At 40.4% G+C, this 272,927-nt stretch overlaps 1 protein-coding gene across 1 annotated transcript; it reads left to right on the top strand.

Moving 5' to 3' along the window:
• Positions 1-54,345: 54,345 nt before the first annotated feature.
• ITGA8 (integrin subunit alpha 8) lies at positions 54,346-250,914 on the top strand. Its single transcript, XM_050803292.1, is given in 31 exon segments — positions 54,346-54,717; positions 55,383-55,516; positions 86,779-86,879; positions 90,995-91,118; positions 97,092-97,153; positions 98,248-98,293; positions 103,091-103,216; positions 104,205-104,228; positions 104,231-104,248; positions 109,296-109,339; positions 111,168-111,224; positions 114,787-114,839; positions 123,124-123,329; positions 127,366-127,557; positions 151,550-151,595; positions 154,363-154,470; positions 159,575-159,630; positions 160,034-160,188; positions 161,444-161,581; positions 162,074-162,141; positions 163,499-163,646; positions 170,353-170,445; positions 176,255-176,334; positions 181,882-181,962; positions 193,022-193,127; positions 196,241-196,399; positions 210,282-210,410; positions 220,063-220,176; positions 234,846-234,947; positions 245,474-245,596; positions 247,633-250,914. Coding segments are annotated over 31 exon segments (3,189 nt in total). The 5' UTR covers positions 54,346-54,508; the 3' UTR covers positions 247,720-250,914.
• Positions 250,915-272,927: the final 22,013 nt, after the last annotated feature.

The following is a 272,927-nucleotide window of genomic DNA, read 5'->3' as shown; positions in this document are numbered from 1 at the left end:
GGTGCTGTCTCTCTTCCTAACAGCGAGCCAAACCTTGAGACTCTGGTTTGGCTACAGAGGGGTTTGAGATCACAGTGGAGCAGGGTGACGCGGGGCCCATGACCGACTTCCATGGAGGACAGGAGGTGAGCGTGAGCCCGACTGGTACCCAGATGTCTCGGGAGGACACCGAGGAAAGGAGGTGAGGATTGGCAGGAAAGGAAGAGGGTGAAGGCCAAATGCAAACACCTAGTTAAATATTTTTAAGAAGAAACAGTATCATAACCAGGACAGGCAACATCAAAGGTAGTTAGGAGCCAAAACCAGACAGCCCCAAAGAGGTAGAATTGGAGATGGGGGAATTTCCAAGCAGCAGGGAGGAGGGGGCTATCTAGAAAGGGAGACTGAGGGTACCAGGTAGAGCTCATGCTGCATCCCCGCCACACAGATGAGACAGTAAAATCCAGAAGTGAAGGCCCCAGTAAGTAGCAACACTGGACCTACTTGTCCTTGAGCCCACTGCAAGGCAAGACCAATGAGTAGAGAGTCCATGGTCTTCATAGGCAAAGCACAGAAGAGATTATACTTTTCCTTCTGCAGTCAGTTCCCTGCCACCTGGACGTGCAATATTCTAACTGCGACAGGGTGAAGTGGCTTACACCTGGAATCCCAGCACTTTCGGAGGCCAAGGTGGGCAGATGGCTTGAGGTCAGGAGTTCGAGACCAACCTGGGCAACGTGGCAAAACCCCATCTCTACTAAAATTATAAAAATTAGCTAGGCATGGTGGTGCATGCCTGTAATCCCAGCCACTCAGGAGACTGAGGCAGGAGGATCGCTTGAACCTGGGAGGTGGAGATTGCAGTGAGCCAAGATCGTGCCATTGTACTCCAGCCTGGGTGACAGAGCGAGGCTCTCTTAAAAAAAAAAAAAAAAAAAAAAAAAATCCTACTTGGTTTTTTGGATTCAGCTCTGCTTCTTGGTTCATGAGCCAGGGTCCTACCTCCCTTTCTTTGTGTAAGAAAATGAGACAGGAAAAAGGAGGAGCAGAGAGGGCCTTTCTGGGGTTGTCACCTTTGCACAAGTATAATATTCATGGTGAGAGACCATGCCCTCCTTCCGCATCCTGGGTCTCGGAGCCAGTGGGCTGCCTCCCTTCCCTGAAACTAAGTGAGCGATGCATCAAAAGAAACACTTTTTGAGACAGTGGGTGTTTGCAAGAATAAGGGACCTTCTTAGACAGCAGAGAAGGGGGCATGCCCTGCTGAACAGGAAGGAAGAGAACTGGAGAAGGTATGGCATGGCAGTAGGGCAGCCTGCATTTCTACTTTCTAGGGCCCTGGGGAAGGGAGCCATGCTTGATTGATCTCCAGGTGGTCCAGCTGGGACAGCAGTCAATCAGGAGTCTAGTACTTCATCAATCGAAAACCTGTGCAGAAGGGAGGCCCCTCAGCGCACAAAGAACCTGCCCAAGTACCCACCTGAGAGAGCAGCATTTGGGAACCCACTGAACAAAGAACACCAATGGTGGCTCAGTGTTAGCCAGAAAAGAAGAGGCCACCCTCCAACAGAGGAGTACAAGACTTTCTGCTCCTAGAGAGAAGGGTACATCACTTTCCCTTTCCTCCCTCCTCGCCCTGGCACCTTGTAATATCAACCATGAATGTGGGAGGTAGTTTCCTGGACCCACCCCCAGCACTTCCCTCACCCTCAATCCAAGCAGCCAAATTCCCCATTCAGGCCTGTACTAACCCAGGCAGGATGGGATATGGGGGAAGCTGAGTTTGAAACTGAGGCTTTAGATTAAATTGATTTTAGTAACTTTGAGTGGAAAGTTAGGAAGTTAGGAAACCTTAGCATCATCTTTAATCTCTCTCTCCATCCCATAAACCACCAAAAGAGGCTCAGTTCTACCTTCAAAGGATATCCACAATCCATCTGCTTCTCACTATCACACTGCTTCCATTCTGATACAGCCACCTTAGCTATCAACTGAATGACTACACAAAGCCTCCCCCATTTACATTCCAGCTTCCCACCTTGCCCTGCTACGTCTATTTATAACACAGCAGACAGAATGATCCTATTAAACGCAAGTCAGATTGTGTCACTCCCCTGTTCAAAACCCTCCTGTGCTTGTCTGACACATGATCTTCACCTACCCTCATTTCTTCTCTGATTCTATTTCCAGTAACTACCCCACAAAGACATTCATATGTTCCAGCTACAACTGGCCTCTCTGCCGTTCTTCAAATCACCATGCATGCTGTCTCAGGGCCTTTGCACTTGCTTTCCCTCTTCATAAGACTTTTCAGGTTTTTTTGTTTTTGTTTTTGTTTTTTGAGACAGAATGTTGTTCTGTCACCCAGGCTGGAATGCAGTGTTGAGATCTCGGTTCACTGCAAACTCTGTCTCCTGGGTTCAAGCAATTCTCGTGGCTCAGCCTCCCATGTAGCTGGGATTACAGGCATCCGCTGCCACACCTGGCTATTGAAACTCTTCATTCGGATATTCCAAGATTCCTCCCTTTACCTCCTTTATATTGCTTAAATGTCTCCTTCCAAAGAAGTCCACCCTGGCCATGCGATTTAAAATTGAACTTCTCTCCAGGTCTCCTTCTCCTTCTTCTCCTTCTTCTTTCTTCTTCTTCTTTGTCTTCCTCCCCTCTTCCTCCTCCTCCTCCTCTTCTTCTTCTTCCTCTTCTTCTTCTTCTCCTCTACTTAACCCTTATCTATATCTGGCATGTTCTGCTAACTGTGGTAGAATATACATTTATACTTTCAACTGTTTGTTTCCCAGTCCAGTCAGGAGTGTTCATATGACCTGTTTTGGCCAATTAAATGCCAGAGGAAGTGATGCATGCTACCCCTAAGCAGAAGCTGCAAAGCCATCCTATGGCTTTATCACCTCTCTTCTCCCTCTGCCATCAGACCAGCACATCCCAAGGAGGGCGTTCTCCCTGACCTTGAAGGTGCTACGATGAGAGCTGCAGCCCACAAAGGCACATAATGTAAACTCATTGCTGTATTTAGGTTGCACCATCCATGTGCATGTGGCCCATCCTCATGGTGGGGAAGGCTCAATAAGAGACTAAATTACCAGTTGTTTGATGGGAAAAGAATCAGAAAAAAGGAAGCTCTGCATTGTCAAAAGGAAATTTACAGCAAGCTATTAATGCTGGGTGTTTTCACCATTCTCTAAGTCATAGAATATTTCCCGCCAGGTGCAGTGGCTCATGTCTATAATCCCAGCACTTTGGGAGGCCAAGGCAGGTGGCACACTTGAGGTCAGGAGTTTGAGACCAGCCTGGACAACATAGCAAAACCCTGTCTCCACTAAAATATAGATATATAGACAGACAGACAGACAGACAGACAGACAGTTAGATAGATAGATAGATAGATAGATAGATAGATAGATAGATAGATAGATAGATAGATGAGCCAGGCAAGATGGCGGGTGCCTGTAATCCCAGCTACTTGGGAGGGTGAGGCAGGAAAATCGCTTGAACCTGGGAGGCAGGGTGTGCAGTGAGTGGAGATCACACCACTGCACTCCAACCTGGGTGTCAGAGGGAGACTTCATCTCAAAAAACAAACAACAACAACAACAACAACAAAAAACACAAAGAATATTTCCAGTATATAACTAATTCCAAGCTAACTCATCCACTCTTTATTATCTATATTTTCCACTAGGATATAGACTCAGTGAAAGCAAGGATGTTTGCTTGTTTTGTTCAGTACTGTATAAACTGTGTTTAACACACAGTGGGAATTCAATAAGCATGTGTTGAATGAATTACTCCTGCAAAGAACTGGTCAAAAGATGGGTAAAGGAAATTTGATCAAGTGTGGTTTAAGTCAGTGATCAAGAAAAAAAAAAAAAATACAACTTAATATTTTTACCACCAGAGCTGTAATCACACAATCAACAATATATCTGTGTGCTGGGGGCAGAGCAAATGCTGCGTTCAGGTTTGCTATTATGCCTGTTATCATTATCGGTTATACCATAATTGAAATTATGATATAAACATCAATGATATTTTGAGAATGGAGAAGCCTTTGTCAAGGCTGGGTCCCTGTGATGGTGGAAAGTTCCAGATAGCCTTGTTTGCACAGCTGACAGCTGGCCCTGGCTGCTGACTGGGAGTTCAGCTGGGGTTGCATCCAGGGTTCTCAGTTCTTCTTCAGATGGACTTCCCCACAGCACAGAAGCTGGATTCTAGAAGGGGGCAATCCAAGAGGACAAGTCCCAGAGTGTAAGAGCCAAGCACACCTTCACTTGTATGTTTGCTGATATTCCATTGGCCAAGGTTAGACACATGGCCAAGCTCAGAGTCAGTGAGGGAGGTGACCACGCCAGGACATGAGCTCTAGGGAGAACGGGTCACTGGGGGCCGCCAAAGTCACACACAGGCCATCTCGGGCAGCGTCTGCACCAAAGACAGATTCAATATCCAAAAATCTCAAACTTATCTCTTTACCCAATTGTGAACTAATTCAGGAGGTCCTTTCACACAGACAACTTTGCAAAAGCCAGATTTGTAAATGATAATATAAATTTCTTGAGTTCTCTTAGAAAATATGCCAAAATCTGGGCTGGGCATGTTGACTCACTCCTGTAGTCCTGGCACTTCGGGGGGCCGAGGCGGGCAGATCACTTGAGGCCAGGAGTTTGAGATCAGCCTGGCTAACATGGTAAAACATCATCTCCACTAAAAATACAAAAATTAGAGGGGCGGAGCAAGATGGCAGAATAGGAGCAGCTCCAGTCTCCAACTCCCAGCGCGAGCGACACAGAAGACCGGTGATTTCTGCATTTTCAACTGAGGTACTGGGTTCATCTCACTGGGGAGTGCCGGATGATAGGTGCTGGTCAGCTGCTGCAGCCTGACCAGCGAGAGCTGAAGCAGGGCGAGGCATTGCCTCACCTGGGAAGCGCAAGGGGGAAGGGAATCCCTTTTCCTAGCCAGGGGAACTGAGACACACAACACCTGGAAAATCGGGTAACTCCCACCCCAATACTGCGCTTTAAGCAAACAGGCACACCAGGAGATCATATCCCACACCTGGCTGGGAGGGTCCCACACCCACGGAGCCTCCCTCATTGCTAGCACAGCAGTCTGTGATCTACCGGCAAGGCAGCAGCGAGGCTGGGGGAGGGGCGCCCACCATTGCTGAGGCTTAAGTAGGTAAACAAAGCTGCTGGGAAGCTCGAACTGGGTGGAGCTCACAGCAGCTCAAGGAAACCTGCCTGTCTCTGTAGACTCCACCTCTGGGGACAGGGCACAGTAAACTAAACAAACGCAGCAGACACCTCTGCAGACGCAAACAACTCTGTCTGACAGCTTTGAAGAGAGCAGTGGATCTCCCAACACGGAGGTTGAGATCTGAGAAGGGACAGACTCCCTGCTCAAGTGGGTCCCTGACCCCTGAGTAGCCTAACTGGGAGACATCCCCCACTAGGGGCAGTCTGACACCCCACACCTCACAGGGAGGAGTACACCCCTGAGAGGAAGCTTCCAAAGCAAGAATCAGACAGGTACACTCGCTGTTCAGAAATATTCTATCTTCTGCAGCCTCTGCTGCTGATACCCAGGCAAACAGGGTCTGGAGTGGACCTCAAGCAATCTCCAACAGACCTACAGCTGAGGGTCCTGACTGTTAGAAGGAAAACTATCAAACAGGAAGGACACCTACACCAAAACCCCATCAGTCCATCACCATCATCAAAGACCAGAGGCAGATAAAACCACAAAGATGGGGAAAAAGCAGGGCAGAAAAGCTGGAAATTCAAAAAATAAGAGCGCATCTCCCCCGGTAAAGGAGCGCAGCTCATCGCCAGCAACGGATCAAAGCTGGACGGAGAATGACTTTGACGAGATGAGAGAAGAAGGCTTCAGTCCATCAAATTTCTCAGAGCTAAAGGAGGAATTACGTACCCAGCGCAAAGAAACTAAAAATCTTGAAAAAAAGTGGAAGAATTGATGGCTAGAGTAATTAATGCAGAGAAGGTCCTAAACGAAATGAAAGAGATGAAAACCATGACACGAGAAATACGTGACAAATGCACAAGCTTCAGTAACCGACTCGATCAACTGGAAGAAAGAGTATCTGTGATTGAGGATCAAATGAATGAAATGAAGCGAGAAGAGAAACCAAAAGAAAAAAGAAGAAAAAGAAATGAACAAAGCCTGCAAGAAGTATGGGATTATATAAAAAGACCAAATCTACATCTGATTGGGGTGCCTGAAAGTGAGGGGGAAAATGGAACCAAGTTGGAAAACACTCTTCAGGATATCATCCAGGAGAACTTCCCCAACCTAGTAGGGCAGGCCAACATTCAAATCCAGGAAATACAGAGAACGCCACAAAGATACTCCTCGAGAAGAGCAACTCCAAGACACATAATTGCCAGATTCACCAAAGTTGAAATGAAGGAAAAAATCTTAAGGGCAGCCAGAGAGAAAGGTCGGGTTACCCACAAAGGGAAGCCCATCAGACTAACAGCAGATCTCTCAGCAGAAACTCTACAAGCCAGAAGAGAGTGGGGGCCAATATTCAACATTCTTAAAGAATTTTAAACCCAGAATTTCATATCCAGCCAAACTAAGTTTCATAAGTGAAGGAGAAATAAAATCCTTTACAGATAAGCAAATGCTTAGAGATTTTGTCACCACTAGGCCTGCCTTACAAGAAACCCTGAAGGAAGCATTAAACATGGAAAGGAACAACCGGTACCAGCCATTGCAAAAACATGCCAAAATGTAAAGACCATCGAGGCTAGGAAGAAACTGCATCAACTAACGAGCAAAATAACCAGTTAATATCATAATGGCAGGATCAAGTTCACACATAACAATCTTAACCTTAAATGTAAATGGACTAAATGCTCCAATTAAAAGACACAGACTGGCAAACTGGATAAAGAGTCAAGACCCATCAGTCTGCTGTATTCAGGAGACCCATCTCACATGCAGAGACATACATAGGCTCAAAATAAAGGGATGGAGGAAGATTTACCAAGCAAATGGAGAACAAAAAAAAACAGGGGTTGCAATACTAGTCTCTGATAAAACAGACTTTAAACCATCAAAGATCAAAAGAGACAAAGAAGGCCATTACATAATGGTAAAGGGATCAATTCAACAGGAAGAGCTAACTATCCTAAATATATATGCACCCAATACAGGAGCACCCAGATTCATCAAGCAAGTCCTTAGAGACTTACAAAGAGACTTAGACTCCCATACAATAAAAATGGGAGACTTCAACACTCCACTGTCAACATTAGACAGATCAACGAGACAGAAAGTTAACAAGGATATCCAGGAATTGAACTCATCTCTGCAGCAAGCAGACCTAATAGATATCTATAGAACTCTCCACCCCAAATCAACAGAATATACATTCTTCTCAGCACCACATCGTACTTACTCCAAAATCGACCACGTAATTGGAAGTAAAGCACTCCTCAGCAAATGTACAAGAACAGAAATTATAAGAAACTGTCTCTCAGACCACAGTGCAATCAAACTAGAACTCAGGACTAAGAAACTCAATCAAAACCGCTCAACTACATGGAAACTGAACAACCTGCTCCTGAATGACTACTGGGTACATAACGACATGAAGGCAGAAATAAAGATGTTCTTTGAAACCAATGAGAACAAAGATACAACATACCAGAATCTCTGGGACACATTTAAAGCAGTGTGTAGAGGGAAATTTATAGCACTAAATGCCCACAAGAGAAAGCAGGAAAGATCTAAAATTGACACTCTAACATCGCAATTAAAAGAACTAGAGAAGCAAGAGCAAACACATTCGAAAGCTAGCAGAAGGCTAGAAATAACTAAGATCAGAGCAGAACTGAAGGAGATAGAGACACAAAAAACCCTCCAAAAAATCAATGAATCCAGGAGTTGGTTTTTTGAAAAGATCAACAAAATTGACAGACCACTAGCCAGACTAATAAAGAAGAAAAGAGAGAAGAATCAAATCGACGCAATAAAAAATGATAAAGGGGATATCACCACCGACCCCACAGAAATACAAACTACCATCAGAGAATACTATAAACACCTCTACGCAAATAAACTGGAAAATCTAGAAGAAATGGATAATTTCCTGGACACTTACACTCTTCCAAGACTAAACCAGGAAGAAGTTGAATCCCTGAATAGACCAATAGCAGGCTCTGAAATTGAGGCAATAATTAATAGCCTACCAACCAAAAAAAGTCCAGGACCAGATGGATTCACAGCTGAATTCTACCAGAGGTACAAGGAGGAGTTGGTACCATTCCTTCTGAAACTATTCCAATCAATAGAAAAAGAGGGAATCCTCCCTAACTCATTTTAGGAGGCCAACATCATCCTGATACCAAAGCCTGGCAGAGACACAACAAAAAAAAGAGAATTTTAGACCAATATCCCTGATGAACATCGATGCAAAAATCCTCAATAAAATACTGGCAAACCGGATTCAGCAACACATCAAAAAGCTTATCCACCATGATCAAGTGGGCTTCATCCCTGGGATGCAAGGCTGGTTCAACATTCGCAAATCAATAAACATAATCCAGCATATAAACAGAACCAAAGACAAGAACCACATGATTATCTCAATAGATGCAGAAAAGGCTTTTGACAAAATTCAACAGCCCTTCATGCTAAAAACGCTCAATAAATTCGGTATTGATGGAACGTACCTCAAAATAATAAGAGCTATTTATGACAAACCCACAGCCAATATCATACTGAATGGGCAAAAACTGGAAAAATTCCCTTTGAAAACTGGCACAAGACAGGGATGCCCTCTCTCACCACTCCTATTCAACATAGTGTTGGAAGTTCTGGCTAGGGCAATCAGGCAAGAGAAAGAAATCAAGGGTATTCAGTTAGGGAAAGAAGAAGTCAAATTGTCCCTCTTTGCAGATGACATGATTGTATATTTAGAAAACCCCATTGTTCCAGCCCAAAATCTCCTTAAGCTGATAAGCAACTTCAGCAAAGTCACAGGATACAAAATTAATGTGCAAAAATCACAAGCATTCTTATACACCAGTAACAGACAAACAGAGAGCCAAATCAGGAATGAACTTCCATTCACAATTGCTTCAAAGAGAATCAAATACCTAGGAATCCAACTTACAAGGGATGTAAAGGACCTCTTCAAGGAGAACTACAAACCACTGCTCAGTGAAATAAAAGAGGACACAAACAAATGGAAGAACATACCATGCTCATGGATAGGAAGAATCAATATCGTGAAAATGGCCATACTGCCCAAGGTTATTTATAGATTCAATGCCATCCCCATCAAGCTACCAATGAGTTTCTTCACAGAATTAGAAAAAACTGCTTTAAAGTTCATATGGAACCAAAAAAGAGCCCGCATCTCCAAGACAATCCTAAGTCAAAAGAACAAAGCTGGAGGCATCACGCTACCTGACTTCAAACTATACTACAAGGCTACAGTAACCAAAACAGCATGGTACTGGTACCAAAACAGAGATATAGACCAATGGAACAGAACAGAGTCCTCAGAAATAATACCACACATCTACAGCCATTTGATCTTTGACAAACCTGAGAGAAACAAGAAATGGGGAAAGGATTCCCTATTTAATAAATGGTGCTGGGAAAATTGGCTAGCCATAAGTAGAAAGCTGAAACTGGATCCTTTCCTTACTCCTTATACGAAAATTAATTCAAGATGGATTAGAGACTTAAATGTTAGACCTAATACCATAAAAATCCTAGAGGAAAACCTAGGTAGTACCATTCAGGACATAGGCATGGGCAAAGACTTCATGTCTAAAACACCAAAAGCAACAGCAGCAAAAGCCAAAATTGACAAATGGGATCTCATTAAAGAGCTTCTGCACAGCAAAAGAAACTACCATCAGAGTGAACAGGCAACCTACAGAATGGGAGAAAATTTTTGCAATCTACTCATCTGACAAAGGACTAATATCCAGAACCTACAAAGAACTCAAACAAATTTACAAGAAAGAAACAAACAACCCCATCAAAAAGTGGGCAAAGGATATGAACAGACATTTCTCAAAAGAAGACATTCATACAGCCAACAGACACATGAAAAAATGCTCATCATCACTGGCCATCAGAGAAATGCAAATCAAAACCACAATGAGATACCATCTCACACCAGTTAGAATGGCGATCATTAAAAAGTCAGGAAACAACAGGTGCTGGAGTGGATGTGGAGAAATAGGAACGCTTTTACACTGTTGGTGGGATTGTAAACTAGTTCAACCATTATGGAAAACAGTATGGCGATTCCTCAAGGATCTAGAACTAGATGTACCATATGACCCAGCCATCCCATTACTGGGTATATACCCAAAGGATTATAAATTATGCTGCTATAAAGACACATGCACACGTATGTTTATTGCAGCACTATTCACAATAGCAAAGACTTGGAATCAACCCAAATGTCCATCAGTGACAGATTGGATTAAGAAAATGTGGCACATATACACCATGGAATACTATGCAGCCATAAATAAGGATGAGTTTGAGTCCTTTGTAGGGACTTGGATGCAGCTGGAATCCATCATTCTTAGCAAACTATCACAAGAACAGAAAACCAAACACCGCATGTTCTCACTCATAGGTGGGAACTGAACAATGAGATCACTCGGACTCAGGAAGGGGAACATCACACACCGGGGCCTATCATGGGGAGGGGGAAGGGGGGAGGGATTGCATTGGGAGTTATACCTGATGTAAATGACGAGTTGATGGGTGCAGCACAGCAACATGGCACAAGTATACATATGTAACAAACCTGCACGTTATGCACATGTACCCTACAACTTAAAGTATAATAATAATAAATAAATTTTTTAAAAAAAGAAATATTTTGAAAATAAAATTGACAGTGTCCAGGGGATGGAAGGAAATAAAAAAAAATAAAAAATAAAAAATAAAAAAAAGATATCCCAACTCAGCTTCCTGAGCAGTTGGGACTACAGGTATGTACCACTGTGCTAGGACTTTAGAGTCTCTCTTAAGAGTATGAAAAGACAAATTCCAGGCAGGGATAAAATATTTGCAAACTACATATTTGCCAAAAAGTAAGGTCTAGACTAAACTTTCAAAATAAATAGGAAACCCAAAAGTCTTTGAAAATGTGAAAGAAAATGAACAGATATTTCACTAATGAGGATTTAGAAATGGCAAATGGGTACATGTAAGGAAAACCAAAATCATTAGCTACCAAGAAGATGCAAATTAAACCACAAATTTTACCCATCATAATGGCTAAAATTAAAAGTAGTAATAATACCAAATGCTGGTGAGGATGAAGAGAAACTGAATAGCTCATACACTGCCAGTGAGAATGGTATAGACATTCTGGGAAACACTTTAGCCATTTACCAAACTTCAATTTTCAAGATAGTTTCAAAGTACATTAAATATCAATCTAGAGGTAGACTAATAACATCTTGGTCAAAAATAACTGCATTTGCAAATGTGCATTTGATGAATTAGAATAGAGTATCAACATAGAGGAAGAAAATAATTGTAATAAAATGAAGTTGTTGCTTGAGCTTCTTGCATATTGTTTTCAGAATATCAAGGAAATGTAGGAAATGTGGAAAAGAATGCTATTCTTCCCTATACCAAAATAAAAGTCGATATTCTGCTTTTAATAATGCAATGTAATTTACTTTATGGAATTAAGAGTCAAAGGAAAAGAAGACATTGAACAATTAGTAATTGTGGGACATAAAAGAAGCAATGAATTATTGTAATGAAGTACATTATTTGGGGTGTAATTCACTATATAGTCCTATTAATATAACTCTAGTAAGTAAAAAGTAGGAATGAATTAATGAGCAAGGAAACAACTGATGAATGACAGCAGAAGAGCACTTCCAACCAAAAGACAACAGTGAAGATAAATTTACATTACCAAATCATCTTTTAGTTACTCAAGTTATTTTTTAAAGTAATTTTAAACGTTAATGAAAATATTTCTCCTATGCAATTTAATAAATGTTCAATAAAATAATTTAAAAAAAAATTAGCCAGGTGTGATGGTGTGCACCTGTAGTCCCAGCTACTCAGGAGGCTGAGGTAGGAGAATCGCTTGAACCTGGGAGGCGGAAGTTGCAGTGAGCCAAGATTGTGACACAGTCTGGGTGATAGAGCAACACTCTGAAGAAAAGAAAGGGAAAGGAAAGGGAAAAGAAAGGGAAAGGGAAGGAAAAGAAAAGAAATGAGAAGAAGGAAGGACAGGAGAAGAGAAGGACAGGAAGAGAGAAGAGAAGAGAAAGAGAGAAAGAAAAGAGGAAGAAGGGAGGCAGGGAGGGAGGGAAAGAAAAGAAAAGAAAAGAAAGAAAAAGTAAATATGCCAAGATCAAAACTCAGTACCATCTATGCGCACGTGACAGATCTTCACAGTGGGTGAGGGGCAGTAAGAGACCAAATTACAGGTTGTTTGGAGAGCAAATACATAGCAAAAAGGAAACTGTGGTCAAAGGACACTTACAGCAAGTCAGTGATGCAGGGTGTTTTCACCTTTCCCTAAGTTAAAGAACACTTCCATCTCACTCACTGAAACTCGCAATTAGAGTCGATATAAGGAGCCTCCAGTACAACAGACAATGAAACCAGGTTTCACCTGCAAAATTTCTTCTGTAAAGATTTAATATGACCTCATGCAATCATTATGCCAGAATTAAATAGCACCAGGTAACCAGGGACATATCTTCTACTAGTTCTAGTTTAAATTGGTGGTTTCTGGAAGAAATTCAAGGATACTGGTTTCAACCACAATATGTACATAACGCCTCACAGTTGATTAGTGACCCTAATAGCTAATCACATTCAAATCCTGATGCTGCTTCTTCACATCAGCTGCAGCGAGTGATATTTTTGCACGTGCTTCCAATCCCTAAAAGGACTGGACCCTATTCGGGCATAAAATTGAAAACAAGGCAGGGCACAGTGACTCATGCCTGTAATTCCAGCACTTTGGGAGGCTGAGGCGGGCAGATCACCTGAGGCCGGGAGTTCAAGACCTGCCTGACCAATATGGAGAAATCCCATCTCTACTGAAAATACAAAATTAGCTGGGCGTGGTGGCACATGCCTGTAATCCAGCTACTCGGGAGGCTGAGGCAGGAAAATTGCTTGAAACTGGGAGGTGGAGGTTGTAGTGAGCCGAGATAGTGCCATTGCACTCCAGCCTGGGCAACAAGAGCCAAACTCCGTCTCAAAAACAAACAAACAAACAAACAAACAATAAAACTTGAAAACAAGTGTTTAGAAACATCAGTCTGGCATCACTTATCAGATTGTTAGGAAAAGAAAGACCAACGATGGAAAAATAAACTAATGGTGAGGCCCCTGACTAGGGAAGGGAAAAAGAAAGATGAACAAGCACAGGAAAGAAAGATCAACAGGATGGGGTTTGAGGGTTTCATTGGATATGGGGTACAAAGAGGAGGAGGACATAAAGATGATTTCGACTTTTTTATTTCAGGGGTTGAAAATGGAATTAGAGGAAAAAATAATCTGGAATCAGAAGGAGTAGCAGGATAAGTTATTTGAGGGCCACATTCAGTTTTAAATATAGTTATTCATTCAACAGATGTTTTTTTAGCTAACATTAACTGCCAGACACAATTCTAAGCTCTAGGCTCCAGTGGCAAATGAGACAAGGTTTGTGCCTTCAGGCAGCTCATGTTCCACTGGAGAGAGGCATACTGCAACCATCTAAGCAAACAAAATAATTTCTGATAACATATAAATGCTATCAAGAAAATAAAAGTTGGAAATAAGACAGACAGTGAATGGGATTGATGGGGAGGTGGTAACTGCATGACCTAGGGAAGTCAGGGAAAGCCCGAGACGGGGATGATATGAATGGACTCACTAAGGAACCATCTCGAGGGGAGGCATTCCAGGTAGAAAGAACAGCAAGTAGAAAGGCTCTAAGCTGCGAACTAGGTTTGCATGTTTGAAAGTGGGAAATAGTTTATATTTTCAGAGAAATGGTGCTTCCTGACACTGAGTGCTTCCTCCTTCATAGTGTTTCTTATGCTGCTTCCTCCTTCATAGCGTTTCTTATGCTTGTGAGTATCCTGCTTCCCTCAACAGACTCTCAAATGAAAATGCTGAGGGAACCAATGGCCTGAGGAGGTCTGGAGTCTGTCCAAAGACATCTCAGAGTTCAGGAGGACAGAATTCCCCAGAAGGCACCAGGAGGATGCCACACAAGACGTAACACTTCAGCAGGTCCCTGTGCAGGGTACAAAGTGACCAGGAAGGAGAGGGCGTCTCTGCTTCCCAGAAATTCATGAACTTCTCTTTTCATTCAGGCGACATTGTGGGAAGGATGAGCGGGAGGAAAGACCCTGACAGGGAATTTGAAGTTTATTAATTGAATCAATTTACCTGGAAGGAGCTATTTTAAAGAGCAAAAGACCATTATCTTTACTTGTCAAATCTAAGTGTCTTTCTGGCATCTATGCGAATGGAGGCTCAAAAGTTATGCATGTTCAAGCAAAAACAATAAGGAAAACTATAATTTGTTCCCATCTTTACATTATAGTCTATTAAATTTGACCCTGTTTGATTAATAGGGAAAATTATCAACTCAAAAAAAAAAAAGAAGAAAAGAAAGTTGGAAATGAAGGAGACAAGGTAGAAGACTAGTTGGAGGATGGCAGGCAGAGGTCTGTTGACATCAGAGTTTTAGGCTACGGAGAGAAGTTTGGATTTCATACTCATAGCTACGGGGCACCACTGGAGAACATGAAACACGAAAGTGTTAGGATTTGATTTAAAAGATCACTCTGCTCTGTGGGGAGTGTAATATAAAGCACCAAAAGTGGACCCAAGAGGTAAGTTAGAATGCTACTGCAGGACTTCAGCAAGAGCTGTTGGCCTGGATTACGTGCTGGCAGCAGAGGAGCTGAGCACTGTCCAATTGGTAGATAAACTTTGTGATAGAAGAGCCAATAGGACTTGCTGATGGACTTAAGGTGGGAGGTGAGGAAAAGAACGTAATCTTACAAGACTGGTACCTGAAGAGCCTAGAGAGAGAGAGACAGACAGACAGAAAATGAGAGGCACTGAGAGAGAGGGAGAGAAAAACACATGCAGGTTTTGAGACAGCAAGAGAAAGAATAGCAAGATTTTCAAGATGGGAGGCTTCTCTGGGTACCTAGAAATACAGGGATAGAAGTTAGATGAAAGGTTAGAATTGCAGATGTAAATTGGAAACTTATCAGCCTAAATGTGATGGCTCAAATGTTCATACACACTAATAGGCTAAGCGTAGAACAGGAAGAGCAATTCATGGAAAGGTGGGTATTCTTATTTAGAAATTAGCAGGATTAAGGAGAGCCATAGGGCCATTCACAGAGACCAATGACCTGAGCAGGGAGAGGCCGAGGTGGACTGAAGCTGTGTAAATACAGGCACTGGGTCTCAGATGACTTCATCCACTAGCAAAGCCCATTGCAGGGGGCTGCAATTGGTTTGTTTAATCTGGGACTTTGAAATAACTGAGGATGTTTCAAAGGCCTTACTGATCCAGAAGGACAAGGGCTTGGAAAGTGTCATTTTTAAAAGGAAGGCTTGGCAAACTGAAAGTCTTGAAATTGAAATCAATTAACAACAAGACACCAATATACCCTAGTAGAATGGACAAAGTCCAAAACATTGACATCAAATGCTGACAAGACTGTGGAGCAAACAGGAACTCTCATGCATTGCTGGTGGGTGTGCAAAACGGTACAACCCCTTTGGAAGACAGTTTGGTAGTTTTTTGCAAAACTAAACATACTCTTATGATACACTCCAACAATCGTGCTTCTTAGTATTTACCCGAATGAAAGGAAAACTCAGGTCTACACAAAAACTCGCACGAGGATGTTTGTTTATGCTTAATTTATAATTGGCAAAACTTGTAAGCAAGCAAAACGTCTTTCAGTGAGTGAATGGATACATGAACTCTGGTACATACAATTATTCCCTGTAAAAACAAATTAAGTATCAAGCCATGAAAAGATGTGGAGGAAATTTACATTCTTGAAAAGGCAAAACTATGTATACATGAAAAAGATCAGTGGTTGCTAGGAGAAAGGTTTGGGGGGAAGGATGACTAGGTACACAGAGGATTTTTAGGGCAGTAAAATTATTCTGTATGATGCTACAGTGGTATAATACATTTGTCCAAATCCATAGAATGCACAGCACAGAGTGAACCCTAATGTCAACTGTGGACTTTGGGGGACAATGATGTATCACGGCAGGTTCATCAGTTGTAGTACATGTGCCACTGGCGGATGTCCATTAGTAGGGGAGGTTATATGTGGGTGGGGACAGAGGATATATGGGAACTCTCTGTGCTTTCTACTCAATTTTGCTATGAACCTAAAACTGCTGTAAAAATCAAATTTCATTAATGTTTTTAAAAGTGAGATGAGCAGAGAAGTAGGGTCTAAGACAAAAGGAAAGAGACCCAGAACCACAACTAGAGCCATCAGTCAGATAAGGATGGTTGCTGCAATTTGTTAGCTCAACTCCACTCTTCCTGTTGCCTAGCCACAAACCATGGCACCATCTTCATTCCTCTTCTCTCTCATATCCCTCATCCAGTCCATCAGCAAATACCTTTGGCTGTGTCTTCAAAGTGAATGAAGATGCTAATCACTTCTCCCCATCTCCACCATCCAGCCTCCTCCTCTTCCTCGTTTATTACAGTAGCTTCATGATGAGACCCCTGCACCCCACACTCCTTTGACTACCTAGGGTCTATGCTCAATAATGGAGCCCAGGGATCCTATTAAAACTTAGGCCAAGGTCATGTCCCCACTCAAAATCTCCCAAAGTCTTCCCTTCTCACTCAGCGAAAAACCAACAACATCCTTTCATGGCCAAAAAGCATCCACAACTGTGTAGTCTTATCTCAGATCATTCCTATCAGCCTCTCCTCCCCTCCCAGCTCTTCCTGTACTCCACTCACATCCCCAACTTGTTCCTCCAGGAATTCGCCAGGCATGGCCTTTGTGCTTCTTGGTCTTTCTGTCTGAAATGTTCCTCCTCAGGGCACCTATGTGAGTCACACCCTCGTTTTCTCCAGCTCTTTACACAATGCCTTCTTCTCTACTTTCATTAAAATCGCAACAGCATGCCCCCCTTCCCCCATCCCCCCACTGCCACCCACAACTACTGGCCAGGCATTTGCTATCCCCTTTACCTTGTATTATTTTTCTCCATGGCACTTTTTACTACTTGGCATTTTCTGCCTTGAATGGTTCATTATTTTATTGTGTGTCTCTCCTCCCTAGAATGTAAGTCTCAGGAGGGCAGAGGCTATGATCTACCCACTGCTGTGTCCTCAGGACCTAGTGTCTGGCACATCCCAGGCACTTGAACATTCCTTGTTGAATGAATTACTGACTGTGCAAATAGAAGAAATTTCCAAATGTTTGAAGGTGAATGTGAAAAAGAAATGGAAAAGTGAGCAACGGAGGCTGCTGGAATGTCTCCTAGCACAGTTTTACCATTTTTAGAACAAATGGCACATTCCACTATTTTATTAAGGAAGTTCCTGCCTCTTTTATTATTGTGCACTGATGGCCCAAACTGATACATGTTTTATATCTTTCATTGATATGTGACTTTTAAACCTTATTTGCTTAATGCAGTCTTTATGAACTAAATTAAGTTTTTTTAGGATGCATGGAGTTGATTATAAGCTCCAGCAAAGCCTGAATCATAGCTGTTTGTCTTTTAGGCTATTTTCAGATGCCTTTGCTTATAGACTACATCACTACATCTAAGTGAAAAAGCAAAACAAAAACAAAAAACTCTACCCACTCTTAAAGACTTGAACAGAAAACAACTGTCATGTTTATCAAAACCCGATAAACTTTAAAAACTACTATTATTAGTTCAATAGCCAAAGCAAACTGCAAACAAGCCAGGCATGTTTTTGATAAGACATCAATTTGCTATCACTAAGAAATTATAGCAAAATGAGAAATCACTTGTCTCTTTGCTCAGTGCCTTAAAAAAAAAAAAACATGAAATGGCTTCAATTACATTTACTGAACAAAGAGAAAGACAACAGCGTTAGGCTCTTATGAGCACCACTAAACAAGAAAAGCCATCTATCACTACAACTAGGCACTGTCACTGATATTTTCCTTTCTATCTTTTAATAATTGTTGATACCATAGTTAAGGATGAAAAGGAAAACTAAAGATGAAAAAAGAAAACTGGGAATACTCCACTGAGCCACTCAAAAATAGGACCAGAATCTCAGATTTTGCAATACCCTTAAAACTGCAACAATTTGTTTTCTGCAGTTTTGGTATCACTGTCCTCATTATCCCTTCAAACCTTCTTGTGTAGCCAGAAAATAGAAGGAATCCAAGGGGAAAAAAACAGAAGAGCTCCAAACCTTCGACATGAAAGAACACTGTTCCATCCCCGTGTGGTGCTATGTAGCAGTGAAACAGACAGAAGGCTAAAACTTGTCTGTTACAGCAATTAAGAGCTTTACAAGGCTATATCTTGTTGCAGGTCTCCATGGCCTGTCTCTATGGGAACTGCAAATCATCAACACACAACTTTGAAACATAGACTGTTACCCCCACGGACCATCCCCAGACACATACGGTAGGGTTGAGCTGGAGGAAATCTTTCATGGCTAAATTGTTACCTACAGGTTCATCTTTACTCTCATATTTCCTAGGGTTAAGGTTAATTTTTTAAAAAACGGAGCCTTACTCTGTTGCCCAGGCTGGAGTGCAGTGGCACGATATTGGCTCACTGCAACCTCCACCTGCCGAGTTCAAGTGATTCTCCCTGCCTCAGCCTCCCAAGTAGCTGGGATTATAGGCGTCTGCCACCACACCCAGCTAATTTTTGTATTTTTACTAGAGACAGGGTTTTGCCATGTTGGCCAGGCTGGTCTTGAACTCCTGACCTCAGGTGATCTGCCTGCCTTGGCCTCCCAAAGTACTGGGATTACAGGCGTGAGCCACTGCACCTGGTCAAGTAATACTTCTTATCGTCAAGCTATAATAATTAGCATAATGGGATACAGCTTCTGAAATACACTGATGGAGCAGAATAGAAGGTATAGAAATGTGTTCATCTATGTGGACATGTGTGTACACATGTCTGTGTCTGCGTGTGTAAAATATGTGAACTTTAAAGAAAAGGGAAAAGGATGGATTATTTGTCAACCTGTATCCATATGAGAAAAAAAATAGTTAAATCCTTACCTTGTATCTTACACTAAAGTATATCCCAAATGCATGTGATACCCTAAGAATTCTGATAAAAAGTTACAAGTGACTTTTTATATGGCCTCAGGAGGGAAAAAGACTTTCTAAAGCGTCACATAAAATAGGAAAATGATATCACGCCTGTAATCCCAGCACTTTGGGAGGCCGAGGCAGGTGGATCATGAGATCAGGAGATCGAGACCATCCTGGCCAACATGGTGAAACCCCGTCTCTACTAAAAATACAAAAAACAAATTAGCTGGGCATGGTGGTACGCGCCTGTAGTTCCAGCTACTCAGGAGGCTGAGGCAAGAGAATCACCTGAACCCAGGAGTTGGAGACTGCAGTGAGCCAAGATTGCGCCACTGCACTCCAGCCTGGGCAACAGAGTGAGACTCTGTCTCAAAAAAAAAAAAAAAAAAAGGGAAAATGAGAGCACTAATACATAAATGATATAATGTCTGTATATGGAAAACCCCAATTAACATTTTTTTTAATGACAAACTAGGAAAAAACATGCATGTACGTGTCTAACAGTTTACATCACTACTCTACTCCAACAGGAAAATAGACCTAACATTTTAACAGGACATTAATTTAAAAACACCATTCTGGCTGGGTGCAGCGGCTCATGCCTATAATCCCAAACACTTTGGGAGGCTGAGGCAGGTGGATCACCTGAAGTCAGGAGTTCAAGACCAGCCTGGCCAACACAGGGTGAAAATCCATCTCTACCAAAAACACAAAAATCAGCCAGGGGTGGTGGTGGGCGCCTGTAATCCCAGCTACTTGGGAGGCTGAGGCAGGAGAATCTCTTGCACCCGGGAGGCAGAGGTTGCAGTGAGCCGAGATCAGGACACTGCACTCCAGCCTGGGCGACAGAGCGAGCCTCTCTCATTTAAAATACAAATAAAAACACCATTCTAAGCCTTGGCTTCCCTCCTTTTTTATTTTTCCTTAAGAGACAAGGTCTTGCTCTGTCACCCAGGCTGGAGTGCAGTGGTGCAATCACGGCTCACTGCAACCTCAAACTGCTGGGCTCAAACGATCCTCCTGCCTCAGCCTTTTGAGTAAGTGGGACTACAGGTGTGTACCACCACACCCAGATCATTCTTTGTAGAGACTGGTTCTCAAACACCGAAGCTGGTCTTCAACTCCTGGCCTCAAACAATTGACGACTTGGCCTCCCAAAGTCCTCGGATTACAGGCATGAGTGCAGCTGGTTTCCCTCTTGAAAACTGAGAATACTAATAATGCATAGAAAAAGCTTAATGTTCTTTGGCCCTGCCCTTGAGTCCTCAATAAAATAATTTCACATATTATGGTGTGGGTAAATCTGTGTGTGCACAGGAGTCTGTCCATACGATCCAGTTCTCCCAGTTTACTCAACACTGTCCAGTTTTAGATCTGAAAGCCCAGTAACCCAGGACACTCCCCAGTGCCAGGCAGGCTGCCACAGCTGGTCACTCTACAACACACATACACAGCCAAGGACCTGGCAAGATGTGCATCAAGGCTTTAATAATATTTAATTCTGGGAAAGAAGAGTTATTGATTTTTTATTTTTTTATTTTTATTTGTTTGAGACGGAGTCTCACTCTGTCACCCAGGCTGGAGTACAGTGGCACAATCTCAGCTCACTACAACCTCCGCCTCCCCAATTCTCCTACCTCAGCCTTCCCAGTGGCTGGGATTATAGGCGCCCGCCACCATACCCGGCTAATTTTTTGTATTTTTAGTAGAGACGGGGTTTCACCATGTTTTTATCTCCTGGCCTCGTGATCCGTCCACCTCAGCCTCCCAAAGTGCTGGGATTACAGGCGTGAGCCACAGCGCCTGGCCAATTTCTTTTATTTTTTATGCTTAGTTGTATATTCTAATTTTTCCACAAATATTTGTGATTTTATAATAAAAATACATTTCTCTCAATTGGACCTTAAAAAATGGAATATGGTCAGGCATATTCCAAATACCCAGTCTTGGGTATTTCTTTATAGCAGTGTGAGAACGGACTAATACACCCACATTCCCTTCCCCTGAAAACAACAGTTCTAGGCCGGGCGTGGTGGCTAACGCCTGTAATCCCAGCACTTTGGGAGGCCGAGGCGGGAGTATCACCTGAGGTTAAGAGTTCGAGACCAGCCTGACCAATATGGAGAAATCTGTCTCTACTAAAAATACAAAATTAGCCAGGCACAGTGGCACATGCCTGTAATCCCAGCTACTGGGGAGACTGAGGCAGAACAATCGCTTGAACCTAGGAAGGCAGAGGTCACAGTGAGCCGAGATCGCACCATTGCACTCCAGCCTGGGAAACAAGAGCAAAACTTTGTCTCGGGAAAAAAAAAAAAAAAGAAATATGGTTTTGCAACTATTAACATGTGTAGAAAACTTTCCCAAATATTGACTATTATATATTATATACTATATTATGTATTATATATATTATATATTGCATATTATTCATTACTATATATAATATATAATATGGATTATATATAATATATAATATGGATTATATATAATATATATAATAGCTAATTATAATGCTAATATGATATATATAGCATTATAATTAGCTATTATATTAGCAATGCCGCCAATACGATAAAATCTTCTGCCCTCCAAGACATGACAGGGTCTTAATTTGCCAGTGCTCCAGAAGTTCTACCTGGGCGTATGTTTTGCACTTTCATGCCTTGACAATTGTCATTGGAAATACAATATAAGTATTTAATGAATAGCGACTCACACCATTGTATTAGCATATGTTTTTGGTGCTGTCAGTAAAAATGGGAGATTCTCCATGAATCTGTTCCGTTCAGTAGAATTACATGTGTGATGTCACAACTTCAAGGACTTATTGACATGTTTCAAATTTGTCCATTGGCTGCCAAGATTATGTGATTACGGTAGCAAGGTGGCAGCATAATGACAGATGCGATTTATACTTAAATTGAGATTTTTAAACTTTTTATGTATTTCACTTTCTTAAAATATGAACCATTCTTGATTTAAATATACATGCTGAACTGGGAGGGGTTGGGGAAGAAGGGGAATTGCTGAAGAACTTTAGTGAGAAACAAAGGATGTTTGGTTATTCTTTCAGGACACAGCTCATGAGAGCTGCCAGCTGTGTACAGGACAGATGTGGTGGGGGGGACAAACTGAAGGGCAGACAGCCTTGTCCTGTGACTAGGAAAACCTTCTCAGTTCACACAAAGATTCACAGTACCACTGAGATCGTCTCTCAGTTCCTTATTTTGTGCCAGCAAGCTGTTAATGGCTTGACTGAAGTCTTTCCAGTGATTGTATTTTTGAATGCTTCCACATGAACCCCAGAATGTCTCAGTTGTGAAAAGAAATAACTTATTGGCTGGGCGCAGTGGCTCATGCCTATAATCCCAGCAAGCAGGTAGGCTGAAGCAGGCGGATCACCTGAGGTCAGGAGTTCAAGACCAGCCTGACCAACATGGCGAAACCCCGTCTCTTCTAAAAGTACAAAATTAGCCAGGCGTGGTGGCGCCCACCAGTAATCCCAGCAACTCCGGAGGCTGAGGCAGGAGAATCGACTGAACCCGGGAAGTGGAGCTTGCAGTAAGCTGAGATCACGCCACTGTACTCCAGGCTGGACAATAAGAGCGAAACTCAATCTCAAAAAAAAAAAAAAAAAAAAAAAAAAAAGAAAAGAAGAAACTTATTATGTAACACCAAAAGAAAAAAATATAAGACAGGCTCTCATAACCTAGCTCTTAGAACTAAGCTATACACACAAGCAGCTGCTATCCAGAACTTCATGAGAACAGATGTAGCTCAGCCCTATTCAGAACCCAGGACCTCTGATTTCAATGGCTCACCTATGTTACAAGAGACAACTCAGCCATAATTCCAGATGCATTCAAAATCCCATTGTTTTTTTTCTTTTGAGATAGGGTCTCACTCTGTCACCCAGGCTGGAGTACAGTGGCACAATCACAGCCCACTGCAGTATGGGGCTAAGGTGATCCTCCTGCCTCAGCCTCCTGAGTAGCTGGGGCCACAGGCAGACACCACCACGCTCTGCTAATTTTTGTATTTTTTGTAGAGATGGAATTTTGCCATGTTGCTCAGGCTGCTCTCAAACTCCTGGGCTCAAGTACTTCACCTACCTCGTCCTCCCAAAGTACTGGGATTAGTGACATGAGCCACCACACCCAGCCCGAAATCCCATCTTCTGAATCTAGCACAGTGTTCATTTACCTGTTATGGCCTTGGTCTCCTCTAGAGAACTGTCTTTGCTTCTCACTGTTGGCCTCATTATGCAGGCCACATCAAATATCCGTGATCACGTTACTGCTACATAAACTCCTCCTCTCTGTCTTTGCTGGAGACAAAGAGTTTCTTTTCAGCAACTGCAGCTAATCAAAAACAAATTGAGCTTTGGGCTTTATTGCTTTCCAAAACAAAACAAAACAAGGCGGGGTGGGGGCACAGTGGCTCACGCCTGTAATCCCAGCACTTTGAGAGGCCAAGGCAGGCAGATCACTTGAGGTCAGTTTGAGACCAGCCCATCCAACATGGTGAAACCTTGTCTCTACTAAAAATATAAAAGTTAGCAGGGCATGGTGGTGCATGCCTATAATCCCAGCTACTTGGGAGGCTGTAGCAGGTGAATTGCTTGAACCCAGAAGGCAGAGATTGCAGTGAGCAGGGATGGCACCTCTGCACTCCAGCCTGGGTAACAGAATGAGACTCTGTCTCTAAGAAAAGAAAGAAAGAAAAACAAAACAAAACAACGAACCCCCAAGCCACACACCAGAAAAGCCTCCTCTTCTATTGCCAAAAATGCATCTCCTAAGTTGTCCCTTTTTCTCACTTGCTAACCCAGCCTTCAGTCCCCTCCAAATGCAAATGAAAAAGAATGCCACCAGGTAGGATATTTTTTAAGAATTCGTGTAAAACTTATTTTCCACCCACTGTTATCATTTTTATAGAGCTGCCTGATATGGAAAAATCACTTAAAGAAAATATAGTCTTCTGATAATAGCACTACAGAAGAAAGTAAGTCACACAAGTCCTTGAAGATACATACAGGCTGGCAGCAAGCAGAGTTCTCCATGAACTGCTGGTAGAAAGTATGGCGGAAAATAAGCAGTCACATGGATCGATCAGTCCATAAAACCTGTACCCACAGGAGCAACGCACGAGTCCATGAGCATAGCAGTTGACCTCTTGTCAAAAAGACTCACAAACTCAGCTCATTAACTCAGAGCCAGCTTCCAACTTCTCAGAGTTTCTGAGTGTTGGCAGTGGTGTCAAGGTTCTTTTGAGGGTCACCCAGGCGTGGTGGCTCATGCCTGAAAGCCTAGCACTATGGGAGGTCAAATCAGGAGGATCGCTTGAGCCCATAAGTTTGAGACCAGCCTGGGCCAGATAGCAGGACCACATCTCTACTAAAAAAAAAAAAAAAAATAGTGGCACATGGTGTCACACCCTTGTAGTCACCGCCACTCGGAGGCTAAGGTGGGAGGATTGCTTGAGCCCAGGAGGTTGAGGCTGTAGTAAGCCATGATCACAACACTGCACTCAAGCCTGGGTGACAGAGTGAGACCTTATCTCAAAAAAATAAAGGATCCTTTTGAGGTTCCAGGTACTTAACCTTTCCTCTCATTCCTTTCATTCCCAGGTATTTCCTTTGTTACATTATGCCGCCATAAGACCCAGCTGCCCCAGTGAATTCCTCATCAACCTTCCTGCCCTCTACCCCCTCCTACGTCCTCTTACACCTGCTACCCTGTCTTCACAAACTATTACTGGCTCTGCAGTGATTACATTATATTTATTGTTTTGATCACATCGAATTGATTATGGGTTGTAAAGACATTTCTTATGTACTCTTTATCCTCCTCATCAAACAACCTTAGCCTCTAATTACGAACAGCACCAGCAACTCTCCTTCTCTTCATCCTCCTGTTAACCACACCTCCTACAGGCCTGCCACATAGCCCACAGTGAGTGGATGGTGAGAATACTTCAAACTGTTTCATTCCCGGCCACAGGGAGTATCACAGAAGCATAGAGGAAGATCCATTTTCAACTCAGACTGCAAGCAAGCAGCAGTTGCACCCACCAGAGCTGTGTAAAACAACTGCACACAGTATGTTCACTGGGCAAAGAGATCCTTCTTGCCCACAGAGAATAAAGCTTGCAAAGAGAATCCAAGCAGAAGTTCATCTAGGTAGAGAAAGACAGAGAAATGCAACTTTATTTGAAGAGAATATAGCCAGCATTTTGCATAACACATTGGGAAAAAAATTTTTTTCTTGAAAATCAACAGGTAAAGATTCATGACTTACAGGCTGTGCTAAAAACAATTACATCAGAAAAGACCAGTTCCTTTCTGTGCTTAGTCATGTGGACTTTGAAGGGGGAAAATAAAAGATGTCACAGCACAGCTGGTGCAGAACAAAGCTCAGGCCTGGAGAAAGAAGATTCCACGCAAGAGTCTGAGCCCACTCCAGTGAATGCCCTCACAGGTTGATGAATGAGGAAGAACTGAACATGGTTACAGCCATCCAGCAGATACCCCTTATTGCTTTGAGGGGGAGATCTGGAAAAATCTATAGGAAATTGCATATGGTTCTCATTTGGGATATGAACTCAAGCATTCTCAAGACATCCGTCCATTGCATTTGTCAGATGCTCTCCCTGATATCCTTTTGCTGTCCCCACTCAAGTTTCATCTTGAATCATAGCTCCCATAATTCCCACATGTGATGGGAGGGACCTGGTGGGAGATAATGGAACCACAGGGGCAGTTCTCCCCATATTGTTCTCATGGTAGTGAATAAGTCTCATAATACCTGATGGTTTTATAAGGGGAAACCCCTTTCACTTGGTTCTCATTCTCTCTCTTGCTTTCTACCATGTAAGATGTGTGTTTCGCCTTCTGCCATGATTGTGAGACCTCCTAGCCACGTGGAACTGTGAGTCCATTAAACCTGTTTTTCTCTATAAATTACCCAGTCTCAGGTATGTCTTTATCAGCAGCATGAAAACAGACTAATACACTCCCCCTCCTGTGAGGGCTGAGCAGTCCCGCCCTGTCATTGACTCCCTCTAGAAGCCTCTGATTACCCAACCAGCACATCTTACCTAAAATCACAGAAACCCCTGAACCCATCACATTTACCTCTACCTTTGTGTAGAGAGGGCACTAGTGATGTTTGCATATTTCATAGCATCTATATGTATTGATATTTACTTGATCCCCTATTTGAAGTAAAAGGTTACGGCAGATACTATGAAGAAACGAAGTTTAGGGAGTGCATTGTTGCCATCAGAGATCTAACAATCTGGTCAGATGAAAGAAGATGAAAAGTCATAAATTAAAATGATGCAGCAATAAAGAAAGAGCTCAGGACTGGTAGTCACAGCTTGGGGAATTGAGGGGAAGACTCCCACTGGGATTAAGTGTTCTTCTGCAGCTCCTTCCAAACATTCAGGAAGGGGTATTAATTTTTCTTACTGAGTCCTTGGGGCTAGCCCCTTCACCTACTCAAAAAATTGGAGTTTGCATACGAGGCCTGAGCCATGATGTTCTACGCCAGGAAGCTGGAAAGGATGTTAGGGGAAAAAGTCGCTTGACCACTGGAGACCCAGGAAGCAGCATCTTTAGATCAGAACCCTGTAGGATGGCTGATCAGAAATGCAATCCCAGGCTAGGATTGGGGACAGAGAGAGAGAATACAGGTGCGAGGGAGGCCACCAGCTGGAAGCCAAGGAAACCAGGGTGTGGGCACAGAGTCTGGGAACGTTTTCCAAGTCAGAGAAAATGGCTGCAGTGAGTAGCTTTTATTAAAGGTAATTGCACCCTTGGGTTTTAGTAGGATGAATTACACAAGGGGCTCACTGAATTGAGACACCACCTCCCACCAACCAGAGAGGGATTTAGCTTCCCCCAGGTTCATGCAGGGCAGGCCCTAATGTGCCCCAGAACATTTCTGAAGTGGAAGAAGGGTTTCTTCACCTAGCTCTTTGGCCCAGTGGTTGATTTTAATGTCACTGTGTTCCCAGAACCTCTTCTAACACATACATAAGGGTTCAAGGTAGAGAAGGGAGTCCTGAGTCTTGGATGAGCATGAGTAGAATGCTTGGGGTGTAAGGACCTTGAAGATAGCATCTGTTGTTTCCTTGGAGAGTCAGAAGTTGTGGTCTCCCAGCAGCTGGCTAGGGCAAAATGTGCATTGCATCTGGAATCAAGCCAAGACTCACAAATCTCCCCCGAGTCCCCAGCACTAGTTATTGAATTCCTTATATGTATATGACGACAGCTTAATACTGACCAGCTGTTGGGGTAACAGTGGTGCCAGGGGTGGCGGAGGACCAGTAGAAGTGGAAGAGTGATGGATTCCAAAGGGAGTGTTCTGGCCAGCGAACTGTGGTGAGTCATCACAACTGAATTCTGTTGGGAATACATTGAGCATTTGTCTATTTTTTAGTAAGAGGTGCTATTCTGGAGTTACCATTTGAGTATGAATTGATCCATTCCATATGGCTAATGGTGTGTATACAACAGGCAGCGAACATGTGGAACTAGACTTGGAAATTCTAGAACAGTCGGCTGTTTGTTCTGACAACAAATCATTGGAGTTACGACTACAGACAATTGACCTCGTCCTAAGTCTAAAGAATCAGAATATTCGGGTGTCAAATTATGGCACATGTACATTTTTAAAACTCAAGCGATTTTGAGGCACAGCCAAGGATGTAAGTAAGCCTCCACTGTAGAACAATGCTTTCCCAAATTGGGAAGCAAAATGAGGGCTGATTTCTGATATTATGTGGTCCATGAAGCTGAAGCCAGGTCATCTGTGGAAGTGTTTTAGACTTAGGAAATCTGTGGAAGCAGAAGACCAGCTTCACAGACTCGGTGGCAGTTGTGACACAGAGATTAGTGGGAGATAAATGTACATTTGCCGTAGGACTAATGGGCAATGACTTCCACTTCTGTTTGAGATTATTTCACTTTAGGAGGTACAAGGGGAGAGAAGGACAAATTTTAGTCTGTGCTCAGGTTCTTTCCCAAAGAATATTATTTGGATTATTAATATTTCTGTTGGAAGAGAATTGAGTCACAGTGAATATGTTTAAGCTTAGATATTGATAATATTTTAAAATATATAATCGATCATAGATAACCTTGTTCTGGTCACCTTGACCTAGCCAGATACACCCTGTATTCCTAAGTATTTAATTCACTAAGTTAAATGAGGTGGGATTAATAGCATTTGGATCACTACTCTTCTGACTGGATTTTAATAAGCAGGCCACTGGCTCATAAAGACTTTCTAACTGAACAAGAAGAGCTACCAGTGAAAGTGAGGTTCTGCTCTGATCACAGTGGGAGTGGAGGGACAGAAGGAGGTGAAGCAGTTGCCATGAGAAAGTAGAGTCCTTTGAGAATGGTACCCACTGCAGGGAACATGTTGAAGAGATTCAACTTCTTTAGCAGATTTCCTCATAGGGAAAGCAAGGAAAAACTGATATTCCAGCAGCAATCAAGCCAAGCACAAGGGGATTGTTAACATCATGTGCCAGCCACCTACACCCCACCCATGAAAATATCCTCCTAGGGAGCTTGGGTGGAAGACTGGATCATATATAGTCCATTATTGTCTCCACTTCCTTCTTTTGCTACAATTTCCAGTAAGGAGATCACATTTCATTTCAAAGTTCCCAGTGCTAAGTGCTCAATGTGATCAAGAGGAAGATGATCCAAGGGTCCAAATTCCTCTAGTCAGTCAAGCCACAGACACATCCACTAGATGGCAGCATGCTGAAATGTCATGACAGATGCAAGGTCACCAAAAGTCTCTTTGGATCACATTCAATGTTTTAAATAGACCCAGTGGTCAGTGGGTGCAGTGCCATGACGCAGGCCAAGTACCTGGGCTGGGGCCTCCTTGGTTGATACCTAGGGCCACTTTCTCTCCCTGTTACGGTTTAGATGTTTATGCCCTCCAAATCACACGCTGAAATATTATTCCCCGTGTTGGAGGTGGGGCCTGCTGGGAGGTGATTGGATCATGGGGCCAAATCCCTCATGAATGGTTTGGCACCATCCCCTCTTGGTGGTAAGTGAGTTCTTGCCCAATTCACCTGAGATCTGCTTGTTTAGAAGAGTCTTAGGCTTTCTCCTTCTCTTTCTCTTGCTCCCATTCTCACCATGTGATGTGCCTGCTCGCTGTCACCTTCCGCCATGATAGGAAGCTTCCTGAGGCCCTTACCAGAGGCAGATGCCAACACCATGCTTCCTGTACACCCTGCAGAACCATGACCCAAATAAACCTACTTTGTCAATTACCCAGCCTCAGGTATTTCTTTATAGCAATGTAAAAATTGCCTAACACACTCTCCATCCTCTCCTCTGCACTCTCCACTTCCCATGACTGCCTTCTTATTTCAAGGCAGGGTCACTACACCTAAGCAATCTATCTGCTATCCAGAGCTACAACATCACAAAGTTTTGGGACCAAAGGACTCCCTGTGAGGATATCTCGGTGGCCCAGACATCTGTTGACCAAACAATCAGTCTTGGCACTGAGTGGATGCCCTCATCAGCCCAGAATACCATTAAAGGCACAGGGACTCAGCAACAGGGCTCCAGAGGGATGGCTAAAAGAACTGAGTGCAGACAGACCCCCAATCTATAGGACTACCAATCTGGCCAGAATGGTATTCATTCCTTGTGTTGGTAAAAACAAGAAAGACCAACAGTGTCATTTATAGAAAGCCTTTGTCATCTCCAGAGTATGTTAGTCTAGGGGCTTGAATGAGAATAGAGGAACATGTGTGAGGTCTCAAAGCATTGGAGCAAAGTGTAGATTGTATAGGGTGAAGGGAAGTACGGAATCTCACATGGTTAAAACCTCATTCTGATGGCATGTTTACCTTTAAGTGCTTTGAAGCCTGTATCCCATGCTTTTGAAGGAGAAAACTTGCTTCATTTGTTTTCACAGAAATCGAATGAAGATATTTCTGGAAAAAGCCTTAGCAATATGATGAATCACATCCACTTTTATGAGTTTCACAGGAGTACACACGAGTGGGAGACAGCCCCTCTGGTTGGAGAATTTGGCAAAAAAATATATTGTTGTGACTCAATGCAGTGTGGTTAAGGTTACAGCCGTCTCTCTATTGAAAAGTGATCCCACACAGTCAGTGAAATCAGCAGCAACCGCAGACAGGTCATTGTTCGGCAACTGAGGGAGCCACTTGAAGGGGCCTCACCATACCCCCAAGGGCTTTGAAATCAGGAGTTCAAGTTTGGTTCTGCTGAGCAAAACAAACCAGCTATTTATAGGACTTATCTGACTTGAAGGAAATTAGACCAGGCCTAAGAGAAATGAGGCAGGTAGTGATGGATTAGATCCCTCATATGCTGTCTCCACAGTACATCCCAAATTCTTCAGGGCACAGGTTCTGTCCTGGGCTCTTCTGTGTCCTCAGTGCCTGGAACCTAACAACCTGTGCTCAGTAAACATTTGTTCACTGACTGATGGATTACAGTCCAAAGCAATCTTCCTCAAAGTATTGATGCATATCCCATTACTGGGTATATACCCAAAGGAACCGAAATCATTCTATTATAAAGACACATGCATGCATATGTTCATTGCAGTGCTATTTATAATAGCAAAGACATGGAATCCACTTAAATACTCATCAATGATAGACAGGATAAAGAAAATGAGGTACATAGACACCATGGAATACCATGTAGCCATAAAAAGGAACGAGATCGTGTCTTTTGCAGGGCTGTTATCCTTAGCTAACTAAAGCAGGAACAGAGGAACAGAGAAACAAATACAACGAGTTCTCACTTATAAGTGGGAACTAAATGATGAGAACACGTGGACACAGAAGGGAACACACGTGGGGCCTTTTGGAGGGTGGGAGGAAGAGGATAAAAAAAAAAACTAACGCGTACTAGGCTTAATGCCTGGGTGGTGAAATAATCTGTACAACAAACCCCCATGACACAAGGTTACCTATGTAACCAACCTGCGCCTGTACCCCTGAACTAAATATAAAAGTTAAAACTCTAAAAAATAAAGTGAAAAATGAAATAAAAGTATTAATGCATCCTCAAGTGGTTGGCAAGGAATGAGGCTTTTTTGGAGATGGTGGGGGAAATTGGACTATTCTCAGGATGACTGACTTTTAAAAATGAATTTATTTTTACAATGGTCACCATCTGTGTAGTTTTGCTTTTCTTCTGTAACACGAGACTGAGAAACGGCTTATTTAGCACCCACACAAAGGTCAGGGACATCACGGGATAAAATGGCAGAATGGGTGGCACCCAAACTATTCATTTTCAACAGCCCGTTTCCTTCCTTGGTAAGTGACAGAAGGTCCTGGGAGATCTTGCCAGACTGTTTAACCTGCCTGGATTTCAACTCCTGGAGGGTAGAGACTGTGCATCTCATCCCCAGCACCCAGCATATTGCCTGCCACAAACCAGTGTGTTGAGGGAATGCTTGTTGAATGCTCATGTTCTTGATCTTCCTTGTCAAGCAAAGACATTGGAGCGTGGGGGAATTTAAGGAGGCCTTTGACAAGAGAAAGCTGGTTAAGTGAGCAAAGATTACAACAGAATATCAGAAAAAAAATTAGAGGAGAATTTAGAGGAGTAGCAGAGGATATTGACAAAGGGAAAAACACCTGAAGAGAATCACTAAGATATTGATTATGTGGAGGCAGGAAGAAGACAGAAAGCAAGCAAGAGAACCAAACCCAGAACAAGTACTTATCCTACCTGGCTGTGGAATAGATTATGGAGGATATTAAAAAAATGGAGACCAAGACAGTAGGTCTTTAGGGAAATTGAAAGAACAGGGAAGGTAGAGCTCCCAGTCCCAAAGAGCTCACACACCATACTTTTTCATTAACAACAACCTGGACATAGTGTCATAGAAAGAAATAATCATTTAATAATCAGGGCCGGGCATGGTGGCTCATGCCTGTAATCCCAGCACTTTGGGAGGCCAAGGCAGGTGGATCACTTGAGGTCAGGAGTTCAAGACCAGCCTGGCCAACATGGCAAAACTCCGTCTCTACTAAAAATCAAAAAATTAGCTGGAAGTGGTGGTGCGCACCTGTAATCCCAGCTACTCAGGAGGGTGAGGCAGGAGAATGACTTGAACCTGGGAGGCAGAGGTTGTGGTGAGCTGAGATGACACCACTGTACTCCAGCCTGGGTGAGAGAGTAAGACTCCATCTCATAATAATAATAATCAGGAATTACTATCTGATAACTTATATGTTCACATACCTTTAAATACCTGTAATATAATTGTGTATTTATAACCATTCCCCTTAATAAACTGCAAGATCATGCAATTAAAACCTCACAAGCATCATATTTAAATTTTGCTTTTGTCATCTTAAAACAAATTGAGACTTTAGTGCTTTCAAATGAATATGTCCCAAAGTCATCATTATGGATGCTGCTGAAAAATCTCTAGCTCTTCTGAAAAACCATCCATCACTCTCTAACTATAACTGCACCCATAATTAATTACTACTCTGTCTTTGTACAACAGTCAATCTTGGTTTTTCCAGGGTTATTAACATTTTGAAGAGCTGATCAAAAGGTAGGTACTCTCTCAAGAAAAAAATGTTTATATAATTGATTTCATTCTAAATGTGTTTTGCTGACATACACAAATTATATACAGAAGAAGTGTACTTATGATTTTCAGTAAAAAATTAAGGTGTACTTCCTAAAATAGAAATCGAATTTAGGGGCTGGGCACGGTAGCTGATGCCTGTAATCCCAGTACTTTGGAAGGCCGAGGCGGGCAGATCACCTGAGGTCAGGAGTTCGAGACCAGCCTGGCCAACATGGGGAAACCCCATCTTCTAAAAATACAAAAATTAGCCAGGTGCATGACTGTAATCCCAGCTACTCAGGAGGCTGAGGCAGGAGAATCACTTGAATCTGGGAGGTGATGGCTGCAGTGAGCTGAGATAGCGCCACTGCACTCCAGCCTGAGAGACAGAGCTAGACTCTGTCTCAAAAAAGAAAAAAAAAAAAAAGGAACTTAAGATTTATAAAAAATAAAACATTCTGCTCATGTTTTGATAAGAAGTGGGATTATTCTACTACACAAAACTCTGTGGTAGTCCCCAGAATCAGAATTCTGAAGCTCACTGTGTCAAGAGTCCGGGCTTATATTCGCTGGACATCACCCACAATTCTTTGAGTTGAATACATATCCCATCATTTCCTTTACCAACGAAGTGACCTGAGGCAAGGTCTGCCTCTCTGATTTTGCCCTTGAAGGTAAGAATTTTTAAAAGGGAGATGAATCACAAGCAGAGACCTTACAGCTTATGCCGTTAGGAGCCACAAACTTTCTTGTGCCCTGACTGGCTCACACTCACATCCCCGTCAGTGCTAGTTCCCTCCACACCTGAGTCCTTGTCTGTTTCCACTCATCAACAGCCTCCCCCACACTGCTCTAAGTAAGCTCCTGGGGAACTGCCAAGGAACGCCCAAGCTCAGTGCAGCCGGGACAAACAGCAAGCCAAGTGTGAAGTCCGAACCACTTCCCCTAGAAGCAACCTTGACACACTGTGTTTGGGCTTTGGGCTTTACCGTTTTGCTATTCAAGCCATTCTGAACAAGCAGGCTGAGTTTTTGACCATCATGCTTGTGTGCATCAGAAGATGTGCTCCAAGTTCCATACAACCCATAAAAGCTGACTTTGGGAGCACAGTCTGTCAGAGTCTGGGCTGTGCTTGCCTACGATGTTTTTATACTCACACTCGACGTTTCATCCTCATTAGTTTTAATAGAGTTCCAGATGTATTTTATTCCTAAGGGAATAAATTTATGATTTATGTCTATCCCCATCCCAAATGTCAGATACAGTAGTTAATGTTAAAAGAAATAAAAATGAAAAAAAAACTTCTATCCACTTCTGTTTTTTATTTATTTTTACCACTGTCAGACCAACTTCTTTTTAGTTTTTTTTTGACAGAGTCTCGCTCTGTTACCCAGGCTGGAGTGCAGTGGCACAATCTCGGCTCAGACTATAGACGCTTGCCACCATGACCAGCTAATTATTATCATTTTGTATTTTTAGTAGAGACCAAGTTTCACCATGTTGGTCAGGCTGGTCTCGAACTTCTGACCTCAGGTGATCTGCCCGCCTTGGCCTCCCAAAGTGACCTCTATTTTCTTAATATTTTGTTCTAGGAACAGAGCGGAAAGCTGCCAGGTTTGAGCCAACAAAGCAGATAATGAAGCTGAAAACATAATGGGATGGCTCCGTTAGAGAGCTAACTCCTTGACAGGCTCTGTCTCCCCAGCTGGCTATAAGCTGAGCTTTGTTGTGCTACATCCCAACGATTCTCAATTAGTTTTGGCCTTCTGTTCTGCATAGGCTAAGATCCCACGGAACATTAAATTGGCTGTGGAAGGAATGTCCTTGGACGCGTACAGACTCCGATAGAATGCAACTTCCCGTGCATTTTAAAAGCCCAATCACATCACTATTATCTTCACTCTTGGTTGCTAGTTATTGAGAATAAAACTATGCTTTTAAATCTAGTGAGTAGTGTGTGATAAACTGAACACAGACAGGCCGATATCTTCCCTCTCACATTATTATAATCTAATGGTATTCTGTGGTCCCACAAAAAGAACAAATCTTCATCACAGCAAGCTCTCTGTTTGTGGTGGCAAACCTCCAAAACAGTATTGTTTGGCAAAAACAGGAGTGTTTTTAGCAACAAAATCCAAGACAACTGTACAGGACAATCTGAAACCAGCATGCTGTGGGCCAATTAAGTGAGCATCTGTTACATCTGGCCCCAAACTACTAACTCGCAATCTTGATTGTCCTCACATGTGAAGCAAACAAATCACCTGGGCTATGGGTATTTTATTTTCCTTTATTATTTGTATTATTATTATTACCTTTATTGCACATACGTCAGGGATCCCAATTTGTTTGCAAATGTTCTCTGGATATTTGAAGCCCTCTGGATAATTCAGATTTTTTTTTTTAAGTTTCTTGTGAGTTTGTTTTCTTAAAAACCTACTTCAATATTTATGATGTATATGCATAAATCACAAGAAATTATTTGTAATCAGATAACATGGTTTGGGGTGAAAGTATAACAAACTCCAAAATGACTTACAGAAATACAATAAAGAGTATGACTCACATAACTGAAGAGTCCAGAAGAGAGGCAGAAATTAGGCACGGTTTGGTGACAACGCTGACTCCACTTACCCACACTGCTCTCACGTTCCACGCTCCTCCTGATAGTTACTGGCAGCTATTGGGGTTATGGGCTTCCTCTTTCCCAACCAGGAGGAGACGGAGCCTCACTCCTCACCATCTCTACTTCCTATTTGAGCCTAAACCAGTCGGGGTGGTGATTTGAATGCCAGGCACTGATTGGTTCATGCCTGAGGCACTGATTGGTTCATGCCTGAAGCACTAACCTTAGCCCTACCAATCATTGTGGCCAAAGGAATAGGACATGTTGTTTGGCTTATGCCAATCAGAGCCCCCCCATAGAATTGATGATGAGTTCATCCCACCTGGATGCTCTGTAAAGGGGCAAGGAGAAAAGACGGGAAGAAGAGCTTCACCATATAAATGAGAAAGAGAGGTGATGGACGCTACAGAAGCGGCTAGTGAATGCCTACTGCACCATTTTCTTAAAAAAAAAAAAAGAAGAAGAAGAAAGAAACCTGCTTTTCCTTTTAGAATTTTAATAAGAAAACACTACAGATATATATTTTAAGCATCATACAATGTTTTAAGTGGAAAGAGAAAAATAGGATAGTATTTATCAACCCTAAAATAATACTTTTATCAATATTATAGTGACTAGGAATCCTAGTGTTCTGGGATCCAAGTCCTTGGCTTCATTTATTTTCATGTATTTGTTTTTATTTTATTATTTTTTGAGATGGAATCTTGCTCTGTCGCCCAGGCTGGAGTGTAGTGGCATGATCTCGTCTCACTGCAACCTCCACCTCCCAGGTTCAAGCGATTCTCTTGCCTCCGCCTCCTGAGTAGCTGGGATTACAGGCACATGCCAGCACACCTGGTTAATTTTGTATTTTTAGTAGAGATGGTGTTTTTCCATGTTGGCCAGGCTGGTCTCAAACTCCTGACTTCAGGTGATCTGCCCTCCTCAGCCTCCCAAAGTGCTGGAATTACAGGCATGAGCCACTGCGCCCTGCCTGTTTGTTTGTATGTATTTGAGACAGGTTCTTACTCTGTCATCCAGACTAGAGTGCAGTGGTGCGATTATGGTTCACTGCAGCATCAATCTCTGGGGCTCAAGCAGTCCTCCCACTTTAGCTTCCCAAGTAGCTGGGATTACTGGTGCACACCACCATGCCCAGCTATTTGTTTTTTGTTTTTGGTAGAGACAAGGTCTTGCTACGTTTGTTACATTGCCCAGGCTGTGTCCCTGGATTTAAATGGTACCCCAATCACTTACCGATTGCATGACGTTGTGTGAGTCAGTAAACACCTCTGTGTCTCAGTAAATGAGAATAACAACAGTGCCTATATCATAAGGACCCCATTCAATAATGCAGGCATTATTGTAAAATAATAATCCCAGCATTTTGGGAGGCCGAGGTGGTTGGATCACGAGGTCGGGAGATCAAGACCATCCTGGCTAACATGGAGAAACCCCGTCTCTACTAAAAATACAAAAAAGTAGCCGGGTATGGTGGCAGACGCCTGTAGTCCCAGCTACTAAGGAGGCTGAGGCAGGAGACTCACTTGAACCTGGGAGGCGGAGGTTGCAGTGAGCTGAGATCATGCCACCGCACTCCAGCCTGGGCGACAGAGCGAGACTCTGTCTCAAAAAAACAAACAAACATACAAACAACAACAACAACAAAAGGATGAACAAAAAACAAAAATAATAAACGCTCCCTGATTATTACCCATTATTAGAATGTGACCTCTCCATGGATAGGGACTTGGCCTGCCTTCTTCACTGCCAAAACTTCAGTGCCTGGCACAGTGTGGCTGCTGTATAATATGGCTAATAGTTGTGGGAAGAATGAATGAACCTCCTTTCCAAGATCTCTAACTCTCAAAATGAGAGTGAAGAAGAGGAAAGGGTTAAGGAACTCAGAGGGCAGGCGCAGCTGCCGCAAGCTCTTGGTAAAAGGCCAGCACTAAAATCCAACAGGAATGGGGTTGGGAGTTGTGGATCTGCTTTGAGTGTGATTGGAATAGTGCAGCTGACAAGATCTGGAAGAGAAGAGGTAGTAGTGTTTGTTAAATCTCCCAGCATGGGCAGGTTTTTTTCCTTCTTCTTCTTTTTTTTTTTTTTTAACCTGAGAAGCAAAGGCTCAAGATGGATCACCTGGTTCAGTAACATAATCTTAAAGTGAAAAATCTGGGAGTTTCTCTATGGGAAAAGAGAGAAGAGGATTCAAAGGAAAAAGACAATAGAGGATTTAATTTAAAACATCTAAAAGCAAATATTGTTTTCAGGGATTTTCAGAGATACTCCACAAAAGGAGAAAGAGACTGACTACCAAGGAAGAGAGAGAGACAACCGTGGAGAAGTTTCATATGTGGCAACTGTGCGTCCATCTTAAAAGATGCCTACAGGACTTCCTCATTGACACAGATAAACACTCTACGTTTTCAGAAGGTCCTGCCCTCCCCCAAGCCTCCCTTTACTACCAGGCTTCTGCCAACATGTGGCAGAATATTGACTACAAGAATGCAAGCCAGGCACGTTGGCTCAAGCCTATAATCCCAGCACTTTGGGAGGCCAAACTGGGAGGATTGCTTGAACCCAGGACTTTAAGGCTAACCTGGGCAACATCATGAGACTCTGTCTCTACAAAAAAATGTTAAAATTAGCCTGGAATGCTGGTACATGCCTGTAGTCCCAGCCCCTCAGGAGACTAAGGTGGGAGGTTCACTTGAGCTCAGGAGTTTGAGGCTTCAGAGAGCCATAATCATGCTACTACACTCCAGCCTGTGTGACAAAATGAGGCTCTGTCTTGGAGAAAGAAAAAATAAAAGGATAGGACCTGCTCAATGAAAAAAAAAGCAAAAACAAAAACAGAAAAAAAAAAAAAAAGCAACTTTGTTCCCAAGATAAAGCAGTAAGTATTCTCTTTGGAATATTCAGAGAAACAATATAAAAGGTAAGTTATCTTGGGAGGCTGAGGTGGGCGAGTCACCTGAGGTTGGGAGTTCGAGACCAGCCTGACCAACATGGAGAAATTCCATCTTTACTAAAAATACAAATTTAGCCAGGCATGGTGACGCATGCCTGTAATCCCAGCTACTTGGGAAGCTGAGGCAAGAATCACTTGAACCTGGGAGGTAGAGGTTGCAGTAAGCCAAGATTGTGCTATTGCACTCCAGCCTGGGCAACAAGAGCAAAACTCCTTCTCAAAAAATTAAATTAAATTAAATTAAATTAAAAAAAGATAAGTTATCTGTAAGATGTAACAACTACATAATTTAGCATTTTGCTTTAGACATTTTGCTTTGAAATCATTTTAGATTTACAAAAAACTTACAAAATAAAATATAGATCATTTCTAAATGTATCCTGCCTCAATATCCCCTGTTGTTAAGACCTTATATGGGTATGATACATTTGCCACTAGTAATGAACCAAAATTGGTATAGTATTATTAACCAAAACCCATGCCTTTTCTTATTTCTCATTTCCAGCAGGGTTGGAAAAGCTCATGCCTTACTCAGACGTTGATAGTCCTTTTTTCTGTTCTAGAATTCCATCCAGGTTACCACATAACATTTAGTCTTTGTTTCCTTAAGTTCCTCTGGACTGTCACAGTTTTTCAAACTTCACTTCTTTTTGATGACCTTAGTACTTTTGAAAAATACTGGTCAGATATTTTGCAATGTCTCTCAATTCATGTTTGTCTGATGTTTTTCTCTTGATTGAACTGGGGTGGTAGATTTGGGGGAGGAACACTGCAGAGGTCAAGAGCCATTCTCATCACATCATATCTAAGGGTACATTATCAATATGACTTCTCACGGGTGATGTTAATATTCATCACATTTAGCCTCTCTCCATGGCACCCTCTTTGGAAGACAGTCCCTACTACGTATAGCTCACATTTAAGCAGTGGGGAGTTAATGTTCCATCTCCTTGAGGGAAAGCACCTATACAAATTTCCTCAAATTCTTCTATGTCGGAATGTATCTCTTCTCCCCCCATTTATTTATTTTTTAATTACTTATTTATATCAGTATGGATTCATAGATATCTATTTTATATTTTAGGTTACAATCCAGTTCTATATTATTTTTTGTTGTTCAAGCTGTTCCAGCTCTGGCCATTGGGAGCTCCTTTGGTTGACTCCTGTGACCCTTTGAAATACCCCATCAGTTTGTTTCTTGAGCCCTCCCTTTTTTTCTACATTACAAGATACACCAGGTTAAACCTGTGTATTACGTGCCCCAGTCCTAGAATAAGCCATTCCTCCAAGGGACCTGGATCCTGTTTTTGGAGAATGGTATTAGAAACCAAGATCAGGGTCCTGGGTGTGCTTGTTGCTACTGGAGTGTTGTTGTTTCTAGGCCCACTCAGTGGTAGCACCTTTTTTTTTTTTTTTTTTTTTAGAGACAGGGTCTCACTCTGCCATGCAGGCAAGAGCGCAGTGGCATGATCATGGCTCACTGCAGCCTCAAACTCCTTGGCTTAAGCAATCCTTCTGCCTCAGCTTCCAGGGTAACTGGGACAATAGGCCAAGCACCACTGCACATGACTAAATTTTTTTCCTTTTATTTTGTGTAAAGATGGGGTTTCATTATGTTGCCCAGTCTGCTCTTGAACTCCTGTGCTCAAGTGATCCTTCCACTTTGGCCTCCCAAATTACTGGGATAATAGGTATGAACCACTGCACCCAGCTGGTAGCACTTATTTTAATTCCCCTTATTTCGAATTTTCAAGGTCTGATGGTAGCACCTTGTCTCAAACTTACAAAACAGAAATGGAATAATCTAAAACATAGACATTCTGTGATTTACCCTTAGGTGTTGCCACTCATCAGACATGGAACCTCCTGCAAGTTGCTTAACTCCATCAAGCCAAGGGCTTATCATTTTAAAAATGAGAACACTTTAAAACATATTAAATGATATGAGGTATATAAAGGATAAAATAAAACATCAAGCTCATGACTGATAAATATTAGCAACCCCTTAGTATAAAAGGGTCACTCATTCTTTCTTCACTTTAGACCTTTCACAAGAGATAATTGCTTTGGTAAATATGTTTCTCCATATGTAAAATCTAATGCAAGAGTCAGTTGACTTATTTATTGAGATTCCGTCTTGTATTTCAAACCAACCACAGGTTGATCATCCCAAATCTGAAAATCTGAAATCCAAAATGCTCCAATGAGTATTTCCTGTAAGTGTTGTGTTGGTGCTCAAAATATCTTTTATTTTGGAGCCTTTCAGATTTCGGATTTTCAGATTTGGGATGTTCAATCAATAAGTATAATGCAAATATTCCAAAATCTGAAAAAAATCCAAAATCCAAGACACTTCTAGTCCCAAGCATTTTAGATAAGGAATACTTAACCTGTATGGAACAATGCCACATGGGTGTATAAATGTTACTGCAAATTAAAAACATTTAAAGCTAAATTATTGTTGCTAAACCAAGTCTCACATTAGGATTTTACATTTCTAATGGAAGCACAATAATTCATTCATGTTTTTCAGACTCGAAGTCTTTAGCTTTTGGTGATGTCAAACTAGATATTTCAGAGTAACACTCTTGCTGTGAACAACTAGAAAATATTCACAAAGTATTTCTTCAATATTCTTAAAGACACTAGAGCATTTATTTGTAAGTCACTACAGAATTGTAAGGCCAATGTCCAAAGGAAGAAGGAAATTCAGAGTTAGGAGCCAATATTTGGAGTTATTTTTATCTGTAAGAAGCCTCTATGCTTCTACTGAAATAAAGCACTTGGAGATGGGGGTGGGAAGGGAGCATTAAAGGGAGAAAAATTGTAATCCAGGGTCTTGAAAGGATTCGGTGATAAATATCTCACACTTGGTCTATGGTCTAGGACAAACGATGAATGGGAAATAGACTGGCCCTTCCAGCAACTGAAGTCCACGTTCAAACCATCTCAATCCCTGAATATTGACTAGAGTGGTTGAATAGTATTAGTGTTCATGGCTACTTGCCAGAAATAAGTGTTAAATTCCATCTGGAAGAAGGTGGCATCATTCTAGGATTAAATTTTTCATACTTTTTTTCATATATGGGATCTAACATTTAATTTGTAAAATGTTTTTATGTGAAAAACACACAAGAAGACAAGATAATGTGAACAAAACTCAAGAGAAACAAGAGAAAATACAAACATACCCTACCCCAGGATGCACACAATAGACACAGTAGCAGACGTATCTTTTTTTTTTTTTGAGACGGAGTCTCGCTGTGTCGCCCAGGCTGGAGTGCAGTGGCCGGATCTCAACTCACTGCAAGCTCCGCCTCCTGGGTTTACGCCATTCTCCTGCCTCAGCCTTCCGAGTAGCTGGGACTACAGGCATCTGCCACCTCGCCTGGCTAGTTTTTTGTATGTTTTAGTAGAGACGGGGTTTCACCGTGTTAGCCAGGATGGTCTCGATCTCCTGACCTCGTGATCCGCCCATCTCGGCCTCCCAAAGTGCTGGGAGTACAGGCTTGAGCCACCACGCGGGGCCAGTAGCAGACATATCTTTAAAGTAACTCCAAAAATGTTCAGTGAAATAAAAAACGATGTTTAGAATTTTGGCAGAAAATTGGAACTGTAAAAATAAAATAGCCTCTGGAAATTATATTTAGGAAACGCAAACTAAAATTTAGAACTTGATGGACTGATTGAGCAGCACATTAGTCACAATTATAAAAATAAACAGAATTAGTCGCAATTATAAAGATCAATCGGAAGAAAATACTGAGATAAAACCCATAAATGAAAAATGTAAAAGTCAAAATATGAACTATACTATGAGGTTGTCTAATATCTCAGTTGGATTCTCAGAAGATCAGAGAGATAATGAGACAGCAACAATATTTGAAGAAATAGTACTTGAGAATTCTTTTTTTTGTTTTGAGATGGATCTCGCTCTGTCGCCCAGGCTGGAGTGCAGTGGCGTGATCTCAGCTCACTGCAAGCTCTGCCTCCAGGGTTCACGACATTCTCCTGCCTCAGCCTCCCGAGTAGCTGGGACTACGGGCGCCCGCTACCATGCCCGGCTGATTTTTTTTTTTTGTATTTTTAGTAGAGATGGGGTTTCACCGTGTTAGCCACGATGGTCTCGATCTCCTGACCTCATGATCCACCCACCTCGGGCTCCCAAAGTGCTGGGATTACAGGCGTGAGCCACTGCGCCCGGCCAAGAGAAGCTTTTAAAAACTATGAAAGATAGTATTATCCCACAGATACAAGAAGTTCTATACCTCAAGAAGAATGAACAAGAAGAAAATCACAACTAGGCACATTGTATTAAAATCACTAAAAGCCAAGGGCAAAGGGAAATATTAAAAGCAGACAGTTTAAAAAAAATTACCTTCAAGGTCACAATTAGACTGACAGTTGACATCTTAACAAACAAACAAAAAAACAATAGAAACCAGAAGGCAATAAAATGATAACTTCAAAGTGAAATCAATCAATAAATAAAAATTATCAATGCCAAATTTTATACACAGCAAAAGTGTTCTCCAAGGATGAAAGTGAAATGAAGTCATTTTCAGACAAACCAAAACCAAAGGAATTCATCATCAGTAAACCCCAGCAAAGACTAAAGGACATTCTTCAGGCAGAGGGCAAAAGACCACAAATGGGAAGGCAGAAATTCAGGAAAGAATGAACAGCAAAAAACAGAGTAAATATGCCAACAAATGTAAATAAATATTGTTTGTATAAAGTAATAATAACATCTTATGGAATTACATTTTTTGAGAATTAAAATATATGATAACAAAAGCATGTAAGCTAGGAGGGGATAAATGGCCTTAAAGTATTCAAAAGTCTCTGAAATTTTCTGAAAAGAAGTGAAATGTTGATTTATAGTAGAATTTAATATTAAGTAAATTTGCATCTAAAAGACTAGTAAAAAAAGTGTGAAATTATAAAGCTAATGGAGGGAAAAATGAAATAATAAAAATACCAGTATAAAGAAGGCAAGAAAAGAGAACAGAAGAATATAGAGTGAGCAGAACAAACTGAAAGTAAATAGTAAAGAATAGATTTAGATTTAAAATCTATTAATAACTATATTAAATGTAAACTCACCAAATATTCCAATTAAAAGGCAAAGACTAACAGGGTAAAACAATAGAATCTACCTGTGAGTTACCTAGTACAGTCACATCCAGATTAAAAGATTCAACACAAACAGCACTAAACAATACCTTATGACATAGCAATTTCATGCCTAGATGTATTTCCAACCAAAATGCATGCAGATAAGTACTATGAGACATATGCATAACTGATCATAGCAGTACTATTTATAGTAATCCCCAAATGGAAACAGTCCAAATGTCCATGAATAGGTAAATGGATAAATAAATCATGGTGTATTTACGCAATGCAGTAGTACTTATCAATATAAAATAATGAACCAGTGATACAAATAATAATATGGATGAACTTCAAAACCATTAAATAAAAGAACCAGGCCTGGTGGGGTGGCTCATGCCTGTAATCTCAACACTTTGGGAGGCCGAGGCAGGTGGATCATGAGGTCAGGAGTTCGAGACCAGCCTGGCCAAGATGATGAAACCCCGTCTGTACTAATAATACAAAAATTAGCCAGGCATGGTGATGGATGCCTGTAATTCCAGCTACTTGGGGGGTTGAAGCAGAGGATTGCTTGAACCTGGGAGGCAGAGGTTGCAGTGAGCCGAGATCACATCACTGTACTCCAGCCTAGGCGATGGAGTAAGACTCGGTCAAAAAAAAAAAAAAAAAAACAAACAAAAAACCAGACACAAAGGAGGTTCATACTGTAGGATTCCATTGATATAAAGTTAAACACAGACTAAACTGAGCTATGCTTGTATGTCAGGATAATTGAGTTTGAGGAGAAGAGAGGGAGTATGATGGGAAGCGGTACTAGGGGAGCTTTTGGGATGCAGGTAGTATTCTATTTCTTGATTTGAGTGGCAGTTACAGAGGTATTAGGCTTTGTGAGCATCCATTATGCATTATATTTATATTGTGTAATTTTCTTGTATTTGTTGTACTTCAGGTTTTTTTTTTTTAAGTTTAAAATTAAAAGGAAAACACCTCTTGTTTGATCTTCCCTCTCTTTCCTGCCAGCTAGTCACAGAGCTCAGTTAAATCTTCCTTCATGGCCATCTTATCTGCCCATCTCCATTGCATTGCACCATCCTAAATCTGACCTTTATTTTTTCGCGTACAAATATAAGCATGTAATAACTATTTTCCATTTTTTCCTCATTCACATAACTGTCAGATTAATGTTTCTAAAACATTTGTTACCCATTTGTCACCCTCCCCCATACTCAAAATACTGTGGTAACCTCTCTGTAACCTGCTACAGTATTCCACCCTTATCTGCAGGGTACACGTTCCAAGACTCCCCCAGTGGATGCCTGAGACCACGGATGGTACTGAACCCTATATACACTATGTTTTTTCCTATACATACACACCAATGATAAGACTTAATTTAAAAATTAGGTACAGTAAGATATTAAAAACAATAGTAAACAATAAAATGGGAAAATTATAACAACCTACCGTAATACAAGTTATGTGAATGTGGTCTCTCTCTCAAAATATCAGTATTTCCAAACTGCGGTTGACTGTGGGTAACTGAAACTGCATTACTGCATCACTGAAACTGCAGATACGGGGGGACTGCTACATTACCAGAGGAGTATTAACTGAGAAGTCTTGACCAAGACAGCAGGGAACTGTACTCAAGAGTATGACGATGTCTAGGCTAAGTTCTGGCAAAGAGTGAGTGCTTGACCCTGGTGAAGGGCAGGTACATGTGGACAATCGAAAGCAAACAATAACATTATGCCATTAGCAATCCATAGCCAATTAGAAATGTAAGTGACAATACTAGCTAACAAATTGCTTTTCCTATGGATTCTTACATAGATTTGTATATTTTAATTCATTTAGTCCTCACAAATCCATGTGACATATTGTTAGCACAGGTTGAATATCCCTTCTCTAAAATGCTTGAGGCCAGAAGAGCTTCAGATTTTGGAATTTGGGGGGCTTTTGGGATATCTGTATATACATAATAAGATATTTCAAGATGAGACCCAAGTTTAAACATAAAATGCATCTATGTTTCATATACACCTTATACTCACAACCTGAAAGTGTATTTTTCCTTCAGGAATATTGAATAAGCTGTGTTATACAACTGCATTTTGACTGTGATCCATCACATGGGATCTAGTATGGAATTTTCCACTTACAGTGCCATGTTGGGTGCTGAAAAAGTTTTCGATTTTTGAATATTTCAGATTTGGGATTTTTGGATCAGAAATGTACCTGTAAAATGCAACCTGTGCCTGAATTTTACAAATGGGGAAACTGAGGCATAGAGATGGTAAGTAACTTGCCCAGGTTCCTACAGGTAGGTGGCAAAAACAGGCCAGGGAACTAGGTATCTGCCTTTAGAATCCATGCTCTTACTGGTCATGCTCTTTTGCCCCTCCAAGGATGAACAGAACTACACCATAGTTCTGTCTGATTTCCAAACAGAACTACACCATAACTACACTGGGCGGGATTTAGAGCTCAAGAGAGAAAGGCTCATATGTTTAGAGTTTATCTCTAAATGTAGAAATGTAGATGAGTAAGATCACACAGTGACTAAAAGCCAGACAGACCATCTTGACCTTCCTATAAAAAGAACTACAATTTGGATCTCTTCTGTCTCTGGAATTACCATCATTATGCTGATTTGGTGTGATGATATGTAGTGGCAAATAGTTTTTCAGGAGTTTTGTAGGAAGTCACTCTAACATCTACTTTGAGCAAGTCCTCCTGGCAAATGGAAAAATAGGCTAAGTTCAATCAATTTGGCTTATTTTTTTTCTCCTTCCCATAATGCTACTTGGCATCTTTTTTCTTCATGAGAGTATTTTAACTTTCATCTACTGGTTTTAATTTAACTTGTCGTACTTCTATTCTTTTGTACATGAGACCAGAGGCCTTTGGGAAAAGGACCCAGTTTTTAATACATTAACACAATAAAAACAAGGGAGATCAATTTAAGTCAATTAAGTTACGTTTTAGGCAAGCTCAGTAGAAGACAGGAAATTCACTTCCAACTTTCAAGTTGTTCAAAGACTTCTAGCTCTAAAAACAGGCTAAGACATTCTTACAAGGAGAGAATTAAAATGGTCAAGGCCATTGTCATGGATAACTTAGGAAGATGCCATCACGGAGACTTTTACATGATAAGAGGCCTTTTTACATGAGTTACACAGAGAACAAAATGCAGATGCCATGGATGGCATATGACATTTTACGGGGGCAGTAAATGTCTTAACTTGTGTATTAGTCTCTTTTCATGCCGCTGATGAAGACATACCTGAGACTGGGTAATTTATAAAGAAAAAGAGGTTTAATGGACTCACAGTTCCACGTGGCTTGGGATCCTCACAATCATGGCAGACGGTGAAAGGCACGTCTTACATGGTGACAGGAAAGAGAGAATGAGAACCAAGTGAATGGGGAAACCCCTTATAAAACCATCAGATCTCATGAGACTTATTAATTGCCACGAGAACAGTATGAGAGAAACTGCCCCCATGATTCAGTTATCTCTCACTGGGTCCCTCCCACAACGTATAGGAATTATGAGAGCTACAATTCAAGATGAGATTTGGGTGGGGACGGTCAAACCATATCAACGTGGTTTGATGTGCTCAGATGAATTCTGCTAAGGTTGAACTTTTCTAAATCAGCAGCCCCAGACAAGCCATCGCATTCCTTATTTTCCGGATCTGGGTAAGGAGTGTTAGAATCACATGCATATATTTTTTAAGTCATGCCATGAACAGTTTGTTTTATTCTCTGGCTTATCACATGGCTTTAGTCTTCTCTGATGAAAAATATCTCATGAAACCTTCCCCATCTTACCTCCAGCCCCATCATTCTCTCACACCACACCCCATTAGTTTCAGTCTTGGCATTTATCCACCTGGCATTTATCCATTTAATTACATTCTGTTCAGGTTGCTTGATTGTTCACCACCTAGCACCTCACCAGACTGTATGCTCCATGAAGGGAGGAACTATATCTTTTTAGCTTAATGCTGCATCACCAGTGCTTGCATGGTACGTAGGACAAAAGTGGTGCCCACATTTGTTAAAAGAATAAAAACAACGAATAAGTAAATCAAAATCAGGAAGACAATTGAGGTTGAGCAGGACATAGTCTTTGCATGGATGACAGTGACAACTAATTTGGACTTTGTCATTAGTTGGGAAAATATTATTTTTATTTTCTGGGACACGTTCTCCTTCCCTGTCTCCCTACCTATCTTCCTTCTTTCCTTCTCCCTTCCTTCTTTTCCCCCTTCCTTCCTTCCCTTCTTTACTTCCTCCCTCCCTCCCTCTCTCCCTGCCAGTGTTCCTTCATTCTTCCTTCTTTCATTCCTGCCTTCCTTCCTTTCCTCCCTCCCTCTCTTCCTTCCTTTCTCTATTTCTTCTTTTTTTCTTTTTCACCTAATGATTTGCAAAGATATAACAAGGAAATAAAAATCTTAATAAATGTGGGAAAGATTAAATCAATATTTGGAAACTTTTTAATAAAAATTTTTTAAGATCCATTTGCAAGAATTATCAAAATTGTAAGGCTAAATCATTTTTCACAAGGAACGCTTGTATTATTAATGGAAAATCCCACACACTTGAATAAAATCACAGACACTAGAGGGCAGTCCTAGACACCCTTGCGGTTCTCCTAAAGGCAAACTAAGCACAGCAATTTAGCCTGGATTTTAAACACACTCTTATCAATACATCAATTGCTCCAGCCTTCACCGGCTTCTGCAATTAAAGGACTTCCCCACTTATTTGTAGGAGGTATAGGGTGTCTCATCTGAGTCCTGTAGCCTCCCCCAGGAGCTGAGTAAATCGGTATCTGGCTGCTTTAGAAGGCTATAACTCCCTGATTGTCCAGGAACCACATCTATTGCTGCTGTTATCTGGGGTCCATGAAGGTGCCTGCAGCCCTGTGTTCACAGAGGCCTATGCTTTCAAGTCCTGGGGTGTGCAGGGGTGGGAAGAATGCCCCACTTTCCATCTTGCCCTTTTTGCCAAGGACCAGGGTGGTGCTGCTCTGAACCCTAGCACTTTACGGTGACTTAGTTTTTTTGTAATAAAATTAAAATTTGGAGCATTCCTGCAGGTCCCCACTACCGCTTCCACCCTTTGCACTGGACTCAAACATGAGTCCCTTGGGGAATTGGAATTCTCAATTGCCAGACTCCTAATTTACAGCTTAGATGCTATGAGTTCCCTTCTCCTCTCAAGAGTTTCCTTTAGTCATTTTGACCAATGGTTACTAAATGTGTAGGTCTTTCAGTATTCTGGAGTCAACTGACCCTAACTGAAACATGTAAATCACTCAAGATCCTGATTACAAATTCAGCCCTCCCCACCCCCAAGGGCTGTGACTCTAAGGAAGATTTATCCTCAAATGTCAATGCTTTGGAAGAACATAGCTTTCCAGTTACCTTCCCTTTGGAGAAAGAATTCTTTTACTTTTATTTTTGTTTAAAGCAGAGCTGCTTTTCAAGGCTTGTTCTAAAAAAGAGATCAAATTGGAGTCTGGTTTTGACTAGTGGGAATTTTCCTTCAGCTAAACCAACTGTTGGCTGTGCTTGAACTCCCGCCAATACAGGGGCCAGTGCTACAGCACTTTTAAGTTAAAAGTGGCTAATAAAATCATGAAGGGAAACCATAAAAGAGAATTACCAACAAAATCATCAAAAAGAAAAAAAAAAAGGTTTTACTATGGTGAAATTCACCCTTCAGGGACCGAATAGAAAATTTGCAGACATAAAAGCTGATGTCAGCAGAGACACCTGACACATTTAAAAGTCTTTTCCCCTCAGTAAGTTTAACCATCCAGTTTCTACTAATCAGTTGTTTCTAATATTGCAGGAAAGCTGAGTTCAGTTGCGCAAAAGAAAAATCTGAGATAACCTCAGTTATCCATTTTATAAGTAGAGACTGAAAAGCTACCCTCCATTTCTGGTGCATTCATTTTTAAAGCTGATGGAGCCTCCGAGCATACATTGCATTCACACTGGCTTATTCTGTAAATAGTTTAGTTAAAATATTTGAAGTGTGGTTATATTAATGAAATAATTATGTTGATACTTTCACACTTCTTGATTTTAAGGCATGGTCACGTCATATAAATAAATAGATTGAAACACAATCAGAAATAATAATTGGTCATTAAGTTATACATATTTTTGATTAAAAAGTATGCACTAACTGGTTAAATGGTCTGGCATTTCTATTTTTAAGCACTTCGTACATGGCTACAACTCAGACATCATTTTTTTTCCCCTGTGGTACTCTTTACTTGTTTATTTTTGGAAAGTTTGGGCCAAATCTGTTCCATCTTTGACCTTTGGGTTCTTTCCTTTTCTTTTTAGGGAAAGAACTATGTATACCTTTCCCAGCATGAAGCATACACACATGCTCACGTAGATGATAAACAAGTCCCAGACTTGCTTTTCTGACAAATAAATCAGTGCTGGTAGATCTTTAAAATGTCAAACTTCTCATTCAGCATGAGACCTGTCACTGTCCATGTGTTTCTTTGACGATTCCCCAGATCTTACCAATTGGCATGGTTCCCATACGTCAGAATGATGAAATGTACAAGACACCTATTCAGACTTATCCCTTCTCTGCAATTATTGCAATTGAGTATTTTTTTTTTTTTTTTTTTTTTTTTTTTTTTTTTTGGTCCTGGCTTCTTGGAAGGTTTACCACTCTCCCAGGCTTTTGGCCTCCCAGGGAGGTCAAAGAGCTTGGAGTTAGTTTGCGTTCCCTCCAAAATACCAAGGTGCAACCAAACCCTTTTCCACGACCTCTCGGAAAAGTACACAGCAGCTTTATGCCATCTCTCAAGGACTAGTCATAGGCATGCCCAGAGAGCCGCCCAGAATAGCTTACTGCCTTTGGAAAGGTGGCTTTAAAACCTGATTCCTTATAGACCTCGTAGCATGAGGAACTGGTTTTGGCATTTGATAGGGTTAAAATAGTACCACTTACTTGCCCTGTAAACATGCATATTATCATACCTCCCCAAACTTTAATGTCCTCATCTGTAAAGCAGAAAGTGACCATATTAAGAATATAGACTTGTGTAAGTCAACAGCAAGTGTATTTTAGAACACAGGAACAATTATGTGTTCCTGTGTCAGTAAACAGATTATTATGTGTCAGTAAACAGATTTTTTTTCCTTATCTACTCTATTTTTGTTGTTATTGTTGTTGTTGTTGTTTTGAGACAGAGTCTCACTCTGTCACCCAGGCTGAAGTGCACTGGCGCGATCTTGCCTCACTGCAACCCCCACCTCCTGGATTCATGCAATTCTCCTGCCTCAGCCTCCTGAGGAGCTGGGATTACAGGCATGAGCCACCACACCTGGCTAATTTTTGTATTGTTCGTAGAGACGGGATTTCACTATGTTGGCCAGGCTGGTCTCAAACTCCTGGCCTCAAGTTGATCCACCTGCCTCTGCCTCCCAAAGTGCTGGGATTACAGGTGTGAAACACCACGCCCAGCCTCTCACTCTATTTTTGAACAAAAAGGCCAAAAAGGTTAAGAAATATGCCAAGGAAGTAAGCAAGTGGGTACAACAGGGGATACCCTGGTGATGCGCTTCCCTGTGCAAATCAAAGCATTGTGTAATATATAGCTAGTTCCACCTAGTAAGTCAGCACACAGGTCAGGTGCATGTCTAGGATCATTCTATCACCTTCTACCTATTTAGATGTTTCTCATCCACCTCAGGCCAGCTTGCAATAGGACAGATTTCCAAATTTCAGCATGCCAGTGTCAGGAAATGATTGAGTTGAGGTTATTTTTCTAACCTCAGTGTACAACACAGTCGTCAACATTCCTATTTGTGTGCTGCCCATGAATTCCTCATTGAAATTTACTGAAGGGAACACCACTTTGATGAACAACAGTAACTTGATCAGAGTAGCAGACTCTGTATTCAAAGCGAATGAACTTTTAAAATGAGAAGCAAGTCTTCTACCATCTACTCTTCTGTCTTTATCTGGGAAAGGAGTATTCAGTTAGGAAATTATCCAGACGTGACAATTTGCCAGGGAAATTTTTGATAGCTTATTTATTTGCATTATTTTTACAGGGGCAAGACAAGTTAAAGATATAACATTTAAATCAGTCTACTGAGTGGGTTCTGATGTAAGGGAGACAAAAAGTTCAGCTTTTCAGTAAGTTCAGCGATTTTTCTCTGGATAAACCCTCAAATCAATGGACAGACTGACCACTCCCTAAACTGTAATCTATATTGCTAATCCCAGGCTAGTAACTCAAATCAATGAGCCCAGCATCTAACTTACCTTCTACTTCCCCAACCTGTTGTTCTAACCCCACTGCTACCGTTCATTATTCTTCTTTTCTAGGTAAATACCTTGAGACACCTTGAATTTTTTTTGAGACAGAGCCTCCCTCTGTTGCCCAGACTGCAACCCAGTGGTGCGATCTCGGCTCACTGCAACCTCCGCCTCCCGGGATCAAGCGATTCTCCTGCCTCAGCCTCCTGAGTAGCTGGGATTACAGGCACACCCAACCACATCCAGCTAATTTTTTTTTTTTGTGTGTTGTGTGTATATATATATATATATTTTAGTACAGATGGGGTTTCACCATGTTGATCAGGCTGGTCTCAAACTCCTGACCTCATGATACTCCTGCCTCTGACTCCCAAAGTGCTGGGATTACAGGCATGAGCCACCATGCCCAGCCTGTTCTTTTCTTTAGCATTTGTGCCCCCCTCCCCCGACCTCCCTTCTGTTAACCAGCTTGAGGTCCTAGCCTCCCAGTGCATCTGGGCAACACCTACTTTGCTTTCCCTTCCTTCCAACAACTACCCCCCACTCCCCACCCCTAAACTTTTGGAACCCCAGGAGGTATGTCTTGTCTCTGCTCTAGAACCGGCTCCCTTTGCCTCAGTAAATGTTCTTGTTATTAAGATCCTCTTCCTGCAGACCCATCCAACCCTATTTCCTACCACTCCCTAACCCACCCCTTTTATTCCAGTCCCATGTACAACCATTTAATCTCTGTCTTTTCTAAGTATTAATACCTTCCCTCAACTTCTTCCCCCACAATGCCCAAATGTAAGCCCCCTATTCAAAATCCTGCCTAAATCTACATCTTTCACCTACATGAGGAGACTTTTACAATGCTTCAGAAACAACTTAGCTCTTCTGTCTCTAAACGTCATCTCTATTTAATCTCGCCCCCTTCCAGCTTCATGCTGACCTGTTTTGTTTAATGTTAATGAAAGACCATATGTTACGTAAGGGCATCTATACTCCTTTTCTCTTCTCCGTCCTCCCCCCTACTCAAGTCTCACTTCGTCTCCGACACAGGAGACATGGGAAGAGATTGACAACACCCATCCATCAGAACCGAAGTCTGAACTCCTGTAGACTGTGAACTACACCTTCTACCCCCACATAAAGTAAACTGTAAATTCCAACATTCTTAACTTCGCCAAACTTGGTCACAATTACACAGGATGGAGATTTACTACTAAGTCATTTAATATGCCCAAGATGCCTTTAAGAAAGATATGAATAACATCTCAAGGGCTGGGCATGTTGGCTCACCCTGAAATCCCAGCACTGTGGGAGGCTTAGGTGGGCAGATCACTTGAGTTCAGGAGTTCAAGACCAACTTGAACAACATGGTGAGAACCCCATCTCCAAGAAGAAGAAGGAGGAGGAGGAAAGAAAGAAAGAAAGAAAGAAAGAAAGAAAGAAAGAAAGAAAGAAAGAAAGAAAGAAAGAAAGAAAGAAAGAAAGAAAGAAAGAAAGAAAGAAAGAAAGAAAGAAAGAAAGAAAGAAAGAAAGAAAGGAAGGAAAGAAAAGAGAAACAAAGAAAAGAAAAGAAATTTTAAAAGTCAACTCGAGGTGGTAGGATGGCTTGAGGCCAGGAGATCGAGACCAGCCTAGGGCACATGAGGAGACTCGGTGTCAACAAAAAAAATTAGAAAATTAACCAGGTGTGATGAGTAACCTGCAATACCAGCTAATCAGGAGGCTGAGGCAGGAGGATCGCTTGAGCCCAGGAGTTTGAGGTTTCAGTGAGCTATGATAGCACCATTGCACTCCAGCCTGGGGGAGAGAGGGACCCTATCTCTAAAAAGAAAAAAATAAACAAACAAAACAAAGTAAACCAACCAAAGAAAAACAAATCCCACACGCGCGCGCACACACACACCCACCCAACAACAAAACCCCTCGAGGCTTTCTTGTTTATGAGTTAGATCTGCCAGGAGGTGGGTGGACTTGGGGGAGGACAGGGTTCTTGCATTTCAACTTCAAATCTCAGTCACAGACGTGCAAAGCCATGAACGCTGAGGTCAGGCTGCAGAGGTGATGCAGAGATAATTGCTTTGTCCCTCCTGGTGGTGGGGTTGGTTTTCACATTCTCCATCCAAGCTGCGCATTTGAGGGAAACTGGAGCAAGCTCTCCCTCCACGTGGGGCGTTACTTTTAAAGCAATAAATAGCTTGAGGTGACAGATGCGAAACTGATTGTCCTTAAGATGGGACTGCAATAGAAATCCGGGCAGCCCGAACAGGCATCCAGCGCTCCAGCCACCAGCGCAGCTGCCGGGGAGTCCCCAGCTCTAGACCAGCCGCGAGGAGGCGCCACGAGAGCACTGGTCCCCGCCCGCGGCCGGAGGAGGGCTAGAGCGCCTGGGCCAGCCCACGAGCCGGGCGGGCGGGCGGGCGCAAGCAGACGCCGGGCACTGTCACCGCGGGTGCTCCGGGTGCACCGACCTGGGACGCGGGCAGCTGGGGACCGCCAGATTCCACCCGCGCCGCTAGCCCCGACGGGGTCCTCGGCTCGCGCTCCCGGGTAGCAGCCACCGGGGCGGAGGGAGATGTCGCCCGGGGCCAGCCGCGGTCACTGGGGAAGCCGGACGCCGCTGATCGCGCCTCTCTGCTGCGCTGCGGCCGCGCTGGGGATGATGATGTGGTCTCCTGCCTCGCAGGCGTTCAACCTGGACGTGGAAAAGCTCACGGTGTACAGCGGCCCCGAGGGCAGCTACTTCGGTTACGCTGTGGACTTCCACATACCCGACGCCCGCACGTAAGTCTCCCGACCCGGAGAGGTGCGCGCTGGGGCGAACGCTCTCCGGGGTCCGGTCCCAGCAGCTCTGCCGCGCAGTCCCTGCAGCCTGGGATCCCCGTCCTGCCGCCCGCCCGGGGTCTCGTCTCTCTCCCCGCCACCAGCCCCTTCTCTCCCCTGCCCTGCTAGATGTGCCTTGTGAACTTTGAGCTAGAGATATGCCACTTGCATAGAACACGCAAGTCCTGGGTGTTCCGGGTACCAAGACGCACGCATCCCACAAAGGAGAGAACGGGACCCAGAAGACCAAAGCCAATTAAAACCACGACCACAGCGCGGTCTGTTTATGCAGAGCCTGTAACCATTGCGTCTGGGCGCAAGAGCTGTCGGCTACCAGCAGCTGGGCTCTGTCTTTGGCTTCCTCCCACCCCACCCCCTTCTCTCATCTCACTGTACCCACAGAGCTCCACCTAGAGAAGCAGGACCGTTTGCACTCTTGCAAACCAAGTTGAGGACCCCCATAGGTTTCCAAGAGGAAATCAAGTTTGACAGTGGGTCCTCATCATAAATACGTTCCTGTCCTCCACACCTGCCCCAGTGTCCCCGGGCAGGAGGCTACAGAGACTGTATTGCATGCGCACGCTTTTGTGGCGCCTAAAGAGTGACTTTCTCCAACTCTTTTGCAGAGCGAGTGTCTTGGTGGGGGCGCCCAAAGCCAACACCAGCCAGCCCGACATCGTGGAAGGGGGAGCCGTCTATTACTGTCCTTGGCCCGCGGAGGGGTCTGCGCAGTGCAGGCAGATACCATTTGACACCACCAGTAAGTGACATTTGTCCTTCTAAGCTGCGGGCCTGGGTTTGGGAGAACCAGGGTCATCCCAGAGAAGAGTTCCCGCTGTCTTGGTGCCATGCTCATTTAGCTTGTCTGATGTGTCCGTGTTGTGGCTGTGTGGGTCTCTAGAGAAATCAGTTTTTTCAACTCTGAGTTAGATGAAGGAAGATGTTTAGTGAACCCTAGAGAAAGGACACTATTTTGACCCTGAGTGTTTGGATGCATCCTGGCAACTCCTGTTTCTTTACCGTTCTGGAATGAGCATTTGCAGGGCGAGTGGATGTTTTGGAGAAATACAAAAGCTACGTCCTAACTTTGACTGTGGAGAGAATTTGGTTGCTTTTCAAGGACAGATGTGGAAAAAGAGAGCTCTTTAGCGTTTCCAGTGTCCAAGCTCCGGAGGCAGGACTTAGCTGCCCCAGACCCAGACATCTCTCCGTGTTGCTGTTTAATTCTTTACAGAAAGAAAGAATTTTCTTTCAAAATATTAGACATTGGATGCAAACTAGTGCAGGCAGAGTGTGGATGGATTACATTCATTTCCAAAATCCCCAGACAGATGTTTCTTATTTAATTAAAGGGAAAATACATTTTAAACAATTCAGTCTGGTTATGTTTTCTCTGGTGTTTTCTCTTTAGAGCCTGAGAAAATAATTTAAATGCAATGCTTTCAAAAACATTAACACCGAATGCTTTAATTTTTACCACCAAAACTTTATGAATTCAAAAGGTATATATTATCAGAAAGCAAATATCTCTTTCCAGAAAAACGCGAATATGTCAGCTTGAATAATGGTCCTTGATAAATAATCATTTAAAATACCTTTTGCATCACACAACTATTTTATGACATCATACTTGATCTCTTTGATTTTTAATTGTTTGATTAGTGTGTATATAGAATTTATGCAGAATATTTTCACAGAATTTCGATGAAATTGGCTGGCTGATATTTACCTGTTACTATAACTAATTTGTATCTTTTTTGTTAAAGGAGAAAACAATTTCAGTCCCATAAATATGAAAATATTTCAAAGCAAAACATACTATGTAAGCATTACCTTGAATTATGACCAAATTAGGAAAGTATTTTATAAAAGCATTGGAAAATTATATTTTTATCATGCCTGTCTCTGTATGGTCACAATAGCTTATCATTTTATTAAATAATTCTGTTATTTTATACCAGTTTTTATAAGCTTTTACTTTTAAATTTGAGTATTAGCAACCAGGAAGATTAAACCTTTTGATGTTAATTTGTGACAGAAATCTTTTAATTAGTTATTTTATCAAGACTTGAGATGCTTTTTAGCTACTGCTCTCTAGTTTAAGAATAAGCTTTCTAAATCAGAAGAATTAAACATTTAAACATAAAATTAATGCCATTTTAATAATTCATACCCAAATCATTTGTATTTTTAAAAGTATTTTAAGCCCAGGCCAAATAAAGACATCATTGACATTATTTGAATTTACATTAAGGAAAGTATTTCTATTTTGAGACATGGTTGATGTGTTTTCCCCAAAAAGCAATTTATGGTCGCAGAAAAAAATTTAATAATCTTCTTGTATAGTCTCATAACATATCAAATCAGGATCTGATTAGTATATTTTTCTTTTAATAAAGGAAGAATCAGTGTCTGCCCAGATAAGTGACACCTGACTTACTTTGTAAGTATTCATCCCAATAGATGTCATAGGCCAATAGATTAAAAACCAGAGAATCCAGATGTCAACTATGAATTTTAAAAAAAAATTGACCACTCCTAACTGAAAATTTTCAATATTAAATTACAAGAGGTAGGCCAGGCAAGGTGGCTCATGCCTGTAATTACAGCAATATGGGAGGCCGAGGCAGGTGGATCACTTGAGGTCAGGCGTTCAAGACTAGCCTGACCAACGTGGTGAAACCCCATCTCTACTAAAAATACAAAATCAGCCAGGTGTAGGGGTGGTTGCCTGTAATCCCACCTACTTGGGAAGCTGAGGCAGGAGAATCACTTGAACCCAGGAGGGAGAGGTTGCAGTTAGTCAAGATAGTGCCGTTGCACTCCAGCCTGGGCAACAAGAGTGAAACTCCATCTCAAAAAAAAAAAAAAATACAATTGGTAATATTTTCCAAGTTCATTCTAAAGCAATTGCTTGAAGCCTTGAATTCACTTTCCCATAGAGAACTAATGCTGAAAGATGTGCTTTGGTTTCCAGAATAGCCCACAGGAATGCACTTAACCCTAATTGTAGCTGAATTATACTTGCAGTAAATCAGTAGGGGACAAACTAGAACAATTTGGCAATTAAAAAAAAAAAATAATGTCCAGAAAAGATCAGTGTTACTTGGAGAAAGACAATGTCCTCTTTTGTGTAGGTTAGGAAAATGTCTGGATATCTCAAAGGGCTTTAGAGATTGATGCTGCTCATTCCACACTATGTTTTATTGTACTTCCAAATATATAGTGGTTTACTTGATAAATAGATGAATGCACTAATCCTACTATTATACTTATCAATGACAATCATAATAATTTCAGAATTCATAAATGGAACAAAGTGAGGGAAAGAAGGAGGGAGAAAAATAGATGTTCCTGAAATAATTGAACAGGAAATTTAAAAAGCAAGGCAGGAAAGGCTACACAAGTTTGTGAGAAATGAATGGTCCATGACAGAATGAACAACGCTGTGACCTGTGAAAGACAGGGAGGTTCCACTAGGAGAGGAGAAAGGAATTGTTGGGAAAAGAAAGTTCCCCACGTCAGCCATCAGGGGGTACTGTGGGCCCAGAAACCTTGATTGCCAGTGGGAATGGCCTGAAAACGGGTGTGGGGAAGGAAGCCACTGCCAAAGCTCAGGTGTTTGCTACCAAGTGGTTGCTCACTCTCTACACTTCATCTGTGCCAATTGCTTTATCCTTATACCCTTAGACAGTGGAACTGGCAGTGGCGGCTACTTGACGCAAAGCTGTGCAAGTGAAGAAGGCACAGCAGAAGCCAGAGTAGCTATTTCCAATCTGAACATCAGCTTTGTGGACAAAGTGGAATGTTAAAGCCAAAGATGAAAGGTGGAAACAGACATCACTGGTTCTGGGTCCTGAAGTCGGCGTTGCCAGAGGCATCCCATTTATACATTGCTATTATGTACCAGACACTATACACACATTGTTTCTACTACATAAAACAAATCAAAACTACTATGTAAAACTCATTCTGTAAGTAAGGAAACTGACATCAAAGGTATACCCAAGACCGTAGAGTGGTAAGTGGTAGAGGCAGGACTGGAATAGAGGTCTGCCCAGTTCACAGCCTTCTTCTTCACACTGCCTTCCTTCCAGAAATGGGGAGAGGATTGACCCTGATAGACTGCAAGTTCAGGAGTATGACTAAGCCCCCAAGGAGCTCTGGAAGGCTATATTCACCTTCCCTCCCTCTCCTCCATTCCCCTACTCCAACAGTGGCTTTACAGTTCCATTTTAAATGATTCTCCAGAGAAGGGGTGAAAAGGATAAACAGTTTTGGCAGAAGCATTGTAGAAGCAGGGTTTGTCTTGGTGGGAATGGCGGGTCGCATTTGCGCCTGGTTTGCTCAGACTCCCACAGAATGCCCCTTTCACGGTCTCTGATAAGCTGCCTGCTGAGTTACTCTCTGCCCAGTGCCAGTAATGTATTGTTCTCCCCCACAAAAAAGGAAGACAATTTCTCTGCTTAACTAAATAGTGGCCCCAAATTGGCATCTGCATAATGGAGTGTGATGTGTCAGGCATAAATACGTATATTGCAAATATTCATCTGTCAAGTCATTGGCGACTTTCCTGGTCTTTTACCCTACTTTTACTACCACATCTGAATTCAAGACATCCTAAGTAAATTTGACCTTTCAATGAAGTGGTTTCAACTTGTTCAGGTTCCTGAGGTGTCTACAATCGGGTGTTCTGCACTGGTAACCAAGTAAATTCTCTCAGCTTAGACTTTGAGGGAGGCAGCCCTATAATTGAGTCCCAGAGTCCAGTTAAGATCCTGTTCCTCCATTTATTTAAGGTCAATGGTCATTTTCTAAAAACTGCCTTTCAGTTTTTTTCATGAAATAATCATTATTTATTTTATTTTTACCTTATCATGTAACTTAATTTTTTTTTAACATTTCTCATGATAAATACAAAAACAGAGGAAGCTTGCACTAGCCCAGAATGTCTAATGAATGAATACCAGAAGCATATGCTGGTGGGGGAGGTGAAAAGAGTTGATAATTTTCCTGCTCTGTACAAAATCAAGGGGTTCCAAAAAAAAAAAAGCACTTCTCTCGTCTCCCTTCTGTCTTTCCCTGTTTACTTCAATAGAAGAAAATTCCTCCTATCACCAAATTGATTTCTTTCACTTTTGTCTCAGGAACTCTTTAAACTATGTCCCATGACTTAAACAGCTTAAAATATCACATCTACCTAATTCACGCCTCCCGCTTCTGTGTCTACTCCAAGGTTCCCTTTCTTCTTTTTCCTACATTTTCCAAACCAATGCATGGGTTAAAGAATGTTAGGTTGTAACCCTTCTGCTAAAAGGGAGAATAAATGAGACAATGAAACGGACTCTCACCTTTGGAATAATGAAGAGCAAATTGCAACATAGTTTCAAAGTATAGCACGCAAATATTTGATTGTTTAAAGGGCAAGTTGCAACATAGTTCCAAACTATAGCATACAAGTATTTGATTGTTTTAAATGCTCAAGTAAAATGTTTGAGGAAAAAGGTGATGTGTGCTAATTAATGATGATAATCATCAAAGTACTAATAATGATAGAGAAGCAACGCAGCTGGGAACCAGTCACAATGAGGAGCCCACATAAAAAGCAGACAGGAAGAGGTAGGAGGTGCCATTGAGATTTGGAAATCATCTGAGAAAAACTAGCAGAATTTGCCTGGTTTCAACTTAGTATCCCTGTGTTAAAAAAAGAAAAGAAAACTTAAAATGGAAGACAATTTGGTTAGGATATTTCAAAGCTCTGGAATGACAAGGTTTTTGCTGGAATTGCAGGAGACCGGAAGCCTTTGTTTTGGGGGGTCTGTTTCCTTTTGTGTTGAGTGATCCCACAATGAGAAGCAGCTTAAAGCATCTGGTTCTGCAACTGGCATAGGGTTGTTTTTTGATAGTGCTGGGTGTGCTCTTTTTCTCATGTGAGTGTTGGGAAACATATTGGCTGCATAAGTCTTGCCTTTCTAGCTTCCCCAGAAAGAAATCAGTTTTTGTTCAGGAACAAAGAAAAGAAAAATGTAGGTTAGAGCTACCCAAGTAAATGACACAGGAAATAACATAAATAGGACAGGACTCAGGGACAGGAGAAGTCTGTGCTCGAGTAAATTCAATTGGAAGGTTACAAAGGTGGGGGAAGAGGGAAGCCCAAAGATAACCTGCTCTTTTCAAGACTTAACAATGAAAGTAAGTGTTGCTAGTCAGAAAAAAGGAAGCAGTGTGTGCACACATGCACACAGCACAATATTTGCAGAAATCTTCCTCTGCTAAGTGCTGATCCAACTGAGTCATCAAAGGTGGTTTATAAGCTGGATGTCTTACTTATGATTCTAGAAGCAATTCATGATGGCTACTATGCCTGGATATGTTGGCATGACAAAGGCAACCATCATCCCTACATTTCTCTCTGTTGGTTCAGACTTCATGCAACGGAACACAACTGAACCTTGGTATGAGACGGGAGGAGGCAGCAGTCCCTACAGCCCATAGCAACTGAGGAAGCGATTAGAAAAAGGAAGTCCTTGAAACTCCAACTAGAAATGGGAAACAGATCTGCTGTATGGCTAGTTGAGCAGTATGAGCATTAGGCATCCGTTGTTAAATCTGCAAAATTCTTTCAAGAAACTGGAAGTCTGTGTGAGGGAACAGGCTTCCAGGTTCTTGGCAGGAATATTCTGTGTAGCCTCTGCAGCATGCTGGGAGAAATGGCTTGAAATTATCTTGAAATAGTCTTGAAATTATTCTGAAAGGAAAAATGCACTTTCACATTTAAGCTGACAGGTTGAGATGTGCACATTCAAACTTTACCTGTTAGCGTATAACAAGTCTTGTATCTGGGAATTGCATTGATGGAGAGAGTTACCAACTTTATGAAAAAGCTCAGCTCAGGGGTGCCCTGATGGATTCCATGCCAGGACATGAACATGGAATATTTTTTTTGTTTTTTTCTTAGATGGAGTCTGGTTCTGTCACCCAGGCTAGAGTACAGTGGCGCAATCTCGGCTTACTGCAACCTCCACCTCCCAGGTTAAAAATGATTCTCCCGCCTCAGCCTCCCAAGTAGCTGGGATTACAGGTGCCCACCGCCATGCCCAGCTAATTGTGTGACTTTTTTGTTTTTGTTTTGTTTTGTTTTGTTTTTAGTAGAGACAGGGTTTCACCATGTTGGCCAGGCTGGTCTTGAACTCCTGACCTCAAGTGATCCATCTGCCTTCGCCTCCCAAAGTGCTGGGATTACAGGCATGAGCCTCCATGCCTGGCCATTGAACATTGGTTTTTGAGGAAGATAGTTGAAAGACTAATTATTGGTTTTATTTTAAAAAAAACTCATTCATCCTTTAATCAGCAAGCATGTTCAAAGCATTTTAAAATAATTTTTATTTTTCAAAATTCAGCTTAAATACATGTTTACAAATAACATATTTATTGCATAAAGCAAGGTGTTCCTCCATAATGAAATCCTATAATAGATTAAAGTAGTTTCAATTCTAGGTTACATGATAAGGAGATTTAAGATATGCCAACTAATTGTGACTAAGTAAGTGATTTATACTTAAAACCAAATACATTTAATACATCAGCTACGGACTGCTGTAGAATTAAGGTGGGCAGCTCTTAGATGAATGTCATTAGATGGTCTGGAAGGAGTGGAGCTCCACCTCAACCCTGCTGAAAGGCCAGAGTTTAGGTCTGTGGTGTTTAGTGTATCGGCCCGCAGTTCTGCAAATTGAGAAACTTTCCTAGACTCATAAACACTGAAGAAAGTGATTCTTTACTTTCTTCTTTCCTTCCTTCTTTCTTTCTTTTCTTTTTTCTTTCTTTCTTTCTTTCTTTCTTTCTTTCTTTCTTTCATAAAATTAAGGTATAGATTATGAAAATAAGTGTTTATAGAAGTGATTTCCAGGCATTGGGAGTGGAAGAGATGAGTTGACTCCAAAGGTGTAATAGAAGGGAATTTTTTGGGTGGAGGGTTGATGGAACTTTCTGTATCTCGATTGTGGTGGTGGATACATGACTGCCTGTATTTGTCAAAACCCATGATGCTGTAGATCACCAAAAGTGGATTTTATAAATATATTTTTAAAATCTATATTAATACAATATGTAAATAAAATAAATGTATAAATAAATACAAACAAAAGGCAAAGAGAAAAATCCTTTACGGAGAATGCAAGAGAGTTACATATTTGATACGATGATTCAATGTGATTTTGTGGCTGTTGCTCTGAGCCCGTGGGCAATAGGCTTTTAGGCTATGGGAGGATCTGATAGAACAATACCTGGGAGTGTAAAGTCACATATCCCTGAGAAACATAGGTCACTGCTCCTAAGTAAGGCTGAATGGTTAGTCAGATCATCATGTAGGAACTTCTTTAACATGCTTTAAATAAAGGATCATATGTTCCGAATGTGTTTGATAAGAAGAGTGCAAATGCAAACACATTGCTTAAGAGTATCTACGCAATGACTTGTATCATTCCTATATCCTGATGAAATTCAGGCACAAAACTTCCTCACTGGTAGTCACTGAAGAGAGCTCACTTTAAACCACCTGATCGTAGTTATCAAAATTAGTATAATGGCACTGCAGGGTATTTACTTAGAAACATTTGGTCAGTTTTCTTCTTCGGCTCTGATATTTGACACATGGACACAGATTTGAATATGATATTGCAAAAAACCCTGTATCAGCCTGTCCTGATTTCCAGGACATACTGACACCAGACAGAAGGGCACACACCACTGCTACAGGAATAGGTTTATTCAAAGACCTGACCTGGCCCACACTATACGCAGCATCTCACCCCAGGTATAGCAGTGGAGGTAAATCTCCTGTGGCCATGTTGTAGCTCTATTCCAATTGTCTCAGTTGTCGGAGACTGTGATTTCCCCAGATGTCTCCAGCCTATGCCTGCCCCCTCTTGCCTCACTGATGACACAACTGATCTCTTTATCACAGTGCCACACAGTACAGCACAGCTTGTCTCTCTAGAGTGCAGCAAACAACTCTTGCGTACACACGTGGTGCCACACACCCTGTACCATGTCCTCCTGCCTTCTCACCCACCCAGGACATCTGATCTTCCAGAATGATCTTCTGATGCTTCTGGCTTCTCTCCTCCTACAGTTCCCACCAGGATACATTTTCGGAAATTAATTCTAAAGTAGCTACAAATCCTTTTTAAAAAAAGAAAGAAAAGGGGTACAACCCTAAGTAAATAATGTTTTTGAATTGCCTATATGTGGATAGTCAATCAAATTAGGGCATAAAAGCACACAGTTAAATATTATATAACCATTAAAAATGAAGTCTACAAAGAAGATTAATATGAGAAGATGCTTTTGTTTCAATGGTAAATAAAAAACATAAAATTCAAAATTGTGTTTACAACTTCTTGAAGAGTATAAGAAGGAAATTGTAATGAGAAACTGTCTTTGGGAAATGTGATTAAGACTTTTTCTTCTCATGCATTTTTTTTTTCTTGTTGTCAAACCATGAACAAGCATTTATTTATGATCAGGAAAAATAATGAAAAAATTAAACACAAAAAAATCTAGATGAAATGAGTGAGTTCACTAAAGTGCTGTAAAGATTAACAATAAAAGATCAGGCCAGGTGCAGTGGCTCAAGCCTGTAATCCCAGCACTTTGGGAGGCCGAGACGGGCGGATCACGAGGTCAGGAGATCGAGACCATCCTGGCTAACACGGTGAAACCCTGTCTCTACTAAAAATACAAATATTCAGCCAGGTGTTGTGGTGGGCACCTGTAGTCCCAGCTACTCGGGAGACTGAGGCAGCAGAATGGCGTGAACCCGGGAGGCAGAGCTTGCAGTGAGCTGAGATCGTGCCTCTGCACTCCAGCTTGGAGCCTGGATGACAGAGCGAGGCTCCGTCTCAAAACAACAACAACAACAACAACAACAAACCAATAAAAGATCAGAATCAAAGCTCTAGATTGGAAGATGGCAATCTTAGTTGTTCCCTCTCTTGTCTTGGGAGCAGACGCTTGACTGGTTTAGAAAAGCATTCATTTATATAAGGTACCTAGGTTCTAAAATACTAGGATAAAAGACCAAGGGTATTTTCAGTAACAATATGTGTACAAATAAGAAGATGCAGTATAAGTCTCACCTGTTTTCATTCTAGATTATCTTTAAAGATAGAAATATAGACTTGCTCTGACATGGCAGTTTCAAGAGCTGTTTGTGTGTAGAATAGTTTTGAGTGTGTCTGAATAAGACGAGCTTGCCAGAAGTTAATTCACAATCTATTTATACTGCAATCAGTTCACAAAACTTGTTATAAGAGCCCATAGGAAAGAAATCAAGAGTGACCATAGGTCCAGATAATCCCATAGACCTTAAAATATGGAAGGCATTGGATAGAGTCAACACATCCAGATAAACTCATGAAGTAGTATCAAAAATTATAGCATGAATTGGTGTTTAGTTCTTGCTCTGTTATGTACAATAATGAGATTTTTTTTTCTTTAAAACATTATATATGTGCCTAGAGCATGTCTTCTGGGGTGCACCATTCTACTCAGTCCCAAATAAGGTTTGTAAATGTTCTGTAAAGGTGTGTCTGTTTACTAAGTAAAAAGTATGTCAACACACTTGCTTACAATCTAGGCTGAGCAGAGAAAAGTGAGACGTTTCAGGGAGGAGAACTGACAGAACGAAAGGTGGAGCAGCGTTTCTGAAAATCTCTTGCACGTTATTCTTTTGCACAAAAATGAACAAAAAAAGTTTTATGTAAAATGAGTTTGCAAATGACTGCATTTGCTCCCTTTCTATGACACTTACAATGCATATTCTCTTAGAAAATGCACTAAGAATTCACAAACGAAAGCAACCTATTGGATTCATAGGATGGGACCTTTGTTGACATTCATTAGTTCTCCTCACATTTATGAGGCCAAAGCGGACCCAAATGACTGTAGAAACAAATGACCCTGTATCTTTGGTTTAAAGCATCTAAGGTTTATTTCTTGCTCACACTGTATGTTCAGTGTGATTTGATAGGGAGGCTTGGCCAGTTCAAGCCACACAGGGACCCAGCTTCATGGAGATTCCTTATTGGCATGGGTATCTGAGATCCCCCTAATTGGAAAAGGGGTGTGTCCAATTGCACACTGTCTGTTACAGCTTCCACCTGGAATTGACATTTATTATTTGACATATTTTGTAGGCTAAACCATGCCTAGGAGGTTTGTTGGGCCAATCTGTTTAACTATGGAAAACTTTACTTATCTGCACCTATCAAAATTATATCTACCATTTTTAAAAGAGCCTGAGAAAGGAAATGAACACAAACAGATTGTCTTTGGGAAACGTGATTAAAACTGTTTTTTTTTTTTTTTTTTTTTTTTTAAATTTTATTTCGCAGGACATGTTTTTAGGACACTCAGATAGTTTGAATACACAGTTATTCAGGGGAGACAGTCTCAACCCCTTCACCTATTAACAGACACATGGCAAGGAGAGGATGTTTTTGTGAACAGATTCAAAGATATGAGTGAGACTTTTGTACCAATACTCAGTCCCCAACCTGTTCCACCTGGTCTCCACTGGACATTTTTTTTCTCTTTTCTTTTTGTTTCTCTACTCCTATGATAGATTATCCATTCTTTACCACCAAGATTACCTGGGAAGACTGGATGACCTTCTTCCTTTCACTGTGGTTCCTCAGGTGACATATTATTAAATTATAACACAGTTTAACACACTTTTACTTATTAAATGTCATCTAAGGGGGAAAAAGAAAGTTGAAAATCAAGCTTAGTGTTAGCAAACGGTAAAATTAAGTTTCAGGGGCTACTGTTTGCAACACTGCACAGGCAGATGCTGTTCTTGACGTGGGAGTATGTCCACGAACAAAGCCTAAGGTCTTGCTCCTTTGGACAGGGTTCATAGTAACAGCCAGTGACAAGTGGAGGAAAAGAAAGCAAAGGTCAAGAGGACAGAGAATGGTGTGTGTGTGCGCGCGCACGCACGCGCGCATTTATTTTAGCTTGGGCAGGCCATTTGCTTTCCATTGCTACTATAACAAATGACCACATGCTGAGTCGCTTTAAACAACACAAATTGATTATCTTTTTTCTATCTTTCTTTCTTTCTTTTTTTTTTTTAAAGAAGGAATCTTACTCTGTCACCCAGGCCAGAGTGCAGTGGCATGATCTAGGCTCACTGCAACCTCCATCTCCCAGGTTCAAGTAATTCTCCTGCCTCAGCCTCCCAAGTAGCTGGGATTATAGGCACCCACCACCAAGCATGGATAATTTTTGTATTTTCAGTAGAGATGAGATTTCACCATGTTGGCCAGGCTGCTCTTGAACTCCTGACCTCAGGTGATCCACCCACCTTGGCCTCCCAACGTGCTAGGATTACAGGTGTGAGCCATTGCACCTAGCCTTGATTATCTTATAGTTCTGGAAGTCAAAGCCTAAAATGGGTCTCCCTGGGCTAGCATCAAGGTGTTGGCAGAGCTGCATTCCTTCTGGAAGCTCTTGGGAGAACCTATTTATTTTCTTGCCTTTTCCAGCTCCTGCAGGTGACCCACATTCCTTGGCTCAGGGCTCCTTTCCATTTTCAAAAGTAGCAACATCTTCTTCTACTGCCGTATCTCTGGATCTCCTTTTTTGGCCCCTTCTTCTACCTGATAGTATCCGTATCATTACATCAGATCCACATGTATGATCCAAGATAATCTACAATTTTGAGGTCAGCTGATTAGCAACCTTAATTCCATTTGCAATCTCAGTCCCTCTTTGCCATGTAGCCTAATATTATCAGTTTTGGGGATTCAGATGTAGCCCTCTTGGGCGGTATTATTTTGTGTACCACAGGTGGTCACAAGAACTTTCACTGAGGAGGTGATATCTGCGCAAGGGCCTAACTTGAGTGAGGAAGGGAGCCAAGTGGCATCCAAGGGAGACATGTTCTAGGTTGTAGGAGTGTCAGTGTTGGAGTGTGGCGATGTGGATGTGCTTGGGAAATGGAGAAAGGTTGCTGAACTAGAGAAAAGCAAGTCAGGGCAAGAGTGATAGAAAATTAGGCCAGAAGGCCAGGTATAAGCAAGATGGTATAGTATCTTCATGGCCAAGGTCAGGATTTGGGATTTCATTCTAAGAGTGGTGGGCAGCCAATGGCGGGTTTTGAGTAAGGAAGTAACATAATTTGAATTATGGTTTTTTAAAGATCAGTTTTGGTCAGCCATGGTGGCTCACATTTGTAATCCCAGCACTTTGGGAGACAAAGGCAGGAGGATCACTTGACACCAAGACTTTGAGACCAGTCTGGGCAGTGTAGCAAGATCATATCTCTACAAAAAATGTAAAAAAATTAGCAGGGGCAGTAGTGTGCACCTGTAGTCCAACTACTAGGGAGGCTGATGTGGGAGGACCACTTGAGCCCTGGAGTTAGAGGCTGCAGTGAGCTATAATTGTGTTAGCGAACTCCAGTCTGACAGAGTGAGTGACAGGAGGGAAAAAGAAGGATCAGCTTAGCTTTGTTGAAAAATAGACTACAGACAAGGAAGAGCAGAAGCAAGCAAGCAAGGAGACTAGGTAGAAGACCGTTCCCTTTCCAGTGAAAGGTAAGTATGGCTGAGATTGAGTGGTAGCAGTGAGAGCTGAGGAATGGTTGGTTTGGGGATTTATTTGGAAATGCAGTTAGTAGCTTATCATTATGCATCAGATGAAGAGTGCAAAATAAAGAGGAAATTTTGGCCTAAGTAACTGAACAAATAGGACTTAGAGAACAGTGGGTAAAGAGCATGTCTTAGATGAAATACCCAGGGTTGAGTCCAGATATGTGAAATTTAAGATGCTTATTAGACCTCCCAGCAGATGTCAAATGGGCACTTGGATAAATAAACCCAGAGCTCAGGCAAGATGTCTGAATACAAAGGTAATATTTAAGGCCATGACTTAGGGAGTGAGTGTGGATGAAGAGAAGAGGAGGGAGGCAAAGAGAGGCCAAAAGACAAGAGCAGCAAAGAGATGAGAACGAGCTTGAGATTGAGCCCTGGGGCACCACGACATTTACAGAAATACTGGGGATTTGAGGAGGATGTGTATAAAACACAAGGAAGGAGCCACCAGTTAGGTAAAAGAAAGCCATGAAGCCAGTAAAGAAAGTCTTGTGAGATGAAGTAAAATGAAGGTGGAAACTTGGAACATATGATTTGACAATTGAAGGTTACTGATGACTGAAAAATCCAGTTGTAGTGGAGTGTGTCAAGAGAGAATGGGAGATGGCCAATGGAACAGAGTGTGTGTAGCCATTTTTAAAGTTTGGCTATAAATGGGACCAGAGAAATTTAATCATTAAGAAGGTATTATAGCTTGATCATAGTCTAATAGGTTCAGATGACTGTAAGAGAGAGAGAGAGAGAGCATAGTTAGGAACAAATTTCTGAGTGGAGGGGAATAGAGGGGATTCTTATACAAATGGGAGGATTGGCCTTAGAGCAGCAGAAATGCAGTTCATCTGCAGTGAAAGGAGGGCAGGCAGAGCCAGGAAACAACCGAGAATGGGCTGCTGGATTGGATGGCAGGAGGAAGAAAATGATCTTTTCTCATTGCTTACATTTTCTCATTGAAATAAGAAGCAAGGTCACCATCTGAAGTTGCGGAGGTCAAAGAGTAGGTTGGGAGAAAAAGGAAATTCAAAGAGTAGTGACAGAATGGCAGAGTAAGTGGAGTCATGAAATAATAGGGATTACCAGGCAGTAAGTTGGATAAGTAACATTTTGCCTCTGCTCAGCCTATAGCATGGCTGTTTGGGGTAGGATTTAAGAAGATCTCCCACAGAATAATCTCCTCTTGAGTGTTAATCTTCTCTAAGGATAAATCACAGAAACAGAAGGTTTGAATTCTGCAGTGCCTATTTTGTGTAACATTGGGAATGATGACTTTAAAAAAACAAACAAACAGCAACAACAATAACAAAACATAATACGAACTGTTCTGTTAGGTGAATAGTTGGAACCCTTTACTATATCTTTTGGCAGCAGACATGAGATTCTCAGAAATATAAGACCATGTAACAGGAGGTAGTGTAAATACATTTTCAAGTGTTATTGGGAGGCAAATTTATACAGCCTTCATCGTGAAACCCAATCATATCCTGTATTTAAAAGTACTCCTTTGAGGTCATCTTGAAGAAATTTATGTCAGTGAGTCGCCTTCCTGAGATGCCCATGCTGAGAGGTTTTCATTACTTCTTGAAGCAAATAAATGATTGGGTACTAAATAGAAGCATGCTGTGTTCCTGGCCATCAGGAGTTGACATTGAAGCCATATTGAGGGTACTCATTTCCCCGGCTGTACATGACTACGATATGTGATCCTAGGTAATTATTCCAAGTGTGAAAAAAACATAGAGGTGGAAGAAAGTATGAAAGATTCAAGTATGAAGAAAGTTGAAAGAAAACCACTGTGGTTGAGAGTAGCAAAGATGATATTGGCATGGGAAGGGTTTCTTTGAGAAAGGTTGAGATTTTAGAAACAACTCTGGAAAGAAACAACTCTGGACAATGTAGCAAGATCCTATCTCTACAAAAAAAATTAGCAAGTGCAGTAGCGTGCACCTAAGAAAAAGGAGCATTTGAGAAACAACTCTGGCTTCAGGATAGAGAATGGGTTTGAAGGTGGCAATGCGGGGGGAAGGGAGACTGGTCAGGAAGTTGTCACAGCAGTGGAGGCTAAAGAAAATGATGACCACAACTAGGAAAGTGGCGACAAGGATGGAAAGAAGTGGATGGATTTGGGAGATAACAAAAGGAAGCATCAACAAGAATTGATGACTCATTGAAATTTGGGAGTGCAAGGTCGGGGATCGTCAAGGATGCATTCCAAGATTCTGGCTTCGTTAATGGTGTTACCATTACATTAGGTAAAAATAATGAACAAGACAGACATCCTCTGATCTCACAATATTCAACTTTGATGGGATACTAGTGCCTGGCTCTTCTAATCTGGGCCTCACAATATTCAACTTTGATGGGATACTAGTGCCTGGCTCTTCTAATCTGGGCTTAAGTGCTGTAACAGCAGAAAGTGAAGAAGGCTTCAGATGTGCAAAATAAGGACTCCTATGCTTGAATGAATGGGGGGCTTTTGTGTGTTGGGGGAGGATTTTCAGAGAGTACAACATGAAAGGTCAGAGCCGAAGAGTGGCTTGTGTGTGTGTGTTTGAGTATGCCTATGTGTGCATGTCTGCCTCTGGGATGGACAGATGAGAGAAAAAAACCTGTTCCAGCCTGTGTGGATGTAGTGAAGTGGGTTGTAGAAGATAAGGTCAAAGTTGTCTCGATCAATAGAATCCACTATAACCAGCTCTGTGTTTCACACTGTTGTTTCATACTTGGGAGTTTTGTTTTTGTTTTTAGTCGGATCTGGCATAGATAACTTATCATTTCCCTTGGAAGAGATAATTCTTTCATTTCTCAACTCCCAATTTCCCTTGCATTATATCCAAAATATTGCTTGCATCGTATAATCCATAGGTATTTCCTGACCAAATCATACATACTACTTAGTCGATTTATATATGAAAAACATTCTGAATGAGAGTATGTGATGTGGAAAAGCCATTCGTATTTACTACCAAGCAAATGTCTGAAGAACACTGGCTAGGCACTATGAGTTATTCAAGACAGGAAGTTAGAAATGTGATCTCTGTTCTTAAGGAAGACAGTCTAGACATGAAAATAATTACAGCACAAAATTTATGTTCTCATCCGGATCAGGAAAACTATACAATAGGCAGACTGCAATACACTCTGTACTGTTGATATTACAAACCCATATTTATGAAAATGATTATTAAAACTCTAAAAGCATGCATTTAACTCACTTAGCTTTATTATAGTATTTGATTATATATGAAACTGAATATTTAAATAGTGATATGAACAAATAATTTAAAAGGGAAGTTTCATGATTTCCAGGAAAGAGTAGTTTATTTCACTATGAACTAAAGTAATAGTCTAGAAGCTTCTTAAATTCTGAATGAGTTTACCAAACTGAACAGTGACTAGGTCCAGGGAGTTGGATTCTAATGGCCTTTTAGTTGCTACTTTATACAATTACGCTACTTTTTACAGTAACAAGTTTTGTTACTTTGCACTATTCGAAAATTTTGAAACAATAATCTCAAAGAATTTCAATTTGAAAAGATAAGAATTTTGAGCCCTACATTTTAAAACAGTCTTTTAAGGAGTGATTTGAACAAGTTGGCAAACAAGGAAAAAAGGAATTTCACAAAATAAATGTCTGAAAGAAGGCCGTGGAATGAGACTCAACAGGGAACAGAAAGAAAGTTAAACCAAATGGAAAGGAAGCCCAATCAATACCCAGAGCTCAGGCTGTGGGGTGAAGATCTTCAGGTGGGCCGGGCGCAGTGGCTCACGCCTATAATCCCAGCACTTTGGGAGGCCGAGGCGGGTGGATCACCTGAGGTCAGGAGTTCGAGACTAGCCTGGCCAACATGGTGAAACCCCATCTCTACCAAAAACACAAAAAATAGCTGGGCATGGTGGCGGGCACCTGTAATCCCAGCTACTCGGGAGGCTAAGGCAGGAGAATAGCTTGAACCTGGGAGGTGGAGGTTGCAGTGAGCCAAGATAGTGCCATTTGCATGCCAGCCTGGGTGATAAGAGTGAAACTCCGTCTCAAAAAAAAAAAAAAAAATTTCAAGTGCGAAAGGCAGTGTATTTATATTTGATCTTTGAGGTAAAGACAAGAAAATTATTTAATGTGAGTGTAAGCATGCACATATTTTTATATAGTATGCATACATGATATAAATAATGAAATAATCATTTAATAAAAATAACACATCTCTCAAACATCATAAGGAAAAGTGAATTAGTGTGATATTGTTTAAGGGGTTTTCAGAGTGGTTTTGGAGTATTTGGAGCCATGCATTTGGAAGTTCAATTTTCTGTGATATAAAAATCAATCCAGGTCCTTTTCTTGGATTTGTTTCTCATAGACAAGGAGTTCTCTGGCCACAGCTGTTTTATTTTGAATTTTACACATGACTATTCCCTGTTCTCAGATGCTTAGTTCCAATTAGAAATTTTACAGCATAAATCTGACTATGATAAAAATTATAAACAAATGGTTAAGGATTTCTTTTACCTTTTTCCTGATTAAAAATGTCTGATAGCTCCTGCAACTGCTTTAAGAAAATTTCCGAGGAGACAAACTTAAAGCGATGACTGAAGGTTATAGGGAAACCTACTGTTTTCTCTAGGGGGTCGAGGGTTTTATATATAGTTTTCAAAAATTATGCTGTCTGCCAAAATGTTTGGTCACACCTGTGTCAATTGCAACTCTTCTCTTCCTGTCCTAGGGTGATCTCTCTTCACTTGGTGTAATTCCTCTCATTTCACTACGCTAGAAGATTAGAAAAATCTGCTTACAGCCCACGTGTGCACCATATTCCACATCCCCTCAGTCCTCCTCTGAAATGCATATTCCCATGAAAAAAAAAAAAAAGAACCAAAAGCTGCCAGTTTCAGAGAGATCACTTCAAAGGCCAGAAATGGAGGATGAGTCAAATCAATTGTATCGACACCACCCATCTAAACTCCCTGGGTGGACTTACAGATCTTTTCAGTTTATCTTTAGGGTTTCCCTTTTTCAGATCATAGATGTACTAATACTCACAGTAAAAGCTCAAACGATACAGAAATGTATTCCATGGAAATATAAAAGCCAATGACACCTGTATATTCCCTGCTTTCAAGATAACCATCACTCATAGGTTAGTGTCAGTACATACACACACAAGCACAATAACAATCACACATACACATCCAGGCATAGAATATTCGACTTTTAAATAAAAGTGGGATCATACTGAACAATGTACTCTTTTTTTTTTTTTTTTTTTTTTTTTTTTTTTTTTTTTTTTTTTTGCGACGGGGTCTCACTCTGTCGCCCAGGCTGGAGTGCAGTGGCCGGATCTCAGATCACTGCAAGCTCCGCCTCCCGGGTTTACGCCATTCTTCTGCCTCAGCCTCCCGAGTAGCTGGGACTACAGGTGCCCGCCACCTCGCCCGGCTAGTTTTTTGTATTTTTTAGTAGAGACGGGGTTTCACCGGGTTAGCCAGGATGGTCTCGATCTCCTGACCTCGTGATCTGCCCGTCTCGGCCTCCCAAAGGGCTGGGATTACAGGCTTGAGCCACCGCGCCCGGCCACAATGTACTCTTGACAAACTTTTGAATGAATAGAGGAGAGCTTGGTTATTCATTCAACAAACACTGTGATCTACTATGTTTTAGGCACTGTAAAATGCAGAGGTGAAGCAGAGAACATCTCCGTGGAATCTATGTATATTCTCAAAGGGTAGATAATACCTATATAAAAACATAGACTTTTAACTCCTATATAGTATTGTATACTATTGCAGTAAACATGCCAACACGATCATCTCAGATAGTGATAAGTACTATGAAGAAAATGTAAAGTGGTAATGGGAGAGTGAATGACAATGAGTAGACAGAACCAGTGGCTTAGGGCATGTGTCTCTGAGGATGTGGTACTGGAGCTATTCACGTCCTTAGCCCACTTTTTAATGGGATTGTTTATTTTTTTTTCTTGATGTTTGTTTGAGTTCTTTGTAGATTCTAGATATTAGTCCTTAGTTGGATGTATGGATTTTGAAGATTTTCTCCCGCTCTGTGGGTTTTCTGTTAACTCTGCTGATTATTTCTTTTGCTGTGCAGAAGCTTTTCAGTTTAATTAAGTCCCAGCTAACTATCTTTGGTTTGGTTGCATGCTTACTGTATGCAACATCTTATTTGCATGTTTACTGCAATAGCATGCAATACTCTCATCTGAGTAATGCGAAGAAGGCAGCCAAGTGAAGCACTATGGGAAGAGCGTTCCAGGAAGAGGAAATGCAATGGCAAGACTGAAAACGCTGGGGGTGTTCACAGGACAGGAAGTTGGTGTGTCTGCAGGTTGAGGAGCATGGGAAGGCAGGAGGCACTGAGATTGGAGAAGCAATCAGGGGCCAGACAATGTTGGTCCCTTGGACCAAGTCAGGTTTTATTATTGCAGAGGTGGAACTGCAAATCACTGAGAAGAGATGGATTGTTCAGTAAGTGCTGTGGGAGCTAGTGGCTTTTCATATTGAAAGAAGGAAGGTATCTCTGCCACTGTTTAAACAAGAATAAATTCTGGATGGACAATCATCCCAATTAACAAAGTTAAAAGACTAGACAAAAATTGGAAGATGATACTTGCAACATTTATGTGGGAAAGAGAATCAGTAGCCAAAAATATATGAATTATGAATCAAAAAAACTAATAACTAAACAAGAAAATGAGCAAAGAATGTAAAATGACACTTCACAGAAGAAAAAAGTGAATGGTCCACAAACATGAAAAGATGATCAGCCTTACTAAAAGTCAAGAAAATGCAAATGAAAACAAAATGAGATATCATTCCGTGGTCATCTAGACTGGAAAATATTTAAAAGTCCTCCTATAATAACAAAAGTTGAGAATCCCTCGCTCCCACACTGCTAGTGGACATAAAATTGTAGCTACTTTGGAGATCACTGGGCATGTCTGATCAAATGAGTATGATCGTTCTCTATGACCCAGCAATGTCATTCTTAGTCTGGGTGCCAGAGAGAAACCCTTTTACACAGGCACATGGAAGTGGGTATGTGAATGTTCAGAGCTCAGAGTAGAAGTGGGAAAAATGAAAAAAAAAATCCATATATGTTCATATGTAAACGGACTGGATAAATAAAATGTAGACTATTATTCAATAGGATGCAATATTATACAGGAGTTAAAAAGAATGAGCTAGACTGATCTATGTATGTATGTATCTATCTGTCATCTATTTTTCTATCCATTCACTCATCTATGTTTCTACATATCTATGTATCTAGCTAACTAGCCATCTATCTATTCATGGATATTTCTCACAAACATAAAACTGAGGGTAAAACACAAGTATAGACTGCTAAATACAGAAAATATAACGCCATTTCTTTTCTTTTCTTTCTTTCTTTCTTTCTTTTTTTTTTTTGAGACACATTCTCACTCTGTCTCCCAGGCTGGAGTGCAGTGGCGGGATCTCAGCTCACTGTAACCTCTGTCTCCCAGGTTCCAGTGATTCTCCTGCCTCAGCCCCCCAGTAGCTGGGACTACAGGCATGTGCCACCACGCCCAACTAATTTTTGGATTTTTAGTAGAGACAGCGTTTCACCATGTTGGTCAGGCCGGTCTCTAACTCCTGAACTCAGGTGATCTGCCTCCTGGACTCCCAAAGTGCTGGGCTTACAGGCACGAGCCACTGTGCCTAACCAAATGCCATTTTTTCTTAGGCAAAAATCTTCTAATCAAGAACCCAAAAGCAAATGCATCCAAAACAAAGATAGATAGCTGGGACTTAATTAAACTGAAAAGCCTCTGCACAGAAAAGAAATAATCAGCAGAAGTAACAGAAAACCCACAGAGCGGGAGAAAATCTTCACAATCTAAACATCCGACAAAGGATTGATATCCAGAATCCACAAAGAATTCAAACAAATCAGAAAGAAAAAAACAATCCCATCAAAAAGTGGGCAAAAGACATGAATAGACAATTCTCAAAAGAAGATATACAAATGGCCAAGAAGCATATGTAAAAATGTTCAACATCGCTAATGATCAGGGAAATGCAAATCAAAACCACAATGTGATACCACCTCACTCCTGCAAGAATGACTATAAATAAAAAACTTAAAAAAAATAGATGTTGGCATGGATGCTGTAAAAAGGGAACACTTTTACACTGTTGGTGGGAATGTAAACTAGTACAACCACTATGGTAAACAGCGTGGAGATTCCTGAAAGAAATAAAAGAAGATCTACCATTAGATCCAGCAATCCTAGTACTAGGTATCTACCCAGAGGAAAAGAAGTCATTATATGAAAAAGGTACTTGCATATGTGTGTTTATAGCAGCACAACTTGCAATTGCCAAAATATGGAACCAGCCCAAATGTCCATCAATCAACGAGTAGATAAAGAAAGTATGCTATGTTTATACACCATGGAATACTACTCAGCCATAAAAATGAATGAAATAATGGCATTCTCAGCAACCTGGATGGAATTGGAGACCACTATTCTAAGTGAAGTAACTTGGAAATGGAAAACCAAACATTATATGTCCTCACTGTTAAGTGGGAGCTAAGCTATGAGGATACAAAGGCATAAGAATGATACAATGGACGTTGGGGACTCTGGTGAATGGGTGGGAGTGGGGTGAGGGATAAAAGACTACACACTGGGTACAGTGTACACTGCTTGGGTGATGGGTGCACCAAAATCTCAGAAATCACCACTGAATAACTTGTTAATGTAACCAAACAACACCTGTTCCCCTAAAACCTATTGAAATAAAAAATAAATTGAAAAAGAACATATAATACCATTTTTCTTTAGTTTACAGGACTGCACCAAAGACTACGCTATCAATTGTTGGCAAACTACAACGAAAACTGGCCCACCATCGGTGTGTGCACAGCCTACATGCTGAGAGTAGCTTTTACATTTTTAAATGGCTGGAGAAATGTTTTTAAAGAATAATATTTCATGACACATAAAAGTTATATAAAATTCAATTTGATTTCTGTGTTCCTATATGAAATATGAAATTCTATTGGAACACAGCAAAGTCCAAGCCCATTCTTTCACATATTATCTATGGGCTGCTTTTGTTACAGGGCAGAATTGAGTAGCTGTGACAAAGATTATACAGTTTGCAAAGCCTAAGACATTTATCTAGTCCTTTACAGGAAAAGCATTGTAGAACATGGCCCTATATTATTCATGGTATTATTTTTTAAATGGCCAGAAACACATACATTTAATTAATGATGGTGGTAACCTCTGGAGGGGGAGGTGGGAAGAGGAATGTAACGGGGGACAGGTGTCAAAAGGTACCATATATCCAGAACCTACAAAGAACTCAAACAAATTTACAAGAAAAAAACAAACAACCCCATCAAAAAATGGGCAAAGGATATGAACAGTTCTCAAAAGAAGACATTCATACAGCCAACAGACACATGAAAAAATGCTCATCATCATTTGGCCATCAGAGAAATGCAAATCAAAACCACAATGAGATACCAGCTCACATCAGTTAGAATGGCAATCATTAAAAAGTCAGGAAACAACAGGTGCTGGAGAGGATGTGGAGAAATAGGAACACTTTTACACTGTTGGTGGGATTGTAAACTAGTTCAACCATTATGGAAAACAGTATGGCGATTCCTCAAGGATCTAGAACTAGAAGTACCATATGACCCAGCCATCCCATTACTGGGTATATACCCAAAGGATTATAAATCATGCTGCTATAGAGACACATGCACACGTATGTTTATTGCAGCACTATTCACAATAGCAAAGACTTGGAATCAATCCAAATGTCCATCAGTGACAGACTGGATTAAGAAAATGTGGCACATATACACCATGGAATACTATGCAGCCATAAAAAAGGATGAGTTTGTGTCCTTTGTAGGGACATGGATGCAGCTGGAAACCATCATTCTCAGCAAACTATCGCAAGAACAGAAAACCAAACACCGCCTGTTCTCTCTCATAGGTGGGAACTGAACAATGAGATCACTTGGACTCGGGAAGGGGAACATCACACACCGGGGCCTATCAGAGGGAGGGGGGAGGGGGGAGGGATTGCACTGGGAGTTATACCTGATGTAAATGACGAGTTGATGGGTGCTGACGAGTTGATGGGTGCAGCACGCCAACATGGCACAAGTATACATATGTAACAAACCTGCACGTTATACACATGTACCCCAGAACTTAAAGTATAGTAATAATTTTTTTAAAAAAAGGTACCATAATGTTTGTGAATCGCAATTCACAAACGTTGTCCATTCTTCACAATTATCAATACTTCCTGGTGAGAATACCTGTGTTTCACATATTAAAGTCCTTATATTTCTCTGTACTTTTAAAAAGCCTCAGAAAAGCTAAAAATACATGTATTGTGTAGGCATTTTTCTGTATCAGTGCATACAAATCTATCATATGTGTATAACAGTTGAATCTTTGTCTTATAGATAGCAGATGTTTCTTTTTGAGTCTCTTATTTATAAACATTTAAGTTGCTCCAGTTTTTGGTGTGACAAACAGTGTAGCAATATTTTCATACTATATCTTGTGTGTATGTGTGTGTGTGTGTGTGTGTGTGTGTGTGTGTGTGTTTTAGAGACAGGAGAGTACTTACTCTGAGACTTTAGAGACAGAATACTCTTACTCTGTCACTTAGACTGGAGTATAGTTGCATGATCCTGGCTTACTTCAGACTCTACCTCCCAGGCTCAACTGATCCTCCCACCTCAGGCATGGGCCACTATGCCTGGCTAATTTTTTTTTTTCTTTGGTAAGAGTTGGGGTTTTGCCATGTTGTTCAGGCTGGAGTGCAGTGGCGCTATCATAGCTCACTGTAGCCTTGAACTCCTGCCTCAAGCGATCCTCCCGCCTTGGTCTCCCAAAGTGCTGGGATTATAAGCATGAGCCACTGTGTTACTATTTCCACTGAACAAAATACTGAAACAATTTTTTGATCAGAAGGATCAAAATATACATTTAAAATTTGGATACATGGTGCCAAATGGCTGTTCCAAACTTCAGCATCAAATTGTTGTCTTGAAATAGAGCAAATATTATTAATTTGGGGCCAGCTTGGTAAGTGACAAGTGGTAAGTTATTATTGCTTTAATTTGAGGCTCAGGTTGTTTCTCTGAATTTTCTGGCTAATTCATCTTTACCTGTAATGCCTGTTCGGATCCTTAGAAATTGTTTTCTATTGAATTTTAGTCTTTTTCTCATTGATTTGGGGACTCTGACATATTCCTCCTTTTCTTGAAAATTTTTCACTTTGGTTTTCATTTGTTAGCTTTGTTAATCACCTCCTGCCACTTAGAAAACTTGAGAATATATGCAGCCACTATAAAAGCTTTTCTGAGCTTTTGCCTTTGCTTTCTCCATAGTTTGTGATATGCTGAGAGACTTGCTTAGGTAACTAATGGGCTCCATCGTCTCCTGGAACCACTGGTCCTTGTGCGTTCTGTGGGGTTGACAGTCCTCCCAGGGTAACCCGATGCCTTCCTTCTGCTTCAGAGGACATGCGGCCCTACCCTAAATGTGTTATCCCATGTCAGTCAGCAGGTTTGGTTAGGAAAACAGAGAGCACATTGAGGATTACAACTAGGAAGGAATTTCACGCAGAGTCTGACAGGCTTTCATGGACGTCGGCAAGGATAGGGTGTGAAAGTCTGGAAAGTTGCTACCTGCAGATCAAGGAATGTGCAAGTTCAGGGATCACAGGACTTGATCTCTGCTGTCCAAAGGACCAAAGAGGTGATTGTCAGGAGGATATTTGGGAGCTGCTGGAAGAACATCACATCTGTCACCGCTGATGTCCACATGCTTCCTGTGGCTGTCACCAGAAAACGTGGCTTCTCTTTCTTTCCCGGTTCTCAAATCTCTCCTGAGCCTCTCATTCATTCAGAATCCTGCTCCTTAGAAAGTCTGAGAAATGTATTTTCCATACGTTCAGTTCTTCCCATAAAGAAAAGAGACTGCAAGGGCTGACACAGTGCTGAGTATTGACAGACATCACTTGGAAGTAGTTTTCACTAAAGGTCAGATCAAATTAAATCAAAAACATCCTCCATGCATCAAAGGTCCATTGAGCACTAGGTTGACACAGTAATGAGCAGTGTGTCCGCTTATTTGGCATGAAAGAACCTTGCTTAGAAAAGGGAAATAAGAAATTAGGGAAAGCTCACCCTTCACAGTCAACCCACATACGTCTTACTTATTTGAAATCTGATTCAAATACAATGTTAGGTTCAAAGTCAGATAATTTATTGACATAATAAAACAGAATTTTAGAAAGGTGATTTGTTGACTTCAAAGGTCAATGAGAGGACGATACACACAGATTAAAAACTCGTCTCAGTACATAGAGACCTGGGACAGTGGAATTCTGTTCTGTTATAATCCCTGGATTGGATATGAAATTAATGAAGGCCATTCATTTATACCCTTAGTCCAGAAGAAATATATTACTGAAAAATAGCCCAGTTGACACTTGCAATCAAGTTATTACACAGTTCACCCTATAATGGCAGAAAAGAGATCTTGGGAATCACACAGGCCGAATTACAGAATTTTAACCAGCAAAGGAAGGTCCGGTTCTTCCTGTGGCTTCTTTTTTTTCCCTAGAATTCATTTCCTTCCTCACTGAAGCCAGCTCTTCTGAAGTCCTTTTGGGATCTCCTTTAACTCTATTTGAATTTTTGAGGCACTGGTCTTCTTTTCATGGCTTTTTTGTAGTTTCGTAATTTTAAGACCACTCTAGTACTTTCTCCCTGTGTGTAATCTAAGCCACCTTGACAATGTTGTGAGGTATCATAATTTCATTCCTGAGTGCCACAAGTCACTACTAACAACATATTATACTTGTGTGTCAGGGAGATTCTTTTGAATTCTTGGACTTAGGTTGAATTTCTAGGTTCCTAAGATATATATAGATATATAATAGATATAATTATTATATATTATAATGTATATTAATAAATACATAAAATATTATATTCACTATATTATATATTATTATATCTCTATTTTTATATATTTTATAGATATATATTATAAATCTATAATATATTAGATATACTTTTATCTATTATAGATATATTTTATATATAATAGATGTATTATAAATATATTATATATCATATATATTTTTTATATATTTTATATATAATATAGATAGATTTTTAAAAATAAGTATATATTAAAGCCATTGACCTTCATGTAGTTGTATTGCTGCAAGATTTCTGTTGTACAACATCAACATCCCAGCTTAAGTGGGGATATCTTAAGCTGGTGATAGTAAACTGCGATACCAAAACACAGACTTACGCTGTCTTAAACTATCTTAAGCTATCTCTAATTTAGAGATTAAAAAAAAAACCCTATGGACCTTCAGCTGTATCGCTACAAGATTTCTGTTGTATGACTTCCCAATTTACAGAGAACTTTCATGCTCACTTATCTCACGGAACCTTCGTGACTTTACGACCACCTGTGCAGGAGGAGAAGGGGAAGCTATTCTCAGCCTCTTTTTACAGAAGAAATCGAAACTGCAAAAGATTAAATGAATTGCCCAAGGTCATCTAATCATTGATGGCAAGAACCTTCAGCTTCAAATTCTATCATCTTCCAAGCTGCCTAGACATAAATAGAAATGTCTATATTTTCCAGTTTAAGCTATAAACTGTAAGATGCTGTAATGCTTTGTTAGTCATGTGCACTTTGAGTGAGGATTTCCAGAACTTGTTTTTTAAAAACATCTGGAAACATCAAAAGCATAAGATATTTAAGAGGGAAATTCATGATTTTCTACTAACATGTCAAAATGTAAATTTTAGGTTAAGATTGAGTATGTATAATTTATTCTTTAAACAGTCTGTAATCATAAGAAAACTCCATTGAAAGTTTAATTATATGTTTATTTTGGCCTCACTTAATAGGAATAAAAAGTTTATTTTGTAATGCATTTTTATAAAGTCAAGGAAGAAAAATAAAATGCATACCACAGGAAACACACAAATAAGATGCCCTAGTACAAATGTCTTTTGAAATTCATTAGCTATTACTGATAAAGCTCTAGTTAAAACTATGCAATTAGAACCACTTGTGAAATAGTTGAATGTGAAATCAAGAGTGAAAGAAAAGATGCATGCTTTGCTTTATTTTATTTTATTTTATTTTATTTTATTTTATTTTATTTTAGACAGTCTCACTTTTTTGCCCAGGCTGGAGTGCAGTGGCACAATCTCAGCTCACTGCAACCTCCACTTCCAGGTTCAACTAATTCTCATGTCTCCACCTCCTGAGTAGCTGAGACTACAGATGTGCAACACCGCGCCCAGCTAATGTTTGTATTTTTAGTAGAGACAGGATTTCATCATATTGGTCAGGCTGGCCTCGAACTCCTAGCCTCAAGTGATCCACCTGCCTTGGTCTCCCAAAGTGCTGGGATTACAGGCATGAGCCACTGCACCTGGCCAAGATGCATGCTTTTTATTAAGGACTAAAGTGTGTTATAATTGGGCTGAGTTTCTACCCAGATGGCCCCACTCATGCTGACATCTGCAAAGTGTATGTACAATTGTGTTGGGGTGTTATCTACTGTGGTTGTGTAGACATGTGTTATTCAGTTAAAAACCAAGACTTTGGAGTCCTTCCTGCTGGTTCCCGCTAACACATGCTGGGAAGCCTCTGTTCTTCAGAGTAGGCAGAATCCCATGTGTTTCACTATTGGGAAAGATTTGGAAATATTTAGAGTAGTTATAAATATATGGTCTTCAATATGAAATCAATAACTGAAGTGCAGATTCAAGGATACCAGAGTCTACACTAAGTTTGCAAGACAGTTACCTCTGAAATGCAAATCTTAAGAAAATGCTTCTTTTAAGTTGTGAAATGTCATGGTTGAATACATATTTTCATGTCATATTTATCTAGTGGGAGTCATGCTCCAACTTAGACTTAATCAATGAGAAATCCCCCTCTATATGAAAATTGGTGCTCAAGTTTTTTTTTTAATTGACAAAATTTGTATAAGGCTGGGTACAGTGGCTCACACCTGTAATCCCAGCACTTTGGGAAGCCAAGGCGGGAAGATTGCTTGAGTTCAGGAGTTCAAGGCCAGCCTGGGCAACATAGCAAAACCCTGCCTCTTCCGAAAAACAAACAAACAAAGAAACAAAAAGCCCTGCACGGTGGCGTGCACATATTTCCAGCTACCTGAGAGGCTGAGGTGGGAGGATCACTTGAGCCCAGGGCAGTCGAGGCTGCAGTGAACTGCGATCATGCCATTGCATTCTAGCCTGGGTAACAGAGTGAGACCCTGTCTCAAAAAAAATTGTATATATTTATTGTGTACAATGTAATGTTTTGAGCTATTTATACATTGTGAAATAATTAAATCAAGCTAATAAATATATTCATTACCTAGCATGGTTGCCTTTTGTGTATATGTGTGTGTATATTAAGAACATTTAAAATCTATTCTCTTGGTCAACTCTGTACAATAAATCTCTATAATTTGTTCACCCCAACTGAAACTTTGTACCTTTTGACAAACATCTCCCCAATGCCTTCTGCCCTCCCCACCCTCTGGTAACTACCATTCTACTCTTTGCTTCTATGAGTCTGACATTTTTAGATTCCACATGTAAGTGAGATCATGCAATATCTGTGGTTCTGTGCCTGGCTTGTTTCAGGTACAAAATTATTTGTGCCTTAGCATGATATCCTCAGGTTCATCCATGTTGTGGCAAATGAGATGATTTCCTCTTTTAAGGCAAAATTGTGTTCCATCATATACACACCACATTTTCTTTATTCATCTGTTGAAGGACACCTAAGATGATCCCATACCTTGGCACTTATGAACAGTGCCGCCATGAACATGGGGGTGCAGATATATTTTCAATATACTAATTCCATTTCCTTTGAATATATCCCCAGTAGTGGGATTGCTGGATCATACGGTAGTTCCATGTTTATCTGTGGTTTTGTGCCTGGCTTGTTTCAGGCACAAAATATTCATGCCTTAGCATGAAATCGTCAGGTTCATCCATGTTGTGGCAAATGAGAGGATTTCCACTTTTAAGTCACAGTGTTGACTTTGAACCCTGGAGTGCTGGACACCGGTGGCCCAGGCTCTGTGAGGCCGGGTGCAGTGGCAGCAAAGTCCTATGAATGGTAGGGTGCAGTGGTAGTTTGGACACCAGGGGACAGGGAGCAGTGCAATGTTGGCTTCGCTCCCCAGGGAGTGGGGAGCCTCAGCAGCTCACACTATGGAGGGCTGAGCTCCAGCACTTAAGGGAGGTGGGTGTGCTGCCATTTGGCCCAAAGGTTGGGTAATACAGCTCAGAGAAAGCTATGTTTCCTGGAGAGGGTGGGCAAAACACGGGCTTGAGTGCAGAATCACACCTGCTCCTCTGCACCAAAGCACCAATTCTCTGGGGCCAAAGCACAAGGTTGCTTCTGGTGCCAAAGGGGTGCAGCTCCTCTGTGGGTTTGGACTCGGCTTTTCTGCTGGGCCCATGCTCTGAGTAGCTGGCAGCAAGGCACAGCGGCAATTGGGATGGGGAGATGAAGGGCCCAGGGCGTAGGGAGCTGCAGCAGACTGGCTGGGGATTGGGGCACTGCTGTGTGTGTGTGAGGATAGTGCAATGTTGGCAGAGGCTCAAGGATGGAGGGATGCAGAGGCTAGTGGCCCCCAAAGCAGGATGCACTCTAGCAGTGACTCCTGCTTCCAGATGGCTCAGTGCAGTAACAGCTTGGGTCACAGGAGTGGGGTACAAAGTGGGCTCCATCTCTGGAGTTGCTCCGCTGTGTGAACTGCAGGTCGCTCTACAGCTGGGCTCAGGGCTTTTGAGGACTGCAGAATTCTCCCGAAGCAAACTGCAGGTGTCCATGACAGTGATGGGGCTCAGGAGACCTCCTGCTCTTCTTTTCCCTCCTAGTTCTGAGTTCATCCTGGCTTGGGAGATGAAATGGTGGAGGCAAGATGTTATGTTCCCCTCTCTCTGCGGCCATCCAGAGTTTCTATTCTCACAGGGTTTTTGCCACTCCCTTGCTGTACTCCAGTAATCTCCTTAAGTTAGTCTGGTTGCAATGCAGTTGTTTGTTGTTGTTTTGGTCCTTTTTTGTAAGGGAGCAAGCGTTAGGCACCTCTAGTCTCCATCTGGCCGATGCCGTCTGTCCTAAGTATTTTTTAAATGCTATCGTAAATGGGATTTTTATATGATTTTGTGCCCTGCCATTTTACCGGCTTTATCATTTTAAATAGTTTCTTAGTGAAATCTTTGGGGCATTCTATATATAAGATTATGTCATCTGCAAACAGGACAATTTAACTTCTTTTCTGATTTGGATGTCTTTTCTTTTTCTTGACCAACTGCTCTGGTTAGGACTTAGAGTTCTATGTTGAATGGAAGTGGTGAGAGTGGGCATTTGTTCCTGATCTTAGAGGAAAAGATTTCAACTTTTCACTGCTAAGTGTAATGTTAGCTGTGGGCTTGTGATTTATGGTTTTACTGTGTGTAGGTACATTCCTTCTATATTTAACTTTTTAAGAGATTTTATGTTGAAAGTATATTGAATTTTGTCAAATGCTTTTTCTGCATCTATTAAAATGATCATATGGTTTTTGTCCTTCATCTTATTCATGTGGGTAGTATATTTATTGATTTGCTATGTTGACCTATCCTTGCATTCCAGGGATAAACACCACTTAAACATGATCAATTATCCTTTTAATGTGCTGTTGGATTTGGGTTGCTAGTATTTTGTTGAAAATTTTTGCATTTATGTTTATTGGGGATATTAGCCTGTAATTTTCTTTTCTGGTAATGCCCTTGTCTGGCTTTGGTACCAGGGTAATGCTGGCCCTTGGATTATTTCCTTCTCTTCAATTTTTTTTTGGTTTTTTTTTGAGACAGAGTCTTATTTTGTTGCCCAGGCTGGACTGTAGTGGCACGATCTGAGTTCACTGCAACTCAACCTCCACCTCCTGGGTTCAAGTGATTTTCTCATCCAGCCTCCCAAGTAGCTGGGACTACAGGCACAAGCCACCACGCCCAGCTTTTTTTGGGGGGGGTATTTTTTGGTAGAGACAGGGTTTTACCATGTTGCCCAGGCTGGTCTTGAACTCCCAGACTCAAATGATCCTCCCGCTTTGGCTTCTCAAATTACTGGAATTACAAGCATGAGCCACCGTACCCAGCCTCTCTTCAATTTTTTTGGAGGAGTTTGAGAAGGATTGGTATTAGTTCAAGTATTTTTAATCTACAAATTTATTATGTGTTTTAATTGGCTGCCATGTTTTACAAATTATTAACTATTCATATCTTCTTTGTCAGACAACAGAAAGATCAGAGTTAATGGAACCAAAGAACATATTGAGTTTAAATCCAATCAGTGGTTTGGAGCAACAGTGAAAGCTCACAAAGGAAAAGTTGTGGTGAGTATGAGCCGTGGGCTTGTGCTGCTGCTTTGGAACACGGTGTACACTGCAATGTTTTAAAGCTCATGTTTAGGAAAGCTCTTTCCTATAGGAACATGTTAGACTTTCAGTGATAAACCTGTTGCCATTTTAAAAGAAACTGAATGCTTAAAAATTAAAGAATGTATTTTAGTGTTTAAAGTTATCAGAAATAACGCCTGTTTTCCAGAAAAGCAGTTAAATATTTTCAAATATTTCAAAAACAACTAAGAAAAGTAAAAGCTAAATCTTAAAGTGGTAAAACATTATACTGCTTAAGACTGACTTAGGGACTACTTAAAATCTGACCAGAAAAATAGGACTATTCCCATAAGAAGGCTAAGTTAATCTGCTTTGGTTTCATTGATCCTTTTTCCACTGAAAGGAAAACTGTCTTTCATAATTTTTAAACGGCTGACTGCATGATTCTCTGAGTTCATTAATACTTTTTAAAGTAAAAACACTCATTCCCAAATAGATAATCTTTCAGCTTCAAAGTGCTATGACTTTATAATTCTATTATTTTATTGTTCTGAGCAATGATACGTGTCTAAGTTATCAAGAAGCAAATGACTGTTGAAGTAATCTGGAAGTGTTTTTTAGTTTGGGGAATTTTTCAACCTATTGGCTTTAATTTCCTTACAACAATAAAGCAATAACTTTGGCTTTTAGGATTTGTTGAAAGCTACTTGAATTATGATTTAATAAGAATAAGTATCTAAAGGAAATGCCTTACTTTATTTAGTCTGTGGTTAACCCCAAAAAGATTTTGACATAAAACAGGTAATGTATAAAGTGTATATAGCCCTCTCTAGTTAAGAAATCCAACATTTACAATATAGTTTTTGTACAGTTGTCTTTGCATTAATACAAGTTTTACATTCCAGAATTGGTAAGCACTTTTTAAGGTGGTATATGACTTATGGGACTTGCTGTTGAAAAATTAACTCTGTGTAATAACTGTTTGGGGTTTAAAAAATCTTTTGGATAGTTTTGATTTTTTTGTGTGTGTCTTGAAATTTTATCTGCAACATATAATAGTTGCATATTTATTCAATAATTGTAGAAACCCTCAAAACAATGGAAACTAAAATAATACACCATGTTCATAATAAAAGTGATTAATTTTTGGCATGCATGCATTTTCTAAAATATGTGATGGGAAATAGGATAATACAGAGTATATTTCAAGCTAAATTTTTTCTTTGAACACTGAAACTTAGCAGATTGAACATTTAAATTCTCTCCTATATGATGTAATTTTATAACTGTAAAATCCTGCCTCCAGAAGTATCATTTTATATATCCAGGTACCATGAGTATACATAGCAGGTTTGGGTCAAAGCCTAAGTATATCACATCAGTATGTTTCACATCAATGTGAAACTGAGCAGATTGAAAAAGAGTAACTTTTTAGAGCTAACATCAGACAAACACTGGAAAGCATTTTCGTGGCATGAAATGCCTTTTGGTGAAACAGAAGGTGAGGCCAGTTGGATGAGATCAAGCTACACAAGTGAATGCTTCACGACATAGACTTCCCTGTGCTTTTGCAACTGCACCTTATGCTGAATTTATGAACCAGATAACTTGGGGAACCTAGAAGAGTTACAGAGTTTTGAGGTATTGGCCAAGACTTTACAATATATAGAGAGGCAAAACCAAACAACTGAAGTTGTAGAAGGGTAATTTATTTGACACTAGGAGTTACCTTTACTAAAAGTAGTTATACATTGGTCCAAATTACCAAGGACACATTTGGAAGCATAGACCACTTTCAAATTGGGATTTTTTTTCACTTCTCTGGAATTAAGTATGACACAATACCATCAAGTTAGAAGGCAGGCTAGCAGCTCTGTGTTCTAGGATTCTGTCTTTAGAGATGAGTATTTGGAGAATCAGGTACAATATTTACAGAAGATTCAGGCAAGTAAAACGGAAGTCCAAATCATGCTAATGTTTTATACACGTTTATTTCCTCTCTTCATTCCTAACAAAATGTTATTTCATTTCCTTGAAGAGGATTTCTGTACAGTGCTCTTGTTAGAATCTAAACTTCTGCAAAAACAGCCAGATCATGTTTTCCTTGCTGTTGTTTAAATTCATTTTTGCCCATAATATTCCTGATATTAAGCAAACTAATTCAGAAGCAGTTCTCTCTTTTCACCATAATGTATTCCTAAAAAAGGGGTCATAGGCAATGACATAAAGTATGTCTTATTTTCTCTAAAGCAACATTCCGGAAATGAAAAGGAATGGGTGAGGCATCAAATCAGTTTCTGATATGACAAATTATAAATCATAAAAGCAAAGATATGGCCGGGCGCGGTGGCTCAAGCCTGTAATCCCAGCACTTTGGGAGGCCGAGGCGGGTGGATCACGAGGTCAGGAGATCGAGACTATCCTGGCTAACACGGTGAAACCCCGTCTCTACTAAAAATACAAAAAAAAAACTAGCCGGGCGTGGTGGCGGGCGCCTGTAGTCTCAGCTACTCGGGAGGCTGAGGCGGGAGAATGGCATGAACCCGGGAGGCGGAGCTTGCAGTGAGCCGAGATCACGCCACTGCACTCCAGCCTGGGAGACACAGCGAGACTCCATCTCAAAAAAAAAAAAAAAAAAAAAAAAAAAAAAAAAAGCAAAGATATAACAAACAAATGCATCATTTGGTATTGTAAAATTATGTTTCAACTTCTATCTGACAGGCATGCATTTAATTCAACATGTTATGCATCTATTAATCAAGTTTTATATGCAAACCTTCATATGTAAGTCCTGTAGGCAGTTAAATCAATTCCAAAAAAGGTTCCAAAGTGTGAGCAAATATTTGTACAGTATGCAACATTATTTAATTTACCACTCTATAGGTTAGCTGGAAATAAGCCCAGGACATTTGGTTTCTAACCCTTTGGTTATTTGCTACCTTAGAATGGAGAGGGCATTTATGAAATAATTTGGATAACTCTCCTTTCTCAAAAAGATTGAGGCCTTTGGAGTTTATCTCAATACATTTCTCCATAACAAGGAGGGCCACAGACTCGAATTGCTTCACCTGTCGTGTTTAATGCCTTGAAATGCTTGTAGCTCATTAACATGCTCTCTTACTGACTTTCTGATCATCCCTGATAAAATTGCTAAAACAGGCACAAGATGCTTTTACTTTCAGTTTTGCCCTGAATAAAAACCACGAAAGGAAAAACCAAGCCAAAAACACTGTGAAAATGGAGAAGCGCATCCAGATGAAAGTCATTGTTTAAAAGTCATAAGATGCGGCTTCGGTGATAAACTAGGGGGGGTCACAAAACAGAAGTTTACTAGCTTGTTTGCATCCTTTGATTGGAAAGTCATCTTTCAAAAACAATAATTAGACACAGAAAGGAACTTGTTCTCATAAGATATCACACTGATTAATTCACTGTTTACATGATCATTTGCTTTTATGTAGGTCCAATTAAAAAGAAGAAAAGAAATATGAGTTACTCGCTTTTAGGAATTTTCTGCTTGCCTTTAGGGGCAGAAAAAATTTAATTTCTATGGGGTCTAGGTGCTGTGGCTCTTCCCTGTAATTCCAGCACTTTGGGAGGCTGAGACAAGAGGATTACTTAAGCCCAGGAGATTGAGACCAGTTGGAGCAACCTAGTGAAACTCTATCTCTAAAAAAAAAAAAAAAAGAAAGAAAAGAAAGAAAGAAAAATTAGCCAGGCATGGTGGTATGTGCCTGTGGTCCCAGCTACTTGGGAGGCTCAGGCAAGAGGATCACTTAAGCACAGGATATTGTGCCTACAGTGAGCTGTGATCAGGCCTCTGCACTCCAGCCTGGGTGACAGAGCAAGACCTTGTCTCAAAAAAAAATTGTCAGAAAACTCCTTTTTTTGCATGTATTTAATTTTCACCAATTCTACAGTGTATTAACATAAAAAATTACTTTTGGAAGTAATTACCTCTGATGACTAAGGTACTCATTAGCATGCTAGAGGCCAATTTATTCACCCAATAATGTAACCGTTTGTTACACCAATAAATCAAATAAAACTATAGTATGAGAAACCTACAGCAAAAATGCATTTTTTTTTTTTTTGTCTTTGATGTTTCCTAGGCCTGTGCTCCTTTATATCACTGGAGAACTCTTAAACCAACGCCAGAAAAGGACCCAGTTGGCACCTGCTATGTAGCAATTCAGAACTTCAGCGCCTATGCCGAGTTCTCTCCTTGCCGGAACAGTAAGCAAATTTTATTCCTTGAAAGTGACATTAGCTCAAGCGCCTTTCTATTGTAGACAGGAGTGCAGGTAGACTCAAAACACCATTGAAAACTTACAGGGTTGCAAGGAAAAAGCTTTGGGGGTAAGTAAAGATTTTCGTCAGCCTTACAGGTGTCTTGATGTGACAGCAGGTCAAAGGCGTGGAATTCTACTGATCTGTGTTTTAGAACACTTCTGATTTAAGATATTTTGCAGAATTGATTGGTTCCTTATTTTAGGCCATAAGGTGTCAGTTGCTGTTCAAAATTCACGCCCCGTGTCCTAAAGAATGCTCACTCCCCACTCTACTTGTTTATTGCTGAAATGGTGTTAGCTAGCATGGTTGGACCTGGGCATATGTTCAACTTGAGATTTCTGTCTGGCTTGTGTTCTCAATGGCTGTTTCTTTCTTTACCAGCTGTGTATGCAGATTGTCTGCATGATATGCCTTTCTGCTTAAGAGGTTTAATCCTTTTTTCCAAAATGATTCTGTATACTTAGAGTTCAAATCTCATATGGCAGTTCCAGGAATCTTGCAGCCAAGCAGTCTTTAAAGCAAACCTGGGAGTGTCATCTTTGGGGTTTTGTGTTTTAATCACTTTATCTCTGTGGAATACCCAAGACTTGGGATAGCATGATGGACGGATGGATGGATGGATGGACGGATGGATGGATGGATGGATGGATGGATGGATGGATGGAAGGATGGATGGAAGGATGGATGGATGGATGGATGGATGGATGGATGGATGGATGGATGGATGGACGGATGGACGGATGGACGGAAGGATGGATGGATGGAAGGATGGATGGATGGATGGATGGATGGATGGACGGACGGACGGACGGAAGGAAGGATGGATGGATGGATGGATGGATGGATGGATGGATGGATGGATGGATGGGTGAATGGATGGATAGATGGATTCATCTACTCGGAGTCCTTTAATTAACTCCTGCAGTTTTCAGTGTGCCAGATAGATCACTAGGATTTGTTGATAAGCAACCTATGGATTTTCATTCTTATTCTTGATAATTCACAAGACCATACTGGAAGGAAAATGTAGTAGAAAGAACATTCTAGTGACTGATTTCAGGATATTGATTTTAAAAAAACCACTAAATCCCAAATTAGCTTGATCTCTAAAACTATAAATTTTTCCCCTTTTGCATGAGTGTTTCTAAAATTCAACATTAATGTAGGGAAGATTATGATCAAATGTCATAAATAAATGAGAGAAAAAACAGATTAGTGATATTAGAGGGCTAACAAAGAGGCTACTGAGATTTAGAAACCTAAAGTACTGGGAACGGAACTGTTTTTTGTTTGTTTGTTTGTTTGTTTGTTTGTTTGTTTTTGAGATAGCGTCTCACTCTGTCAGCCAGGCTGGAGTGCAATAGTGTGATCATGGCACAATGTGTGTGATCATGGGTCAGTGTAGCCTTGATTTCCTGGACTCAAGCAGTCCTCCTACCTCAGCCTCCCAAATAGCTGGGACCACAGGCATGTGCCACCATGCCTAGCTAATTTTTGTATTTTTTGTAGAGAGGGGTTTTTGCCATGTTGTCCAGGCTGATCTTGAATTCCTGAGCTCATGCAATCCATCCATCTCAGCCTTTCAAAGTGCTGGGATTGCAGCCTTGTGGCACCACACCTGGCTTGGACATTTTAACTCTGATGGCTTTTAGTGAGGATTTTTAACAAGGAGAAGATTATTGCTTTCTATTTAGAAATACTGAAGTAAATCAGACACTTCTTCAGATTACAACAAATGTCAGCTGAATGGATAGTCCATGGAATAAGGATTTTATTTTAAATAGCTTTAAAGTAGGCGTTCTTTGTAGATCATAGGACTCAAGTATTTATTCAATGCAGGATTTTTTTTTTGAGATGGAGTGTTGCTCAGTCGCCCAGGCTGGAGTGCAGTGGAGCGATCTCGGCTCACTGCAAGCTCCGCCTCCCAGGTTCACGCCATTCTCCTGCCTCAGCCTCCCGAGTAGCTGGGACTACAGGAGCCCTCCACTACGCCTAGCTAGTTTTTTCTTTTTTCTTTTTTTTTGTACTTTTAGTAGAGATGGGGTTTCACCATGTTAGCCAGGATGGTCTTGATCTCCTGACCTCTGATCCGCCTGTCTCGGCCTCCCAAAGTGCTGGGATTACAGGTGTGAGCCACCGCGCCCGGCCAGGATTTCTTAAAACACACACACACACACACACACACACACACACACACACTGAGCACTAAACTAACTCTTCTATGTTTAGGGAATACAGCAAAGAACAAGAGGAAAAAAAGCCCTCTGTTCAAGGAACTGGCTCTAGACAGTAAACATGTAAAGAAATGTGTTTATGATACAATGTCAGGCAGTGAAAAGTGCTACAAAAAATACAACAAGACAAGAAAGGAGGGAGAGACCTGTGCTGGGGAAGCCAGGGGAAGAGCAGCATTTTAGACAAGATGATAGAAAGGGATTCTTCTAGCAAATGATTATTGGAGTAGAGAGGAGAGAAACTTCCCAGACTCAGGCAACAACCAATATGAGGCCTAGTTTGTGTCGTGTTCCATTCAAAGTGCTGTGCTCTTGGATTTATTAAGAGGTCAGTATTGTTACGCTGAAGATAAAATCCCACAAACAATAACAAAGGAAATCCGAAATATATCAGAAAAACAATGGGAGTGGAGAGATTCATGACTGAACTTGTTTCATCAATATTTACACCTATCCATATCCTATACTCCATGCCTGTTCTGTGATATTGACCATATGCTCACGGACAAGCTGGCTTGTTCAATGAACAACAAATAACTCTAACTAAAAAGACAAGACCATCCTTCATATGCCTTTTGCCTTGATAATGTCGGATATTCTTCCAACTGCCATTAAGGATGATCTTTATAAAACTAGTCACTCCTTGTTCTGCCTTTTTGCCTGACTACCTGTGTGGGATGTGAGGGCTCACATCAAAATACACCACATGAAATGTAGACTTCTAGGGGAAAAGTTTCAGAGTGAGTTTGAACCATTCTTTTTTTATTTTTATTTTTTATTTTTATTTTTTTGAGGTGGAGTCTCGCTCTGTCGCCCAGGCTGGAGTGCAGTGGCGCGATCTTGGCTCACTGCAAGCTCCACGCCCGGGTTCACGCCATTCACCTGCCTCAGCCTCCCGAGTAGCTGGGATTACAGGGGCCGCCACCACACCCGGCTAGTTTTTTGTATTTTTTTAGTAGGGACGGGGTTTCCCTGTGTTAGCCAGGATGGTCTCAATCTCCTGACCTCATGATCCACCCGCCTCGGCCTCCCAAAGTGCTGGGATTACAGGCGGGAGCCACTGCACCCAGCCTGAACCATTCTTCAAAAATGTACATTAATGTACATTTGCATCTTAAGCTACACGGACACAGTAGGCTAATAGCTCAACAAAGATAGAATGGAGCACATGTTGAGTTGCAGAATAGCTCAATAAATTGCCATGAATTCTTTCCTCTCTGGTGTATAGCCACAGTTTTCACATCCTCCTGGTCTCCCTATTCCTAGGGGTACTTCTTCCTCCTCAGATCATCTAAAAAGCAGACTTTCCGTCATGGCCAAGAAGTTCACAGATCATTAACACAAAGCCAGCTTCTTCCTGAGCATGTGGATGGTCAGTATCCCAGAACAGGAAACATCAGTAGTATTATTTTCAAAAGAAAATTTAAAGAAGCACCTCATGTTAATTTTACACCACAAACCCACTCTGCTGATATTGTCAGCCATTACCTGCTCATTCATATTGATCACCTGCCTATGGCTCTTATGGTCATTCATCATTCAGGTGGAGATGGTTCACACACACCCTTCCATTTGTTGGATAAGAAGTCAACAAATAGTAGCAAATTATCCACAGGCTTCCTTGGATTCCTGAGTTCACTCTAGGATGTAATTATCAAGTTCACAGATGCTCTGAAGTCCCAGGAAGAAAGATTCCTTCAACTCTCATAAATTATGATTCAACAAGGAAAAAAAAAAAAGACTTTGTCATGGAAAGAACCTCATGCCCTATTATAATTACCACTTACAATAAACATTTGGAGCTCATTATTTTCTCAGTGTATTTTGTAAAAAATGAATGTTTTCTCTTAATTTTTTTCAGCCTGCTGTTTTAAAGCAGTACTTTCAAAGAAGGTTGTGTTTCTTCCCTTTTGAATAATTTACAATCTTAAAAATAAAAAGTCAGGGTTGAATTTAAAAGGGATTTTTAAAGGCTTGTGGATGGAAAAATACATGTAAGAACATGTGTATGAATACATATATGTTCAGAGTAATATCTCATGCATTCATATATATTTCTGGGATGCATATAAATATTTACACTTATGAGCTTCTAGAAAATTGCTACTCAGACATTCCAGATTATTGAGATGAGCTTTTAGGGAACTTTATAGGATTCATGACCATAAATCATGAAATATAGTTGTGAAATAAGGAACAAATTTTGTTAAAATACAGTGCGTGAGGTCAAAAAGTATTTTTAAAAATAAAGGGAGCATCTGTAAAAAATTGATGATGACAGTGCTAAAATTAGCTAAGTAATGACCAAAGGAAAGAAAAAACCAGGAGACATTCTAAGGGAAGCTGGAAAGGCCAGGTCCATCTCAAAAAGCTTCTGAACAGGCACGTGCCCAGTCATCAGTACTTCTTGTGATGACGTGTGTTTCCTTTCCCATCCTCTTATTTCAGTTTCCATTGAGGAATATCCTTGATAAGAAAGGAGTCATTATTTACATGTCCAAATCTAACTATGCAGGATTGAAATTCCCTCTGCTTAATTCACTACATTTTGGCTATTTTAGGCATGTTAGAAGTTGTAGAAGCTCTTTTAAAGTACAAGTTACAAGTAGTAAATTCCTGGTCCTAATGCCCTACAGACTTTTGATAATAGCCTTGAAATCATGGTGTTGGCCTGCCTATACTTTACAACTGTACCATGAGATCCTATTGGACAATGAGTTAGTGAGTCATATTGCATGGAAAGCAAGATAAGCCACTACTAGAATTTGGTCTTTTGTGAACACTAGCGTTGCAATGTCCAGGGAGACTGTGACCAGAAATGCAATTTCCCAATTTGCCTAGCTTATTATAACAGGATAATTTATTTTATTATTATTTTTGTTTGTTTGAGATGGAGTCTTGCTCTGTCACCCAGGCTGGAGTGCAGTGACATGATCTCTGCTCACTGCAACCTCCGCCTCCCGGGTTCAAGCGATTCTCCTGCCTCAGTCTCCCAAGTAGCTGGGAATGCAGACACGCGCCACCATGCCCAGCTAATTTTTATATTTTTAGTGGAGACAGGATTTCACCATGTTGACCAGGATGATCTCGATCTCTTGACCTCATGATCTGCCTGCCTTGGCCTCCCAAAGTGCTGGGATTACAGGTGTGAGCCACCGCGCCTGGCCATAATAGGATAATTTAAAATTAAGTTCCTATTAAAGAGCATAATAATGGAAACGCTTATTGGTGGCCCAGAAGATGACATCCACAAAAGTCATCTTGCACTGCTCCTTCTTCCTCAAGGTGTCACCTGTTGGGAATGACAGACCTGCCTTCACTCAGCACGAGGAGGCAAAAGAGAGACACGTTATTGCCTCATGGGAAATTTGGAATATAGTCAAAGATAGAGATTTTATTTCTTCCAATGAACATGAGTCATAAAACCCAATATAGTAGCCAAAAGGAATGTTATTCCTGTTGATCTTGCTAGAGAATCACAATGATATTTGGGGTAAGAAAATAGATGGAAATTTGTTTAATAAATTACTTGGAATACATTTAAAAAATAAACATAAAACACATATTGATCATTTTTAATTTAGAAGGTTCTAGAGGAAATGACATAATATCCTGAATTGGTTGTTTAAAAATATTTCAGGAATGATGACGTTATAACATTTATGTATTTTGATCATTCTAGGCAACGCTGATCCGGAAGGGCAGGGTTACTGCCAAGCAGGATTTAGTCTGGATTTTTATAAGGTGAATTATTTTGGTCTTGCACCTTCTAATATTTCATCTGATTGCTTTTTTTTTACCCTCTGCCTCTCACTCCCACACCCCAAAGCCACCACCACCACCAAAGAAACAAAGAATCTTAAGGAACATACCTAGCCTGTTTAGGCAAATTCTTTCTAAAAATATTTTCTGTTCACTTTTTATTTTTATGTAAATAACTTATGCACATAGCAACCTATTAAACAGTAGAGAGATAGACACGATGGAAAGCAACAGCCTTTCCTCTTACCCTTTGTGGCAATAATTTTTTAAATGAAAATCTAAAAAACTCAGTAAAGAAATGTTTCTTAAAAAGATCACAGGAATCTATTCATTGTTTTGTTAACTGCAATTGACCAGCTACATTTAATATTAATATTAAAATTCATATATCCTTCACAAAATTAAAAAGAGATGTTCAGTAAGAATGTAGAGGGAAAAGATTCTGTGGTTTTGAAAATAGTATAGAAAAATTTCATCAATGTATAAACTGTTTACTGTCTTTTATTGTACTTTTTATCATTACTTTTTTGTTTTGATATTTTCCACTGAGAGTTAAAAATATGAAAAATGAAAAGTGAGGATGTACATTCATGAGAAAATGTTTATATGTGTTAGTCTGGAGTGTTTGCTCTTTCTTCTGAGAAGGAGGTGGCATTGAGGATGTATGGAAAACAATAGGCATTACTATGGCCTTGAAATAAATTGGAACAGAATTTTTTTTTATCACTGAGCCTCAAAAGACCATGTCTGCAGGACTGCACAGCATTAAATATGTTGATATTTTGCTTATCAGAGGCAATCAAAAAACAGAATTTATCTCTCTCAAGGGAGAGAGTTCAACTTACTTAATTGAGTGAAATTAAAATTATTTAATGTGATAATACACTAAATAATTGAAAACAAAAGAGGAAGGAAAATGAACTGCAGGCCCCAGATAGAAGGGTCTCTTTTAAAAATTGCTTTTTATGTGTAACAAATTGTTAGAGCAATGCTTATTAACAATGATTTATCGCCCTTTAAAAATGTTCAGTGTTTCCTTTCTGATTATGGTTGCTGTTGCTGTTTCTGTTTTGTAGAATGGAGACCTTATTGTGGGAGGACCTGGGAGTTTCTACTGGCAAGGTATGTTCTGTTGGCAGAGCAGAAAAGCACATTTACTGTTACTAACAGAAGGATAGACCCAGAAGTAATGTTAAATGTTTACTTTCTGTTACCTTAATTTTATATCCTTATTCATAGTTTCTCAAATGAAGTATTATTTGTTGTTTTTGCTTTTAATATTTTATTTTAATTGACAATTGTACATGTTTATGGGGAACATGTGATATTTTCACACATGTATATGATGTGTAATGATCAAATCAGGGTAATTAGAATAACCATCACCTCAAACATTGATCATTTGTGTTAGGAACATTTTAAATCTCTTCTAGCTATTTGAAAATATGCAATAAATTGTTGTTAACTGTAGTCACCTTAATGCTATAGAACATTAGAACTTATTCCCCCTATCAGGCTGTACTTTTGTGTCCTTTAACCCATCTCTGGCTATACCTGAATCTCTATCCATCCTTTCCTCTAGGAACCACTTTTCCATACTCTACTTCAATGAAATCAACTTTTTTAGCTTCCATGTATGAGTAAGAACAAAAGCATCATTTCGATTTGTACTCTCATTTGTTTTGTTTTTGTTTTTTCTGAGACAGAGTTTTGCTCTTGTTGCCCAGGATGGAGTGCAACAGCATGATCTTGACTCACTGCAACCTCCACCTACCAGGTTCAGGCAATTCTCCTGCCTCAGCCTCCTGAGTAGCTGGAAATACAGGTGCACGCCACCATGCCCAGCTAATTTTTGAATTTTTAGTAGAGATGGGGTTTCACCATGTTGGTCAGGCTGGTCTCAAACTCTTGACCTCAGGTGATCCACCCGCCTTGGCCTCCCAAAGTGCTAGGATTACAGGCATAAACCACTGTGCCCAGCCTGTACTCTGTAATGTAAATGATATTTTAAAATACTCTTGCAACTTAACAATTCATTTCTCCATCAAGAATGTGTTGAGGCTCTGCCAAGCTCTGTGGTAGATGCTGGGGATACATTAATGAGTAAAAACACATTGTTCTTACTGTCATGGAGGTTAATATCTAGAGAATAACAGGCATTAATCAAACACTCACAGGGGTACCCGAGAACCCCCAACTGTGATACACACTCCAAAGCAAAGGCATTTGGTGATGGGGCCGGGAGAAATTAGGAGGCTTCTCCAGGGTGGCTGTGGATAGGTGTGTTTTGTCCTCTGACCACTGGCTGACAGGGAGCTGGTGGAATACAACCTGTGCTCCGCTTACAGAGCCATGAACCCAGGTGCAGACAGCATCTGCCCAGAGGAAATGACATCTTCTAATTCTTGCTAAGGTGCTGCATAGGCCAGCGGCAGCGCAAAGGTTAACCAACTTGGAAAGCAAGCAACCCTGAACTGAGATCTGGACCTTACGTAGGAGTTACCTAGGTGAAGAGAGGAGGGACCATGTGCAGATGTTCTGTGGGAGGCAGGAGGGCACTGCAGGTGAGAACAGAGGAAAGTCAAGGTGACCAGAGTTAAGAGAGTGAGGGAAGAAGTGCTTGGGTGGTATGGAGTCCCTAATTTCACAAAAGAATGGATGATGTGAAATTAACATAACAATGTTAATAGATGTTAATTTCACATCATCCATTCTTTAAGTTGAAAAAACGTTGGATACAAAGGATTTGCTGAAAATTTTCCATAGCAATGGCACATAGAAGCATTTTGTCTGAGACATAGAAATTTAAAATTTTATTCAGGTTTCACATTGCAGGCTTGCAGTCCATGCTAAGCTATTTTGTCTTCATTCTACAAACTATGGGAAACCACTGGGAGATTTTAAGAGTTTAAATAGATGGCTTAGGCTAGAGTAAGAAGGTGTTGTTTGTCCTGAGTATAGTGACAAACTATGAAATGAGTTTAAGCATGGAGTGCTACAATTGAATTTATGTTTTGAAAAGATCATTCTGGCTGCGTTACAGAAAATAGATTGAAAGTTGGCCAAGGTGAACTATCAGCAAAGTAGTTACAAGGATATAAACTACTTTTAAGTTTATCAGGTAAACAAGCTGTATAAGTTTCAGGTAAAGATGTTTGTTTCTTAGAGCGATGATGGTACAGACTGAAAAAGAAGAGAAATTTGAGAAACAGTTTGGAGGCAAAAGAAGCAGCCTAAATGATGGGTTGGATATACAGCAGTAAGGGAAGAGAGGTGGTGAGGGAATGTTTCTGACGCCTGCTACTGAATGGCTGTAGGGGGGTGCCGTTCACTGAGACAGAGAACACTGGAAGAGGAAAGGTTTGGAGCGGGCTGGAGAGGGAAGAAGATGAGTTTACTTTTTGTTCTGTTGGGTATGAAAATGTTTGAAATACCTAAAGGGTTTCACATAAGTATTTAGGGCTTAAGCTCAGAAGACATCTAAAGTGAAATATAAATTTTCATCACTTGCTATACTGATTTTAACTGAGGCCATGGGTATAGATGGGAGGCCTAAAGAGAGAATACCGAGAAGATTCTGTAATTTGGGCTGTAAAGTTTAGGATAGAGTAGAATCTGAGATTCATAGTTGAGGGAGGAATTTTTTTAATGGAAGAAACTTGATCATGTTTAAAAGTCATTGAGAAAGATCCAGGAGAGATAGATTTATGATTTTTTTTTTTTTTTTTTTTTTTTTTTTTTTTTTTTTTTTTTGGTGATGAGTCTCACTTTGTCACCCAGGTTGGAGTGCAGTGGTGCAATCTTGGCTCACTGCAACCTCTGCCTCCCAGGTTTAAGTGATTCTCCTGCCTCAGCCTCCTGAGTAGCTGGGACTACAGGTGCATGCCACACCTGGCTAATTTTTGTATTTTTAGTAGAGACAGGGGTTCACCATGTTGGTCAGGCTGGTCTCAAACTCCCGACCTCATGATCTGCCCACCTCGGCCTCCCAAAGTTCTGGGATTACAGGTGTGAGCTACCGCGCCCAGCCGATTTATGATAAAATTGTATATAAACTTAATGTTAAGCTCAACTCATGCATATACAATTATAAACATCAAACAATTAACATTTTGGTATTTAAAAATTACTTTGCAAACTGTAAAACTATATATTTTGCACAACAGATGGCTACAAAATGAAAATTACTTTTATGGAAGGTTTTCTAATTCACTTGGTTTATTTCACATAATCTATTCTTTTGCTTAAACTGAAAAAATGTCTGAGACAAATGATTTGTTAAAAATTTGCCATAGCAATTGCATATAGAAACACATGTTTGAGACATAGAATTTAAAATTTTATTCAGGTTTAAGATGATAATGTTTATAGACACAATGAAAGGAAACAGCAAAGACAGTGTGTATGTGGGATGGAGGAAAGAGAATCTTTAGCTCTAACCCAGAGACAATTGGCAAATTCTACAGTGTTCAGAAACTCATGTGTAAATACCATTGTCTTAATAGCAGAATAGTCATGTCAGTCCCAGTCACTTGGCAATATTTATGATCTGGTTTGACAGTTTTATTCTTTTGTGGACCTCCAACAGAAAGACTGTGGGAATTATGTGTGAAATCCCAAAGACTAATTTGGCTTTCAAATTGATGTTAAATAGTAGTCTTTTGAAAGCATTTCTTCAGCTTTCTCCCAAAGAACATGATCTCACACTTTTGCCTTAGATGTCCATGGTAAACATGGGAATGCATAGAAATTGCAGCGGAAATTTCTGGCTGTCTTTCAGATACTTGTCTACCCCAATGCCATATTTCAAGACTTCTGAGAGTGACTTTTGAGAGAGATTAGCCAAAGTTCTTATCATATCAATGTTGGTGCCCATGGATTTCTCTTTTGCTGAATTTTGGATCTCATTGGACCTAGCTGCTTCCCATTGTTGTAATTTTATGCTCTCTCTCTATTTTAGCAAGAAAAGCAAATGGCTCAAAGATTTTGTAATTCCTTCGTTTAACTTAGCTGATATATTTTATCATCTATTAATCGGATACCTGATTTAGATTGAACACAATATCTATACTTTGCAAGAATACCAAAAGTTTTATTAGAATGCCAAAGGAAATGTTGGTTAAAATGCCTGATATCCTACTAGCAAAACCATATGACCTTAGAGAATGCACTCTAGCTCTTTGGGCCTCAGTTTCTCCACCTAGAAGAAGCTATATTTGACTAAATGATCTCAAACCTTCCTTCCAGCTGAAATATTCCAGAATAAAAATTACATCATGGCTGGGCACCGTGGCTTACACCTGTAATCCCAGCACTTTGTGAGGCTGAGGCGGGCAGATCACGAAGTCAGGAGTTTGAGACCAGCCTTACCAACATAGTGAAACCCCGTCTCTACTATAAACACAAAAAATTAGCCGTGCTTGGGGGCAGGTGCCTATAGTCCCAGCTACTCAGGAGGCTGAGGCAGGATAACCACTTGAACCCGGGTGGTGGAGGTTGCAGTGAGCTGAGATCATGTCACTGCACTCCAGCCCAGGCGACAGGGCGAGACTCTGTCTCCCCGCTAAAAAATAAAAATAAAAATAAATAAATAAATAAAAAATTACATCACATAAATTTGGCCTGCAAATTTGGCCTCCACTCTTAGATATATTTATTATTTGGAGGTGGAATGTGTATGTTGAAAGCAGCAGGAAGACCAACAAAATTTTATTGTAGTTCATCTCAGGTCTTCGGTCAGAATGGAAAGTTCTACCCAGCTGCAACTAACTCTGCCTTGGAGTTCGAGTGGCAGGCAGGAAAATTCATCATCAAAAAAGCAAGCAATTCCACCATAGCTTTCAAGGGAATGTGTGTTTGCCCAGGGAGGGCCTGCCTCTTGCATTCATTCAGTTAACGTATTAATTTGTTTAAACACAGGGCAAGTGATCACTGCCAGTGTTGCAGATATCATTGCAAATTACTCATTCAAGGATATCCTCAGAAAACTGGCAGGAGAAAAGCAGACAGAAGTGGCTCCAGCTTCCTATGATGACAGTTACCTTGGTAAGGCCCATTGCCCAAGACATTTGTGGTTTTTCAAAAGACAAGCATAGTAAATGCAGATACAAGTTTTATCCCTGACTTATCCGATGTTATTTGGCATCTTATACAAGTGTTCTTTTATTAGAGTAGACTCGATTTTTCTTTTCTTTTTAATACTGCTATTTTTTCCAGCCACAATGTGTAGTACATAATTTAAGCAGCTATTTTCTTGGCTGCATAGCAGCCTCTTCCACGTGAACTATTTCACCAGTAGTAGACACTACGTATTAGCAGGGCTGCTACCGGTGTGACAGGGACAGCATGACAGCAGCCTTCTCTAGTTAACAGAGCCGCACAAGAGAAGTTTGAGTTGCTGAAATATTCTCGAATTGTATTATGTACAAACCACACAATGTCATTTTACCACTACTGTTTCCCACCTTTGGTATCCTAGTGGCCTTTTGATTGCTTGATGAATTTGAAAAAGAAATGTAGCTATGTTTTGTCAATGTAGCCAGCACCTCACTTTAGAGCTAAATGAAATTGTGGTCATCATGAGAGGTATTAGGAAGTAGGTCTTGCTGGTGACCAGAAATAGCAAAACCTGAGCCCAAAGGAAATCTTTCAGAGTATTCTGTCTGATTACTTTCAATCAGCAGCTCTTAAAATGCAACAGCCACTATTTACACTCAAGGTGGATTATGAAGTGTCCATGCTTTTAAAAATTGACCTCAGAATCTCTCTCTTTTTTTTTTTTTTTTTTTTTTTTTTTTTTTTTTGCTATGCTACTACTTAAGTAGTAGATAATCTATTATGCATTCAGGATTTAGTATAAAAGTGTTCCTTTCAGTGTGATTAATTTTTCCTTTATAGAATCTTTAATCTTTATAATATTTGTAGAGATTTCTAAATAAAGCAGTACCACGGTAGCCCTTTCACCTTTTTCTAGATGTAACTAATTTGGTTAAGTCATTAAGTGTGATGAGTTTGTTTCTTTTCTTTAAAACAGGATACTCAGTTGCTGCTGGGGAGTTTACGGGGATTCTCAGCAAGGTAAGAGACACTGTTGAGTTTAAATCACTTATAAAGCATGGGGAAATGGTAAAATGACAAAAAGTTTTTCTATCAATGTGATTTTATTTGCCATACAAAAAGTATATTAATGGAATCCCAGAGTGCCTATAATATTTTGTAGAAAAAATACTTTGGTACAGCATTTTAAGTTTCAAATAATTTCATAAGAATATCAACTGTATAAAATCTAGTTAAGCAATAAAATATTAGGGCCATAGTCCCACGTTATGAATGAACAATATAGATGACTAAAAGCCATGCTGTTAGTGACAGATCAAATTTGTGAAATTAAGATCCCTTTTTAACTTTCATTTCTAGTGCCTCTCATATCGGACATGTCCAAAATTACTCTCCCCAGCCAACTCCAATCCAACACCCCAACCTTACTTCCTTTTTCCTCTTTGAACATACCCAAACCCCGAATAACAAAACAAACGAATCCCTATCTCCTATATATCCCTTCTGTCCTGCCTTCTCTACTTTGCTGTGACTGTTGTCTACCAGGGCTGATGGACATGAAATAATTAACACAGAATACCTAATTAAATTATGATAAGTGCTAGGATAAAATTCTAAACATAGAGTAAGGAAAGCTTTGGTGTTAAGAAAACATTTGAATAGAGCCTTGGATGATGGGGGGTTGGGGGTTCAGCCAGACATAGGCCAATTTCTATATTCTAAGGTGTATAGAAAATGGGGGTGTTCAAGGACCTCAGTTTGACTGTCAGACTTTAATAGTGAAACGAGATTGGCTTCAAGAAAGATCTGGGCTCAGATTATGTCCAGTTTTACAGGTCATGGAAACGATTCTGGGATCTATTCAACATGCAGGGGAGAAGACATGAAAGATTTCAGCTGAGGAGTAAATATAATCCAATTATGCATGCAATGTAAAAGAAAAAAGAGAACAAATCACACTGGCTGCCTATGTAGATTTGATTGAGATGAGAGTAAGGAAAAATGGTATCATATCTATCACTTCTCTTCATGTCTACCTCCTTGAAGGCAAATCTATGTATTGTTATGTATTGTTCTTATTTATCTCCTTTACAAAGACTAGACCATGTGTTGCTCATAATAGACTCATATGGGAAACAGCCTGACAGAAATAAGTAGAATCTTCGGAGTCAAGATCCATATAGGTTCAAGTTCTGACTTCACAGACTCTCTATTCTTTAGGATATGACAACCTCTCTGGTTCTTATTTGCTCATCTTTAAATAACACTAATGCTAACTAACTCAAAATAATGTTCTGAAGATTGCATGAGTGAATGCATGAGAAATACTTAGATGCAAGGCAATAAATCAGAACTTTTACTTAACTGGTAATATTTATTGAATGAGTCAATCATCAATTGGTATTTACCATTTTCCATCTTGTTTCATGTGAACACTGACTGCATTTCACTAACGCAAGTGGTTTAATTCACAAATAATTAAGAGTAAATGAAATACGGTCACCTCTAGGAATCATCACAGATCCTTTCATAGTTTTGTGTTTAGGTATACAAAGCAGAAAATCATAAACGAAGTTTTGCAGTTCGGGTTGAAGATAATCAGGTTTTTATTTTTTCCTTTGAAAGAACATTTTTCTTTTAGGTAAAAACTAATTCATAAAGGACTTGTCCTTTCATTATGTCTTCTTCAAGGTATTAAAAGGTAGTATATTGTAATGCTTAAGAGCCTGGACTCTGGAGCCAGACCTCTTGAGTTTAAACCCTGACCTCGCTATTTACTATCTCTGTGACCTGGGAGAAGTTACTGAGCATCTTAGTGCCTCCAACTTTTTTCATTCCTAAAATAAGGATGATGATGCTAATAGTATTGTCTACCTCATAGGATTCTTGTGAGAATTAAATGAGTTAACTCTGTGTATCCATAAAACAGTGCAAGGCCTGATATCTAAAAAGCGGTGTTGGCTGTCACAAGAACCATTGAATTAGGAACCATCAAAGATAGTATTGAGTAACTAGTGCCTTGAGAACAGGTCAAATCTAAAAATCACTGAAAATTTTACAAAGGAAACTGTAAAACATGCCAAATTATTATTTTTGTAATATGGCATTAGGAGTATTGTTGGACTTGGTATGGTGGCTCACATGCCTGTCATTCCAGCACTTTGGGAGGCCAAGGTGGGAGAATTGCTTGAGCTCAGGAGTTCTATACTAGCCTGGGCAACATAGTGAGACCTCCTCTCAAAAATACAAAAATTAGCTGGGCATGGTGGCATGTACCTGTAATCCCAGCTTAGGAGGCTGGGAGGCTGAGGCAGGAGGATCACTTGACCCTGTGAGGTCAAGGTTGAAGTAAGTCATGATTGCACCACCGCACTCCAGCCTTGGGTGACAGATTGAGACCTCGTCTTAAAAAAAAAAGAGTCTCGTTGGAAAGCTCTCCAGAATAGCATTCAGTTTTGACCCAATAAAATAAATAATGATGCACAAGAGTACATTGTTGGGAAAGATGGTAGAAAACAGTAGTGATTTTCCATTAGATCTCAGAAATGGATTGGGTTTTAAGTGTTTTGAGGATATCTAAAAGGATATTTTGATTTTGAGGATATCTAAAATATCTAAAATAAAATAAAAAGTGTTTTGAGGATATCTAAACTATTTAAAATAAAATATCTAAAATAAAATGTCTGAAAAAGTGTTTTGAGGATATCTAAAATAAAAGCACTATCGAGGAACATCGCAATCAGCTCACCAGATCACTACGAATCCAGGACTGTGCATGTTCAAGATTTACTTAATTAGACAACAGGGAATAAGAATTCTATTTAAAAAAAACAGTGAGCACTTCAATGTCCTCAAGATGATGGGTTCTTAACATGGATCCTCCCACTGCTGGGTGGGACATGGATGGGCTTCACTGGATCGGAACCCCTAAAAATTACATGCAAGATTTGATTGTGTATAATTTTTCTGGTGAGAGGATCCATAGCTTTCTTCCAATTTTCATACATGTTCATGACTCAAAAAAGGTTAAGAGCCTTTGTTATCACTTTAGAGTGAGATGTAGTGAGCTAAAACCCAAGAAAGTAGTCTGTCCCTAACCAAGTCCAGGAATGTAATTTGACGTGTTGGAAAGAATGTTGACTTTGCTGTCAATTTTCGACTTGTACTACTCACCAACTATGAGTTCAACAGTGATAGAACCTTTCTAAGCTGCAAATGAAGGAAATAGTTTTGCTTCTCACTAGTCAGTATGCTACTCAAGTCATGTGTTCCCAGGCCAAGGATCTAAATTTTTCCTGATTATATTGATTATTAAAAATTTTCTGGCCATGTACAGTGGCTCAGGCCTATAATCCCAACACTCGAGGAGGCCAAAGCAGGTGGATGGCTTGAGCCCAGGAGTTTGACACCAGCCTGGGCACCATAGTGAGACCGCGTCTCTACAAAACATACAAAAATTATCCAGGCATGGTGGCATGCATCTGTGGTCCCAGCTATTCAGGAAGCTGAGGGAGGAGGATGGCTTGAGCCCAGGAGGTTGAGGCTGCAGTGAGCCATGATGATTATGCCACTACACTCCAGGCTGAGCAACAGAGTAAGACCCTGTTTTAAAAATAATAATAATAATAATAAATAAATAAAAAGGTCCTTCTGAAGATTTCACCTTGAATTACTGAAAAAGAAAAGTCTCCTATTTTTCCTTCCAACTGAATAGTTTTTGTAGTTGAGTGACATTTCAGACTTGCCTTAGGCCCCAAGCAATTAAGCTGTCCCGATCATTTATTAAAAAATTAGGAGCATCTTTACTCAATATTACATTTAATAACTCCTTAGAGTTGTGGTCGTATGAGATTGCAGACTTCACCGTTACTGGGTGGGAAGACTGATATTTTAAAAACAAAATTCCCGATGTTTGTGGGATGGGAGAAGTCGTGGTTGCCATGTTTCTCAAATGGCCCAATCCTCTAGAATCTGTCCTCACCCACAGGCCTGACTCTGAAATCAGTCAGCCCTATTATATCTGATTGTGGTTTGCTTTTAGTGTCAGGAGAACTTAATTTATACCAAATAAAGATTATTGAAAACTGGACAGGGTACTACCAGTTCCGTCAACTTTCCTGGCAGTCTATCCAGATTGCTTAGTTTTCCTGAACCCTGTTTTATGATTCAAGAGCGTGCTCCCCCTGCTCTCCTGCTGCTGTAGATGAATCAACCACGTTCCTGTCCAAGGCTCCCCTCTCTGCTTCGCACCTGATCCCATTCCCTCCCTTGACTCTGAGATGGAACCAGAACTGTAATTTTTATACTAGTACAAAAGATGTCACTATAGTAAAAGCTGGAAGAATCACAGTAAGAGGTCTAACTTATAAATCGCATGCAGACCCAAGCAGCCAGGTTCATGATCTAGAGACCGAAGTGCAGAGAGACTCCCAATGAAGACATAAATGTCAAAGTATGACAAAGGGGTACGACCTCTGTTTTTCTGTTTTCTATTATCTGGAGAAGAAACAAAAGTAAACGCAAAGCCCTGGCTTCAAATTTCCAACCCTCTACATCAGCAATCCGCAACCTTTTTGGTACCAGGGACCGGTTTCATGGAAGACTATTTTTCCACAGATGTGGGGGGTGAGGGATGGTTTTGGGGTGAAACTGTTTCACCTCAGATCATCAGGCATTAGTTAGAGTCTCAAGAGGAGCGTGCAACCTAGATCGCTCACGTGCACAGTTCACAATAGGGTTCGCGTTCTTGTGAGAATGCAGTGCCACGGCTGATCTGACAGGAGGCAGGGCTCAGGCTATAATGTGAGCAATGGGGAGTGGCTGTAAATAGAGACGAAGCTTTGTTCTGGCTCACCTGAGGCTCACCTCCTACTGTGTGTGTGGCCAGGCTCCTAGCGCACCACAGACAGGTACTGGTTGATGGCCTGGTGCTTGGGGACCCCTGCTCTGTTCTGATAGCCACTCATTTAAAAAGCACTGTCTTTACCACTTATTTATTATATGGTGTGTGGGTGTGTGTGGGTGTGTGTGTGTAATTCCCCTTCTAAATGACTATTTTCATCCCCAGAATTGGTTGCTGGAGTTCCAAGAGGAGCACAGAATTTTGGATATGTGAGTACTGAGAATGCATTATAGGAATAGGATATTTTCTTGCACAGATGCTCCTTGATGGAATTACATCCCAATAAACCCATCATTTGAAAATCCTGTAAGTTGAAAACACATTTAATACACCTCACCCACCGAACATCATAGCTTACCTAACCTACCTTAAACATGCTCAGAACACTTACATTAGCACACACGTGGGCAAAAGCCTATTGTATAATAAAGTGTTCATATCTCAAGTAAGAGTATCATATCGCATATTGCTAGTCTGGGAAAAGATCAAAACTCAAAATTCAAAGTATGATTATTACAGAATGTGTATCACTTTTGAACCATTGTCAGTTGAAACATCATAATTTAAGGATCATCTGTATATGCAAAGAAATGTTTCATTTTATGCAACTTTTAAGTCTTTTAACACTTCCTTTATTAAGGAGTTCCTCCTCCCGATTCATCCTGCTTGCTTACGAATAAGGAAGGAAAACAAGCCAGATTAGATGTGTTCTCATCCATGTGCAAGACCAGCTAGGCAACTGATGGACCCAGTGCAAAATGAAAACACAGGCCCCTTGTTCAAAAATTATCAAAAATTTCAGGACAGCAACAGCAGAGCATTAAACCAAGTGTGGGACCCATCTAAGCACACAGGGTCCCGTGTGACTGCACAAGTCACATACCCACAAGGCTTGTCCTACCTGTGGGTATAATCTGAGAATAATTGTGGAGGATGCCATGGTTATGATCAACACCTTAATATGTCTCATACAGTAGAAATAAAAGCAATTGTTATTTCAGTTATTTTAATTAATTGCATTATTTAATTTTATTGTAAATTTAACTAATTGTAAATTTATTATTTGTTTCCTACGATGGCTATAACATAGAATCACAAACTGGCTGACTTTAACCAACATAAATTTATTCACTCACAGTTCTAGAGGCCAGAAGTCTGACATCAAATTGTGGGCAGGACGATATTCTCACCAGAGCATCTATGATAGGAGGGTTCTCCTTGCCCCCTTGCAGCCTCTGACAGTCCCTGGCATTCCTTGGCTTGTGGCAACATCCCACCAGTCTCTGCCTCCATCCTTGTGTGGCCTTCTACCCTCTGTGTCTACATGTGTCTTCTCCTCTTTTTATAAGGACATCAGCCATCAGATTTAGAGCCTACCAAGATGATTTCATCTTGAGATCCTTAAGTAATTTCATCTGCAAAGACCCTATTTCCAAATAAAGTCTTATTCTGATGTTCTGGGTAGATATGAAATTTTGGGGTGATACTATTCAAACCCGTCACTATGAAATTAGGAAAAGTAAATAAATAGATCTGAAAGAAAACCATATTTTAAATAAAGTTCATCTTTTGCAAAAGTATCTAGAAAGCATCATGTTTGGCTAAGTAGAATTAAAAGGAATATTTTTGCCTTGTGGATAGCATTTTAAAACCTAATTTTTCTTGCAAAGAACCATAATGATCAATTTATATTAGCACAAGAACAGAAATGGATTTAGACAAAAATCCTGGTTAAATCAACCAATCGTCAAGTTAATCGCTCTCAATATTCTTGAATTTAACTTTTATTTCTCCAGCTCAGATTAATAAGCATGCATTTCGTCTGAAAGCATCTCAGACTTAACCATAAAGAAAAACTTCAATTTTTTTTTTTTTTTTTTAGGTAAGATCATTCTGTGGGCTTTCATTTTTGTTTTACATTTAGCTAACCATTTATCACACTTTCCAAAAAATTTTAAATGATTCAAGTTGTAGTTTTAAAAAAGGGCTCCAATTCTACGTCAAATGGTGTAACCTGTTTAATTTCTATGATTTCAGGTTTCAATCATTAACTCTACAGATATGACGTTTATTCAGAATTTCACTGGCGAACAGGTAGAGACATTTTAATATCAAATAAATAAAATCACTCTGGGTTACCAGTAGACTATAATATTGATATCAGTTATTCATCCATTCAACAAATACTTAATGAGCAGCTACTATGTACTGGAAACTGTCCTAGGCACTGAGGATGCAATCGTGTGCATCAGACAGTCAGATCCCACCCAGCTCTCAGGCAGCAGTGAGGTGGCAGGGGATGGAGAGGGACAGTTTATTAACAAGCAAATAAATGTTCATAATTTCAGATTGTGAACCATGATTTAAAGAAAATAAAGCTGAGTGATATAAGACGGGAGGGAGGTGGCAAGGAAGCCCTTGGATGGGGTGATCAGGGAGGCCTCTGAGGTGCCAATGTCTGGGCTGAAATGTGAATGACAAGACAGAGCCAACTATGCCATCTTGTCTAGAACCTTCCAGGCAAGGGAAGGCTAACACAAAGGCTTTCAAACAAGAACTAGCTGGACATGTGTGAAGAGCAGAGTGAAGGCCACAGTCTCTGTAAGCAAGAGAGACGTAGGAGCTGAGGACAGAGGGGATGGGGGCTACTCATAGAAGACTGGTGGGGGAGGCGGGCGGTGTTTGGGATTAGGAATTTTTTTCTAAGAACAACGGGAAGTGGTTTTGTATTAACATGAATCTTTCAATAGTCTATAAATGCCTGAAGCTTTTGATGTAAGATATGGGAAGAATGTCTCTGTAAAAAGGGCCTGAACTTCTACAGTTGACAGATCAGAATTCCAGTTCCCATTGCACCACTCATGAACCGTGTGAGATCACAGGAAAATTACCTGACCTCTTTGAGCTGCTTTGCAAAATAAGAATAAAATGTTTATCTTCCAAGCTCCTTTTAAGAATGAAATAAATCAAGGATTATAGATTACTTAGAAGATTCCCTGGCACATAACTCTTCAAGAAATGTTAATTCCTTTCCATCCCACTTCCTCTCTCCTGTCTTTTGACTAAACAAAAGCCACTAAATTCCCATGTGCCATTAAATCTTCTATAATTTGAGATGCATGCGAATACGTGTGCTTATAATGATCATAAATGATTGCATCTCTATGTCTGTAAGATATAGATTCAGGCCTCCATGTTTGAATGCAGGACAAACCTAAAATGAACTCCTTGTGTTTGTAACTAATACGTGACAATTTACGAACAGAACTACACACTTAATTTTAAACTAAATATGAACAAACTGTGGAAGTAATACATTTAAAATTAACCACGTTAATTTAATTTGAAGAGGAGAGAAAAATCGATTGTCTGGAGAGACAAATTCAGTTCACAACTGGCTTCCCTTAGATGGAAGTACCAACTCAGTATTTAAAGAAATGTGGCTCACACCTGTAATCCCAGCAGTTTGGAAGGCCAAGGCAGGAGGATCGCTGAGGCCAGGAGTTCACGACCAGCCTGGGCAACACAGTGAGACCGCTGTCTCTGTTGAAAAAAAAAAAATGAAAGAAGAGAAATCAGCAGATTTAAAAATAAATACAATATGATTTTGACATCTTTTTGGTATAATTTGGGGCTTTAGTCTATTACTCTGACATTTTCAACAAAGCATTTTACATCTCCTGATGCTCTTTTGGAAAGTTTGGAGAAGTAAGACTGAGATAAGCAGGAAGTTGAATAGATATTGAACAACTATTTCAAACAACTTTTCCTAAGTGGTGGTAATTAATAAGTGAATGAGAATCTAGCAATGCTTCTCCTTTGCCCAGATTTGTTTACTTTTTATCATTAGAAACTTTTTAAACATTGCTAAATTTAGTCTTTCTATAACTTCTTCTCCTCAATACTACCCAGTTCGGTAATCCTGAACCTCAGAAGGTGATAAATGATGAAATTTCATAAATGATGAAATTCCTCTGAGTGAAGGCCACACACTGCCACATAAAGAGTAAGAATTTCATGATCTATGTTTGGAACAGAGAAAAGAGGTGCAAGAATTGAGTTGTTACACACCACTTGTTAACTCGTATATTCATTTTCTCTGCAAAGAGCATTTGGCACTTGGCACCTACTTTGGTCCAGACACTGCTCGGGAAGTTCAGATAGAACAGTAAACAAACCAGACCAAAGTCTCTGTCTCCTGGGGCACGTGCCTTCTAAGGGATTGCGTGTTCATTAAATGAGGGCATGATAGGAAGTTACGTCACCTCAAACAATGCATGGCGCACTATGGAAGCAAAATTGGCAAGCTGAAACTATGGGTCAAATCTGATGACAGTATAAATCCTGAAAAGATTATAAATCCAAAAACAGGTTTAAAAAGAAAAACTGCAGAGATAAAATGGGGGGAGGCTGGGCGCAGTGGCTCATGCCTGTAATCCCAGCACTTTGGAGGCCGAGTGGATGGATCACCTGAGGTCAGGAGTTTGAGACCAGCCCGGACAACATAGTGAAACCCCATCTCTACTGAAAATACAAAAATTAGCTGGGCATGGTGGTGGGTACCTGTAATCCCAGCTACTTGGGAGGCTAAGGCAACAGAATTTCCTGAAGCCAGGAGGGGTTGTAGTGAGCCAATATTGCGCCACTGCACTCCAGCCTGGGCAACAGAGCGAGACTCTGTCTCAAAAAAAAAAAAAAAAAATTTAAAAAAATGTGGAGAGAGTACAGTATACTAGGTACACTCATGGAAAGGATTTAGGAGCTTTTGTTGACTCTGAGCACAATACAAACTGACACTGAGATGCGGGTTCCCCCAACATGAAAGCATTTTATGCTTCTGAAGCAGGAAGCGTAAATCCTACCTAACTCTTCTCTTGTAGTCAGTGCATTCACAAGTGTCATCTGTGTTTTGGTACCACATATCATATCTCTAACACAGAGAGGTTGGATGGTGAGCCAAGTGAAAATATTTTATTTTGAGACAGGGTCTCTCTCTGTCACCCAGACTGGAGTGCAGTTGTGTGATCTCAGATCACTGCAGCCTTGAACTCCCCAAGCTCAGGAGATCCTCCCACCTCAGCCTCCCAGTTAGCTGGAACTACACATGCCACCATGCCCTGCTAATTCTGTTTTATTTTTTATAGAGATGTGGTCTCACCATAGTGCCAGGGTTGGTCTTGAACCCCTGGACTCAAGTGACCCTCCTGCCTGGGTCTCCCAGAGTGCTGGGATTACAGGCATGAGTCGCCGCACCTGGCCTGAAAATATTTTCATACAACATCATATGGAAGTGGAATTAGATTCCTTCTGTGAGATTTGAGATTGCAGAACTTGGTGGGATTAAGCGCTGCAAGTTATGGAAGAGCCAGATTTAGCAGTGAACATTCTGATAGCTGTGTCCACCAATTAAATGGGCTGATTGTTGAACATCCCCAGAGGGTGTCCAAGCAGATGTCAGGGTTATTATGGGGGAAATTATTCATTGGGTCAGGGGTTAGACTAAATGAGGCGAGAGGACCCTGGCAACTTCCAGGAGTCTACAAATTTAAATGCAAAAATGTACCACAATGAGATGAATCTTTCGGGAATAGTGGAGATATGACTACAAAACTGACTGTTTGGACACAGAATGTCATCTCCTGATTTTCCTTTGCAGATGGCATCTTATTTTGGATATACCATTGTCGTATCAGATGTTAACAGTGATGGGTAAGTTTACAGACCTCTGTCATATACAATATGTTACAGTCATTCATAAAGATGTTATATTTTCCCTTCACAAAATACATCCTTCCTTACTGCCTCAACAAGATAGAGGCTCCCTTGTTCTCAACGTTTTTGGTTCAGGACAAGAAGATGCATCTATTAAATAATTCTCTGTCATCTGATTTTGTCCTTATGGAGATTTTCCACATCTGCTGCTTCTAGAAGAGGATTATTTTATTTCGTTTTATTTTTAATCTTATAAAGTCTTCAGTCATTCAAAATTCATAGCCATTGAGGACATTCATCTATTTCTCTTTACTCCTAGAATTTTCACCTAGCATGTGGTACGTTCACAAAACATTTACACATAAATGGATTTTTTAATTGCTTTAAAAATGTACTATACTAGTAACAGTCATGGAGAAGATGAAATTGTTATTTTTCAGATTACAGTAGTAAATTACAGTTGAACATGGACCAAACAGCACGGTGAATTTTGGTTGTGTTCAAGTCATTACTTCAAAAATAAATAATGATTAAACACCCCTTTGATTCACTAAAAGGACCTGACAGGTAAATTAATGAATCATTAAATTTAAAAACCATTAGACTGAGATGTATTGATTATCCACCCAAAAATATTATTGGATCATCCACCATGTTCCAGGCTTTGTTCCTGGTGCCCAGAATACACAGGTGAATAAGACAGATAGAGTCTCTCAGGGAGCTCACATTTTCACAGAAAGCAAATATCTGAAGAATACTTACTTTGTTCTGGGCAATGTGCTAAGCACTTTAGCTATACCTTTGCTAGATATTTTCTGTGACCTTCATATAGCTATCAATGGACTTTGTATTAATTGTGTCATGGCATTTGACTGGAGATAAATTTCATACCTTTTGTACCTGTTGGGAAATGTCTTTCTATTATTCTTTCATTGAACATAAACTTCTCGAGCATCTACTATGCACTAACAGGCACTGTTCTAGGTGCAGAAAAATCCATAACTTCATGAAGATTATAGTAGAGTTAGGAAGGTTCATGCTACAGACAAAAAAAATGAGTAATGACTATGTGAGATGGTTATAAGTACTATGGAGACAACAAAAACAAAAGGGCCAAAAGCAACCAAGTAGCTGAATACATAAATAAACTCTGGTACATCCTGATAATTTTTATTCAGTGCTAAAAAGAAATGAGCTATCAGGCAATGAAAACACACAGAGGGGCCAGGTGCGGTGGCTCACGCCTATAATCACAGCACTTTGGGAGGCTGAGGCAGGTTGATTACCTGAGGTCAGGAGGTCGAGGCCAGCCTGGCCAATGTGGTGAAACCCTGTCTCTACTAAGAATACAAAAAATTAGCCAGGCATGGTGGTGGGTGCCTGTAATCCCAGCTACTTGAGAGGCTGAGGCAGGAGAATCCTTTGAACCTGGGAGGCTGACGTTTGCTCTATTGCACTCCAGCCTGGGCAACAGAGCGAGACTCTGTCTAAAAAAAAAAAAAGACACACACACACACAAAGGAACTTTAACTGAATATTGCTAAGTGAAAGATGCCAGTCTGAAAGATCTACATTCTATATGATTCCAATTCCATGACATTCTGGAAGAGGCAACACTACGGCAACAGGAACAAAGCCGTGTTTCCCAGGGGTTCTGATGGAGGGAGTTATGAACAGGTCAAGAACAGGATTTTTAGGGCAGTGAAACGACTCTGTATGATACAGTAATAGTGGATGTGTGTCCTTATATGTTTGTTAAAACCCATGGAAGGTTTGATACCAACAGTGAATTCAATGTAAACCATGGCCTTTGGTTGATAATGACGTGTGAAGGTAGGCTTACTGACTGGAACGAATGTGCCCCTCTGACGTGATGGTGTGGGAGGTTGCAGGTTAGGGAGAGGGTAATGGGAGAATTCTGTACTTTCTGCTCAAATTTGCTTTGAATCTAAACAATCTAAAACTGCCCTAAAAAATAAAGTCTATTAATTAAACTTGTTAAAATAGAAAGAGGGGAGATAGGGAGTATTTGAAGGGATGCAATCCCCAACTGGGTAGATCATGATGGTCTTAGGGTTAAGATTACAGCTAAGGAAACACCTAAGGGAGATAAGGACCAGCATGGTGATCTAAGGGGGAGGGAGGAAGGAGTGTTCCCTGTGGAAGAACAAAAGGTGCGTATTCCCTGAGGCGGGAGCTCCAGGCATATTCAAGAACCAGTGGAGAGCTGTGGAGCGAGAACCCCAGGGAGCTGGATCGTGAAGGTGTGCAGGTCACTGCATTTACTCCAAACCACTGCACACAGTGCACACAAACTCTGCCATGGACTAGAACAAGTCCATTTCCAAGAAGACTACAACGTCCTGTGAGCCATGGGGATTCCAGGTGAGCAGTACCTGCTCAGGCTTCATGTTATCAGCTGTGCTCTGTCTACCAGCTCTAGATGGTCACAGAGCCTTCTGGAACCCTACTACCATGCACCAGGGGAGGCAGGACAGTGGCTTGGAGGGCAGTGAAATGACTCTGTCTAAGCAACAGCAGTGGAGGGAGATGGCAGTGCTTGCACTCTGCATGTATTTCGAAGTTACAGTTGAATGCCAATCTTATCCTGAAAGCAGTTAATTTAAAAATAAATTGCCTTCATCTTCAGTTATTTAAGTTGTAAAAATAGCTAATTTGGGAGGCCGAGGCAGGCAGATCATGAGGTCAGGAAATCAAGACCATCCTGGCTAACACAGTGAAACCCTGTCTCTACTAAAAATATAAAAAATTAGCTGGGCGTGGTAGCGGGCACCTATAGTCGCAGCTACTCGGGAGGCTAAGGCAAGAGATTGGCGTGAACCCGGGAGGCGGAGCTTTCAGTGAGCTGAGATGGCACCACTGCACTCCAGCCTGGGTGACAGAGTGAGACTCCATCTCAAAAAAAAAAAAAAAATTTAAAAATTTTTTAAAAAGAAGCTATTAGGACTGCCATTCAAGATTTCCAACTTAGGTGGACTGTAATTGTAATCACAGCCTTTTAGTTGTTTGGAAAGAAAATAGCTAAAGAACTTGAAGGCCAGACATAGCATGCCATCCAGTTTTTGTAATGCTTACAAAAACAAGGTTTCTAAAAAAGCTCCAAAATCTCAAAATCAGGGGGAAAAAAAAAATCTCACTGTGGCCTTTCATATATGCACAGACACATTTCTCCCCACTGACGGTCACACAAGCAGCAGGGGCTCTTCCCCCGCTATACGGATTCACTCTGTATGTTCTTTTCCACAGGCCACTCCTGGTTTGAATCCTCAGGACTTTGCCCAAGTTTCGCCTTATGCCCTGCAGGGCACCGTCCTTCCTGGAAACATGCGTATTCTAGTCTATAGTGAAGTTTTGTGACAATGTTTATAGTACTTTTTTTTTTTTTGCCATGTTAAGGAAAAAAAAAGTGTGAGAAAAGTACCTCATTGGCTTCCTGTTGATCACAATAATATGGTAGTAACAAACACATAACTGTTTTAAAGTAATAATTTCCTTCTCGATGTTCTTAAAAATTGGTATGCATACTATTTTTTTATTACATAGTATTTTCTGAATTCTTTAGACTGCATTGAAGGATATTTGCATTAATTTACTAATGCCATTCATAAAGGTAAAGTGCCCACAGATTCTCAGTATATCATTTGCTGTTTTTAATTACTGAGATATTATATAAATTCAAGGTCCTGTTATATATAAGTATGCTCTGGAAGTAATTGAGACTGGCCAAAGAAAGGTGAAAGATAGACAACTCAAGTGAAGTCTGGAATTACAACAATGATGATATATATATAATATATTTCATAGGGTTTAAAAAATCACTTGGCTAGGTCATTGCTCATGGTTCAGAAGTGAGGACTTCCCTGCACACACACATTTATGGGCTTGAACCAGACCCTCCTTTCCCCAAGCTGGAGATAAGTACATTTGTGCACAAGGCTCTCTAGTGAACATTGTTGGAAAACATATATTCTTTGAAAACTAGGCAACAAAAACAAGGTCCCTAAAAGAGCTCCAGAATCTCAACATCAGGAAAAAAAAAAAAAAAAAAGACAGCGTCAGTAAGTGACCAAATAAATTAACTAGTGGAAATTTTCCCTGATATTTTTCTATTAAGAAAAAACCTCCGAGTATGATTGAATGGACAGCAAACATTTAGACTTAACAGTTGTGTGCATGCTGGTTGATGGTTAATACTATCAAGCATGTGACAGTTTTGAAAATGTAAACAAACTGTGAAAATTATCTTCAGTTTCGCTATCTTAAGACTTCCATTACTACAAACTCTGTCAACGTAAGCTTTGTTAGGAATTTCTGAAAAAACTTGTTAACAACAAATGGAAATGGTATTTTTCATCTCGTGCCTAAACCAGCAAATATGTTTTCATTTCTTATGGCTTTTGAGCCTTATAGTAGTTATACTACTTCAGAAATTCACTGAATTACAATTTAATCCATTGGATACTTTCTATACTACCATTGTTTCTAACCTCTGCAGGACCAAAAGGAGCCAAATTTAAACAGATTCTTAGTGGTTAACTTGAGAATAATTTACAGAAAAATCCAGTTGAAAGGAAACAGCTTAGGGAACTATATTTTTATGCTAGATTTAGTGCAAGTATGTTCATTCATACAGGACATATCATTATGATTGAATTAGGTAGAAAAATCTAAAAAATTAAACCATAAAGAGGTTGTAAATTAATTTCTGTAACGTAACTGAAGTGACATTAGTTCTTACCTATCAATTAGGTTGATTTGATATCTACTATCTAGTCCACTAACCTGTATTATTTTAATAAATAACTAAATTCTGAATATTAGTCATGAGCATTAGCATGCAACGTGTACTACTGGGGGAAAAAAAGAAACAGAAAAGTTTCTATGTTAAAGCAATACATGGCTTAGCCTGTTTTTTGTTGCTATAACTGAATACCGGAGACTGGACAATTTATAAAGAAAAGAAATGTATTTCTTATACTTCTAGAGGCTGGAAGTCCAAGGTCAAGGGGCCGTCTCTGGTGAGGGCCTTCTTGCTGGTGGCGACCCTCTGCAAAGTCCTGAGGAGGTGCCAGGCATCACATGTCGAGGGGGGGGCAAGAGCATTCCAGCTCTGTATCCCATTCCTCTTCTTATAAATTCACAAGTCCATCTTAGGGATCCGCCTTGATGGCCTTATCTAATCCTAATTACCTTCTAAAAGTTTCATCTCCAAATGCCATTAATACATGCATCTGAAGATTAAGTATCCAATACATGAAATTCGGGGGACACATTAAAAGCATAGTAACTTACGCACACTGTTGGGTTGCCTGTAACATGAACCCAGGTGTGTGATTTTTTTTGCTGCCTTCATAGTTGTGTCTTTTCCAGAGTGTCATGCAATTGGAATCATACAGCAGGTAGCCTCTTCAGATTGGCTTAACTTAACAATGTACATTTAAGGTTCCTCCATGTCTTTTAATGGCTTGATAGCTTATTTCTTTTCATTGCTGAATATTATTACATTGTGTGATGTACCACGATTTGCTTATCCAGTCACCTATTGAAGACTGTCTTGGTTGCCTCCAAGTTTGGGCAATTATTCTATGCACATTTTTGTGCATATTTTTGTATGTATATGTTTTAAATGCATTTGAGTAACTGCCAAGGAGTATAATTTTGTGATTGTGTGGTAAGCCTTTGTTTCGCTTTGTAAGAAACTGCTAGACTGTCTTCCAAAGTGACTGTATCATTTTGTATTCCCATTAGCAATTAATTACAGTTTGTTCTACATCCTTGCCAATGTTTGGTGCCATCAGCATTTTGGATTTTAGCCATTCTAAGAGATGTGTAGTTGTATCTCATTGTGGTTTTAATTCACAATTCCTAATGACATATTATATTGAGTATCTACTCATAAGCTTGCTTGCCATCTATCTTTTTTGATGAGCTGTCCATTCACATCTTTTGCCCAATTTTTTTTTTAAGACGGAGTCTCACTCTGTCGCCCAGGTTGGAGTCCAGTGGTGCGATCTCGGCTCACTGCAAACTCCGCCTCCCGGGTTCAAGCAATTCTCCTGCCTCAACCTCCTGAGTAACTGGGACTACAGGCACGCACAACCATGCCTAGCTACTTTTTGTATTTTTAGTAGAGACGGGAGTTTCATCATATTGGCCAGGCTGGTCTCAAACTCCTGACCTCATGATCTGCCCACCTTGGCCTCCCAAAGTGCTGGGATCACAGGCATGAGCCACTGTGCCTGGCCTTGCCCGATTTTTAATTGGCTTATTTTCTTATTGTATATCATGTACATATAATACTGATTGTAACAATATATAGTATATAATATGTGATAATGATATATGTTATTGTTACATATTTTTTCTTCAGGGGGTTAATTTTTAAGAATTCTTTGTACATTTTACTTTTACAATTAAATTTGTTGGAATGCCCCTGGCACCAAGCATGTCTAGACACTCACTGTACCCTCACTCTATGCAGGGACACTTGGTTTGGCTCACAACACCTCCACCTGGAGAGCCCACCTCAGGATCCCACCCAGGTTCAAAGCCGTCTCCTCCATGGAACCTTCCTTAGTTTCCTCCAAGCACCCAGCCTCTCCCTGGTCCAGGATACCCAGAATGAATTTCATTGTCTCATATTATTTTTCCCAGTCTGCCTTGTTTATAGTCATAGGGGTAGTCATTTAACCTCATTTGTAAGTTATTAGGGAATGAATTGGTTGACCTAATAGTCATCATTGCATTAAAGCCACTTATCAAAGTACCTTAAACCTAGGAAGAACACAGGATGTCTTTTGATTCAGACTGAAGACAATAGATAAATACCACAAGGAAGGCCAGAAATTGGAGAGAGGGTAGGTCAGAGTGATGTTGGAGTGTCCTGTAGACTGCTCAGATCTTAAAGAAAGTTTCTTGTTCTCAGTAACTGTTCCCACCTCATCCCTGACTTTTGATATAAACTATATTAAAGGTGTATATGAGCCATTTGACATGGAATCTGTTATTAATATATGTTATTTATACAAATTATTGATTTTATGTTATTAATGTTATTGATATATCTTAATTTTTAGGTATTAATATATTGCATATTAATATAGTATTGTTTCTTGACCTTTATATTTATATAATATACTCAATTTATATCATTAATTTTATATATTTCATACATTAATGTATTAATATACATTGTTATATATCTCATATACATGAATTATTATAACTAAATTATATTAATAATATTTTAACCGGTTTGCTTGGCAAACTTCAGCATATTACCTAATCTACATAGGCATAAAAGTCAAATGCAAATATATGTTCCTGCCTCCGGTCACTCTTGAGATTACTGCATCTGCCAAGACATTGCATCTGTAGACAAACTTTAGTAGAGGTCATTAATTTAGATCAAATTTTATATATATATATATATATATATATAAATTTTGGTTGGTGTGACTTTTAAAATTTTAAAATAGAAATCATACATTATACATTTTTAAAAAATCAAATCACTTAGAAGGCTTATAGTGAAGTTTCCCGTTCAGTCCTCTTCCTGCCCATCTGGCTCTGTGAAGGAAACACCTGTAACCACTGTTTTATTTTTTCTCCAGGTGGTTATATCTTTCTCTCTAAATAATTTGCTTGAATATCTCTTGAAATTTTTTTAGCCTTAAAAATTACATATTAGTTTTTTGCTATAATCTATGTATGCAAAGAATGTAAATTTTTATTTGGGCTGAGAAGTTGTTTGCTACCTTTCTAACCAGCTTGATATACCTCTCTAATCTGTTTTATTTAAATTGAGCTAACAAAAGGAAAGGGAAGGACAAAATTGATTTTAAACATTGCTGCATAAAAACTGAATAATTTAATGTACAGTTATATTAATTGCAGACAAACTCTAATCTATTTTTACAAAAAGCTATTTTGTCCTTTCTCGATATGTTTTCTTTGTGCAAGTACAGGTTCTGGAAATGCACTAAAAAGCTGAAAATGGTGAAATATCTGTGGTTTTTTTAAAGCAGACATTTTAAACATAGCTAAAATGTTCAGTGTGATAATTTAACCACTCTTATTTTCTTACAGCATTCGATTCCATAGACGTAACAAAGCAGTGAAAGCAATCTGATGACTGTAAAATAACCCTCAGAGAAGGAAAAGTACCAGTGGAAATGTACTAGTCTAGTTGATTACAAATACACCCAAAATGACTCTCCTCTCTACCAGTGCGCTGAGCTGCTTTCTTTGTTCCTTACAGACTGGATGATGTCCTGGTTGGGGCACCTCTCTTTATGGAACGTGAATTTGAGAGCAACCCCAGAGAAGTAGGGCAAATCTACCTGTATTTGCAAGTGAGCTCCCTCCTCTTCAGAGACCCCCAGATCCTTACTGGCACCGAGACATTTGGGAGATTCGGAAGTGCTATGGCGCACTTAGGAGACCTGAACCAAGATGGATACAATGGTAATGTAAACCACAGCGTGGAAGTCGTTTATGTGTCGTCACCACTGCATAAAGGAAGCCATGCCTGTTTTAAAGTATTCAGTATGGTGTGTGTGGGTACAGTTATTATTATGACTGATTTTTAATAAACTACCACAAATCTCAAGGCAGCTTTAAGTTTATACATTTTGACTAATATAAATATTACATGGAAATTTCCCTTCTCACTTTTCTGAAAATTTTTATTTAAAATCTCACAAGATTACAATGCGACACAGAGGGAAAATCTGTAACATAATTTGCTTCAATCCTAAATGTAGTATAATTGATCTCCTTGTAGAAGACACATTCAGTTATCAGAAACTTCAGAAAAACCTCATTAAGCAATATCAAAACCATACTACCTCAGAGATCAGTCTTCAGAGCTCCGGGTAATGGTTTGAGGGTATTACTACAGTTTGAAAACCTCTAAATGAATTTTAAGAGACGTTGGAAGGCTACAGGCACTCCAGGTTACAATAAAAATAGTACCTTTAGGTGTCTGCAAACTTCAAAATAATATCTCAAATGTTCGACCTTAGACTTCTCTACTTATAAGTGCTGTTTACTCGCAGAAATATTTCTTACTAAATTTTAAGAATTAAAACTTTAAAGCCAAAGTTAATACAGCAATAGTCCCTGCTCTGAAGTCCAAGCGATTTTCTCACGTTTGATGTTGACGATCCTGTAATAGCTCTCAGCAGTGGCAGGAATTATTTTTAAAATTGATGTTTGGATTTGGTGACTTAACTAGGAAACCTTCTATATGTCAAGACAAATAAATACATGTTGATATATTAGCAAGTATCCTGGCTTCTGATTAGCCTATATGGGTTATGTATAGGTTATGCTGAATTTTAATTGGCATGTAAGCTTCACCTTAGTTTCAACATTTGCAACAAAGTAGTGTTAAACTCCTAGGTTAGGTTTGTCGTTCTTTAGTCTAGAATTTATGAAACCCCTCCAAGTACCCTCTCCTCAAAAAAACACACCTTCACACAAAATTTTGCATACATTTTCAGGACTTTTAAGTTAAGAACCAAGTATAGTGAATTTCTTGATTGAAGTCAAGGAAGTAAGAGGAACTTGCTCTAACAAAGTAGCCTTGGAAGTATTCACATCAGATTAGTATTCACTAGTATATTTGGCAAATGTTACTGTACTCACACATTCTTTGAAAAAAGTTCTCAGCAACATATGGTTAGTAATTTTTAGAGTACCATAAAACAAAGTACATGTAAAAAGCTTATGGTTGCAGGGAAATTTTTGTAAAGACAAGCTTACCTTTAAGTGACTTGCTGCCTTCTAAAGCTGCTCTATTCCTGATCGCTCAAGTAAAATAAACAGTGCTAAATTATCTATGGAGTTGTCTTTTAAAAATCATAGTTTCTTCTATTTGTCTTTTCTCTCAAACCTTTAATAGCATTTTTAAAAGATGAAAGAAGTATTCTAAATGACATAAATGGAGGTCCTAGCTTCTCTGAGCTTTGGTGTCCTTGAGTATATAAAGCAGGTAAAATAATGTCAAATTCACTGAGAGTAAACAAGGGGATGGGAGTCAAGGCACTGACTTAGAGAAAGTTAAGAAAGTGTTCCTTTTCACCGGACACAGGACAATATCTTTGTTTTCTACAAAAATCTGAATTTTTAGTTTTTTTTTTTTTTTTTTTTTTTGAGACAGAGTCTTTCTCTGTCACCCAGGCTAGAGTACGGTGGCGTGATCTCGGCTCACTGCAGCCTCACCTCCCGGGTTCAAGTAATTCTCTGCCTCAGCCTCCCGAATAGCTGGGATTACAGGTGCCCACCACCACGCCTGGCTAATTTTTTATTTTTTAGTAGAGACGGGGTTTCACCATCTTGGCTAGGCTGGTCTTGAACTCCTGACCTCGTGATCCACCCGCCTCGGCCTCCCAAAGTGCTGTTACAGGTGTGAGCTACTGTGCCCTGTCTAGATAGTCTCTCTTTACTTGTTCAGAAAAAGTGGATTTATCAGTCTCATTAACATCATGAAGACTGAGTCTCGATGTATTCAGTCTTATCCACATGTACCCAGAAAGAAAGAGGAACAGAGCGACAAATGAGAACACATGCTGCAACCCACCGTGGGGACTAAGATGCGAATGGTGTTATTAGAACTCTTCTTCAAATACAACTGGGTACTCACGTTTATTGTTCAGGAACGATCCTGACAAAACGTGTGGAAGGTAAATGGCATATCGATGTGAGTCAGGTGACACTCTCCAGGTTTCCCACTGTCCTCAACTACAGAAAGGGTCTTGCCTGTTCATTCATGGGATGAAGTAATCATTAAATGAAATAATCTTTCAAAATGAGTTGTTTTCCTTTCTTTTGGAAACAAGGATCTCCTAATTATCCAGCAAACCTATCTCACCTGGTCCACCCAGCCCCAGGATCTGTGATCTGATCAGGTTCTGTCGCTCACTGAGTTTCTATGTGGAACGCCTCTGGCTGTTTCTCCAATGGACGACACTCCTTCTGGCTTTGGGCGTTTGTGCAGCAGTTGCTTGGATGCTTTTCCCTCTGACTTTCACACTGTTGGTTGCTTCCTGTTTCTAGATTTCAGTTTCAGTGCCAGTCACAGAGACACATATTCTGATCACCTAATCTAAAAACAAAAATCTGACCACTCTCCATCAAATCACTGGTTTTAAGACTCTTGTTCGGGCGTTATGGCTTACACTCATAATCCCAGCACTTTGGGAGGCCGAGGTGGACGGATCACTTGAGGTCGGGAGTTCGAGACCAGCCTGGACAACACGGTGAAACCCTGTCTGTACTAAAAATATAAAAATTAGCTGGGCATGGTGGAGTGTGCCTGTAGTCCCAGCTACTTGGGAGGCTGAGGCAGGAAAATCACTTGAACCTGGGAGGCGGAGTCTGCAGTGAGCCAAGATCATGCCACTGCCCTCCAGCCTGGGCAACAGAGGAAGACTCCATTAAAAAAAAAAAAAAAAAGATTCTCTACATAGCATTTATTGCTTTTGATAATTTGATTATTTTTCTCTATGCAAATTGTCTATTACCTGTACTAGAATATACGTTTTCTAAAAGCAGGAGCTTTGAATGTCTAATTTGCTGTTGTATTCACTACATTCAGCACGTTGTAGGCTCTTTTTTTTTTTTTTTTTTTTTTTTTTTTTTTTTTTTTTTTTTTTTGAGATGGAGTCTCTCTCTGTCACCCAGGCTGGAGTGCAGTGGCGTGATCTCGGCTCACTGCAAACTCTGCCTTCCGGGTACACACCCTTCTCCTGCCTCAGCCTCCCGAGGAGCTGGGACTACAGGCGCCCGGCTAATTTTTTGTATTTTTAGTAGAGATGGGGTTTTACTGTGTTAGCCAGGATGGTCTCAATCTCCTGACCTCGTGATCTGCCTGCCTCGGCCTCCCAAAGTGCTGGGATTACAGGCGTGAGCCACCGTGCCAGGCCCTGGAGGCTCTTAATAAATATTTGCTGGATGGATAAAAGGCAACAAATAATTTGTCATTGCAGCAGTACTACAGAATTTTCATGGGAAACATTATAAGCCCTTTAGAGTTTGATACTGCTCTTTGAGTGTACTAAACTCTATTTCTGAACCATTCTTCTGTACTTAAGAAAAGAAATGTCTCCATGGCCAGGCACAGTGGCTCATGCCTTTAATCCTAACACTTTGGGAGGCTGAGGTGGGGGGATCACTTGAGACCAGGAATTCCAGACCATCCTGGGCAACAAAGCAAGGACCCATTGCTCAAAAAAAAAAAAAACAAAACAAAACAAAAAAACAAAAAAAACTAGTATATATATATTAGCCAGACATGGTGGTACATACCTGTGGTCCCAGCTCCTAGGGAAGTTGAGGCAGGAGGATCACTTGAGTCTAGGAGTTTGGGGCTGCAGTGAGCCATGATCCCATCACTGCACTCCAGCTTGGGTGACAGAGTGAGGTCCTGTCTCTAAAATGAATAAATGAAGAATTAAATACGTATACACATAAAATATGTTTTTGTGTCTGTTTTTAGACATTGCCATCGGCGTGCCTTTTGCAGGCAAGGATCAACGAGGCAAAGTGCTCATTTATAATGGGAACAAAGATGGCTTAAACACCAAGCCTTCCCAAGTTCTGCAAGGAGTGTGGGCCTCACACGCTGTCCCTTCTGGATTTGGCTTTACTTTAAGAGGAGATTCAGACATAGACAAGAATGATTACCCAGGTAAGGTTTTCTTTCTTTTGCCACGTGAGAGTCTACGTCCTGAAAAGAGTCCATTTTCTGGAAAATGCATCATGCAAAGGCAGTTTTCTTCTACAGATGAGGCTGAAGCTTAAGTGTGCTATAGGCTTTTTAAAAGTATGATTCCAGAGCGACTTTCATGAGAATTTGAAGAAAGACAAACATACACTTCCTTCTCCTGTCAAGAGACAATGATAGAAAGGCAAAATGGCTTAAAAATCTGCATTGTACATAAAACCTGTCAACTTCACAACCCAAGTTTTCATTTGAAACTCCTCAGTACCACGGCTTGCACTGACACAGACAGCTTGCATCCTTTCTGGAACCAAGTATTTTAACCCTTTTGAGCTCATAGTTCCTATTATAGTAAGAGCCTCAACATTTCTGTTATGAAGCTCATGTTTTTAAAGCATAAATATCTTCCAGCTTGGCCCATCATGGTGGCTCACACCTGTAATCCCAGTATTTAGGAGTCCGAGGTGGGTGGATCAGTTGAGGTCAGGAGTTTGAGACCAGCCTGGTCAACATGGTAAAACCCCGTCTCTACTAATAATACAAAAATTAGCTGGGCATGGTGGTGCATGCCTGTAGTCCCAGTTGCTCAAGAGGCTGAGGTATAAGAATTACTTGAACCCGGGAGGCAGAGGTTGCAGTGAGCCAAGATTGCGCCACTGCACTCCAGCCTGGGCGACAGAGTGAGACTGTGTCTCAAAAATATAATATATGTTTCTCTTCCAGCCATATTTTGTGGTTTTCCAAAGATAGACTGAACATTTTAAAGTGGAGAAAAAAAGAACTGATTCATGATAGGAATCATAAAGTATTCTTGATTTACCTAATTCCCCCATATTGAAGGCACATAGAAAGCCATAAGGCACAGATAATTTATGTTTTGTGCATGCTATATGAAGATATTGATTTGTCTTAAAAGATTATTTCACTGTCCAGATTCTTTAGCAGAGAACATCAGACTTCTTGGTTTTATGGTTTGATTTTCACTTTTATGTTTAAGATGATTTCAGTAAGTATTTAGAAGCCATTAATAGTTAAATGACAGCTTCAACTACTTACAAAAACCTTGTCTTTTCCACCAGCCCCTCCCCTAATTGGGAATTTTCCATATGTAGAGTTATTTTTTGGTTTGGGGCAGCATCCAGTAAGCTGACTGCCTAAATATACATCATTAATTTCAGGACTTTGGCTTTCTTCTCTCCTCTGGGGTTAGACAAAAAGGATACCACAACATAGTCTTATACATTTGCCATAAACCTTTTATGACACTAATGGAGACGTCGAAGTGGGCTCAAAGTGGATTTGGTATTATACTGTATACTAATGCTTTCTACCTGTGGCAATTTCAAGAATATCTAGTTACATTTATTTTCTTAGGTTACGTTATGCTAATCAATGGTAGTTAGTTGTTATTACTGGGGGGAGGTTTGTATATATAATATATCCAAATTTAAAATAATTCAAAAATCTAGGTCGCTTATGTAATTCCTACCCCCAAAAATGTCAGGGTGATTAATGAAATTCAACTCCTGGGTTGCATTTTAGGTAAACAATTAGAAAGTTATTGCTATTTATTATAGTAGTCATAGATTTCCTTCCCACCCTTAGTACCAGGGAAATTGACAGAAAGGCTGTGCCTTCAATGAGGCAAAGGAAATAGAGGATGTATCCATCACACAGCCAGCCCTTCGACTTCCTTCAAAGGCTAAACATGTCCCAAATGAGAGCCAGGAAGGAGAGTAGCATGAGTCAACTTTTTTCCCCAGGAATATTCCCTTCAGGGAGAAAAAAATTAAGAGCAGCAGGAAAGGAAAAGAAAGCTAAAGTCTGTGCAATGTTAGTAATCGATTAGCTTTTTTTTTTTTTTTTTTTTTTTTTTTTTTTTTTTCTGAGACGGAGTCTCACTCTTTCCTTAGGCTGGAGTGAAGTGGCATGATCTCAGCTCACTGCAACCTCCACCTCCTGGGTTCAAGTGATCCTCCTGCCTCAGCCTCCTGAGTAGTTGGGACTACAGGCGTGCACCGCCACACTCAGCTCATTTTTGTAGTTTTAATAGAGATGGCATTTTACCATGTTGGCCAAGATGGTCTCAATCTCTTGACCTCATGATCTGCCCACCTCGGCCTCCCAAAATGCTGGGATTACAGGCGTGAGCCACTGCGCCCAGCCAATTACCTAATTATGTCTTTTTCTTCCCTTAACAATCAGAAATATTCACTTGAGGCCATTTGCTAGTCAACAACTTTATCTGCTCAATCTGATGCAAATTATAATAATCAGACATGTCAGTGCAGTGCCTCTCGTCTCTGAAGTAAATGTTCTTTACTAAGGCAGGCCTGTCCATACTGCTTAGTTGAATTCATCCGTCAAGAGAGTCTTGAGGCTTTCAGAGTTCATCTATGCATCTTAGTAGACGTATGTTCTAGCCCTAATTTTCTATGTCTCAGATAGGAATATGATTCATGTGATTCATGATTCTACAACATTTTTCCCTGATCCTCGTCCTTTAGCAAAAAGAATGCCAGTCAAAGAAGTCTTTTTAACTTGATAGCAAGATCCCAGAACCTATAGAGAAGAAACTGCCTTATAGGCAGGCGACTAGATTCCCTTAACTAGTACAGTTGATTGAAAGCTACAGGCATAATTCAGGAATCAGACATGTAACTTTCTTCATTTTTCTAGAAATGAATTCCACTTAGCTTTCAAAACCTCCATTTCCACCACGGTAGAGAATGTTAATCTTGCAATCACTTCTAGGTTTAGACTTAGTCTTATTTAGGTAAATATTTACTCAGATTCAAGACCCGTTAGCCAGGCATGGTGGCATGCACCTGTAGTCCCAGCTACTCAGGGAGCTGAGGCAGGAGAACTGCTTGAACCCAGGAGGCGGAGGTTGCAGTGAGCTGAGATCGCGCCACTGCACTCCAGCCTGGGCAACATAGCGAGACTCCATCTCAGAAAAAAAAAAAAGACTCTTTTTCTCCGCCCTGTGTAGCCACCCTCTCAAGGAATGAAATAGAAAGGGGTTTACCTGTTGTCCAGTGATTGGGAAAAGCGATCTGGCTCACACCCATCATCTACTATTATTGGCTTCAGACTAAAGGGTAGCTCAGTCCCTTGTGGTCTTTGGGGCATTGCTCAAGCTTCTGTGGCTAGTTCCATTGTCTGTGTAGTGACCTCTGCTCAAAAGTTCCCTGTGTCCTGGGCCCTCTTCATCTTCTGTTAGCCTCTTCAGTCCCCTTTTAGCAAATGCTTCTGAGCCACTCTTAGGACTCAGACATGCACGGGTTGGGTATGCAGGTTCCTGTGATTGCCCTCAGGCTTATCTACCTAGATTTTTGTTAGCTGTTGCCAGTTTCCACCCAGGCATCTCACTGCTCCAGCCTGATTGAGCTGCAGTCTTTGTTATGTTTTGCCTGGGCAGTAACAAAAGCCCTCTTTCCCCTAAAGGTAATTGGGTGGCATGCTTTCTAAACCCTCTTGTTTATTTGATAAACTCTATGTTCTAGGCCTCCATGATTGGTTTTGTGAATTTCCAAGCCAGTGCTTTTTAGAACTTAAAAAGAAACAATTTTCTTTCACTCTGGGGTCCTGCTTTTTTCAAATCAAAAGCACTTTGCCGTTCCAATTGTGAAGTAAATGCACCTGAGAGCAATAACATCAGCATACCCCAAAATGACCCTGGGTGGCACACACACTCGAATGTGGTTGAGAAATCCGAGCTAGGGAATCTGGGAGTGGCCAGCCCAGAGATCCATTCCTTGTCTATGAGGAAGACCTGAGACCCTGGTCTGTCCCACTGAATGCGGGCCGTAGAGGGGATTGAGGGCCTTTGTTTTTGGAGTAAATGAAGGTTGCCAGGTGGAGGTCGTCAGCGGGAGGGTAGTAAGTGAAGATGCTTTACAAACTGCATGCCTTCTGCAAGCGGTTGCAGTTCTCTTGCCCAGCCTTCTACTCCTGGACTCTCTCCCCTGTACATGGATCCTCAGTGAAACCTCATGTCTCACTTGCTGGCTCTGTTTTTCAGCCTCTTGAACATGCTGCCATCCCCACTGGAGTTGACGGGGGGTTGCTACAACATAGATTACTGTGCCTTCTGAGTTTCACAATCTCTTCAACAAATTGACTTCCTCCATCTGAAATCTATCTCATCATCCTTTGTAAACAGGGGTTTGCAACCTTGGCTGCACATTAAAATCACCTGGAAAGCTTTAAAAAAAATCGGAATGCTCAGGCCACCCTCCAAACCAATTAAATTAGCCTCTCCGGGCTGGAGCACAGACTATAGTGATAGGTTTTAAGTGACCCTGGCGATTCTGGTGTGCAACACTTTCGGAATGAGTCCTCTAGAGCAGTGTTTCCCTGCCAAGTGTGCAAACAGCTCACCTGGGTGTGTTTATCAATTGCAGATCCTGATGCAGAGATCGAGCGTGTGGGGCGAGATTCCTCACTTAAGGTGTGGCCCTTACTGCTGCCCTTCACACCACACCATGCAATGAGTTGTAGGGTGCTGAGCTTTTCCAATGGAGCTCTGAGACTCAGTGTGCATGCATGTTATCTGTGGGGCTTGTTAATAATGGCTGAATGCACAGCACCCCTTCAGATACTGTGATGACTGAGATGGGGCTGAGGGATCTGTACCTTTACCCCACACCCCACTTTGGGTAACACCACCCTAGAATCTTGGTGGCTCTGCTTCCAGGTCTACAGCAGTCAGATGTGCTTCTCTCTTTTGCCAAGAACCAGTTTGCTAAGCCCTAGCATTTTATTTATTCTTTACAAGGGTGTCAAACCCACCAGCCGCTCTTTTCTCCAATATTGCCTCTGCGTGGCTCCTGCCATAGTGATGCTTGGGCACACCCCACTCAGGAAGGGGCAGGAGCAACTTTTTTTTTTTTTAGAAATAGGATCCTTGCGCTGTCACCCAGGTTGTAGTGCAATGGCACAAGTCATAGCTCACTGCAGCCTCAAACTCCTGGGCTCCTGTGATCCTCCTTCCTCAGCCTCTTAAGTGACTGGGACCACAGGTGCATGCCACCATACTTGGCCAATTTTTTTTTTTTTTTTTTTTTTTTTTGAGACAGAGTCTGGCTCTGTCACCCAGGCTGGAGTGCAGTGGCGCAATCTCGGCTCACTGCAACCTCCGCCTCCCAGGTTCAGGTCATTCTCCTGCCTCAGCCTCCCGAGTAGCTGGGACTACAGGTGCCCGTCACCACACCCGGCTAATTTTTTGTATTTTTTAGTAGAGACGGTGTTTCACCGTGTTAGCCAGGATGGTCTCGATCTCCTGACCTCATGATCCGCCCGCCTCAGCCTCCCAAAGTGCTGGGATTACAGGCGTGAACCACCGCGCCCGGCCACCTGGCTAATTTTTTAATTTTTTGTAGAGACAGCATCTTGCTATGTTGCCCAGGCTGGTCTCAAACTCCTGGCCTCAAGCGATCCTCCTGCCTCAGCCTCCCAAGGAGCTGGGATGACAAACGTGAGCCACCATGCCCAGGATCCTTTTAAAATTCACTCAGAGACATATAGGCTTTCAGCTGCCCTGTTTCAAATTCTCCATCCTAAATAGATCAGAAACAAAATTCCAAACTTTGTCACTTTACCTGGTTACCTGCAGAATTTATGAGAAAGCAAATGCAAAGGCAAACATTTAAAATGCTGAATGGAAACAAGTCAAACTACTTGGCATGATTAGGGAATGGAACACCCCTGAGAAGCCACGCTTACTGACAGCAACGCTTTCTGATGGGGTTGTGATGGGATTGGTTTTCACACTCTTGAGATGAACACTTTCTCCTCATTTCAGGAGCCAAAATGTTTAGCAGCTCTATCTAAAAGCACGGGCAGTGTTGGCTTCCCCCAGTTTTCACTGTCTGCTGTAAAACCTTTTCTGTGCAGCCTATTAAGAAATCTACCTTTAATAATGGCAGGGCATACACATTGCCCCATTCAGAGACAGCAGCAAACACTCTTGACGTATTCTTAACACAACCTGGCTGCCTTTCACAGGCAGAGGAGGGCTGATTGTGATGTTTTATGTGTACTCTTTGTGCATTACAGCTGTTTCATCTTCCAAACTGACTCAGAATAAAGTAACACAGCACCTCAAATAACCAAAAACACAGACGTGTAAAAGGTGGTTTGGTTTGTATTTATTTGTTGTCACATGATCTGTTCTGCACGTTACAGATGTTCTGTATATAACCAGGACTAATTAAGTTTTCTTGTCTTCGGAGGAATGCTAGCAAAGTGCAGGCATAGAGTCTGTTATGTTGGTAATGTTTTTGCAATTATACTAATTATTACTAATAATAATTAAGAGCCCAAAGCATGCCAGCTGCTGCACAGAGGGCAAATACAGTGTGTATTGTAATATATTATTTTGGAATCTCTCTCATGCACAGATACATATACTCAAACATCTATGTATGTGTGCATTTTTTATATGTACAATATATGTATGGACACAGAGTTTATAGGGTAAGATTGGATGACACCGCACTTCTTTTTGGAAAACATCAAACTAATTTTAAAAAAACTACATTAAAGTTAGCCGATGGGCATGGTGGCTCACGCTGGTAATCCCAACACTTTGGGAGGCCGGGACAGGTGGATAGCTTGAACCCAGGAGTTTGAGACCAGCCTAGGTAATGTGGCGAAACTCTTTCTCTACTAAAAATACAAAAAATTGACCAGGCATGGTGGAGTATGCCTGCAGTCCCAGCTACTTGGGAGGCTGAGGTGGGAGAATCATCTGAGCCTGGGAAGTCTAGGCTATAGTGAGCTAAAATTGCACTACTGCACTCCAGCCTGGGCAACAGGAATGAGACCCTGTCTCAAAAAAAAAAAAAAAAAAAGTTAAAGAGTCTGTGAGAACAGGGGAAGGAAAATCAGACTCCCTGATTTTCAATGGGAATGAGTTCAGATTCCCATTGAACATTGAACACTGATTAGCGTAACACTTGAGCAATGATTTGCTTTCAGCTTTTCTTTCTTTATCTGGTGTGATGGGGCTAATAATACCTACTTCACTGGGTTGCGTGTGCATGCACTTTCTAGGGTGGCAGAGGATTTTTACAAAATGCTGTCAAATGGCTCAGAATAGGAAAGGAAACCAATTCGCTGATCATGAACAAAATATGAGCTACTTTACCTTACAGTCACGTGGAGTCCCATAAGATTTTGAGAAACTGCATTCTACGATGGTGGAAAGGGACAGCCTCTGTTTAAAATCTGATTTAGAGATAGAGTCTCACTCTATTGCCCAGGCTGGAATACAGCGTCATGATCTTGGATCACTGCAACCTCTGCCTCCCAGGTTCAAGGGATTCTCCTGCCTTAGCCTCCCAAGTAGCTAGGATTACAGGCGTGCACCACCATGCCCAGCTAACTTTTGTATTTTTCATAGAGATGGGGTTTCACCATGTTGGCCAGGCTGGTCTCGAACTGCTGACCTCAGGTAATCCACTCGCCTCAACCTTCCAAAGTGCTGGGATTACAGGTGTGAGCCACCGTGGCCAACCTCTCATTTTTCACTGTTGTGCCTTACTGGTTACCAAAGGAACACGCTGCTCCCTTGCTGCCCCTTAGCCATTTAAATATATTGAAATTCATCTAAATTCGGCCTGAAGTATGGTGATGACAGTGGAAATTGAAAGGAAGGAACTAACACAACAGTGTAAATGAAAAATAGTCAAGGCTTGATAATAACTAGCAGTGATGGAAGGGAGAGGAGGTGGCAGGAGGTAAGGAAGAGGTGGATGTAAAAGATGACTCAGATTTGAATGCAGTGTACCCAAGAAAAGGATGGTCTCATGGACAGATTGGGGGATTTTGTTATGGAATATACAGATCTGATTGCAGAAATAATGTGTGGAATAATTTTCCTAACATCTACGTCAACCACCCAATATGTTTTTAGGCTTTTTACAACAAATATTGTCACTGGCACACATACATACATAGAGTCATAAGTATTTTCATTTCTAGCATCAAAATTCATTTTCTGATTCAAAATGTAGATGTGTTCAGGTCTCTCTGTTGGGGTTCATTGGGAAAGTAGGATTGGCCAGAGGAGTAGCTTGCATACATTGAGTGAAAGCATTTTAGAGGAGAAACAGCTGTGATAGTCAGGAATTCTGAAATCCAGTGATCTGCTCTAATCCCTTTAAACGTGATTGTATAACAACACCATCTGTTAAACGCATAGCCCAGGCATTGGAAGGTGGAGGAGGGGAGGTACAGATTTTGTTGAGGAGCAGAAATCCTACAGGCAAGAAAAACTGGAGGAAAACATGGGCAGAAGGCCAAGACTATCACTGCCTCATCCAGGCCCCTAATATATGATTGTATCATGAAGCCATTTCAGACAATTACACTCAATGAAATAAAATAACCCATTATCTTTTCGATGAGTGCTCTGTGTGTGTGTGTGTGTGTGTGTGTGTGTGTGTGTGTGTGTTTAGTATAAGCGAGTAACTCAGAACCTGCGCATGGAAGGAGGCTTTATCCAAAGGGAATAAAGCATTTTAATTAAACTTTGAGCTCCTTGAATAAAGCATTTTAATTAAACTTTGAGCTCCTTGAAATTGTTAATTTGAAGTTTAGTTGAACTAGGTTCAAATACTATAGTCAAAGTTTATTTTTACTTCTCAAACTGCTACTCAAGTTTTGTGTGAAAAGCAAAACATTACGTTCTTATTGACTAAGATATTCGTAGTTTCATGATAAACACATTAGAAATTAGAATATTAAATTTGGGGGTAAAAATATCTCACGCATGTAGATCGAATTGAAGTAATCCAGCTGGAAGAGCTCTTGGACTTGAATTGAGGAGTGCTGTCAAGTAGAAACGAAAATGAGTGGAAAGGGAAAGGGCCTGAGTTCTAGAACCAGTTCTCCCACATGTGTTTTTAGTAACTCCACCTCTCTGGGTCTTGCCTTCCTCATCAAGAAGTGACAAAGGTGCAGGGATTGCTCCTCCCAGGGTCTTTTTAACTGTACACTTCTCTGATACTATCATCCCAGATCGAGATTTCCTGCCTTTCCCAGATCGAGATTTCCTGCCTTTACACAGTACTCAGTAATATTGGGTAGATTATTAAGGATCTATATTTTAAAAGAGTTAGTGAAGGCCGGGCACAGTGGCATACGCCTGTAATCCCAGCACTTTTGGAGGCTGAGGCGGGCAGATTATGAAGTCAAGAGATCGAGACAATCGTGGCCAATATGGTGAAACCCTGTCTCTACTAAAAATACAAAAATTAGCTGGGCATGGTGGCGCGTGCCTGTAGTACCAGCTACTCAGGAGACTGAGGCAGGAGAATCTCTTGAACCTGGGAAGTGGAGGTTGCAGTGAACCGAGATTGCACCACTGCACTCCAGCCTGGTGACAGAGCAAGACTCCGTCTCCAAAAAAAAAAAAAAAAAAAAAAAAAAAGATTTAGTGAAATTATACAAGACTTTTTTTCTCAATGTTTTCTTGGAAATACTTTTAGACTCACAGAAAAGTTGCAAAAAAAATTGTAGACCCATATAAACTGTTCCCCCAGCCCTCCAATGATAAACATCTTATATAAACATATTACAATGAACTATTAATGAATCAATGGACCTATTTGAAATTCTATCGAATTTCACCATTTGTCCTCTACAGTTCTTTTTTCTAGTCCCATGATTCAATCTGGGATCCCACGTTGCACTTAGTTATATTTCCTTACTCTCTTCCAATCTGTGACCAGTGATGCTGATGGTAGAATATTTGTTGATTACATGATATTCAAGAGATTGTACTTTCAGAAATGCCATTATCCGTATACCCAACAAGTATGTGTTAAGTGCCTTCCATGTGCCGGGCACTATTCTAGATGTTGAGGATATAGCACTGAATTAAACAAAGATCCTGCTCTCGTGGGCATGAATTAAATCAAATTATAGCTCTAACACAGGCTGGATGTGTAACCTTGCCAAGTTCATCAACTTTCTGGAGTCTCAGTTTTCCTGGTGATAAAACAGGTATAATAATAACTAATAATAGTTTTTTCCTTTAAAGTTGGAGTTTGGAGGTTAAACTAGATAATATGTGTAAAGCAGTTAATGCTGTGAATAGCATCTAGTAGCAGCCACTAAATATTAGTTATAAATGACACATTGTTACTATATGCACATAATACATGCCTTTAAGGAGCAATGTAATTGTGGAGATAAAACATCCAACAATGAACTGTAATGTAAGCAGCAGATGAGAAGAGCTTTAAGAAGGTAAAAAATAATGAAACAGTGAAAAAGAGAGAGTGCTTCTTGCTAAGGCGATAAGAGAAAGTTTCCTGAGGGAGATAAGTAGGATCCTGAGATAGGTATGACTGTGAGTGGTTATAGGGAAAAGGCATCTCAGAAGGGGAACACGGCATGAGCTAAGACCCTGAGATTACATGTCAAGTGTGTTCTTGCCACGATCAAAAAAAGCAAGACTTCGCAGAACAGGGAGCCCTGAATCAGGGAACAGAAGGACTAGATGAGAAAACTGCAGGTGGCCGTAAGTATTCAATGTCTTATGATCATCCTCTGACCCAGATAATTTCCTACTTTTGACAAGCCTTTGTATTATCAAGGGATACAACATTGTGAATTAATGATTTGACTTAGTGATATATGAGTGAGGGAGGAAAAAAGGGATCCACAGATTTCTAGGACCATATAATATAGGTAGAATTTAAAAGGAATTTGGTGGCCGGGCGTGGTGGTTCGTGCCTGTAATCTCAGCATTTTGGAAGGCCGAGGTGGGCAGATCACCCAAGGTCAGGAGTTCAAGACCCCTCTGGCCAACATGGTAAAACCCTGTCTCTACTAAAAATACAAAAATTAGCCGGATGTGGAGGCACGCACCTGTCATCCCAGCTACTTGGAAAATTGCTTGAACGTGAGAAGCAGAGGTTGCAGTGAGCTGAGATTGTACACCACTGCGCTCCAGCCTGGGTGACAGAGCAAGAATTCATCTAAAAAAAAAAAAAACTAAAGGAATTTGGCATAAAATAATTAATGTTGACTGTTTCCGTTTTGTGTAATGAATGTGTTGCCTAGTTTGTCTTCGTTAGTATGTACTGCAGAATTTTTTACCCATAACTTCTTGTGTTTTTTTTGATCATGCTAAAAAGGAAATTCCATATATAAGTTAAAGGAAATGCTTCCTAGTTTTTTCAAAAAGGCAATTTTGGAAGTGAATTGGTCCAAAATGATGGAAGCACACATGGAGAGAGGTAAAAGTGAAAGGAAGATTGGGGACAGGTAACAAAGGGCCTTGAATAGCATGTTAAGTAATTAGTTATTAGTAAAGTAATGGAAAAAGATATATGCTCTATATTCCAAAATGGTGCTTTGAGGACCTCATTCCTTAGCAATGAGCAGAATGAGTAATAATGAAAAAGAAACATGAAATCAAAAGTCATTAAAGTATCCCAGGGGAGGATAATGTGATGAAGCAGCAAGGCCAGGGCAGCTGGAGGTGTCTGGAGAAAGGAGCCTAAAGGAGGAGGACCAGCAGGGACTATCCAGCCTCCCATCCTTCATAAGACAGCCTGGGAGCTGCTATGCACACGTCTCAAGAGATCCCACTGTCTATATATCATTAACCTTGAAATATGCCTTTATATTCAGAGGTGTGTTAAAAAAATGGTTAACAACCAGCTCCCAAGGGAGAGAAGAAAAAAAAAAAAAAAGGCCCAGATTTGTAGCATTTACCAATTTCCGTGGTATAAATATCCTCACCATGATTGATTTCAAGCTGTAGTGACTTCGATGTGATAAGAGTTCTACAATTGCTGTCCATATCACTGAATGAACCTGAGATACTGACCTGCTTCTGCCCAGCCACTTACAAATACATTTATCTCCTGTTTGTGGGATGTCTTTCCAAGAGGGAATTACTCTTTTCAGAAATTCACAGATCCAGGTTGAGAATGACCGTTGTCTACACTCACAGCTGCATTTATGAAAGCCCAAAACAAAGATTGGCTGTAGTCATTTTCAAGTCCAATTACATAATATCTGACTTTTTTCCAGCTTTAGATTAAGATATGAAAATGTAGGAACTGTCATCTCTCTCAAACAGATATTTCTATTTTGCTTAGTGTGTTGTGAAAACCTGTGAGTACCTCCATCTGCCTCATTTCTGACTCACCTTTGAAGAGGCAATCCTACTGAAAAAGTGGGCCTTATGTACACAGCTATGTCAATGACCTTAAACGTGAAGCCAGGACTCCCTCGCACACCTGAACTACATCCCTCCCCATGCTTGAATCAGGTTCTCAGATAAAACCTTTCACAAATAATAAATCCTTCTTATTTCACAAATAAAATATCCTTCAGAATCCAGATTCTGTCCCAAAGCAGGCTTAAATCATATCCCACTCACAGGTAGTAAATACAGCAAATTTCCCTCACCAGATAAAAGAGATCTAACTATATGGCTATTAGATTTTATATGCCACAAATCATTTGTCAGTTTAAGTTTGAACTAACTTCCTTCCAAATAATCAGAGACTGAGTTCTTTCTGAAACCCAGTGAATATGATAGGATATGATTTATACTTGATCTTGCTTGTAAAGATACAGTTAATAGAAATTTGCTGCTTAGCCATGGCTTTTTTTTGGAGAGGGGGCGGGGCTAGAAGTCCCATGCGCTATTAATTGTGCCACAGAGCCCGCTTGGCCATGGCTGCTGCTGCTGCTGCTGCTGCTTCTGCTTCTCTTCTTCTTCTTCTTCTTCTTCTTCTTCTTCTTCTTCTTCTTCTTCTTCTTCTTCTTCTTCTTCTTCCTCTTCCTCTTCCTCTTCCTCTTCCTCTTCCTCTTCTTCTTTTTTAATATACTTTAAGTTCTGGGATACATGTGCAGAACATGCAGGTTTATTACATAGGTATACATGTGCCATGGTGGTTTGCTGCACCCATCAATCTACATTAAGTATTTCTCCTAATGCTTTCCCTTCCCTAGCCTCCCACCTGCCAATAGGCCCTGGTGTGTGATTTTCCCCTCTCCGTGTCCATGTGTTCTCATTGTTCAACTCCCACCTATGAATGAGAACATGTGGTGTTTGGTTTTCTGTTCCTGTGTTAGTTTGCTGAGAATGATGACTTCCAGCTTCATCCGTGTCCCTGCAAAGGACATGAACTCATCCTTTTTTATGGCTGCATAGTATTTCATGGCGTATATGTGCCACATTTTATTTATCCAGTCCATCATTGATGGGCTTTTGGGTTGGTTCCAAGTCTTTGCTATTGTGAATAGTGCCACAATAAACATACGTGTGCTTGTGTCTTTATAGTAGAACGATTTATAATCCTTTGGGCATGTACCCAGTAAAGGGATGGCTGGGTCAAATGGTATTTCTGGTTCTAGATCCTTGAGGAATCACCACACTTCTTCCACAATGGTTGAACTAATTTACACTCCCACTAACAGTGTAAAAACGTTCCTGTTTCTCCACCTCCTCTCCAGCATAATATCCAGAATCTATAAGGAACTTAAATAAATTTACAAGAAAAGAACAACACCATCAAAAAGTAGGTGAAGGATATGAACAGACATATGTCTCAAAAGAAGACATTTATGCAGCCAACAAACATATGAAGAAAAGCTCGTTATCACGGGTCATTAGAGAAATGCCCATCAATACCACAGTGAGATACCAACTCACGTCAGTTAGAATGGTGATCATTAAAAAGTCAGGCTTTTTTTTTTTTTTAAAATAGGATATGAGGAATGGAGTATGAATTAGTTGGAGTAAATTTCTCCTGTCTTAGAACCTCACATTATTTCTTCCCTCCCTCAGCATGTTTTTTAATATGTCACTTTAAATTTATTAATATATAAATTGAAACCCATATTTTCATATCATTCACCTGATGCATCCCTTCTGCCTCAAAGTCTCTATGTGCCCTGGCCATTTTCCCAGGAGTTCACTTCCCACTTAGACACTCAGGTCAAATGTCACTTCCTCAGGAAGCCTTCCCTGAACTGTTGTCCTTCCCCTGAAAACAATGATCTCAGATGGAAATTACACATGTGCAATTCTTTGATAAATGTCCTTTCTATTCCACTAGACTGGACACTGTATTAGTTGAGACTGGGACTGGATTTGGTGTTACTCACTGCAAAATCCTAATGCCCAAGGCAGCGACTGGCACAAAAGGCAACTTGTCGATATTTATTAAATGAATAATTGAATGAATGAGTATGAATAAATGAATAAATAAATAAACCAGCTTCCTTCCAGCTGCACACCTTGTATGTAAATTGTTGCTCACATCTTTAACTTGCCACTGTGTTTCAACTTTATTTAAAATCCAGTCAACTATTTTATATTTGTGCAGAATGAGAATGGACAGATAGGCAGTTGGCATCTGTCTCCTGTTACTCAAAGTGGCAGACTGATTCTTGGCTAGCGTTTAACCCTTAGCCCTAGTTCTGCCTTCACCAGTGTGAATCGAGAAAAATGACAAGTCTCAATTATTTTAAGAGGTTTATTTGCCAAAGTTAAGGATGCATTCCTGGGGACAGGTCTATGTCTCTCTCCAAACATGTTTTTTTGTTTATTTGTTTTGTTTTGTTGTTGTTGTTTGTTTGAGATGAATCTTGCTGTCTGCCAAGACTGGGGTGCAGTGGCACAATCTTGGCTCACTGCAACCTCCACCTCATGGGTTCAAGCGATTCTAAAACACTTAGCGAAAGCATCAAGTCCCATTAGGTTTTTATCAATAGGAGTTTATCTGTCAGACTGGGTGTCCGGGAAGCATCTTTGTCAGGCTCTTCTGGAGACTGTGAAACCCTTTCCAATAGGTAGCTACATATAAGTGACACTGGTACTGAAGAAATAAACCTTTCGCCAGGGCTCTCAGCAATTGCACAGACGGCACACATGTTGTGATTCAGTGTGACCATGACGAGGATGAAGTTAAATGCCTTTGATACACTGACATGAAATGTAACAAGTGGAGGATCAAACAATTGAAAGCGGAAGGATCATTCTTGTAACCACAGGATGATAATAATACACAGAAAACTATTTTCATAAGGCAGACTCATCATTTGATATTCTGCTGTTATTTTCTGTGGGATTTTTTTTTAAAGGAAAACAATCTCCCAGTAAATTAGAATGTTGCAACATAATACCACGTTCCAACTCATAAAAGTTTTTCTTCAGAGTTCATTTGGAAGCATTTCAGACAGATTGTTAGGATTATTACTTTCTGGGATAAAATCATGCTTTTTTTTTTTTTCAAACATTTCTTCCTCAACTCATAACCTTCCTCGCAATAATATTTTGCATGTTGCAATAAAAAAGCAAGGCAGACAGGCAACCTCTATTTTTAGATTAACACATTTGCCAAAGTCAAGGAGACTTATCTAAATGCTGAATTCCCACAGACATGAGCTGCGTTTGCAATGCCAGACACTTAAGCCAATTTCATAGCCCACTTCCAAGTGAACATTGCCAGATGGATCCACCATCTGTGACCCCACCATTGGACACATTATCTCGAATCCTCTTATTTCTCTTAATATCATCGTTGTATGAAAGTGAGCCAACCTGGGGTTGGTTTATGTAAACAACTATACTTGATGGCCTTAGTTCGTCTTTAAAAGATTTGGGTGCTGTGGGAAAAGGATTGGCAGGATGGGACCTGGGCAGTGATGGGCAGTTCCTGGAGGAGATTCTGTGAGCTGTGGGCAGTGGTATTGCCAAGACAGGAGTCAGGCGTCTGTAGAGCTGAGTTATGAAGCTGGATGGGAGGAAATCCAGTCTGGTGAAACCAGGGAGAAAGCCAGAAACTGGCTGTCTCTCAGTGGAGGCACAAGGAGTCCCTAAATCTGCAGGAACAAAGCTGAGTCCAAAAGCAAAGCAGAGACCTGGATTGTACATCAAAGTGCCCAGAATGCAGTCATCAGACTCCAACAAATGTTACTGAGCTCTTGGCCTTCTCATCTAGAGAAACTTAAAGACCACCAGAGATTCAGCGATGAAGATTGACTTGTCCAATGTCATTTAGAAGCCAGTAGCAAAGTGAACTGGAGTTGAGAATTGCTAATTTTTCAGCCTCCACTTGGTAATTTTCCACCTGACATACAACACTGTGTTTCAAAGAAGTCTTCAAAGGTTTTAGAGAGATTCAAAGAGAGACAATGGGCAAGTCAAAATTGGCCTGTTGAGGCACAAACTCCTGTACACATATGTTTACAGTGACTTTGCAAAAACTAGAAACACCTCAGGGATCCCTAAGCCAGGGACGGATGAATAAACTGTGGGCCATCTACACAGTGGAATACCACTCAGCAATAAAAAATGAACTCCTGGTGCACACAACATTGTGGATGAATCTCAAATGCACTGAGCTGACTGCAAGAAGCTAGACCCGAAAGGCTGTATGACTCCATTTATATGACATTCTGGAAAATAGATTAGTGGAGTCCAGGGGTTAGGAGACAAGTCAGGCTTGGCTAGAGAACAGCATGGGTGACACTGGGGCACTGCTGGAACTGTTCTCTGTGTTGTTGTGGAAGTGGTTACAGATCTGGGTGCATTTATCAAAGCTCTTAACTCTGCTTACTAAAAAGGATGAAATTAATCATAGTAAAATGTGTCTTTATTTACTTATTTTTATATTTATTTATTTATTCAGAGTCTCACTCTGCCTCCCTGGCTGGAGTGCAGTGCTGCAATCTCGGCTCACTGCAACCTCCACCTCCTGGGTTCAAGCGATTCCCCTGCCTCAGCCTTCTGAGTAGCTGGGATTACAGGCACCCGCCACCACACCAGGCTCATTTTTGTATTTTTTGTAGAGATGGGGTTTTCCCATGTTGGTCAGGCAGGTCTTGAACTCCTGACCTCAAGTGATCCATCCACCTCGGCCTTTCAAAGTGCTGGGATTGCAGGCATGAGCCACCGTGCCTGGCCATATCTTTAATTTTTTTTAAAAAGCTTAAGGAGAGAATAAAAACAGCATATAGACGTGCTCCTAGAAGGCAGTGGTAAAAAGATTCCAGTGTGGGCTCAGTAGCCAGATTGCCTGGGTTTAAACTTTGGTCTTGTGACTTTACTGTATTTGGGCTCTGTACCTCATTTTTCTCATTCTAAGATGGGAATAATAAAAGTATCTTTCTCATAGGATTGTGGTATCACTTAAAGGAGGCAATTATATTTACAATGTTTAGAATATTAGCTTTTCTTTGATCTTTACGCAACTGTCCAACACATCCTCAGGATAAATTCCTAGAAGTAGAAACTAGGTCAGAGGTACACAGTCATACATATCAACAAACTACCTTCCAAGAAAATAATGCCCATTTATACTTCCTCAAACGGCCTATAAGCATACCTCTGCTCTCTATCCAACAATGCCTAGTACTAATCTTTTCCAATTTGCAAGGTTAAAAAATGATCTCTCTATGTTCCTTTCATTTGGATTTCTTTGGTGACTAGTGAGGTTGAAGTCTTTTCATATATTTATTAGTCACAGGTATTTATTTTTATGTGAAATGCCTGTTTGTAATCTTTTTATTAGAATGTTTATAGTTTTATTATTTATTTGTATGAATTTGTTACAGATTAGGCATAATAATAAATGTTAACTTTTTTTTCTTTTTTTTACCAAGTGCCAAATATTCTTCTAGGCATTGAAAAATATTAACATTTGATCAGGCATATACATGATAAACATTTCACCCTGTTGCTTTTGTTTCTCTTTCAACCTTGCTCATGTGTTTTGTTTTGTTTTGTTTTGTTTTTTGCTATAAAAGTAGTTTAGATTTTAAAATTCCTTTGTGATTTCTACATTTTTGGTCATGTTTAAGGAGGTCTTCCCTTTTGATTAATCATAATGTTTTTATACAACCATAAGATAAACACTTCCATGTTTCACATTTGTTTGGAAATTCCCGGTGGCCATTCTCATTGTCTGGAATTATTCTAAAATAGTAAATGCTTTTTTTAAAAAAAAAAAAAAAAAAAAAAAACAGGAGATGTCCAATGGCATTTTTGGCAACAGATATAAACATTAGTGTATCTATCAAGAAGATGAGAGTGAGAGGTGAGAAGAAGGAAGCAGGAAGAAGGTGACTTAGCTTAGGAAGTGTAGGTGCTTGGGTGGCCACAGAGACTGCTCCCCTGAATTGATTCTGGGTGATTCTTTTTTTGCTTTTTTTTGCTGTTGTTGTTTGTTTGTTTGAGATGGAGTCTTGCTCTGTCGCCCAGGATGGAGTGCAGTGGCGCAATCTCGGCTGACTGCAACCTCCACCTCCTGGGTTCAAGTGATTCTCCTGCCTCTGCCTCCCAAGTAGCTGGGATTACAGGCATGCACCACCACGCCCGGCTAATTTCTGTATTTTTAGTAGAGATGGATTTCACCACGTTGGCCAGGCTGGTCTCGAACTCCTGACCTCAGGTGATCTGCCCGCCTTGGCCTCCCAAAGTGCTGGGATTACAGACGTGAGCCACCGTGCCCAGCTATTGTTTTTTTAGTGGGGTCTCGCTGTGTTGCCCGGGCTGGAGTGCAGTGGCACCATCATAGCTCACTGCAATCTCAAACTCCTGGGCTCAAGTGAGCCTCCCACTTCAGCCTCTGAAGTAGCTGGGATTACAGGTTGTATACCACCATGCCTGGCTGATCCTTTAATCTGATACTGTCAGCTCTTCCTCGTCTTCTCCTTTGGCCTGACTGTTCCCTAGGAGGGTTCCACTCTCCCTCCCCTTCACTGTTTCCTGCCCACCTAATCCAAACCTCAGATCCACACTCAAAACAAAGCTGATGTTTTCAAATGGAGCTTCTTCCAACACTAAAATTTCCTTCCCAAATTAGTGAAATCAGACCCTGCAAACCAAGCACCACTTTAAAGGCTTGGCTCTTCTTCCTCATTTAAAAATAACCATTTGCAAGAAATAAAATACGAAACTTAGGTGTAATGCATCTCCTATGACCTCACATTCTTAGGGTTTTTTTCTTTTTCTTGCCAACTGATCCTGCATTCATGCTAATGTCCCCTTTTTGTTTCCTTAAAAGTACTCAGTTGTTCCATCAAAAGCCAAAAAGAAAATAAACTATGTTTCTCAGGCAATGTGAGGCAACAGCAAAGGCTTCCAGCACTTCGGGAACAGTTTTTGATTGAAAGGAGGGAACCAATTTTAATTGCCAGTTATTTCCTCCAGGAAAAAAAAAAAAAAAAAAGCCAGCTTAAGTATCTATGTATAGAGAAAGGCAAAGTTTTTTATTTGTTTGTTTTCAATTTGCCCTTAAGGCATTTATAGAAAGGAAGTAAACATAGATAATGGTATCAGACCCATTATCTCAAGGGAGAAAAAAATGTTCCAAGTTTTAGAAATTCGAACATCAGCCCTGAACTTACTTTGTGTCCAGATTATCATTTAAATGCCTAAGCACAGAATTATGCAACATTTTAAAAATATTATTTCTGAGTATTATTAAATATTATTTCACATGCACACATAAATATACACACTCCAGCATAAATATAAATGTATGTATATACAAATAGAACACATATATAACAGATATGCTACATACACAAACTTCTATACTTATGTGTGTATAGATGGAAGCAGCGTAGTGCTTTCCAAAACCAATCACATATTTTGAAAAGAGAAATTCATTCAAAACACAAACCAGCCAATCAATTCTGCTCCCCTGGAGAGATCTGACAATTTTAAGCTCCAGAGCGTAAGTACTTCTGGCTCTTTCTAGCAGGCATGGTTCCAAGGTAGTGTCTAAAGGCAAGCCTACTTTTGTGGTAGGTAACTGTTTTCTTGGCCTCTGAATAACTGTGACCACATTCTCATGAAGAAAATTGTGGCCTGTGTTGCCAGTTATTTTATTTTTCCAGAGTAGGAAAAATTCCCACCCTAAGGCACAGGAATTAAAGTTCCTAAAGGAGAAGCCCATGTCTCATTACTGTTGGGAAGGTGTCCCTCAAATTCTCACCTATAATGACAATCTAGTTTTGATGGAGACTTTATATTACTTTCTAGGATCTGGAACGTGTGTGTGTGTGTGTGTGTGTGTATGTATCTGAACACCTTCAAGTACACATGCAAAACTCCAGCAGAATTTAGCTGCAGCTGACATTAGTCAGTTTTAATTAATTGTCTCATTTTCTTCATCTCTAGTGTTTTAATTTATTATTACTTATCCTCCCTATTTAATCAGGCATTTATGAAGTATCTGTTCTGTATCTGGCACTGTGCCTGGTAACATGCATGCCAAGGTTATTTCTTTCTTCATTTATTTCAACCCATACCATTCCGTGACTATTTGAGGATGTGCACACATAAAGATTCCTGCCCTGGAAGGGCTTACAGTCTTACTTTCTTTGCCATTTCCAGAGAATCAATTCTTAAAATTCGCCTTTTACTTATAAAATGTCTAATCTTATTAAATAAATATTTTACCTTATTTGGAGCCAAGAACAAAGTACACAATTCCTCATGAATCAGTTTTCATAAAATAGCTCTCCTATCTGGTGTCATGTCAACAGATATGAATTCAGGCCAGGGCCACCTGTGTTACACTTGTCTAAATATTGGGGTTTGTAATTACACAGGAAGAACAGAGCTCATGTTTCTTCAAATCAGTAGCTCTTTTTTTCTCTGATTTAGAAAAAAAAAATGCACTCATTTGCTAGAAGAGACAAATGTAACAGAAAGAATACATGTAAAAATAGTTGAAAAATTGAAATTCTGATATAATTTATCATTATAATTTTAATAACTGGTAAACTTAGAAATTTTGACATCTGGCTTCAGAGATTTAAACCCTGACAAAAGAATGTTTTATTCCATGAGTCGTAGGTGGCCAAGGTGTACCCCTTCGCTTAACGTGTTCTTTAATTTCATGAATACAGAACTCTTTAGATGACATCTGTTTGACTTATTTGAACATCAGCATGCACGTGTTTTTAAATATGGAGCTCTGGAGTCAAATTCCAAGTCTAATAACTGAATCTGATTCTGTATCCATAAAACCTAAGACATCTGACAGTGGTTTTGACCTGGAGAACTTTCAGATCATTTTTTTTTTAACAAGTGTTATTGTGTCTTAGGTTGGGTTGTCCCAGAGCAGGCGTTAAGATAACGATGAGAAAACAAGCAGTGTATTTAAGAAATCCTGAGAAATACTGGTAAAGGTAGAGAAGAGAAACATGGAAAAGAAGAATACAACAAAGATCATCATCAAGCTAGTTGCCACTGTGGGCAATCAGGGCCTCATCTGGCTGGTGAAAGCAAAGTCAGAGAACAGACCTCAACTATCCCACTTGACTGAGAAGGAGGCTGGGCCACTCACTTTCCAATTCCTACCTGTAATTGACTAAAAGCCATTCCCAGGGACACTAAGCCCTCAGGGGGAGAATCACCTGCAGTCTGTCTCTGTTCACATGTACGTGTATTAGTCAGGGTTCTCTAGAGGGACAGAACTAGTAGGATTGCTGAACATATAAAGGGGAGTTTATTAAGGAGAATTGACTCACATGATCACAAGGGGAGGTCCCACAATAGGCCTTCTGCAAGCTGAGGAGCAAGGAAGCCAGTCCGAGTCCCAAAGCTGAAGAACTTGGTGTCTGATGTTGGAAGGCAGGAAGCATCCAGCACAGGAGAAAGATGGAGGCCGGAAGACTGAACCAGTCTAATCTTTCCTCGTTCCTCTGCCTGCTTTTATTCTGGCCGTGCTGGCAGCTGATTAGATGGTGCCCACCAGATTCAGGGTGGGTCTGCCTTTCCCAGTCCACTGACTCAAACATTAATCTCCTTTGGCAACACCCTCACAGACACACCCATGAACAATACTTTGCATCCTTCACTCCGATCAAGTTGACACTCAACATCACATGTGCAAAAGGTGGATGCCAAGGGAATACGGCTATAAATCATTTTTCTATACAAATTGCATTACACCAATTTAATTCCTGAATTAGTTTCCATATGGAGTGGTCAAATAGGACCTCCTTCCACCTTTGTTTTTTGTTTTTCTATTTTCATTCCCGTTCTGCTAGAATTAACCAATTATAGTTTCAACTGTTGTAAGTCTTCTTCTGTGGCCCTTATTTCTACCAAGTTCAGTTTTCTTTTTCTCTTTTTAAATTTACTTTAGATTCAGGGGATATGTGAGCATGTTTGTCACATGAGTATATTGCATAAAGGGGTTTAGGCTTCTAGCGTACTCATCGCTCAGATATTGAACATTGGACTCTGTGGGTAATTCTTCAACCTTTATCTCCCTTCCTCCTTTCCCACTTTTGGAGTCCCTAGTGGCTATCATTAGCATCTTTATGTCTATGTGTACTCATTGTTTTAGCTCCCACTTGTAAGTGAGAGCATGCAATATTTGATTTTCTGTTTCTGAGTTCACTTAGGATAATGGCATCTGGTTCCTTTCATGTTGCTGCAAACGGCATGATTTCATTCACTTTTATGGCTACATAGTAATCCATGGTGCTTATGTACGACATGTTCTTTATCCAATCCACTGTTGATGGACACTTGGGTTGGTTCCATGGAGGTCCAGTTTTCTTACATCTAAATTTTACTCTGCAGATTTAGCCATTGTTATTTTTATTTGTGTTTGATTGCTTCTACCAGGGACAGCCATTGTAAATGAGATTAAGAAAAGTCCGCCGGGCGCGGTGGCTCACGCTTGTAATCCCAGCACTTTGGGAGGCCGAGGCAGGTGGATCACAAGGTCAAGAGATGGAGACCATCCTGGCCAACGTGGTGAAACCCCGTCTCTACAAAAAATACAAAAAATTAGCCGGGCGAGGTGGCGGGGCCTGTAGTCCCAGCTACTCGGGAGGCTGAGGCAGGAGAATGACGTGAACCCGGGAGGCAGAGCTTGCAGTGAGCCGAGATCGCGCCACTCACTCCAGCCTGGACGACAGAGCGAGACTCTGTCTCAGGAAAAAGAAAAAAAAAATAGCCGGGCATGGTGGTGGCGCCTGTAGTACCTGCTACTCAGGAGGCTGAGGCAGCAGAATCACTTGAACCCTGGAAGCGCAGCTTGCAGTGAACCGAGATCGCACCACTGCACTCCAGACTAGGCGACAGACAGAGACTCCATCTCAAAAAAAAAAAAAAAAAAAAAAAAAAAAAGCCAACAGTTTAGCCAATCACTGAAATAATTCTGAGCACTTCCCCTTAGCTAGTCCACGATTGCTCAACCGCCGTCACCCAGGTCCACCACTTACCTACTTGTGTGAATGATGTTAGGAAATTTATAGTTTAGCCTTCATAAGTCTCAGTTGACTCATTTGCAAAATTGATTCTTGTTAGGAATCATTCAAAGGAAATCCTTTAAAAGGACTCCTGGCATACAGCGTTGTTCCATGTGCTATTTATTAGGATTGCTGTTGTTACTTTAGATCGTTATAATATGTTAGTTATTTTATATACTACTGATTGCTTTGCCAGAAGTATACTCACCACCCACACTATTTGTAAAGAGCAAATGTTTGTCAAAATGACAATCAGAATGTTCCACTTCTGGGTTAACAATCCTTCCTCATAGGGTATTTGCTGGTGAGAGTGATAACAGGAAATGTATAGTGAGCCTGGTACCTAGCAGACACTCACCACCTGACTTTCCTCTTTTCCTTCCCTGGGGGTATGTGCCTTGAACCTGGAGGATAGGAAAAGTGATGCGATAATGAGTTTCTAGAAATTGACCTTCCTAAGCACAGAGGGGTTTGAGATCTACGGATGGACGTTTTATCAAGTTGGTTATAGCGAAGCTCCAACATCCTTTCCAAAATATCTTAAGAAAGGTGTGACATCTCTTCTAATTTTGTGGCTCTCGTACCATCAGCACGTAGGGGTATTCTATGTGCTACTTACGATTTTGAACTTAGTAAATTTTTTCTGTATGATTCATGCATGTGTTCTGTGTTTTTGTGTTTTTCTCTTTTTAAGATTTGATTGTGGGTGCATTTGGAACAGGAAAAGTTGCTGTTTACAGGTATGTTTTTGATAGTATTCAAATGTTTTTCTCATTGTTTCAAATACATTTTCTTGTTAGTTTTGCCTTAAAGAGCACATTCCAGTGATTTATTCTGGTGAATACTTAGATGCTCTTTTTAAAGTCTAGAGGTATTTTTTGCTCTCACTCTTTTTTTTCTTTGCATTTTTACTCTCATACTGCATGACCAAACTTCCAGATTTTACGAACATAATGTTAAATAAGATATGAAAATGAAGCAGATCATATAAAATGACCCACTTTTTAGATCTTACTGTATTTGATTTATTCTCTTTGCTTTGGAAATGCATTGAAATGTTCACTTATAAATAAGCGGTGCAGGGTAGAAGAATGTTACTATTTATCCTGGCTTCTATAATCAAACTGCACACTAAGTTAGGGAATAGAACATTCCAGGAGTTGGTAGCCTCCAAAGGCAAGTATTGAAAACAGTTCAAATACAATAGCTATGGATTCCAAGCCTGGACATTCCATACACTCACTGACTTGTAATCTTGGGCAAGTTCTTATCACTTTCAGAGTTTCAGATTTCTGGTCTGTAAAAGAAGGATAAAAACAATATTTACAAGGTTACCTTTGTTCAAAGGATTCAGTGAGAATATGCATGTGGCGTACACAGAATAGTAACTGGGAGAGAGGTGGTGCTCAACTTTAGCTTCTTTAAAAAAAAAAAAAAAAAGTTTTATTGCAGGACACAGTGCCTTATGCCTATAATCCCAGCATTTTGGGCAGCCTAGGTGGGCAGATCACTTGAGGTCAGGCGTTTGAGACCGGCCTAACCAACACAGCAAAACTCCATCTCTACTTAAAATACAAAAATTAGCCAGGCATGGTGGTGCACGCCTGTAATCCCAGCTACCCGAGAGGCTGAGGCACAAGAATCACTTGAACCCGGGAGGTGGAGGCTGTAGTGAGTAGAGATTGTGCCACTGCATTCCAGCCTGGGAGACAGAGTGAGAGATTCCATCTCAAAAACAAACAAACAAACAAACAAACAAACAAACAAAGGTTTTATGAGAGTTCAAGACACTAGGTTAGAATATCAAGACAAAAGGGCGAGGGCATACCTGGGTGTACTAGGTGCATAGTGCTAGCGTAGTCGGCTCCCAGAGAGATTCTAAGGTTAGGTTTCCTCAAATAGGTAAGTTTTCTCCTTCATCAGTCCCAAGACAAACTCAAAGAGGGTTGATTTGTACCAACCATGTCCCACTTAAGGTTCTACAGAATCAGACAGTCGAAACCCTCGAGGTGTCTGAAGTATGGGACTTGGGTTTGCGGTGGCCGCGGAGTATACCACTCAGAGCTGCTGCAGCAGAATGGGCATAGGGCTCAGCTGCTCTGCTTTCAATCTGCCACTTTCATGCCAAGGCTGTGTTTTCCATGAGCTGCTCCAAGACAATTAGCCAACACAACAAGAACACAAATGCAGACCTGTTCTTGCAAGACATGGAACTCCTCTCATGGGCAAATTTGGATCAAGGACTCTCCGTTGCCCAGGCCAGAACTTTCTTATCCAGTCCTCTGTCCTTCCCTTGATCCTTCCAGGGATGAGAACTCCCAGCCCCCTCCACTCTCTCCCCACTTTTCCTCATAGATGTTTGACCCCAGTACATCTCTTGCATATCTAGTTCCGTTTTATCATCTGCTTTTCCAAGGAGTGGAACTAACACAGTATTGAAAGCAAAATTATGTAACAAAATACAGAGAAGTGGCATGAAGGAACTTAGGAGAAATCCCGGCAGGCCCATTGCTTATTGTTTGAAGCAGTGCTGTAAACCCATTCTGCCCTGAGACACAGCCGTTCCTCTTGTTGGGGGGAAACATACCCAACATGGCTTCATTTCTCCCTGTCATTAGGGGACTTTGGCTTCCAATGATCATATCTTGGAACGAAGCTTTAAAATCTGCTCCATTTCCTTCCCCCATGATTTATTAATACTTTTTTGTTTTGTTATTCTCATCTGGGTGGCTGCAATTGAATTACTTATGCTCTATCAGTCTCTCTCCTCAAATTTGGCTACCTATTAGAATTATCTGGAGAGTTTGTTTAAAATTCCAATGTCTGATCCTTACCCCATAAATTCTGGTTCAGTTGGTGTGGCAGGGCCTGGGCATAGAATTTGTTTTAAAGCTCTTTAGGTGATTATATTGTGCAGTCAGGATGGAGAACCACTTCTCTGGCTGATGTACAGAATTATTCTGCAAACCCACCTTCATGTATTTAGCTAAATTTGCAAAGCTCAGCTTGAAAACTATCAATGGAAATTTAAAAATTATCAATGATAATTTGCAAAACTTCAAGTACTCACAAAATTAAAATTACCAATGAAAAGTTGCAGACTTCAAGTACTCACAAACACGAATGGTTATAAGATGATGTATTTCATCAGATACGGATGTAGGTATGCTAGCAGATGGCAAGCGATATTTCACAGCAATATTTCCTTAATACTGGGGGCCCACTTCATCAAGAAATTAGGTTTGTGTATGCAACTTTGCCTGACAGACCCACAGCACTCTTTATTTGTGTTTGTGTGCTTCCAGATGTGTTTTGAGGTAATTAGCTGAGTGTGGTACTCACCTGTTCATGCAGTGAGCAAAATTCTTGGCACAAATGCTAAGAATGTTGGCAATGGCCTCTGAAGTATTCTGTCTACTACTGAGTTCAGTATGCAGTGAAGTGGGCTTCTCCCTGCCTATCACCTTTGTGGTTTATTCAAACAAACCCTGCATTTTCTCCCTGCAGAGCAAGACCGGTTGTGACTGTAGATGCCCAGCTTCTGCTGCACCCAATGATTGTCAATCTTGAAAATAAAACTTGCCAGATTCCAGACTCTGTGACATTTGCAGCCTGGTGAGTTAGTCCAGTGCTTCTCAAACTCCAATGTGAATTCACATCACCTGGGTATCTTGTGAAAAACACAGATTTGGATTCAGTAAGTCTGGGGTGGGGCCTAGATTTTGCATTTCTCGAAAAAAGCTTCAAGAGATGCTGTTGCTGCTGGTCTGTGGCCCAAGTTTGAGTAGCAAGGAGTTCGTCTTTCAAGAGAACCTATGATATGGTGCTGATCTTTGGCTATCGACTTACCATTCAAAGGCTACTTCTCTAATCTGCAGGCTCTAGGTGAGAGGAGAAGTGTAAAAACATTTGGGGAAATTCCCAGTGAAACAAATCTTGGAGATTGCTCTTAGATTCTTGGTGTGCTAAAATAAACACTAACTGAGGTAAAAATATAACAAAATACCTACACTCTTACATTTTGGGCGTATGCTTATAGATACTGCTTTTCAGGCTCATATAATGTCTTATTTATTTATTTACTTTTTGAGATGGAGTCTCACTTTGTCACCCAGGCTGGAGGGCAGTGGCACAATCTCGGCTCACTGCAACCTCCACCTCCCAGGTTCAAGCTATTCTCATGTCTCAGCCTCCTGAGTAGCCGGGATTACAGGCACCCACCACCATGCCTGGCTAATTTTTGTATTTTTAGTAGAGACAGGGTTTCACTATGTTAGTCCGGCTGGTCTCGAACTCCTGACCTCAGGTGATCCGCCTGCCTCGGCCTTCCAAAGTCCTGGGATTACAGGCATAGGCCACCATGCCCAGCCGATGTCCCTTTTCTAACTAGTCAATTTACCGGGTTAATTTACTGGGTTTTCTATGCTGACAACAGATACCAGTTTTGTAACTTAGCATGCACAACTAGATAGAAGGAACACATTATACAAGTAAAGATTTTTGTGCCATAAACTGTATTTTTGTGTTCATCATTAAGAATAGTGATTGAATTACTCCTTTTGCCTGGATGATGGAGGCTTTGCTTGGATTTTCAGAAGCTGGCTGATACAGCTGTATCAGCCAGCTTCTGAAAGTGTTCCTTCTGAATTTTGTCAGCCATCTGATGGGAGTACAAGATGGAACTTGACTGTAACACAGCTCAAGAAAATGCCACTTAGTTTCTCAATACGTAGGTCCTCCAGGGTTAGAAGTCACTACGTTGGTTAATACCTTCAGGGTATACCCTCTGAAAGATCAACAAATCCTTGAGGTGTTTAATATTTTGCCCTTATTTTTCAGGAGACGTGGTCTAACTCAGACAGTATTTTTGGTTTCTGAGAATGTCAGAATTGCAGAACTAACCACTCTTGACCCAGAGAAGTTATTTCCAGCCAATTTTAACATGTTGTTGATGGCCTTTTGACAGGAGTTCATACTGGAGTCAAAGCTTTTAAGGGTGGAGGGTGGGGACTTAGAGGACCCTGAAGAATTCTTTGAAAAACATCCTATTGCTGGGAGCTGGGGAGTGTGGTGGGAGCACGTCCTCTTCTTTAACTGCTTCTGAAAAGAGTTGGAAAATGCCTTGGGCACATTTTAAAATGGTTTAAAGTCGTAAAATAGTATAATGAAAACCTGATCTGAGAAAATATGTTGGAGAGCCAGCATTTATCCTTACCCATGCATGATTAAATGCACAATGAACTGTGAGAGTTGCTACTTGTTCATGAGTATTAAAACTTCAGTATTTCCCCCAAACAGGCTCATGTCCACACCTTCATAACAGAATGGACCTCTAAGCTGAATTCTTTGAATAAGCACATTTGGTACGCTCTGATATAGAATGTTGTTGTTTTGAAACAGATACGTGCTTCTAAGGGGTTTTAGTTTAATGGATGTTTTTATGAGATTGAAGTTTTGGTGTTTTGTTTTGTTTTGTTTTTCACCAGATTAATAGTTCTGTTTGGTTTTATGGAACGAATATTCCTTTTTAACAAGAGAATGTCTGTCTAAATGTCTGTCTTTTCATGAGCCATTTTCTTACTGCATTTAATCGTATGATTAAGTTAAAGTGCAGTTTGCTATGTGGACAAATGTATATCCCTTTACAATTATATTTGTTTCTATTGCATACATTTTTCTGGAAGAGGTCTTATTTTCACATGCAAAATTTGTGAATGGTGCCTCAGCGTCTCAGAAGACAGAAAGTTAACAGCTGATTCAGTCTAGAATGTGTTTCTTTGATTCTCTTTTTTCTTTATTTTAGGAACTTAATTTAGTTTTTCCAAAATGATTGAAAGGTCTCTGTTGATTTTCTCCGCTGTTATTTGTGTCTGTATTTGATATAATCTTATATCACACATCTGAAAACTATCACATAAACTCTACTTGGCAAACAGTTCTTCACTTCCATCGATGTGGATTTCTGTGTCTTTCAAACAGCAGTGTAGTTTTATAAAGTGACTATCTTTAATTGGCATTTCTAAGTTAGAAAAAGGGGGGAAAGCCAGCTCAATAAATATTAATATAATTGGCGACTAACCATTTATAAAAAGGAAAAACTAGCGCAATATTTCATTTTAGAAATGTAAACGTGAGTAATTACCCACTTGTCCAACCTGATTTAAAAAACTTGTCGGATGTGAGTGACTATGTGAAACCTGCTATTTGCTATCACTGAAATAGGATTGAAAACTGAAGAGAATGTAAAATGAATTGCTTTGTACTTTTAAATCATGTTTCACCTTTATCTCATTTTCTCTTCATCATAGACCGCTATGAGCACAGTCACATCGCAGAACCATTATTCCAACCATGCTTGGGTTGGGACTAGCCTCAGAAGATCATGTAGTATATCGCCCTGCCTTCTGGCCATATCAAAAGCATTGTCCATAAACGGTTTAATTTAGAACTTATGTAATAAGGGACCTGGGTTGTTTTTATGGGTTTTTTTGTTCCAATCAGACCTATTTAGACTAATGGGCCATAGTGAAAATGACCAATATTTCTAGTTTGAAATTTTAATTCTAATTTAATCAAAGTTTACAGCTTTCCCTAATGACCCAAGTATACTTTGTAATTAGCCGTAGACCTTCAAGTGATCCTAATTCTATACTCTATATGACCCATGATGTATGTGTGCTTACATATAATATAGTACATATGTTTTTCTAAATTCAGAATGAGCACATCAATGCACTACTGTAAAATCTTGAAATTTTCTTTATAGATCAGAACAGAGTGTTTGAAAAATTATGACTTGACAGACTCTTTTCCACTAAAGTGATCTATGAACTGGCAGGTTTAGGTTGGAGTACTATTATTGAGAATTCAGCACATTGTAGCAGTGATATTACACTTGTATGAAAAAAAATTTAAGTCATCCAGTTGCTGATGATATTCAGATAACAGAGAGAGCTGAGAAAGAAACAGATTTATACTGACATGTAACTCATAAATAAATAGTAACCCTTTAGCTAATAACATCATTTATCAACCATACACCATCTCATAAGAAAAAAAAAAGATATTCATTTGCATAACTTTATTCCTTTTTAAAAATTTGTTATTGCTTTTGAATTTGAATTGTTTGTATTAAACATGCTATATCTAAAATGATTTTAATATATATGTTGATAATTTCATTATAAATAGGAATATATTTTATTGGCCTATGTCTACGCAGTTAATGATGAATAGAAAAAAAGATCATTGGCCGATTTGAACATACACCCAAATACTTCCAAAAAGATTGGACACAGGAAAATTCTAATTTTGAAAGCCAGGTTTACTACAAAATTGAAAGATGTGATTAATTCTTCGTCTTTCTTGAATAATTCTAATTGAAGCAGAAGCGAGTTGGAATCAGTGATTTCTCTGGGGAAGCGGAATAAACACTTATAATAGCATAGACATTTCAGGAAACTTTTGGCTTAATGGTATGTGGCAAATTATTTACCCTGAGGGGAGACGTTGACTGAGGTCATGGAAGATAGATGAATCCCAGATGTGACACTTTTTCATTATATTTGACACAGGAAACTGACACAGAATTAAAGTATGATTGGGGATTATTTACTCCCTTTGAATTCTGTAGAAATACCCAAATCATACTATGGTATTTTACTGGTAAAAAGTTTATGATCGTCATTAAACCCTACTTAAGTATTTTCTTATATTTTCACTTTCCTAGAAACGAGAAAAGGCCCCATCTCTAGTGATGGCTGTTAGGGCTTGGAATTTTTCAGGGAGAGGTGAGCACATTCATTCAGCAAAGGCAGCCAGGGAGTCAGCCATCTCTCATTCCATCTGTAGCCACAGACCAAAGCCAAGTGCAGATCAACCTACAAGCCAGTGCAGACATTGCCTTGAATGGTAGTCATCACGTGTTCAAGGCACAACTCCAAAGTGTCTCTCATGGACATCTGCCTTCTCTTGATTGTCTTTATTCCTGTATCATTGTGCCTACCTAGCTTGAGACAGCCATGCTAAGCTTGCTATTTCTCTTTCTCCCCTCCCTCTTCTCGTCTCTACCTCTAGTCTTACCCCAACTGTAGCAAGGTTCTGCCAAATTCCATCTCCCTCCAAGCAGAGTGGGTCTTTTAAGTTAAGCATACCATGTGCTCCATGCTTCTGAAGATTAAATCTGTATTTTTTAGCATGACTTTCAAAGCCCTGTTCCTCAGCAATCCACCAAGCCGGCCTTGTCTCCTACAACTTTGCCATCTTGCTCAGTGCCCCGACTACACTGAATTTCTTCAATTTTCTCAAATGGGTCCAGATTCTTACTCACCTCCAGACTTTACCTCTAGCTATCTTCTTGCTGTGCTGCCTAATTCTTCTCTCACTGGCACATGGAAGATACTCACTTGTATTCATTGAATAAAAGCAACAAGGAATTGATTAATTGAGCAATTGATTAAATCAGTTAACCTCCTGTACTATTTTCCAGTATTACCTTCCATGTAATGATAATGTCACTTGTCTTAACTGTATTAGTGTTGAGACCAACTGGTAGAAGGGGTGAGTGTGTGTGCACACGCGTGTGTGTGTGTGTGTGTGTGTATAATTAGAAATATATAGAGAAAATGATATTCATTATCTGGGATGAGGTAAAGGAAGGCTTCTACTTTAGATTCAAAACTTTATTAACCAATAAATTACTGACTATTATTTTCTATAGCTTTTCTTTAAGAGTATGTGCATCTGTCGCAGGCCAGAGCATTTCAAACACAATAGGTAAGCACGTTTTCATTTTTACATTCTTATACTATACTAAGAAAGTTGAACAGTAACCATTTCTCTGCACAGACCATATAAAATGAAAGAACCCTTGAGGAATACCAAGATGTCTATTGCATATATGGAACCTTCTACATAAATATTACTTCAGTACTTGGTAATACTATTATTTATAAGAACATGTAATTATAGGGAGAATGACAACTTTTATAAAACCATTATAAAACATTTTTAGCTTGGAGAGTATGTTATAAAATTTTTCCAGTTCATCTATCATGCTTGATCTCAACTATGAAAAATAAATGTTTCCTGAATAAGCAACTTGAAATGGAAATTCATCTCTCTGATAGAGCACTGTGTTCACTGAATACTTTTTCTCTACTTTACTTCTGTTCTTTAGTCTTGATGGCAGAGGTGCAATTAGATTCCCTGAAACAGAAAGGAGCCATTAAACGGACACTCTTCCTTGATAACCATCAGGCTCATCGTGTCTTCCCTCTTGTGATAAAAGGGCAGAAATCCCACCGGTGCCGGGATTTCATCGTTTACCTTCGAGTAAGTATGCCAGAAAGACTCCTCTGGCCACTCACTTTCATATCCGAATTCCAACCATTTTTCTCCATTTAACCATCATATTTGTCTGCATAGACCCCCATCCGTCTGTTTTCATTTTCATAGCAGGAAACTTTATTTTAGGGTCAAATACTCTCCTCTTGACCCTGACTTCAACTAACCTGATGATGTGTTGCTATTAATTTCTAAGGCTTCTTTTCATTTTGAACAAAATCTTTATAATGGCATTCAGTTCACATGGTTTTCATTTCTACCCACCTCCTCCCCAAAAAACATAAAAGTGCAACGTAATTTATGTGAATTTTTCTCCTATGTGAGTATGTCTTGTTAGATTTTTATCAATGCACATTTCAGAGCCAACTCAGGAAAACATTTAGACATTCAAAGCTTTTATTAGAAGTAATTTATAATTATCTTCTTTAAAGTAATGTATTTTTACAGTGACTTCAAAACCTACCGAAATTTAAAAAGTAAAATTATTTATAACACAATTACCTATCTTCACCTTGCCAGTTGTGAGGTTGTGATAACTGTCTCAATTTCTCTTTTCCATTAGGGGGTTTAGTTAGCAAGGACCATCCTAGGGAAGATCACAGATTACAATCACACTCAAGAATGAAAAGTTGGATACCTGACCCTTGATTGGCATACAATTGAAGGGTGACATATCCACCGTGTGTTTAGTGCTTGCTGTTTGGCACTTACCCCTCCCTACTAAAGGAATTCTGTTTCTTTTTCCAAGAGAACTTCAAATGTCCTGAAGGTGTTCTGCAGTTCATGCAGGCAAGGGCTTAAAAAGATGATGAGAGGAAGAGAATCAAGATGTTTTCTTCTTCTGAGCCCCAAGAGAGAACTCATAAATTCTGGCAACCTCACGAAAACAAAAGTCCAAATTCATGGTGGTTTTTGTGACATTTATGGTATACAAGTGTAATCTTTTACTTTGCAACTTGACCAATTCTGCATGAGTTGTTGAAGGTCTGGAGAACCCAAAGATTGGCTCCAGAAGCATGTTTCAATGAAACCGCAGCTCTAAATGATTTCATCACTGCACGTATATTAGGTATGCTGGCAACTATATACCACATAAATCAGCCTCCATCTAAGCCTGCTGCAAAGATAATTATTTCATCATTCACTTTCATTGAGTAAATTCCAGTGTTGCCTGACTTTTGCAGACTGACACCTTGCAGCTATTTCATGGAGCCTCTGTTGAGTTTGTGATTATTTTTCCTAGGATGAAACTGAATTCCGAGATAAATTATCTCCAATCAACATTAGTTTGAATTACAGTTTGGACGAATCCACCTTTAAGGAAGGCCTGGAAGTGAAACCAATATTGAACTACTACAGGGAAAATGTTGTTAGTGAACAGGTAAGTCCTTGCGGTCTTTGACGGTATTTTCTCAAGCAGGCTCTCTGGGGTGTCGTCCTTATGGCTTTAAGACTAAAGCCAGCTCCTTTCATTTTTATTTCTGCATGCAGACACGGAACATTTGGGAGTTTTCCTACCATGTTTCCTGAAACACTGCATGATTGTGTTTTTCGGAAGCCTTTCCTCTTGTGCAACCAAGATTTAATTTGTTCAAAATGTGGCTGTAATGGAAGCAATACAGCCTGTAATCCTCAAGCCATTGCCAGAGTTGCATTCTTTACAGATATTTCGGAGTGCATTGGAATTGGGCTATTATGTAAAGTGGCCTATATTGGGAGATCGCCATGAAATGTAGGCTATTGGCTTGGGTAGAGTCATGCATAGTGAGACGAAAGCTCTGGTTCCGTTTGTGGCACCATTCAGAATTTTCAAGAAAAAGGGTGTGATTCAGATTTTCCTGGATTGTTCCTGATGTGTGTTTATACAACACAGGCTCACATTCTGGTGGACTGTGGAGAAGACAATCTGTGTGTTCCTGACTTGAAGCTGTCAGCTAGACCGTAAGTTTAAATAACTAAATGTGTGCATTCTATGTAATGGAATTACAGGTATTTATTTAAAGGTTCTCTGGAGAAAGTATACACTTCCAATGACCACCAAAAGTATGCTGCATGAAATTCTTGAGCTTGGCTACACTTCGGGTTAGCCTGTGGTTTGGGTCAGTTATTTGGCATCGGTGTCAAATGACACACCCTAAGATTTTGCCTGGGCCATTTCATCTTTCAGCAAAACTGGAAAAAAAAAAGTTTTTGTTGAAAGTAAACTTATTGATGGGGTGGCTTGAGTTATATTTACTTGCCTCAGTCAAGTAGACAAAGGATTCAGACAGGCAAGTTCCATCTACACCTTCAACCAAACTTTTTTTTCAGCACCCCATGACTCAAAGGCATCCTTAAAACTGTCAGAACAAAATTAATGTTGACTTACTGAACAAATACTTAAATAGCACTCTATGGAGTAAAGCAGAAGGTGTCACAAAATTGAAAAGAATCAAAGGGCTTCACAGTTGCCAGTAATGGACGCCCCCATTCCAGCACTGGAAATTGCATTGTATTCTGTTATGGGAAGACATGGACTAGGATGTAAAACATCCTATGGTCAAGAAACAGATTTGTTCTCCTTTTCCTCCCAGGAACTATCTCCCTGCCAGTGTTTGGAATGTACTTGGTAACTTCTCAGAGGGATTTCCCCCAGATTTCATAATTTACCAACTTCACAGGCAATCGCTTTGAGTAAGGTTAAAAAGTGCAATAGGTATTTCCAAATATTGGTTTGATTTGCAGTTCTAAGTGAACTACGTCTCTTCAAAATACCTTGAAATCCTCTATCAGTGATTTAAGATCTTATCGTATCTGCCTACTTCTTCCGTCTCATTATTTCCTTTGCATTAATCTCTCCCTCTTACTTTCTAAACCACTTCTCTTCCTTTTATTTCATTGTCCATTTTCTTCCTAATGTATGTTTTCAGTGAAGTGCTGAAGCTGCTTCATTTTGGCTTGTAAGTGAAATGTTAAATTTGCAGGAATTTTGTTGGTAGATTGTTAAATATGTTGGTAACTTGAAATTGACCACGGTGCATGGATTTACACCATTGGAATCTGAAAATGTTATAAATCAATACTTTTTTTTTTTTTGAGAACTGGTTGTTAAACATTTACCAACACACTACTAGATGTTTTCCTGCCCTTTTTACCCAGAGATGATTATCTTGCCTCTTCCTACCATCTCTTCATGATGGTCCATCTTCTTTTTTTGCATTTGCCATTTTTCTTTTCCTCCTTAATAAATCCTTAAATAAAATATTCATGAAGCCAAGAAGTAGAGTACCTAATACTTCTTTCTAAACTGCATTTTTAGAGATAAGCATCAGGTAATCATTGGAGATGAAAATCACCTTATGCTCATAATAAATGCAAGAAATGAAGGGGAAGGAGCATATGAAGCTGAACTCTTTGTAATGATACCAGAAGAGGCAGATTATGTTGGGATCGAACGCAACAACAAGGTAATGCCTGCAAATTATTTGAAGTCAAGAGCTAAGTATATTTTTGAAGTCAAGTAAACGTTAAGAAGGGCCATCTTAGCTGAGAGTTTCTTCCTCAATAAAAGACAGTAAAATGATACCTTCTTTTGTTAAATCACCACAGCAATGAGCCATGGAGGTGGGGGGAGGCTTACACAGTGTTAATATCTTCTTTGCCATAGTGCAAAGATAAATTGGCCAAAGATTGAAAGCTAAGGCAAAAAAGAGAACAAGACTGACTGAACGAAGAAGCTTACCAATGCGATCAAAAAGCTAAACTCCCAAGCTAATTCCCTGTCTTCACTGGCTTTTCTAGCCTTGCGTTGAGTTCTTTCAGTTTCAAACACATGTCAGGAAGCCTGGTTTTCCTTATTGGTTAGGGAGAAAGGTCCAACCAATCCCTGCTCAGCACTGATAACAGCTTGGACCGGCACCGGAAGGGGAACAAGGTCCTTCCCCTTCCTTCTTGGTCCACCTTGTCAGAATTATGACCAGGAACAGCCTGGTCTTCCTCATTTGCCATTCCTCAATGCCACTATTTGTTTAAATGACAACAATGGTATTTATAGTCTTCCCTTTCCTTATCAGAACATGAATCTTCCCATTCAAAGCATCCTCCAGTTCTGCAGTGTCCTTAATCACTTGGTCTAGAAAACCATTATAAATACATTGTAGAATAACAGAGAAAGCCCCTCAGTGTCGGAAATATACAAACTCACAATTAAGGGTAAATCCCAAGTGTCACGTTTCCTTCACAGGATGAGGTGTAGCGTAGGTGCTCCTTAAATACTTGCTGATAGTGTTGTTCATTTAGCTTAAATGTATTAAATGTCTACTAGTTTCCAAATACCACACCCCCTGAGGACCTCATCCATTTTAATGATTGAATAATTTGTAATGAAAACTAATTCTTCTAGAGAGATGTTAACAAACTGTTGTTGTGATGTTGGTATTTTAAAGACATTTAAAAACTTAGGGAATATAAAATTCTCTATTCACATTTCTAGTCTCATGATTTCTTTTTGTTTTAGTTGAATCCTTCTTAGTAAAAAACAAAAAAATTTAAAAATCCAGATGAGTAATGATAGAGCATCTTTAACACTGGTTTAAAATCCTTATGAGTTTCTGTTGAAGAAATATATAGGAAAAAAGAAGCTCCAAAGTCATCAAATGTTATACATTAAATATGTCCTGCTGTTTTGTGTATGTTAGTCATATCTTAATAAAGTAGTTTTCTAAAAAATAGTCCTAAATTATTCTTAACTCTTCCATGTTAACAGTAAGGTTGGATAGATAGAAAAAAACATTCCATTTCTTTTCAAGAGTATTTGAAACTCTCCACTCAGCTTTCATTTCCCTGCTATTTCAAACATGAAAATCAATATAAACCCTAATTTCTCCAGTAAGTAGTTTTTATAATCATCCCATTTTCTTCTTTCTTGAATTAGTTGTGTTTTTTTGTTTGTTTTTTGTTTTGTGTGATTTATTTATTTATTTGAGACAGGGTCTTGCTCTATTGCCCAGGATGGAGTGGAGCAGTGTGATCATAGCTCACTACAACCTCCAACTCCTGGGCTCAAGCAAAACTCTCATCTCAGCCTCCTGAGTAGCTAGGACTACAGGTGTGCACCACCACGCCTGGCCAACTTTTGTATTTTCTGTAGAGAGGAAGTTTTGCCATGTGGCCCAGGTTGGTCTTGAACACATGGGGTCAAACGATCCACCCACCTTGGCCTTCCAAAGTGCTGATATTATAGGCACGAGCCACCCTTGCCTGGCCAATTATGTGATTTTTTTTTTTAAATCTTCTTCATTTCTCTATTAAAGTCACTTTAAGATAAAAATAAATAAGTAAGAATAAATGGAGTAATTATACACACAACTTATAAAAATGGTGTTTAATAACCACTTTGATTTGAAGATGTCATTTCATAATAAAATCTCTATAAGCAAAAACAGAAAAATGTCGCCTACAGATACGTACATGCAGATAATGCATTAAACAAACAAAAACGAAGTTTGAGTGTGTTTTGTTTTTAATATTCTGGAGCTCCACTCATATTTTTATTTCAGTTCCCTTCTTGTCACTCCACCCCCGACTTTGCTCAACAAAGGACCTATTCTAAAGTGTTCTTTTAGCAAAACATCCAGTTTACTGTTGGTTTTGTTGCATAGAAAACACGGGAGAGCACTTAGGATTCTATCTTTGGCTGTAAACATTACAAGGGACATTATCTGTAATCTCGAATGATCCCTTCACTACTTTTTTCTCCATCAATTTCCCTTTGGCAGAGACTTCCCTCGGTCTTTGAATTTTACGTGACTAAGCCACATTCTAATTTCTTCCTTGTTTTGACACAGTTTGAGGTTTGTATACCTTTTGATTTCAACTCAGTTCAACATATTTTAACCATTTTTTCCTCAAGGGGAAAAATATTAGGCATTATCTGATTGTAAGGTTGGCTATTCTTTTGTTGAAAACATTTGTCTTTTATTATCTCTTGCTCCAGAAACCTTAGTTGAGCCAGCCTTTATATTTCCTTTTGGTGATTTTTCTCCTTAATTTTTCTGTGAAAAAGGTGTATGTGTTTTATATTCATCATCATGATCATCATTATGATTGTAGTAAGATACACATAAGATATAATTTATCATTGTAGCCATTTTCAAGTGTACAGTTCAGTGACATTATATTTACATGGTAGTGCCAACATCACCACTGTCCACCTCCAGACCTTTTTCATCATCCCAAACAGAACCTCTGCAACCCTTAAAAATAATTCCCATTGTTCCTTTCCCCAGGCCCTGGTAAGCACCATTCTACTTTCTGTCTCTGTGAATTTGGTGATTCTAGGGACCTGTTATCATCTCTTCTTCAATCTCTCACAGCTGCCTCACCTTCAGCATGTCTGTATCTAGACTTTTGGTCTTCCCACTCACACCCTTCTTCCTTTTTTTTTTTTTTTTTTTTATTGGAGTCTTGCTCTGTTGCCCAGGCTGGAGTGCAGTGGCATGATCTTGGCTCACTACAACCTCTGCCTCCCTGGTTCAAGTGATTCTCCTTCCTCAGCCTCCCAGCTAGCTGGGATTACAGGTGCCCACCACCATACCTGACTAATTTTAATATTTTTAGTAGAGATCAGTTTCACCATGTTGGCTAGGCTGATCTTGAACTCCTAACCTCAAGTGATCCCCCAGCCTTGGCCTCCCAAAGTGCTGAGATTACAGGTGTGAGCCACCACATCCAGCTTCCCTTTCATTTTCTATGTACGAGAATGACACCAGCATCTCCTGGCTTCTAACACCGAAAGTGATGCCAGCCTGGATGAGGGTGATGACAGTAGCAGTTGGATGGAGAGAAGGATGTGAACTAAAGAGATTCTGAACTGAGTCCATCCAACAGCCACCGTCACCACCTTCATCCAGGCTGGCATGATCTTTTGCCCAGATTATTGCAACAGTCTTCCTAGTTCATCTTGCCAACTTGTTACCGCTAACATAGAAAAAAAAATCCATCTTTCTAAATCGCAAATCTGAGCATGGCACTCTCTTCAAATCCTCACTAGCTCCCCATTGCTTTGAGGATAAGATCCAAATCCTTCAGATGACGCATGAGGCCCTTGATCATATCACTCCCACTTGCCTCCTCAGCCTCATCACTAAATGCTGATGCTTCCAGCCAGCTTGAATTTCTTTTCCATACCTGTAATGACACAGAGAGCTTGTTCCAGCCATTTCTCCTTCCAACACACTAACTCTGCTCCCTCATCCTCTTTGTCTATCTTACTTATTTTTACTTCTTTTCACTCATCCTTCAAATAATAATTGAGACTTAATAAAAATTGAGGCTTAATAATAATTGAGACAATAATAATTGAGGTGGCTAACATTTATTGAACAACTGCTATGAGCTGAGTAATCCTCTGAGTTCTTGAATGTATTTCATTCTTATAACAGCCTTATAGAGAAGCTACTGTCACTATCCCTGTTTTACAGATAAGAATAAATTAAGTAACATGCCCAAGGTTATACAGCTATTATGTAGTAGAAGCAAGTTCAAACGTCAAACGTTAAATCCAGGCCCCTGTTTGTTCTGTTTTTTGTTTTTGTTTTGTTTTGTTTTTTTGAGATGGTGCCTTACTCTGTCATCCAGGCTGGAGTGCAGTGGCGTGATCTCAGCTCACTGCAACCTCTGCCTCCTGGGTTCCAGTGATTCTCCTGCCTCAGCCTCCCTAGTAGCTGGGATTACAGGTGCCGGCCACCACGCCTGGCTAATTTTTGTATTTTTAGTAGAGATGGAGTTTCACCATGTTGGCCAGGCTGCTCTCAAACTGCTGACCTCAGGTGATCCACCTGCCTCGGCCTCCCAAAGTGCTGGGATTACAGATGTCAGCCACCACGCCCGGCTGGAACCCTCTTCTTAACCACTGATATGCACTGCCCCCATCAGCTTAGATGCCACTTCCTCCAGGATGCCTTCTCTGATTGCTTGGATCTATGTGCAGGTCCTCCTTTGTCACTATTTATTTATCCTATCATAAAATTTACCCAACTCTACTGCAACTGTGTGTTTCCATTGCTGTTACAATTGCTTAGAATTACTTGTTCCAGTTGTTAAAATAACTAAGAATTCAATGAGGACAAGGGGTGTTATTTGTCAGGCCTGGTCAATAGTGGGTACACAGTTAATGCTTTCAGTGAAAGAAGAACACTCTAAGAGCTATAAATGGATTTGAACAAGAATGTCCCTGGAACTGCAGAGGAAAATCATCTAGAAATGTTCAGAAAAAGTTCATTGCTCCTCTTATTAAAGAGAGGAAATAACGCTTAAAAAAGGAAAAAGGGTGGAGGGGATGTGAAAGGGAGAAAAAAATTCTTTGATTGATGTCAAAGAACTGTTTCCAGAAAGCTGGGGGAAAACTGTACATATAACTTTTAACCTTTAGGTGAGATTTTAAAAATATATTTACTATAGAAACTAAATCCTTGAATTACATTCAAGGGACATTTGAGCAGTTATGAAAGATTTTTCTGGGTTTTGTTTTTTCTGTTTTCATGACTGAGTTAATAATCCCCACACAAAGCCTCTCTGTGTGATTAGGGGTTAGATATGGATCCTTAAGAAGCTGAATACATAGTAAACCTATCTTTGAGAAGAAAGAATGTTACCACTTTTAACATAACTGTCTTTCAGGATATTTGAAGAGAGGATGTATTAAATTGTGCCTCCAAATATTAGTGATCCGTTCCTTTCTCAATAACTAGGACAGATGTTTCCATGTGTCTATCTGGGGGATTCTGGGAGCAGGGTTGTACACTTAGTTGCATATTTGTCTGTTTCATTGTAGCCTTCTCTTTTACAAGAAGGTGTCAGTTGTCTCTACTCTGTTGTTCCTGAACTGTCACTTACTTTGTGTCCAAGTCTGCTCTAGGCATTAGGACTAGAACAGACACAAAAACCTCTGCCTTCTTGAAGCTTATATTCTCAAAAGTGTGTGGTTTACTTACAGAATTCTTTAGCTAGATGTCTGGGGAATGTTTCATGTTTTTTGCTTGAGTTTTGGGTTTGGGTTTTTGTTAATAAAATAGAAGGGAATGGAGGATCGTTTCTGAAACTTTATTTTCTTATATAAAATTTCAATAGATAACAGAAAAAGGATAAAAAAATAGAATTTCAATAGAGCTGACAGATGGATAAATGGTCATTATATTGGGAACCCTCTTCCGAACCTATCACAGGGACAGAAATTCCCCCAAAATTTGCTCCTTTATGAAAGTCCTCATATTGCAAGCTTATGTTTGGGAACAAGGGTGACAGATAATATACTGATGGCATATAATAAGTTAGAATGAAACAATGGAGAAGTGTAAGTAGCTATGGCTACATGCAGAGTGGGACCAAAGGGTTTGAGGTATGGAAAAAGAATAGGGTAGAGAGTGAGGGGTGGGTTTCTAAGCAGCTGGGAATAGCATGCGGACATGAAGAGGAGCTGGAAACCAAGGGCAATCGTTCCAGAACAAATCTGTATTTCCCCTCTCATCTGCTCAACCTTGAGAATTTGACCAGTATATAGCTCCCAGAACCTCTTCCAACTTCAGTTTGTATGAACTCTACTTGGAATAGGATATAGGGGTAGGAAAGGAAATAGGAAGTACTGCTAAACATGAAGGCATTCTCTTTACATCTGAAATAATGAAGAACAGAAGAAAGTCAATTGCATGATCTCAAAATGGGACCATGGTGTATAGAAATTGGTGTTCAAGGCAATTCTCTGGCAAATGATCATTGAATCTCATGATAATCTATACATATTATGATCATTTTGTTTTTGTAAAGCTTAATAGAATAAATTTATTTACTCATGTTTAATAATTTGTGATTTTCATGCTCTGAGTTTCACATTAACATTAGTGAAGATACTGTCTATAAATACTATATTACGCATTGTCTTCCTTAATGAAACACAATAAATATGCTTACCCACCCAATACATTTATTTCTAAAATTTAACTTTTACTTTTCTCTCACTACTTTCTCTTCTCAGTTAAGGGTCATCAATTACTTTTTTTGCACTGTCACCCTCCTGGGTGTTTGAGATCCAGGGGAGCTCCCAGGCCCCCAGCATGGCTTTTGTGTCAAGATGTCATTTATGCTGCCCCCTAAATCCCCTGTTCTTTCCCATTGTAGGGATTTCGACCACTGAGCTGTGAGTACAAGATGGAAAATGTAACCAGGATGGTGGTGTGTGACCTTGGGAACCCTATGGTGTCGGGAACAAATGTAAGAGAGAACCAGAAATACTGACCGATTTCCTTCTAACTGGACTTTACAGGGAACAGATGGAAAGCTCTCCGGTTACCACTCAGCAACTCAGCACCTAGCAGCAACGACAAATTAGGCAGGAAATTGCCAGAGTAGTGGGATTTCACATTACAGCCTACACAGAGTGAATCGTCTCAGGCCACAAACACAGAAAGATGCAGGCTCTTCTATGCTTTCTCTTTAGACATAACTCTTGCGTGTCGTTTAGTTGCAACAAATCTATGCAGACTTTGTTTTTACTACAGATATTTTTTTAAATACTTTTTATTTGAATTTCAAAAGAAATGCAATGTAAGTTAAAGACTTTAAAAATAACCAACTTAGGACAAAGATTTTAGCAATGGCAATTAAATTAACTTTTATTTCGAATATACCTCCTATATGAATATCATTCAGAGTATCTTCATATTTAAAAAGTTATCATAACCCGGTTTTTGAATCAGCTTCACCAAGTTTATATTTTCCATTATCTTACTTGAAGAATTGTACAGAAAATTGTAGTTTTATAGCAAGGAGAAAAAATAAAGATTAATAATGATCTCCAACATACATGTGAAAAAATAGTTCTTTGTTCTCCTCCTCCTCATCCTTTTTCTTGTACTTCTCCTTTTTGTTTCCAGGTTTAGGAAATTTCCACTCGGGATTCCTTGTGGACTATATATATATATATATATATATATTTTTTTTTTTTTTTTTTTTTTCGAGATGGAGTCTTGCTCTGTCACCCATGCTGAAGTTCAGTGGCACGATCTCAGCTCACTGCAACCTCTGCCTCCTGGGCTCAAGCGATTCTCCTGCCTCAGCCTCCTGAATAGCTGGGATTACAAGTGTCCACCAATATGCCTGGCTAATTTTTATATTTTTAATAGAGACAGGGGTTTTACCATGTTGGCCAGGCTGGTCTCAAACTCCTGACCTCGTGATCCACCTGCCTCAACCTCCCAAAGTGCTGGGATCACAGGCCAATAAGTTAATTTTATCCAATTACAGTTAAGTATATGCATGGTAACTAGTAATAAATATTACAGTAAGCAATTATTTTATGATGTAAAATCAGAAAAAAAATTCTGAACCCTGAAAGTATTAACAAAGCTTACATAAATTGAACATACATAATCCTCTATTCAAAATTAGATGTTTATGATTACCAGTGAAATAGCCTGTTTGAAAAAAACTTCAAGGAAAGTCATCATTATGTAGGTTTGTATTAAAACAACTTCCCAAAGTTTATTCCAAAGAGTGCTAGTCCCCTGAGAGCAGCCTTGAAAAGGGAATTCTATGGTCACTGTTGAATGTCATGTCCTTCCTTGGGAGATTCAGGTATGCATTTACATTTTAAAGATGCTGATAAGTCTTTCAGTTAATAAACCTTTTAGCCTGATGTTTCATACTTTTGCTTGAGCATTTGAAACTTTTCTCAAGTTACAATATTATGCTAGAATGATATTTTTGCTCTTTTGTGCTATAATGTTGCTTTGATCTTGGGTATTCAAAAATGTGCTAAAACTATAGTAAACTCGCTTCTTGGGGCAAAAATAAATACATATTTCAATGACAAGTATATTCCTATGACAGATTATTATTGGTGATCATGGATTGATTGTCCTCTAGGTTATAAACTGAGCAGTGGGAGAAGGGGAGCTTTTTAATGTTATTTTATTGAATTTTCAAAACAACCCTGTGAGTCAAGTATTTATTTTATGGATGAGGAAATTGAAGCTCAGAGAAGTCGAATGAATTGGTCAAAGCCTCACACTGCAAAGCCCGTGTTCTATCCGGTCTGCAACATCATGAAAAGCCCTTGGATAAAAACGAATGAGTAACAGATGAGACTTTAAAATGAAGCATTGAAAGAGAGAATGGGATGTCTACACTGAGATATTAGAACATTTTTCACTATCATAGTCCTTTTATCTGGAAGCTAATGAATCGTTTTGCTAGTTTTTGCGAAAAATCCAACCACCTATTTTATTTTATTTTATTTTGAGATGGAGTTTCATGCTTGTTGCCCAGGCTGAAGTGCAACGGCACAATCTTGGCTCACCACAACCTCTGCCTCCTGGGTTCAAGCGATTCTTCTGCCTCAGCCTCCCGAGCAGCTGGGATTACAGGTGCATGCCAATGTGCCAGGCTAATTTTGTATTTTTAGTAGAGATGGGGTTTCTCCATGTTGGCCAGGCTGGTCTCGAACTCCTGGCCTCAGGTGATCTACCTGCCTTGGCCTTCGAAGGTGCTGGAATTACAGACGTGTCCCACCGAGCCCAGCATCAATGGCCTAATTTAATATGAAGAGGGTTACCTAAGACAAAAGAAAAATGAATTGAAGTGGTAGCTAACAGTGTTAGCATTTGTAGATGATGGACCACTCGTTCCTTTTTCAGTATTAGAAGTGTTACAGCTAGACCAGAGGTCATCTAAGGATAATCTTGAACAAAACTGGCCACCAGTATCATTCAAAGTGGAGGAAAAATGGCAGTGGGTCTTAACCACAAATGTGTTTATGTGAAAGGATGTCAATTCATTTTACCAGCAAATAATCTTTACAGGGAAGTAAATTGTTTATATTCGTTTATCTCTGAGGTCTATAGTAGAAGAAACCTAATAGCTTTCTTATCTCATTCTTTAATGCCATTAAACACATCAAATTTTATTGCATTCTGTTTTGTTATAAAACACTTTGATTTATATTCTTCTTCATTTTGCACTTTAAAAAGAGTACTCTCAGTGGGTTGTGGTAAAATTCCAAATGGAAAAGCAGTGCTAAAGATTTTAAAAGCATCATAAATTGCCAGGAATGTTTAGTTCTATCTAATATCTTTTGAAAATCATTTTCAAGTGACTTTGTATTTTAACTTAACAAAATATTCAAGGTAGTATTCAGAAGTTTTACTTCTGATTTTTAAATAGTAAAGTCATTTCCATAGAGTAGCTATAGTAATATAAGATATTTATATGCCCATAAGATTCATAAGAAGTTGCAAATTTTCTCGTGGGAAAATTTTTTTTAAATGGTGGGGTCAGTGAAAGCGCTTTAAAATCAATGCCATGAGATCTGGTGTTTGGTACTAGTTAAGGACACATGCACCTCTTACCAATATGAAATTGTCATATCTTCAATGGGTCTTTGTCCCATGCTGATTGTTCTATAATGAAAACCAACATTAGGTAGCCTCTATTGCAATACAGTAAGTTTTCTATCACTGGAAATAAGCAAACAAAAACAAACTCTCATCTTTTGGCAATTTTGGCAATTTTTTTTGTTTTGTTTTGAGATGGAGTCTCACTCTATTGCCCGGGCTGGAGTGCAATGGCACAATCTCGGCTCACTGCAACCTCTGCCTCCTGGGTTCAAGCGATTCTCCTGCCTCTGCCTCCCAAGTAGCTGGGATTACAGGCACTCACCACCACACTCAGCTAATTTTTGTATTTTAGTAGAGATGGGGTTTCATAATGTTGGCCAGGCTGGTCTTGAACTCCTGACCTTGTGATCCGCCCACCTTGGCCTCCCAAAGTGCTGGGATTACAGGAGTCAGCCACCCTTGCACCCAGCCTCTTTTGGCAATTTTTATTGCACTGTTTCTATAAACCAGGTTCTAAGCTAGAGTCTGGCAATATAAAGATAAAAACACAACCTTCACTCAATAAGAAACTCAAAATTAGCAGTGTCATAAGTTGAGTGGTGGAAGAGTGGTAAAAAAGGAGACAGAGAATAAAAAGGAGAACAATTTTGCCTGGCCCAGCCCATAGAATCAGAGAATGTATTACAGGAGATATCTCCTGTCCTGAGCTTTGAGGCGTGATTTAGGAGTTCTTCAAGTAGAAAAGGCAAGTAAAAGCTAAAAGTCTTCTGAAAAAGAGAGAAGAGGCTGATAGAAAATTGCTCCTTTGGAATTATTAAAAAATTCATCTGGCCAGGTGCGTTGGCTCACGCCTGGAATCCCAGCACTTGGGGAGGCCAAGGCGGGTGGATCACGAGGTCAGGAGTATGAGACCAGCCTGGCCAACATGATGAAACCCCATCTCTACTAAAAATACAAAAAATAGCTGGGTGTGGTGGTGCACACCTATAATCCCAGCTACTCAGGAGGCTGAGGCAGGAGAACCACTTGAACCCGGGAGGTGGAGGTTGCAGTAAGCTGAGATCATGCCACTGCACTCCAACCTGGGCGACAGAGCAAGACTCTGTCTCAAAAAATAAAATAATCCTTGCTGGGACATAATGCCTTATAATTAAGACACATCTGGGTTTAAATACCGACTATACCTTTTATCAGCTGTGATACTTTGAGCAAGTCACACTAAAATGAGAAAACACCTACCTATAGGAGTGTTTGGAGCAATGAATGATATGACAAATATAAAGCCATTAGGATGGTACGTGATTTGAAGCACATTCAGCAAGGGCTGGTGAACTGGTGCTGCTGATTTATGACAAAAGAGATGATTTATTATTAGTTCCTATTATTACTGCTTCATGTGAATATGAGTTTTTGTTAATGGTTTGATTCTGATACTATAGTGGCTGTGACAACAGATTTGAAAGTTAGCTTGCAGGGATTTAAATTCTAGCTCTGTGGTTTATTTGCACTGCACCTGGAGCAAGGTACTTCATCTCTCTAATCTTCAGGTTGCTGCTCCATTGTATAATGTCAGCAACAACAGCCCCTACCCCAGAGTGCTTTTTGGGATTACATGAGATCATGTGTGTAAGGCATAGTACAGTGCTTGGAAGAGTAAGTAACATAATATTACAGATATGTTAACTATTATTTTTACTTCCTTATTTATATCACCATTGAATTTATTTTCCCCATGTTTTTATCTATTTACAGGTTATGAAAATAATAAATGCAGTTTTAAAAATTTGGAAAAATTTAAAAGGAAAAAGTAATCCATGTAACTGTAACCTCAACTAGAACATATTATTCTGAAACATTTTCCTATAATACATCCACGCTCCTGTACTGTAGAAGAATTTTTTGATTTGTAGACTTTTAAAACCATAGCTGAGGAGCATTGCACATAAACATTGTAACCTTCATTCATTGTTGATCGTTATTACATTAGAAGCATTTTCCATATTGTTGCATTGACTTCACAGCTATAATTTCAATGACTACATAAATGTCCATCGAACAGAAGCATCATAGTTTTCTAAGTCAATTTCTGGCAGGTGTGGTGGTTCATGCTTGTAATCCCAGCACTTTGGGAGGCCAAGGCAGGAGGATTGCATGAAATCAGGAGTTCAAGACCAGACTAGACTCTGTCTCTACAAATAACAAAAAAGTTAATCGTATGGTGGTGTGCACCTGTGGCCCTTGCTACTTGGGAGGCTAAGGAAGGAGGATCACTCGAGCCCAGAAGTTGAGGCTGCAGTGAGGCACGCTCGCACTACTGCATTCCAGCCTGGGTGATGGAGCGAGACCCTGTCTCAATCAATCAATCAGTCAATCAATCAGTGTCTTCTCATGTATTTGGATTATTTTCAATTTAACACACAAAAAGGTGGCAGGAGAAGAGGCAGTACAGAACTAAATGGAGAGAGAGAAACAACCTGTACTGTAACCTGAATCTTCTGGGGCCTGCAGTTCATTGCATGACTTCTCTCGGCTCTCAGCCACCTGGGTTAGAAGCAGAACAAAGGAGAGAGTTACAGTGATCCAGGGTGGGGTTTTGCAGGAATGACTTACAAAATATTTTGATGTTGTGTACAAGCTACTCTCATGTAATAACTTTGTGTCCTGTGTGATTTTATTTTCTTTTTTAGTATTCCCTGGGCCTCCGATTTGCAGTTCCACGTCTCGAGAAAACAAACATGAGCATTAACTTCGATCTCCAAATCAGAAGGTTAGACTTTTACCTGCCTATATTATTGACGGCATTCAACAGAAAAGAGATCCACAGTGAAATGATGCCACCTGTCAAGGTCCTTGGCCTTAAAAGCTCATCTGAAATTAGAACCCAGACTTTCACAGCCCATTTAGTCTTTGTTTTCCTCAATTATTTCAGTAATTTCAACATTTTAGGGGTTTTGAAAAAGAGATTACATTATATAGACCAAGTTATGAGATAGCAAAATTTTGTCCTGGGCAGCCTCCCACCTGCTTTACTTCCGCTTTTCCTCATTCCAAAGCACATGCCTTTCCCCACCCTAACTCCATGCTCTCAGCTGGGCATCAGCTAGTCCCTGAGAACAAAATCTGTGCAAAAAAAGCATAGATTTTGCATTGGCAATCCTGAAGTCTCTTCAATTTCCAAGAATGAACGAATCTCTGATGGCTTACCTGTGAGCACTGTGGCAGGATGCAGGTGAGATACTCTATTTTAAGGGCAAACCCTTCTCTAGCAATGATAAGCTGAGCCATATAAGTAGCTGCCTCTCTTTTCTAAGGCTGACACTGTTCGAGAATTCAACTGTGACTTCACCTTCTTACCACCTATTCTGTTTGCTCCTTTGTGGCTGAAAATAATATTTTGTGAAAAAGAAGACTTGAAGAAAGTAGTGTGGCAGTTGGGCCGGGGCTTCCAGCTGTGAACTTAAACCCATTAACTGGATAATGGAATCAGTTTAATGGCTCTAGACCCATATTAAAAGGAAATTGAATGGAAAGTAACATACAATATAATATAATATAGTATAGTATATACTAGCACAGCTCATGAAATGTTTCTTTCAGTAAGTATAAATATGTGTTGTAAGATGTCTAGTGAGATGTATATATTTTTTGTGGTCTGCAGCTTAAAAAGTTTGAAAAACACTGATATAAACAGGACATGTAAGCCTTCTGTATTTATTTATACCTTGCCTGGCATGTTGAACCCTTGCTCTAACCATTAAATGAATATGAAGTCAGTATCCACAATTTGAGTCTCAAATACTAGTGTGCAAGATGGTTAATTTCTAAGTTTATCTTAATATCTTGCAAGAAGTATCATTAGAGTGTGATAACTTTTAGAATAATGACTCCATGCAATGGATTACTTTTTAAATAACTACTTCAGCAAAAGGCTTAGAATTTTTTAAAAACGTATAAAGTCTGTAAGAATGTAGCAGATTTTTAAAATCCACAACCCATGTCACAAATTACTCTCCCACCCCAAACTTTGTGATAGATATCTAGGGAGGAAGGTTTTCTCAACTTACCTTAGGTATTCATTTCTGACCTTAATGAAGTCTTTCTTGAATTTAACTTAGACATTTTCTGCTGAATTTTAGGTTTTTAAAATCTGGATAAAATTTAGTGATGTGATACAGATGGAATGAATTCTTCTGTAATATTCCTTCATTTTACCAAAAGCATGTTAAATCATTTCTTTGTATCTATAAAAATATATTAAAGGTTTAGGAAGCCCTAAATATTTTTATTTTGGAAATCTGTTGATATTTCTAAGTATCTTAAGAAAAATAAAACAAAAACAGAAACAAAAAAACAGAAAACATGTCTTGGCAAAGTACCACCATCCCCCCAGACAGTAACCTGAAGTTTCTATTCCTCTCCATCATTGTCTGTGCCATTGATCCTCCACTGACATGAAGCTTTGTGTCACCTGGGGAAAGATACATCTCTCATAAAATACACAACCTTTGTATAGAAAGAAAGTCTGGTACAAAGCAAATTCATTGATATTTCCTCCTCACTGTTGGTTGAAGTTACAAAAGAGAATGGATGCAATTAGTAGTTCATCTAAGAAGCAAAAGACACTAGGTAGTGTTCTAGATGCTTTCCCTAAGTCCATCCTGTAGATCATCATTTAAATAATGAATGCAGTAATGAAGTGCCAAATTTGCTGTAAAACAGAAATGGCCACATTTTTAACATTCCCCTTTATCTAAAACAAAGGGTCATGACTGATTACATTCCATTTCTACTTATGACTATTTTAACATTACCCTAAAAAAATATAAAAATGCAGAAATGCAGAAAGAACTGGAATATACATACAGCATTAAATTCCCAAAACATACGTTATAGGTATAAAAGCAAGAATACAGTGTTTGAGGCCAGGCACGGTGGATCATGCCTGTAATCCCAGCATTTTGGGAGTCCAAGGCAGGTGGATCACTTGAGGTCAGGAGTTCGAGACCAGCCTAGCCAACATGGTGAAACCTTTTCTCTAATAAAAGTACAGGTGCAAGCCTGTAGTCCCAGCTTCTCTGGAGGCTGAGGCTGGGGAATCACTTGAACCTGGGAGGCGGAGGTTGCAGTGAGTCAAGATTGAGCCACTGCACTCCAGCCTGGGTGATAAGAGTGAGACCCCATCTTTAAAAAAAAAAAAAAAAAGAATACAATGTTTGAGTAAAACACTGTAAAAATTCAGTTACTAGGGTATTTGAGAGCTGAGTATTTATCTGCATGGTTTGCTGGCTGACTCCAAAGCTGTAAATAAGGATGTAGATGGATGGTTTTGCATTTGGTTTAAATGTGTTTAAACCAAAAATAAATTAAACCAAATGTTCTGAAGTCTAAACTCTTACAGGCATATATTGACTGCCATGACCTGCATTTAATGAATCCCTTTTCCACAAATAGAAGTCAAGAGAGAAATGGGCTTTATATGTCAATAAACTTAAAGTATTTCCTGTTACCAAATATTTGCATTAAGCGATCTCTCCATGCCCTCACTCTACATGACATAAACATTTTCCTCCCTGTGTCCAACGGGTCTCAGATTGCAATTGCCACATACAAACAGGTCTTGGTAACCATCTCAGAGTTGCTTCCTTAGTAATGGTGAGATGAATACTGTGTTTTCTTTGCTGACATTCCAAAGACCACAGAAAGCATAGAGGGAATGTTAGAATACAGGAAATAGGAAATAGTAAGGAAAAAGAAAATAGCATCGGAGTAATAAAGTGAAAAACAAGTCTATCCATAGTATATAACATAGGGTGCAGTTGTAGAGAGGAAATTCATCATTCTTTGTGTAGAACCAGCACCAACAGTTTAAATAGTTCAGCTTCCATGGCGGTGATGGATGGCTTGTTTGGATGTAGCAGTGGTATTAGTGAGGAAGCTTTCCTTTCAGGAAAGAGGTCAAGGAAGCATCCGAGTTATTTATCAAGCCTGGTTCCTTTCTTACCAGGAGATTTTGCTGACACCACTGGTATGCAGTAGCAAGTGTCATGGCAAGTCTGTGTGACAAAAGATGATTTTGATTAGCCGACTAGAAGGTCTGGACTCAGAGTCTGCTGCTGTTCTTGCTGCATTTCAAAACAGCCTCTAAAAGCCTAGTGTTAGACTTGTTTTCAAGGATAATTTCAATATTCAATGTCTATTTACATATTCACGGTATTGTGGGTAATGAAAAGTGTGTTATTTAAACCACTTGGGAAGAAAATACAATAGAATTATGCAATAACTTATATATATGAAACTTTGTTTTTTCATAATTCTAATTTCCACAGCTGCCAAGCAGTAGTGAACTAGAAATAGAAAAAAGTCTGGTTAATCTGTGGTAAAAATATATTTAAATTTCCAAACTAAAGAATTACTCATAATATATTTAGAACCATAAAGTCTACAATAAGTAAAATTACTTAATTACTTCTTAGTGGTTAGAATTCAGAATACTGCTTTAAAAACACACACAGACATTTTTTTAGTTGACTGATCCTCCCCAGATGTGATCTTAATAAAATGGCCTGGAAACTGGGGTTCAGCCTCTGGAACAAGTCCCTTAAGCTCAGTCATGGGTTTAGTGGCGATGCTCCATTCCAGGAAATGAGCCTGACATTTGCCTGTTTATATCTTTTATGTGTGGTTGCAGTTTAAGTTTTCTTATCAGTATATACAATCGGCCAGGACTTCTCAAAAGCATCATGGGAACAATTCTGCCTCCTCCTGCTTTGAAAGCAGAATTTTATCATATCCTTTCCAGCTTTCACATTTGGAAAGCTTCAAAAGCTAGTCAGAACCTACCCCGTTACCATCCTCTTGGTGCTAGAGCTTGTCCATCGAATCAGAGTGAGATTTGATGACAAAAAGAGGACGCCTTCTCTTCCTAATGACACCTGAATGTAAACATGACCTGTTAGTGGTGATGTGGCTGTGTCTCGGTTTGCTAAAAGCTGCCTAAGTTTTTAGTGACTTCAGTAAAAGCATAATTAGGATTATAAAATGCAGATGGAAGCCGCCTTCAAAACCCAGTTACTGGTTGAGACTCTTTGTAAAGTATGTTTTATTTTCCTCATAGCACATGCATTTTGAAACCCATGCATTTTTAAAAGTTGTTTCATATCTAATTATATTTGCTGGAGAGAAAAAACCCCAGCAAACTTAAAAAATAATTTTGTCACTGTTCAAAGAAGTATTGTTAAACACACACATTCTATCTAGACACTCTTAATGCATTTTGTAAATATCCATGTCATCTCCTAATTGCCTGTTTATGAACTTCCCAACTTCCTTGGGTCTATATTCAGGGCATTGTGGGTAATGAAAAGTGTGTAATTTAAACTGGTCTTTTAAAATACCCTCCAACTCCTTGTCCTAGTTATCTGGTGAGTATGCAGTGAATATATGCTTATTTTAATATTAACTTAAGAAATAGCCCGTAAGGAAGATGAAATTGCTGCCAAGCCAATGTATGGTATGATGCATCCCAGAGCCAAACACAAATGCTGTTTTGATTATGTGTTTCTCTGCATTATTCATGCCAGCTCTTCTCTTTATTAGCAAGAAAAATCAGGAGCTGGCTGTGCTGTCACTTCCTATTAAATGGGCAATGAACATGATATGCACAGAGTTGTTAAGGAATTTGTCCAAGGTAGAAGTTGCAAAATGAACTCAGTTCAATACCTTTTTGGTTTAGCCATTTAAAAAAGTGTTAGTTTTGGCCAGGCATGGTGGATCGCACCTGTAATCCCAGCACTTTGGGAGCCTGAGGTGGGCGGATCATGAGGTAGAGAGATCGAGACCATCCTGGCCATCATGGTGAAATCCCGTCTCTACTACAAATACAAAACTTAACTGGGCATAGTGGCGTGTGCCTGTAGTTCCAGCTACCTGGGAGGTTGAGGTAGGAGAATTGCTTGAATTGGGGAGTCAGAGGTTGCAGTGAGCTGACACTGAGCCACTGCACTCCAGCCTGGCAACAGAGGGAGACTCCATCTCAAAAAAAAAAAAAAAAAGAAGTGTTAGTTTATCCAGATATCTATTGTATTTCCAGATAGAGTGTCTCTTCATAGATAGTTGTTACATTACTATTGATCCTCAAAGATCTTAGCATTTCTCTGTACAAATGGTTATGATTTTGGAGAATGAATACACTTGTTTCCTGAATGATCAGGTTAGTAATATGTGTTGCTCCTGTGATATACAGAATGTTTATGATCATATATTGTAATAATACATCTGAGCAGATAGATTTAAATCACATGTCCCTGTGTTTTAGTTCGAACAAGGACAATCCAGACAGCAATTTTGTGAGCCTGCAAATCAACATCACTGCTGTAGCGCAGGTGGAAATAAGAGGGTAAGTAGTAAGCAATGCATTGTAATAGTATTATAGCCTTCTGTATGTAGGGTTAAGATAAAATACTAGTGAAAATGATGTGGAATTTTCCTGATGCATTAGAGATCACAGTTCATTTTGGATATTAATTTTCACTCTTTTCTACTGATTGTTATTAGCCTTCCATTGGAAAGCAGAGTAAACCCTAAATAATAAGTAACTCCAAGAATATCAAAACAAGAAATCACTTTAGGCCGGGTGTGGTGGCTCATGTCTGTAATCCAGTGAGCAGATCACCTGAGGTCAGGAGTTTGAGACGAGCCTAGCCAACATCGTGAAACCCCATCTCTCCTAAAAATACAAAAATTAGCCAAGCGTATAATCCCAGCTAATCAGGGGGCTGAGGCAGGAGAATCACTTGAACCCGGGAGGCAGAGGTTGCAGTGAGCCAAGATCGTGCCATTGCACTTCAGCCTAGGTGACAAGAGTGAAACTCCGTCTCAAAAAAAAAAAAAAGAAATCACTTTATTCCCCAAATTGACGGTGCAGTAATCAAACTATAAAAACCAGTTGATAAGAAGCCCGATAAAGTAGACAACCATGTGATTCCCTGAAAAAAAGTCTCAATTCTCCAATAATTATTTTAGCATGATGACATTTTAGCCTTACCACGCCACATCTGGAGTTTAATAAATGACTAACTCTCAGATGCAAGGGTTGATTGGGATATCTTTTTTCTTTGGTCTTATTCTTTAAGGAAGGTGCCAATAAGCAATCAATTGAGAGACAGGGGGAGAAGGGTCAAGGAAATGACAACCAGCTGCAAAATCCATGCTTGGGGGAAAAAGAAATCAGAAATGGGTTGTGTGTAGTTCTTATCTTGAATGAAGTTGGACTTCATTGATTTTTTTTTTTTTTTCTGATGATTCTGGTTTTTCAGAACAATCACGGATTCAGAAAATCACAATCTGGTTTAGAACAAACAAATCATTGTTTTTCAAAACAATGACATTGGCTAAAAATGTCAACTGGTATTTTGGACCAAGTTGTCACTGGGGTTCCAGAATCCTGGTTTCCTTCCTTTTCCACGGTGGTTTACAAACTTCCGTGATGACAGCTGGTATTTCTGCAGGCAGAGCCAGTGCTGCCATGGGTCCTGCCCTGCTGTCCTGGTGCCGCTGGGGCGCCCCCTGTCGGATTAGAGAATAATAGCAATGTCTAACATGTACCGTTCCTTTCTGGGTGCTAGTCCAAGTTAGCCCATCTTAAAATGAACTAGTATTCTCCTTGTACAGGTGAGGGAATTGTGGCCCAAGGAGTTGAAGGTTAAACTAGAAAATGCCAGAATGTAAATATAGGCAACAGTCTCCAGAGCTCATGCTTTGAAATGATCATGCTATCTATCCTGCCTGGGATATTGTTTTTTGAAACTTATCTACATAAAATCATATTCTATGTATGTTTCTGATTTTTTTCCATTCAAACCAATGTTTTTGAGATTCATTTTAGTGCACATGCCTGTAAGTCATTCATATCAACTGCCTGAGTGTTACATTGTAAAACTATATCATAGTTTATCTTATTTTACTTTATTTTGAGACTGGGCCTCACTCTATCACCCAGGCTGATCTTGGCTCACTGCAACCTCCACCTCCTGAGTTCAAGTGATTCTTGGGCCTCAGCCTCCTCAGTAGCTGGGATTACAGGCATGCACCATGCTTGGCTAATTTTTGTATTGTTAGTAGAGACAGGGTTTCACCATGTTGACCAGGCTGGTCTCGAACTCCTGCCTTCAGGTGAATCTGCCCGCCTCAGCCTCCCAAAGTGCCAGGATTATTACAGGCCTGAGCCACCGTGCCTGGCAAAAATATACCATAATTTATTTATCTATTCTACTCTTGATGAAAATGCAGGGCTTTTATTATTTACCTTTTTGCAATTGTTTTTTGTACATATCTTCCAGTACACATGGAGAAGAACGTCAGCAGAGGATATGCTTAGAAGTGGAAATTCAGGATGAGAGAGTAGGCTGTATTTAACTTTACGACATAATACCAAAGTCTTTTTCAAAATACTTATGCCAAATTACACTCCCGTAAGAAGTGGGTGAAGTTTCCGTTTCCCCACACTGTCAGCTAACTCTCAACATGATCAGGTTTTTGAGCCAGAATGGTGGATAAGAAATGGTACCTTACTTTAACTTGTAGTCCCCTGGTACACAATACCAAAAAGAGTTTGGTGTTACGTATATTTAGTAGAGATGGGGTTTCGCCATGTTGGCCAGCCTGGTCTTGAACTCTGGACCTCAGGTGATCCACCTGCCTTGGTCTCCCAGTGCTGGGATTACAGCATGAGCCACCACACCCAGCCTTTTTTGCACATAGTTCTACTAAAAGAGTTGACTTTTTCTCATTAGTGTATAGAAAGTCTTTTCTATTCTAGAGTTTAGGCACTAATCCTATATCAGTTACAAAGATTGCCAGTATCTTTCAACAGTTTATGGAGTTTGTGGGGTTTCTCAAAAGTAGATTTATTGGAATATAAATTACATAAAGTAAAATTCATCCTTTTTAGGTGTCTAGTTGAAGAAGTTATGACATGGAAAGAACATACAATATAGAACAGTACCATCACTCCACATAGTTCTTTTGGACTACTTTATAATCAACCCTTCCCCACCCCGAGACCCTGGCAACCTTGGCCTATTTTCTGTCACTATAGTTTTGCCTTTTTCCAGAATGATCTATAATGTCATATAAGTCATTGGGAATGATGCTGGCTTCTTCCACCTAACCTCATGCACTTGAGAAACATCTATGTTCTTGGATGTATCAGTAGACAATTTCTTTTTATATATATACTTTTATTATTATACTTTAAGTTCTGGGATACATGTGCAGAATGTGCAGGTTTGTTACATAGGTATACACGTGCCATGATGGCTTGCTGCACTCATCAACCCGTCATCTACATTAGGTATTTCTCCTAACGCTTTCCCTCCCTTAACCCTCGAGGCATCCTCTGACAGGCCCCGCTGTGTGATGTTCCCTTCCCTGTGTTCATGTGTTCTCATTGTTCAACTCCCACTTAGGAGTGAGAACATGTGGTGTTTGGTTTTCTGTTCCTGTGTTAGTTTGCTGAGAATGATGGTTTCCAGCTTCATCCATGTCCCTGCAAAAGACATGAAATCCTTTTTTTATGACTGCATAGTATTCTATGGTGTATATGTGCCACATTTTCTCTATCCAGTCTATCATTGATGGGCATTTCGGTTGGTTCCAAGTCTTTGCTATGATGGTTTCTCTTTACTGCTGAGAAGTATTCCATTGTATGGATGGACGTCCAGTGAATTGTTCATCCATTCACTTGTTGGTGAACATTTGAGTTGTCTTCAGTTTGAGCTATGAAGAATAAAGCTGCTATAAGTATTCATGTGCAGATCTTTGTTGGAATATTTGCTCTCACAAATGTAATTACTGAGTTGTATGATAAGTGTATCTTTACAGGAAACTGTGCAACTGTTTTCCAGAAGGGCTATACTGTTTCCATTATTCACTCCCATCAGTCATGCATGAGAGTTGTAGTCATGCACCATTTTTCCCAGCATGTGCTTTATGTTGGTTTGTATTTAGTCATTCTAGTAAGCTTATAGTGTACCGCTGAGTTTTTAGTTTTCATTTGCTTAATGACTAGTTACATTGGGCAACTTTTCAGTGCTTATTTGCCATCAATATCTCATTTTTGGTGAAGTGTTCCTTCAAATCTTTTACCCATTTATTGGGTTTTCTGTCTCATTATCCAGTTGTAGAAGTTCTTTGTATATTCTGGATAAAAAGCCATTTACCAAATATGTGTCTTGTGATTATTTTCTCCCAGTATACAGTTTGGGTTTATATTTCCTTAATAGCGATGTTCAAGGAGCAAAAGTTTGATGAAATCCAGTTGGTTTTTTAATGGTTTGTGTTCTTTGTGTCCTAATTTGAAATAACGCTGTTCCAAAGTCACAAAGATTTTCACCTGTATTTTCTTCTAGGAGTTGTATAATTTCAGGTTTTACACTTGGAGCTATAATTATAAGCTAATTGTTGTATCTGGTGTGAGGTGAGGGCCCAGGGTCTTTTTTTTTTTTTTTTTTTTTTTTTTTTTTTTGAGACAAGGTCTCATTCTATCTCCCAGGCTGAAGTGCAGTGGCGCAATCAAATCTCACTGCAGCCTCCAACTCCTGGGTTCAAGTGATCCTCCCACTGCAGCCTTCCAAGCAGCTGGGACTGCAGGCATGCACCACCATGCCAAGTTAATGTTTAAAAGTTTTTGGAGATGAGCTCCCACTATATTGCCCAAGCTGATCTTGAATTCCTGGCCTCAAGCAATCTTCCTGCCTCAGCCTCCCAAAGTGCTAGGATTACAGGCATAAGCCACTGTACCTGACCCACTTTTACACATGAATACCTAATGCCGTTTGTTGAAAAGACCATTTTTACCCCCATTGAATTACTTTGGCACTTTTGTTGAAAATCCATTATTATATGTGAGAGTCTATTTCTGGATTTGCTATTCTCTTCTATTGATGTATGTATGTATGTATGTATGTACAGCTATCTAATCTATATAATAATAAGGCTTGAAATATAGGAATGTATCCTGAGATTTTGACAAATTCATTTGTAAATTCTAGTAGCTTTTTGTTTACATATTTCCTAGTATCTTCTATAAAATTATGTTGTCTGTGAATAAAGACTTTTTTCTTATTTTCCCATCTGCATACGCAAAAGTTTATCCAATTATAAAGTTAGAGGGGACAGTCCCCACACAAGATCACCTGCATTTTTCACACCAACTGCAAATTCACGTGATTCCCAAAACCACCCTCGGTGTCAAAAATTCAGTAGAAGTACACAGAACTCATTGAAAGCTATTACACTTACAGAGATTATTACAGAGAGAAGAGACATTAAAATCAGTCAAGGGAAGAAATACATACTGTGGAATCTGGAAAAGGATCAAACACAGGGCTTCCATTGTTCTCCCCTGTGGAGTTAAGGGATGTTACTTTTCTGCTATTGACATGTGACAATATGCATGGAGTATCACCTACCAAGGAAGCTCATGCAAGCCTCAGTGGTCAGAGTTTTTACTGGGGTTCTACGACATAGGCATGATTGATTGATCATCTGCCCATGTGATTGATCATCTGCCCATATAATTGATCTCAGTCTCCAAGTTGATTGATATGATGTGACCAAAGCTTCCACTCTATATCACATTGTTGGTCTTTCTGGTACGAACAACCCCCACTCTAAATCATATTGTTAGGATATCCACTGTGATTCAAGGCTCCAGGCAAGCAAAGCTATTCCTATCAGGCATACAATTCCAAGAGCTTAGGCATTACCCCCAGAAGCTGAGGGCCAAGGCCAGACCTCTTCTTGGATAAGGTTAAATTATTTGTTACATAGTTATGCCTTTCATTTTTTTTTCTTCTCTTATAGCATAGACTAGCAAAACCAGTGCATGATCAATAGAAGTGGTAAAAAGAGATATCCTTGCCTTGTTCAATTTTACAAGAACACCATTCAGCCTTTTACTATCAAGTTTGATGCCAGCTGCAGGGATTTTGTTGATCAGACACCCCTGATCAAGTTGAGGATGTTCTCTCTTATTTCTACTTTTCTTGAGAATTTTTAACATGAATGTATGTTCAGTTTTTTCAAATGCTTTTTCTGTGTATATGAAGATGGTTAAATTGTTTTCCTTTTTTATCCATTAAAGTGGTGAACTGATTAATTTTTGGTTTTGAATTTTAAATCAAACTTGCATTCTGGAGAAGAAACACATTTAGTCTTGATGATTATCCTTTTTAGATATTCTGGGATTCGACTTGCTAAAATTTTATTAGTGACTTTTACATCTATGTTCGTAAGAAGTACTGATCTGTAGTTTTCCTTTCTCACGATATCTTTTTCTAATTTGGGTATCTGGTGAACGCTAGCTCCATAAAATGATTTGTAAGTATTCCTTCATCTGCTTTATTTCCTGGAGTAATTCATGTAGAGTTGGTATTATTTATTCCTCAAATATTTGGTAAAATTCAATGAAGACTTCTGAGTCTGGAGGGTTTTGTGGGGATTTTTTTGTAGGAAGGTTTTGAACAAGTCAACTTCATTCTTAGACGTAAGGTTATTTATAATATATATTTCTATTTGAATGGGCTGTGGTAGTTTCTCATTAAAGGAGTTTGTCTATTTCATCTGAGTTGTTACATGTATTGGCATAATGTTGTTCATAATATTCCCTCACTGTCCTTTTAATAGCTGTAGGATTTCTAGTGATGTCTTCTCCATCATTATTGAAATGGGTAGTTTATATCTTCTCCTTTTTTCTTTCTTTTTTTTAACATTTTCTGATCAGTCTGGCTAGAGTTTAGTGATCTTTTCAAAGAATCCATTTTTTGTTTTATTAATTTTTCTTTGTTTTCTTTATTTTTTCTTTTCTTTTTTTCTATTTTATTGGTTTCAGTTTTTCTTGTTATCCTTTCTCATGCTTTCTTTGGATTTGACTTTCTCTCCCATTTCTAGTTCTTCTATGCAGAAATTTTATGTTTGACTGGAGACTTTTTTTTGTATATAAGCATTTAGAGGTATAAATTTAGCAGCATACCAAAATGTTGATATGTTGGGTTTTTTGTTATAACTCAGCTTAAAATATTTTCTAGTTTTCTTTGTGACTCCTTCCTTAGTCATGAGTTGACTCACTGGAAGTGACTTGTTTGATTTACAGATATTTGGAGCTAATCTAGATGTTTTATTTTTGTTGACTTCTAATTTCATTCTCTTATCTCTCTCGATGAGAAAATTGCTATTTTTAAAAATCAGAGAAAAAAACACAAGCATTATTTTTTACTATCTTATTTTTATATCTTTTCAAAGCTTATAATTAATGTATATGAACTTTTGTCTCCTTCTTTAGGCTTAGTGTTTCTTAGTTTTTCTAGCCAAAAATAAGTTGAAACTGTTTCTTAATTCCAAAACAAATTTAAAAATTGGGAAATATTTCTATTTGTTAGGACATAACTAAATCCAAGACAACTAATGGCTGAATATAACTATCTTTATTCTCAATATCCATTTTATGAGATTAATATTTTCAATATTACTGTCATTACTTACAATAAAAAAAAGAAGGAAATTTCTATTCACTTTTGCCAATAATCAAAACAGATCATTAAAGTTGGGTTTCTCATATGAATGTGGTTACTTTAATAGCTAGATTAATGTCCAACAATTGGCCACAGTTTATTCACTAAGACTGTGTTAAAATCCTTTTTAGCCATTTACATAGTGTAACTCTTTCCTGCAAATATGCAGCAAAACATTGGTTTCAATGTTTAATACATCAAAGAACAAACAGCTACTGTTTGAAAATCTTCCATGTTCTCTCCCGGAAATTTCTTTTTTTTTTTTTTGGTCCGTGGTGTTTATTCTGATGTAATTTATCATGCTTTATTTTAAGCAGTTTTTTATCTACTTTTTTTATAATTAAAAAATAACAAAAATGGATTTATTTATTTGAGTGGGAAAAAAATACTGAGAATTTTTCCATTTCTTTCAAAGCTAGATAACATCATCTTTAAGCAGATCTGTATGCATTTCGTGGTACAAAGGATCAGTTTAGCACATGTCTGTGAGAAGTGAACTTGGCCACAAGAGACAGCACCACATACACTGAGTTCATGAAGAGTAGTAAGATTGCAGATTTTGTAAAATAATCAAGATTGAATGGGTATGCACTAAGAGAGACCACAAACATGAACAACTGAGGTTTGCATAGGATACCGTCCACAGCAGGTAGGGTCAAGACTGTTCCATACAATACGTGGTAGTCTTTGCTATTTGGGAATGATAGGGTTTGAAAACAAGGATTTGAAACAGGATTCACAACACACTACCAAATCCTCAGATTTGAATTTCCTGATTGCGTATATACTTCAACTTACTGAAAACCTAATTCCTTTATTCCAGAGAAATGAAAACTTAAGTTCACACAAGAATCCATAAATAGGGAGGGGGGAGGGGTGGCATTGGGAGTTACACCTGATGTCAATGATGAGTTGATGGGTGCTGACAAGTTGATGGGTGCAGCACACCAACATGGCACAAGTATACATATGTAACAAACCTGCACGTTGTACACATGTACCTTAGAACTTAAAGTATAATTTAAAAAAAAAAAAGCATCATAAGGAAAAAGAGATTAAGAAAGATGATGCTCAGGCTGCAAACCTAAAAAAAAAAAAAAAAAAATCCATAAATAAATCTTTATAGCAGCTTTGTTAATAATGGCCAGAAACTGCAAACAGCCCAATGTCCTTTGACGGGTTGATAGTTAAACAAATCATGGTACATCCATCCCATAGAATATCACTAAACAATAAACAGGAATGAACAATCGACAGAAGGACCTTTAGGGAAGTATGCAGAGTCAAAAAAGCCAATCCCAAAAGATTGCATCCTGTATGATTCCAATTATATAACATTCTTGAAATGACAGAATTATATAAACGAGGAACAGATTAGTGGTTGCCAAGAGATATGGAGGAGACAGGGACAGAGGGAAGTGGATGTTCCTATAAAAGGGGGTCTTGGTGGTGATAGAAGTGTTCTTGACTCTGTCAATGACAATATTCTGGTTGTGATATTACATACAATATCACATTTTGGTTTTGCAAGCTGTTACAATTGGGGAAACTGCTAAATAGTACATGGAATCTCTCCATATTATTTCTTACAACTACATATGAATCTAGAATTATCTCAAAATAATGTTTAATTTTTTTAAAAAAACTAATTCCTTGCTTCTCCCAAAATGCATTTCTCATGTTTGTTGTTACCATTAACAGTACCCCAGTCTTCTTCCTATCTGAGTGTCTCACTGGGATAATGGTCTAGCTTCCATCTTAGGATGGAAGGGTATGCAGTGAGGGTTGTAAGATTACCACACTGGCTGTTCATCCTAGGCAAATTACTTCAATATATTCTGTGTTGCTTGCTTTCTTCCTTCTTTCTAAAAAATTCACTTTGAAAACCATGAACACTGATTTAGTTGAGATCTTTAGAGAACCATTCTTTACCATGGTTTCCCTGGATTTGAAGTAGTCTTCAGAGGGTAAATAACTGAGTTTTGTGACCCATGCTTTTTAAATGATTTTGATATGATGTTTTGATAGATTATGTGTTTCTTCATAGACTTCTATTTGATTTTTTGTTACAGAACTATGCCAGGAAGTTTAAGTCATCCTCACTAAATACCACTGCAGCTTAGGAGCCCCGATGGTGCATTTTATATTAGAAATAGAGTAGCTAATACTTAGGATCCGAGTTCTAGATCTCACCTGCAACTAACCCTCTACTTTCCTGTACAACAGTCTTCCTGTCATGTATAAAATGAAGGGTTTTGACGATATCATCTCCATAGTACTGGTCAAGATTCAAATACGTATAATTCTATGAACCTAGGGAATTTATGACCAGTCCTGTGGATTGATAACCATAAAAACAAAAGTTTTCAGAGAAAATGTGTTCAGCTTCTGTGCTGTGTTTGTTCTCTATGCAAAATAAATAAATAAATAAAAGTGTCCCTAGAACCTCACAATGGACAATGGATTGTGAACACAAACTCAACTCTCTGTTGCCAAGCTGAAAGCAAACTCCGGCTTTGGGTGGTGAGATTGTCAAGACAGGAATAGAAACCCAGGCTCTCTGGGCTTCTCTCTGATGAAAGGAGTCTGTCATGATTTAATCAAACCAAGTAAGAAAAGGGAACATAGCATAATGACAAACCAATATAAAGGTAGAAATGTTCGTGGTATCAGTCCAGCAAAGTTGTGCCCTGTTCTTATTTAACATTGCACAGTAAGGACATATGCAAAGAGCTATGCAATTTAGCAACATTTCTGTGGGTTGTCTGTTTTTAAAATGTAGTCATTCCTAGAAAACAATGTAGTCAAATTAACTTTGACCAAAAGCATTTGAGATGTTTTCCAATCATTTGTGGTACACAAACCAAAGAGTTTATCATAATTTTCCAGATGAAGAAAGAGAGATATACAGAAATTAAATTACTTGCCCTAGGGTCAGAATATAACCCAATAAACTTTGCTAACATTTGAAGTTGCCAGAGGCCATGTTAATTATTGGATACCTTCAAAAGGGCACTATGACATTTTACCTAAAAACTGCTAGAAGACATTGGTTTGTTTTGAGGACTACCTTTCTTAAGATTTTATAAAAATAACAACTTAGTTTGTAATCAGCTTTTTATATGAAATAATGCCATGTATTGTATGTCATTTATCCAATGCTCATTTTCTAGGTGTAAGTTGCAGGAAAAAAAATAATCATATGTCAAGTTAATATCCTACTTCCTTAATTACACCATTTAACTCTCTGTCTCTCTCTCACACTTGAGATATCTATAAGACCACTCTATAACTCAATCACACTTTATTTTGTTCTGGCTCTGGGCCTAGCTTTCCCGGGAAGCCAAAGAAATATAGGAAGGAGGAATGTACAATGACCACTTTTCCACTCTGATGACTTCAACCAGAAACTATATTTCTTCATAACTGGACATTTAACACAACACACAGCATCCTAGACTTTTTTAATCTACAAAAAAGAGTCCCATTTCTTGATACGGCTTAAAGCAGGGATGAAATAACCCCCCCCCCCACCCGCCCCAGCACACACACACACGTTCTCACATGTGAAATAGATGGATATATAGGTTTGGTTATTCATCTCAACTCAGGAACACTCTCCACTCTCTTCTTTAGTGCCCATGAGATGAGATGCTATAAAATCGTTGCCCTCTGGGCTGGAGAGCCTACAGTAGCAGTTTCAGATCCTTCACCATGGCTGTAGTCATTCTACTGGATGTCACTTTCAATATTTTTCCCTGTAGGGAATATCTACTCAAATAAATTGAAAGCCACTTTCTTCTGCTTCTGTTAGTGTATGTCCACTAGTAAAACATTCTTTACCTTGGCCACTGCCAACAATTAACAGGACATTTCATGTTGCAGAGTGTCACACCCTCCGCAGATTGTTCTACCCATTCATAACTGGGAACCAGAAGAGGAGCCCCACAAAGAGGAGGAGGTTGGACCATTGGTGGAACATATTTACGAGGTAGCCATTGTCTATGTGAAAGTTGTCTTAGGGCTTTATTCTTAAGCCCTGTGCAAATAAATTCTATGTAGCATGATGATGATTATTATTATTTTGAGACAGGGTCTTGCTGTGTCTCCCAGGTTGGAGTACAGTGGTTCAGTCACAGCTCACTGCAGCCTCGACCTTCTGGGCTCAAGCAATCCTTCCATCTCAGCTTTCTGAGTAGCTGGGACTACAGGTAGACACCACCACACCTGGCTAATTTTTGTATTTTTTTCTAGAGACGGGGTTTCGCCATGTTGCCCAGGCTAGTCTCGAACTCCTGAGCTCAAGCGATCCACCCACCTGAGCCCCTCACAGTGCTAGGACTACAGTAGATGGCATTTTAAAAGACATCAGTCCAAGTTCTGAGCTGTATATACTGCCTAGCTTTGTGCTGTGATGCTATCATATTGCAGTGGGGTGTAGTGGGGTGTTCTGTTGATTAATCCTGGATATAATCACTTGTTCCTTAGTATGAGAGCCATTACATGGTGAAAACTCTTTACCTTGTTATTGTTGTTGTCATTGTTGTTTTTAATTATTTCCGTTTTTAAAATATTTGGACAACCTAGACATAAAAATGGCTAGCTTCCTAGACATTACTTCATTTTTTCCTATATTTCAGATATCGTTAAAACCCACCCATCTTTTAAACTGAGGGTCACCAACTAGAAGGTACTAGACAGAAAATATTAAGAACTATTCACTATTGTGCTAATAGATAGATAGATAGATAGATAAATATATAGAGAGATATATAGATATAAAACCGGCTGGGTGTGGTGGCTCATGCCTGTAATCCCAGCACTTTGGGAGGCCAAGGTAGGTGGATCATGAGGTCAAGAGATCAAGACCATCCTGGCCAACATGGTGAAACCCTATCTCTACTAAAAATACAAAAATTAACTGGGCTTGGTGGCGTAAGCCTGTAGTCCCAGCTACTCGAGAGGCTGAGGGAGGAGAATTGCTTGACCCCGGGAGGCAGAGGTTGCAGTCAGCCGAGATCGTGCCACTGCACTCTAGCCTGGCGACAGAGTGAGACTATGTCTCTAAAATAAAATAAAATAAAATAAAAGCATATATAATATATGAGATGGGAATATGGTACATAGATAAAAATAATTTTACTTTTCATCCAAAGAACCCAAATTGGAAATGAATATATTCTGAGATTTTAAATAGTTCATTGATTAGTAAAATATTTTCCAGAAGTGAACCAGTGATGCATAAAAAGGAGTTGATGTTCTTTTCCCATTTCAGGCACTAAATTGTGAACAGGGAGAGGATCTGCTGACCCATCACCTGAAACATTTAAACTTTTTTTCAGTTAGAAGCCAACACAGATGGCTGGGCACAGTGGTTCCAGCCTGTAATCCCAGCACTTTGGGAGGCTGAGGTAGGAGAAGCACTTGAGGCCAGAAGCTCAAGACCAGCCTGGCCAACATAGCAAGGCCCAATCTCTAAAAATAATAATAAAAAATAACATAAATAATTTTCTAAAAAGAAACCAACATATAGCAAAGGGCTACTTTAGTAGTTGTTCAGGTTTTTGTTTGGTATTGCTCTGTTTTTTTGTTTTTTTGTTTTTTTAAATAAAGTCAGTGCTAGCAGTAAAGAGTAGTTATTCCTATTTGTTTTCAAGGAACCAGGCATGGAATTTTGGTAAAACCATGTTCCGAGGCATTCCGTTTGAGGTTCCTTCTCGACTAATGCCTTCTGTTCCTTTCCTATGTAACTCATGCCTCTAATCTAGTAATTCTGACTATGACTTTCATCTCAAGCTACAAGGGACATGAATAACATCCCCTAAGATTAACAATAAAGCCTTTTCAAAAGTGATGAACTGTTTACAAACGTGGGGAAGACGCTTCAACTCCTGGCAGCATCAGCATGAAACCCTCCGTCATCCTCCCAACCTGTGGCCCAGATTCAGGAGTCTTGTCCAAAGCTGGATCAAAGCTTTGCCTTAAGCTCTTTTGATAGCAAAAGGATAACACAGTCTCCAAGGCCACTCTGATTAAGAACCTCACTGGAAAAAAGAAAAAGGAAAAAAGCTGTCAAATAATAAAGTTGTGTGTGCTGGTTTCTGCTCAAGAATGGTGAAGCTTTAAAGTATGAAAATATATTCAGACTCAGTCATTCTCAGGGCAGTTCTGCTTCAAATCTTAGCATAAATGTGGATCATAAAAGTTTAGGGTAGTTACTGGTAGTGCTAAAAGCAATCATCAAATATTCCGTACATTGCTAATCCCATGACTCAAAATATACTATATCAACAGTTGCCAAACTTCTTTGATAAGATGAATTAAATAGGTCATCGAATAAGCAAAAGCAATTATCCATTGTTTTATAGATCACTATAATTTTCAGAACTGAGAAAAAAAGAAAAAGACAGAAGAAAATCCCTGCTGACTTTAAAAAAACTGTAATAAATGTAAATGCACTCGGTGTTTTGGGCAAACAATTTTGTGTCCTCCAAGTACAGGATTCACGTGTTAAAAAACGTTCATCTCTTTATGAGATGTGGCCTTTCTTGCCTTGATATTTGCTGATGGAAACGGAAGGAGCTCAGCTTTGAAACGTGCACTTGAAATGAACTGTGGTGATCATGGACCCGCCTTGGCAATTAATGGATGGACATTCTTCCAGAGGGTGAAAGAGAGTGCATTACATATGGTTGCAATTGACAGTCAGTAGTCAAGAAAGCGGAGGCAGATTTCAATGTAAAGAGAGAATCACTAAGTTTTGAAGGCATATAATCAAAATTAAAATGTCTAGCACTACGATTAAATTAACATAAATTTAAAGCCAGCATCACAGTTATCAGACGAGGGTAGTATGGTCTTCACTGAGGAAATCCACTCTTAGAGCTTCACAGATTGAAGAGTTTTCTCTAAACACCAGCCCACGATGCTTTCAGAGTGCTTCTTGCCATTTCGACTCTGAATTTCTTAATTTTCCATAGTCATAGTCCAGATGAGTTAAAACCAATAATACATGCTTTTTAAAATGGGTCTAGAGTATATGGAGTTTGATTTCATCTCTCTGCCTTCTGCTGTGTCATTAGATAACATGTCACTTGTTTACAGCTGCACAATATTGGACCAAGTACCATCAGTGACACCATCCTGGAGGTGGGCTGGCCTTTCTCTGCCCGGGATGAATTTCTTCTCTACATTTTCCATATTCAAACTCTGGGACCTCTGCAGTGCCAAACGAATCCTAATATCAATCCACAGGATATAAAGGTAGGAGTCTGGTCTAATCAGTGGTTTTGCTGATTTTATTTTTATGGTATAGAAAAAATACAAACTGGGCTTGTTTAAAAAAGAACAGTGAAATCATTTTAAGTTGCTTCAATGATCATTGATCAGACCTTTTCATTTTATAGTTAAAACACCAAGCTTAATTTAAAGTATTACTCCTAAAAAACTTAAATTTCTTTTAGTTTTATTGCTCATGGTGACTTGTCATTTATTTCACCCATTTTAATAGGCACCTTTTATTTTTGGCTCAATTAGCAGCACACCAAAATCATAAATAGACATGTCATGTCTGGGAGAATTAGTATAAAAATACTATTTTTAAAGTCTTTTTGGTCTATTGCCAAATTTCGTAAGGGTCTTTGCCAAAAGAGGCTCTTCCAGCTGCAGCGCATAGCAAGTGGTGAACTGTGATAATTTGCCAAGAGCCATGAGAACTCCCAGAATGGAATGTTCTGGACCCTATTCTTCAATTGAAGTTTAAAGCCTAGAGCAGTGCTTTTCAAACTTCCTCTGAATCACCTGGCTGTCTGTTACAATGCAGGGGCTGGGGTTGGACCTCAGATTCTGCCTCTCTGCAAGCTCCCACCTCCTGTACCTGATGCCAGTCTGTGGGCCCGACTTTCATTAACAAGGAGCAAGGAGCTGATCCCATTCAGATTAACATCCAAATTTGGCTTTCATGTTTTTCTGGGAAAGAAAGAAATTAATTAGCATAAGCCCTTGAAAATGCCACATTTGTATAAAGAAAAACAAAAGACAACAACCTCTTGTAGTCAGATATTGTCCTTAGGAGAGAACTTCATGTAAGAACGAATGTTCTCCTAGTAGCTACCAGGACACGGTGTCTCTATTAAAAATGGCGCAGCACAGGCTTCATGGAATACCAATGCCACCAGCCAGAACACAGCAGGTCTGCCCCTACCTCGGCCAGTGGCACTGGGTCATTGCTCATTCTGAAAGGCATTCTTTTTCAACCCAACATGCCTTCTATTCAAAGGGAAGACTAAAGGGGGTTCATTAGTAAAGGACTTACGAGACAACAGCCTCCTTTATGTGAAAATAATACATAAGGCCACTTGTATTACACAAGATTCTTTAAAATACTTCCTTCCTGGCATTTTTTTTTCTCATTTCCTCTCTGCTCTTCATTGAGATGATTTAAAATTCTTTAAAGGACAGCAGCTTATTGTAAAATAACATCTGCAAATGCAAATGTATAACATTTAAATAATTAACACTTTTACATATCCTGCACTGCATTTAACATGTACTTTCCGTCATAGATTCCTTGAGCACATGATTCTGCAGAGACCTCTAACTCTTTTTGAACGTAATGTTTAGTTTATATCTGACACTATTTATATATGTTTGTATATATTATGTAACTGGTTTAATGTACACCATGTTGGTTGTGAGTTATTTGTTTTTTTGTGGCATACTGTGACTGGGATAGTACTAATAGATGACTTGTCTTAAATGTTGACAGATTCTTGCAAACCAAGCCATAGTATATACTAAGCACCTGGCGTTCCCTACTTCCCACTTATTATTCTTTTTTTTTTTTTTTCTTTGAGACGGAGTTTTGCTCTTGTTGCCCAAGCTGGAGTACAATGGCGCCATCTCGGCTCATTGCAACGTCCGCCTCCTGTGTTCAAGCAATTCTCCTGCCTCAGCCTCCCGAGTAACTGGGATTACAGGCATGTACCATCACGCCTGACTAATTTTTTGTATTTTTAGTAGAAACGCGTTTTCACCATGTTGGCCAGGCTGGTCTCAAACTCCTGACCTCAGGTGATCCGCCCGCCTCAGCCTCCCAAAGTGCTGGGATTACAGTTGTGAGGCATCGCACCTGGCCCCCACTTGTTCTTTAATGTATAGACTTGGAGTAAAATTCTGTCTGAGGCTAATAAATTCTGTCTGAGGCTAATAATTTCTAAAATGCAATTCAATTATCTTCCTAAAACTTTGAATCTGTGGAAATTGAATATAAGATTTAAATACAATTTAAAGTAATATCTCCCTTAAATAACTAATCATAGCAATTTGTGAATTTTTGAAATTCTAAATTCATAGAGAAGTTGAAATGTTACTGCTTTCAGGTTCTCAAAGTACTTTCACCTACACTTAATAAATGCTCCAGAAAGTCTAAGGGAGCTTTTATTAACAGACATTAAAAAACAGATAATCAAGAGAGTTTATATTAGTGGCTATAAATAATTGAGAGCACTGGAAATTATTCTCTTATGACGCTAAATAATTTTTTGGTGAAGTTGCTATTAACTTACTTGGCAATTTAATTTTTCCTAGAGAATGCAAAGATCGTCTTTTCTTGATGTGACTTGGACTTCAGTGAAAAACAAATAATCTCTTCCCCATTGTTGTCTTCAACAGAATAGACCTGAGAAATTTTTAATTTTAATAATCATTTTAGATTCAAATTAGCATGAAAATGAATTGCTGTTAAAAAACAAAAAATTGTGCCATAGCCAGGCACAGTGATGTGTGTCTGTAGCTACTCAGAAGGTTGAGGTGGGAGGATCACGTAAGGCCAGGAGTTTGAGGTCAGCCCGGGCAACATCGCAAGATTCCATCTCTTTAAAAAAATTGTATAGTTAGTTTTATTTTTAGTAAGAAGCAGACAGAGGATGGGCTTACCAAAAGGAACAGGGAGGCGGCAGAAATAACATCTGTCAAGGCAAGAATTCAATTCCAGTATCCAATCTTTCTTACTGGGGAAGTGAACTGAGGTTCAATTCCTGATTATTTGGTTCTACGGTTTCTTTATAAGAAGAGTGATATAGGAGCAAGTGTCTCATAAAACAGCTGCATCTGTGAGTAGTACATGTCTACAAGTTCTTCTCCCTTTCTGAAGATGGTCCAGTCCCCACTGCACTAGCCCTCAAAATGTTGCAGGCCACCGTGGACCTGTAAGAGAGGAGCTCTCTCCCCAGCTTTCTCAAGCTGAGGGATTGGCCATTTCCTTCCTATGTTTTCCTCTTTAATCATTCCACTGATTTCCTTTCAGCAAAATCCCTTTCCCTTGTGTTCGGATACACTTTGTAGTCAACATCCCCCTTCCTTATGTGTTCTTAAGTTGCCCACTTCCCACTGGAAAAATGCTCTCTTCTTCATTACCTCTCCCTGATCCCTCACAGATCTCTAGGGAAACTTGCGAAAAACAAGCCAAACTTCCTAAGAAACATTTTAGAGGTCACACACTACAGGGATCCATTGCCACTAACTCTACAGTCTTCAGAACTTCCCAGATATGCCCTGAGAATCCCTATAAGCTCCCACATACTTCCTAATTTCTCTCAATTAAATCGATTCCCACCTAAATATCAGTGTTTAATGTAATGTACTTAACAAATGGATTTTCTTTTATTTTTTAAATTACTCATATGGCAGCAGTCCTGGACATTGTTATTTTTCTTACAAACACATACTTTGACGGCATCAAAGCCCTATTGAGGATTAAGTTGGGGTTTTGTGGACTGGCTTGAGAACTGAAACACCATTTAAAACATCATTTCTAAAGAGAAATGCATTCTGAATGCCAAACATCTAGCCTAAAACCTTCTGAAATACAACCAGTCTATAACCCGGATATGCACTGCAAATACAACATATCCCTGAAAGTCTTCACACGTAAGTCTCGGCATGTGATAAGACCCAAACAAGGTTCAGGTTTTTTTCACAGTGGAAACTGGTTACAGTTTGGTTATCCCAGCAAGTTACCCTTAATGTCCCCAAAGTCAGGAGGAGACATTGACGGCTGCTGTAAACTACCACTGGGATCATCCTGTAACCTGTAGCTGCTTTAAAAAATAGTGGTGAAAAGTTCTCACCCACAAGCATCTCACTTGTTGTCCAAACACAGAGCATTAGCAACTAAATTGGGGTGGGGCAGGGGCAACCACACACAAATGCTTCTAGAAGTCAGTGAGTTCTTATTCTGAATATTTGTCTTGGACCAGGCACATGGCTCGTGCCTACGATCCCAACTCTTTGGGAGGCTGAAGTGGGAGGATCACTTGAGGCCAGGAGTTTAAGAGCAGCCTGGACAATGTAGCAAGACCCCATTTCTACAAAAAATAAAAATAAATTAGCCAGGCATGATGACACATGCCTATAGTCCCTGGAGTCCCAGCTGCTCAGGGGGCTGAGGAAGAAGAATTACTTGAGCCTGGAAGTTGGAGGCTGCAGTGAGCTATGATCACACTACTGTACTCCAGCTTGGGCAACAGCATGACATCCTGCCTCTAAACAAATAAATAAATAAATACTTGCCTCATATCAGGATTTATGGGATTCACTCAGCTTGGTGTGTCCACACTTTCGAACCTTAGGGCGTGAGGGAAGGTAGAATCAGGGATAGGCAACAGGGCGGGGGGCCGGAGGGGATCAGGAGAGGCTGGGTGAGCTGCACAACTGGGGTTTCCCCTGTGAGTTGGCCCCAGGGCCCAGCTGAGGTCAGCATAGGGGCATGGAAGTACCTTGGGGACGTCCCTTCCCACTTTCTCTTTTGCCTCCCAATGACGATGTCTCTGCCTTTGAGTTTCTGCTTCTCCGTTGATAGTTTCTGCTTCACCAGGTTCCATTGGTGTTTTCTGTAAACTTAGGGGCATAAGCAGATGCCCGGGAAGGGTCTCCCTCCAGGCTGCAGGGTCTAGGTCAGAGATAGAGGATTTTAACACGGCACTTTATTCACATCGTACCATCTACAACTTTTTGAAATGTTCAACTGTCTGCAGCATCCAACCATTAGAGCTAATTTTTTCCAGATCTTTCTTGGAAGAAAATTTTAAGAGTTGAGTCAAGTATTTCTCAACTAATCTAAAGCCAGTACAATAATTATTTCAAACTATCAATTTTCTTATTTGATGGGGCTTTATCCTAGGGTTTGGAGAGTCCTGCACACAGACTGTGATCTTTAGATAAGATGAGGTTGAAAAAGTAAAACCTATTGAGGAGCCAAAAGTTTCATAACGAGTAAAGGATTCTTCTTTTTCTTTCTTTCTTTTTTTTTTTTTGAGATGGGGTCTGACTCTGTCAGTCAGTCTGGAGTTCAGAGGCGAAATCTCAGCTCACTGCAACCTCTGCCCCTGAGTTCAAGTGATTCTCCTGCCTCAAACTCCTGAGTTGCTGGGATTGGCACCCACCACCATACCCGGCTACTTTTTGTATTTTTAGTAGAGATAGGTTTTCACCATGTTGGCCAGGCTGGTCTCGAACTCTTGACCTCAGGTGATCCACCCTCCTCAGCCTGCCAGAGTGCTGGGATTGCAGGCGTAAGCCACTGCTCCTGGCCTCTTTTTTTTTTTTTAAAGACAGGGTCTCACTCTGTTGCATGGGCTGGAGTGCAGTGGCGCTATCTCTGCTCACTGCACAACCTCTGCCTCCCAGGCTCAAGCAGTCCTACCATTTCAGTCTCCCAAGTAGCTGGGACTATAGGCATGTACCACCCCGCCTTGCTGATTTTTGCTTTTTTTTTTTTTTGTATAGATGGAGTTTCACCATGTTGCCAAGGCTGGTCTCAAACTCTTGAGCTCAGGCAATTCACCCACCTCAACCTCCCAAAGTGCTGGGATTACAGGCGTGAGTCACCATGCCTGGCCTAGGATTTTTCTTTAATTGGCAAGACTTTGTAATAGACAGCTAAGTGTGAGATGCAGAGGGAAAAGGCTTAGATGTGAGACCATACCTAGGAGAGGAGGACCGATAAAATGCCCACATATAACCTATGTTAAGACTATGGAACACGGTTTTGGGCCCAAGTTCAAGAAAATAATCCTGAGATAAAAGTGGCCTGAAAGACTCTATAGACTAAGAAGAGCTTAACATGAGAGAATTACAAAATTACAGAATTACAAAAGCCAATACTGTTTGTAAAAACTGCTGTGAGAGCCATGGAAAGCTGGAGGTTGCCACCGAGAATGTCTCCTGAACCAGACCGGTCCCATAGGAAGTCCAAATTATAACCAGATAGTACAAACAAGGAAAGCAGAGACACAGAAACTGTCCGTTCATTAGGGATGAGAGTTTTGGAGTTGTGTTTTGGAATGAGTGGGCCCGCAGACAGTGGCTTGGCAAATTTGCATAGTTTTGTGTTATCCTTAAGGGTACTTTCTTCTTCCTGACTGCCTTCGTGTACCAGTTTTCCTTAATTCAGAATGCAGGCACTCTTGTTACTTCCTAGCACAACAGTTCTTGGTTCTCTTTCCCTCTCTCTCTTACTCACGCGCACACACACACACCCTTAAAAATCAAGACATATGGCTAGGCACAGTGGCTCATGCCTGTAATCCCAGCACTTTGGGAGGCCGAGGCAGGAGGATCACTTGAAGTCAGGAGTTCAAGACCAGTCTGGCAACCATGGCAAAACCCCATCTCTACTAAAAGTACAAAAATTAGCTGGGCGTGGTGGTGGGCACCTGCAATCCCAGCTACTCAGGAGGCTGAGGCAGGAGAATCACTTGAACCCAGGAGGCGGAGGTTGCAGTGAGCTGAGATCGCGTCACTACATTCCAGCCTGAGTGACAGAGCAAGACTGTCTCAAAAAAAAAAAAATCAAGACATGAAAGGAAGAAGATTATTTAGTATATCTTTGCCATTAACTCCTGATTTCTTTGTGGAATCATTTTGACAGCCTTGACCACAGGAACTGTAATCTATGTCCTAGCTAAAGCATATTTGATGGCTGTTACTTGCCCCTTCGATACTCAGCTGTCTTCTACAAACTCTCCTCCCAGGAAAAACAAAAACAAAAAAAAACTTAACTGTTTATTATTTTAGAAGGTCTGATCAGGAGAAGAGTAGTCAATTTTAATTTACTTCCTCTCCGATTGTGACATGCTAGTGACATCTATGGCTTACCCCTGGACCTGGTCAGTCTGTCCTAAGTAGGCTTTCTCTTTCTTATGGGAATGCTACCTCTGATAGAAGAATTGTATTCGCCTTTTTAAGAGTGCCTGAAGATCCAATTCTCGACCACCAAAAAGAATTATACAGTCTGAGATTTTTACCTTCTCTTTGAGATGGTCTTCAGGTTTGCATATATATTTTGGAATGTAAAAACACCATGTTCAAATACTAACAAAAGCTTCAACATCACCAGCAGAGTGAGTTGATTCTTTTAGTTATGCTTTGCATGAACTTTTCAGGAGGTTAAAAAAAAGTGGGGTTTTTCTTTCCCTACAAACCCTCAACATTCATGTCTTAAAGAAAATTACATGGTGGACTGCCCCCCCAGGCTTGTCTCCACTTCGGTTTAATTATAGGCAAAGTACATGAGAGTTGTCTGTTGTTTTTTTGTGTGCTAGGAATATCTGAAATCCAAAAACAAATTACAAACAAGAAAAAGATAGTGTGCATTGCTTTTGTTTGGGTTCACAGGGCCCTTAATCTAATTTCACCCAACTACCTTTCTTCAAATGCCGCATTTCCGACTGTATTGCACATTCAGGCTGCACAGTATCCCTTTAATCCATAAATTTAAACTTATGACACAGTGAAGAGTTTGGTAAAGATTATGAAAATAGAAAATTCCTGTTGGGCTAAATTCTGAGTAGCAGCTGTAGAAAGAAACATGTTTACCAACAATTATTTCCTTATGCAGAAAGAAGTCATTTTCATTTGTTCTGCAGAAGACACTTTAGTGGTTACCACCAGCTTCTCCTAGCACTTAACAAATTGTCCTGGGAACTGTCTGCCTATCATGGATGCTAAGAGGCTAGCGTCCTCCACCCTCAGTGGAAAACCATGGCCTGGAGGTTCATTGTCAACTGTGAAAGAGGCTCCAAATGTTCATGTAGAAAATGGGCTTTAACTGTTGTTTAGATTTCTTGGGTAACTTCTTCCTTTTTGTTTTGTTTCGTTTTTAAATAATTTCTGGAATGTCATTTCAGAAAGCTGGTTTGCAAGCTATTTGGAGACCTTTTGACCATGGTGTGTAAGAGTGGCATTCCTCTATTTGTAAAACAGTGTCGCAAAATACAGAGATGTATTCCATCAACCCCTGCCACACGACGCTGTCATTCTCTAGCTCAAAGTAAGCCCTGTATTTTATTGAGAGACCACTTACAAATATTTGTGAATGACGATTTACCCCAATAGGACATGTTCTTTATTTGTACACAAGATACATCTGATGAAACCACACCGGAAGTTAAAGAGTTTTCTTCCGGGTATTGGTTTTTGTTTTCCTGGAGACAGCCTCACTCTGTCGCCCAGACTGCTGGAGTGCAGTGGCACTGTCTCGGCTCACGGCAGCCTCTGCCTCTCAGGTTCAAGCAACTCTCCTGCCTCAGCATCCTGAGTAGCTGGAATTACAGGTGTGCACCACCAGCAGCCCAGCTAATTTTTACGTTTTTGGTAGAAATGGGGTTCTGCCATGTTGGCCAGGCTGGTTTTGAACTCCTGGCCTCATGTGATCTGCCTGCCTCAGCCTCCCAAAGCGCTGGGATTACAGGCATGCGCCACTGCACCTGGCTGTTCAGGCTATTGTTTTACCACTACCACTACTATTACTGCTTACTGCTAATAATAATAATAATAGGCTATAGCTTGGGAATAAAGAGTCAGTCTCTCATTTTTTATAGTGCCTCTTCTCTGTAGTTTGGTTAACTACAGAGTTAACCTCTGTAACATAACTGTCAATGACCTATAAAAGAATTCACATGATTCATCTCAAAGCACAATCTACATGCACGCCCACATAGTATATGATAGAAAACATATGAGAGAATTTTAGCAAGCGATTTCTACAATTCTTAATTTTCTGTCTAAGCTCACAATTTATCTTATGCCATAAAAACTGTTCTATCAGATCCTCAATCATTGAGTATCTGTATTAGGCCATTCTTGCCTGGCTAAAAATACCTAACACTGGGTAATTCATAAAGAAAAGAGATTTAATTGGCTCACAGTTCTGCAGGCTGTACAGGAAGCATGGAGCTGGCACCTGCCTGGCTTCTGGGAGGCCTGAAGGAGCTTTTATTCATGGAGAAGGCAGAATGAGGAGCAGGCACTTCACATGGTGAAAGCAGAAGCAAGAGAGAGAGGATGGGTGGGGCAGAGAGTGCTGCACACTTTTAAACTCACAGTAGAAGCTCACTTAGCACCAATGCGATGGCCAAGCCATTCATGAGGGATCCATCCTCGTGACCCCAGCATCTCCCACCAGGCCCCACCTCCCTCATTGGCAATTAAAACTCGACATGAAATTTGGGAGGACAAATATCCAAACCATAACAGCAACCTCGATCAACTGTGGGGCTTCCCCTCCTCCTCATTGTGCCAGGCTCTTCTATGGTTCTGGGATGTCCCAGCGCCCATAAGGCTGGGATATCCAAGGCCTCCCCTCAGGTCCATGCACTCCACCTCCCAGGGTTTCTGCCACTGGTCTTCAACAACACCTCAAACTACCCTGCCTCCAAGACATTCAACTCAACTTTCCTTTCTCCTCCAATTCAATCTCCTATTTTTATGATGGTCTCACTTGTTCTCTTCAAGAAAATTTTTCTTCCTTGGTATAAATGCTTTCTCTGACACAGTTACCCCAACCCACTTTCAGGACTTTCTCTGGTCATACCTTCTTTTCTGCCAAGCCTGGACTCCACGATGAGTTACTTGAAACATGCTTTTACAAGCCCCCATAACCTCCTGTTCCTAATATCCTTCCAAGCCCCTGCCCTGAAAATCTCAGTCATGCATGCACAGTCCCACAGCCTGGCTTCTCTACCCCATAGCCTGATGGCATCATGACAGATGGATGTTGGCGCACGTTCACGGAGCCGCCAGCTTCGCAGGGGCATCTGCCATTGTGATGATCGCTCCTCCCCATCCTCCTCGTTGCCTTGTCTAAACCTTCACCACGCTCTCTGTCCTTCCTAGGCAATAGCTCTATCATTACTGTTAGGAATGATCCATTTCCCCATCCCAAACCCCTCCCCACCTGCTAGGGTTAGGCTAATCTCACCTTGAATTATAATCCCCATAATCCCCGCGTGTCATGGGAGAGACCAGGTGGAAGTAATTGGATCATGGGGATGGTTTCCGCCATGCTGTTCTCGTGATAGTGAGTTCTCACGATATTTGATGTTTTTATAAGTGTTTGGTGGTTTCTCCTGTGTTCATTCTCCCTCCTGCCACCTTGTGAAGAAGGTGCCTTGCTTCCCCTTCACCTTCTGCCGTGATTGTAAGTTTCCTGAGGCCTTGCCAGCCAGGCAGAACTGTGAGTCAATTAAACCTCTTTCCTTTATAAATCACCCAGTCTTGGGCAGTTCTTTATAGCGGTGTGTGAATGGACTAACACACCACCCCAGCCTTCCACACACCTCCTAATCATCTCTCTTCCATCCTCAATTTCTTTCCAACACTTCCAGAGAAAGGAGGATTATTCTTCCAGCTCCATGAATTAACTTTGCTACATCAAGTATCCCCATTTCCCGTATCTTCAACCTCTTCTTCTCTCCTTGGGCATTCCTTGGGTTCTATAAACTTTGTTAAATTTCTCTCATCTTCAAAACAAACAGTAAATGCAGTAATTTCACTCTGTATTCTCTTTCAAGAACGGACCTCTTTCCCCTTCCATTTACAGCCAAGCTGTGCTTGCTATCCCTACTTTTTCATTTCTCATTTACTTTTTTTACAATTTCACATTTTTGTACATTGTTCATAATTTTTATGTTAAAAATACTACATGTTCATCATAAGAATATATCAGCTAATATGTAAAAACATAAAGAAGAGCATTTTCAATATCTAATAGTGTTACCACCTGTTTACTGTTATTTTTTCCATTTATTTATGCATTAACGTATTTTTCCACTTCATCCGTAAACATTTTACTATTATATATATTGCCAATGAATAAGGAGGCTTGGCCAGGCACAGTGGCTCATGCCTGTAGTCTCAATGTTTTGGGAGGCTGAGACAGGAGGATCACTTGAGCCCAGGGGTTCAGGACCAGCCTTGGCAACACAGCAAGACGCTGTCTTTACAAAACTGAAATTCACTAGGTGTGGCAGGATGTGCCTGTAGTCCTAGCTATTTGAGAGGCTAAAGCAGGAGGATCAGTCTGCGTAATGAGCTGCGATTGTACCCACTGTGCTCCAGCCTGACAGACACAGTGAGACCCTGTCTATAAAAATGAAAAATAAATAAGGAGACCCTTTTAAAATCTATAACATTATTATCATACCTAAAAAGAAATAAGCAAAACTCCCTTAGTATCATCAGATCTCCACCACTGTAACACTTTGAGGACTGCCCTTCCAGATTATTTCTACTTATAGATCTACAATATCAGATACATCCATTTTTATTAAAACTACAATCTTACTACATATGCTGTTGTAAACCTGTCTTTTCCCCTTGCAAATATATTGTATCTTTCTAAATTCCAATGGAGCTTCATGTCATCATTTTTTAAACCTGTCCAGTAGTCTTCTGTATAAATATATCATAACGTATTTAATCAGTAATCTGTATATGCCTACAAAGTGTTAAGCTACTGTTTTTCTTCTCTGTTATAAATAGCGTTGCTACAAAGAGCAATATTTCATTTTCATGCCTTATTTGGGGGACAAGGCTCACCTTGTCTCTGAGCCATAGGGAATTTAATATAAAAACAACAGAAGGATTTAATTTTGTATCTTTTAAAATAATTATCCATTTGTTAAAATCCATTAACTCTTGAGCTACTGCAGTTAAATTTCTACCTCCACCAATCTCTTCTGATAAAATGACATCTATAATTTTGTTCTTTTGTATTTTTATTTTTTTAGGAGCAGGGCCTCACTCTGTTGCTCAGGCTGAGAATTCAGTGGTGTGATCATAGCTCCCTGCAGCCTTGAACTCCTGGGCTTAGATGATCCTCTTGCCTCAGCCTCCCAAGTGTCTGGGACTATAGGCTTGTACCACTACATTGGCTATTTTTTTTTTTAATTAGCAATGAGGTATCACTATGTTGCCTAATCTGGTCTCAAACACCTGGCCGCAAGCCAAGATCCTCTTGACTTGGCCTCCCAAAGTGGTGGGATTATAGGTGTAAGCCTGGCCCATAATTTTTTTTAATTTTATTTTATTTTAAGTTCCAGGGTACTTGTGAAGGATGTGCAAGTTTGTTACATAGGTAAACATGTACCATGGTGGTTTGCTGCACCTGTCAACCCATCACCTAAGTATTAAGCCCAACATGCATTAGCTATTTTTCCTGATGCTCTCCCACCCCCTACCCCCTACCCCGACAGGCCCCAGTGTGTGATGTACCCCTCCCTGTGTCCATGTGTTCTCATTGTTCAACTCCCACTTATAAGTGAGAACATGCGGTGTTTGGTTTTTCTGTTCCTGTGTTAGTTTGCTGAGGATAATGGCTTCCAGTTCCATCCATGTCCCTGCAAAGGCCGTGACAAAATTGCCAAGTTCAGTGCATAAAGGTCTTTGCCCTTTACTCCTCTGCAGGATTTGGCATTCTTTGTCACTGTCTTATTTTTGCAAACTTTCTTTTCCTTGGGCTTCTATAAAAGCCACACTTCCCTGGATTACCTCCTACATCTGATCTCCCTGCCTTAGCTTTCCTCTCCAGATTATCTTCGTCTCCCTGTTTCCTGGGAGGCTCTAAGTGACTCTCTGCTTTGTGTTTTGCATTTTCTCATCTGGCAATGCAGACCAGCTAGCAGGCAGTTGAGGTGCAGCCGGATAGGCACAGATGGGCCCCAGACCAGGCATGCAGAACATCAGAGGCTTGGCGAGTGTGCCTGTGGCTGTCAGGAGTGGAGAGCAGGTTAGCATGCTGGAGTGGGGGACCTAGGGTTCTTGGTCAGAGAAGAGGCTGGAGAAACCGGCCGAGACCAGCACGTGAGGACCTGTGTGTGCCACGCTAGGGAGTCTGGACTCCATTCTTCTGTTTGTCTGGTAGGTTTTTCCAGGTTTTTATGACATACCGAGCACTCTTATTTCGTCTTTTGTGATGTAGCCTACATCTGCAATGTAGAAATTTCTTTTCATCATTCCATAGAGATGGGCATACTATTATTGCTCCTGTGACTACAAAGAGAAACTGTGTAAGAGAAATCATAATTCTCAAGGGTGGGAGTGGGGTGCAGAAAATTAGGTCTTTGTATTCAGTGGGTCTAAAATAAAGAATGTCAGTGGGATTTTCTGCGTGATTTACTGGAAGTCTCAAAATATTTATCCAGCCGGCAGATGGACCCAGCATGGAACCTGAGATAAAATAGTAAGTTCTAGGACATTTGCAAAATAAACTCGGGGCTGAAAACAGACTCCACTGTGGCACAGTGAGCATGTAGCATGCTTTGGAAAAGTCATTTTCATCAGGGCAGAGTTTTCTCCTAAAGGAGTGCAGGAACGTGGGGTTCAGCCATGCGGAGGTTGGGTCCTTGACCACATCAGGCTGTTTCCCCAAATGAGGTTGGCACCTCACTTTTCTATCACCTCAGGATTCATCTCCCCATACAGGACATTCCTCAGTTTAACTGGCCCCACTCTACAATGAGAAGAAAGTAATGAGAGAAGGATGGCTCATGTCTGAAATGTCACTTGTACGTTTTCTATCCTTATGGGGAAATGACTTCTGCTTCACATCTTCTCCTTGCAAGATAAACTTCCCAGGAATGCATTCCCCATGCTTCATGAATTCTTGTCATCGAAGAGTGGAAAAGCTTGTTCCTTGTGCGTGCAGGTCACGTCACTGTCAAACACACTGCTGGTAATCACATGACTGGATTCTCATGTGAATCATATTCCACTGAGAAAAAAAAAATGCCTAGAGTTCAAGGTTAATGAAAATGTAACAATTGTTCACTCATTTGTGTGTGGTATCTCCCACTTTCTTTTGCAGCCTGCTGCCTCCCCAGAGCACACCCCTGAGCTCAGTGCCTTTTTGCGAAACTCTACCATTCCTCATCTTGTCAGGAAGAGGGATGTGCCCGTGGTTGAATTCCACAGACAGAGCCCTGCAAAAATACTGGTGAGTTATGCCAGTGTGCATAGAACTGAGGGAAATGAGTGCATTGGATAGAACTCCCAAATACAGATGGTTTTAACTTCAAGGATTGTTCTTAGTCTCCTTCACTGCTCAGATATTCCTAACATTTTTTGGCAGTATTTATCTCGAGAATGAAAAGCAACTTTTCTGTAAGAATTAAGGAGCACTTGCAATATAACCTTTTCACTTTTCTAAAGCTGCCATGGAGGCCACTTTGGAGAATAATGGTGAAAACATCAACTGTGGCCTTCAATCCATTTCAGGAACATACAGTTTCCGTTGTTAGTCCGTGCATGGATGCTGGGCTGCGGTAGTTTGAAGTGAGCGTGGACCCTTGGGGTTTTGCACCTGTCCCAGAATCTCAGAGTCTTCTGCTTATCTGGAAGAGGCAAGAATGGTGCGTTCATGGCTGGGTATTTTGGCTCACACCTGTAATCCCAGCACTTTGAGAAGCTGAGGTGGAAGGATCCCTTGAGGCCAAGAGTTTGGTACCAGCCTGGACAACATAACAAGACGCAGGCTCTACTTTTTAAAAAAGAATGCTGTGTTCAGGTTTCCTCGGCCAAAACTCCTGCTAAGTCTTAGCACTGGGGTCTGTGGCAGCTTAAGCCTGAGCTTAGTCAGCGCTTAGCAATACTATCTTCAGTGTTCATGAGGCAGCACTTTTTTTTTTTTTTTTTTTTTTTTGAGAGAGAGTTTCACTCTGTCACTCAGGCTGGAGTGCAGTGGTGCAATCTCAGCTCACTGCAACCTCTGCTTCTAGGGTTCAAGCAATCCTCCTGCCTCAGTCTCCCGAGTAGCTGGGACTATAGGCACATGCCACCACGCCCAGCTATTTTTTGCATTTTTGTAGAGATGAGGTTTCACAATGTTGGCCAGGCTGGTCTCAAACTCCTAACCTCAAGTGATCTGCCCACCTCGGCTTCCCAAAGTGCTGAAATTATAGGCGTGAGCCACCACACCTGGTCAGAGTCAGCGTTTTTGATTTTATTCTCCCACTCATCCTATTACGGCAGCTTCTAGTGCTTTATGTTTTCATGTGAATATACATCCTCTTCCCTGACCATTCACCCTCAAAGTGAATGCCAGGGTTTATCTGTCCTCTGTAGACCATCTCCATGGAAAGTAGGAAGCTACATGCACATTCTCCAGCTATGCAGAAGTAACCAGAGATCACCTCAGAAGCTAATACCCTTCTCAAAAGCAAGCAAACAAGGGAAGTGGGGATGATGAACAGGTACAAAATATAGTTAGATAGAATGAATAAGATCTATTGTTTGATAGCATAACAGAGTGACTATAGTCAACAATTTATTGTACATTTAAAAATAATTAAAAGAGCATAATTGGAACATTTGTAACACAAAGAAATGAATGCTTGAAGTGCTGGTACCTTATTTACCCTGATGTGATCATTATACATTGTATGCCTATATCAAAATAGCTCATAAACCCTATAAATATATACACCTACTATATAACCATAAAAATTAATATATATATATATATAAAAGATAAAACAAGAAAACAAACATTCCGTGCTTAGAGCAGGGACAGGCTAGGAACACTGGGTCTGGTATTGGGGGGACAGACCAAGCAGGTACTTCTTGCCCCAAAGCTGCAGTTCAGAAGCTCAGTCCAAGATGTAGTGATTTGTGGTGATACTGAATCAAAGGCCACAGTGATAAGTCCAGGGTTGTCCATCCAAAGAAGCAAGCCAAAGAGGGAGACCTGGTTGGGCATTGTGGCTTAGCCTATAATCCCAGCACTTTGGGAGGTTAAGGTGAATGGATCACCTGAAGTCAGGAGTTCCAGACCAGCCTGGCCAACATGATGAAACCCGTCTCCACTAAAAATACAAAAAAAAATTATCCAGGCGTGGTGGCAGGCACCTGTAATCCCAGCTACTCAGGAGACTGAGGCAGGAGAATCGCTTGAATGCTTGAACTCAGGAGGTGGAGGTTGCAGTGAGTCGAGATCATGCCACTGCACTCCAGCCTGGGAGACAAGAGTGGGACTTGGTCTCAAAAAAAACATAAATAAATAAAGAGAGAGAGAAACCCTTGGCAGAAGGCCTCAGGGCAAATAAGTAATAAGAAAGGGAAGGTGGAGGTAGAACTGGAAAAGCCGGAACCAAGGAGGGTGCTAGAGTTCTTTCTACAGAGGCAGCAGTCACAGTCCTGGCTGGGTTGAAAGCCTTCAGACACCTAACCTACCTATGCTGCCGACCCTCTCCAGAGTGGCTTCATCCCAGAAACTTTGAATAGCTCCTAGACTTGTCCAGCTGCCACAGTGCACTGGCCTGAGGGAGCATCCTCCTTCCCTCCCTGTCCGCAGTCCTGACAGCCCATTAGGGTAGGTAGCATGTTTTGGTTTCTCAGTATTGTTTTCTCAACATGTAGCATAATACCAGCTCATCTGTTGAGCAAACATGTGAATGACACAGTGAATGAACTCATCACAGACAATACTAATAGCTTTTGGAATCACCGTCTAAAATGCTCCATGGTGTGCCCTTCTACATGTTCTTAATCTAAACGCTCTTAATCCTAAATCCAATTATAAGCCAATGATATATTGCAAGCCATTTAAAAGATAGTGTTGGTAGTGATCAAATTCATTAGCCACCGAACCTGCTGAATTCAAAATACAATGTTATGACATAAATAAATAAAAGCAGCCATTTTTTATGACAACATTCAAGGATGCTTTGAGGACTAGAACTGCTCCAGCCAGTTATGATACTGAAATAATTCAAAGTAGCTATCACTGAAGAAAGGAAATCAGTGCTCAAGAAATTGAATCCCCGATTTTCTCATCTGTAGAATGGAAACCCATACGCTTGATTTACATAACTGGAAAATTAAAGTTTAAGAAAGGATTTGCAATTCCCCCTTTGCTCTCTGTCTCCCTGTCTGCCATGCAAAGAAGGTTTTTGCTTTTCCTTCACCCTTTCCTCATGCTTGTAAGTTTCCTGAGGCCTCCCAGTCCTGCTTTCTGTACAGCCTGTGGAAGTGTGAGTCAATTAAACCTCTTTTTGAAAGAAAGAAAGAAAGAAAGAAAGAAAGAAAGAAAGAAAGAAAGAAAGAAAGAAAGAAAGAAAGAAAGAAAGAAAGAAAGAAAGAAAGGGAGGGAGGGAGGGAGGGAGGATTTGCAAAAGATAAAATGTAATGACAGTATGAGTGAATGTTAACAATCAGTTGCCCCTTCAACTAAAGTGGAAAATGCGCTGGGGATAAATAGTCTTCTACTCTCTCAGCCAGTTTAGTGGCATCTGTGGGACCTGTGTGCGTGTGCATATGTGCAAGTGTGTGGGTGCACACATGGTGGGAAGGACAGACGCAGAGGTTTCAATACAGGAGACAAGACTCAGGAATGATGGTGCAAGGGGTGGATCTGGGCAGCCCCGAGGCAGCCATGAGTCCATGGCTTCATGCCAGAGAGACACTAGCCCAAAAGAATAGTGCATTATTTTTTGTAATCCATTGACTTAGGGTACAAGGAGCCAGATGAACAGCCTTCCTCACCACAGGCTCTGCCTCTCCTTCAGTTCCAAACTCAGGGCAATTCATCAGGGGGTCCCAGTCAGAGTTATCAGATGATACAAAGAAGTCTCATGAGTTTTTAAGGAAAACAAATAGGTGGCAAGTGGAGAGCTGGGGAAGTCCTAAATTAACTTCCTTTCCATTCCTGCACTCCTGTATTTACCTTGAATTAACTATTTTTATAAAACAAAAGCGTAACAAAATATTTTAAAACTCTGATAATCATTTATTTCAGTCCGATAAAGTAGGATAATGCCATATTAAATTAATCATACTCCTGAAAATCCTAAATGTGTTACCCACCACATGGATAATTTTTTTTTTTTTTGAGGCAGAGTTTTACTCTCATTGCCCAGGCCAGAGTGCAGTGGCGCTGTCTCGGCTCACTACAGCCTCCACCTCCTGGGTTCAAGTGATTCTCCTGCCTCAGCCTCCTGAGTAGCTGGGATTACAGGTGCCCGCTACCACACCTGGCTAATTTTTTGTAGGGACAGGGTTTCACCATGTTGGCCAGGCTGGTCTCGAACTCCTGACCTCAGTTGATCCACCTGCCTCGGCCTCCCAAAGTGCTGGGATTACAGGCGTGAATCACCATGCCCAGCCAGATAACTTCTTTTAGTCATAGTAAAGAGCCTCAAAGAGGATATTAGGATAAAAGTCATGTAAACAAATCCTAGTTCTGTGTCTCATTAATGCAAAAGTTTTCAGGAGTTTTAGTCTGGGATGATGAAAAAGCTTTGGATTTGGATGGAGGTGATGGTGGTTCAACGTTGTGAATGTACTTAATGCCACTGAACTGCACACTTTAAAATGGTTAAAATGGCTTTAAAAGGTGTGTCTTAAACACTCTTTGACATTCATTTATTTCATCTTGACAGTAGAAAATGTTTGAACTATGGAAATGGACAGAAAAATGTAATGAGCAAATCTCACTTAAATAATCAGTTAAACTTAAGTCAAACAAAGCATTTATGATGATAGAAGTACCTGAAGTTACATGACCAAAAAAAAAAAAAAAAAACCTATGGCAATTGAAAGATTGTAATTCAAATAATTATTTTTTTCTTGAGATAGAGTCTCACTCTGTCACTGCTGGAGTGCAGTGACACGATCTCAACTCACTGCAACCTCTGCCTCCCAGATTCAAGTGATCCTCCCACCTCTGTCCTGAGTAGCTGGGAGTACAGGTGCCCACCACCACGCCCGGCTAATTTTTGTGTTTTTTTGAAGAGATGGGGTTTCACCACATTGGCCGGGCTGGTCCCAAACTCCTGACCTCAAGTGAATGTCCCGTCTCGGCCTCCCAAAGTGCTGGGGTTATAGGTGTGAGCCACCGCATCCAGCCTCAAGTGAATGTTTATGACACTGTAATGTTTAAGAAACATAACAGTAGAGAATCCATATACTATTCCTTTTAGGATAAATTAATAAAGTTTTGTATATTATCTTTTTTTTTTTTTTTTTTTTTTTTTTTTTTTTTTTGAGACGGAGTCTCACTCTGTAGCCCAGGCTGGAGTGCAGTGGCCGGATCTCAGCTCGCTGCAAGCTCCGCCTCCCGGGTTCACGCCATTCTCCGGCCTCAGCCTCCCAAGTAGCTGGGACTACAGGCGCCCGCCACCTCGCCCGGCTAGTTTTTTGTATTTCTTAGTAGAGACGGGGTTTCACCGTGTTAGCCAGGATGGTCTCGATCTCCTGACCTCGTGATCCACCCGTCTCGGCCTCCCAAAGTGCTGGGATTACAGGCTTGAGCCACCGCGCCCGGCCTCATATTATCATTTTTAAAATGCTTCCATGGTATACAATAGAACAGAAAACAATTGATATCATTCTCAGCAAACTAACACAGGAAACAGAAAACCGAACACCGCATGTTCTCACTCATAAGTGGGAACTGAACAATGAGAACACATAGACACAGGGAGGGGAACATCACACACCAGGGCCTGTCAGAGGGTGAGGGGATAGGGGAGGGATAGCATTAGGAGAAATACCTAATGTAGATGACGGGTTGATGGGTGCAACAAACCACCATGGCATATGTATACCTATGTAACAAACCTGCACATTCTGTACATGTATCCCAGAACTTAAAGTATAATAAAAAAGAGACATCTACAGAATTCTAATATGCACTACCAATGGGAGAATCCTTCTGAAAAACCAATGTCCAAACCTATGCAGTATTAATGATTTGAAAAATCAAAGTTTGACTGGGCACGGTGGCTCACGCCTGTAATCTCAGAACTTTGGGAGGCTGAGGCGGGCAGATTACCAGGTCAGGAGATCAAGACCATCCTGGCTAACACGGTGAAACCCCGTCTCTACTAAAAATACAAAAAAAGTAGCCAGGCATGGCGGCGGGCGCCTGTAGTCCCAGCTACTTGGGAGGCTGAGGCAGGAGAATGGTGTGAACCCAGGAGAATGGTGTGAACCCAGGAGAATGGTGTGAACCCAGGAGGCAGAGCTTGCAGTGAGCGGAAAAGAAAAAAAGAAAAATCAAAGTTCAAGTATGTTTTTAAATTTCCACTTCAGGGTATGTCTCATGAGTACACTGAGACAGTAGAGATCAATAACTAAATTGTTTTTGAAAATTGTATGTATTTGTGTTGCAGGGCCCATTTCTTTCCTTCTATTGTTTCTCTTTAAATAGTATTGATGTAAGATAATTTTAAACTCCCGAATATCACAGAAACTCTCAGATGAAGGCCAAGGCAGTTCCTGATTTCCGTATCTGGTTTTGTTAACACATATATTACTCTCTTTCTCTTATTGGTTCGAAAATTGCAAATCCTATGCCTCCCCATGTCCTGGAGTCAAAACAACTCTGGATAGAAAGTGATTATGCAAAGTTTATTCTAAAATCAAAAGCGAAATGAGACTTCCTATGTTTTTTGTTTAGTTAAAAACAACTTACTGAATCACATTTCTGATGAGGAATTTGAAAGTGCAAAATGCCAACATCCTGTGTTGGGATCATAATTTCCAATTTGCATAGGAAAAATTTGTATCTACAACACTGAAAAAGAATTTCTCCTCCACCCCCAGAATACCCTTCCCTTTCTCATCGTGGGCCCCTGCTGCTTCTGTAGCTATCACCTCCATCTCCTCCTCTTCAAACTTTCCTGTCTTCTCTTTCATTGCCCAGCTTCCAGCCACCTTGCCTTTCTTAATGCATCTCCAGCATTTGATACTATTGGCCACTTCCTGAAACTATCACATCTCTTGAATTCCCCCCAGAACATCCCCTCCTGGTTCTCTTTCTGCCATTTGGATGGCTCCTTCTTAGAAAGCCTCTTCTAAGATTTCTCTTTGCCCATCCTTTCAATGCCCCTGTGCCCCAGGATTCCATCCCAGCCCCTTTCTCTTCTCTCCCATCCATTTAATTTTTTTGGATGATCATATTTCCAGTCCTTCCTCAGTGCCTTCTGTCATCTCAGACCTCCCTTACTGCATTGAAGCCTTAAAGGCCTGATCTGGGTGTCTAAGAGCCACCCCCATCCTCACATACCCAAAACCGTTGTCTCCATGACTTCTCAAATGTATCTCCTCTCTAGAATCCCCAGTCTCAGTGTTACCAGTACCCGTCCACCCCGTTCTTCTCCAAAGAGCATTCTCCATGCAACCTCTGTGTAGTCATCATGTCTTTATTCTATTTTCTAAACTTCTTCAAAATGTATCTTCCTCTCTCCATTTCCACTGCCTCAGTTCAGGGCCTCAGCCTCACTCACCGGGGGCTCTTGCATTGGGCCCCTATCACCCTCCTGCCCCCCACTCTTCCCTCTCTCTTCTCTTTCCTCTCATATTACCCATCCCTCTAAAATACAGACTTGATCAATACCCCCTGGATATAAAAGCATGACAGGCTCCCCAGTACCTTCTGAATACAATCTAAACTCCTTAGCATGCGTAGGAAGACTCTTCATATAGACTTTCTCTCATTGCTATCCTACTTCCATCTGTCCATTTCACCCTCATATACCCTGCCCTTCCCTTTCTCAAGCATGCCCCAGTCTAGTACAACAGAATCATGGGCCAGGTCTCCCATTCTGCTAGGTGACCTCCCGTTCACACCTTCATGGCTCATTCCAAGCATCATCCTCTCCAGAATCCTCTAGCAGAGCTGGCTAACTGGGATCCCCATCTGCAGGGAGTCTACAACTCCTGACCTTGACACCCCTCTTCCCTCTGAAGGGCGGGGTTAGTGGTACACAGCATGTCAGCCGTGGAGCACAGGTCAACATGAGAGTCCTTGAAAGGGCCACAAACCACAGAGTTTTGAGAATTCCTGTTCTTGCTGGGGGCACCTGTATTAGTCCATTTTCAAGCTGCTGATAAAGACATACCCGAGACTGGGTCATTTATAAAGAAAAAGAGGCTTAATGGGCTCACAGTTCCACAAGGTTGGGGAGTCCTCACAATCATGGTGGAAGGCAGAAGGCACTTCTTACATGGTGGCAGGCAAGCAGAGAATGAGAACCAAGTGAAAGAAGGAACCCCTTGTAAAACAATCAGATCTCGTGAGACTTATTCACTACCGTGAGAACAGTATGTGGGAAACCGTCCCCATGATCCAATTATCCCCCACCAGGTCCCTCCCACAACACATGGGAGTTATGGGAGCTACAATTAAAGGTGAGATTTGGGTGGGGACACAGCCAAACAACATCAGCACCTCAGCACCCAACTCTAGTAGCCCAAGGACAGTCCACCCACCTGTCTTTGGGAGTGTCCTGTAGGAAATGAACCTCACTGCAATTTATCGGAGAATATATTACTAACCCCTTTGCAGAGAATTCTGAGGATCTTGAAAAAGATTCTCAAAAAGGGTTCTCATAGTAATATGCTCCTTGCATTATTCTGTGTTATATCCATTTCATTAAAGTGAAATGTCTCAGTCAGCTACTTCACATAATATCCAGTACTTTGATTTTTATTGAGTACTAACAGGCCAATGTTGAGTGCTTGAGATATGAAAAATGAATACGCATGGGCCACAAGATAAATTTAGACCCATGAGGGTGTACAGTTAGAGAAGTATCATTCTGTGCATGGCACACAGAAAATGGATTACGATGTGTTCATTTATTTCCATGCTGGAATCTGATTAGAAAATCTGATTTGAGGCTGGGCATGGTGACTCACGCCTGTAATCCCAACATTTTGGGAGGCTGAGGCAGGTGGATCACCTGAGATCAGGAATTTGAGACCAGCCTGGCTAACATGGTGAAACCCCATTTCTACTAAAAATACAAAACTTAGCCAGGCATGATGGCAGATGCCTATAACTCCAGCTACTCAGGAGACTGAGGCAGGAGAATTGCTTGAACCCGGAAGGCAGAGGTTGCAGTGAGCCGAGATCATACCATTTCACTCCAGCCTGGGCAACAAGAGCAAAACTCTGTCTCAAAAGAAAAAAAGAAAGAAAGAAAGAAAGAAAAAGAAAAGAAGAAAGAAAATTTGATTTGATAGATAGAATGTCATTATAATGAATCCTTTTCAGGAACATGCATTTCATATATTAAAGGTTATTCATTATATGCTGGGCAATTCTAGAAACCGATTAAAAAATAGCCTAATGAATGAAAGTCGTAGAAAAACCTCCTTTATAACCAGAAAAATAATTTAGACAGAAGAACTTTATGGAACAAATGTATGCCAATGGGTCAGTAACTGCAGGTCTTTGAGATAATATGGGCTCAGGGGTCTTCCTCTGCAATCCCTTCCAGACTTGCTGAGCCCAGCATTGGGTATTGTGAATCTCTATGAGCAATGCCTCCCCCAGTTCGGAGAAAATGAAACAGAACAATTCGATTGCTGCTGCAGAAAGATTGTCTTAAAGTAGTTCGAAAAGAGCTTAAATTTTATGTTGTATTTTGTGTTCCATTTTACCTCTACATTACCGCTAAAGTTGATTCATCCTCGCCCCTAAACTGTGTTTTCTTGGTTGTTGCAATATATTGTTCTCTATTTAAATTAATAATTTATGATAAGGCGATGACTTCTGAGGGAATAAAATGTCAATAAGCTAACTTCATTGTCTCTACCATGATTTAAAGACTCTGACGTGTTCCCACTGCTGTTGTTTGCAGAATTGTACAAATATCGAGTGTTTACAAATCTCCTGTGCAGTGGGACGACTCGAAGGAGGAGAAAGCGCAGTCCTGAAAGTCAGGTCACGATTATGGGCCCACACCTTCCTCCAGGTAATAAATAACCACAGAAGCACATACACACTGCTCACTGGGAGCTGCTTCGCAAAAGCTCAGTAGGAAGTCTTTTCGTAGAGATTTCTAATTTAACACTTGGAGAGTCCGAGGCAGATGGATTATTTGAGGCCAGGAGTTTGAGACCAGCCTGGCCCACATGGTAAAAACCCATCTCTACTAAAACTACAAAAATTAGCCGGTCATGGTGGTGAATACCAGTGGTCCCAGCTACTTGGGAGGCTGAGGCATGAGAATCCCTTGAACCCAGGAGACAGAGGTTGCAGTGAGCCAAGACTGTACCACTGTACTCCAACCTGGGTGACAGAGTGAGATGCTGCCAAACAAAAAGAAAAAATAAGAGAGAGAGAGAGAGAGAGAGAGAGAGAGAGAGAAAGAAAAGAAAAGAAAGAAAAATTAAAAGAATTTTAAACTTAAAAAATTTTTTTTTACATTTTTCAATGTAAAAGTTTCCATTTTAAAAAATATTTCAATTAAAATTTATGTGGAGGAGTTGAGCAAGATGAACTGGCCATTTTTCCCAGCAGGTGAAGACAGTTTAAATATCCTAATTCCCTAAGACCTTGAAGAGTAGATTCAGAAAATGTACTTAGTCCACTGTTACATACCCAGTGTTGGGCACAGTAACTATTAGTCAGTGGCAGCATGATGAGTATCAGAACATAATTATTCAAGACATATATGTCCAGAGAAGTTAAAATAGAAATCAATTTAGAAGGGAAAAGGGAGATTGTTCTAGAAGGTTCCTCTTAGCATGGGCTCCAACCAGGATAGCACCTCAGCCAAGCTCCAAGTACGTGAGTGTGATTTATAGATTACGCACCACTCACGTGATCGGCTCTGCATCCCACAACAGCCAGGGATCATTCCATTGATTTGTGCACATTTTTTTTTTTTTCCTGAGATGGAGTCTCGCTGTGTCACCCAGGCTGGAGTGCAGTGGTGCAATCTTAGCTAACTGTAACCTCCACCTCCTGGGTTCAAGCATTTCCCCTGCCTGAGCCTCCCAAGTAGCTGGGACTACAGGCGTAGGCCACCATGCCCGGCTAATTTTTGTATTTTTAATAGACATAGGGTTTCGCCACATTGACCAGGCTGGTCTCAAACTCCTGGCCTCAAGTGATCCACGTGCTTCAGTCTCCCGAAGTGCTCCCAGGCATGAGCCATTGCTCCTGGCTGACCGTGTGCATTTTAGAAGTTTAAAATCTCTTTTATGCTAAGAAAATGAGAGTTTCATTTTGGAAGGTGCTATTTAAATGATACTACTGTGTTACAACCTTATTGTTTTAGGGGGATTTTTTTTTTAAATCCTAAATTAACTCTTACCACGTCTATGCATTCTTGCTCACATTTTAACTACTAAACAAACTCATTTGGTTTATTGTGCCATGAAAAATCAAAGGGTCAAATCCCTTTGAGTCTAGTTATAAATATAGAATTTTTATGTCTAGATTTTTATGTTTTCTATGATTTAATATGCTTCCATAGTCTTGTCAATCTTATTTTTGTTTTTAAAATAAAAACGAGGAAAATTAAAGTTTTGTTTTAAAGGTCATTTGTGAAGCCATCTTCCTTTCTTCCTTTCCCTTCCCTTCCCTTCATTTCCCTTCCCTTTCCTTCTCTCCCTTTCTTACCTTCCTTCCTTTCTCCTTCCTGTCTTTCTTTTTTCATTTCTTTCTTTCTGTGCCTCTTTTCTTTCTTTCTCTTTTTCTTTCTTTCCCTTTCCTTCCTTCTTTTTCTTTCTTTCTATCTTCCTTCCCTCCTTCTTTTCTTACTTCATTTTCTTTCTTTCCTTCCTTCCTTTCCTTTCTTCTAAGGCAGAGTTTCTCAATCTCTGCACTATTAACATTTTGAAACAGATCATGCTGTGTTGTTGGGAGCCACCCTGGGCATTATAGGATACTTAGCAGCATCCCTGCCTCTACCTAGTAGGTGCTGGTAGTACCCTTACCCCAGGTGTGACAACCAAAATTGTCTCCAGATATTGCCAATGTCCTCGGGGGACATCATCCCATTTTGAACCACTGACCTAAGGAGAGGCACAGTGCCCAATTTATTTGACTTTATTTTTAAATCAAACCATTATGTATTCATTCACTCAACAAATATGTAGGAAGGACCTACTGTGTGCCAAGGGCTGCTTCAGGGTCTAGTTATAGGAGAAATAGCTGTGAACACAACAGACATAGCACCTGCCTTCACAGGGCTGTTAATCTCAGTGGAGGGAGTCAGAAACTGAGCAGGCAAACAGATGGATCAGTGCCAGGAAGAAAGTAGAATTGGGTAGTGAGATCAGGGTAGTAGGATAAAGAGTAGGGAGCAGGGCTGCTGCTGTAGGTAGGATGGTCACTTTCTTTTATTTCCACAATGTCCTATCATTTGCACATATCAGTCGTATTCATTCAGTAGGTGAGGCACCCATACAAGGGTGTGAATACCAGGAGGGAAGAATCCCTGGTGGCCATCTAATACCACAGATCATTAGCCCTTGAATTTCCTACTTTTAGATGCAATTTGTCTGAAAGCCTAAGCTGTAAATCCTGTTTTTCTCTAGTCAGATGAAAGCTGGGAGTAAGCTATATTATTGTGATCAATAGATTCATTTCTTAGGGATGACGCAACAAAGGACCACAAACTAAGTGGCTTAAAACAACAGAAATTTATTCTCTCAAAGTCCAAAACCAGAAGCCTGAAACCAGTGTGTCAGCAGGGTTGGTTCTTCCTGGAGGCTCTGAGGAATAAACTACCCCATGCCTCCCTTCAAGTTATTTTTGGTTTTTGTGGAGTTTTGTTTTTTATTATTATTTTCTTTTTTTATTTTTTTTATTTTTATTTTTATTTTTTGTAAAGACAGGGTCTCACTATGTCACCCAAGCTGGAGTGAAGTGGTGCAGTCATAGCTCACTGCAGTCTTGAACTCCTGGGCTCAAACAACCCTCCCACCTCAGACTCCTGAGTTGCTGGGACTACAGGTACCTGGCACCATGCCATGCTCAGTTTTTAATTATTTTTGTAGAGATTATATCTTGCTCTATTGCCTAGGCTGGTCTCAAACTCCTGGCTTCAAGTGATCCTCCTTCCTTGGTCTCCCGAAGCACTGGGCTTAGAGGTATAAACCACCAGGCCTGGCCCCTCCTAGCTTCTGGTGGTTGCCAGTAATCCTGGGCATTCAGTGGCTTGTAGACCATCACTCTACTCTCCCTCCATCTCCCATCACCTTCCCTTCTGTGTCTCTGTGTCACTGTGTCTTCTATTTCTTATAAGGACATTGGATTTAGAGCCCACCCTAATCCCAGTACAATCTCATCTCAAACCTTACCTTAATTCATTCTGCAAAGACCGTTATTCCAAACAAGGTCATATTATGAGATTCTAAGTTAATATGAATTTGGGGAAGACATTATTCAACCCCCTAAAATCAATAATCTTCTATCCCCACTAGCAAAGCCTGACTCTATTTGCCACAGTATTGCACCAATTTCTTTAATCTAGTAAATATGCTCCTTAAACTACTTCACCAACCTTAGTAGTATGAGAAGAAAGTAATTAATTAGGGTTTAAATTGTTTTTGTTATGACTCTGTTCACTACACACATTTTCCATCTACTCTTAGACATTATCACTAAATGGGCAAAATTTTGAACCAGAACAGTTGGGGCCGAAGTCATCTGAAGGCTTGAGTGGGGCTGGAGATGCAGTGTAGATGCTCTTGCAGTTTGGGTAAATATTGGCAAAAGTGTATGAGTAAACACAGGGGTGAGCCTGTTTTTGAATTTCGTATGTGAAAACTGCCTATTAGCAAAGTGATGTGCAAAAAACCACAGACATCCATTAAATTCAAGTTCTAGGAGGAATGACCCTGACTAACATCAGACAGTCTATTTTCTCTATCTTTGGTAGATACTGGGTCAGGATGCAGGAGCTCAGTTCCATTCCTGCCTGGTTTTGTTCAAAGCACTTAACTTTCATGGGGCTCAAGTTCCTCATTTGTGAAATGAAGAGATTGGACTAAAGTCTCTTTTTGTGCCTGAAAATTCACTGATTCTATAGGTAGCTCACAAGTAATTTATGGTGTTTATTCTACTTGGCGTAAGCCAGCAATAACTCTGTATGCTGTCTCAATAGCCTACTTTTTTATTGTGTTGATGTTTTGGTTGACTGAGAACAGACTACATCTAAATGGCTCTTTACACTTAGGGAACAGCCTGCCAATCTTTCCAAAGAGGGCTGTTTGTCTGCAAATAGTCAGGTTACTATTGAGTGATTGCCATGCAGCTAAGTACCATGATACATGCTTGTATATGAATGACTCATTTAATTCTTACAGCAATCCCATGGGACATGTATTATTATTGTCAGCTGCATTTTACAGATGAACAAACTGAGACATAGATACTATATGGCCTTCCCAAGGCACATAGATAGTAAGGGGGAGAATCTTGAGCTTTTACCCCATGTATGTCACTACACTAGACTGCTGAACTAAAGATTACCATAACAGCCTCTGTAGATTTTATATTTTGATCACTGTACTACAGATGGCTAAACTATAACTCTTATATTATGGATAACTATACTATAACTACTATACAAAGGTTTTAAATACCGTGTATTAAACTTTTTCAAGATGTTTACATTGTATAGCATGCTATTTCAGAATCCAATAAAGAAAACATCTTATGATTATTGAATTATACTGTCCAGTACAGTAGTAATAGTCATGTATTGCTATTCAAAGTATTTCAATTTGACTAAAATTTAAAATTCATTTCCCCAGTCTCACCAATCACATCTTAAGTATTTAAGAGTCACAGCTCACGGCTACTGCATTGGTCTGTGCAGATTAAGAGCATTTCTCTTATTGAAGAAAGTTCTATGGGGCAGCACTGTTTTAAAATGTTAGGGAAGTATATTTCCATTCAAAATTGTAAGATTTGGTCATATAATCAATTCTTATATCTATGAATGTAGACCTGGATTGTGTTTAATAATAGTTTTGTGACTTCCCTTATATCCCCTCATAAAGTAAGAATTAGGCCCTCTTTGCCCTATAACAATGTCTTTTGCCATCCCAAAAGGCAAAATCTCTATCAGGAATCTACTTTTCCCTAAGTGTGATGTTACAGGTTTGAATAAACACAACAGCCTCCTGGTCGCTCTCCTGAGTGGTGAGCAAAGACAGCAAAAGAGGTGAACGTAGACCAAGGGGTCAAATGTACTGGCTTTACTTCAAAGCTTAGATACAGTATGAACCATGCAAGTAAACTTTTGGATTCAGATCTGCTGAGTGAGTAAAATATTGGAATTCTGCAATATGCAATGAAAAAACAAAAACTTGTGAGGTTGTGTTAAGAAGTTGTTTTGCGGAGGGAAGTGGAGGAATATTCCCAAAAATATATCTGTAGTTGATACCAGAGGGTAAGCTCCTCAAGAGGAGGAGGAATGTTTCCTTGTCTTTGAATTTTCTTCCCAGCCCTTGTATCACCTGACACAGGATGCTACTTATAATGCTTTAACGAATGAAACATCTCAGGCCAAATGCTAGGCTTGGCTGGTACACAAGTCCTTGTCTATTTAGAATGAAACCAGTCCAACTAACCAGCAAATGAGATCACAACAAATTATCCCTCATGGTGTAAAGCAAGTAGCCCAGGAAGCAGCAGATATTCTAGAAATGTAAAAACTTGTGATACCTTTGAACAAAATGAACAAGAAGTGGTTTTTGATGCCTTTCTCTGGGGTCTCTGGAAATGCCACCTTGATGACTTGGTTTGAGATGCAAAAGTGATGCAGGGCAGGTGAACCCCAAAATTGGGGCTTAGCCCGTGAGCATTCTTGGCTTCATGCAGAAGAGAATTCAAGCAACCTTACATTGCCTTTTCAGGTGACAGGTGACATTGCTTTGCAGGAAAAAGGGCTTCATTCTTTCTTTGTGAGAGGATGTAAGGAAAGTCACAGTCTTGAACAGCCTTTTATTGAACTGGACCTGCTCCCTGAGGAGCAGGGCTAACTCCTAGACAGCACACACAGAGCTGGACTCGGTGGGCTTTTGGTAACTCTCTTTATATCCACTTATACCCATGTTCAATTATATGCAACTTAAGGGGTGAGTAAATGCAAATTGAAGGGCAAGTTATTCAGAACTCTCTAGGAAAGGGGCGATAACTTCCAGGTCTTTGCCATAGAAAGGAGCAGTAACTTCTGGGCTGTTGCCATGGCATTTGTAAACTGTCATGGTGCTGGCGGGAGTGTCTTATGCTGATGAGCAATGAGGGCAGCTAGGGATTGCTTTAGTAGCTATTGGCTGCCTTCAGCCAGTTTCTTCCCTTCATCCTATCTGTGCCAGGTCTTGTTTTGGTCATCAGGGTTGTGACCAGAAAACAAGTCCTGCCAGTCCCATACCTCAAAAGCACAGGTGCAGCCAAGAATGCACCTATGCTGACATCTGTGCCCAGCCAGCCCATTCACCAGAAGAATCTTCATGAGGAGCTTGGGCTCACGTTTGTTATGACGTTTGGCTTTTCTCCCAAATCCTCGCACCTCATCCTCCCTCAAGCCACAAGCTGTTCTGATTTAGTGAGTTTAGCAAAGACTTCTTGCATTTTGGGCAGAGGCAAGCATCTCATTTTCTTACATCTTTCAAATTGAAACCCTCCAGGTTGAGATGAGAAGGCTTCCAAACTGAGGAGAGAGCATGGATGGAACCGGAGGCTGCTATGTTAAATGAAATAAGCCAGGCACAGAAATACAAATATCACATGTTCTCACTCCTATGTGGGAACTAAAAGGGTGGATCTCATGGAGGCAGAGAGCAGATTCATCATTACCAGAGGCCGGGAAGGGAAGGTGGCGAACAGGGATGAAAAGAGGTTAGTTAAAGGGTACAAAAATGCGGTCAGAAGGAATAAATTCTGAGAATCAGTAGTAGAGTGGGGAGATTATAGTTAATAATAATTTATTGTCTATTTCCAAGTAGCTAGAAGGAAGATTTATAATTGTATTAGTCTGTTTTCACGCTGCTAATAAAGACATACCTGAGACTGGGTAATTTGTAAAGGAAAGAGGTTTAATTGACTCACAGTTCCACATGGCTGGGGAGGCCTCACAATCATAGCAGAAGGCAAAGGAGAAACAAAGGCATGTCTTACATGGCGGCAGGCAAGAGAGCGTGTACAGGGGAACTCCCATTTATAAAACCATCAGATCTTGTGAGACTTATTCACTCCCACAAGAACAGTACGGGAGATAACACCCATGAGTCAGTTATCTCCACCTGGCCCCACACTTGACACTGCGGATTATTACAATTCAAGGTGAGATTTGGGTGGGGACACAGCCAAGTCATATCAGTAATGTTCCCAATGCTAAATGTTTGAGGTGACAGATATCCCAATTACCCTGAGTTGATCATTACACGTGGCATACAGGTACCGAAATATCACATGTACCTCCAGAATGCATGCAACTAATAGATATCAGTAAAAATAAATAAGAATTAGGCTGCCTTTCCTCTTTGAGCCACACCCTAATTTGATTCTTTTCAGTTCCATAAGGTAGACAATTCAGGATCTCAGGGAACAGAGACAAGTCCAAAGAGTCATGGTTGTTCTTTTATTTCCTGCCCAAAATGATGACCAGCAGTATTGGGTCATAGTGGCTCAGCTTCCGGTCCACTTCCAAAGGGGAGATAGTGTCAAATGTCTGAGTAGTACAAAATGCTGACATATTTTATCTAGACTTAACCTGGGGGAGAGACATGGTGATGAATAGTGTTGGCTGCAACTCACCATGCTTCTTGGACACAACCAGGGGACAGATTCAGAGGGATGAGGTGTTTTGATACCTTTTATTTCATCTACTGAGACAGAGACCAGAGACCCTTAGTGACATTCAGTCAGATTTCTGTTGCCTCGTTTGAGGTAGGTTCCATGATCAGAGCCAGCCACAAACTCCTTCTCACTTTAAGGAAATGAGAGGCAAGGTTCCCTCTATTCTGTAGTTGAAATGGAAGAAGCAAGCACACACCCCAAAGAAGCTTTGCAAAATATCCTATATCTTTGAGTGCAACATATCTTCCAGAAATGCTACACATAGATCTTTGTATAGTTTATAACCAGTCTGTCCATTCCCTGGTCTTCTAAGGAAATGTTTAAAAAAAAAAAAAAAAAAAAAAAAACTTTACCTGGAAATATGAGTCCAAAGAAAAGCTAGTTCTAAATTTAATAATTCAGAGAATCCAAGTGTTAGCGTCCTCATGATAAACTGCCATCTGAGTCTTTTATCATTTAATTATTTTGTTTGCACGCATTTATTAGCACTACAGTTTCTTTAAAGACTGAACAACAAAAATGATGTCGTTTTAACACCTTAACAATTTGTCATAAACTTGAAAATTGTCATTGGCCTTTTCAAATTAGATTCCACTTTTCTTAAGTGACATAGGCTTCCCTAGAGTGCCAATTTTCATAACTATAGATTTTTTTTTTTTGAGATGGAGTCTTACTCAGCTGCCCAGGCTGTAGTACAGTGGCATGATCTCGGCTCACTGCAACCATCGTCTCCTGGGTTCAAGCGATTCTCCTGTCTCAGCCTCCTGAGTAGCTGGGATTGCAGGCACCCGCCATCATGCCTGGCTAATTTTTGTATTTTAGTAGATACGGGGTTTCACCATGTTGGCCAGGCTGGTCTTGAACTCCTGACCTCAGGTGATCCACCTGCCTCGGGCTCCCAAAGTGCTAAGATTACAGGTGTGAGCCACTGTACCCGGCCAGCTATAGAATTTTTTAGCTGAATACCCAGGATGACTGAACCACTTGCATTTAGTTGATTTGCTTATAATCACTCTATTGCTTGGCTGTTGCTTTTTATTTTTTTCTTAGAAACAGGGTCTCGCTCTGTTGAAGTGCAGTGGTGCAATCGTAGCTCATGGGAGCCTCAAACTTCCAGGTTCCTCCCACCTCAGCCTTCTGACTGTCTGGGACTACAGACACATGCCACCACACCTGGCTGATTTTTGTATTTTTTGTAGAGATGAGGTCTCACTATGTTACCCAGGCTGGTCTCAAACTGCTGGGTTCAAGTGATCCTCCTGCCTTGGCCTTCCAAGGTGCCAGGATTACAGGCGTGAGACACTGCCCCCAGCCAATTGTTACTTTTTATCCAAGAGTGGGAAGAGAGGTGCTTTAACGAATTCCCAAGTCTATACAACCTAGATGACAACAACACATTCCTCCTTTACTTTGAGCATCACATCCTACCGAAATGAGGGAGAACAGCTTTTCAGTGAGGCAGGACTCCTATCATTATGACACTAGAGTGTAGGAGAAAAGTTACTATTTTAGCCCACACACTTCAGATTCATACACGACATTCGACTCCAGTAGGAGGCCGATCGAGTGAAAATTACATCTTCGTTTTTCTGTTAAAGAAGACCCAATATCTGCAAAAAGTCAATAGTAATTGAGGGGCTTTGGAAACAATAAATATTTAGCACAAGCAGAGTCAGAAAAGAAGAATCTGTAGCAATATTTTGCAGTCCTAGGGAAAAGCATCACTTCTAGAGATATGGGAAAGACGGGTACAAGTCGCTGTGTGCTCACCCACATCCTTAGCCCAGATTTCTGCACTGCCACTATTTCTGCTTATTTCAGTGTCAGGTGCCAAATGCTAAAGAGGAACGCGTTATTATAATCTCTCTCCAAGAAGAGACTGTACACTGGGGCGTATTAACAGTTTTGTCATACAAGCCAGGAGGAGGGAAATGTTTTCTGCCCTCCTAATCCAGGCTAGAAAGTTTACAATTCTTGGTGGACATGACTTGCTGCGTTATGTTGGTTTCTGTCCATGTAACGAACATGCAAACTGGTCAGAAACAGATTGTATGTAGGTTAATCCTAAATGGTCCCCTGTTCTGTGATTGGTGCTTGAAATAGAAATTTCCTTTACAGGTAAAAGTTTTGCCAGTAATTCCTTAGGTTTTGTCACCTCAAAGGGTTTGGTTTCTGGTAAATATTGAGTATTTCAAAATGGGCTACATAAAATGGATATGTGCTTAAAAATAATTATTGGGAAGAAATTAAGCAGCTGGAAGTTGGGAGTGGGAGAGCTTGTGTCATTGCCCAACACACTAGGTCGCTAACTCCTCCATTTGTTACCAACTCTTACACTTATTGGTACCATGCCTATAAGCAAATCATTGTTCAAAAGTGCATCATAGAGACAGCCAGTGAGCTACAAACCACGGTTTAAATGATGCGGTAATGACAGAGGAGCAATGCATTTTCTGGGGATTAATAGCCAGCTGGGGCAAGACGAAGGTCCTCAGTGTTGCCAAGGGTTATTAACCCCAGCTGGTTTTTCAATCCTAAATTGCCTACAATATGGCACTGATTGCTATTACATGAGTAGATTGCTGTATGGGAGAGGAGATTATTTTGAACATAAGAATAATACTATTGTTATATAAAGAGCACGACTGGAAGCATTTAACTTTGGATGTGGAATCCCTATTACAAATCTGCCCATGATTGCTTTTCATAAGTTATTAAATACTCACCTGTGCCATGCCTCTGACCTATAGTGCAGGACTTGGATATCTTTGATGCTGACTCTGCTCATCAATCTAATAAACCACATCTTCCATTCCTTGGAACTCCAGAGCATTCTTTAAAAGTGAGGAAGATGCATTTTTTTCTTTCCAAAAAGGGTGGAAGAAACCTTGCTTTTGGAGAATGCATTTAAAACAAAGAACAGACTGATCTAGGAGAGGTGGTGTTGCATGCTGTTTGCTTACCTTAAGATTTGCTAGTGCCCCAGGCTACATCCATGCACACGGCTAATTCGATTGAGGAGGTAAGAGCGTGTCAATATCCCCTTCACAGGAACTGTAGCCCTCATTTTATGACACTACCACCCTTTACAACTTCCTGAACTGCTTACTGTAGTTAAAGGGAGAAAGGAAAGGGTGTCCAATTCAATAATGGAAAGATCTTTCCTAATTGCCATCAAATGGATGGTACATGGAGTGAGAGGATTGTCAAATGACCAAAGCATTAGACGTGTTCATTCACCCTTCATTCATGTGGTCAGACATCCAGTATTGATTAAGCTCTCCTAAGCACATTGTTCTAGGTTCTGTAGAAGATATAGACATTATATTCCATGGAATATGCCTTCCATGTTTGTATCATATAGTTGGGGAGAAAAGTAATAGAGAAAAATTAAACAACAATGTGAACCTTCCAAAAAATATGTCAGATACAGTCTCATCTCAGTCTTCTGAATCGGAATCTCTGAGCCTGATCTCAGGTGTGTCTGAAGTTCAGCAACCACCAGAAACGACAGTCAAGATTGGTGATGAGGCTGAGCGTGGTGGCACATGCCTGTGATGCCAGCACCTTGGGAGGCTGAGGCAGGAGAATCACTTGAGGTCAGGAGTTCAAGACCAGTCTGGCCAACATGGAGATACCCTGACTCTACTAAAAAATACAAAAATTAGCCGGACATAGTGGTGCTTGCCTGTAGTCCCAGCTACTTGGGAAGCTGAGGCAGGAGAATCACTTGAACCCAGGAGGTGGAGGTTGCAGTGAGCCAAGATCACACCATTGCACTCTAGCCTGGGCAACAGAGTGACACTCCATCTCAAAAAAAAGATTGGTAATGTGATGAATGGAAAATATGAGAAATCAAACTGCAGCCAAGAGCAGGAAGGGCAAAGGAAGGAAGTGAAAGAAAATTCCCTTGAAGAAACATGTTAATCCACATTTTACATCCTAAAGTTCAAATGCTATCTATGATGCATTAAGAAACTTGCATATTTATAAATGCAGAATCTGTAAGAGAGAAGCATTCCATCTAGAAAGATTTTGATGCAGAGATGCAGTTTGCAAACTATTTATCAAAGACATGACTTCAAGAGTGGTAATATTTTCTATCAATTTTTTATTGAACTTGGAGATTAAAGAAAACTTCTTCATTGGAGGTTTGGGAGCATGGAAACACATTTGAGAATATAATTATAATCCTTACACACAGGATCTCATTGCTAGAATTTCTCTTGTTTCTACCAGTGAGGATGGCAAGGAAATTAGATTGAAATCACCAGGTACACCCACGATTTTATGAGCAAAAGTTTCTGAATTGTATAAAAACACTTCTCAAACAAACAAAAATCCAACTTTTAGTTAAAATGAAAATGCTAAGAGAGAAGAGATCATTAGAATAATACCCAAAAAAGAATTTTCCCAAATGAGTAGAGTTGTTTATTCTGGAGGGTAGGAGTAGAGAGAGAGAAACACTCAAAGATATTGTAACTTTAAGTATATAAAAGTTACATACATATAAAAGTTACATACTATGTCCTGCCCTTACCATGTAGAGAAAAAAAGGGTTTATCTAATAGAGAAAAAAATTCTGCCACAGGGGAAAAAGAACTTTGTAAAAAATATTTAAGCAAAATTATTACAGTCCAACCTGTTGGACTGGACTCATGAGGCCCAACATTGGATTATAGACAGTGACGTACTGGTAGATTTTTACTAACTACTCTCTGGGAAGGAAAAAGAGCCCTGATGCATAGCATTTGCCACTGATTTCAAGTCACCACCACGATTGTCACGGAATACAGAGCTGGGAAGAGATGCCAGGTCCCACACCATTATGTAGCGTTTCCTCTTACAGATACAATAGACATAAATCACATCCTGAGCACAGATAATAGTCAAATGTAATAAAATAGCAAGCATGTGGTTTTGAGTATTTATTACCCTTTTTTTTAGAAATATAATTTACTTAAGTTTATATTTGTATAATTTAAGTTGTAATAATGGCTCTGTTTGACAACCGGCACCGAAAAGTCTTGAAATCATTAACATTTGGGTCTCAAGAGCCATCATGAGCCAGTTAGGACCCAGCACTGGGTAGATCTAACATTGTATCCAACAGAAGAGAGCCACAGAAGCTTCAGTCCTCCAAGCAGCCTTCCTGAGTCACTCTTAAATATTTTAACGTTGACTTTTATCAACAGTTAATATGAGATCCAATTAAACAAAGAGAGCTTTGGCTGAGAAACTCTGTTAAAAACACTGACACTTGGCCGTAACTACAGGCTTTTTTCTTTTCTTTTTCTTTTTTCTTTTTTTTTTTTTTGAGATGGAGTCTCACTCGATTGCTCAGACTGAAATACAGCGGCGTGATCTCGGCTCACTGCAACCTCCGCCTCCCAGGTTCAAGCAACTCTCCTGCCTCAGCCTCCTGTGTAGCTGGGATTATAGGCACCTGCCACCAAGCCCGGCTGATTTTTTTGTGTTTTTAGTAGAGACCGGGTTTCACTCAGTTGGCCAGGCTGCTCTTGAACTCCTGACCTCATGATCTGCCTGCCTTGGCCTCCCAAAGTGCTGGGATTACAGGCCACCACGCCTGGCCGGCATCTTCGATTGTCACAACTGAGAGAGGGTGCTATTGGCATCTAGCCAGGGGCCAGGGACGCTGGCCAAACATCCTACAATGCAGAGGACAGGCCCCCCCCACCCCCACCCCAACTCAGAATGTTGACAGTGCTTAGGCCGAGAAACCCTGCTGTGAGTCTTGTGTAATCTGTGAAATGTAATATAATTTTTTTTTTCTTTTTGAGACAGAGTTTGGATCCTGTTGCCCAGGCTGGAGTGCAGTGGCGTGCTCTCGGCTCACTGCAACCTGTGCCTCCCGGGTTCAAGCCATTTTTCTGCCTCATCCTCCTGAGTAGTTGGGATTACAGGCACCTGCCACTATGCCCAGCTAATTTTTATTGTTTTTAGGATTTTTAGTAGAGACAGGGTTTCACCATGTTGACCAGACTGGTCTCAAACTCCTGATCTCAGGTGATCTGCCCACCTCGGTCTGCCAAAGTGCTGGGATGACAGGCATGAGCCACCACGCCCGGCCAATACATTTCTTTATAACTTACTACCACTTTCTCTCCTAAAACATTTCCCTCTATCTGATAAGAATTTTGTAATCTGTCATGTTTCTCCTTTGTCCTTCACTAGCAGTAACTATATTAATTCTTTGCTTGCTCCTTTTTAGGACTTTCTGGGATTTTTTGTTTTTATTTTAACCTTATTATACACAGTCTTTTATTAATGAGACAAATTCTCCTTAGAAATAGGAAGAAGATAAATGGATGGATGGATGGATGGATGGATGGATGGATGGATGGATGGATGGATGCTTGGTTAGGTGGATGGATGGATGCTTGGATAGATGGAAGGATTGATGGATGCCTGGATAGATGGATGGACGGATGGATGGATGCTTGGATGGATGGATGGATGCTTGGATAGATGGATGTCTGGAAGGATGGATGGATGGATGCTTGGATGATGCATGGATGGATGGATGGATGGATGGATGGATGTGGATGGATGCTTGGATGGATGGATGGATGGATTCATGCTTGGATGCTTGGATGCATGGATGCATGGATGGATGGATGTGTGGGTAGATGGATGAATGCTTGAATGGGAGGAAAAAGTTAAAAGAAAGAGGAAATTTAAAAGTAAGGATGAAATTTTGCCTTGAAATGCAAAATGCCGAAAATAATTGGGTGGCTGCCAGTATAACTCTTAAAAACTTTATATGAAATATATTTAAATAAATACTTTTACTTTCAGAGAAAAAATGATCCCTATGCTCTTGCATCGCTGGTGTCCTTTGAAGTTAAGAAGATGCCTTATAAAGACCAGCCAGCAAAACTCCCAGAAGGAAGCATAGCAGTGAGTATCTTTAAATATATATAGGCACAAATAATTTAATTGAAATAATTGTTTTAATCACTGTCTAGTTTGTGTGAGGCTTTAGTGTTTACATTGACTTGAGAAAAATTTTCCTCTTCAGCTCACCAATTTCTTACATTAGTCTGGAAATTTCCTAGTGCCTTTTGATCTGGTTTTTGAAATTTCAATATAAATGTCTACCCCAGAAAATTAAAGGGCAGGACTAATACCATTTTTAAATGAAGACATTTTGTTCAGAGAAATTCAGATAGCAGTTATCATTACAATTAAATCGTACTGATTCTTTCATTTTAAACAGCACAGTGAGTCAAGTAAGAAGAGAATAAATTCCTTCTTAGAGAGAGTAGGCCATGGAGCAGCCGCATGGCTTTGGACAGTCATTTTTTCTTGCTATGCAAAGAACCTTAATTTTGACCTAGAAGGGAATAAAAAAGTCTACTCTGATCTTCAATTGAATGAAATGTCTTTTTTTTTTTTTTTTGAGAAGGAGTCTTGCTCTGTCGCCTAGGCTGGAGTGCAGTGGTATGATTCGGCTCACTGCAACCATTGCCTCCCAGGTTCAAGCGATTCTTCTGCCTCAGCCTCCCGAGTAGCTGGGACTACAGGCACCTGCCACCACACCCAGCTAATTTTTGTATTTTTCATAGAGACAGGGTTTCACCATGTTGGCCAGGCTGGTCTCGAACTCCTGATCTTGTGATCTGCCCACCTCAGCCTCCCAAAGTGCTGGGATTTCAGGCATGAGCCAGTGTGCCCGGCCGAAATGTCTTTATTGAAAACTGAAACTACTAAACATTACTGACACCCAAATATCTGCCACAGAACAACTCTGATCATCCTCTGCAACCCAGCAAGGCCATGCAAAGGGAATGAAGGAATGAATGACAAGACCAGCAGGCACCATCACCAAAGCTCTGCCTTTTCAGTTATTTGTGAAGGTAGTCAGAGACTTTTGAAAAACACAGTGCTCCAAAAAAACAGTGTTAGAATTCCACCTTCATCCCTTGGTAGCCAGTGGATATTTCCCATCCACAGCTTGAACTCTTGGTCCTCCAGACCTTGTTACTCAAAATGTGATTGCAGATCAATGGCATCAGCATCACCTGGGAGGTTCTTAGCCCTGCAGAAACAGACCTCTCCAGATCCACTGAGTCAGAGTCTGCATTTCATCAAAATCATCAGGGCATTCCTAGGCATGGTCAAGTTTGAGAAGCACTGCTTTGGGTGGTAGATAAGTTGATACTATTGTCATCTCTTTCTAGCCTAGATCATAAACTTAATTATAACACTGAATCTTTCTAACCTAGTCTACTTTCAGTTATCTGAATTAACCACTTGATTTGTGATTCTCTACCCTGAGTATGCAGCAGAATCATCACTCATGCAACTTAAAAAGTACATACATGCTAAGACTTCCCCGCAAATATTCAGTAGGTCTGGGATGGGACCCTGACACTGTGCTTTAAAAGTCTTATGAGGGGCAATTCTGCAGCGGAGCCAGGGTTGAGAGCTTCTAGCACAGGCAGGTGGCCTAGAGGAAAATCCAAGGTTTTCAAGATAGAATCACCTGGGCTTGATCCTGGCCCTGACTTGCTCTAATTAGAAAACCTTTGGGAAGTCACTTTGCCTCTCTGAGACAGTCCACCACATCCACCTGATGGAATTGTTAACAAGGTCAATAAGATTATCTGTATAAAGCTCTAGCACTGTACCTGGAACAAGTTAGTCTCAAATCTCAATAAATGAGAGTAACCTCTCAAAATGTCTCCCCTTTCTCTGGCTAAGTCCAGTAAGTCCAAACTGAAAATGGCAATTAAGATTTACACAGTTGTGGGAGGATCACTTGAGCTCCGGAGTTCAAGGCTACAGTGAGCTGTGATCGTGCCCACTGCACTCAACCGGGGCAACAAAGCAAGACCTCATCTCAAAAAAAAAAAAAAAAAGAAAAGGAAAAAGAAAAGAAAGATAGATATGTGCATAGTCAAAATATTTCAGTAAACTTTGGTGGTATTTAAAGCAAGCACAGCCACATCTTTCTTCATTTACACCACCTCTCTTTCTTTCCAGCGATGTCCTCTGTATTTTGGATTATGTTCAACCTAGAAAACAGGCTTTGGGATTTTAATGGGAGTTATACCTGATGTAAATGACGAGTTGATGGGTGCTGACGAGTTGATGGGTGCAGCACAGCAACATGGCACAAGTATACATATGTAACAAACCTGCACGTTATGCACATGTACCCTAGAACTTAAAGTATAATAATAATAATAAATAAATAAAAAAAAAGAAGTGTCATCTAAAAATGTTCAAAGGCTTATAGCTCTAAGGGAAATAAATCTAGGTCCTTTTGTTTTTTCCAAGCACCTGTTCCCTAACAGAAACACATGTTACGGTTGATTCCATCAACAGGATTGCATCTTTCAGCGCTGGCCACAGGTGACAGCCTGCTGTTCTCAACTCATCTCAAAAGATCCACAAAATAATCTGATACATGCTTTCTCCAGCCCTACCACCCTATTATTGAATTGCCAAAAAAAAAAAAAAAAAGACTTTTTATCTGATGTAGGAGATTTACCACACCAGTTATGTAAAGGTTATTGGAAAAAGATCCAGGAATGGAAACAGTTTCAAATCTCCCATAGCTGACCAACTGGAGAAGACCTTGCCAGTGCAAAGTTAACTATGCAACACACAGGGAAATGCTACCTTACTGTGGCTTGATGTGAGAGAAGAACTCTGAGTGGAGCTGGCAGACGTTGTTTTATAGTGAGCTCTTTTCAAAGGTCTTGTCATTCTTCTCTCGAAGGGAGCCCAGCAGGGCCAAGAGGGTGGCTCATACCTGTAATCCCAGCACTTTGGGAGGCCAAGGCAGGCAGATTGCTTCAGCTCAGGAGTTTGAGATTAGCCTAGGCAACATAGTGTGACACTGCCTCTACAAACAAACAAACAACAACAGCAACAACAACAACAACAAAAACATAAAATTAGCAAGGCGTGGTGATGCTCGCCTATTGTCCCAGCTACTCAGGAGGCTGAGGCAGGAGGATTGCTTGAGCCTGAGAGGCAGAGGTTGCAGTGAGCCAAGATCACACCACTGCACTCCAGCCTGGGCAACAGAGCAAGACCCTGTCTCAAAAAAAAATTAAAAAATAAATAAATAAATAAATAAATAATTTTAAAAAGCCCAGCAGAAAGGCAATTGCTTTAAGGTGGTGGAATCCATTGGAACTGGTGGTTTGAGAAGCATCAGAGTTCTGATCTGCCCCTGAGGAAAGTCATTCTTTGTTCCTTCTTCTAAATGAGACTAACTACTAATTGCTTGTTTTCCTAGACCTTTTTGTGTGATGATTAGTTTGTTTGTACTCCCTTTTCAGCATGGTCATAATTCAGCCATCTCTTCAGGCCTGTATTAGCTTTACTTACGGAAGAAAATCACAGTTCCCATTTGCTGCTTGCATAGTATCTGTGTTTGTAACAGATAAAATTCCTCATGTCATGTGATGCTTGTCATGTCCAGAGACAAGGGAAAGATTGCATGATTCAAAGAAATATGCCTGAACACTGAATCATTATACTGCAACAGAAGAAATTGAAATTCAATTATTTGAACACTTTTTTGGCTCACCAGGGAACTTTGGCCTTTGCATGCCATACAAGTAACCCCCAATTCTTTAATTTACATCTAGCAGAAAGTGGGATTGTCTAGTGTAATTCGAAAGGTGGTTATTACAAAATATTTCATGAAAATCTTTATTTAAAAACTCGTATATAAACTGTGAACCCATTTGGTTTTCAGAATTGTTAGCAAAACTTCAGTACCTTAATATGGAACTCTTATATTAAACAATTATTTGGAGTTGAAAGTTATGATGGGAACTGCTTGTCTCATAGGGAAGCTGTTTAAATGTTGTCAAAATGTGGGCTCAGCTAGTCCACTTCATGTGATTATTTTGTTCTAAATGGCAGTGTAGGTAGGGTGTCTTCGTATGTTTATTTAAAACATTCTTCTGACCCCACTGAAATATGTTTACACAAGATTTTGTGATACATAAATAGAGACGTCAACATTAATTACCGTTACAAATACAAGGGAGCTTTTTCCTTATACCTTGGTATTTTTTGTCAAAATATACAAAAACATATCATAAATGTCCACAATAAAATGTAGGCGTATTAAAGGTTTATTTATGGTCTTTCCTCCATAATAAAAAACAACAAGATTTACGACATGATGAAGGTAAGATTAAATGTTCCCTACTTAGAATCATTTTAAGAAAATCTAAACCACTTACAATTTATGAATACTACTTTCTAAAATTGCAGATAATTATAATAAAGTGATTTATTAAACTTACTTAAAGCTATTTTTAAAATAGCTAGAAGTTCTTGATAAATAAAACTGTATTAAAATATTTTATTGACTAGCTGGCACAAGATTGAATAGTTTTTCCTAAATTTAAGTACTCCAATTACTCAACATGAAACTTCTTTCTTAAAGCAATTGAAATATCTTATCACAAGCCCCTGTGCTGAAAGTAAACCTTTAGTCCTAAATATGCTTTGTCTTATGCCCTGAGTCTACCAAGAATCTTATAATGGGCCAGGTGTGGTGGCTCACACCTGTAATCCTAGCACTTTGGGAGGCCAAGGTGGGTAGATCACCTGAGGTTGGAAGTTTGAGACCAGCCTGACCAACATGGTGAAAGCCCATCTCTACTAAAAACACAAAATTAGCCGGGCACAGTGGCTCATGCCTGTAATCCCAGCTACTTAGGAGGCTGAGGCAGGAGAATCTCTTGAACCTGGGAGACAGAGGTTGCGATAAGCCGAGATCACAAAATTGCACTCCAGCCTGGGCAACAAGATCAAAACTCTGTCTCGAAAAAAAAAAAAAAAATCTTATAATGAAAGACTTGGGTCATTCAGGCCATCTCACCATTGTGTGAAATTATACAGAATGTTCTAGAACTTTGCAGTCCGAGATGGTAGCTACTTGGCTAGCGGAACTGAAGAACTTGTGGTTTTATTTCATTTTCATACATTTCAATGTAAACTTAAGAACTGAAGCAGTAGACAGTATTTTTTCCATTAAACACAGTTGTATTACTTTCATAGGACTACATTTCACTTTAACCATTAAAAATTTAGTAATTGTTATGTGCTGCAAATGTGAAATACACATTGATTTTGGAGACTTAGTAAAAAAATGTAAATTATGGGTATTTTCATATAAATTACATATTAAAATGATAATAGTTTCATCATTAATAAATAATTAGATGATTCATAATAAATAACCAATTACATGTTGAAAGGATAATAGTTTTATCATTAATAAATAATAGTTGATATTTAGGGTTAGATAAAATATGTTATTAAAATTAACATCCCCTGCTTGTTTTCACTCCTTTTTTTTTTTTTTTTTTTTTTTGAGACAGAGTTTCAATCTTGTCACCCAAGTTGGAGTGCAGTGGCACTATGATGTCAGCTCACTGCAACCTCCGCTTCCCAGGTTCCAGTGATTCTCCTACCTCAGCCTCCCAAGTAGCTGGGATTACAGATGTATGCCACCACACCTGGCTAATTTTATATTTTTAGTAGAGATGAGGTTTCATCATGTTGGCCAGGCTGGTCTCGAATTCCTGACCTCAGGTGATCCGCTCGCCTAGGCCTCCCAAAGTGCTGGGATTATAGGCATGAGCCACTGTGCCTGGACCTTTACTCCTTGTAATGTGACTATTAGAAAATTTTATATTATGCTTGTGACTTGCAGTGTGTTTCTATTGGGCAGTGCTGATTAAGGGCAAGGTTACGTCTTGAAGCTGATAATACCTACAGAACTTCAGAGAACATAGGGTGTTTAATAAATATTATTTGAAATGAGCCAGGCATGGCAGTACATGCCTGTAGTCCCAGCTACTCAAGAGGCTGAGGCAGGAGGATTGCTTGAGCCCAGAAGTTGGAGGCTGCAGTGAGCTATGATCATGCTACTGCACTCCAGTTTAGGCAACAGAGTGAGACCCTGTCTCCAAAAATAAATAAATATTATTTGAAATGAATGAAAGATTCTTTGTATATGTCAGTGTTTAGTCATAAGAAACTCTAACATTTGTGACTTATTTTTCCTCATTATTTATTATCTAATGGCTACTTTGATCTAAGCTTCCTATAGGCTTGTCAAAATGAGCTGTGAGACAAATATAGATATTAGAAATAACAAAGTTTTGGTGTTTGTCAACATTTTCTTTCTTGCCCAAGCTTTCCCCAGAACTAGCCTGCAATCCCACAGCACTAACACATATTTAAAGAAACTTTGGTCCTGTAAAAGTGATCAGTTAAGTCATCTTCTCTTAAGCTTGCCTGTGCGGTCAAGTCTAGTTTATCTATACAGAGCATGGAGTTTCAGGAAAAGCTTTGCTTTACTGGTTTCCACCTGCACATGGGATTCCCCACTGCGATTTACTGATTTAGAGAGATGACCATGTCACATGACTCCCCATCGCTCCATTCCCAGAAGGACCTCTCTTGCCGAGACATATACGTGACTCTTTTAATGATGTGTGCAGAGGCAAGGACAAGATTGCCTGATTCGGAGAAATATGTCTGAACACTGAATCATTACAGTGCAGCAAAAAAAAAAAAAAAAAAAAAAAAAAAAATTATCAGTTATTTGAATAATTACCTTTGGCTCCTTGTCTAAGTCTTTCCAGTAAGAGTCAGCATCTCCTCTGCACTGGACACCAGATGAAATGCTCTGGGTTGCTGTTGTTGGTTTTCGATATTTCCACTATTGTTACTGTAGTGACTTCTGGACTATGCTGCAAAAGCCAACATAAGTTTAGCAAAACATCAAGGGTGAAGGAAGGTCTCTGCAGCTGCACCCATTTTAGATTGAGAAGATTGGGCAGTCTCGGTACCATATGGACATCCTACAGCTAAAAGGACCAGGAAAGCAGAAAGCAGGCATGGGAGGAGAGTCACTCAGAGGTTGCCTTCTTTTAAAACTCTGTGTGTTCCTTCCTGCTAATGAATTGCATAGGATGACATGTAGGAAATATATATGATATTCATAATTGTAACATCAGAGAAAAGGTATGAAGTGTTTTTTGTTTTTTTGTTTTGTTTTGTTTGAGACAGAGTCTGCTCTGTTGCTCAGACTGGAGTGCAGTGGTGCGATCTTGGTTCACTGCAACCTCTGCCTCCCGGGTTCAAGTGATTCTCCTGCCTCAGCCTCCTGAGTAGCTGGGACTACAGGTGTGCACCACCACCACCACCACAACTGGCTAATTTTTTTTTTTTTTTTTTTTTTTTTTTTGTATTTTTAGTAGAGACAAGGTTTCACTATGTTGGCCAGGCTGGTCTCGAACTCCTGACCTCAAGTGATCCACCTGTCTCAGCCTCCCAAAGTGCTGGGATTACCGGCATGAGCCACCGCGCCTGGCCCAAAGTGGTATTTTTTTTAAACAAACTTAATGTTACTGGAAGCAGACTGGCAACAGTTTTGATGATGAGAATTTCAGAATTTGGGAACTGAAAGGGAATTTCCGAATTTGTGATCACTGCATGGGGATCATCTTCCCACAGACTTTTTAAAGACCCTGTTTCCAGGCTCTTTGGGAGCAAATGTAAACAAAAAGCCAGTAAGTTCTGTAACTATCCCTATAAAGTTGTTCTCTGCTTCAAAATACCCTAAGAAGCATATCCTGATCAATTTCACATTTTCATTGTACTTTTTCATCACTGCTACCAAAAAAAAAAAAAAAAAAAAAAAAACTTCAAATGTCTACTAGCTCTTTGTAAGTGACCTTCTCTGCTTATTTCTATAGATACACCAGTTTTATAGATGATACATCAAAACCTGCAATAACCAAGTGGCAAAGTCACCTAGCAAAGTACTCAGTGGGTAGCCACTAAGCCCATTCCATTTCTTTTTATTAAGCTAACAATTTGAAGAGCCTCTATTTCAACTCCTTTAGCATGTTTTGTGTTTTCTCTAACTTATAAAACTTGAACTCTTTTCTGTTTAACATAAAATAGTAGGCAGTAACTTAAGATACTAACTATTTTTTTTCTGAGACTGAGCCTGGCTCTGTCACCCAGGCTGGAGTGCAGTGGCACCATCTTGGCTCACTGCAATGCAGCCTCCGCCTCCCAGGTTCAGGCGATTCTCCTGCCTCATCCTCCCGAGTGGCTGAGACTACAGGCGCCTGCCACCACACCTGGCTAATTTTCATATTTTTAGGGGAGACGGGGCTTCACATTGGCCAGGCTGGTCTCCAACTCCTGACTTCAGGTGACCCACCTGCCTTGGCCTCCCAAAGTGCTGGGATTATAGGCATAAGCCACTGTGCCCAGCCTTAAGGTATTAATTAGGTAAACCAGGAGAGGAAAGATCCATTGCCTGTCTCACCCTGAATTACCTATTAGAAAATTTTGGTGAGCTCTGACACATGCTCAAAATAGGGACTAAAACTATATTGTGTCCTCAATGGACTTGGGGGTTATGAGGAAGTAACATTTACATGAAACCTCAGAATTTTCCATGGCTCCAGATTTCTCTCTCCTGGGGTCATTATAACTGGCCTGTGAGTAGATGATCACTACCGTCTCTTTCAGTTCCAAAATTCGGAAATTCTCATTATCAAAACTGTGTAAGTCCGCTTCAAGCAATGTTAAGTTCATCCCGAAATACCACTTCATACCCCTTCTCTGAGTACAGTAAAATATTTGGATTCAGCAGTAATTTCATACATGTCATCAGGTGTAATTAAAGAATGGTACATAAAAAGAGAAATAATCTTTGTTCTTGATTTGCTCGTGTAGCTGTGTACATGCAAAGAATTATTTTCAATTGATAAATAATTGTACAAATTTGTGGAGTACATGGGATATTTTGAAACACACATGAACATAATGTATAGTGATCAAATCAGGGTATTTAGGATATCTCTTGTCTCAAACATTTATTGTTTCTTTGTGTTGGGAACATTTCAAATTTCTTCTACCTATTTTGAAATAGACAATAAATTATTGTTAATTAGAATCACCCCACTGTGTTACTGAACCCTAGAATGTATCCGTTCTACCTGACTGTATGTTTGTCAGTCAACCTCTCTTCGTCCAGCCCTCCCCACCCTATGCCAGCTTCTGGTAACCGCCATTCTACTCTCTACCTCCATGAGATCCACTTTTTTAGCTCCCGTGTATGAATGAGAATGTGTAATATTTGTCTTAGACCATTTCAGAATAAATTATTTAGGCTGCAACATCCAGGTGGCATTGCAACCACGGTGGGTCCTTGAAATGGATTTCTTCAACATATGAACTATGTGTCTTGTCCTTAAACAGTGGCAAGCAGGGTGTACGTAATGTCACCGTGGTGATGGACTGTCATGCTTCACACTGATGTGTCAGATAAAATCAGGATAAGATGAAATAATGCCTAGCGAGGAAAGTTAACAGGAATAGGAAGAAAATGTAATGATGAGTAGGTTGAGGCCAGCCTTTTTCTCATGAAGAACATCTGTCACACCCTTGGCATGTTCCTGTCGAGGTGGAATGACTCCCTCCCTATCTTATTCCTCTGTCGATTCCTTTATTAGTGTAGATATAAATGACATTTGGGGCTGGAGAATCAAATGCATTGAGTCATCAGTGTCTGCTGCATAGGGGATGCAGATCAAGAAGGAAGGAGCAATAAAAACCAAGACAAGCTGAGAAGGGCACCATCAGAGTGCTCAACTCTAGTTAAGAAGACAGAAGCGGCTGGGCACAGTGGCTCACACCTGTAATCCCAGCACTTTGGGAGGCCCAGGCGGGTGGATCACTTGAGGTCAGTTCTAGACCAGCCTGGCCAGAATGGTGAAACCACGTCTCTACTAAAAATACCAAAAAAAAAAAAAAAAAAAAAAATTCAGGTGTGGTGGCACATGCCTATAACCCCAGCTACTGGGGAGGCTGAGGCACGAGAATCACTTGAACCTGGGAGGTGGAAGTTGCAGTGAGCCAAGATCGTGCCACTGCACTCCAGCCTGGGAGACAGAGTGTCACTCCACTCCAAGTGTCACCTCTCCAAGGATTCATGGTTATTCACAAGCTTACCTCTCTCAGTGAGGCCAGCTGAGTTCTAAGGAGACACATGGTAGACAGACTCATTCAGTTTTTTAGTGAGTCTACTTTTTGCCATTGTTCCCATAAAAGGTACAACCCAAGTTATGGCCATTCCTTTCCAACTTGTTGATTCCTGACCCACTCAATTCTATTCTAGGGTCTCTGTGACTTGAAGCCACCCACCCACCAAATCTCTCATTAGAATTTTACAGAACGAAGCAGATCTGAGAATGTGCTAGCTTTTAAGAGTTCATGTTCAAATAACTCCTAGATAATTTCAGTTGTCATATGGATCCTTTCAGATCAACTTCCAGTATTGTATTGGTAATTACTATTTTATTTCACCGAATAGTTTCCCCATTAGAGCTCGTTTGCTTTGTTTTCCATTTCAGATTAAGACATCAGTTATTTGGGCAACTCCGAATGTTTCCTTCTCAATCCCATTATGGGTAATAATACTAGCAATACTTCTTGGATTGTTGGTTCTGGCCATTTTAACCTTAGCTTTATGGAAGGTAAGTTGATTTACTTTATTTTCCCTTTAAACTAGAGGGGCTGTTGAGGGAATTTAGAGGGATATAGTTAGGGATTTTAAAAGACAATTATGGAGGCATTTTTGGAAATTTTGAAGAGTCTGAAGGATATAAAGGGAAAATCATGTATTGTTTGCTTTGGCATACTTAATGTGTTTATATAGCTGACATTTAAGATGACTGGAGGTGCTTAGTGTTGCTTTCATCTTGAGATTTCTTGTAAATAAATATATAGAGAGTTAGGCTGTATTAACTAAGACCTGTGATCTTTTTTCCAATATGCTTAGAGTGATAATATTCTAATGGAGACTTCTTTTTCTTGTTTAATTAACCAAGATCATAAGCTTTTTATTGACATGGCCTATCATCAATCCTTTGAGATTTTTTATAAGCACTATGCAGATGCAATTAATATAGGTCAATTCTGATTTTTTATTTCAGCTATTAATGAGGCCAAATAGATCATGTATGTCAGAGGATGCTTGTACTTAGTTTTTAATCTTGCCAATTAGTTTGTCTCCATTGGGAAGCCTGAACTTAGTCTTTGATGTGTTTTACTGAGGTTTGTTCTAAAAGCCTACAATAGAAATTAATTTCTGGCCCCTAAATAATTGCCAGGTTTCACAGAGCCTTCCATTCCAAAATGGAAATAACGTCCCAGTTACATGACTATAGAGTAATTAACCCAGTCACACGTTTTGTAACTATGTGGTGTTCCCTAAAATCATAGTGCGTTTTTATTTTGAAACAATATGCAGCATGGCTAATAGACATATAAACTGAGAAAACCTTGACTTTGAGTTAAGTACTAGCGTTTCTGATCATTATCAGCTGTTTGTGCCATCCTACACCCACGTGTTCTGTGACATACCTTTAGAATGGACTTTTGTGTTGTTCTGTCACTGAGAGTAACTGTATTTCCAATGAGTAAAAGACACAATCATGTGTGCCAATTGACAGGATATTCCGGTAGCTCTGGGAAAGAGAGATGACTCAATGTCTATAAGCCAAACCCAGTTAATTGGCTTCCAACATGAGAAACAGAAGAAAAAATTGAGGTTCCAGGTGTCTAGGAAAAAATATAGTTTACTTGACAAAGTACTAATTTGACACTGAAGAGGAGGAAAATTCTAGAGTCACCTCCTCCTTGAGTTGCTGGCTAATCTTTGGAAAGTCACTAAGATTCTGTGCCTACCTGGTTCTGGCATTGAAATAAATGACAAATCGATTCTCCCTCTATATATGCTCTATGTTCCACCAAGCACCGAGGGATGTGTGGCCATTTCTTCACTTCTTCCTATAATCCATCCCAAAGCAGCCGACAGGATTCTTTAGGAGACAATCTCCCTTTCCTGGTCAATAGTTAGTGCTTCTGCTCCAGTAAGCATGTGGGAAACCCTTGGGACACATTCCTGTGATCTCGGGAAAGTATCCAAAGTCCATAAGTGGTTTGTATGAAAGAAACATCTTCTACTCCAACTGCAGGACAGGAGAAAGGGTGTGAGCACTCTGCCCTCCTGCTCACCTTGCCCTATGCAATAAACTCTCTACAAGTAACAAACACTGTGCTCACACCTCCTAATTTGGAGAAACGAGCTGATTATATGCACCGAGCTCCAGGCTCCTTCGAAAATACATAAAGGGCCAGGCATGGTGGCTCACGCCTATAATCCCAGCACTTTGGGAAGTCGAGGCAGAGGGATCACTTGAGGTCAGGAGTTCAACACCAGCCTGGCCAACATGGCAAAACCCTGTCTCTCCTAAAAATACAAAAATTAGCTGGGTGTGGTGATGCAGGCCTATAATCCCAGCTACTCTGGAGGCTGAGGCAGGAGAATCGCTTGAACCAGGAGGCGGAGGTTGCAGTGAGCCAAGATCACGCCACTGCACTCCAGCTTGGGGGATAGAGAGCAAGACTCTGTTTCAAAAAAAAATACGTAAAGTGAAAATTCTTTGAATGAGGGGTTTCACAGATTCCCAGAATGATGTGATTTTATAGCCAATCTTTCCCTTTATAGTGTGGATTCTTTGACAGAGCCAGACCTCCTCAAGAGGACATGACCGACAAGGAACAGCTGACAAATGACAAGACCCCTGAGGCATGACAAGAAAAAAAAAGAAAAAAAAGACCAAAGACCTCAAACACAGGTCCTGTTCAAAGAAAAAGAACATTAGAGTTAAAAATCAAGGCTTTCTGATACCTGACAGTCACCCAGGAAATGGAGGGGACCCTGGAACATCACCTCATCTACACCGAACTTTGGAGAAATTGTCATGGGTGCCCACTGAGCCCTGCTGGAAAAGGAAACACCAATGCTGGAGAAGCCATCAGCAATTGTGGAAGATTTTCTTTTGCTTTAATCGTTCTGTACTTGGCAGACACTTTGAAATCGGTATGGGAACGTAAGTTGCAGTCCAGATCAATCCAGCATAAGTTGCAGAGATGAAATGTCTGAATCACAATAGAATTTACAAAGTGAACTAAGGTGAAATGACTGAATTACTATAGAACTTAGAACTAAGACCGCACCGTCCAACACTACTGTATCCAATGGAACATTTGACACCTCCCTATGGAAAAGAAACATTTCTAAGGACATTATGGCTCAGGGAGACAAGTAATATGTTGTTGGTACTGTGAAAGTACTTTTGAAAGGACAAAAAGAATCTTGTGAGTGAGGGTGAAAATTTATTTATTTATTTTCCATGTCTCTAGGTTGAGAATCTGTCATCTAGAGAATTTGGAAATGAAGATTTGGTTAGCTAGTTTTCAAAATCACTCACTCAGTTTCCTCCTAACAAACCACTGTGCGCAGATAACTCATTTAGCAGAGCTTCTTCAGAATTTAGACAGTGCTAAGGAAAGGAAGATTGGCATTAGGAATCAGTTCTATTTAATACCTTGCTGCCTTCGATCTGAAATTCCTTTCACTCACATTATCCAGGGACTCACATCTGCTTCATTTAGCTTTGCAAGATGTTGCATTTATATTTCCTTGTATATCTTTCCATTGACTTAGTTAATACATGAATTTCAAGGTACTCTCTACCCTTTGGAGTGTTTAAAAGTAATGGTAAAATGTCTAGAGTTAATTAATTAAAAAGGAATTTGACAATGTGGGTAAACATTATTTTTAATGTCTATAAGAAGCAACACTTCTTACAGATATTTAGCTTGGGATTAAATACCTATTTTTCGGCCTATGCCTTGTACTTGTATACACAGAGAAAACATGTTGAATATAACTTAGACAAAACATAAAATTATACAGGCATGAGCCAAACTAGGAAAACTGATTCCTAAAGATTTTATTTAAAATTGCTTATTCCAACTTTATTACTTATTTTTACTGCTAATCCTTATAATATATAACTTTGGAGAATAATCTTTTATTTAAGCTCTTTTCCCATCATCTTGAATTTAACCATCACAAATTCTTTATGTTTAAAACTCTTGTAAATAATTCATAATCGTGTAATATTATCATTTTTGAAGTAAAATTGACCAGCCAAGTGTATAGGTAGTCTGCACAATTTTGTATCCTTTTTTAATAACGAAAAATTACTATGAAGAAATACTGAACAAATTTTTATGTGCAATATTTTATAGACCTATGTATCTGAAGCATGTTTACACTGGCGTTATTTTTTTTTTAATTAATTTCCTAAATGTTAAGTATGATAGAACAAGCTGACCCAAATCCCTAAGTTTACAAAGCTGTTGGAAAACTTTGTGTCCCAATTTCAACAATCATACTTTATTTGAAAGATGAGCCAAGCTCACAGACACTAAATTTTATGTCATGCCATAACCTGGAGAGGAGCCATTTGGCTACAGCTGCGGAACTTCATTGAGGAGCAAATGAAAGGCACATGGACAAGCGCACTGGTGCAGTTCATGTTCTTCCTGCCTGTGAATTGAATACTGTCCTGGTAGCAGTTTCGGGTCTGTCAGGAGCTCAAGGCTGGTTTGTGTGGCTGACTATGGATGAGCACTGAACTTGCCTCAAAGAATTTAAGGGGTGTCCACACCAACCTCTGGGGGTCTTTGGTGTTAGTCCTCCAGGTAGAGCCAGTTTTACAAGTAGGTGGCCATCTATAGGATGTGATGTGAGCAATGGCAGACAGCTTTCTCTGTCTCCAGGTAATGCCTTGACTCTGGTGATCCTGGCTGATCTGTGACCAATAAAGATTAGCTCCTCGGTATTTGGGGTCCTAAAAGGTCCCTGAAAAAATGCACCCCTTGTCTTTAAGCCAGTATTTGTGAAGGAACTGAGAACTCTTAGGGCTATATAAACAGAGACCCCTGTTGAGATAGTTTATGCGGATACCTGGGAGGAACTAGAGATGCCGGAAGGAAGACTGAGACCCAGAATGAAGCAAGGCATGAAGGCTCCAAAGTGAACTGCACCATCCCAGAGTCTCAGCCAAGATGGCCCCTTTCCAGGGGGATGGGCACCTTCCACCTGCCCACAAGCACTGCTACCTATGGGAATTGCAGAAGGCTGCTGTGCACATGCGCATGCGTGCAATGGCCCTCCGCCCTTTAGAATATGGACACAAAGGCCGGGCGCGGTGGCTCGCGACTGTAATCCCAACACTTTGGGAAGTCGAGATGGGCAGATCACCTGAGGTCAGGAGTTCAAGACCAGCCTGGCCAACATGGCGAAAACCTGTCTCTACTAAATATACAAAAATTAGCTGGGCGTGGTGGCAGTTGCCTGTAATCCCAGCTACCTGGGAGGCTGAGGCAGAGAGAGAGAATCACTTGAACCCAGGAGGCGGAGGTTGCAGTGAGCTGAGATCGCGCCACTGCACTCCAGCCTGGGCGACAGAGCAAGACTCTGTCTCAAAAAAAAAAAAAAAAAAAAAATATGGAAGCAAATGGAGGAGGGGAGGAAACTGAGGTCAAGCAAACCTTCCAGCAATCAGTTTTGCCCGGAGAACATACTGACGACAGAGAACACACAGAGTTTATCTGCTTCTAGTTAGAGCACTGCCGATTGCCTTCATAATTCATAATGTGCTGTACTCCTCTGAGGGTCTATCTGTATTCCTGTTCAAAGAATTCCCTTTTTAAATTCTTGTCGCTGGGTTTTAAGACACAAGAATAGGGGCAAATTAAGTGTTATAAACTTGGAGATTTGTATACAGTAAATAAAAAAAAAATATGTACTAGTCACCACTGAAACTGCATTCTTAGAACTCAACTCTTGTTTTATTTAAATACATGTGTAGATATCTGTGAAGATTTTCATGTACCTATTTACCTTGTCACTAATAAAATTAAAACTGAAAGATACGATGGCATATTTCTGGTTTATTTCACATGCGACATAAGCTTCCCTGTTGTGGCCAGACATCAGAGGTTTCTGTCTCTACATCTTAATTCCTTATTAGAAAAACATTTAAGATTGGGAGAAATTTAATAGAGCAAAAATGCAGTGCTCCCTGAGAGGATGCAAATGTTCTGCTTAGATTTCAGTGATGTTTGTATTAGACTACATGAGTGGCCAGGCGCAGTGGCTCACACCTGTATTCCCAGCACTTTGGGAGGCCAAGGCGGCGAATCATGAGGTCAGGAGTTTGAGACCAGCCTGACCATGGTGAAACCCTGTCTCTACTGAAAATAACAAAAATTATCCAAGCGTGGTGGCGCACATCTGTAATACCAGCTACTCAGGAGGCTGAGGCAGGAGAATCGCTTGAACCCAGGAGGCGGAGGTTGCAGTAAGCCGAGATTGCACCACTGTACTCCAGCCTGGGCAACAGAGCAAGACTCCGTCTCAAAAAACAAACAATAACAAAAAAAAAAACCACAAACCACATACACACAAAAACAACTCCGTGAGTATAGTAAAAATTATTAAAGTGTATGTTTTAAATGAGCACGTTTAAGGTATGAGAATTATATCTCAATAAAGACATTAAGAATGTTTAAGTACTTTCTAGTACCTCCACCCTTATGCAAGTGATTTCTCCACTGTAGATACATGTTAGCTCCTTTACGAAGCCTTCCCTTCATCTTTGCCTAACTGTCCTCCATTAGCGTTTTGTGAATCTCCGTACTTTTCCATTTATTCCCATAGCTACCTTGCGGCTGAGTGACCGTCAATGAGAGCAGAAACCATATCATTTCCTCAATATGTTTCCTGTACCTGGCACCAACACCTGTTATACAATCAGTGATCAAAACAATTGCTAGAATGAATGCATGACTATATATACACGCATAGTCATAATCATGTGAACAGGTGCTTTTGTCATTCCCTTCATTACCAAACACCAGCTACAGACAAATGTGTGTGCATCCTCCTATTTACAATATTCATACAATGTGATGATAATAGTAAATGTTCTATTCAGTTAGTGAACCATGGTTCATTTAACCATCCCCCTCTTATTGGGAATAGCTGGTCACAGATTCTTATATTAAGAACAGCATTATGAGTCCCGCACAGTGGCTCTGGCCTTAATCCCAGCGCTCTGGGAGGCCGAGGTGGGCAGATTGCTTGAGTCCAGGAGTTTGAGACCAGCCTGGGGAACATGCCGAAACCCCGTCTCTCCAAAAAATACAAAACATTTGCAGGTCGTGGTGGTGCGTGCCTATAATTCCAGCTACTCAGGAGGCTGAGGTGGGAGGATAGCTTGAGCCCAGGAGGTTGAGATTGCAGTGAGCCCCACTGCACCCCAGCCTGGGTGACAGCATGAGACAGCCTCAAACAAAGAAGGAGAAGGAGAAGGAGAAGGAGAAGAAGGGCATTAAATTGAATACTTTCATGCTTATATACTTAGGGTTTCTTTTTTGTTTATTCCAATGAATGAATTTCTGAAGAATGAGATTGCTTGGTCAAAGCATATGAAGAGTTTTGTAGCTCTTGATAACATGTTGCTCTTAAAAGGACTAAGTTAATTTGCATTAACCTAAGTGTACCACTTCCTTCCCAATTCTTTCAGCATGGTTTAAATGGTTTGATAATTGTTTTCAAATGTTACTTTATATTAATTTACATTTTATTAGAATTTAGTAAATTTAATGTACACATTTAATTTTGAGTTCTAATATTTATCAGCCACTCAATATAAACCAATTTATTGCTCATAACCCATAAGATATTTAAATATTTGCCACTTCTCTGACATTCATGAATCCCAGTGAAAACAATTTATCTGGGTGTTTTCCCTGTACCCAATAGCAAGCAGCAGGATGAATCCTTCACTTTGTATTATATACTACTCATGCTTCAAAACCTACACTTGGCCAGGCACAGTGGCTCACGCCTGTAATCCCAACACTTTGGGAGACTGAGGCGGGAGGTATGCTTGAGGCCATGAGTTTAAGAGCAGCCTGGGCAAAATGGTGAGCCCCCATCTCTACCAGAAAAAAACATTAACAATTAGCCTAGTGTGGTGGCGCGTACCTGTAGTCCCAGCTACTCAGGAGGCTCAGGTAGGAGGATTGCTTGAGCCCATGAGTTTGAGATTGCAGTGAGCTATGATCACTCCACTTTTGGTTTACTGCAACCTCCACCTCCCAGATTCAAGGGATTCTCACGTCTCAGCCTCCAGAGTAGCTGGGACTACAGGCACATGCCACCATGCCCAGCTATTTTTAGCAGAGACAAGGTTTCGCCATGTTGGCCAGGCTGGTCTCAAACTCCTGGCCTCAAGTGATCCACCTACCTTGGCCTCCCAAAGTGCTGGGATTACAGGCGTGAGCCACCATGCCTGGCCTGATGCTGAAGAGCAAAGCACTCAACCCAGTGTAAACTAGCCTGTGTGGTGCAAGACTTGCCTGAGACATACACAAGAAGGCTCCACCTTGGCCAGTTCCACTGATTAAAGACTGCACATATTCATTGCAAAGAGGAAGAGGAACTCCTATGAGGTCTTCCATCGCAGTCAGATGCTCTGTAGCTGGACAAATGAGGTGGGAGCTCAGTCTTCTCAACGAATTCTGTTGATCTCTTTGCCACGTCCCATCACTTTATATGTAGACGCTTAACTGTGGCAATACTTCCTAAATGTTGAGTTGAGATTTGGGTGCCTAGACTGGGCGAAATGAGATAAGGATCACTCCTTGCAGAATTCTAACAAGGTAAAATTCTCTTGTGGATTGCACACTTCCTCTGAAAAAGTTGCACCATCCTCACAGATTACCTGTAGAGAAAACAGCATTCATTCTGGTGCCCACAGGAAGATCTAGAGCATGAAAACCTTTGGTTGATGTCCATAAATGCTAAGACAGTATCCCCCTAGGGTCTAGTGTTCTTTTTCCTAAATATAGCAGATTTTCTCCTCCAGAACTCTGATTACATTAAAATGTTGATTTCTTTAGCATGAGAAGTTTAAAGCATTGAAACTTTAGGCTCATTTTGGGAGCCAAGTAAAACGATAACTCCCCCAGTGATGCATAAGTCAATGGCACATTCAGGATGGCCAGCATGCATTAGGTATAACTCTGCTTGCCATTTTAAACTCTCCCGACCCCCCAAATATCATCTACCTTTGGAATTGTTAATGAGCAAGTTCTCCATTATTTGTGATTATGGGTCAAAATCCATATAGAAATGTAGCCTGACACTAGGACCTCCTGACAATAAAAAGTCCTGGATTTAACATTTTTTTTTTTTTTTTTTTTTTTTTTGAGACGGAGTCTTGCTCTGTCACCTAGGCTGGAATGCAGTGGCGCATGAGCTCTCGGCTCACTGCAACCTCCGCCTCGTGGATTCAGGCAATTCTCCTGCCTCAGCCCCCTTAGTAGCTGGGATTACAAGTATGCACAACCATACCTAGCTAATTATTGTATTTTTAGAAGAGACGGGGTTTCACCATGTTGGCCAGGCTGGTCTCGAACTCCTGACCTCAGGTGATCCACACGCCTCGGCCTCCCAAACTGCTGGGATTACAGGCGTGAGCCACCATGCCTGACCGGATTTAACTTCTATTGGTGACATGATATAACACAGTACGAATGGCTCCTCATCCTTCTGTGCTATGGCTTATTTTGATTGTGGTTTGTGTTGTAGAAACAACTAAGTCATTAGCAAATCATCCTGCTAGCCATCCTTTAGGTGGGATTGATTTTTAAGCAGTAACAGTGGACTTTCCTGGATTTAAAGTTTTGTATTTCCACTTTCATTCACTTCATTGACTGAAAGGTACACGTATAACTATAATTTTTATTTCCATAAGGGCTTTTAATTTTTCAAAACTCCGTAGTTTTCTTCTGTGTGAGTTTTCTAGGGCTCCAAGTTCCACAAACTGGATGGCTTAAAACAACAGAAATGTATTGTCTCACGGTTCTGGACACCAGAAGCCCAAAATCAAGGTACTGGGGGAGCTATGCTCTCTCTGAAGGCACTAGGGAAGCACCTGTTTCCAGGCGTCTCTCCCAGCTTCTGGGAGTCTCAGGTGTTCCTTGGCTTGTAAACGCAGCACATGGATACTCCCTCGTCACATCATGTTCGCATGTGTCCTCGCATCATCTTCCCTCTGTGAGGACCTGGGTCCATGTTTCCCTGTTTTTATAAGGACATATAAATCATATTAAATTATGGTCAGCCCTAAATTTTCTCATTTCAACTTGATTACTTCTATAGAGATCCTCTTTCCAAATGAGGTTCCATTCTGAGATACCAGAAGGTAGGACTTCAACATGTCTTTTGGAGGGGACACAATTCAACTCACAACATCCCCCTTCAAAAGTGTCTATTCCTGGCTGGACATGGTGACTCCTGCCTATAATCCCAGAGCTTTGGGAGGCTGAGGCAGGAGGATCACCTGAGCCCAGGAGTTCAAGGCTGCAGTGAGCTGTGATTGCACCACTGCACTCCAGCCTGGGCAACAGAGCAAGACCCTGTTTCTAAAAATAATAATAAAATTCCTAAGCATGTGAATTAAGGATAGGCTGAAGATTTTAAAGAGGATATCTTTACATGAGTCTTTTGAAAAGCTACCCTTTTCTCTTGCTTCCACCCCACCTATCTGCTCTTCCCACTGCCTTCTTTCCCAGTATTTATTGGGAGATTTCCATTGATTTATATGTAATGAGTGGCTCCAGAAATCAAAAGTGAGTATTACCTACTCACCCAGGTAATATGCTTGTGTTTGCTGAGTGGATAATAGATTTACACATATTTATGTTTTCCCTTCACTTACTGCCTCTATGCATATATTACAAGATTAAGGCGATTGCATTTTTCATATAATTTACTCATCTACTTTGCCTTGCTTTGCAATTTCTTACTACCAGCAGCCATATTCTCTTTCTCTATTTTTCTTGTCCCTTGAAATAATCATTTTATTCTCATAAGCAATAGGCATAAATATGAGTTATATGATATATGTGAGTAGATTCCTCGCTGGTTAGAACCCAAAGGGTGCTGATCACTGAGTTAGTGGGAAGCAGAGAGGAAGTTCCTGTATTTGGGCTGTAGGGCTTGGTCCCTAGCCCACTACTTTTGTTTTGTTTTGTTTTTGTTTTTTTGAGACAGAGTCTCGCGCTGTCACCCAGGCTGGAGTGCAGTGGCGCGATCTCGGTTCACTGCAAGCTCCACCTCCTGGGTTCACACCATTCTCCTGCCTCAGCCTCCCGAGTAGCTGGGACTACAGGCACCTGCCACCACGCCCGGCTAATTTTTTTGTATTTTTAGTAGAGATGGGGTTTCACCATGTTAGCCAGGATGGTCTCGATCTCCTGACCTGGTGATCCACCCGCCTCGGCCTCCCAAAGTGCTGGGATTGCAGGCATGAGCCTCCATGCCCAGCCCCCAGCCCACTATTAACGCTGAGAAGACATAGTTTAAATCTACAGTGACCCAGAGGTGAGAAAAACAGTTGCCACAGTGGGTGACAGAACGAAGAAAATAAAGATAATGAACATTCTCTGGGCACATATTGTATGTGGCACTGGGCCACACACTTGTGGTAGAAGTGAATTTACCAAGCATAAGTAGGCAGGGCTGTTGGTGCCACAGGTAAGAGTGAACTGTGCCTGCCCACAGACATCGCCGTGGTCTCACAGGTTGGGCAATTGGCCTGCAGGTCCCCTAAGCTACACTTTTCTCTTGCTTCCACCCCACCTATCTGCTCTTCCCACTGCCTTCTTTCCAGTATTTATTGGGGGATTTCCATTGATTTATATGTAAGGAGTGGCTCCAGCTCCAGGTAGAGGGCACTGAATATTTCCCTTTGGCCAGTGGCCTCTCACCCCACACTCAGGTTGAGGAGTCTCTCTGGGCCCATGAACCCCAGGCATCAGTGATATTGACTGCATTTGATCATTGAGAGAAAAACAACAAAAATAGGAGATGCCTCAACCACACCACGCAGGGAATAGCTGAGTCATCTGGGCTTGATTAACCTGAAGAGGAGAATGTCTGGGGGAAACACTGACCCCAGGTCTGTAACGGATTGTTCTGAGGAAGAGGAAGTAAAGTAGGAAGGAGTTGAGGATGGTATCATAAAAGCAACATTAACAGCAATAAGAATGAAAATGCATTAGGCATCCACTCTGTATGAAGCCCTCCACTAAGTAATTTATGTGCATCTTCCTTTTAATCCTTAACACAACCATACAAGACAGATACTGCCGAAGTAAAACTTATTCTGACACTTATTAAGACGGTGAGGCAGACTTTATTCAGGACCATCGCCATGGGTGTAGGGGCCACAGCAATGGGGTTTTGCAGTAGGGAAAATGATTGGGCTCAACTTTGAATACAGCAAGGAAAAGTGGGGATTATAGGCAAGGAGCAGGGTGGGGGTTGGCGGATTGAAAATCACAAAGAGGAAACATCAGGGTCGGGGCGATTCTGGCTAAGGCCGAGACAGACTAAGGTAATCAGACATCACCTGGGGCATGGTGATGGGGAGGAATTTGGTCGGATGTAAAGGATGGGAGCTCTTTCCAAATGCACTTAGGATTCTTGCTAAAATGGGATACTACGAAGACAAAGATGAAAGCCCATGTTTGGCTCTGGTCAAGGAGAGGGCTCAGAGGAGCCTGACAAAAGTTTGGCCAAGGAAGGAATTTTTGCCAATATGGAATTAATCCCTGTTTTGCTGATGAATCGCAGGCTAGACGGACTCCGTAGCTTCCTCTGCTGGTTTGCTCCATAGCAAATGGTAGAAATGACATTCAAATCTAGGTCTGCCTAATTGCAGAGACCAGGATCCTACAACCTGCCACAGGTAACAAATATGGAGAATTCCTACTAGATTCATGTTGAAAGCAGGGGAAGAACCGTTTAAAATAATGAGGTTGAAATCATTTGCCATGACTTCCATGATCCCTTTTAAATTCTCCCAAAATCAGAGAATAAAAAGAGCTAAGATCTGTGAAAGGCTCCTAGATACAGAAGTACAAAGCTGAATCTCCTTTAGTTTACAAAGAGTTGGGAATGAGAACCACAGACATTTTGTCCCCCTCTATTTTCAGAATTCTATATAGATTCATGCACATGATTAAACATTCTCAACATTCTCTGACACCTAAAAATTTTGACATATGCTTATATGGTTCGGCTGTGTCCCCACCCAAATATGACCTTGCATGGTAGCTCCCATAATTTCCACGTGTCATGGGAGGGACCCGGTGGGAGGCAGGTCTTTTCCCTGTTATTGTGATAGCGAGTAAGTTTCACGAGATCTGAAGGTTTTATAAAGGGGAGTTCCCTAGCACACGCTCCCCTTGCCTGCCACCATGTAAGATGTGACTTTGCTCCTCATTCGCCTTCTGCTATGATTGTGAGGCCTCCCCAGCCATGTAGAACTGTGAGTCAATTAAACCTCTTTCCTTTATAAATTACCCAATCTCGGGTATGTCTTTATTAGCAGCATGAGAACAGGCTAATACATATGCTATTTAATTTTAACATACTTCAATAGAGAAATCCCTTCTTTAGGTCATCTGTGAAGGTTGGAACTGACTCCCAAGGCCATGGGGTTTCAGAATTTTAGAACAGTGTATTTTAAATCATTTTCCTTACACCAAAAAGCTACTTCTTAGAAGCCTAAATGGCAGAATAAACTTCCTTTGTCAAATCAAAAAATCCTGCTTTTCTCTGCTTCATTTTAGGAAACTACAACCTCATATAACTGGGCTGCAATGGCCCCAAACAATTGCTGTCTAAAGATCTCCTTACTTGGGGGATTAACCTAATAGTTTTTTTAATCTTCTTTAAACTAGAAGTTATTAAGGATTAACCCAGACAAATAGAATTCAAATTTAGTCCTTGACCTAGGAGGTCTGTTAATTGCATCAACAGCAATCTCTGTTCATATGTAATTCAGGCTATGTGATGTTGAAATGCTATACTTTTTTTTTTAATGGAGATGCTGTGTGTAGAATTAGAAGAATGAATTTCTCCTAACTCCCCTGTAGGATGGAGAGAGGGAAAAGATAATCATCGTTTCTGGTTTGAATACTGGGTCAGAGAAAGAAACGTGATGGTGTGGTTTTGCCTGATGTGGGATGTGAAGCCATCTTGGGACTGACAGCATTTCATTATGGTTGGACAGAAAGAGAGGGTAACACAGACAATATTCTTCTTTCTCTTTATAAAGACCTGACTGTCTTCAAGAATTAATATTTATCCTTAGGACTTTAGAGGAATACATGTGAAGGGTGTGTGTGTGTGTGTATGTATGTATGTATGTGTATGTGTGTATGTATATAAGAGAGAGAGGGAATAACGTATGTGGAGAAAGAAGAAAGTTTGTGATGCATGCTCATGGAAAAACCTCAAAGGGTCACTTGGGAAGTCAAAACATACCATCAAGTATCCTAAGGAACATTCTACCAGCCTAGATGCTCAGGTGTGAGGAAATGTAGTGCTTTGGAGAGGAATGCACTGCCTCTAAGGAGAGGTCTGGTGAGAGAGGAGGGAGTTTCCCTCATGCAGATGAGATTTACGGCATGGAGACTGGAAAAAGGTAGGTTTATACAGGGACAGAGTCAAGGACGGGAGAGCCATGAAGAAGAGAAATCCCTGCAAAGAGCTTCATCCCATAGACAATGGGGAAGTCATATGTAGCATGAAAGTTAGAACTTTTTTTCCTCCTGTGTTGTGATGCCTTTCAATGATCTCATCTGGGAGAATTGGAACTGCCCCTAAATGGTAGGTTGTATTAGCAACCCCAATCCTTCACTCTCCCCTATATCTAAGCCCTTGGCCACATGGCTTTGCTCTTCCTCCCATCAAAGGGCCAACTAGCTTTCCCTGACCCTTGCTTCTGAGTTCAGCCACATGGCATGCTCTGACCAGTGGGATATTAGCAAATGGAAAGCAAATATGTGGAAAAAGCACGTGCACGATGAAGCCTGGTCTCCTTCACCTCTATCATTATCCCGGCCCGCGGGATCGTCGAAGCAGGCCCTGGAGGAGGGAGTGAGAATTTGGGGGACAAGAGACACGAAAAATGGAGACAAGACAGTGCTCTGATCAAGTCTCGTTTAATGGCGGTAATGCAGTGCCTTATATACACTTGGAGGGGAAGGGGTTGGGCCAGAGGCGGAGATGATCTCATCGCAGAGGGCGTGACCAAGTAGGTATTGGTTTCTCTGGTCGAACGTCATGTTGCACCTGCGCTGTCAGTTGGTAATTTTCCCGGGCACGGGATGGTGCCTGTGCTACAAAGTAACAATTTTCGCGGCCGCGGGGGGAAAAACAAGTGAAGAAGAAGCAGGAAGAGCGCCATCTATTATGAGGTATTGATACAAAAGAGAAACAACAAATCTAGGGAGGAGGTAGAAGGTGGAAAGGAATGGAGCTCGGGCGTTTAATCATTAATTATTATTTGCTATGGCCGGGGCGCGCAGCTCCGGACATATCATCACCATGAGAAGGACATGCCAGGGCTATGCTGCTTGTCCTAGGAGGAGAATAAATGCTAGAGGTACAAGGAGCAGAGCCACCTCCTCCCAAGTCCAGTGTAGATTAGCTGATCCCCTGGCAGCCCGTAGACTCCACATGAGTTATGATTTTTAAAATCTAGCCTTTTTGACCCATCTCTGTTAGGTTTTTTGTTTTTTTGTTTTTTTTTTTTTCCTCATAATGCCATTACCCTTATATGTACATCCCAGGGTCAGGAGATAAAGCCCACTCTATCAAGTATTTATCACCGAACTTGCAATTCAGTCTCTCCTACTTTTGAGTTCACATAAGAAAAAAAAACAAAAAACAAAAAAACCCTCCTTTAGTAGTTTCACTCAAGACAAAAATTACGAGGAGGTGGGAGGAATGAAGGGTTACATCTGGAGAGAGTTAAGTTGCGTGGCCGCAAAAGCAGCTGAGAAGATGTCATGCGGCGATTTCCCTTGTGTGACCATTTTGCTTTTGCTTGGGAATGGGCATGTTTTCTAATGGTTGTGGGTTTTATTGAAACAGAAGGAAAATACTGCATGTTCGGAGAGGAAATTCGGCAGTTTGTTTAGGCTGTTAAACCACGTTTGCCCTAAATTTATTGACCAGGAAGATCCTGTTAACTAAAATTGGGAGATCTTAGGGAAACTCTAAATCTTGTGCAGCCGTTAGTTACTGGGCACCCACAGAGCTTTTGATGAGATTTCGTGGAGAATATCTTTTACAGGGTTTGAAAATGTAAGTCTTCATATATCATTCCCCTGTGATGTCTGCTTTGATAATCCAGGCTGATGTCATAAAGAGATAGTGACTAACAGTCTTGAGTGTTGCCAGTCGACTGTCATCCCCTAGCCTCTGTGCCTTTATTAAAATCATCAGAATTTGTCATTCTTTCTCTTCTTATCTGTCTACCTGCACCATTTGATTAATGAAAAATAATACTTCTGGCACATAAAATCATTTTGATTTTATACTCCCATTAGAGTATAAAATAGTATGAAATTCCCATCAGAGTATAAAATAGTATTTTGCCTATGCTAAAACATGAACTGCTATGCAAATCACTGCCCCAAGTTGCCTCAGAGGAAAAAAAAAATGCTAAAATGTTTTAAACTCTTTAAGGCTTGACCAAAGGTTGTTTAGGGACAGTCTTTTATTTAGAAATAAGTTAGGATTGTCTGTAATCCCAGCACTTAGGGAGCTGAGGTGGGAGGATGACTTGAGCCCATGAGTTCGAGACCAGCCTGGGCAACATAGCAAGATCCCACCTCTATTAAATTTTTTTTTTTTCCTAAAGGTAATAAGTTAGACTCCAAGAAGCCAATGGCTATCTCTTTTTCCTCTTCCCAGTTCCACACAGGATTCAGCTCAGCCAGTCATTCAGTTGTTCTGGAAATATTCTCATCTCTTGGCTTTTACATCAGCACACTCACCTTCTGCTCACTGTTCTGCCTGGGTCTCTTTGTTGGTCTCCTTCTCCACTGGTCAGTTTCCAAATGTGAGGCTCTGTCATGCTCATCTTAGGCTCTCATTGAATATGTTTACATTCTTTCTGGATTACCACCGCAGGTCCATGGACTTAGACACCATCTCGATGACAATGACTCCAATTCTCTACCTCCAGTCATGCCACGGTAGGTACATCTGTCACCCCACTGTCCCCTCAACATCTGCACTTGGACACATAATAGGCATTTCAGATTTTTTTTTTTTTTGACAGAGTCTTGCTCTGTGGCCCAGGCTGGGGTGCGGTGGCATAATCTCGGCTCACTGCAACCTCTGCCTCCCGGGTTCAAGCGATTCTCCTGCCTCAGCCTCCTGAGTAGCTGGGATTACAGGCACCCACCACCATGCCTGGCTAATTTTTGTATTTTTAGTAGAGACGGGGTTTCACTATGTTAGTCAGGATGGTCTCGAACTCCTGATCTCAGGTGATCTGCCTGCCTTGGCCTCCCAAAGTCCTGGGATTACAGGCATGAGCCCACTGTGCCTGGCCACAAACATCTTCAATAAGTCAAATAGTGTATGATTCCACTTACATGAAATACCTAGATTAGTCAAATTCATAGAGACAGTAAAAGAAAATGGTAGTTACCCAGGGCTGGGAGAGGGAGAATGGGAAGGTAGTATTTAGTACGTGCAGAGTTTCAGTTGAGGCTGATGAAAAATTTCTGGAGGTGGATGGTGGTGATGGTTGCACAGCAATGCAGGTGTACTTAATGCCATTGAACTGTGTAGTTAAACATGATTAAAATGGTAAATGTTATATATATTTTTTACCCCAATTTTTAAAAAGCTTCATCAATATTGAAAATCTGCTGAGGCAAATAAATCTCTTCATTGGTGACATCCACAAAGATCGCAGAAAACTCCTTAATAGCTCCAATATTCATAATTTTGCTACCTCATCACCAAACTAGACCTTGATCCAATGGACATAACCACAGGTTGCCATAAAAATTATAGCGGCAGGACTTTCAAGGTATTAATAATTTTTAAGTTCTTCAACAAATTGCTAGCCTTCTGAATTAATGTTAGGTTACTAGGCATCTATTTTTTAGACTAAACCTTCTAGTCAAGCACTCTTTAATTTTTAATTTGCTCAATCACTCTTCTTCTTTTCTTGCTAATTTTGTAGATTGCATGGGCATGAACTTGTCACACATTGTAGGATTCTATTTCTCCTTCAGAATCATGCCAGCTCCCTAATGATTCATCCAGTATGTGTGTGCAACTTTGGTCCTTTCCTCACCATTTTCTTGCATTTTTTTTTCTCCAGAATATTCTTCCATCATAAATGTATGTCTTTCCTCACTAGTGTTCTCACCAATAGTCGCCTTTGTACGTATTGAGCATGTCAGGATTAATAATGTCCCAACACACCTGAAAATGAAGCCAGAGTGCAATAAACACAATTAGACAAACGATCAAAGTGAGACTCACACTTTGGATGCACGAATGAGTCAATGTATTCTGGAAGGACAAACTGGTGGCCTGGGGCCACAATAAAGACAATGAGCATGACTTTTGTTGTTTGTTTAGGATTTATTTCACCCACATGGTATTTTTTTTATTTTAATTTGAATCCTATAGGTAAAGCTTCAGAGCTGTACATAAATACGTGGATTTCTGGCCTCTGCTGAAAATCTGAAAGATCAGCAATGGAGTTTACATTCTGCAAGAACAAGCACTGGTCCTGAGTAGCAGGAGCCCTAGACAGGTGTGGGTTTTCTGATCAACCACAGTCCCCATCCAACCCACTTCACTCGTTACCTCCCTGGCCGTGGTGGGCACTTGAGTTGGTGAGTCTGGCCTTTGTAAGGGAATGACAGCCTTAAACCTAGAATGAAGTTGCCTGCAAGAGGCTCCCACATACACAATCAGAGAGAAAATGTTACTGTTTGATGCTGAATAACTCAGTGATGAGATAAGCCTCAACTAAAAAAAGCCACTGGTGTGTCAAAATGCAAGTTGGTGAGTTTCAAAGAAATAGATTAGTTAAATATTGAGAAAATCAAGTGAAATTACTTAGTGAAGACAAATCATTAAAAAAATTATTACACTTAAAAAATGGCCTCCTGGTAATACTTAAAACTTTTCATAGCTAATGTTTTCAAATGATGAAGAGTTTCATTATGCTATGCAAGATTATAATGTGGAACATTCAAAGACAGAATTAAGATGTGTTGCAGCTACTTCCATAATAGGGTACTGTCTTTCTGATACAGTCTTGATGTTAATAGCCAGGTAATGTCAAGCAGAGAACCTGACTCTATAGAGCTATAACTGATGGTGTTGGGGTTGGAAGTATTTAACTCAGATTTTTACAAAGATGAAAAAGTGAGAATGGCTATGATGAGAATATATACAGTGTATTATACACACATATCTACAAACACAAATTGTATTAGTCCGTTATCACATTGCTTTAAGGAAATACCTGAGACTGGGTAATTTATAAAGAAGACAGGTTTCATTGGCTCAGGGTTCTGCAGGCTGTGCAGGAAGCATAGCGGTATCTGCTTCTGGGAGACCTCAGGAAGCTTCCAATCATGGTGGAAGGTGAAGAGGGAGGAGGCGCATCACATGGTGAAAGGAAGAGCAAGAGAGAAAGAAGGCGAGGGGGCCACAGTTTTAAACAGCCAGGTCTTGTGAGAGGTCACTCACTATTGTGGGGACAGTACCAAGAGGATAATGCTCAATCATTCATGAGAAATCCACCCCCGTGATCCAATCACCTCCCACCAGGCCCCACCTCCAACATGGCGGATTACAATTCGACATGAGATTTGGGTGGGGTAAATATCCAAACTATATCACACACACATATCTAAACATGCACTATAAAAGACATAGAGTTGTTTCTATCACTTTCCTATGCCTCCTCACTAGAACTTGATGATAGAATTGGAAAAGCAAAAGTTAACTGGCTTATGCAGAAGAAGGAATTTATGGGCTCGTGTAATAGAAAAATTCAAGAGTGGCTTTGTCCAAAGACCCAATCTGTCGTCCTCGCTTGGCTCTGAGCTCCTCCATGTTGCCTTCAGTTTTAGGCTCTCCATGGTGGTGGGATGGCTCCCCACATCTCCAGAGTTCAAGCCTACAAGCCTTGCTCCCCAAGATCCCAGAGAAAAACGCTTTTACTTTTGAAGGACACAAATCTAACCAACCCTTAACTAACAACTTTGACCAGGCAAATACAACATTCCCAGGGGCCACGTCTGAATCATCTGTTCACATCCACTATGAAGAAGGAAACTGACTTTACACAAAGTACCTGGAGGGTTGAGAAAGGGAGTTCCCCAAAGAATAATGTGGGCACTGTTCACAGGAGACAGGTGAAAATTAACAAGTATCTACTACATAGGGGGATTACTACTGCTGTAACAAATCACCACAAAGGTCGTGACTTAAGACAACACAGATTTATTATCTCCCAGCTCTACAGGTCAGAAGTCCGCAATGGGTCTCACTGGGCTACAGTCAAGGTGTTCGCACAACTGGGTTCCTTTTGGAAGCTCCACAAGAGAGCTGTTTCCTTGCCTTTCCACAATCCAGGGGCTGCCTGAATTCCTTGGCTTATAGCCTCTTCCTTCATTTTCAAAGCCAGCAAAATTTCAAATCTCTCTCTGACTCTGACCCCCTCGTCTGCCTCCCTTGGTTAATTTAAAGGACTTTTATGATTACATTGGGCTTATCAGGAAAATCCAGGATAAACTCCTTAATGTAAGATCAGCTGATTAGCAACCCTAGTTCCATCTGAAACTGTAATTCCCCCTTGACACAGATATCTTTAGCAGACCATTATTTTGCCTACCACAAGGTACAAACTGAATTAATTACCTTCTGTAATCTCAAGGCGACCTAACTAACCCTACAGTGTGTGCTCAGGATTCCTTCATCTTTTTCAGAGTCCTTTGTGCTAAATCCTTGCTCATGAATTCATTCACTCATTCATTTAATAAATAGCCAATGAGTAACTACCACAGGCCAAGCACTACTTAGGAACTAAACATAGACTGGTGAAGAAGATGTTCCCTGCTCTCATAGAGTTTACAATTTCGTGGATGAACAAACCATAAATAAGCTAACCAGTAACTAATATTTAAATACTTCATTATTATTTATTTCTATGGAGGCTTTATTTTTCTCCTAATTGGCTTGACAAATATTGGCTGTGTCTTGGAACTTCTATTGCTCTTTGTTCTTCTAACTGAACTCTCTGTACATTCCCTGTAGGTGATCAGGACACTGAAGGAGGAGACGGCCTTCGCTAAGACATGATGGATGGGAAATGGCACCTTCTGCCTAGAGTCCGGCAGGAACAGATTTCCATGGCACAGAATTCAGTGTCTCATGACTCTCCACATAAATCCCTAAATGACAACACGTCCCGCATCCCACGCTTCCCGCCTCCCACCAGAGCAGTCGATCAAGAGTATTTACATTTTGTTTTTTGATTTTTGTGTTTTTTTTGGGATGGAGTCTTGCTCTGTCACCCAGGCTGGAGTTCAGTGGTACAATCTCGGCTCATTGCAACCTCTGCCTCCCAGGTTCAAGTGATTTTCCTGCCTCAGCCTCCTGAGTAGCTAAGACCACAGGCATGCACCACCACTCCCAGCTAATTTTTGTATTTTTAGTAGAGACGGGGTTTCACCAGTTGGCCAGGCTGGTCTCGAACTCCTGACCTCAAGTGATCCACCTGCCTCGACCTCCCAAAGTGCTAGGATTACAGACGTGAACCACCACGCCTGGCCGGTATTTACATTTTAATTACTTCCTGCTAAGTTCATGGTAGTTGAATCAGCAGGAAGTACCAAACTGCCCAAAACAAATTAGAGGGAGAAATGGACAGTTTTTATAAGTCAGTTAAATGAGAAATAAGGAGATAATCACAATTGTGTAGGATGGATTTCCACTCCTTAACTATTACCCATGTATAATTAATATACCATAACAGAAGGTGCACTAAGTTGCTAATTCAATGTTTCTACTGTTTTATCTTGACCAGGTCTACAGCATGGTGTCCTGTTTTGTAGGAGGTAGGTAAAAATATGGCCATCCTTCACACAGCTGTAATGAGGCTATTTTTAAAGGAGTTTAAAGCATGGGGCAAATCTCAGGTCCCGGGTCAAAGGGTTTTGTATACAATCACTAAAAATTATTCCAAAGCTTCTGTAGTTCAAGCCACATTTTATTCTTGTTATCGCACTAGAATCATAGGTTCCTGAAACACAGGACCTTGAAAAACGTCTTTTAATTATGTGTTGACAGTAGCACCATCCACTCCCTCCTTCTCCAGGACTCTTTCCTCCTCCCCCTGACACAAATATTCATCCTGGGAGATGATGTTGTGTTATAACACATGGCCACAAACTTTAAATCTCAGCTAAACACTCCATAGTGCCAAAACAACTAGCATTTGCTGAAACAATTAACTTTCTCCCCGAATGGGTGAAAAAATTAGAGTGGCCATCAACTAGGGATTTCATTCAGTATTTCCTTGTCATTCGCAGATTTTTGGCTGAATTGATATCAAATTCTACTGTATGTGTCAGCCTTGCCTGCTTTCCTTCCATCTGAAACCTTGTCGTTTCACATTTTCATTCATTTAATTCCTATTGCTCTATGAATCAAAGTCCCTGCAGGACACTTAGAGAACGTTCAAAAGATTGGACTGAAGTGAGTTAAAAGAAGGATTATTTACAGAGAATACATCTGTGGCCAGTCAGGGAAAGAGCAAGAGGAATCGACACTCTGACTTTTCTTTCATTCTGTCTTCTGATATCCCACCAATACCTGTCATTGGTCAGACTCAAGCAAATGACAGAGGCCAACACAGGCCAACGTCATCAGCTGCCTAGGGCACAGAACAGAGTATGTGCAATGGTCGACAGGGCGCAGAGTGGAAGCCATTCACCAGCTCAACAACATTGACTTTCCCTCCCTAAGACTGACCAGGCTACCACCCAGTGGGCAGAGTGCCCACCCAGCCAACAGAGACCAAGCCAAGCCCCTGACATGGCAACATTCCAGAGGGGGACCAGCCAGCCTGCAGGTAGACACAGCACATTGGATGCCTCTTTCATGGAGTGGGTAGAGTTCTGTTCCACACTACACGCAAAAATGAATTCTAAATGGATTAAACAGCAGGAAAATGCAACATAGGTAGTAAAATAAACAGAATTTGTTCATAAATAAACTTAAGACAGAGAAGTCCTCCTTTGGAAAAGACATGACATTCGGAAGCTTTGAAGAGAAAGATTGATGGATTTTACTACTTAAAAATTTCAAACTTACAGCCAGGAGCAGTGTGTCAGACCTGTAATCCAAGTACGTGGGAGGGTTGTTTGTGGTCAGGAGCTCAAGGTAAGCCTGGGCAACATAATAAGAACCCATCTTTACAAAAAAAAAATTTTTAATTTAATTTAACACCTGTTATCCCAGCTACTCAGGAGGCTGGGGCAGGAGAATTGCTTGGGTCCAGAAGTTGGAGGCTGTGGTGAGCTATGAACATGCCACTGCACTCTAGCCTGGGCAACAGAGACAGACCCTGTCTCAAATAAATAAATAAATACATATATATATGTGTGTTTGTGTGTGTATATACACATATATATGTGTATATATATGCTTAAACTTAAACTTTCTTAATACTAAAGGCAGCACAAAGTTGAAAACAAACAGCAGATAGGAAGATATTTACAACAAGTAACAATAATACAATAATAACTGATTCAAATGCTGCTAATTATGTGCCAGATGCCAACCTAATGTGTCCTTATTCATTTAAACCTACAACAGGGTGAAGTAGGCACTATTATTGTCCTTCTCACTTTTCAGGCTAGGAGACTGAGATATAAAGAGGTTGAGTCACTTGGCCAAGATCACACAGCTAGTAAGTGGCACAACCAAGATTAGAATCCAGACAGCCTTGCTTCATGGACTGTGCTGATAACCCATACCCGATGTCACCTCTCATTTTTTAGGCGGGGAGGGCGAATGGAGTCTCACCCTGTTGCCCAGGCTGGAGTGCAGTGGCTCAATCTTGGCTCACTGCAACCTCCGCCTCCCAGGTCCAAGCTATCCTTCTGCCTCAGACTCCCAAGTAGTAGGTACTACAGGCATGTGCCACCACACCCTGCATTTTTGTATTTTTAGTGGAGACAGGGTTTCACCGTGTTGGCCAGCCTGGTCTCAAACTTCTGACCTCAAGTGATCTGCTCCCCTCAGCCTCCCAAAGAGCTGGGATTACAGGCATGAGCCACCACTCGTGGCCCCCTCTCATTTTTTTTAATGCTACCTAAAAGAGACCATTAATTTATATTCACAATATATAAAGAAATCTGAAAATCAATAAGAAAAAACAACTCAATAGAAAACTCAGCAAAGATTCTTAGTGGACAATTCACAGAAGAGAACATTTAAATGACCAACAAACATACAAAATTTCACTAGTAATTAAGGATATGCAAATTTTTAAAATGAGACATCTTTTTTTTTTTTTACCCACTACATAATTAAAAGAATGGACCAGGTGTGGTGGCTCACACCTGTAATCCCAGCACTTTGGGAGGCCAAGACAGGCGGATCACGAGGTCAGGAGATCGAGACCACCCTGGTTAACATGGTAAAACCCCATCTCTACTAAAAATACAAAAAAATTAGCTGGGCGAGGTGGCGGGCGCCTGTAGTCCCAGCTACTCGGGAGGCTGAGGCAGGAGAATGGCATGAACCTGGGAGGCGGAGCTTGCAGTGAGCCGAGATGGAGCCACTGCACTCCAGCCTGGGCGACAGAGCGAGACTCCGTCTCAAAAAAAAAAAAAAAGAAAAAAAATTAAAAGAATGTTATCATGCATTGGCAAAGAAATAGTCACTCTCATAGACTGTGGGTTGGAATACATATTGATAGAGCTTTTGTGGTAGTATATAATAAAATGTTAACTATCTATTAGCTGGTGACTCAGCAGAGCCCATTGCCTACTATCTAATCTACAGAAATATGGGCGTGTGTACACCAAGATATCTCTGCCATCTTACTTGTAATAATAGGATTTTGGAACCACCTAAAGTCAATTAGTGTTGATAGATTTTTTAAAACATGGTACAGTTTTTAAGAGGGGATTACTTAGCAAAGTTTCCACACCCACACATCCAAAGCTCGCTTGCTCAATACAGCCGTGAGACGTGTTTTGTTTGACCATGGTATTTAACACAATTTCCAATTTGAAAGCCTTTACTGCGACAGACAATCTCCATTTTCTCATGGGTCCCATTGTTTCTATGTCTTTTATTTACCATGCCTCCCTAGCCTCTGAGTGCACTTGAGCTTGCAGTGCCCAATTAAACCCTAAGTACATAACCAAAAAGGAGCTTAAAATTCCTCAAGAGTCTTGGATTCAATATAAACACTCTGCAATAGTTCGGAAGCCTGAGAGGCAGTACCACATGGTACTCATAGACTCTTAACCTCATAGACTCTGAAACTCATAGACTCTTGAGCTCACAGACTCTGAAGTCAGACTGGCAGGCCTCAAATCCCAACTGCACCACTTACTGTCTGTGTCACTGGCAACCCCTGAATTTCTCTGTGCCTCGGTGTCATCTGAAAGGCAGAATTAACAACACCCTCTTTGTTGTGAGAATTGAATAAGTAGCACATGTGAAGTTCTCAGAACAGTGCCCTACATATACAAAATGTTCAATAAATGTTAGCTGTGGCTACTATGGCTGTTACAAGTAACAACACGGAAAGATCTCTGAAACACACGTTTAAAAAAAATGCACGCAAACACTGTCGGGAGCATGCAGAATATGATTGCTATTATAAGTACACGTAGGCCAGGCGCACTGGCTCACGCCTGTAATCCCAGCACTTTCAGAGGCCGAGGCGGGTGGATCACCTGAGTTCAGAAATTCAAGACCAGCGTAGCCAACATGGTGAAACTTCATCTCTACTAAAAAATACAAAAATTAGCCCGGCATGGTGGCGCATGCCTGTAGTCCCTGTTACTCAAGAGGCTGAAGCAGGAGAATTGCTTGAACCCGGGAAGCAGAGGTTGCAGTGAGCTGAGACTGTGCCACTGCACTCCAGCCTGGGTGACAGAGTGAGACTCCATCTCAAAAAAAAAAAAAAATACGTGTACATGTACGTATACATGTTTGCATAAATATACGGGAACATAATGGATCACTTACTCTTCAATCATAGTCTTTAATCCTTTATGGAATGAGGTATAGTTAGAAAAATAAGTTATTGGCTAGGCACGGTGCCTCACGCCTATAATCCCAGCACTTTGGGCAGCTAAGTTGGGTAGATTACTTGAGCCCAGGAGTTCAAGACCAGCCTGTGCAACATGAGTAAGCCTTGTCTCTAGTAAAAATACAAAAAATTAGCTGGGCGTGGCGGCACACACCTGTGGTTCCAGCTACTTGGGAGGCTGAGGTGGAAGGATCACCCGAGCCTGGGAAGTCCAGTCTGCAGTAAACCATGATCGCACCATTGCACTCCAGTCTGGGTGATGGGATTGAGACCCTCTCTAAAAAACAAAATAAAGATAAATTATGTTCAAACTTTATATAGAAAAAAAGAACTGGAAAAAATACATCAAATTGTTCACCAAAGAATGAGTTAATTTTGCTTATTTTTTTCTTTTTCTTTTCCAATTATTCTTTTAGACTTCTATTAATATATTAGCTTCATAACACAAAAAATTAAATATCCTTTTTTAAATAAACACACTGATAACATATAGTAATAATGACACTTGAAAACAAAGAACTTTTCTCAGTCCTGATTGTTTTCATGCTATAAAATCAACTTTTGCAGACCTTCCTCCTTTACCTCTTTAAAAATGAGGCAGAAAGGTCTAAAAACAATAACAAAAATGCCTGCTCATGAATAAAGATTAAAGAACTAAGAATCGTTTTGTTTGGAAGGAGGCAGAAATTACTAAGCAAAGGTCCTAAACCCACAGTTCTACTTGCTCAGTACAGCTTTCAGACATGTGTTTTGTTTGACCATGGTATTTACCACAATTTCGAATTTGGAAGCCTTTACTGGGGACACAATCTCCATTTTCTCTTGGGTCCCATCATTTCTAATTGTCTTTTGTTTACGATGCCGTCCTAGCCTCTGAATACATTTGAGCTTGCAATACCCAATTAAACCCTAAGTATATAACCAAAAAGAAGCTTTGAGTTCTTCAAGAGTCTTGGATTCAATATAAAGAAATAGTATACAGTTCTAAACCAACGAAAGTCTTCAAAGTCCCATTCTTGGCAACTTTTTTTTTTTTTTTGAGACAAAGTCTCACTCTGTTGCCCAGGCTGGAGTACAGTCGTAAGATCTCAGCTCATTGAAACTTCCACCTCCCGAATTCGAGTGATTCTCCTGCCTCACCCTCCCAAGTAGCAGGGATTATAGGCTCCTGCCTCCACGCCTGGCTAATTTTTCTATTTTTAGTAGAGATGGAATTTCACGCTGTTGGCCAGGCTGGTCTCAAACTCCTAACCTCAAGAGATCCACCTGCCTCGGCCTCCCAAAGTGCTGGGATTATAGACATGAGCCACCATGCCCAGCCCTCTGGCAACTTTTAATAGTAGGATTTTTAACTTTCTGTCTCAGATGATTTTTTTTTTTTTTTTTTTTTTTTTTTTTTTTGAGACAGAGTCTTGCTCTGTCACCAGGCTGGAATGCAGTGGCATGATCTCAGCTCACTGCAAGCTCTGCCTCCTGGGTTCAAGTGATTCCCCTGCACCTGCCTCCCAAGGAGCTGGGACTACAGGCGCCCGCCACCAAGCCCAGCTACTTTTTGTATTTTAGTAGAGATGGGGTTTCACCATGTTGGCCAGGATGGTCTCAATCTCCTGACTTTGTGATCTGCCTGCCTCGGCCTCCTAAAGTGCTGGGATTACAGGCGTGAGCCACCACACCCGGACCTCAG

The sequence above is a fragment of the Macaca thibetana genome, chromosome 9 (assembly GCF_024542745.1).
Source record: "Macaca thibetana thibetana isolate TM-01 chromosome 9, ASM2454274v1, whole genome shotgun sequence".
Lineage (NCBI taxonomy): Eukaryota > Metazoa > Chordata > Mammalia > Primates > Cercopithecidae > Macaca > Macaca thibetana.
The sequence above is the reverse complement of the archived record's forward strand: the minus strand, read 5'-3'. Positions and strand labels throughout refer to the sequence as shown.